The following is a 264,923-nucleotide window of genomic DNA, read 5'->3' on the forward strand; positions in this document are numbered from 1 at the left end:
GATGGCTCCCGCCTGTAATTCCAGCACTTTGGGAGGCCGTGGTGGGTGGATCACCTGAGGTCAAGAGTTCAAGACCAGCCTGACCAATATGGCAAAACCCCGTCTCTACTAAAAATACAAAAAAAATTAGCCAGGCATGGTGGCATGCACCTGTAATCCCAGCTACTTGGGAGGGCAGCAGGAGAATCGCTTGAACCTGGGAGGTGAAGGTTGCAGTGAGCCGAGATTGTGCCACTGCATTCCAGCCTGAGCGACAGAGCGAGACTCCGTCACACACACACACACACACACACACACACACACACACACAAAGGAGTAGAGTCCCTTGACCTGTATGCTGGGAAAGTGTGTTGCATGCTGCCCAGAGCCTACAGCATGGGCTTTAGCTCAGTATGAAATTTCACAGGTTCCCCTCATAGGCCTCATGTATGGCACATGTATGAACACCATCTTAGGACACTATTAGTAGTATAAAGAGAAAAGCTAAGCTTTGTGACTGTTTGGTTTACTAGTGCTATTTTTTTTCTTTTTTTGAGACAGAGTCTTGCTTTGTTCCCTAGGCTGAAGTGCAGTGGCATGATCTCGGCTTACTGCAACCTCTGCCTCCGGAGTTCAAGTGATTCTCCCGCCTCAGCCTCCTGAGTAGCTGAGATTACAAGTGTGCACCAGCATGCCTAGCTGATTTTGTATTTTCACTAACTCTTGACCTAAGTGATCTGTCTGCCTTGGCCTCCCAAGTGCTGGGATTATAGGCGTGAGCCACTGTGCTTGGCCTACTGGTGCTATTTTAAAAATATCTTTCAGATTCATGCTCTCTGACTGGCTCTAGCCACAGACTCAACTCTGCGAACTCTATTGTCTCCAAGATGTGAGCAAGGCAAGATCAGTAGGATGTGGGTTGGGAGTTGGTGGTAGATATGACCTGTTGTGTTAGCCACCAGATTAACATGAAGAAGTGAACTGCTATGGCTGAAAGATATGCCATCTTCAAGTTCAAAAATAACTGCAAATAAACATAAGACAATGTGAAGTGTGAACTTAAGTTTCATTGTGAGTGTGCTGATGCATCCGTTCTGTATTTATGAATCCCTACTTCAAATCTGGAAGTCCAGGCTCCTATGCACACTGCTTCCTGAACAGCTAACCAGGAGTCCTTGTAAAAAGCTTTGCCTGGGTCCTGTACCAGCGATGAGGTGACTCTGACATCTGGCTCCAGGTAGGGCGCTGGTATTAAAACAACGCATCCGGCCGGGCGCGGTGGCTCAAGCCTGTAATCCCAGCACTTTGGGAGGCCGAGATGGGCGGATCACGAGGTCAGGAGATCGAGACCATCCTGGCTAACACGGTGAAACCCCGTCTCTACTATAAAATACAGGAAACTAGCCGGGCGAAGTGGCGGGCGCCTGTGGTCCCAGCTACTCGGGAGGCTGAGGCAGGAGAATGGCGTGAACCCGGGAGGCGGAGCTTGCAGTGAGCTGAGATCCGGCCACCGCACTCCAGCCTGGGCGACAGGGCCAGACTCAGTCTCAAAAAAAAAAAAATAAATAAAACAACGCATCCTGGTATAGGCAGAGCCACGTGTCATGCAGACTGCCAGTGAGAGAAACAGACTACATTTTGGCAGATGCTTCCTAACCCCTAACATTTTACTTTCCCGTAGAGAAATATTGCAAGTCCTTTCACAAATGCTTTTTAAAAAATCTTCTCAAAGTTGTGTTAACATGGGGCGCAAACTTAAGTCAATACTTCTGAATATCTCTCAAAGTTGTCAGCACAAAACGAATTGTTCCTAAGGCACTAGTTGCTGTCTCTAGTTTTGAGCAGCCTCCTTTGCCTCTCAGAGTGTACTTTCGCTTTGCAATAAACTTCTTTCCCTACTCTTACTGTGGACTTGCTCTCAAATTCTTTTGTGTGATGAAGTCAAGAACCTGAACCAGTTCACCAACAACAATTTGAGTGGTTGCAGCTTTCCCAGTTCGCTACACTACAGAAAGCTGGGGATTACAAAGAATCCTCGTCTAGCGGGAAGCATTGAGAATATACTGAAATTGAGAAAATTCTGTGAATATGGTAGGCAATGGTTGTTTTATAGACAAAGAATTTCTTTCAGACAAAAAGCACTTGGGGAGCCGTAATTGATAGGAATATATTGCACTGAATAAAAATTATGTTCCAAGATCTAAAAAATTTTTTTTTTTTTTTGAGATGGAGTCTTGCTTTGTTCCCCAGGCTAGAGTGCAGTGGTGCAATCTCGGCTCACTGAAACCTCTGCCTCCTGGGTTCAAGTGATTCTCCTGCCTCAGCCTTCCAAGTAGCTGGGATTACAGGTGTGTGCCACCATGCACAGCTAATTTTTGTAGTTTTAGTAGAGATGGGGTTTCACCACGTTGTCCAGGCTGGTCTCAAACTCCTGACCTCAGTTGATTCCCACCCCCTTGGCCTCCCAAAGTACTGGGATTATAGGCATGAGCCGCTGTACCCAGCCAAGAATGGTACCCTTGAAACACTTCCTTGAAACACTTTTTTTAAATCAAATTTAATCCTGTTACAGAGTAAGCTCTGATTCTAGGGCAATCAAAAATATGGGGGCCAAGTCTGAACCAACCACATCCTGCTTTCTTTTATTAAATAATAACAATAATTCTATGGATGTTATTCTTCTAAAATTTGTATTCTGAATTTGGGAGACTTTGTATTAAATACTGTTAAACCTCAAAAAATAACTTAAATGAAATTAGAACTAAAAATTTAAAATTTCCCCTTAATTCTAAAAGAAGGAATTTTATATCTTTATCTGTATAATAAGTGCTTTTTTAATAGAACGCAAGATTGGGAATTTTAAGCATGACATATTTTGATTTTATGTGAAATTTTAGATTTCTTCACTAATATTGAACAACTAAAGCACTATGCAAAATTAATATAAACATGATTGTTCAAATGAATTTTTTTGCAAATTGAAATGTGTCATAATGATAAAAACTGGTCTTTTGTGTTTGAAAATTATGTGACTCTATGAGAAAGTTTCCACCTAAAATATCTGAGCACCACTTAAAGTTTTGCTATCTGACACATACCTCAAATAACTACTTTTTAATTTAGTTGTTTAATCATCCTATACTTTGATTATATTATTCTAACATTCTTAATTGATTCTTAGAATTTTTCAATTGTATAGCATTAGGGTAATGAATATTTGTATTTATCCAACGTCTCTATATATGGAGTAAATTCTAATCTTTGATCTTCAGGCAAAATTGTAAAAGCTTCTATTTAATATATCCTTGTTTAAGGACTTTTATTTTTTAGAGGCAAGGTCTTGCTCTGTCACCCAGGCTGGAGTACAGTGGCTCACTGCAGCCTCGACCTCCCAGGCTCAAGTGATCCTCCCACCTCAGCCTCCTGGGTAACTGGAACTACAGGCATACACCACCATGCCCAGCTAATTTTTTTTTATTTTTATAGAGATGGCGTCTCCCTATGTTGCTCAGGCTGGTCTTGAACTCCTGGGCTCAAGGGATCAAAAGTGCTGAGATTACAAGCATGAGCCACCATGCCCAGCCTTCCTTAAGTATTTCTAAGACTAGAGCTATCCTCCTTAAATTGTTAAAATCCCCCCGAGGAAGATTTTGACTGGCCCTGAGTTAAGACACTGCTAATGAGAAAATATTTGCTTTTACATCCTACCTACTTTAAAATCATTAGCAGCTCCTTATCCTCTACTCACAGTGGTTCTCAAGGTTTGATGTGCGTAAGAACTCAGCTGGGAAACTTGTTACCAACACAGATTCCTGTCCTTTTAGATGTTTTTCTTTTTCCAGATCTGACCCCACCTCTCTACAGGGAATATTTCTTGCACAGAACTAGACTTTGCCTCTTGACATATAACCCCCTCTACCTCAGTCACCCCAACCCTCAGATTGTCTCCCAGCCCCATCCTAATACCAGTATCTCCTCAGGAGACATTCCTAATTTCCTCACCTTCAGAAACTCTTCTTCCGCTCTTCAGAGGGCCGAGTTCAGACTTGTCAATACCTGGTCTCCTGCAGATCCTTGATTTGGTCCCTGTCCCTCTCTGAAAATAGTGTCTGAGAACAAAATGCTCTCGCCCTTTTATATTTTCTTTCCATGGAATTGATGTGTGTGTGTGTGTGTGTGTGTGTGTGTGTGTGTGTGGCTTGTGGTTGTGGCTTGGAGGTAGGTCCTGAAACAAGCAGAGATTGCTGTAGATCCCTTCCCCATACACTTAGTTTTACTGATTACCTGAGCCATTTGAGGGGGTTTGAATTTGAAAGAATTAGGGCAAGGGGAAGGAAAGACAGATCAGCTTTTTTTCTGTCAACTTTTATTTTAGGTTCAGGGGGTCCATGTGCAGGTTTGTTACATGGGTAGATTGTGTGTCACGGGGGTTTGGTGTACAAATGATGATGTATCCAATAGGTAGTTTTTTTGCCTTTATCCTCCTCCCACTCTTCCCCTCAAGTAGGCCCCAGTGTCTATTGTTCCCATCTTTGTGTCCATGTGTACTTAGTGCTTAGCTCCCACTTATAAGTGTTGACATACAATATTTGATTTTCTGTTCCCATGTTAATTCACTTAGGATAATTCCTCCAGCTCCGTTCATGTTGCTGCAGAAGACATAATCTCATTCTTTTTTAATGGCTGTGTAATATTCCATGGTGTATCTATACTGCATTTTTAAATCCATTCCATTGTTGATGGGCATCTATGTTAATTCTATGTTTTTGCTATTGTGAATAGTGCTATGATAAACAGGTGAGTGAATATATGTGTTTGGTAGAACAATTTACATTCCTTTGGGTGTATAGCCAGTTATTATATTGCTGGGTCAAATGGTAGTTCTGTTTTAAGTTCTTTGAGAAATCTCCAAACTGCATTCTCCAGTGACTGAACTGATTTAAATTCCCACCAGCAGTGTATAAGCGTTCCCTTTTCTTCACTCCTGGCCAACATTTTTTTTTTTTTTAATGATAGCCATGCTGACTGGTTCAAGATGGTATCTCATTGTGGCTGCATTTCTCTAATGATTAGTGACATTGAACAATTTTTCATATGCTTGTTGGTTGTGTGTATATCTTCTTTTGAGAAGTGTCTGTTCATGTCCTTTACCCATTTTTTGTTCCCATGGGATTGTTTGTTTTTTGCTTGTTGATTTAAGTTCTTATAGATTCTGAATATTAAGTCTTTGTCAGATGCATAGTTTGCAAATATTTTATCCCATTCTGTAGGTTGCCTGTTTACTCTGTTGATAGTTTCTTTTGCTGTGCAGAAGCTCTTTAGTTTAATTAGGTCCCACTTGTCAATTTTTGTTTTTGTTACAGTTGCTTTTGGAGACTTCATCATGAAATCTTTGCCAAACCCAATGTCCAGAACGATATTTCCTAAGTTTTCTTCTAGGATTCTTAGAGTTTGAGGTCTTACATTTAAGTCTTTAATCTATCTTGAGTTGATATTTGTATATGATGAAATGAAGGGATCCAGTTTCAACCTTCTGTATGTGGCTAGCCAGTTATGCCAGCAGCATTTATTGAATAGGGAATCCTTTCCTCCATTGCATGTTATTGTTGACTTTGTTGAAGATCAGATGGTTTTAGGTGTGCATCTTTATTTCTGGGTTCTTTATGCTGTTCCATTGGTCTATGTGTCTGTTTTTGTACCAGTAACATGCTGTTTTGGTTACTGTAGCTTTGTAGTATAGTTTCAAGTCAGGTAGTATGATGCCTCCAGCTTTATTCTTTTGCTTAGAATTCCTTTTGCTATTTGGGCTCTTTTTTGGTTCCATATGAATTTTAGAATACTTTTTTCTAATTCTGTGAATAATATCATTGGTAGTTTGATAGGAATACCAATGAATTTGTAAATTGCTTTGGGTAGTATGGCCAATTTAACAATATTGATTGTTCTGATCCATGAGCATGGAATGTTTTTCCATTTGTTTGTGTTGCCTCCGATTTCTTTCAGTAGTGTTTTGTAATTCTCATTGTAGATATCTTTCACCTCCCTGGTTAGCTGTATTCCTGGGTATTTTATTTTTTTTGTGGCTATTGTGAATGGGATTGTGTTCTTAATGTGGCTGTCAGCTTGGATGTTATTAGTGTATATAAGTGCTACTGATTTTTGTACATTGGTTTTGTATCCTGAAACTTTGCTGATGTTGTTTATCAGGCCTTGAAGCCTTTGGACAGAGACTATGGGGTTTTCTAGGTATAGAATCATATCATCCACTAAGAGAGATAGTTTAACTTCCTGTCTTCCTATTTGGATGCTTTTTTATGTCTTTCTTTTGCCTAATGGCTTTGTGTAGGACTTCAGGGGTGAGCTTTTGGGGATCATTTTCACGTCCTTAGTCACTTCTTAGTATGATTCCAACATCTGCCTACTATTTGCTCATGAATTGACTGAAGCATAAAACCAAACTGATTATATGCTGCAGTGTTCAGATGTGTGATCTCCAGACTCAAATGCTGCTTTGCTGTGACTGTCTCATCAAGTGATCTAAGGAATGATCATCCAGCAAAAAGAACAGGGAACACTGACACTTAACAGAGGTCAAAACCACCACTCCTGGAAATTGGGCATATAATTCAGACACCTCAAAGAGTGGTGAAAATCTGTATTGATCCCATTCCCACGTATTAATGGTCTGCCAATCAGCAAAGATTGGAGAATGACCACAAGAGGGGACACTAAGAACCAAAATCATCTGTGTTCACACAGCTTACTGCCTACATTAATTGACTTCACAATTCCCCTCCTTATCAGCATTATTGTATGATTCCGGGAAACTCTTGTCCAAGAAGATAAAAGTTTTAAATACAGATACAGCATTACCAAGTTGAGGAACTTCCTGAGTGGCCCATCTGCTCTCAAAAAAAGCATCAAATGACAGTTTATACCCCAAGACCCTGTGAACACTTTGCCTCAAAACTCTCAGTTTGCTGTGTGCACCAATCTACTTCCATTTTATTAGGATTCGTATTCAATCCTAACCACGTCCCTGTCTTAGATCAGACTTTGAAACCTCAAAAAGTGTCAACATCCTAACTTTATCCTTCCTCCTCTGAGATGTTATTGAGACCCTATTGAGATAGTGTTCTCTCTTACCTCCATAAGCATTAAACTCAGCTTTGTTTTGACAAGGCCATAATTGAAAATTCAACTATTTGATTATTTAAAATATGAAACCCTGTAAAGTAAAATGCCATAAACAGAGAAAAAGCCATATAAATATGGATAAAGCAATCCATATAATGTGTGTGCATGTATGTGTTTATACAGTAGTCCCTACTTATCCATGGGGGATACATTCTAGGACTCCAAGTGGATACCTGAAATCATGGATAGTACTGAACCCTATATATACTGGTTTTTTCCCCTGTACATACATACCTATGATAAAGTTTAACTCATAAATTAGGCACAGTAAGAGATGAACAACACTAATAAAAATAGAATAATTATAACAATATATTGTAATTAAAGTTATTTGACTATGGTCTCTTTTTCTCCCAAAATATATAATTGTATGATACTCACCTATTTTTGAACCCTGGTTGACCGGGGTAATTGAAACTGAAGAGAGCAAAACTACTGATAAGGGAGGAATAACTGTACAATAAATTGAAAATAAATTATTTTTAGAAATTATCTGGGCCGGGCGCAGCGGCTCACGCCTGTAATCCCAGCACTCTGGGAGGCCGAGGCAGGCGGATCACGAGGTTAGGAGACCGAGACTATCCAGGCTAGTACGGTGAAACCTCGTCTCTACTAAAAATACAAAAAAATTAGCCGGGCGTGGTGGCGGACGCCTGTAGTCCCAGTTACTCAGGAGGCTGAGGCAGGAGAATAGAGTGAACCCGGGAGGCGGAGCTTGCAGTGAGCTGAGATTGGGCCACTGCACTCCAGCCTGGGTTACAGAGCGAGACTCCGTCTCAAAAATAAATAAATAAATAAAATAAATTTAAAAAATAAATAAAAAAAAGAAAAGAAATTATCTGAATATTGGTAAAAATAGAGAAAGTGGTAGTCTGTGACATTTTAGCTAAGAGTCGCTTTCACTCCCTGCACTTTATCTCCATGCACAGTTGTTCTATCCTAGGTGGGAGGGGCCACCCATAACGACTGGCAGCTCTGCTTCACTGTCTGAAGGGGATGAGTTAGTTTGGAGTCGAGTATGGAGAAATCCATGCCCAGTGGCATTGTCAAAAACAATAGAGCTTTCAGTGGCAAACAATCACGGAAAGCTAAAATCATAATTGAGGCAAACAAAAAATCAGACCAGCCAGAAATTTAACAGAGATACTTAAGTAAGGAGATAGCTAAAGAAGACCATGTTAAAATCACATTTGTCACCAGTAATTAAAAAAGCTGTGCCCATGACAAGGCTGGAATGGTGTGAATCCAGGAGACAGAGCTTGCAGTAAGCCAAGATTGCACCACTGCAATCACTGGGTGACAGTGCGAGACTCGTCTATCTCAAAAAACAAACAAACAAAAAAAGATGCTGAATATAGGCCCCCAATCTCTTCTGGCTTGTAGGGTTTCTGCTAACAGGTTCACTGTTAGCCTGGTGGGGTTCCCTTTGTTGATGACCTGCCCTTTCTCTCTAGCTGCCTTGAACATTTTTTCTTTCATTTCGACTTCAGAGAATCTGATGACTATATGTCTTGGGGATGGTCATCTTATATAGTATCTCACAGGGGTTCTCTGCGTTTCCTGAATTTGAGTGTTGGCCTCAGTGGAAAGGTTGGAAAAATTTTCATGGATGATATCTTCAAATACGTTTTCCAAGTTGTCTGCTTTTTCTCCCTCTCTTTCAGGGATGCCCATGAGTCATAGATTTGACCTCTTTACACAAAACCATATTTCTTGAGATTTTGTTCATTCTGTTTTATTTCTTCATTTTTGTCTGACTGAGTTAAGTTGGAGGACTGGCCTTCAAGCTCTGAGATTCTTTCCTCAGCTTGGTCTATTCTGCTATCAATATTTGTAATTATGAAATTCTTGAAGTAAGGTTTTAGGCTCTATCATATCAGTTTGGTTCTTTCTTCAAATGGCCATTTCATCTTTCAGCTCCTGTGTTGTTTTATTATATTCCTTAGATTCCTTGGGTTGGTTTTGACTTTCTCTTGAATCTCAATGGTCTTCATTCCTATCCATATTCTGAATTCTGTATCTGTCATATCAACCTAATTAAGAACCATTCCTGGGGAAGTAGTGCCATCATTTGGAGGTAAGAGGACGTTTTGGTTTTTGACTTGCCAGAGTTCTTGCACTGGTTCCTTCTTATTTATGTGGGCTGATATTCCTTCAATCTTTGAAGCTGCTGTCCTTTGGATAGAGTTTTTTGCTTTTATCTTCTTTGATCCCTTGGGGGTTTGATTGTGGTATAAAGTGGGTTTAGTTGACAGGCTTCATTTCTTGAAGATTTTAGGAGGCCCAGTCTCAGCTCAGTAGTCCTGGACAGCATGCTCTGGGAGGCTGGTACTGGGCTCTTGGCTTTATTCTCTAGCCCCTTGAGGTCAGGAACCTACTGTACTGAAGGGGCCACAGTGCTCCTGATCCACTGGCCACAGCACTCTAATGAGTGGTGCCAGCCAAAGAACTTTGTTGGGGCAGTGGAGGCGAGATCCATGCTCCCCTGCATGTGCTTACACCAATAGTGATTGCAGCATGGTGGGGATGGGACACTGGTTGGGGCAGGATTGCAGGTGTCTGTGTGTGCATTTGTGTCAGCAGTGGTGGTTACAGCAAGGTGCCCATGTATTAGTGGAGGAAGGGGTGGTATGGTTCACTAGTGATGGCAGTGGTGACATGGTGGGGTGCATGCGCACATTCACTGGTAGTGGAAGGGGGTGAGGTCCACCTATGCATGCCTGCTGGCAAAGTGGTGGAGCAGGGGCTGTGGGCGAATGTGTGCTGGCAAAGTGGCAGGGGGAGTCAATGGTGGAGGGAGACTGTGGGTAGACTGATGTGCATTGGCAGGGGCCAATCTGCTGGAGCTCTCCAACAGTGAGGTGTGGTCTCCAATGAAGAAGCTACGATGAGGGCCCCTGGATTTACCTAGTTGGGCATCCGAAGCTGTGCTGCAAGCAAGAATGGGCAGGCTGGGCCCCCAGGCGAGGTCAGCAGACACAGGGGTGCTCAGATAAAGTTGGCCCTGTCCCACAGGCAAGACTGCCCTGCTCTGTCCAGTTCTGACAGTTAACCTAAGGCTAAAGTCTCCTGAAGGAACAGCTAAAGTCTGCTGAATGAGCCTTGGGGGATGAGCATCCCTGGTCATGCTCCACTGCAAATGTTCCCACATCAAACACTCTTGGCTCCACACAAGTTGGAGTCCTGCTCTAACCACTTCTCTAAGTAGCTCTTGCTGCCAGCTTAAGTGTCCATGGGGGCCGTGGGGTCTCCTGCTGCTAGGATTCTGGAGGTCTGTGGCAATGGCAAGAATGGGCCACTCTTCAACTGTTCAATTCATCTCTTCCCCAGGAGTCACTGGGGAACCAGGAATGAGTCCCAGTGCACAGCAGCCCCATGCAGGGTTCCCAGCATCATCCCCCTTCAGTTCAGTGTCCGAGTCCTACCTCCATCCACTCTCAATGCCTTCCCTCTGAAGACCTGCTTGGAGTATGCCATTCTTCCTGATGTCCCAGTCTCTTGGTGGGAGATTTTCTCCTAGCTGTGTTTAGTCAGTCATCTTGGCTCCAAGCTCTCCATTGTTTCTGACGAGAAATCAGCTGTTTATTTTATTCTGGTTCGCCCATATGTGATAAGTCATTTTGCTCTTGCTGCTTTCAAGACATTATTTTTGCCTTTCAATAGTTTGACTATGGTGTTTTTAGGTGACAATCTCCTTGTGTTTATCCTACTTAGAATTCTCTGACCATATTATTGGATGTGTAGATTAATGTTTTTCCTCAAATTTGGGCATTTTTTTAGTAATGATTTCTTCAAATATTTTTTCTGATCTTTTCTCTCTCTTTCTCTTTCTGGGACTCCTAGTACACATTGATTGGTATGTTTTATGTGTCCATAAAACATACAACTCTTTGAGGCAATGTTCATTTTTCTTCATTGTTTTTCCTTTCTGTTCTTCCATTTGGATGATCTCTATAGACCTATTTTTAAGTTCACTTACCTTTTCTTCTGCTAGCACAAATATACTGTTAAATCTCTCCAGAGAAATTTTTATTTCAGCTATTATATTTTTCACCTCCAGTATTTCTAGTTGGTTTTTAAAAATAATTTTATCTTTTTGTTGAATTCTATATCTGAGACATTGTTCTCATGCTTTACTTCTTTAGACAAGATTTCCTTTAGTTCTTTGAACATATTTATAGCAACTGCTTTAAAATTTTTGTCTGCTAAATTCAACATCTGTATGCTCTCACAGATAGTTTCTGTTGTCTGCTTTTCCCCCATGTGTGGTCATATTTTCCTATTTTTCTTTGTGTCTTTTGATTTTTTTTTTTTTTTTTGAGACGGAGTCTTGCTCTGTCACCCAGGCTGGAGTGCAGTGGCATGATCTCGGCTCACTGCAAGCTCCGCCTCTCAGGTTCATGCCATTCTCCTGCCTCAGCCTCCTGAGTAGCTGGGACTACAGGTGCCTCCCACCACGCCTGGCTAGTTTTTTGTATTTTTAGTAGAGACGGGGTTTCACCGTGTTAGCCAGGATGGTCTCAATCTCCTGACCTCGTGATCCACCTGCCTTGGCCTCCCAAAGTGCTGGGATTACAGGCATGAGCCATTGTGCCCAGCCTATTCAGCATTCTTTTTTATTTATTTATTTATTTATTTATTTATTTATTTATTTTTTTATTTTTTTAAATTTATTTATTATTATTATACTGTAAGTTGTAGGGTACATGTGCATAACGTGCAGGTTTGTTACATATGTATACTTGTGCCTTGTTGGTGTGCTGCACCCATCAACTCGTCATTTACATCAGGTATAACTCCCAATGCAATCCCTCCCCCCTCCCCCCTCCCCATGATAGGCCCCGGTGTGTGATGTTCCCCTTCCCGAGTCCAAGTGATCTCATTGTTCAGTTCCCACCTATGAGTGAGAACATGCGGTGTTTGGTTTTCTGTTCTTGTGATAGTTTGCTAAGAATGATGGATTCCAGCTGCATCCATGTCCCTACAAAGGACACAAACTCATCCTTTTTTATGGCTGCATAGTATTCCATGGTGTATATGTGCCACATTTTCTTAATCCAATCTGTCACTGATGGACATTTGGGTTGATTCCAAGTCTTTGCTATTGTGAATAGTGCTGCAATAAACATACGTGTGCATGTGTCTTTAGAGCAGCATAATTTATAATCCTTTGGGTATATACCCAGTAATGGGATGGCTGGGTCATATGGTACATCTAGTTCTAGATCCTTGAGGAATCGCCATACTGTTTTCCATAATGGTTGAACTAGTTTACGATCCCACCAACAGTGTAAAAGTGTTCCTATTTCTCCACATCCTCTCCAGCACCTGTTGTTTCCTGACTTTTTAATGATCGCCATTCTAACTGGTGTGAGATGGTATCTCATTGTGGTTTTGATTTGCATTTCTCTGATGGCCAGTGATGATGAGCATTTTTTCATGTGTTTGTTGGCTGTATGAATGTCTTCTTTTGAGAAATGTCTATTCATATCCTTTGCCCACTTTTTGATGGGGTTGTTTGTTTTTTTTCTTGTAAATTTGTTTGAGTTCTTTGTAGGTTCTGGATATTAGCCCTTTGTCAGATGAGTAGATTGCAAAAATTTTCTCCCATTCTGTAGGTTGCCTGTTCACTCTGATGGTAGTTTCTTTTGCTGTGCAGAAGCTCTTTAGTTTAATGAGATCCCATTTGTCAATTTTGGCTTTTGCTGCCGTTGCTTTTGGTGTTTTAGACATGAAGTCTTTGCCCATGCCTATGTCCTGAATGGTACTACCTAGGTTTTCCTCTAGGATTTTTATGGTATTAGGTCTAACATTTAAGTCTCTAATCCATCTTGAATTAATTTTCGTATAAGGAGTAAGGAAAGGATCCAGTTTCAGCTTTCTACTTATGGCTAGCCAATTTTCCCAGCACCATTTATTAAATAGGGAATCCTTTCCCCATTTCTTGTTTCTCTCAGGTTTGTCAAAGATCAGATGGCTGTAGATGTGTGGTATTATTTCTGAGGACTCTGTTCTGTTCCATTGGTCTATATCTCTGTTTTGGTACCAGTACCATGCTGTTTTGGTTACTGTAGCCTTGTAGTATAGTTTGAAGTCAGGTAGCGTGATGCCTCCAGCTTTGTTCTTTTGACTTAGGATTGTCTTGGAGATGCGGGCTCTTTTTTGGTTCCATATGAACTTTAAAGCAGTTTTTTCCAATTCTGTGAAGAAACTCATTGGTAGCTTGATGGGGATGGCATTGAATCTATAAATTACCTTGGGCAGTATGGCCATTTTCACGATATTGATTCTTCCTATCCATGAGCATGGTATGTTCTTCCATTTGTTTGTGTCCTCTTTTATTTCAGTGAGCAGTGGTTTGTAGTTCTCCTTGAAGAGGTCCTTTACATCCCTTGTAAGTTGGATTCCTAGGTATTTGATTCTCTTTGAAGCAATTGTGAATGGAAGTTCATTCATGATTTGGCTCTCTGTTTGTCTGTTACTGGTGTATAAGAATGCTTGTGATTTTTGCACATTAATTTTGTATCCTGAGACTTTGCTGAAGTTGCTTATCAGCTTAAGGAGATTTTGGGCCGAGACAATGGGGTTTTCTAAATATACAATCATGTCATCTGCAAACAGGGACAATTTGACTTCTTCTTTTCCTAACTGAATACCCTTGATTTCTTTCTCTTGCCTGATTGCCCTAGCCAGAACTTCCAACACTATGTTGAATAGGAGTGGTGAGAGAGGGCATCCCTGTCTTGTGCCAGTGTTCAAAGGGAATTTTTCCAGTTTTTGCCCATTCAGTATGATATTGGCTGTGGGTTTGTCACAAATAGCTCTTATTATTTTGAGGTACGTTCCATCAATACCGAATTTATTGAGCGTTTTTAGCATGAAGGGCTGTTGAATTTTGTCAAAAGCCTTTTCTGCATCTATTGAGATAACCATGTGGTTCTTGTCTTTGGTTCTGTTTATATGCTGGATTATGTTTATTGATTTGCGAATGTTGAACCAGCCTTGCATCCCAGGGATGAAGCCCACTTGATCATGGTGGATAAGCTTTTTGATGTGTTGCTGAATCCGGTTTGCCAGTATTTTATTGAGGATTTTTGCATCGATGTTCATCAGGGATATTGGTCTAAAATTCTCTTTTTTTGTTGTATCTCTGCCAGGCTTTGGTATCAGGATGATGTTGGCCTCATAAAATGAGTTAGGGAGGATTCCCTCTTTTTCTATTGATTGGAATAGTTTCAGAAGGAATGGTACCAACTCCTCCTTGTACCTCTGGTAGAATTCAGCTGTGAATCCATCTGGTCCTGGACTTTTTTTGGTTGGTAGGCTATTAATTGTTGCCTCAATTTCAGAGCCTGCTATTGGTCTATTCAGGGATTCAACTTCTTCCTGGTTTAGTCTTGGAAGAGTGTAAGTGTCCAGGAAATTATCCATTTCTTCTAGATTTTCCAGTTTATTTGCGTAGAGGTGTTTATAGTATTCTCTGATGGTAGTTTGTATTTCTGTGGGGTCGGTGGTGATATCCCCTTTATCATTTTTAATTGCATCCATTTGATTCTTCTCTCTTCTCTTCTTTATTAGTCTTGCTAGTGGTGTGTCAATTTTGTTGATCTTTTCAAAAAACCAACTCCTGGATTCATTGATTTTTTGGAGGGTTTTTTGTGTCTCTATCTCCTTCAGTTCTGCTCTGATCTTAGTTATTTCTAGCCTTCTGCTAGCTTTCGAATGTGTTTGCTCTTGCTTCTCTAATTCTTTTAATTGCGATGTTAGAGTGTCAATTTTAGATCTTTCCTGCTTTCTCTTGTGGGCATTTAGTGCTATAAATTTCCCTCTACACACTGCTTTAAATGTGTCCCAGAGATTCTGGTATGTTGTATCTTTGTTCTCATTGGTTTCAAAGAACATCTTTATTTCTGCCTTCATTTCGTTATGTACCCAGTAGTCATTCAGGAGCAGGTTGTTCAGTTTCCATGTAGTTGAGCGGTTTTGATTGAGTTTCTTAGTCCTGAGTTCTAGTTTGATTGCACTGTGGTCTGAGAGACAGTTTGTTATAATTTCTGTTCTTGTACATTTGCTGAGGAGTGCTTTACTTCCAATTACGTGGTCAATTTTGGAATAAGTACGATGTGGTGCTGAGAAGAATGTATATTCTGTTGATTTGGGGTGGAGAGTTCTATAGATGTCTATTAGGTCTGCTTGCTGCAGAGATGAGTTCAATTCCTGGATATCCTTGTTAACTTTCTGTCTCGTTGATCTGTCTAATGTTGACAGTGGAGTGTTGAAGTCTCCCATTATTATTGTATGGGAGTCTAAGTCTCTTTGTAAGTCTCTAAGGACTTGCTTTATGAATCTGGGTGCTCCTGTATTGGGTGCATATATATTTAGGATAGTTAGCTCTTCCTGTTGAATTGATCCCTTTACCATTATGTAATGGCCTTCTTTGTCTCTTTTGATTTTTGATGGTTTAAAGTCTGTTTTATCAGAGACTAGTATTGCAACCCCCGCTTTTTTTTGTTCTCCATTTGCTTGGTAAATCTTCCTCCATCCCTTTATTTTGAGCCTATGTATGTCTCTGTGTGTGAGATGGGTCTCCTGAATACAGCAGACTGATGGGTCTTGATTCTTTATCCAGTTTGCCAGTCTGTGTCTCTTAATTGGAGCATTTAGTCCATTTACATTTAAGGTTAAGATTGTTATGTGTGAACTTGATCCTGCCATTATGATATTAACTGGTTATTTTGCTCATTAGTTGATATAGTTTCTTCCTAGCCTCGATGGTCTTTACATTTTGGCATGTTTTTGAGATGGCTGGTACTGGTTGTTCCTTTCCATGTTTAGTACTTCCTTCAGGGTCTCTTGTAAGGCAGGCCTAGTGGTGACAAAATCTCTAAGCATTTGCTTATCTGTAAAGGATTTTATTTCTCCTTCACTTATGAAACTTAGTTTGGCTGGATATGAAATTCTGGGTTTAAAATTCTTTTCTTTAAGAATGTTGAATATTGGCCCCCACTCTCTTCTGGCTTGGAGAGTTTCTGCCGAGAGATCTGCTGTGAGTCTGATGGGCTTCCCTTTGTGGGTAACCCGACCTTTCTCTCTGGCTGCCCTTAAGATTTTTTCCTTCATTTCAACTTTGGTGAATCTGGCAATTATGTGTCTTGGAGTTGCTCTTCTCGAGGAGTATCTTTGTGGCGTTCTCTGTATTTCCTGGATTTGAATGTTGGCCTGCCCTACTAGGTTGGGGAAGTTCTCCTGTATGATATCCTGAAGAGTGTTTTCCAACTTGGTTCCATTTTCCCCCTCACTTTCAGGCACCCCAATCAGATGTAGATTTGGTCTTTTTACATAATCCCATACTTCTTGCAGGCTTTGTTCATTTCTTTTTCTTCTTTTTTCTTTTGGTTTCTCTTCTCGCTTCATTTCATTCATTTGATCCTCAATCGCTGATACTCTTTCTTCCAGTTGATCGAGTCGGTTACTGAAGCTTGTGCATTTGTCACGTATTTCTCGTGTCATGGTTTTCATCTCTTTCATTTCGTTTATGACCTTCTCTGCATTAATTAGTCTAGCCGTCAATTCTTCCACTTTTTTTTCAAGATTTTTAGTTTCTTTGCGCTGGGTACGTAATTCCTCCTTTAGCTCTGAGAAATTTGATGGACTGAAGCCTTCTTCTCTCATCTCGTCAAAGTCATTCTCCGTCCAGCTTTGATCCGTTGCTGGCGATGAGCTGCGCTCCTTTGCCGGGGGAGATGCGCTCTTGTTTTTTGAATTTCCAGCTTTTCTGCCCTGCTTTTTCCCCATCTTTGTGGTTTTATCTGCCTCTGGTCTTTGATGATGGTGATGTACTGATGGGGTTTTGGTGTAGGTGTCCTTCCTGTTTGATAGTTTTCCTTCTAACAGTCAGGACCCTCAGCTGTAGGTCTGTTGGAGATTGCTTGAGGTCCACTCCAGACCCTGTTTGCCTGGGTATCCGCAGCAGAGACTGCAGAAGATAGAATATTTCTGAACAGCAAGTGTACCTGTCTGATTCTTGCTTTGGAAGCTTCCTCTCAGGGGTGTACTCCACCCTGTGAGGTGTGGGGTGTCAGACTGCCCCTAGTGGGGGATGTCTCCCAGTTAGGCTACTCAGGGGTCAGGGACCCGCTTGAGCAGGGAGTCTGTCCCTTCTCAGATCTCAACCTCCGTGTTGGGAGATCCACTGCTCTCTTCAAAGCTGTCAGACAGAGTCGTTTGGGTCTGCAGAGGTATCTGCTGCTTTGTTATTGTTTACTGTGCCCTGCCCCCAGAGGTGGAGTCTACAGAGACAGGCAGGTTTCCTTGAGCTGCTGTGAGCTCCACCCAGTTCGAGCTTCCCAGCAGCTTTGTTTACCTACTTAAGCCTGAGCAATGGCGGGCGCCCCTCCCCCAGCCTCGCTGCTGCCTTGCCGGTAGATCACAGACTGCTGTGATAGCAATGAGGGAGGCTCCGTGGGTGTGGGACCCTCCCAGCCAGGTGTGGGATATGATCTCCTGGTGTGCCTGTTTGCTCAAAGCGCAGTATTGGGGTGGGAGTTACCCGATTCTCCAGGTGTTGTGTGACTCAGTTCCCCTGGCTAGGAAAAGGGATTCCCTTCCCCCTTGCGCTTCCCAGGTGAGGCAATGCCTCGCCCTGCTTCAGCTCTCGCTGGTCGGGCTGCAGCAGCTGACCAGTACCGATCTTCCGGCACTCCCCAGTGAGATGAACCCAGTACCTCAGTTGAAAATGCTGAAATCACCGGTCTTCTGTGTCGCTGGCGCTGGGAGTTGAAGACTGGAGCTGCTCCTATTCGGCCATCTTGCTCCGCCCCCCTCAGCATTCTTAAAGAAAAGAAATTCCAACCAAGAATTTCATATCCAGCTGATATAGTTTGGATATTTGTCCCTCCCCAAATCTCATGTTGAATTGTAATCCCCAGTGCTAGAGGTGGGGCCTGGTGGGAGGGGTTTCAGTCATGGGGTTGGATCCCTCATGGCTTGGTGGTGTCTTTGCGATAGTGAGTTGTTGCAAGATCTGGCCATTCAAAAGTGGACCTCCCGCTATACTCTCACTTGTTCCTGCTTTCACCATGTGACCTGCCTGCTCCCCTTTCACTTTCCACCATGATTGAATGCTCCTCAAGGGTTCAACAGAAGCCAAGCAGATGCTAGCACCATGCTTTCTGTAAAGCCTGCAGAACTGTGAGCCAATTAAACTTCTTTTCTTTATAAGTGACCCAGTCTCAGGTATTTCTTTATAGCAATGCAAGAATGGCCTAATACAGAAAATTGTTACTGAGGAGTGAGGCATTGCTATAAAGATAACTGAAAACATGGAAACGGCTTTGGAAATGGGTAACAGGAAGAGGCTGGAAGAGTTTGGAGGGCTCAGAAAAAGATGGGAAGTCCAAAACTTCTTAGAGACTGGTTAAATGATTGTGACCAAAATGCTGATAGTGAGACAGCCAGGTGGGAGGGAGTCCCTGGAGAAACTCCATCTGGCCTGCCCACTGAGGTGGAGCCTCAGGAAGTTCATGTCCTTTGCAGCAGGGAGGAGCCTGGCTCCTCCTTTTCCTGTGTGGAACCTGGGATTTGAACACCTGGGCAGGAAGCACTCTAGTGGAGGGACTCTGGCCAGCGATAGTCCCTGTTTCCCCCTTTTCTTCCCTTTAACCCAATCAAATCCTGCTTCACTCACCCTTCAAATCGTCTGTGAGCCTAAATTTTTGTGGTTGTGGGATAGACAAGGACCCTGTCTTTCGCTGAACTAAGGAAAAGTCCTATAACAATAGTGATATGGATGATGAAGTCCAGGCCCTAGGGATCTGTGGAAGTTTAAACTAAAGAGTGATGATTTAGGGCAAGGGTATCCAATCTTTTGGCTTCCCTGGGCCATAGTGGATGAAGAATTGTTCTTGGGCCATACATAAAATACACTAACACTAACGATAGCTGATGAGCTAGAAAAAAACTCATAAAAAAAACTCATAATGTTTTAAGAAAGTTTATGAATTTGTGTTGGGTTGCCCTCAAAGTCATTCTGGGTCACATGTGGCCTGCAGGCCACAGGTTGGACAAACTTGATTTAGGCTATCTGGCAGAAGAAATTTCTAAGCAGCAAAGTGTTCAAGATGTGGCCTGGCTGCTTTGAACAACCTACACTCAGATTTGAGAGCAAAGAAAAGACTTAAAGTTGGAGTTTATATTTAGACAGGAAGCAGAGAATAAAAGTTTGGGAAATTTGAAGCTTGGCCATGTGGCAGAGAATGAAAAAGCTTTTCTGGGAGAGGAATCCTAGAAGGCAGTGGAGCACTCATTTGCCACAGAATTTTGCATAACTAAAAAGGATCCAAGTGCTGGTAGCCAAGACAATGTGAAAAAGACCTCAAAGGCATTTCAGAGATCTAAGAGACAGCACCTCCCACCACAGGCTCTGAGGCCTAGGAGGAAAGAATGGTTTCAGGGGCCAAGGCTCCACTTCCCTGCATAACCTCAGGATTCTGTTCCCTACATCCAGGACACTCTAGCTCCAGCCTCAGCTCAAAGGGCCCCAGATGCAGCTCATGCTGTTGCTTCAGAGGGTGCAAGCCTTGGTGGCTTTCATGTGGTGTTAAGCCTATAGATGCACAGAGTGCAAGAGTGATTGAGTCTTGGCATCACTGCCTAGATTTCAGATGATGTATGAAAAGGCCTGAGCACATAGACAGAAGCCTGCTGCAAGCGGAGAGTCCTCACAGAAAACCTCTGCTATGGTAGTGTGGAGAAAAAATGTAGGGTTGAAGCTCCCACACAGGGTCCCCACTGGGGCACTGCCTAGTGGAGCTGTGGGAAGGGGACCACCATCTCCAAGACCCCAAAACAGTAGATCCATCAGCAGCTTGCTCTCTGCACCCAAAAAAAGCCACAAGCACTCAACTCCAACCTGTGAGAATAGCCACAGGGGCTGATCCCTGCAAAGCCACAGAGGCAGAGCTGTCCAAGGCCTTGGAAATCTAACCCTCACAGCAGTGTGCCCTTGATGTGGGACATAGAGTCAAAGGATATTATTTTGGACATTTAAGATTTAATGACTATCCTGCTGGGTTTCAAATATGCATTAGGCCTGTTACCCCTTTCTTTTAACCAATTGCTCCCTTTTGAAATAGGAATGTTTACACAATGCCCATACACCCACTGTATTTTGGAAGTAACTAACTTGTGTTTGATTTTATGGATTTATAGGTGGGAGAGGCTTGCCTTGTCTCAGATAAGACTTTGGACTTTTGAGTTGATGCTGGAGTGAGTTAAGACTTTGTGGGACTGTTGGGAAGGCATGATTGTATTTCCCAATGTGAGAAGGACATGAGATTTGGAAGAGACCAGGGTTGGAATAATATAGTTTGGATGTGTGTCCCCACCCAAGTCTGATGTTGAATTGTAATCCCCACTGCTGAAGGTGGGAACTGGTGGGAGGTGTTTGGGTTGTGGGGGTTGATCCCTCATGAATGGCTTGGGCCACCTGCATGGTGATAAGTGAGCTCTTTCTCAGGGTTCACATGAGATCTGGTCATTTAAAAGTGTGTGCCCTGCCCCTTGTTTGCTCTTGCTTTTATCATGTGACATACTTGTTCCTTCTTTGCCTTCCACCATAACTGAAAGTTCTCTAAGGCAGCCAGGCACAGTGGCTCAGGCCTGTAATCCCAGCACTTTGGGAGGTTGAGGCAGGCAAATCACGAGGTCAAGAGATCGAGACCATGCAGGCCAACATCGTGAAACCCTGTCTCTACTAAAAATACAAAAATTAGCTGGGCATGGTGGCGTGTACCTGTAGTCCCAGCTACTCAGGATGTTGAGGCAGGAGAATTGCTTGAACCAGGGAGGCAGAGGTTGCAGTGAGCCAAGATTGTGCCACTGCACTCCAGCCTGGTGACGCAGTGAGACTCTGTTTCAAAAAAAAAAAAAAGACAAGAAAGTTCTCTGAGGCTTCACCAGAAGCAAAGCAGATGCCAGCACCATGCTTCCTGTAAAGCCTACAGAACTATGAGGCAATTAATTAAGCCCTTTTCTTTATAAATTACTCAGTCTCAGGTATTTCTTTATAGCAATGCAAGAATGGCCTAATACACAAGCTAAACTAAGGTTTATAAGTGATGGAGAAATAAGATCCTTTTCAGACAAGCAAATGCTAAGGGAATTTGTTACCACCAGACCTGCCTAACAAGAGGTCCTTAAGGGAGTCCTAAATATGGAAAGGAAAGACTGTTAGCTAGCTAACATAGAAACACACAAAAGTACATAGACCATTTGGCACTATAAAGCAATTACACAATCAGGTCTACATAATAACCAGCTAACAACATGATAACAGGAACCAACCTGCATATAGAAATATTAACTTTGAATGTAAACAGGCTAAATGCCCCAGTTAAAAGGCATGGAGTGGCAAGTTGGGTGAAGAAGGAAGACCCAATGGTATGCTGTTTTCAAGACACCCATCTTACATGCAATGACACCCATAGGCTCAAAGTAAACAGATGGAGAAAAATCTACCAAGCAAATGGAAAACAGAAAAAAGTGGGGGTTGTTATTTTAATTTCAAATAAAACAGATTTTAAACAAACAATAATCAAAAAGATAAAGAAGGGCATTGCATAATTGTAAAGGGTTCAATTCAACAAGAAGACCTAACTATCATAAATATATATGCACCCAACTCAGGAGCACCCACATTCATAAAACAAGTTCTTAGAGACCTAGGAAAAGGCTTCGATAATCACACAATAATAGTGGGAGACTTCAAAACCCCACTGATAGTATTAGACAGATAATTGAGGCAGAGATCTAACAAAGATATTCAGGACCTGAACTCAATACTTGATCAAATAGACCTAACAGGCATTTACAGAGCTCTCCACACAAAAACAACAGAATATACATTCTTCTTATTTGCACACGGCACATACTCTAAAACTGATCACATAATCAACCATAAGACAATTCTCAGCAAATTCAAAAAAAACTGAAATCATACCAACCACTCTCAGACCACAGCACAATACAAATAGAAATCAATACTAAGAAGATCACTCAAAACCATAAACTACATGAAAATTAATCAACCTGCTCCTGAATGACTTTTGAGTAAGCAATAAAATTAAGGCTGAAATAAAGACATAAGTGACAGCAAAGATACAGCATATCAGGATCTCTGGGACACAGCTAAAGCAGTGTTAAGAGGAAAGTTTATAGTGCTAAATGCCCACATCAAAAAGCTAGAAAGATCTCAAATTAACAACATAATATCACACCTAGAAGAACTAGAAAAACAACAGCAAACAAACCCCAAAACTAGCAGAAAACAAGAAATAACCCAAATCAGAGCTGAACTGAATGAAATTGAACTGAATGAAATTGAGATGTGGAAAACCATTCAAAAGATCAATGAATCTAGGACTTGGTTTTCTGAAAGAAAAAATAAGATTGATAGACCACTAGTTAGATTAATAAAGAAAAAAAGAGAAGATCCAAATAAACACAATCAGAAATGACAATGGGGACACTACCAAAAACCCCACAGAAATTACAAAAAAACCCCAGAGACTGCAATGAACTCCTCTGTGCACATAAACCAAAAAAACTGGAAGAAATGGATAAATTCCTAGAAACTTACAATCTGCCAAGATTGAACCAGGAAGAAATTGAATCCTTGGAGACCAATAACGAGTTCCAAAAGTGAATCAGTGATAAAAAGCCTGCCAACCAGAAAAAGCCCAGGACCAAAGAGATTCACAGCCAAATTCTACCAAATGTATGAAGAAGAGCTGGTACCATTCCTACTGAAGCTATTCCAAAAAACTGAGAAGGAGGGGCTCCTTCTTAACTCATTCTTTGAGGCCAACATCATTCTGATACCAAAACCTGGCAAAGACACACAAAAAAAGAAAACTTCAGGCCAATATCCTTAATGAACATAGATGCAAAAATGCTCAACAAAGTACAAGCAACCTGAATCCAGCAACACGTCAAAAAGTTAATCTGCCACAATCAAGTAGGCTTTATCTCTTGGATGCAAGGTTGGTTCAACGTATGCAAATCATTACATGTAATTCATGACATAAACAGAAACAAAAACAAAAAGCATATGATCATCTTAAAAGATGCAGAAAAGGCTTTTGATAAAATTCAACATTCCTTTATGTTAAAAACCCTGAACAAACTAGGCATTGAAGAAACATAGTTCAAAATAATAAGAGCCATCTATGACAAATCCACAGGCAATGTCATAATGAATGAGCAAAACCTAGAAGTATTCTCCTTGAGAACTGGAACAAGGTAAGGATGCCCACTCTCATCAGTCCTATTTAACATAGTACTTGAAGTCCTAGCCAGAGCAATTAGACAAGAAAAAGAAAAAAAGCCATCCAAATAGGAAGACAAGAAGTCAAACTATTTCTTTTTGCAAATAATAAGATTCTACACCTAGAAAACCCCATAGTCTCTGCCCAAAAGTGCCTAGATGTTATAAGCAACTTCAGCAAAGTTTCAGGATACAGAAGCAATGTACAAAAATCAGTGGCATTTCTATAGAACAACAACATCCAAGCTGAGAGCCAAATCAGGAACACAATCCCATTCACAACAGCCACAAAAGGAATAAAACACCTAGGAAAACAGCTAACCAGGGAGGTGAAAGATCTCTACAATGAGAATTGCAAACACTACTGAAAGAAATCAGAGGCAACACAAACAAATGGAAAAACATTCCAGGTTCATGGATCAGAACAATCAATATTATTAAAATGGCCATACTGGCCAGGTGTGGTGGCTCACACCTGTAATCCCAGCACATTGGAAGGCCGAGGCATGCGGATCACCTGAGGTCAGGAGTTTGAGACCAGCCTGGCCAGCATGGCAAAACCCCATCTTTACTAAAATTACAAAAATTATCCGGGCGTGGTGGCGGCACCTGCAATCCCAGCTACTCAGGAGCCTGAGACAGGAGAATCCAGGAGGTGGAGGTTGCAGTGAGCCAAGATCGCGACATTGCATTCCAGCCTGGGTGACAAGACCAAAACTCTGTCTCAAAAAGAAAAAAAAAAAAGCCATATTACCCAAAGCAATTTACAAATTCAATGCCATTCTTATTAAAATACCAATGACATTCTTCACAGATTTAGAAAAAATATTCTAAAACATTTATAGAACAAAAAAAGATTCTGAATAGCCAAAGCAATCCTAAGCAAAAAGAACAAAGCTGAGGCATCACATTACCCAACTTCAAACTATACAAGAGCAGTGGGATGACATGTGACATATTAAAAGTACTGAAAGAGGCCACTGCAGTGGCTCACACCTGTAATCCCAGTACTTTGGGAAGGCCGAGATGGGTGGATCAGCTGAGGTCAGGAGTTCAAGACCAGCCTGACCATCACGGTGAAACTCCATCTCTATAAAAAATACAAAAACTAGCTGGGTGTGGTGGTGGGTGCCTGTAATCCCAGCTACTCAGGAGACTGAGGCAGGAGAATTGCTTGAACCCAGGAGGTGGAAGTTGCAGTGAGTGGAGATTGCGCCATTGCACTCCAGCCTGGGCAAGAGAGACTCCATCTCAAAATAAAACAAAATGAAATAAAATAAAATAAAATAAAAGTGCTAAAAGAAAAAAAAAACTGTCAAACTAGCATTCCATACAAAGAATAACTATCCTTTGTTAATAAATGAAGAAAAAATTCCCAGATAAACAAAAAAATTGAGATAATTTGTTGTTAGGAGACTTACCTGATGAGAAATACTAAAAGAAGTCTTGAAGATGAAAGGAAATGACATCAGATGATAACGTCAATCCACATGAAGAAACAAAGAGCACTACACACCTACTAGAATGGCTAAAATCCAAAAACACTGGCAGCAGCAAACACTGGAAGGATGTGGCGTAACAGGAACTCTCTTTCATTGTTTGTGGGAATTCAAAATCGTATACCCACTTTGAAAGACAGCTTGATGGTTTCTTCTAAAAGTAAACATACTCTAATCAAGTGATCCAGCAATTGTGCACCTTGCTGTTTACCCAAAGAAATTGAACATTTGCATCCACAGAAAAACCTGCACATGGATATTTGTGGTAGCTTTACGCACAATTGCCAAAACCTGGAAGCAACCATAGGTGAATAGAAACTGTGATATTTCAGGACATGTGATAGAAACTGTGATATTTCAGACCATGAAACGTTATTCAGCAAAAAAGAAATGAGCTATCAAGACATAAAAAGACATGGAGGAAACTTAAGTGCATATTACTAAGTGAAAGAAGCCAATCTGAAAAGGCTACATACTGTAGGATTTCAATTATATGACATTTGGGAAAAGGCAAAACTATGGAGACAGTAAAATGATCAGTATGTGCCAAGGGTGAGAGGGAGGCAGAGATGAACAGGTGAAGCACAGAGATCTTTAGGACAGCGAAACTATCTATATGATACTTATGGTGGATACATGTCATTATACATTTGTCCAAACCCATAGAATGTACATCAGGAGTGAACTGGAGGCCGAGTGCAGTGCCTCACGCCTATAATCCCAGCACTTTGGGAGGCCGAGGCAGGCGGATCACGAGGTCAGGAGATCGAGACCATCCTGACTAACACGATGAAACCCCATCACTACTAAAAATACAAAAATTAGCCGGGTGTGGTGGTGGGTGCCTGTAGTCCCAGCTACTAGGGAGGCTGAGGCAGGAGAATGGTGTGAACTCAGGAGGCGGAGCTTCCAGTGAGCCGAGATTGCGCCACTGCACTCCAGCCTGGGCAACAGAGCGAGACTCTGTCTCAAAAAAAATTAAAAATGAAAATAAAAAAAAAGAGTGAACTGGAATGTAAACTATGGACTGTAGATGATAAAGATGTGTCAATATAGGTTCATCAGTTAAAACAAATGTACCACTGTGGTGGAGGATGTTGATAATGGGGGAGGCTATACATGGAGAGTGAGGGGTATATGGGAAATCTCAGTACCTTCCAGTCAATTTTGCTGTGAACCAAAAGCAAAAGGAAAAGAAACAAAGAGCACCAATAACGTTTATTGTATAGGTAATTACCAAAGGTATTACAAACATATTTTTCTCTTTTCTTCCCTTAATGATTTGAAAGACAATTGCGCTTGTGGTGCAGGGTTTCACACCTTTTAACCGTCACCTGGAAGGGTAAAGTAGATCACCGAGGCCAAGAGCCTACACCAGCCTGGCTAACAGGTAGTAAAACTGGTCTTTACTAAAGATGGCAAATGAAGCATACATGCCGTAATCCAGCTACACAGGAGGCTGAGGCATTAGAATCACTTGAACTGGAGAGCGTAGTAAGCCAAAGATGCATGCCACTGCACTCCAAGTAACCCGTCTGGGTAAATAGAGGAGACTTCATCCCCAAAAAAAAAAAAAAAAAAAAAAAAAAAGACAACTGTATAAATCAATAAATATCAAGTTGTATCATTAGACTTATAACACATTAAAATGTAATATATGTAACAATAATAGCACAATGCAGGAGGGAGGGAATGAAGCTACATTTGAGCAAGGAGATGACTCTAGATGGTAACTCAAATTCAAAGAGAGAAAAATGAAGAGTACTGGAAATGGTAAACATGTAGCTTAATATAAAATCCTATATATTTCCTCCTCCTTTTAGCTTTTCTATAAGACATGATTGTATAAAGCAATAATTATAACACAGTATTGTTGGGTATTACAGGGAGATGATAAATATCAATTATGGCTTTGAGACCAGCTGCAGCAGCAGGAATTGTGGCTCTTTCCCTAATCCTCTTGTACCAAATCTTTGCAGAGACGACAGCTGCAAAGACCCTGTGATGGACTGGATTTAACAGACAGTATGAGAAGATCTGAAGCACTCTAAGTCCAGCCCATGACTTTGAAAGTCATCTGTTTCCCCACTCTTGTTCCCCACTGGAAGCTTTCAAACTATTGTCTTTATCCTTGGGTTTCTGAAATTTCACAATGATATATCCAGATATGGGTCTTTTATCTTTGTCCTGGGAAATTGGTGGACCTTTTTAATCTGGAGACTTGGTTTTTAACATCTAGGAAAACTTCTTGTCTTTATCCTTTGATGATTTATTATCTTTAGTTTTCTCTTTTAAGTTCTTTTGGCCGGGCATGATGGCTCACGCCTATAATCCCAGCACTTTGGGAGGCCAAGGTTGGTGGATCACCTGAGGTCAGCAGTTTGAGACCAGCCTGGTCAACCTGGTGAAACCCCATCTCTACTAAAAATACAAAAATTAGCTTGGCATGGTGGCGGGCACCTGTAATCCCAGCTACTTGAGAGGCTGAGGCAGAAGAATCACTTGAACCCGGGAGGAGGAAGTTGCAGTGAACCGAGATCACACCATTGCACTCCAGCCTGGGTGACAGAGCGAGACTCCGTCTCAAAAGAGAGAGAGAGAAAAAAAAAAAGAATTTCTTTTTATTAGAGGTTGTACCTTCTGGATTGATCCTTTATTTCTATTTTCCTTCTCTCACATTTTCTGATGCCTTGTCTTTGTTCTACCTCCAAGGAGACTCATACGCATTTATTTTCTCCTCTTCTATTAAACTCATAAAAAACTTGGCAAATATTTTTAATATCCAATAACTCATCTTGGCTTCTGATTGTTCCTTTCTGCTGCTCCCTGTCCCTCAACATTTTAAAGACTTATTTTTTAGAGCAGTTTTAGGTTCACAGAAAAATTGAGAGGAAGGTGCACAGATAGCCCATGTACCCCATATCCCACACATGCATTACCTCCTCCATTAATACCATCCCCCACCACTTCCTTTGTTTTATATAACCTATTATTCTTACATGATCTTGGTCATTCTCTTAAAATTCTTTTTTAAATTTATGTATAGTAGTTGTGCATATTTGGGGAGTGCATGTGATATTTTGATAGATGTGTACAATGTGTAATGATCAAATCAGGGTAATTAGCATATCCATCACCTCAAATATTTATCTTTGTGTTGTAAACATTACAATTCTTCTCTTCTAGCTGTTTTGAAATATATAATACGTTACTGTTAACTATAACTTCCCTACTATGCTATCAAATACTAGAACTTATTTCTTTATTTTAACTGTATTTTTGTACCCTGTAACCAACTTCTCTTCATCTGCCCTTCCCCCTTCCCTTCCCAGCCTCTGGTAACCACCTTCCTTTCTTTCTTTCTTTTTTTTTTTTTTGAGATGGAGTCTCGCTCTGTCGCCCAGGCTGGAGTGCAGTGGCCAGATCTCAGCTCACTGCAAGCTCCACCTCCTGGGTTTACGCCATTCTCCTGCCTCAGCCTCCCTCTTTCTTTCTCTTTCTTTCTTTCTTTCTTTCTTTCTTTCTTTCTTTCTTTCTTTCTTTCTTTCTTTCTTTCTTTCTTTCCTTCCTTCCTTCCTTCCTTCCTTCCTTCCTTCCTTTCTCTCTCTCCTCCCTTCCTCCCTTCCTTCCTTCCTTCCTTCCTTCCTTCCTTCCTTCCTTCCTTCCTTCCTTCCTTCCTTCTTTCCTTCTTTCTTTCTTTCCACGGAGTCTTACTTTGCTGCCAGGTTGGAGTGCAGTGGCTCTGCCTCCCAGGTTCAGGCAATTCCCCTGCCTCAGCCTCCTGAGTAGCTGAGACTACAGGCACACGCTACCACACCCAGTTAATTTTTGTATCTTTGGTAGAGACAAGGTTTCACCAGGTTGGTCGGGATGGTCTTGATCTCATGACCTCGTGATCCACCCACCTCGGCCACCCAGAGGGCTGGGATTACAGGTGTGAGTCACCGTGCCCGGCCCCACCATTCTACTCTCTACCTCCATGAGACCCTCTTTTTGACCTCCCAAATTTGAGTGAGAACATGAGATATTTGTCTTTTTGTGCCCGGCTTATTTCACTTAACATAATGATCTGCAGTTCCATCCATGTTGCTGCAAGTGACAAAATTGCATTCTTTTTTAAGGATGAATAATTTTCCGTTATATATATACACCACATTTTCTTTATCCATTCATCTGTTGATAGATGCTTATGTTGATTCCAGAAATGTCTGATCTTTGTCATCTGTTTATATTTAAGAATAAAGCGGGCATGGTGGTGCGTGCCTATAGTCCCAGCTACTCAGGAGGCTGAGGCAGAGGGATCGCTTGAGCCCAAGAGTTTAAGATCAGCCTGGGCAACATCGTGAGACCCTGTTTCAAAAAAAAAGAAGAAAGCGACCATAGGAAATGACTTGGGAGCTCTGGGTAAATTTACTGGGCTTATTTATTTCACTTAACTTCAGTGCAAACCAATAGCTACCTAGCCAATGCAGGCATCTTTCACCCAAGGTCAATACATGTTAATGGTTATTCCTGGTCCAGGCTTAGCTGCCTGGGCCTCAATTTCCTTATCCTGGAGAAAGCCAAAGGAGGAGGGTCTGGTCAAAGAGTGACTTCTTCAAATGGAATAAAGGTAAGTTCAGTCATATGAGGCCTAGCATGTGACAAGGGCTCAGACGTTTCGGGGGAATCCTCTGCACCACACTCTATGATATCACTTCCACTACTCTCATCCATTGAAGAATAATCTTAATCTCTGGTCTTGCTCTCTCAACACTATTCCATCAGAAGAGGGTGCCTTACCAGGCTTTGGCTTATTTCTCCAAGATTTAGTCTTTAAAATAAGGGTGTGTCATAAGTTCAATGCACATAATCACAGATGAAAGTTTACAAAATATTCTCCACCTTAAGTAATTCAGAGATTTGCCTGGGAGGGGCAACCTTCGGTATTTTCCTTGTCTCATGATTGACAATTAATGTTTGTGCTATCAATGACTACTGGACTGGAGCTAGCTAAATAACTCTTTTCAATGATCAGGATTGATTCTAGAAACTGGTATTGTATTTATTATGCAGATAACATTAAGTAAACCATAGGAAAGGGTATCTATAAAGGTTGAGAAATAGGTAGAGCCTCTTGCTGAATATTTGGAAAAGAGAAAATGTGATTACTAGAAACCTAGCATACTTCTCAATGTCTTTGATCCCGGTTCTGAAATGATAGAGAACGTGACTGCACAAAATGTTTATAGAGCATTCTTTATAACAGTGAAAAAAAATCAGAAACAGCAGAAATGTCCAAAGCCAGAGAAACAGTGGATGAATTTTATGTAGTCTTTAAAGTGATGACTATGCAAAAAATTATGTGTCTATATTTATATATAGAAATTAAGACTATAAAGAAACATGAGAAGATAAAAATAGTTTTTTTGCTAGGATGCTTGGACTTATGATTGAAATTTAAATTATTTTCTTTTTTTATGATGTTCTGAGTTGATTCTTTTATAAATACTGACAGCATTGCCTTTATCTCTCTCCCACACTTGTGCAAACTTTTTGACAGATCCATAGCCAGCAAGCCTTAACTCCATACAGCAGATGGAAACCACAAGCAGGGGATTTTGGCTCATTTGAGGTTTTGCTGTATGCTCAGAACTGTGGGTAGAAGACATTTCTTTTTATCTTCTCCTCTCCTTTTCCAATTTCATTTTTCTAATAAAGTGAAATTAGTATTGAGTACTTCCACACTACAAAGGGAGATGCTATCCTGGTTTGCAATCCAGAAGTCCAAAAATTTGTCAGCTGAAAGAAGTCCCTCAGGGGATTTGGGAATGGACCCTTTGTGGACCTTTGGTTCTCTTCTCTTTTAAAAATTAAATTAAATTTTATTTTAGAGACAGGGTCTTGCTCTGTCAGTCCAGGCTGGATTGCAGTGATGCAGTCATAGCTCACTGCAGCCTTGATTCCCTGGGCTCAAGGGATTCTCTGGCCTCAGCCCCCCGAATAGCTGAGACTACAGGATTGAGCCACTGCCCCCAGTTGGTTCTCTCCTCCCTTTATTTCCTCCCAAGCACCACTTCCGTTCTTTCAGCTACAGAAATTCCCTGGCAATTCCTGGCCTTTTACTCTTCCACAGAATTTTTAAAAGCACCTTACCAAGTTCCATGAAAACTCTGTTGGGATATTTATTGGAATCACATCGAACTTACAGATCAATTTGGGGAGAATTGACATCCTTAAAATTTTGTCTGTAGAGATATTGAAGACCTGGTAGATTTATTCCTAGGGACTTGATAATATAGGTGTATTCCCTGATATATCTATACCTATATTATTATTATTATTATTATTTTATTATTATTACTTTGAGATGGAGTCTTACTCTGTTGCCAGGCTGGAGTGCAGTGGCGTGATCTTGGCTCACTGCGACCTCTGCCTCCTGGGTTCAAGCTATTCTCTTGCCTCAGCCTCCCAAGTAGCTGGGACTACAGGCACAAGCCACCACATCCAGCTAATTTTTGTGTTTTTAGTAAAGATGAGGTTTCACCATGTTGGCCAGGATGGTCTCGTTCTTTTGACCTCGTGATCCGCCCGCCTTGGCCTCCCAAAGTGCTGAGATTACAGGCATGAGCCACCGCACCTGACCTATTTTTAGTTTTAATTGTATTCTTAGTTGTTTGCTGCTGTTACATAGAAATACAGCTGGATGGTAATCTACAATCAGCTATAAATGTTTCTAATAATTTATCTGTACATTTGTTTGGATTTGTTATTTTTCAACAATGACATTTTATGTCTCGTTTCCAATACTTTGTCCCTAATATCTTTTTTTTTTTTTTTTTTTAAGATGGAATCTTGCTCCGTCGCCCAGGCTGGTGCAATCTCGGCTCACTGCAACCTCTGCCTCCCAGGTTCAAGCGATTCTCCTGCCTCAGCCTCCCAAGTAGCTGGGACTACAGATGCTCGCCACCACATCTGGCTAATTATTGTATTTTTAGTAGAGATAGGGTTTCACCATATTGGCCAGGCTGGTCTTGAACTCCTGACCTCAAGTGATAAGCCTGCCTCAGCCTCCCAAAGTGCTGGGATTATAGGTGTGAGCCACCATGCTCGATCAATCATTTTTTTTCTTTTTGAGACAGGGTCTTGCCCTATCACCCAGGCTGGCATGCAGTGGCACAATCACAGCTCACTGCAGTCTTGCCCTCCCAGGCTCAAGTGATCCTCCTACCTCAGCCTCCCTAGTAGCTAGGAGTATGTTCCACCATGCCCCACTAATATTTTTACTTTTTGTAAAAATAAGATATCACTATGTTGGCCAGGCACAGTGGCTCATGCTTGTAATTCCAGCACTTTGGGAGGCCGAGGCAGGCGGATCACTTGAGGTTAGGAGTTCAAGACCAACCTGGCCAACATGGTGAAATCCTGTCTCTACTAAAAATACAAAAATTAGCTGCGTGTGGTGGCAGGCGCCTGTAATCCCACTTCTCGGGAGGCTGGGGCAGGAGAATCGCTTGAACCTGGGAGGTGGAGGTTGCAGTGAGCCGAAATTGCGCCACTGCACTCCAGCCTGGGGGACAAAGTGAGACTCCATGTCAAAAAAGAAAAAAAAAAGATATTACTGGCTGGTCTCAAATTCATGGGCTCAGGTGATTCTCTGGCCTCGACCTCCCAAAGTACTGGGATTACAGGCATGAGCTGCTATGCTCAGCTTCTAATATCCTTTTTCTTTGTTGTATTGTACAGGCAAGAATCTCCAGTATAAATCTCCAATACCATATTGAATAAAAGTGGCATTAGTAGACATGCTGACTTCAAAGGAATGCTTCCAAGGTTTCCCCATTTAGGATCAGTTTTCTCTACGTGTTTTTTATTTTTATTTTTATTTTACTTTTTTAATAGCTGTTTTTTATTAGGTTGCAGATTTTCTCTTCTTAATTTTCCACAAGTACTTATAAAGATTGAGAGATGGATTTTATCAAAGGATTTTTCTGAATCAATTGACATTATAATATGGCTTTTTCTCTTTTAATCGGTTTATAAGATGATTTACATATGTGGATTTTCTAATATTAAACCAGTTTTGCATAGCTGGTTTAAATTCAATTAAGCAATGGTGTGATTGCTTTTTTACTCGTTCTTGGCTTAGATTTGTTAATATTTTAAGGACTTTTTATATCCATATTCATGAATGGAGAGGTCCTGTAATTTTCCTTTTTTGAAATGTCTCCATCTGATTTGATATAATGTGACTGTATTAGTCAGGGTTTCCAGAGAGACAGAACCAATAGAATGCGTATGTATAAAGAGATAGATTTATTATAAGGAATTTGGCTCCTGATTATGGAGGTGGGAAAGTCCCAAGATTTGCAGAATTAGTTGGCTAGCTGGGGACCCAGGAGAGCCAATGGTTTCGTTTCAGTCTGAGTCCAATGGACTGAGAACCAGGAGCGTCGATGGTTCCTGTCTGAGCTGGCAGCCTCAAGACCTAGGAAAGGCTGATGTTTCACTTTAAGTCCAAATGCATGGAAAACCTGTTATCTCAGCTGAAAGGCAGCCAGGCAGGAAAGAATTATCTCTGACTTGGGGGCGAATCAGCCTTTGTGTTTGAGGCCCATCCACATTAGGGAAGGCAGCCTGCTTTACTCGGTCTACTGATTTGAATGCTAATCTCATTCAGAAACACCCTTATAGAAATACTCAAAATAATATTTGACCAAATATCTGGGGTCCTCATGGCCCAGTCAAGAGGATACATAACATTAAACACCACAATGGCATATTCATCCATTCTCCTATTGATGGGAATTTGCTTATTTCCAGGATTTTGCTGCTATAACATTCTAGTACCTGAATCCTAGAAAATATCTAGGACCACAGTTGCTTTAGTGGAAGGTATGTGAACATTAAACTTTATAAGCTAATGGCAGTATTTCAGCATTTTCTACTTTGATTACTTTTATATTGGCCATCATTTTTCTTAATACATAAGAGATCACTTGTTATTTTTTAAAAATTAATACTTGTTTATTATTCATTTATTTATTGACAAAATCTTGCTCTGTTGCCCAGGCTGGAGTGCAGTGGCTCGATCTCGGCTCACTGCAACCTACATCTCCTAGGTTCAAGTGATTCTCGTGTCTCAGCCTCCCAAGTAGCTGGGATCACAGGCACGTGCCACCATGCCTGGCTAATTTTTTGTATTTTTAGTAGAGATGGGGTTTCACCATGTTGGCCAGGCTGGTCTCGAGCTCCTGACCTCAAGTGATCTGCCTGCCTCAGCCTCCCAAAGTGCTGGGATTACAGGCGTGAGACCCTGTACCCAGCCAAATACTTTTTTTTTAATATAACAGTTTTTGATTTACAGAAAAATTGAGCAAATAGTACAAAGAGTTCCCAAACATCGTCTGCACAAAAGTTGTCTTATTATGAATATCTTTGTTAGTATGATACATTTGCCACAATTAATGAACCGATATATTGATACATGATTGTGAACTAAAGTCTACAGTTTATTCAGATTTCACTAATTTTTACCTGATGAGCTTTTTCTGTTTAAGGATCCCACCCAGAATATCACAATGCATTTAGTTGTCATAGCTTCTTAGGCTCCTATTGGCTGTGACAGTTTCTCAGCCTGTCTTTGTTTTTTCATTATCTTGAAAGCATTGAAAAATACTGATCAGCCATGTTGTAGGGTATCCCGTTCCTCTCAGTCTCTGGTAATCTTCTTTGCTCTGAAGCCTTCTTTATCTGATATTAGTAGTTATTCCTGTTTTCTTTTGATAAGTGTTTTCATGCTATCTCTTTTTCCCATCCTTTCATTTTCAACCTGCCTATGTTGTTATATTTGAAGTGAAGTTTTTGTAGGTAACATATAGTTAGGTCATGTTTCTTAATTTAGTCTGCCAATTTCTGTATTTTGATTGCTACATTTAAATCATTTACATTTTTGGTGAAATGTACTTATTTATTTTTAAATGTTTTATTACCATAGGTTTTGGGGGAACAGGCGGTATTTGGTTACATGAACAAGTTCTTTAGTGGTGATTTGTGAGTTAAATCATTTACATTTAATGCATTTATTGGTATGTCAAGGCTTCATTCTGCTATTTTGTTTCTTGTTTTCTATTTTTTCTCCCTGTTTTGCTTTTCCTGCCTTCCTGTGGGTTACTTGAACATTTTTTAGAGCTCTGTTTTTATTTATCTGAGGTGTTTTTACTGTATGTCTTTGTATGGCTTTTTAAGTGATTGCTGTGGATATTATACATATGTACATTATCACAGTCTACCAGGTTATCATTTACCAGTTTGAGTGAAATTGGAAATCTTACCTCCCTTTAAATTCATTTAATTCCCCATTTATGATACAATTGTCTTAAATCTTTCCTTTCTCTGCATTTAGGACCATATCAGGCAGTGTTACAATTTTTGCTGCAACTACCTAACACAATTTAGAAAATTCAAAAGGAAAGTAAATGTTTGTATTTATTTGCCCAAATTTTCCCATACCACATTTATTCTTCCATTTTGATGTTATAAGATTCCCTCTTTTATTATTTCCTTTACGTTTAGATAATTTCTTTTAACTGTTCTTTTAGTGGTCTACAGGAAACAAATTCTCCTTTGCTTCCTTTATTTTCCTTTGTTCATAAATGTCTTGATTTCTGCTTCATTCCTGAATGATATTTTCACTGGATATAAGATTCTGGGTCAACAGTTCTTTTCTTTCAGCACCTGAAAAAGGTTGTGCCATTTTCTTCTGGCCTCCATTGTTTCTGATGAGAAATTGGCAGTCATTTGAATTATTTTTTCCCTATATACAAGATGTTATTTCTCTGTTGCTGCTTTCAAGATTGTTTTTACTTTTTTTTATTCATACACACACACACATCGTATGTGTATATATATATGTATATATATGTGTATTATATTTGTATATATATGTGTATATATATTATATGTGTATTATATAACATATATATAATTTTTAAAAATTGAGACAGGGTCTCGCTATGCTGCCCAGACTGGTCTCAAACTCTTGGTCTCAAGCTGTCCTCCCACTTTGGCCTCCCTAAGGTGCTGAGATTATAGGCATGAGCCACTGTACCTTGCAAGATTTTTTCTTTGTCTTCAGTTTTGAGAAATTTGACTTTAATGTGCCATGATGTGGATTTCTTTAGTTTTATCCTGTGTAGGTTTTTCTCAGCTTTTTAACTCTGTAGGTTTATGTCTCTTGCCAAATTCGGGGAATTTTCAGCCATGATGTCTTCAAAACCATTTTAGCCTCACTCTCTTTCTCCTCTCCTGGGGCTGCATGACATTAATGTTCCATCTTTTGCTAGGGTCTCACAGGTCTCTAAGGCCATGTTAATGTTTTTTCAGTCTATTTTCTCACTGTTGTTACAATTGGGCAATTTCTGATGTTCTATTTTCCAGTTCACTGGTTTTTTTCTCTGTCTCCTGTATTCTGCTGCTGAGTCTATCCACTGAGTGTTTTTATTTCAGTCATTGTACTTTTCCATTTTAAAATTTCCATTTGCTCCTTCCCCTTTTATCTCTTTGGTTAGACAGTCAATTTTTTCGTTTGTTTCAAGTGTGTTCATAATTGCCCATTAACTGATTTTTATAATACTGCTTTAAAATCTTTATCAGATAATTCTGACATTTCTGTCATCTTGCTGGTGGCATCTATGCATTGTCCATTTTGATTCAGTTTAGGATCTTTCTGGTTTTTGGTTTGTGTCATGGACTAAATGTTTGAGTCCTACAAATTAATATGTTGAACCCCTAACCCCCAATGTGCTGGTATTTTAAAATGGGGCCTTTGGGATATAATTAGGGTTAGATGTAGTCATGAGGATGGGCCCTTTGTCTCATGAGATTAGTGTCCTTATAACAAGAGACACCAGAGAACTTGCTGTCTGTCTCCTCTTGTGAGCAGACAGGAAAGGCCACTTGAGGACCCTGTGAGAAGGCAGTTGTCTGCAAGCCAGGAAGACAGCCCTCACCAGGAACTGAATGGGCTGGCACCTTGATCTGGAGACTTCTCAGCCTCCAGAACTCTGGGAAATAAATAAATACCATCCATTCTATAGTATTTTGTTATGGTTGCCTGAGCAGACTGACATAGTACAAGTGGTTTTCTATTAAACCTATACATTTTAGATATTATGTTATAAGAATCTGAATTGTATTTAAATTCTCTGTTTTGGCTGTTTTTTTAATAACCACTCCAGCAGGGGATAACAGGGTGGCACCGCCTCATTATTACCAGGCAGGGGTAGAAGTGCAAGTTCTCCCTCCAGCCCCCATTGACACATAAGGAGGAAGGCTCCTCATGACTGCCAGGTATGACTCCCCACGTGGTCCTCATTGACACTGCAGTGGGGAGGGAACCTTGTTACTATCTAGCAGAAATGAGAGTCCCAGCTCCCTACTCAGTCTTCTCTGACATTACCCTACAGTGGTTGGGGTGCTTCATTAGTGTCGTGTAGTGTAAATCTACACTCCCCACTTGGCCTTTGCAGACATGGGTGGTGGAGGAATCACAGTTTTTCTTTGGTGTTTGGCTAGAGTATAGCAATAATTGTTTAGAAGTTTTCTATCTTTCTGCGCTTTCCTTTCCTGGTCTTCTGGCTAGAAAGAGCAAGCCTTTGTTGGGCCTTTTCTTGTCTGTGCATGTTGGCATTTGCAAATTGCTTGCTTTTTTACTTCCAAGTCTGGGATATATGAGGCAGGAAGAAAATGTAGAGAACTCATTACTGTGTCACTCCTTCAGTCCCAAAGTCCCTATCTGGTCTCCCTTCTTCTGTACATCTTCCAAAGTCTTATGTTTATTTTACATATAATGTACAGGGACTTCAGTTGCATTTGGCAGGAAGAATAGGGGAAAGTACACCTATTTCATCTTCAGGGAAAAGGGAGTTCTATATACCAAGTTTTCAATTATAATTATTTTATGACTTTATGTCTAGAAAGTCTATTTTTCTCTTTTTCAAGTCTGCTTTGCAATTCTTTATAGTTTCTTATTTTCCTACACATGCTTCTCAAGCATTTCTGTCGTTTATTTATACTTATGGAGCATGTTATTATATAAACTCTGATAATTCCGTTACTGGATTTTTTTTTCTTCTGAATCTCTGTTTTCACTTCTGCTAGTCCTTACCCATGATACCTTATTTCTTTGTGTGGTTAATTATTGTTTACTGTAAATTATTCACCTTTGAATTTTATTTCTAAGACTTTAAAAAGACTTTTTAGGCCGGGTGTGGTGGCTCATGCCTGTAATCCGAGCACTTTGGGAGGCCGAGGCGGGTAGATCATGAGGTCAGGAGATCGAGACCTTTCTGGCTAACATGGTGAAACCCTATCTCTACTAAAAATACAAAAAAATTAGCCGGGCGTGGTGACAGGTGCCTGTAGTCCCAGCTACTTGGGGGCTGAGGCAGGACAATAGCGTGAACCCGGGAGACAGAGCTTCCAGTGAGCTGAGATTGTGCTACTGCACTCCAGCCTGGGCAACAGAGCGAGACTCCGTCTGAAAAAAAAAAAAAAAAAAAAAAAAAAGAGTATTTTTATTGAAATACAACTTACATCATCAAAGTGTAGAAATCCTAACTTAATAATGTTTTACTTATGTGTGCACCTGTGGAGCTATCACCCAGATCAAGATGCAGAACATTGGCAAAGCACAGTGGCTCACACCTGTAATCCCAGCACTTTGGGAGGCCGAGACAGGTGGATCACCTGAGGTCAGGAGTTTGAGACCAGCCTGGCCAACATGGTGAAAATCCGTTTCTACAAAAAATACAAAAATTAGCCAGGCATGTTGGTGCATGCCTGTAGTCCCGGCTACTCAGGAGACTGAGGCAGGAGAATTGCTTGAACCCGGGAGGCAGAGGTTGCAGTGAACCGAGATTGCACCATTGCACTCCAGCCTGGGCGACAAGGGCAAAACTCCGTCACCCTCCACCAAAAAAAAATACAGAACATTTCTGGCACCCCAAAAGACATCTTTGTGCCTCCTTCCAATCAGTACCTACTCCAACAGTAACTGCTATTCTGATCTCTACCACCATGTATTAGTTTATCCTATTTTAAAATGTCATATAAATGGAATCACATAATATATATTTTTTGTACGTCTGGCTTCTTTCATTTAACATTGCCTTTGAGATTCATCCATGTTTTTCACGTATCATGTTAGTAATTCATTATTCTCATTGCTGTTTTACTTTTCATGTGTATGATATATTTACATATATTCCTACTGATGTTATGGTTGTATATGCTATTTCATACGTATTATTTAAGTATTCTAGTATGATTCCTTTGTCAGACATATGTACTGCAAATATTTGCTCCCAGTCTATGAGTTGCCTTTTTACTTTTTTTTTTTGAAACAGACTCTCACTCTGTTGCCCACGCTGGAGAGTGCAATGGTATGATCTCAGGTCACTGCAACATTCACCTCCTGGATTCAAGCAATTCTCCCACCTCAGCCTCCCAAGTAGCTGGGATTACAGGCATGCACCACTATGTCTGGCTAATTTTTGTGTTTTTGATAGAGATGGGATATCTCCATGTTGGCCAGTCTGGTCTCAAACTCTTGACTTCAGGTGATCCACCCACCCTAGCCTACCAAAGTGCTAGGATTACAGGCATGAGTCACCACACCTGGCCCCTTTAGCTCTCTTAATGATGTCTTTTTGGCGAACAGAAGTTCTTAATTTTGGTAAAATCCAATTTATCAATCTTATGTTCTATCTAGGAACTCTTTCCACCAATATTCTCCTAGAGGCTTGATTGCTTTATTTTAGCTTCCACATTTAAGTCTACGATCCATTCTAAATTAATTTCTGGTAGTTGTGAGGAAGGCGTGAAGGTTCAGTTTTTCAGCTTAGTTATCCCATCAACCCATTTATTTACAATAACTCTGATAAATTGGAATGGAGCCTTTGTCATGAATCCCACACATAAATATATGTGTGGGTCTGTTTCTGGGCTCTCTGTTCTATTCTTTAGGTGGTTTTGTTCTTTTTTGTTGTTCCCAGAGGAGCAATAAAGAGTTGCATAAAGAAAAAGTGGATAAAGTCCTCCCACCCTCTTCTCTTTGAAGTAACCACGTTACCACTCTGAGAGGCATTTAGCTTTCCTCCATGCTCTTACAAACATATGTGCTCACACACAGCGTGCATTTACAAAGAAGTTTTTAACCACATGGGGAGATGCTTTCTTGTAGAACAAAGAGAGTAGAATGTAAATGTTTATGTATCAAACTGTATAAGAGTAGTAATAAAAAGTAGCACTTATCATGTGCCAGGTGCTTTCCTAAGTGCTTTACGTGTATTAACTCATTTAATTCTCACAGCAGCCTGAAAGATAGGGGCAATTTTGCTCCCATTTTACAGATGATGAAATAGAGGCACAGAGAAGGTGGAACTTGCCCGGTGCCGCATAACCAATATATGGTGGAGCTAAGATTCAAACCCAGCCTGTCTGGCTCCAGAGCCCATACTCTTAACCAGAATTGATTAGAATAAGACACGTGGAAACATTACTTGCACTTACCTCTATGAATTAGGATTTTTATTATTTATCCCTTGCTCACTGCCCTTCACCATTCTGACCATTAGGGCCAAGTTCTTTCCCAGCCTTGAAGCCTTTTCATTTCTAGTGTAGACAGTTCCTCCATGACTCACTGCCCAATCAACTGCTATTCACCTTTCAACCCTCAGCCTAAATTCCCCTTCCCCATGAAGTTCACCCTGACTTCATACACAAACTTGACTTCCCTGAAACAATTCCACAACTTCCTGTCCTGTGCTTTTCCTTTCTAGCAGTCAGCACAATTGTACATAATTTCTGGAATGAGTTGTTTGAATAGCTGTCTTCCCTGAGCACCCCCTAACTGTGGGCTCTATGAAGGCAAGCTCTGGGTCTGTCTTGTTAATCTTTGGGTGCCCAGAGCCTTGTCTGAAACAAGTAGATATGTATGTGAGGGTTCCACCCTGGAGCAGATCAGTGAGAGGCCAGTAGGGGGCTTGGCTTGGGGAGCCCTTTTGCTGTGTTCTGTGGGTGCAGAGGGAGGTGCCGGAATCACACACATAGCCCTGAATTAAAATACTGACTAAGCAAGCTGTGCAAACCTGGAGTATAACACTCACATTCTGAGATCTGCTTCCTCTCATATAATATGGGGTTAAAAATATCACTTTGTGGCCGGGCACGGTGGCTCACGCCTGTCATCCCAGCACTTTGGGAGGCTAAGGCGAGTGGATCATGAGATCAGAAGATCGAGACCATCCTGGCTCACACAGCAAAACCCCGTCTCTACTAAAAATACAAAAATTAGCCGGGCGTGGTGGCATACGCCTGTAGTCCCAGCTACTCAGGAGGTTGAGGCAGGAGAATCGCTTGAACCAGGGAGGCGGAAGTCGCAGTGAACCGAGACCGCGCCGCTGCACTCCAGCCTGGTGACAGAGCAAGAGTCAGTCTCAAAAAACCAGACAAACAAAAAACCCTCATGTTCACAAGAGTACATGACACACAGTAGATGTCCAATAGTTAAATGAATTTATTGAACGCTTTTGAAAGAATTAAATATTTTTTTCCAGTTTCTTAACTTCTCTGTACCGCTGTACCTCTGTTTTCTTATCTGTGAAATGAGATAATAAATATATGAATACGCCTATTTCTTTTTTTTTTTTCTTTTTTTTTTTTTTCTTTTTTTTTTTTTTTTTTTTTTTGAGAGACGGAGTCTCGGTCTGTCGCCCAGGCTGGAGTGCAGTGGCGCGATCTCAGCTCACTGCAAGCGCCGCCTCCCAGGTTCACGCCATTCTCCTGCCTCAGCCTCCCGAGTAGCTGAGACTACAGGCGCCCCTCACCACACCCAGCTAATTTTTTTTGTAGTAGAGACGGGGTTTCACTGTGTTAGCCAGGACGGTCTCGATCTCCTGACCTCGTGATCCGCCCGCCTCGGCCTCCCAAAGTGCTGGCATTACAGGCGTGAGCTACTGCGCCGGGCCAAATATCCCTATTTCTTAGGATTGTTGTGGGAATTCAAGAACATAATCCACGCAAAGCACAGAACCCAGTGTCTAGCATGGAGGAAATGCTCAATAGCGGTGAACTATGCTTCTTATTATTATGGGTAAAGCACCTTCTGGAGTGCTCAGCACACAGTAGGCACTCTGTAGATAGATGGTGCCAAATGTTACTGACTTAGCCTTCGTGGAGTCACGTCCAGCTGCTTCTAGGGCAGTGCAGGGTTCTGGCTCTGAGAGAGTCTCCAGTTTCCAGGTTTGGTGCTGTACTGACGCCACCCAGTGGCCACCATGGGCTACTGCAATCCCAGCCTTGGCTAATACCTTGCTCCCGGGTTATCCTTCTTGACGCCATCCAAACCTTAAGAAGAGCCTTGTTCATTCCCTTGGAAAACCGGGAACACTGGAGACAAAGAAGAGGAAATGGATTTGAGAGATAATCCAAGAATGTGGGTTCAACAGACTTTGTGATCAATTATATATCCAGTGGGGAAGGAAGACGAATTTGTCTAAAATAGTGGTTCTCAAGTAGGGGTGATTTTGCTGAAAAGGGGACATCTGGCAATGTCTGGAGACATTTTTGGTTGTCACAACTTGGAAGGAGGGATGCTATTGGAATCTAGTGGGGATAGACCAGGGATGCTGCCAAATATCCTACAATGCACATGACAGCCCCTCCAATAAAGAATTACCCAGTCTCGCCAGGCACAGTGGCTCACGCCTGTGATCCCAGCTCTTAGGGAGGCAGAGGTGGGAGAACAGCTTGAGCCCAGGAGTTCAAGACCTGCCTGAACAATATAGTGAGACCCTGTTCTCCACAAAAAAGGAAAAAAAAAAAAAAAAAAAGAATTATCTAGTCCAAAATGCCAAAGTGCCAAGGTCAAAATAACCCAGTCTAGACAGTCTAACCTGGTCTTTCACTGCATCAAGAAAAGCTGTGAAAAACCTGTCACATGAACTATCACTGTTGTGTCCAGTTCAAGGATCAGGCAGATCTGACGACAATCCTAGCCAGGAGCTAGCACAGCCTATGGAGTTCTCTCAAGTCAAGGAAGGGGAAACATTACAGATCATTTATTTCTTCAACTTACAACACTTACGAGCACAATACATATATTTAAACTATTGCTGACAGTGTATGTGGTTATTAATCACACTGAAGGACTTAAACACAGAATATAAGTTATGTTAACTAGAAATTCTCAAAGTAGGCCTGGTGCAGTGGCTCACACCTGTAACCCCGGCACTTTGGGAGGCCTGGCAGGAGATTGCTTGAGCCCAGGAGGTTGAGACCAGCCTGGGCAGCATAGAGACCCTATCTCTTAAAAAAAAAAAAAGTTTTTAATTAGCTGGGCATGTTGGCGCACACCTGTAGTCCCAGCTACTCAAGAGGCTGAGGCAAGAGGATCACCTGAGCTCAGGAGGTCAAGGATGCAGTGAGCCATGTTTATGCCACTGCTCTCCAGCCTGGGTGACAGAATTAGACCTTGTCTCAAAAAAAAAAAAAAAAAAAAAAAAGGTGGGAGAGATGGAGGGACGGGCGTGGTGGCTCACGCCTATAATCCCAGCACTTTGGGAGGCTGAGGCGAGTGGATCATGTGGTCAGGAGATCGAGACCATCCTGGCTAACACGATGAAACCCCTTCTCTACTAAAAAATACAAAAAATTAGCCAGGCATGGTGGCGGGCTCCTGCAGTCCCAGCTACTTGGGAGGCTGAGGCAGGAGAATGGCGTGAACCCAGGAGGCAGAGCTTGCAGTGGGCTGAGATTGTGCCGCTGTACTCCAGCCTGGGTGACAGAGTGAGACTCTGATTCAAAAAAAAAAAAAAAAAAATCTCGAAATAGGTCACATAATCTTAGAGTTCAATTAGGAGATCCTTTGGATTTCCTTGCAGAAAAAAAGCAGTAACTGTGAACCAAGGAAAAGATTCCCCTTCTCATGCTTCCTAGTATTTGCTATAACAAACTTGGGAAGCAGTCAGATCCTTGCCCTTCCTTTAATATCTGCTCCACGCTGCAGAAAATGTGCAGTCAGAAAGCAGGTTAAGGGCTCCACTTAGTGGGAAGCAACAAGACCAGGAGATCAGGCAGGAGAACCAGGAGCACAAGGCTTTCTCTTGTGCCTGTAAAGGGAAGAAATGTCTCAGAACATGGACAAATGAGACTTTTCCAGCTCCACCCTTCTGTCGATAAACCAGGCCTGGCCTGGTGGCTCACACCTGTAATCCCAGCACTTTGGGAAGCCAAGGCAGGGGAATTACTTGAGGTCAGGAGTTCAAGACCAGCCTGGGCAGCATAGCGAAACCCTGTCTCTACAATAATAATAATGATAAAATAAAACACCAACCAGACAGAGGGGTTTTCGGGCCCACTCCTCTAGATTCTCATTTGAAATCCACTCTCACCACTGGGAATTCCTGTGACACTCCAAAGATTCCAAGGATATTATCTTTTAGTTCCTTTCCTCTCCATTGGAAATTCCAACCCAAGAAAGTCTCAAACTGCTGCAGCTGTAAAACCTGATCAGTTCCTCCACCTATAGGCCTTTGTACTTAGGGCAGAAAGTCCTCAACTCTGAACGACCTTGGCACCCCGGTGCTGCTCCCTATGTGAGAGAGACCTTTCCTATCTGGGCCTGGCAGTCCTCTGGCCATGAGGGGAACCCTCTGTGCTTGTCTTTCTCCACCCCTGAAAGTATGTCCGAAACGCTATTTTTGTGACATTCTCCACCCAACATGGCTTTGCAAAAGATGTGTTCTACTCGTAGGTTGACTGGTGTTCTGACTCTTGATGAAGTTACCAGGGTCTGGTGGGAATCATTTGATCTAGATGTGAGGTGGCATCTTTCCTCTGCTGGCCTGTTTACCTGACCATCCTGTTTCCAGTAAGGCCTGATAGGAATTTTAAAAGCCTACAAAAGTTCCTTTTGAAAGCTCAAAGTTCCCCTGGAATCACACTTTAAGTTTTTGTTTTTTCTGTGTATGGAATGCTTCTGTATTGTCCAGAGAAATTTCAGAACAAACTTCCATGGACATATTATTCTACAATCTAATCAGAACTTGAAATTACTCCACCTTTGAAATCTCAAGGCCCACCAGTCTGTTTTCTGACCACCCCTCTCAGTCTGCCCAGCTGCCATTCTCTACGTCCTAGAGCACCTCATAGAGAGCACCAGTTCCCAAGCCTGCCTCCATCACCACGGCCACCTGCTCAGTTCAGATACCCTCATCTCTTGCCCCAATTCCTGCAGCAGCCACCGCCTTCTGCCCGGAACCAGGTCTTTCCATTCTCCTGGCCCTCTGATGTGTCCCCCAACATAGCAGTAGTTTCCATAACTCATTCTGCCTGGTGCCCAGCAGATCTTTCTGTTGGGAGTTTTACTGGACTGCAAATTGCCTCATGTCTCTGGGCCTGGGCTCTGCTTCCTATTCCAGGACATCAGCAGACCCAGACTCACTTGAACTGAGAAGCAGTAGAAATTACTGGCCTTATTTTTTCAAAGTTAACATTGTTATTGTTTTTAAGGGTGACATTCTGAAACACCTTAGAGCCTGGAATCAGCACTTCATCTTCACATGGGCCAAAAGCATATCTCTAATAGAAACTTCTAAGAAGGCTCTGATGACAAGGACTGAGACTTTCTATTAAAATATGGTGTATGAAAAGCTATTTGTCGAGAAAAACAATATGAGGAAAATTGGCCAAAAAATTGCATTTCGTCTCCCATGGTAAATGAAACTTGGTGCAACAGCCTCTATAAATGATGTAACACTGCCCTGTAGTGAGAAGTTGAAGAGCTCTTGTCAAATAATAACAGAAAGCTTTAAACTTAAAGTTATGTAAAATCTGAAGGAATTCTCTTACAGTCCTGCTAATAACCCTGGCGTGGTACACCTAGTACAGGCCACTAGAGCTGTTTTGTGGAAATTGTTGAATTGTTTATTTTGATTTTGTTTGTTTGTTTGTTTCCCCTCTGCCCTTTCACATTCAATTTTAAATTTTTTATTTGCTTTCAGTTTCTCTCTCTCTCTCTCTCTCTCTCTCTCTCTTTTTAATTTGAGACAGGGTCTTGCTCTGTTGCCCAGGTTGGAGTGCAGTGGTGCGATCTCAGCTCACTGCAGCCTCAACTTCCCGGGCTCAATCAATCCTCCTGCCTCAGCGTCCCGTGTAGCTGAGACCACAGGCATGCCACCATGCCCAGCTAATTTTTGTATTTTTGGTAGAGACGGGTTTTGCCATGTTGCCCAGGTTGGTCTTAAATTCTGGAGCTCAAAGGATCCACCCACTTCAGCCTCTCAAAGTGCTGGGATTACAGGTGCAAGCTACCACACCTGGCTGAAAAATGTTGATTCTTTTTTATAATCCACCATCTCTAACAGACCCTCGCCATAGCTTCACTCCAGGGTCTTCTTGTTTTATAAAATATGAAGGAGTAGCTGTCAGTAGGATGAGGGTCCAGAGGTAGTAAACATTACCTGTACTATTAGCCACCCAATTGGAGTCAAAAGGTGATCTGTCATGTCTAAGATTGATGTCATCTAGTAGTTGAACAAGGACTTCACATAAGACAGCGAAAGTGAGGCCCGAGCACTGACCTTCATTGTTGGTGCCTTATTTCCATGCAAATGACCATCAACCACCAGTTTAGGGTCCAGAACTCTGGACTTGTGTTTCCATCTGCATCTTGGATACCTTCCATCTTAGGTAAGTTCCAACAAAAAATTTCTCAATGGTGCGTGTTTTCCATTTCTTACAGCATGGAGCTATTTTTGTTAAACGATGGAATGTTATTACCATCTGTAAGTCTGCAGTCCTATATTCCACCACAGTCTGACCTAATTCTGCCAGAATCTGGAGCACGGCAGAACCTGAGAGTGGTCGACGGGACCAGCAGGATGAGAGTATCTATAGTAAGCCTCTTTGCTGTCTTTGAGTTCTCCCTGATCTCACTCCATTTTTAAATTTTTGTTATTTTTAGAGTCGGTATCTTGCTGTCACCCAGACTGGAATACAGTGGTCCGATCATGGCTCACTGTAGCCTTGAATATCCTAGGCTCAAGCAACCCTCCCACCTCAGACTTCTGAGTAGCTGGAACTACAGGCACACACCACCACGCCTGGCTGAGTGGTTGGAACTTTTTTTTAAGAGAGTTTTAAGAGAGATGGGGTTTTGCTATGTTGCCCAGACTGGCCTCAATCTCCGGGCCTCAAGCAACACCCCCTCTTTCAGCCTCTTCAGTTATTGGAATTAGAGGCATGAGCCACCAAGCCCAGCTCTGACTCCATGTTTGAACTTCCTTTATTTCAGAAGTCTTCGTCATTTCAGAGAGTGATCATAAACTGAGCCTCTGCACTCCCCGATACCTTTCCCATGTAATCCATAAAAAGATTGAGTTTTCTGCTTTTATCCCTAGGCTAGACTAACCTTTCATGGTCCTTTCCCAGACCAAAGGTTAGAAAAGAATTCCCACTTCTCACATTTCATGTTAAACAACATGTCCCCAGATTGTCAAGTCATACTTAAAATAAAATAACTGGGCCAGGTATAGTGGCCAGGTATGAATTACAGTGGTTCATGCCTGTAATTTTAGCACTTTGGGAGGCTGAGGCAGGAGGAGAGCTTGAGGCCAGGAGTTTGAGACCAGCCTGGGCAAGATGGCGAGACCCAGTCTCCACAAAAAGCAATGTTTAAAATAAAGTAAAATAATTGGTATACTGAAGATGACTCAAAATTAGAGTTTCTCCTTAATGTTTCTATGAACGATGTTATTCTAAAACATCCAGTAATTCACTTTCCCCTTAATAATTAGAATTAGTTAACCCAGCCGAGAGAGTAACCCACATCTCTGCCTACTGGCTCAGTGGCATGAGGAAAACAAAATGGTGACTGAGCAGTCTTAACTTCCAACTTAACAAGTCTGCAACTATGTTCCCTAGTGGAAGCATTTTCTCCCTTGGGAACTAAGGCTTCTAAATCTGCAAGGAATAAGACAGTGGGGACAAGAAGCAAATATTCTTTAACTGGATTATTAGATGTATTCATGAGAAGGGCCACTCTTACTCCACCCTCCTCCTTCCTATGCTTGTATGTCCCTGCTATGGAGAAAATAACCTCAAATATTGGCTGCTGATGTAAAGAATGTACTGTTCTTCCATTTGTTAGGGTGCTGTATTTCTGCTGGCGCCATAACTGACCTCTCAGTAACCATGACCTTCATAGGTAATTCTCTCAAGCCAGCTGTTTCTGGGTAATAACATATATCCTAAGGTTAACATAAATCTCATGGTATGAGCCTGTTGCCACACCACTTCCACTATAAAATTAGCCTCTTGGTCAGATGTATGGGATACCATGGTGGTAAAGATGACACTCTTGGCTGGGTACAGTGGCTCCTGCCTGTAATCCCAGGGCTATGGGAGGCCTAGGCAGGAGGATTGCTTGAGGCAATCCACACATGCTTTCCAGCTTTTCCAGCTTTAATGCTAGTCTCTACTCATTCTTACCACCAACCATGAAAAGAAAGAAGTTTAAACCAACCTGGGCAACATAGCAACATCCTGTCTCTACAAAAAATTTAAAAAGTTAGCCAGGCATTGTGGCGTGTGCCTGTAGTCGCAGCTACTCTGGAGGCTGAGGTGGGAGAATATCTTGAGGTCGGGAGGGCTCATATTGGAAGCTACAGTGAGCTATGATTACAACATTTCACTCTAACCTGGGTGATAGAGCAAAACCTTGTCTCGAAAAAAAAAAAAAAAATGACATGGTTCTGGTAGAAGCATTAGGAACAAGGAAAAAAAAACTCTGGAAACATATCTATTCCCATGAGAGCACTTTCTGTCCTCAATGAAGGAAGGGTTCCTATGAAATCAGTTACCACCAGAGATTCCTGGCTAGTTTCTCTGGGGAATGGTGCCATACTGGGGACTCATCCTTGGCCTCTGCAGTTGGCAGCTGGGTAGTGGTGGCAGCCAAATAAGCTTTGGTGAGAGGAAATAGATGTGGTTAAGCTTGTGCACAGCTTCCATCTCTTCCATCTTGACGCTTTGTACCTGGCCCATTGAGCAGCAACTGGAGGGGCTGGGGAAGGAGGCCAACTGTCACCTACACATCCAGTCATCTTGTCCACCTGATCACTGAGTGACTCATCTGCAGTGGATGATCCCTGTTGGACATTTTTATGGGACATGATTGCCTTCATACTCTATTCCCATTCCAAGAGGCCCATCTACGTATCTTTTCTCTGGGTCATCCATGTCATGAAGCCATAGAGGCCATAGGAGTGGGTGAAGGAGAGACACTAAACAATGGTGAATCATGCAGCCAATGGAAGTGGTTCAGTCAATTACTAAGTATGTCTATTTTAACTACATATGCAGGAACAAGGGAAATACCTAGATTCATTGGACCCACTGTCCTGTGATGGACTAAGGCCAAGAATCCGTTTATCACATGACCTCCATAAGCTGTTGTTCTGACCAGAAGACCAGGTTGGCATTTTGTACCACCAGTGATTAGTACAACCTCAGAACCAGCGTATAATAGCTTCCAAATGGTCTGAGTATTTTCTCTCCCAGTGCACAGTCATTTTAGTAAGTGGCTGTAGGCCTTTACAGGGGAGGCTTGGAGGAAAGTTTGTTTGTAATATATACTTACTGCCACATTGCAAGGTCTTTCCTTAAATGGACTGAGCCTTTCTCTCAATCAATGAACTATAGGCCTGCAAACTGTCTTAGGTTTAATAATTGGGTATGAGGCAGTAAATTCCCACTGTGGTGACTTGAATCAGGTTTCTATTTTTCAATTGTATAGATAAAGTCACATCTTAGTAGACTGTCCATCTATTCGTTTCTAAGAACCCTACCATCAGTTAGTTGCTACCACCGATCTTGGAAGGTCAAAGCATTCTAATAGCCTTTCTGTCCCTGCAACCTATTACCCGTTCTCAGGTGGCATCTCCCACTACCATCTTTGGCAATGCTTTTTGGGATGCCCATCAGGTACACATATCTTAGCGCCATGGGAAATGGAGCATCCTCTGAAACTTTCTAGGGTCATGGATGAGGGTGGCTGGGAAAATTGCACATTTAGGTCTACTCCAAGATTCTCATCTTCCCGAGATTTTGGATCTTTGACACCTTAGTCTCATTGACTCTATACCACCACTGAATCCCAGCTTCAGTAAACTAGTCAAGCAAGTTTTTAAAGCCACTTGTGAGCACTCAATTAATTACTATAGCCTGAATCCATGTAAGTACACTCCTGTTGATAATTTCATGACTATCAAACTTACATTTCATCCTCTTTGGTCCATGCACTTAAAATTCATTCTCACATAAGCTTTCCAGCTTTTCCAGCTCTAATGCTACTCTCTACTCATTCTGACCACTAACCATGAAAAGAAAGAAATCAAATTTGGAACTTTCAAAATAACACAGAATAAATTTTTTAAAATGCATCTAAACTCTTGATGGACAGGACCCTTTGGGCTCACACTGATCACTGTGCGTAGAATGTCCTCCCATTTCTCTCTGATTATCAAACCTTTCATGGTTGCATTGAGGAACTCTCTTTTCCCCCTAAACCTGGAAATAAGAGCTCCCCAGAAGAGTTAATGCTTTAAAACAGCACATAATAGGGGCTGGGCATGGTGGCTCACACCTGTAATCCCAGCACTTTGGGAGGCCAAGGTGGGCGGATCACGAGGTCAGGAGTTTGAGACCAGCCTAGCCAATAAAGTGAAGCCCCGTCTCTACTAAAAATACAAAAATGAGCCAAGCATGGTGGCGGGTGCCTGTGGTTGCAGGTACTTGGGAGGCTGAGGCAGGAGAATCACTTGAACCTGGGAGGTGGGGAGGTTGCAGTGAGCCGAGATTGCGCCATTGACTCCAGCCTGGGCGACAGAGCGAGACTCTATCTCAAAAACAACAACAACAAACACCAGCACATAATGAATCAGAGCAGGAACATTAAAAAAGTCATTTTAAGGAAAAGTAGAGACCCAGGCTGGCAGAACTTGATTTTATTTACATCAGTGGTTCTTAATTCTGCTTGGATAATAAATTACACTGAGAGTCTGATAAAAGCTATACATATTCTCCAGAGAAAATATGCATAGACACGAAATTTGCATTTAATTTCCAAGTGCTCAAGAATCCTAGTTATACAGACTGGATGTGCCTGTAGTTCCAGCACTTTGGGAGGCCCAGGCAGGAGAATTACTGGAAGATAAGGCAGGAGGATCACTTGAGCCCAGGAGTTCAAGACCAGCCTGCGCAACATAGCAAGATCCTGTCGCTACAAAAAATAAAAATTTAGCCAGGCTTGATGGCAAGCCTGAGCCCTAGCTACTCAGGAGGCTGAGGCAGGAGGATCATAAGAGTCCAGGAATTTGAGGCTGTAGTGAGCTAGGATCATGCCACTGCACTCCAGCCTGGTAACAGAATGAGACCCTGTTCCTAAAAAAAGAAAGCATCTCTAGTTATCCAGTTCATAAACCCATAGTTAAGAACCCCATGCCTGTGTGGACTAGTTCAATGTATTAAAAGCATGTAAGAGTCACAAAGACACACACTATCAGTGTCCATCCAATATTATCCATGGCGGCGAGGACTCTGCACCAAGAAATTCATAAAATGTTCTGGTGCTGGGAATAGGATGGGAGTGTCACCTTCATTTGGCCTGAAACCATTAACCATTCAACTAAACAAATTCCCTTTGTTTTGAATTCATGCATGCCACATAAACTTCTGATTATAATCTGGCTCCTTGGGTAGCTGCCTGAAGGGCAAAAGTGCTCTGATTGGAGAATATGAGTGCCCAGACCCCTCTGCAGAAAGAGTTCCAGTATGAATTAACAAACTGGCATTCTGGGGTTTAATACTGCATTTTCTGTGAGATTGATTGATGACAGTCCACATGTTAAAGATGATTCTAGGTTTCTGAACTTGTGTGGCAGAGAGAAATGCTTAGATAGAAGATTTGATCTGTGTTTCTAAGCCTGTAAGGCAAAGAGAATATAATGTATTTGCCAAATTTCTAATTTAAACCACTCAAATGTATTGTCTTAGGACAAAGAGTCTGCCAGAGTCCCTGACATTATTAATTTTATTCTGGGTCTAAATGAGAAGAACCATGTACAGAATTTCACACTCTTCTGCAAAACAAACGGCTTTAAGTTATTTATATACATTTAGGAGTTACCGATACCAGTTACAGTCATGCAGTTTCCCTTGACAACCAATTATTATGCAGTGCTTTGGGATTCAAGGTTTCCTACCATAAGAAATAATCTTAAAATTTTGAAAACCCAATGTGCTTAAGGAGACTTTTCAGATTATTTTACAAAGTTGGTTTTTTTAAGGATATAAAATATTGAACAGGATGGCTACAAATAAAAATCCTTTATGTGGACTATAGTCTTGTGATTACTTTCACTTTCATATTTCTCTAACAAGATCTTCGGAATGGTTTCACAGCTCTGAATTTCATCTTAGTCTTACACCTTAATCACACTTCTCTCTCTAGAATTTCTTTTTACTGGCAACTGACAGATAAGAAGGTTGCAGTGTTTATCTTCAGCTAAATTTTTTTTTTTTTTTTTTTTTTTTTTTGAGACAGAGGCTTGCTCTGTCACCAAGGCTGGAGTGCAGAGGTGTGATCTCGGCTCACTGCAACCTCCACTTCCTGGGTTCAAGCAATTCTGGTGCCTCAGCCTCCCGAGTAGCTGGGATTACAGGCGCACCCAGCTAATTTTTGTGTTTTTAGTAGAGACAGGGTTTCACCATGATGGCCAGGGTGGTCTTAAACTCCTGACCTCAAGAGATCTCCCTGCCTCAGTCTCCAAAAGTGCTGAGATTACAGACGTGAGCCACCGTGCCTGGCCCAGCTAAGATTGTATTAGCCAGAACTCAATGAGCAATGCAAGGCTTGTAGAAACCTACGAATTAATAAATCAAATATGAAAATAATAAATTGAAAGAAAAATATGTCACTCATATGTCATCCAGCACATGAACTCTCTCCTCAACCAAGTCTAACCCCTCAGTGTGGTGTCTAAGGCCTTCCACAAATTGTCCTCTACTCATGTATCCAGCTTGCACTCAATCCCAGCTCATCTCTGTTTCTGCCGGGCAAACCGTTTTTGTGTGGGTTGCCTCAGAAGCCGACTACGAGTTGGAAGCGCAGTTTTGAAGAGAGGTGCAGGAGCCCCCTGCAGGAGAGATAGAGAAATGACTTAGGGAAGCCAGTGAAGGGAGCATCATTAAGCAGACTGCCACAGAGTGCAACCAGAGCTTAACGCCACGGAAAATTCTGATTAAAGGTATAAAACACACCCCCTGAGAATCATCTCACTAGGGATACAAGGGAACTGGGGTACTTTATACCAACTCTCGTCAGTAGTTGGTTGAGGGCTGCTTGCTAGAGGGAGTGTTTGTTCCCCAGGACTTCTAGCCTGCAGAACTTGGGTGGGTAAGACAGCTTTCCGTGGTTCTGGAAACAGTCCTCAGGTACAGAGATGCAACAGATACAGAGATAGCAGTGTCTGAGGGGAAAACAGGCAGACACTGAGAGTCTCTACCACATCTGGCCCCTTCCCTAAATAAGTCTGTACATTCCCAGTTTTTCTCCTCAGAAAACTATCTACTTTTCTTCTTTCAGAGTTGTCTCAAAATCCTTCTCTCTCAAGAAAACTTCCCTGAGTAACTCTAACTCATTCTGAGAGCAGGTGCGAAGCGTATGTGCCTTGAATGAATGAGGAACGCTCCTTCTATGTGGACAAGTTAGATACAAGTGCCCTCCTTTGAGCAGACGCGGCCCCTGGGGACCACAGCCTGGCAAGCAGACAACATCTTTGTGAGAAGAAAATGGCACTCCTTCTGAAGCAGCTCCTGCTGGTGCACACAGCGTGGGGAGTGATAGAGGGACTGGGCTTCAGTCCACATGCACCCTCTCAGCCAGGCATCTTTACACAGTGCACGAACTAGACAACAGTACCAAGGAAGCCCTGTTTACTGTGATCATTCATTTTCTCCACAGCTGTCCAGAACTTACACATACTTAAACATAGTGGAGTCTTCCAGCAGAGCTCCATCAGATCAGATACTGAATGTGTAAATCTGGCAGCAGCTGCCTAAACATCTATTTGTGTTCGTTAATGTGTGTTGTGACTAAAGGAGAGGGGAAATTAGGTGATCCAGAACCAACTGGGCAAAGACACAGGAAAACAGGAAATTGAAAATGATATCTTGCCTGTGTTCCAACTGTCCCTAGATACTTTTCCCTGGGAGCTATGAAATATTCTTCACCAGAGATCATGGAACAGGATCTCTGACTAAACCTGACATGCCGAATAGCCATTGTATTTCATCTTCAAAATGATACAGGAGAAAGAGGTGACAAATGGAAAGGAAGTATGCTACCCACAGTTCAGAGCCTGTGGGGAAATCTACAAGGAGTAGCAGTCCTGAATGGGTTCTCTGATGTGCTGTTTCCAAGTGAGTATCAGTTCACCATGTGCAATGCTGAAGTTCAGTAGTCTGTTTTTCTTTGAACATCTAAAATTACATTTATGACATTATAAAAATTAATTAGAATTTCACTTAAAATTGCTTCACCTATCACTGAAACTATTTTAGTGTTGGTGTGGTCTTTCTTTGGACTATCCTCATTCGTTAATATGCATGTATAGTTTTTACATAGTCATCATTTTAATAGTCACATAATTTCTCAACACCTATTATTCAAACCTGCTTCTTTCTTTTTACTCTCAAAAGTAATTTTCTATAAACATCTTGTTTATGTATATTTATAACACATTGGGAAGTTAGTCATCACTGGCCATCTTCTATGTTTCACACCTGGAAAGTCAAAATTTCCTGGTGTCTAGCTTTTGCAGTCCTTCCCCACAGCCAAGTTTATGCCACTGGCCTTTGTCGCCCTACCCCAGGCTGGGGGTTGATTCCTGACCTGGAATGTGAGGTAGTCAGCATGTCTAGCTCAACACTCATTGACACTGCAGTCACTGCTCTGGTACCTTTGATACTTGGCTAGACACCAGGCTGGGCTCAGGGAACTACAAAGATGGGCCAAACAGGTTCCTGTTCTCAAGTATTTCCTTACCTTGAACTTTCTGGGTGCTGTTTTTCATACCCATACCCATCATGCTAACTCAATAAAACAGAATCATTAGAAGTAGAACAGAATGTCCCATCAGAGCCTAAATGGACCAGGGAAATACAGAACTATGGCCTTCCACTGTGAATTACCCCTCACAAGGGGCATCTGTTTTAAGGACTTGATTTCACAGTTTTCATTTCCAACAAAAATCTGACTAAAGGAAAAAAAAGGTGGTTAACACAGTAAGGGGAACTGAATGGGATGGGAGAGGGAGGCGGGAAATAGAATATTCCTGCTCATCAACTGTCCTGAGGAACCTGTTTCACCATTTTAACAAGGGACCATGTGGGACCAGGCAGCCAGTTGAGCTGCCCCAGGGACCAGGGGACAATGACATGATATGGTTAAATTTTAGAATTTCTGAAGGGATGTTACTTCCCTACTTGGAATATTTGGTTATTCACTCCCACACCCCCTCCTAATTACCACCACTTCCCCAGTCCTCAGCCCGTCCTTCACCTTCCCCTAAATTCTCATTTTCAGGAAGGACTCAGGTTAATTTAGATTCCAGGTTTTTAATCTTCTTATGCATTTACCCTACAAATTCTCCGGTTTCCTGATTGGGAGCTCTGACCTTGTTGTTTGTTTTGGGTTTTTTTGAGATGGTGTCTCACTTTGTTGCCAGGCTGGAGTGCAGTGGCTTGATCTCAGCTCACTGCAACCTCCCCCTCCTGGGTTCAAGCGATTCTCCTGCCTCAGCCTCCCGAGTAGCTGGGACTACAGGCGTGCTCCACCACGCCCAGCTAATTTTTGTATTTTTAGTAGAGACGGGGTTTCGCCATGTTGGCCAGATGGTCTCACTCTCTTGACCTTATGATCCACCCACCTCAGCCTCCCAAAGTGCTGGGATTACAGGCATGAGCCACCGTGCCCAGCATTTTTTGTTTTGTTTTTGTTTTTGTTTTTTAAGACAAGGTCTCACTCTGTCACTCAGACTGGAGTACAGTGGGGCGATCTTGGCTCACTGCAACCTCTGCCTCCCAGGCTCAAGCAATTCTCCTGCCTCACCCTCCTGAGTAGCCAGGATTACAGGCTTGTGCCACTACCACCCAGCTAATTTTTGTACTCACTTGTTTTATTGGAGTTTATCTTCAAGTAACTTCCTCCTAAGGGCTATGTTGGCGGTAAAAATTCTGATTCCTTGTTTGTCTAAAAATATCTTTAGTCTACCTTCACACTTGACAGAAAATTTGGCAGAACATAAAACTAAAATTGAAAACCTTTCCCCTCGGAACTTAAAGTCATTATTCTGTTGTCTCTAGCACCTAGGACAACAGACTAGCAGTTCCAAGTGAGTCTAATTCCCAAGTTTAATTTGAAAGTCACTTTTTTTTTCCATCTTTGAAGTTTTTTAGAATCTCCTCTTTTTTCATGGAGTTCCGAAATTTCACAATGATTTATCAAGATGAGAGTCTCTTTTATTCATGTGCTTGGAACATGATGGAACCTTTTAGTCTGGTGATCTGTGTCCTTTAGTTGTGGTCAATTCTCCTCTAGTATCTCTCACTCCTTGTTTTACCCATTTGTAATTTCTAGAGTTTCTGTGACTCTGATGTTGATAATCTTTTTCTCTCATGTTTTCTGTCTATCTTACAGTACTTCTATTGCATTATTTATTTTATCAATTGTATCTTTTTTTTTTTTTTTTTGAGGCAGAGTCCCACTCTGTCACCCAGGCTGGAGTTCAGTGACATGATCTTGGCTCACTGTAAACTCCACCTCCTGAGTAGTTGGGATTACAGACGTGCGCCACCACCTCTGGCTAATTTTTATATTTTTAGTAGAGACAGGGTTTCACCATGTTGGCCAGGCTGGTCTCGAACTCCTGACCTCAGGTGACTTGCCTGCCTTGGCCTCCCAAAGTGCTGGGATTACAGGTGTGAGCCACCTTGCCCTGCCAATTATATCTTTAGATCCTAAGAGCTGGGTTGTTCTTTTTCATAGCCTGTTGTTCTTGTTTCCCTTTGTTTTGTTTTTTATTTTAGAGACAGGGTCTCATTCTGTTTGCCCAGGCTGGAGGGCAGTGGCACAAACACATTCACTGCAGCCTTGACCTCCCAGGCTCAAGTGGTCCTCCCACTTCAGCCTCCCAAGGAGCTGGGACTACAGAAGTGCACAATCATGCCTGACTTTTTTTTTTTTTTTAATTTTTAATAGTGACAGGGTCTCCCTATGTTGCCCAGGCTGGTTTTGAACTCCTGGGCTCAAGCAATCCTCCTGCCTCAGCCTCCCAAAGTGCTAGGATTAGAGGCGTGAGCTACTCGCCACCGGCCTTGTTCTTGTTTTTCATAGCCTCTTGGTTACTCTATTTCATCTTGCAGGCTTTCAGATGCCTGGCAGTACTTCATTTATTTTTAAGAATGAGCCATAAATACCTAACTGGGACTCTATGAGCATGTACTGGGCTCATTTATTGGAGGGATTTGTTCTAGGCTGATCTAGTAACCAGCTAACAAGAGCGCAGATGTTAGAGAAGCATGTTCTAAATATCTGCTTGACAGATGCCTGCCTGCTAGGGTTTCTGTGTGTGGGTGGTGCAGGAGAGGGTGCAAGAAAGGTACAGTGTTCCATCTATAGAACTTCAATTTATTTCCCAGTTTTCATGGGTGAGTCGTCTTTCCTCCTGTGGCTGTCCTAGCATTTCTGTGTCTTACGGCTCTCTTGGGTTCTCAACTCTGTCCCCCACACCCCCTTGCACATTCCAGACTGCAGCTTCCAGCACCTGCCTCACCTGTAACTACTTCTTCATCCACTTTCTTTCTCTTCAAAATGCATTGAAGTTTCTCTTACACTGATATCCTCTCTCTTATTTTCTCTTTGCTGTGGGTTTATAACTTTTTAAATTTTATTTATTTATTTATTTTTATTATTATTATTTTTTTCTTAGATGGAATCTCGTTCCGTCGGCCAGGCTGGAGTGCAATGGCGCAATCTCGGCTTACAGCAACCTCCGCCTCCCGGGTTCAAGTGTCAGTAGCTGGGATTACAGGCCTGTGCCACTACGCCTGGCTAATATTTGTACTTTTAGTAGAAATGGGGTTTCACCATGTTGACCCGGCTAGTCTTGAACTCCTGAGCTCAGGTTGAGAGTAGCAGCCCTCACTCTCGGCGCCTACTCGGCCTCGGTGTCCACTGTGGCGGCGCTTGGGGAGCCCTTCAGCCTGCCACTGCACTGTGGGAGCCCCTGTCTGGGCTGGCCGAGGCCGGAGCCGACTCCCTCTGCTTGCGGGGAGGTGTGGAGGGAGAGGCGCGGGCGGGAACAGGGGCTGCGCGCGGGGCTCACAGGCCAGCGCGTGTTCCGGCGGGCGCGGGCGTGGGCTAGGCGGGCCCCGGCCGGGGCCGCGGGCTCTGGACAGTGAGGAGCTTAGCACCCGGGCCAGCAGCTGCGGAGTGCGCCGGGTCCCCCAGCACTGCCGGCCCGCTTGCACCACGCTCACGGGAACTCGCGCTGGCCTGTGCCGCGACTTCATTCTTGAAGTCAGCGAGACCAAGAACCCACCAATTCGGGACACAAGGTGATCCTCCTGCCTTGGCCTCCCAAAGTGCTGGGATTACAGGCCCGAACCACCGCGCCGGGCCTTAAATTGTATTTTCTATCATGAAATGGGTTCTTATGTAGGAAAAGACACAAACACATATTTTCTATCTTGAACTAGAAGTCAAAAAGATAACTCTATAAACACTAAAAGAAAAAATAGAAAAGGACTCCAACCATTTAGTACCACCTAGCTTCTCAGAGGGAAACCCTGTGCATGCTTCATTCTGAAATGGATGTGACTATGAACAGGCTGTTCATGGCTATTCCCTGTCCTGGAGAAACCCATAGCTAAAGGGTTGAGATGAAGGGATATTCCTGATAGAGTGGATGCAATAGAAATAGCATTGGCCCGAGTTGTGACCAGGGCTCAGATATTTTACAGGATTCTCCATCTATTCTTCTCTATTCCACTCTTCTATCCCACCCCAATGATTCCTGAACATTTCAAGCAGAATCTGCCTCTCACTGAGCCCTTTCTCAAAGCTTTTCCATCGGAAGAGAGGAACTTATTGTTCGCTGGCTTATTTCTCTTAAGAATTAGTCATGGTCTAGGCCGGGTACTGTGGCTCATGCCTGTAATCCTAGCACTTTGGGAGGTCGAGTCAGGCAGATCACTTGAGGTCAGGAATTCGAGACCAGCCTAGCCAACGTGGTGTAACCCTGTCTCTACTAAAAATACCAAAATTAGCCAGGAGTGGTGGCACATGCCTGTAGTCCCAGCTACTAGGGAGACTGAGGCAGGAGAATCGCTTGAACCCAGGAGGCGGAGGTTGCAGTGAGTTGCGATCACACCACTGCACTCCAGCCTGGGTGACAGAGAGAGACTCCATTTCGAAAAGCAAAACAAAAAAACAAGTGAGTAAACCAACAAAGATGTGACTTGAGATTGAAGCCAGTAGGCTAATGAAGGGAAATCCCAGCAGGCAACCAGTCCAGATTGGAGCAGGAAGGTGTAGGACTCCAGCAGGGAGGGAGCTGGAGAATATGGACTCAAGAAATTTGATCTCCTGGAGAATTTAGAGAAAGTTAAAGAGGTGATGAAAGCCTTGTTCCCTTCTGAAAACCCATCGTCTTTCATTTCTAAAAAATTGCTTCAAAATCCTTTCCTGATGAATCTACACTACCATTTTCTCCTCTTCTCTGTATCCGTTCCAGGAAGTGCTCAGGAGATGGATCTCTCAGAAGAGCCTACCTACTCAGAACTTGGAGGTGTCACCAGGCACAGTGGCTCATGCCTGTAATCCCAGCACTTTGGGAGACCGAGGTTGGTGGATTGTTTGAGCTCAGGAGCTTGAGACCAGCCTGAGCAACCAAAATGTCTACCAAAAATACAAAAATTAGCCAGGCATGGTGGCCTGCATCTGTAGTCCCAGCTACTCTGGAGGCTGAAGTAGGAGGATCGCTGGAGCCTGGGAAGTTAAGGCTGCAGTGAGCCATGATTGCACCTCTGCATTCCAGTCTGGGTGACAGAGCAAAACCCCTGTCTCAAAAAAGAAGAAAAAGGAGAGGGAGAGGGAGAGGGAAAGGGAAAGGGAAAGGGAGGGGGAGGGGGCTGAGGAGGAGGGGGAGGGAGGGAGACGGGGAGAAGGAGAAGGAGAAAGAGAAGGAGAAGGAGAAGGAGAAGGAGAAGGAGAAATTGGGAGTGTGAGGCCTGAAATTTTCTCCTAGGGTTCTGTTTAAGAGAATTGATATATATGAGGGGAGGGGAGATGGGCATTGAGGTTGAAGGTAGTTGGGGTTGAAGGAAAATTACAAGGAAATGGAGAATTACATGGTATCTATTCCCCAATTAGCTCAAGGCCCTTCTCCAATCAGCAATTTGATTTAAGTGGGGCTCTGCTCTCAAGTCTAAGGGTGGCCCATATAAGCCAGGCTTAAGATAACACGAACCACTCACCAATGACCTGACTGGTTAAGAGGTAACACTTGCCCCAAGATGTCCCATCATAGGGAGTCTTATGACTTTGGATGGAAAAGTTGAGGCAAAGATTTTCACACTTTCCTGCTGGACATGAACGTGCAATGATGTTGCCCCAGAAGTTGCCAAAAGTCATATCAAAACCACAGGAGAGAGACACTCAACAACATTAGTGTGTTGGTGAATGAGACCAACACACACTGGGGAGCAGAGCCAAAGGACAGAGGGGATACATGTCCTGATTATGTTTCACAAGTTCCTGTCTCAGTCACACCTGTAGCCAGCCTTAATCTGGAACTTTTGTATTGTGTGAGCCTATCAATCCACTTTTTGCTTACAATGAAAATATTCTTGCATACAGTGAAAATATTCTTAACTGATATAAATTGTTTGTTTGTATGCATTCACATATTGATTTTTAACTTTTAGATTGAACAGAAGGTATTACGGCAAAAGAAGAGACTATCAATGTTTTCATTTTATTTTATTTATTTTTATAAGACGCAGTATCATCAAGCAATATCAGTGTTTTTAACTTTGACAATATCAACATAAAAGTACAGATGCTAGAAACAGAGGTGAAAGGTAAAAGGAAAAGTAAACAAAGAACAAGAGCATCAATACCTTAAAAACTTGGGGTCAAGAAACAGCCCATAGGCAACGAAACAAGAAATAAAAGTGTAAGTTTGGATTTAAAGTTACAGAAGTAGTAAATAAAGGAACCCCAAACAATGTTATAAGCAAATTGGGAAGACGAGGAAGGAGAGTAAAAGATATGTACCCTAGGACCTTTGAGAAAATGGAGTTCAGTTCTAAAACCACTAAAGCAAAGCAAAACAAAACAAAATTTATTTGACCTCCAATCGTGAAGAAAAAAACAATTTTTTCGAGTACCAAGTAAAAGGGAAAAAATTTAAATGGTAAGGGCCAGACGGAGGAAACTAGAGGAGAAATTAGAATGAGACTGAGAAATGGTATTCATCTGTATGCTGCTGTTATAAGCGTTTGGTACTCGCTTTGAGGCTACTCTAGGATGGCTGGCATTTCTTTTTCCTTTTGGATGATTGATGTGCAACCGATGCTTGTGAGTCAGATCATCTGGATGTGCACACTTGGTAGCCAGCCCAAGGATGCTTCAGCTGAAGTTAAAAGAGAAAATGAATTGGAGACTTATAAATTGGGGGAATAAAACTAATGAAAATGTGGCTTGGTGTGAGTGTTGTTTACATCAGTGTTGGTGAGAAAATAGAAAAATTATCAGCCGAGAGGAGGGATATTTAATAGTATCTCACATTAGAGAAAAGTAACAACCACCTTGATAAAGGTAGTGGTAACTTGGAGCATGATATGATATAGATACACAATATGATGTACTCATGACTCCTTCATGAAAGGGAGAGTGGGGGAGAAACAAAAAGAAAATGCATGCTAGGTCATCAAAGTGACCTGAGAAAACTCCGATATTGATCTGCCTTCTCCTGGTTGATGAGTGGCACCAGCCTAGGTCCCAAATTTTGATTCTTAATATTTTTCTCTTGGAAGAACTAAGATTCTTGGGAAAAAAACTGATTCCACCTTTTGAAGTAGAAAGCATTTCATACTGAGCCTGGAACTTCCTGTCATTCAAGAAAGCAGAGTTGTGAGTGGCCAAAGAGTGACCACATAAACTCCAGAGAGGGAAAAAATGACCACAGTGAATCAGAACTAACTGAGTATATTGAAAGAACTGTGAGTCCACAGGCATCCTAAATAGTTAGAAGGAAGACTTCACAAAGGGAACTAAAAGGTAGTGATGGCCTGGCGCAGTGGCACACTCTTGTAGTCCAAGCTTCTTGGGAGGCTGAGACAGGAGGATCACTTCAGCCCGGAAAGTGATCGTGCCACTGCACTCCAGCCTGAGCAACACAGTGAGACTCTGCCTCAAAAGATGAAAATACAGGTAAAAAAAAAAAAAAACAAGAAAAAGTAGTGATAATGTGCACACTTGCTTGCAAAATTATTAAAGTTTTGTATTGATCAGCCCAAACTATGTGAGTCATACACTGGTATTTTGGTCATACTCCAGAAAATAAAATTTAGGAGTAGGTTTAGAGAGAAAAAAATCTTAGAAAGGCACATATCAAACATGGAAAGTTTTTTGTTTGTTTGTTTGTTTTTTTAAACGGAGTCTCACGTCTGTTGCCAGGCTGGAGTGCAGTGGCACGATCTCAGCTCACTGCAACCTCTGACTCCCCGGTTCAAGCAATTCTCCTGCCTCAGCCTCCCGAGTAGCTGGGATTACAGGCACTTGCCACCATGCCCAGCTATTTTTTGTATTTTTAGTAGAGACAGGGTTTCATTATGTTGGCCGGGATGGTCTCGATCTCTTGACCTCGTGATCTGCCCGCCTCGGCCTCCCAAAGTGTTGGGATTACAGGCGTGAGCCACCACGCCTGTCATTTTATTTTATTTTGTTTGAGACAGAGTCTCGCTCTGTCACCCAGGCTGGAGTGCAGTGGCGTGATCTCGGCTCACTGCAAGCTCCACCTCCACCTCCCAGGTTCAAGTGATTCTCTTGCCTCAGCATCCCAAGTAGCTGGGACTACAGGCTCAAGCCAGCACAACCAGCTAATTTTTTGTGTTTTTATAGAGATGGGGCTTCACCATGTTGGCCAGGCTGGTCTCGAACTCCTGACCTCACCCCTGAGGTCTGCCTGCCTTGGCCTCTCAAAGTGCTGGGATTACAGGCATGAGCCAACGCGCCTGGCCAAAAATATTTTTTAAACTAAGAGTGTACTTGTAGAAGGCGGGGGTATACTTGTAGAAAGTGAGGGTAATTTTATGGATAAGGGCAGTGCTATGGAAGATGGAAAATGTAAGTAAAAGGTAGAGAAATATTAGCTAGGCAATACTGAACAGAGAGGAAGTCTACTGTGATGGAAGAAGGGAAGGTATCAAGATTAATTAATAGTAATAAAAAGCACAAAGCCAGTAAACTCAGGTTGCTGTATACAGGTCACCAAATCCTTCTGAAGAGTGGGCTCAAAGGAGGAGGGAGGTTTGCATAGCTCTTGGAAAAAGTGGGAAACTGTCTGGGCTAGCAGTGTCAGGCTGAACAAGCTCAAATAAGTGCAAAGTCAGTTAAGGTAAAAGAAGGAGTTGGTGTCACAGCAAAAGAGAATAGGAGAAATGTCAAGAAATTAAAAATAGTCTCTTTTTCGTAAGAAGATAAAGAATCAAAGAGTTATGTAAAATAGGTAAGGGAATGAAAAGAAAAATAGAAGAATATGAAAGTTTGTCTAAGTGTAATGGTGTCTTAGAAATAAGTAGACATGTACCAAGTGCAAGCAAAGAATAACAGTCACCTGCCAAACATACAAACAAAAGACAACGAAAAAGAAGACAGCCCAGCCTAACTGAATGAGACGTCCTTCAGGGAGGAAGGAGGAGCTTATGCATTCAGAACAAGACACATCCCCCATGCTGGCAGGACCCCCGTCCTCTCTCAGTAAGGTTGAGTGGAAACCCCTGAATGGGCACACTCTGGACAAGAGCTCACATTCCTGCTTCCCTAAACACTTGCAGTTGCTGCGTCACTCTGTACCTGGGACGAATCTCACTAGGCCCTTTAGCCTTGTGCATGTAGCCACCGCATCATCCCTCATTCCCCACCTCTAATCCCCATTCAGCTTGTGCACTACCTTTCAACCCCATCTTCCATAGCTCCTCATCGCCTGAAACCTTTCCACCGTGCTCTCTGGAGCTCAAAGCTATTCATCAGCAGAACATTCTGCACCCTGACCCTCTTTCCAAAATGTTTTCTTCATCCTCGTGTTCTAAGGATACTTCTTTCTTTGCAATCCTCTTCAGAGGTGGTTGCTTGCTCTCTCACAGCCCTTGTACCACTGGGCCTGGGGGGGAGTTAGATGTTCTCCTTGTTCCCCATCGCTAATCCCAGATGCCCTCTCTTTCAGACTCAGTATCCACAATCCACAATCCCTCTGCCTGCAGGCATCTCTGCCACCTTCCCCCATGCTTTGAGGAGTTTAGCTCCTGGATCATCCTCGCCAACATTCCTAGAGATTTCCATACCCACATGGATAATTATTCCAGGAACCTGAACTCTAGGTTCCGTGATATTCTCTTCTCCCATGAACTGGTCATCCATCCTAAGCGAGTCTCTTCCATGGTCATATTTTAGGTCTTGTCATAACAATCACCTCAATCCCATCACAAGTTCAGTTTCAAATATCCCGTGCTCTGAACACACCTCTTTCCTAGGCCAGGGTCCCTGGAACATGGAGTCAGCCTGAAGCAAAGCAAATGTGCTGATGCTTTACTGAGACAGAAGCAAGAATGAGGGAAAGGAGCAGTCAGTCAGGGAAGTCGGGAGAGCAACCACAAAGTGTGCTGTAGAGCTGGCAACATCTTCCAAGAATATCCAAATGCGTGGCTCACAGGGCTCCTCCAGGGAGGCCAGAGGACCATGGCGTCTAAACACAATCCAGCAGGGGCACGCAGAGGTCATTCAACTCCTTCTCAGGCCTTCTGGCATTCTTCTCCTTGGTCAAAAGCATCCCCATGGAGCTTTAATTCCCTATGATTTGCGGGTTGTATATTGACCACTCTGGGAAGTCACAGGGGAAGCCAGAGCCTCCATGGACCCAGTCAGGTTAGACGTGGTGTCAGAGCTGCCACAGCTCCTATGGCAGTGGCTATGACAGAAGTTGTGCTGAAGCCTTGTCCAACCCTGAGGATCCGCTGAGGCAACCAGAGCCACAGCCATGACCACTGGAAAGAAATGAGCCATCCCCAGGGCCAGTTCAGCCAGAAAATAGGGCAAGAAGCTCAGGCCCTGGGGAAGAGGAGCAGAAAAGTCAGTCTCAACACGTCTGGGGTGCAAAGAAACTGGATCTTGCACATCCATCCATTGCACCACATAGATCTGCTCAGATCCATTCATTTCTGAATCTTGCATGAGAAAAAAAATGATGCTCTCACTTTTCCTCAAGAAGAGAATTTAAAACCCTGTTCTTCAAGCTGATGGCCAGTTCCAGTCTCCTAAAAAAGGAGTTAGAAAACCAAGTTAAATCCCGTTACTACAGTTGGTCATAATTGACATCCAGGGCCATAACCGATATTCTCATCTCGCACCTCCACCAACCATTCCAGGTTTCCCTCACCCTCAGTCAGCACTTTGGCTGGTCTGGGTCACTGGCCTGGTCAAGTGACCTAAACCTTTAGCCCTCTTGCCTTGCTTTTGTAAGGCTATGGTTGCTGCAATTAACCACTCACAGTTCTCACCGGGCAGAGAAGCACCAAGAAATGGCCCACCGAATCCCCCAAGTTCCAGACATGCTTGCATGCTTGCTTGCTTGCTTGCTTGCTTCCTTCCTTCCTTCTCTTCCTTCCCCACTCTCTTTCTTTCTTCTCTTCCTTGCTTCCCTCCTTCCCTCCCTCCCTTCCTTCCCTTCCCTCTCCCTTCTTTCCTTCCTTCTTTCTTTTCTTTTCCTTTCCTTTCTTCTCTTTCTTTCCCATCTTCCTTCTTTCCTTCCTGTCTTTCTTTCTTTTCTTCCCTCTCTCTCTCCCTCTTCCTCCATCCCTCCCTCCTCCCTCCCTTCTTTCCTTCCCTCTTTCTTTCTTTCTCTTTCTTTCTTTCCTTTCTTTCTTTATTTCTTTCTTTCCTTCATTCTTTCTTTCTCCTTTTTTCTTTCTTTCTCTTTCTCCTTTCTTTCTGTCCCTCCTTCCTTCCTTCCTCTCTCACTCGTTCTTTCTTTCCTTCCTTCCCTCTCTCTCCCTTCCCTCCCTTCTTTCCCTCCTTCCTCTCCTTCCTTCCTTCCTCCCCTCTCTCTCCCCCTTTCTTTCTTTCTCTTTCCGTTTCCTTCCTTCCTTCCTTCTTTCCTTCCTTCCTTCCCTCCCTCCCTCCTTCCTCTATCTCTATGTCTTTCTTAGATGGGGTCTCACTCTGTTGCCCAGGCTAGAGTGCAGTGATATGATCATAGTTCACTGTGACCTCAAACTCATAGAGTCAAGTGATCCTCTGGCCTCAGCCTGCTGAGTAGCCAGGACTACAGGTCTGCACCAGCACGCCTGGCTAATTTTTAAAAAATTTTTATAGAGATGGGCTCCCACTGTGTTTCCCAGGCTGGGAGGTCTTTCTTTCTCCATTATGAAATGGCAACTCTTGCTATTCATGTGACTCAGGGTCAACTACCCCTGCCAGCACAGAAATGCCATTCTTTGTCTGCTGATCCTCTGGCATGAGGAGCCCAAAGTGGCCAAACATGACCCCACCTTCCAGTTCCCAGGTGGAAGCACACATGAATAGGTCTTCTCAGGGCGTAAGGCTACAGGAAACATGAATTCCACAGTGGGTCATTGAGAGAAATGGTGGTCAGGGGCAATGCTTCTGTCACCTTGTAGTCACACAGGCCTGTGTATTCTAGCTATTAAGGCAGACAAAAAACCATCCTAGGCCGGGTGTGGTGGCTCACATCTGTAATCCCAACACTTTGGGAGGCCAAGGCGAGTGGATCACCTGAGGTCAGGAGTTCAAGACCAACCTGGCCAACATTGGGAAACCCCATCTGTACTGAAAATGCAAAAATTAGCTGGGCGTGGTGGCAGACACCTGTAATCCCAGCTACTAGGGAGGCTGAGGGAGGAGAATCACTTAATTCTGGGAGGCGGAGTTGCAGTGAGCCATTGCACTCCAGCCTGGGAAACGAGAATGAAACTCTGTCTCGAAAAAAAAAAAAAAAAAAAAAAAAGTCCCATCCAGCACCACAAGAGTAATACATTCCTGAGAAAATTGCAATGCTTAATAACACCACCAGTGCTTGAAAGATGCAAGGTAGTTATTCTTTCCACAATCCTATTTAATTTGTCCTTTTGGCAGATTCAGAATCTTGATGGATCCTGGAACATGACTATGGATGATTATAAATGTAATCACGTAAGGAATCCAATTAGAGCGGCAACCTGGATGTGGCATCTTTAACAGAGCAAATCAATATAGCCTCTGGCGTCTGGAAAGTGTTTTCTTTTCCATTCAAAAGCAAACTGCCTTTGTGTGGCATGACACCTGTATCCCTTCACTGTTTTTCCTCAGGACTATGTCAGCCTTCTTTACTTTGGTATAGTATAGCCAAAAAGGGCCTTGATTACCTTGATAACCCACAGAACATCATGCTGCTCCACTACGTTGATGACATTATGCTAACTGGACCTGGTGAGAAAGAAGTATCAAGCATCCCACACACTTTAGTAGAACACATGTGTTTCTGAAGCTGGCCAATAAACCCTGTGAAAATTCAGGGACCTGACACACAGGGAAGTTTCTAGGGGTCCAAGGCCTGTGGCATGTTGACAATAGCTTTAAAATGACAGACAGGTTGCTTCACCTTACTATAAATAAAGAGGCACAACGCTTGGTAGGCCTGTTTGGATTTTGGAGGCAACATATTCTACATTTGAACTTGTTGCTCCAATCCATTCACCAAGAAATCTATAAGGTTTAGAGGTTTTTTGTTGTTGTTGTTGTTTTGTTTTGTTTTTTAAGACAGAGTCTCCCTAACTCCATCACCCAGGCTGGAGTGCAGTGCAGTGGCATAATCTCAGCTCACTGCAACTTCTGCCTCCCAGGTTGAAGCGATTCTTGTGCCTCAGCCTCCTGAGTAGCTGGGATTACAGGTGTGTGCCACCATGCCCGGCAAATTTTTGTATTTTTAGTAGAGATGGGTTTTCGCCATGTTGGCCAGGCTGGTTTCGAACTCCTGACCTCAAGAGATCCCCCTGCCTTGACTTCTCAAAGTGCTGGGATTACAGGCATAAGCCACCATGTCCATCCAGATTTACAGTCTTGTGTAGGACCCAGAGCAAGAAAAATATCTGCAGCAGGTCTAAGTTATTCAAGCTGCCCTGCCACTTGGGTCTTGAGACTCAGCAAACCCCATAGTGTGGGAGGTATCTGTAGAAGAAAGAGAAATTGTATGGGCAATTGTATTTGCCAAGCCCCAAAAGGAGAATCACAGCACAGATTCTTTGAGGTTTGGAGTAAAAGCATGCCCTTTTCTGCCAGCTATTCTCCATTTGAAAAGCAAACCTTAATTACCACTGGGTTCTGGTAGTTTAAATATAAAAAAAAAAAAAATGAAACATTAAATGAGGATGCAAACAGATTCCTGCCTGAGGTGGGAATAGTCAGCACAAGATGAGTTTGCAGTCACAAAGAACTGTCAATCACAGTAATAGCCAAAGTCAGAGGGAAGCTAAGGAGATGTGACACAGGGCACCACAGACTCTGGTCACTTCTTGTGCCACTGAGATTCCTTTGTATCCCATATTCATTCTGTTAAATCCACCCTGTTAAAGATGTTAGTCAGCTGCAGCCTTTAGAAAAGATTCAGTATTGAGCTTCAAGTTGGAGTAAGTGAAAAAGAAAAAGATTTAATGTATAGGGATTACTGAGACAAGCTACAATCCCACTGGTTACCCAAAATGGTAACAGACATTATCTTTCTTCTCTACCATGCCCTCCCCTCCACCCCAACTCTAGCATTCCATCTTGTCTAGTTTGCCTGCCTGGCAGGAGGACTTAGATTTTCATCTCTCAGGAGTCTAAACACTTGGTTGTCTTGCCTTTGTCAGGTGGTGGTTGCTGCAATTGCTTACTCACAGTTATTACTAGGCTTGGAATTACTGAGAGACACAATAGAATTCCAGCATTTTTTTCACTATCCTCATTACTGGCAGCTACTCTAGGTCATTATGATAATTAGGGTCAACCACTGCTGTCAGTGTAACTTTTAGTGCCTGCTGGTCCACAGGCAGAAGGAGCTCAAAGTGAGTGGATCACAGTTAGATTCAGATTGAGTGGAAGTTTTATTGTGCCCCCTAGTGGAAAAGTCCTCCTCTCAGGGAACCAGAACCTTAAATCCAGCAGCCCAAGGTTGAGGGGATGAGCAAATATTTGGGGGTTGGTTACTAGGATTGATGGTGAGAGGGGCCAATCTTTCATCTTTATATGTTGGCTGTTGGTTTAGTAAGTACACTTCATGCTGGAGGACAGACTCCACCCCCAAAATACTGTCCTCAAGTTGGCACTTTAGATGAGCCTTTAATAGGCCATCTCACCATTCTGTCTGCCAGCTGCTTTCAAGTATACAATATATGGTAGAACCAGGGGCTATTGCGATTATTCTTATGCACCTCCTTGGCTGTAAAATGGATCCTTTGGTCTGAGGCAGCATCTTCTGGGATCCCATGTGGGTTGATCAGGCATTCTCCAATTCCAAGCCTTTGAGATAGTGGTGCTGGGAAAGGCACTGAAGGCAGGAAAGGCAAACATTTCAAGAGCAGGTGTCAGTTTCAGTAAGAGAGAATCACATCCCCCTCCATTAGAAGTGGTCCTTTCACTTCACTTTGTATCTGCTTCCAAATATCCAGCCACATGATTCTTCCCCTACATCAGTTTGTCTCTAATTCTCCAATCTTGACCTTTCCAGAATCCTGAGCAACCAGCTAAATCATTTTCCACTCCCCAGGAGTTTATGTATATTCTTATCTTAAACTACTTTCCCTCCATTCAAAGTAACAACCAAGTGTGCTATTCACTACACTTGCTTTTAGGGTCCCACTTAGTGAAGCATTAGTGTGGCAGCTGTCCAGCTTTGGTTACAAAAGCATATTGAGTGCCCCCCATCCATAACCATCCCAATTTTTTTTTTTCCTTTGTCAACTGGTTGTAAGGAAAACCTCCATGAGGTTGCATGTGTGAATTAAGGAAGAGGTGTGAATGCAACAAAGGTGGGTGATGTAGACTGGGCCACTCCTTCATGTAACTTACTTGTAACTTAGAATCTGCTCTGGATTGATCCCAAATATACCATTTACCCACTAAGTGGCAAGGCAGCTTCCACTGTAGCCCAGATTTGCTGTAAGGCCCTATATTTCTCTGAGCTCCACTTGAAACTAGCATCCTTCCTAGTCACTTGATAAATAGGTCAGAACAGTGCTCTTAAGTGTAATGTATATTGCTCCCCAAATCAAAAGAGGCCCCCCTCCCCACAAAACACCACCTCTTCTCTAGTGATATGGGTTTACAGGATGCAATAACTTGCCATTTGTTTTAGAAGAATGTCCCAGAGGCCGGACGTGGTGGCTCACGCCTGTAATCCCAGCACTTTGGGAGGCCAAGGCGGGTGGATCACGAGGTCATGAGTTCAAGACCAGCCTCGCCAAGATGGTGAAACCCCGTCTCTACTAAAAATACAAAAATTAGCCGGGCATGGTGGCGGGCACCTGTAATCCCAGCTACTCAGGAGATTGAGGCAGAGAACTGCTTGAACCCAGGAGGTAGAATTTGCAGTGAGCTGAGATCGTGCCACTGGGCTCCAGCCTGGGCGACAGAGCGAGACTCCATCTCAAAAAAAAAAAAAAAAAAAAGAACGTCTTAGAATTCCTCAGATCATTGAACTCCTAAAAATTTCACCAATGTGGTAGACCCTTGATTTCTTACAGTGTTTATTCCCCACCTTCTGGCATGCATTTGTCTTACTAGGCATTCAGAATATTTGACACTTTCTATTGTCCAGGCCTAATCAGCTGATGCCATCAATATAGTGGATCAATATGTGAAATATAAAGATCAAGGCCCCTGTGGACTACGTCTTGAGAGAGAGCAGGAGAAATAATATAGTTATGGGACAAGACAGTGAACATGTATTGATGACCTTCTCCTATAGAGGTAAACTGCTTTTAGTGACAGTGACAGAAAATAACACATTTGACAGATCAGTAGCCACATGCCAAATGCCATGGACTGAATTGATCCATTTCAACAAAGATACAATATGGGACAGCAGCTTTAGTTGGGGCCATTATTTGATGTTGTCAGATTTTCAAACGTTTGTCCATTTTGGTGGGTAGTGAGTTGTAACATGTTTTCATTTTGTATTTCCCTAATGACTCATAAAATCAATCACTTTTCATATGCTTATTGACCATCTGGATTTCTTGTGCTTGTTCAAGTATTTTGTCTATTTAAAACATTTATCTGTAGAAATCCTTTTTTATATTCTAAGACGTGATAGACTGAACTGTACCCACCCTAAAATTCTGTGTTGACACACTAACCCTCAATGTGACTGTATTTAGAAATAGGGGCTCTAAGGAGGAAATAAAGGTTAAGTGAGGTCATAAGGGACTAGCCTTAATCTGATAAGGCTGGTGTTCTTATAAAAAGAAGAAAAGACACCAGAGCTGTCTCTCTGGAAAGGCCATGTGAGGATACGGCAAGAAGGCAGTCATCTACAAGCCAGGAATAGAACCCTCATTAGGAGCTGAATTTGCTAGTAGCTTAATCATGGACTTCTAGCCTTTAGAACTGTGAGAAAATAAATATGCATTGTTTAAGCCACGCAGTCTATGGTATTTATTATGGCAGCCTGAGCAGACTAAATCATAGATGTGAGCCTTTTGTCAGTTATATTTATTGCAAATATCTTCCCCCTTCTCCTCACCTCCTGGCAAACTGCAAGAGCAGCTGTCATGGTTATCTATTGCTGTGTAACAAACAATAGATAGTAACAAACTCTTACCCAAAGCTTAATGACTTAAAACAACAATAATCACTTATTTTGCTCATGAATCTGCAATCTGAGCAATGTTTGATGGGGCTGATTCATCTCTGTACCACACAGCATTAGCTGGGGTGGTTTGACTGGGGCTGGAGAATCCCCTTCCAAGATGGCTAGCAAGCTGGAGCTGGCTATCACCTAAGAGGTCAGCTAAGGCTGTAGGCCAAGGTGCTCAGTTGCTCTCCACATAGGCTTAACCATGGGTCAACTCCAACTTCCTTCCAGGAGCATGCATCTCAAGAGACAGGAAGTGAAAGTTACTAGTGTCTTAAGACCTGAGCCTGGACAATGGCATGGCATCACTTCTGCATTATTCTATTTAAGCAATCACAGCACCTTCCCAGATTCAAGGGAAGGGACAAAGACACCACATCCTGATAGAAGGTATGTTAAAGAATTGGCAGACGCCAAAATCTTGGTGTTTTCTGAATTTGTAGCCCTTTTCTGTACGGGCCCATGATTGCAAAAGAAAAGCACTCCTGGCTGGGTGCACTGCCTCACACCTATAATCCCAGCACTTTGGGAGGCCGAGGCGGGCAGATCATGAGGTCAGGAGATCGACACCATTCTGGCTAATGCGGTGAAATCCTGTCTCTACTAAAAATGCAAAAAATTAGCCGGGCATGGTAGTGCGCGTCTCTAGTCCCAGCTACTCAGGAGGCTGAGGCGGGAAAATCGCTTGAACCCAGGAGGCAGAGGTTGCAGTGAGCCGAGATCACACCACTGCACTCCAGCCTGGGTGACAGAGTGAGACTCTGTCTCAAGGGAAGGGAAGGGGAAGGGGGAGGGGGAAGGGGAGGGGGAATGGGAAGGGGAAGGGGAAGGGGAAGGGAGAAAGGAAGGAAGGAAGGAAAGAAAGAAAGGGACTCGTACTAATTAATGGTGCTCTTATTCTTGCATCCAAACTCCATGGAAATTCTTATGTCTTGTCCTTGCTCTCTATCCTTGCTACCTATTAAGAACCTTTTCACATCCCCAAAATCTGGCTTGTTTTTCTGATCTGATACCTTCTTGCTATCCACTACACCCCCATCACAATAACTAGTCATCTGAAGTGTTATGACCTCAGTAAATCAATTCTAAATTCCTTAGCATTGCTCATAAGGCTTCTCACAAGCTAATTCCAGCCTACCTTTCAGCCCCATACCCCATCACTCGATCCCTTCTGTCCCGTGCATCCTGAGTTTGTGATGGCACAGACGAGTAGACTTTCTATAGAAGAAAAGTAATTGGCCTCCCAAAGTGCTGGGATTACAGGCATGAACCAGTGCACCCGGCAAGGAGTGCCTTTCTTTTGCAGTCATGGGCCTGTACAGAAAAGGGCTGCAAATTCAGGAAACACCAAGATTTTGGAATCTGCCCAAAAAAAAGTATTAATAATAATAAATAATGTCATAACTTGGTGTTTTTTTGTTTTTTTTTTTTTGAGACAGAGTCTTACTCTGTTGCCCAGACTGGAGCGTAGTGGCACAATCTCGGCTCACTGCAACCTCTGCTCCCAGGTTCAAGTGATTCTCCTGCCTCAGCCTCCCAAGGCACCCGCCACCAGGCCTGGCTAATTTTCTGTATTTTTAGTAGAGACGGGGTTTCACCCTGTTGGTCAGGCTGGTCTCGAACTCCTGACTTCAGGTCATCCATCCACCTCGGCCTCCCAAAGTTCTGGGATTACAGGCGTGAGCCACTGCGCCCAGCCATAACTTGGTGCTCTTATATCTTCTTATCTCTATTGGAAATGCCAGTCTCTCTTTACCAAACACAGTAGTTCTCAAATATGTTGCTTTCAGGACCCATTCACACTCTAAAAAGATTTGATATTTAATGAAATTAATAATTTTTACAACTTCATCAAGGATATTCTTAAGTGGAAGTAGTAGTCGAAAATTCTTACTACAGGGGTGCGGCAATGAAGAATTCGACGACTTCTGGTACAGTGGGGTCTGCTGCTCTGATTCCTACTGAGGCACTAGCAGTTTTTTTCACCTTCGCTTTTGCACCATCAGGAAAATGTCAATACAGCGAAACAGCAAATAATACCAGTGTTATTCCAAAAATAGTTTTGACCTTACAAATTCTCTCCAAAGGTTTGGGGACCCTCAGCGTTCCACAGACCACACTTTGAAAACCATTGACTTCACAATTTCTATTCATTCTCCAAAGCCTCCCTAAAAGTTTCCTCCCCTCCAAGCATTCCTCTAGGAATGCTAGTCTGCCTAGTCTCCCAGGCAGTTGCTTTTCCCTCTGGAATCCTGCAGCATCCTAGGCTTAGTTTCATTCAAACATTTATCACAAAGAATTATAAACTTTTTTTTTTGCAGGGGGGACAGGTTCTCTTTCTGTCACCCAGGCTGAAGTTCAGTGGTGCGATAATGGCTCACTGCAGCCTCTACCTCCTGGTGTCAGCCTCCCAAGTAGCTAGGACTACAAGTGCATACCACCATGCCCAGCTAATTTTGTGTGAGTTTTTTGTAGAGATGGGGTTTTGCCATGTTACTCAGGCTGGTCTCAAACTCCCAGCCTCAAGCAATCCTCCCAGCTTGGCCTCCCAAAGTGCTGAGATTACAGGCATGAACCACCGCATCTGGCCTCAAATTTGTCTTTTTACTTGTGTCTTCCCCATTAAACTTAGAGCCCCTGGAGGGCAAGAACTGTTTGCTCATCTGAATGAGCTAGAATGTTAAATACAATCCTACTGGAGGCCAGAAGATAACCAAAAGGTCATCAACACAGAGCAGTAGTATTTCAAAATCTCATTCCCAAAATGCTACCTGTTCTCCTGGGCTTGAAGACCCCTCTTACCTGGCTTCCTCCTATCCCTGCTCCAAAATCCCTCCAGATCTACCCTCTTAGACTTCTGGGTTCCTTAAGAGAGGAGAATTCAAGAGAGTTCAAGAGGGTTCAAGAGAGAGAATTCACCCCCTCCCTCCATTCCTCTGTGCCTTTCCATTCAAGGAAATAAATAACAGAATCTAGCACAATAACCACAGCGTTCAGATACTACCAAGACCACGCACAGACTATCACTATCACTGGGGAAGAGATTGATGGGAAGGTATTCTCACAAAGAGCAGTAGAACAGAAGAGAAGGACATAGACTGGTGAGAACATGAACATTGTTTTACAGGGACATAGAATAGAATGTGAACTACTTTTTTTGGGAAAAGTTCTACCGAGAGGGACCCCAAGCAGAGGTTGCCTAAGTAGGAGCAAAGACCTTGTCTTGGTATTCTCCTGCCTTCTGAATTCACTGCCCTAATCCATAGTGATCCAAGTCCCCTACTAGGCCAAACCTGAGGGTGGGATCCACTTCTGCTTCATCCCTGTATCCTCTTCTGTCCCCTAGCACCCAACATGGTAGCTAGCACCCAACATATTGAATAATCAATCAGTGAAAGAACAATGTTAAAAATGCTGGTAGTCATAGACATGTACTGCTCACATCCCTCTTCAAGGAAAGACTTGCTGCCCAGACTTAGAGAATGTAGTCAGCAGACAGACTGTTGCCATGAGCTCTTTCAGGGTCTGCCCAAGCAGCCCTTGCTGATGACTGAGCTAGGTTGGAGGTCAAGGAAACAGAAAAGGGGTATAGAGGCTCAGCCACTTAGTCTGACGCAGAACTGCTCCGACAGCCAATACTCTGGAGTAACTCCTGGGTTGGTGATATGGTTTGGCTGTGTCACCACTCAAATCTCATCGTGAATTGTAGTTCCCATAATCCCCAGGTGTCATGGGAGGGACCCAATGGGAAGTAATTGAATCATGGGGGCAGTTTCTCCCATGCTATTCTCGTGATAGTAAGTTCTCATGAGATCTGATGGTTTTATAAGGGGCTCCCCCTTTGCTTGGTTCTCATTCCTCTCTCCTGCCATCACATGAAGAAGGACGTGATTGCTTCCCCTCCTGCCACGATTATAAGTTTCCTGAGGGCTCCTCAGCAATGCGCAACTGTGAGTCAATTAAAACCTCTTTCCTTTATAAATTACCCAGTCTTGGGTATTTCTTCATAGCAGCGTGAGAATGGACTAATATAGTTGGCCAAGCCTTGACTAGACAAATACAATTGGCCAAGCCTTGGCCAGGTCTGTGTCACAGTTCAGTTTCTTCCTCTGCCCAATCCTGCTCCCTCCCGCTTCTCCTCACAGATATTGATCCCTAGTAACCATCTTGCACCAACAACTCCATCTCAGCTTCTGCTTCCGGAGAACCCATCCTGTGACAGAAGACAAAGTAGCTCGCTCCATCATCCAAGCAAAACAGATATGGGGTGGAGGGAAGGGAAGGAGTAGAAGTTTCATTGCCCACCAGAGGGCCCAGCCAGCACATCTATGGCCAGAATTCACTCGCCGTTCTATCAGAAATATGTGCTCTAGAATTACACTTGTCCCTTTGCTTTTTAAGATTTTGTTCTTTTGTCAGCATTCTAGTAAGGTTATATTTGAAGGCTGCCGAATATCTCAGATGAATGAAGAAGAAAAAGGAGTTTGTCTTATGACTCTCCAGTTAGAAACACTGGGAGCCCCTTCAAGCTTGGAAAAGGAGTGATGGTGGTCATCCCATTAGCTCTCAAGGAAGAGCTATCTGTACAGCCGAGCATCTGGGAATTCCTTCCTGCCTGGAGTTTTCCTTCCTCCCTTTCATTTGTTTGTGCCTTTGGTTCAGTTATGTGAGCGTGCACCCTCGCACACATCCCAGCTCAGAATGTATCATATTGGCTCAGCACTGTGTTGACTATACTTTCAATTCTTCTCTTCATACCTTAGGCAAACTTCACAGATGTCTATCACATGTGGATCTTTGTTTTTTCCTGGGAGCTGAGATTTTATAGTGGTTAACAGTCTGGACTTTGGATTCAGACCATTTGAGCCCCATTTTTGCCATTTACAAGCTAGGTGACCCTGGCCAAATTACTTAACCTTTCCACATTTTATTTTATTTTATTTTTTGAGACTGACATGCTGCATACTTCACTAACAAGGCTGCTCCATTTGGGTTTTGAATCTAGGCAGTCGGAGAGAATATTCGATCTAACCCGTCGCCTGTCCCCGTCCATGAATAGACAGCAATACCACTGAGAGAAGTTAGCTTCATCGCCAGCTCATCCACCACCAGCCCTTCCACCCGTTTCCCGCTAAGCTGGGGAGATGGAGAGAGGCTCTGACTCAGGAATCATTTTCATCTATCGGCTTTATCTATCAACATGAGCAGAGTGGACAGTTCCTCTGAGATCTGAATTATCACCTCCTGACCCAAAAGTGCTCTGTCTCTCCCAGAACTGCTACAGAAAACAAGCAACGTGGAAGGAAGGAAGGAAAGGAGGGAGGGAGGAGGAGGGAGGGGGGAGGGAGAGAGGGAAGGGGCAAGGGGAGGGAGGGAAGGGAGGGGAGGGAAGGGAGGGGAAGGGAGGGGAGGGAAGGGGAGGGGGAAAGAAGAAGGAAGAGAGGCAAAGCAGATGGCTCAGCTTTGTGCCCAGTTGGAAGCAGCAGAGCAGCAGTAGGCATGGGGTCTAGGAAAGGCTCATGGAGCAAAGTCTTCATGGTGAGTATAAGAGAAAGTGGTTAAGTCATTTAGCCCTGGGATCAAATTCTTGGGGCACTAAGTACTTGCTGGGAGAACCTAGTAAGTTACTTAACCCATCTGGTTCAGCCTCATTTTCTCCTCTTAGTCCCGCCCACTCTGCACTTAATCCACACTGAACACTCAGTTCCTCAAACATGCATTGCCAAAAAAAAAAAAAAGAAAAAAGAAAAGAATTACACTCTTGCCTCTGCTAATTTGCCCGTAGGGTTCCCTTTACCTACAGTGACCCCATTCTCCAAGTGCCCCGCCCTACATCAGCTACTCTAATCCCTTTCATCTGGTCAATTCTGGCTCCTCCTGCAGAGCTCAGCTCAGATGTCATTTCCTTCAGGAAGCCTTCTCTGACCACTCAGCCTACTATGTGCTCCCAGAGAAACCTGAATTATCTCAACCGTGGCACTCACCACTCTCTGCTGACATGGCCTATTGTCTGCATGCCCCTCCAGAGCTCCATGACTTCTTCATGACTGCAGTTTCAGTATCCAGTGCCTTACAGGTGCTCAATAAATGAGGCTGAATATTACTGAAACTTTGTAAGCTTTGGAGAGTTGGACAAAAGCCCAGCGTAGGTATTGAATGCCAAATAATTTGTTGAGAGGAGTGGAGTGGAGTGGAGTGGAATGGAATGGAATGGTGAATATGCTGATTTTTAATGCTATTTCACTGCATTATCCCAAAAGCCCACAAGATGTCAGTGTCTCTACTTGAGAAAAAATGTGTCAGTCTAGAGGAAATTAAAAGCACTCCCTCTTCCTGATGCCAGAAGTTAAGTTAATATTGATATAGAAATAATAGGGATTGGTTGATTGGATTGAATATGTAATACGTACATATAGAACACAATTCAAGTATACAATGAAAAGTAAACTCTTCTTTCCTCCCTACTTCTGTCTCTTATCCTCCAGCCCCACTTTGCCCAACCATTGGGCAACAATTTTTATTATACACATAGGATGGCTATCCTTCCAGAGATATCCCAGGTATAGAACCTCATAGGTAGATATATGTTTCAAATAACACCAGTGGTTGTATACAGTTGTTCTGTGCCTTGAATTTTTTTTGTACCTAAAATATCTCAGTGCATTCCATATTAAAACAGTGTTACCCTGTTTAAACAAATATTCCATTGTTTAGCTTTAATGTATTTGACGAATGTCCTAGTGATGGACATTCAGATTGATTCTCATCTCTTTCTCTTACAAATATCCCAAAACATTTCTCATTTTATACACCTGCAAGTATATCTAGATTTAAATTCCAATATTTTCATATTGTCAAGTAGCCCTCCATTGAAGTTGTACCTATTTACATTTCCACCAAAAATATGAGTCTTTTTCTTCACAAACTTGCCACAGTTATATATATATATATTACATAATAATACATGTAATATATATGCCAATCTGAGATGAACTATATCTCATTGTAGCTTTTTGAAACAGCTTTATTGAAGTATAACTGACATACAATAAATTTCATGTTTAAATTTAATGAATTTTGACATATGTACCCTGTGAAACCATCACCACAATCAAGATAATGACTATATCCATCACCCGCAAAAGTTTCTTGTGCCCCTTTTTAAACCCTTCCTCCCACTACCCTTGTAATCCTATCATCCCCATACAATCACTGTTCTGCTTTATGTTACTATATACTGTATTTGCTTTTATTTTCTAGAATCTTATAAAATTGGATAATACAATGTTTAGTCTGTGTTTGCTTGCTTGCTTATTTATTTGTAGAACTGATTTGCTTCATTCAGCATTAATATCTTGAGATTCATCTATGTCATTGCACATATCAATAGTTCCTTTTTATTGCTGAGTCACATTCCATCCTATGGATATCTCACAATTTGTTTATCCTTTCATGTATTGATAGACATTTAGGTTGTTTTTGAAACCAATCCAATAGTCCCAAAGATGATTCTTTTTGATAAACATAGAAATTGACCCTCCTGATCTTAAAGCTTGAAATTTGTATTTGTTTTATCTGAGTTCCTTCCTCAGCAAACAACCTTCAGGCCTCTCGAAAAAGTATCAAAGAACTGAAACTCACCGGATCACAGCACCAGATGACAACCCCTCATTCATTATGATTGCTTTCTTTGCCCCTCCCTAGTTCCTGTTTTCTTACACATGGTTACATTTCTTCCCTGATGTATAAACCTCTAGTTTTAGTCAGTCAGGGAGATGAATTTGAGACTGAGCTCCCATCTCCTAGGCTGTAGCACCGAGAAAGGGGAGCAGTAGGCCCCACCCCAAACCTAGACCAAACCCCTGATGAAAGCCAAACCCCTGACCTAGACCAAACCCTTGACTTAGACCAAACCTCTGGTATATGGGGAGGAGCAGGACCCTCCCTGGACCTAGACCAAAGCCCTGGTGTTTTGGTAATATTTTTAGGTTGCAGCTTTTACAAAGTTGCTATGAACATTCATGTACAAGTCTTTGTGTGAACATATGTTTTTGTTCTTCTTGGCTAATAAACCTAGAAGTTGGAATGGCTGGATCATATGGTATGTGCTTGTTTAACCTCTAAACAAACTGCCAAATTGTTTTCAAAAGGGATTGTACCATTTCACATTCCCCTTCAGCAGTATATGAGAGTTCCAGTTGCTCCACATCCTCATGTGGTATGGCCAGTCAGACATTTTAATAGATATATAATTCATGGTTTCAATTTTTATCTATCTAAAGAGCAATGATATTGAGGGGTTTTTCTAGTGTTCTTATTTGACAGTGAGAAGTTATCTCTTCAAATCTTTTTTCCAATATAAAAATTGGGTAGTTTTCTTATTGAGTTTTGAGAATTATTTTCATATTCTGGGTGTAAGTCCCTCACTGGATATATAATTGCAAATTGCAAATATTTCCTCCACTCTACAGCTTATCCATTCTCTTAAAAGTGGCTTTTGAGGAGCAAAAGTTCCTAATTTTGATGAAGTCAAATTGATCTTTTTTTTCTTTTATGCATCGTGTTTTTCATGTTGTGTTTGAGAAATCTGCTTTATCCAAAGTCACAAAGATTTCCTCCTATGTTTTCTTTAAGAAATTTTGGAGTCTTAGGTTTTACATTTAGGACAATTTGTTTTGAGTTCATTTTTGTATATGCTGTAAGATATGGATCACTATAGTTTTAATTTGTATGTTTCTTCTCATGGGTGTATTGAACACATTTTCATATATTTAAATATGATTTATATTTCATTTCTCATGAGGTCTTGGGTCAAGTCCTTTGCCCAAGCAGCTACATTTGGATATGCAGTTGGTGTGCCGCTCAAAAGCCTAAACCAATAGAAGTGGAGGCTGCAGTGTGGCAGCACACTGCTCCCTGGGACATGTACACTGCCTAGGAGCCCCTTTTTCTAATTCATTCTGAGGTGTCTGTTTTCTTTACTTTTCCCAGTGGCACTGCATAAGCTAGCAGAGGCATTGCCTTGCTTATTCCATTGTAGGTCTTTTTGATATTTTATGAGTTCTCTGTGTTACTTAGCCCTCCAATTTGTGGTGTGAATATATTCTTCCCAGATTATCATTTACATTTTTTATTGTTCATGGTATTTTTCAATCAGAATAATTACTTGAAGAGTCAAATACATCAGTCTTTTCTATTGCGGGTCTGAGTTTTGTGTCATGCTTAGAAAGCTTCCCTACTCCAAAGCTATTTTGAAAAATCACTTCATGTTTTCTTCTGGCATGTTGTTTCTTTTTCACTTTTAAGTCTTTTGATTCAGATGGCATTTATTTTGGCGAAGGGGTAAGATAGAAATCTAATTTATTTTTTCCCCAGTTGATCACCCAGTTGTCCCAACACTGTTTATTAAATAATTCATATTTCCCCCACTTACATAAAGTGCCAGATTTATCACAAACTAAATCCTTATCTTTAATGTAATAAGAAGCCATATTACCCCGTCCAGAGGCCACATGCTACACTTCAATTCTATGGGAAAGAAACAGATGACAAGAAAAGGAGGCTATTAAGAGATTTGCTTATTTTCAGAGCATGATTTGAGTTAGTGTTTAAGAGTTCTACATCTATCACATAAAAATCAATTAGGATAGCAATAATCTTGGATCATCAGTAAAAGATTATATTTACTATCTTCTATTTGTGAATAAGGAAAGTGTTCAATATTTTTGAGAAAAAGTAATGCAGAAGACTTTACACACACACACACACACAAGTTCCTTCATTAGGAAACGTTGTGTAATTGAGAGGTGACAATGTGCTAGCAGCCCCCACTCTCAGTGCCTCCTCGGCCTTGTCGTCCACTCTGGCGGTGCTTGAGGAGCCCTTCAGCCCGCCACGTGTGGGAGCCCCTCTCTGGGCTGGCTGAGGCCAAAGCTGCCTCCCTCTGCTTGTGGGGAGGTGTGGAGGGAGAAGCGCGGGTGGGAACCAGGGCTGCACACGGCGCTCGCTGGCCAGTGCGAGTTCCGCGGGGGCGGGGGCCAGTGCAGGAGTGGGCTCCGCAGGCCCCGCACATGGAGCGGCCAGCTGGCACCGCCGGCCCAGGGCAGTGAGAGGCTTAGCACCTGGGCCAGCAGCTGTGGAGGTTGCACCAGGTCCCCCAGCAGTGCCCGCCCGCTGGCGCTGCACTCAAATTCTGACTGGGCCTTAGCTGCCTCCCGGAGGGGCAGGACTCGGGACCTACAGTGCACCATGTCTGAGCTCCTCCCCCTGCGGTGGGCCTGAGCCTCTCCGACGGGCGCTGCTCTGTGGAGCCTGGTCCCATCAACAGCCCAAGGACTGAGGAGTGCAGCTCCCCCTGCAGCCTGGGTGCAGAATCCACTGGGTGAAGCCAGCTGGGCTCCTGAACTGGATGGGGACTTGGAGAACTTTTGTATCTAGCCAGAGGATTGTATGTGCACCAATCAGCACTCTGTGTCTAGCTCAGGGTTTGTAAATACACCAATCAGCACTCTGTGTCTAGCTCAGGGTTTGTGAATACACCATTTGGTACTCTGTATCTAGCTAACCTAGTAGAGACTTGGAGGACTAGCACTCTGTGACTCTGTGTCTAGCTCAAGGATTGCAAATGCCCCAATCAGCACTCTGTGTCTAGCTCAAGGTTTGTAAATATACCAATTGGTACTCTGTATCTAGCTAACACTCTGTGACTCTGTCTAGTTCAAGAATTGTAAACGCACCAATCAGCACTCTGTCAAAACGGACCAATCAGCTCTCTGTAAAATAGACCAATCTCTCTGTAAAATGGACCAATCAGCAGGATGTGGGTGGAGCCAGATAAGGGAATAAAAGCAGGCTGCCCAAGCCAGCAGTGGCAACCGGCTCTGATCCCCTTTCACACTGTGGAAGCTTTGTTCTTTTACTGTTTGCAGTAAGTCTTGCTGTTGTTCACTCCTTGGGTCCACGCTGTTTTTATGAGCTGTGACACTCGCTATGACGGTCTGCAGCTTCACTCTTGAAGCCAGCGAGACCACGAACCCACTGGGAAAAACGAACAACTCCAGACGTGCTGCCTTTAAGAGCTGTAACACTCATCATGAAGGTTTGCAGCTTCACTGCTGACAGTGAGACCATGAACCCACCAGAAGGAAGAAGCTCCAGACCCATCTGAACATCTGAAGGAACAAACTCCGGACACACCATCTTTAAAAACGGTAACAGTCACTGCGAGGGTCCGCAGCTTCATTGTTGAAGTCAGTGAGACCAAGAACCCACCAATTCCGCACACGTAATGGGTAAGACTTTGGCCTCTGACTCATAAGCGTGTGATGCTACCAGTATCTATCTTGTGTTAATGTAGAGATTGTGAGTTTATTCATGTAAAGTGCTTGTTAGCACAATGCCAGACTCAAAATATATGCTCAGTATTCAGTAGCTATTAACTTCCATTTTTGAAAAATGCTAAGATCAGTTTCTCCAAGATTTCTCTGATGTGGTTTACCTGCTGTCACTGAGAGATTGTGCCTGCATTGACCAGAGAGATCACGTGGAAATACATGCCCACCCAACCTGGGAGCAATTTATCTGATCATTTATATAGATAATTGACATGGTTCATTTACTCAGCACAGTGGCTGGAACATAGAAAATACTTAATAAAATTTCCTGTTATCAATAATTACGTTGTCTAAAGAATTGTAGAAGAGTGGACCTGAAGACAGTGGTATTGAGAGTTGACAATGTGCTAGCAGTCCTCCCTCTCCGCGCCGCCTCGGCCTCTGCATCCACTCTGGCGGCACTTGAGGAGGCCTGCAGCCTGTCACTGCACTGTGGGAGCTCCTCTCTGGGCTGGCCGAGGCCAGAGCTGGCTCCCTCTGCTTGCGGGGAGCTGTGGAGGGAGAGGCGCCGGTGGGAACCGGGTCTGCGCCCTGTGCTCACAGGCCAGCATGGGCTCTGGCGGGCGCGGGCTCAGCGGGCCCCGCACTCGGAGGGGCTGGTTGGGGCCGCCGGCCTAGGGCAGTGAGGGGCTTAGCACCCGGGCCAGCAGCTGCGGAAGTTGCACCGGGTCCCCTAGCACTGCCTGGCCCGCATGCACTGCGCTGGAATTCTCGCTTGGGCGCCTTCCCGCCCGGCAGTGATCGGGACCTGCAGCCCGCCATGCCCAAGCCACCCCCTCCACAATGGTCTCCCGCGAGGCCCAAGACTCTCTGAGGGGCGCCGCGCCCGCTCCGTTCCTGGTCCCATCAACCGCCCAAGGGCTGAGGAGTGCAGGCGTGGCTGGGGACTGGCAGGGCAGCTCCACCTGCAGCCCCCGTGTGGGATCCACTGGGTGAAGCCAGCTGGGCTCCTGAGTATAGTGAGAACCCTTATGTCTAGCTAAAGGATTGTAAACGCACCAATCAGCACTCTATGTATAGCTCAAGGTTTGTACATACACCAATGAGTACTCCACACCTAGCTAACCTAGTGGGGATTTGGAGAACTTTTCTGTCTAGTGCTCTGTCAAAATGGACTAATCAGCTCTCTGTAAAATGGACCAATCAGCTCTCTGTAAAACAGACCAATCAGCAGGATGTGGGTGGGGCCAGATAAGGGAATAAAAGCAGGCTGGCCTAGCCAACCAGCCCAATCCGCTTGGGTCCCATTCCAGCCTGTGGCAATGGTGGTCTTTCGGTCTTTGCAGTAAGTCTTGCTGCTGCTTACTCTGTGGGTCCACCTGGTATTTAAGAGCTGTAACACTCACCGCAAAGATCTGTAGCTTCACTCTTTCACCACGAACCCATCAGAAGGAAAAAACTGTGGATACATCTGAGCATCTGAAGGAACAAACGCTGTAGCTTTACTCCTTCACCACGAACCCACCAGAAGGAAGAAACTGTGGATACATCTGAACATCTGAAGGAACAAACTCCGGACTACTATCTTTTAAGAACGTTGTAACACTCACCGCGAGGGCCCGTGGCTTCATTCTTAAAGTCAGTGAGACCAATTAACCCACCAATTATGGACACAGTATGGCAATATGAAGTAGGATCAGCAGAAAGTGAGGTTTTTCTGTTTTTGTATTTGTTTTTTGAGATGGAGTCTTGCTCTGTCGCCAAGGCTGGAGTGTAGTGGCATGATCTCAGCTCACTGCAACCTTTCCCTCCTGGGTTCAAGCAATTCTCCTGCCTCAGTCTCCTGAGTAGCTAGGATTACAGGGGCATGACATTACGTCCAGCTCATTCTTTGTGTTTTTAGTAGAGATGGGGTTTCATCATGTTAGCCAGGATGGTCTCAATCTCCTGACCTCGGCCTCTGAAAGTGCTGGGATTATAGGTGTGAGCCACCGCAGCAAGCCCTTTTTACTTTTTCTTTTTTTTGAGACAGAGTCTTGCTCTGTCACCCAGGCTGGAGTGCACTGGCGCCATCTTGGCTCACCTCCTGGGTTTAAGTAATTATGCTTCACCTCCTGGGTTTAAGCAATTATACTTCAGCGTCCCGAGTAGCTGGGATTACAGGCATGTGTCACCATGCCTGGCTAATTTTTGTATTTTTAGTAGAGATGGGATTTCACCATGTTGGCAAGGCTGGTCTCGAACCCCTGACCTCATGTGATCCAGCCTCCTTAGCCTCCCAAAGTGCTAGGATTACAGGTGTGAGCCGCCTTACCCGACCAGGAAGTGAATTCTAGTGCTAATCTTTTTTTTTTTTTTTTTTTTTTTTTTTTTTTTTGAGCCTGAGTCTTGCTCTGTCACCCAGGCTGGAGTGCAGTGGTGCGATGGCTCACTGCAATCTCCACCTTCCAGGTTCAAGCAGTTCTCCTGCCTCAGCCTCCCAAGAAGCTGGGATTACAGGCACCCACCACCATGACCAGCTAATTTTTGTATTTTTAGTAGAGATGTGGTTTCACCATGTTGACCAGTCTGGTCTACAACTCCAGGCGTGAGCCACTGTGCGCGGCCCACAGTGCTAGTTTTTAAAAAGATCCTTGACTCACAAAGGTTCATCAGTCACTCTTGATATTTGATGGAATGCTATATATTTGTGTCTTTTGCTGATAACTGACAATAATTTTCTGTTGTTGGCTGAGTATGGTGGCTTACATCTGTAATCCTAACACTTTGGGAGGCCGAGGCAGGTGATTCACTTGAGGCCAGGAGTTAGAGACCAGCCTGGCCAACATGGCGAAACCCTGTCTCTACTAAAATTTGAAAAATTAGTTGGGCGTGGTGGTGCACGCCTGTAATCCCAACTTCTTGGGAGGCTGAGGTATGAGAATTGCTTAAACACGGGAGGTGGCGGTTGCAGTGAGCCAAGATCAGACCACTGCACTCCAGCCTGGGTGACAGAGTAAAGACTGTCTCAAAAATGAATAAAGAAAAAGAATTGCTCTCAAGAGTTTTCAGTGAAACAGCTTGAGAGGGTCTGGGGCTTGTACCAACCGTGCAAGCATGAAATTTCTTTGAGAACTCATGTATTTTACTTTTTTTAAAATGCAAATTTTATATCTTAACTTATACTGCAAAATGAACTTTGAACCTAATGACACCTAACCAAAATGGAAGGGGAGCCTGAAATGGTGGAGGGAGCATAGGCTTGGGAATCACACAGCACCAGCATCCTAGAGCCAGTGATATGGACAAGTCATTTCTGTGAATCTCAATTTCTCCATCTGTAAAATGGGGGAAAATTCCCACTTTGGGGTTATTGTCAGAATTAAATTAAGAACATAAGTGCCTTCTCTGTGCCAGACACTGTACAAGGTGCATGGGATGCATAAATTATTAAGACATGGACCCTACCTTCAAGGAGTTGGCTTCAGTAAATCACCTAACATGGTACCTGGTATAGCAGGTGCTCAATAAATATTTTGTTGAATTAATCAATAGATAAATGAATAGTAGATACTCAACAGATGTTCATTTCTTCCCAATTTTTCTCTACCTATCTCATCTTCTGACTCTGAGAAATCATATATTTTCTTTCTAAAATATTTTAAATTTTGAATTAATTTTATACTTAAAAGTTACAAAAACGTACAAAGAGTTCTCTTATATCCCCCACTCCGCTTCCCCAATGTGAGCATCTTATATAACCATAATACAGTGATCAGGAACAGGAAATTAACATTTGTACAATATCATTAACCAAATCTTAGAATTTATTGGAAAGTCATCAGTTTTCCCACTAATGTCCCTTTTCTGTTGCCTGGTCCTATCCATGATCACACAGTGCATTTAGTATTTATTTGTTCTTAATCCTCAGTCTGTAACAGCTCCTCGGTCTTTCCTTATCTTTCATGATTTTGACTCTTTTGAAGAGTACCATGATAGGCAGAATTCCAAGATGATCCTTAAGGTTTCCACCGCTGAATGTACATACCTTGTATACACTCTGAGTACAGGCAGAACCTGTGAATGTGATGGGATATCACTTCTGTGATAACATTACTTTTCAGTTGACTTAGCTTATCAAAAGAGAGATTATCTGGATAGGCCTTGTCTAATCAGGTGAGCCCTTTAAAATAACCAGGCCCTTTTATTTTAAAAAAAAACAAAAACAAAAAAAAACTACCTTTCCCTAATCAAGCCTCCAGATGTGAATGTAGCTGGCCAACACCTTGATTTCAGACCCAGAGCAGAGCATAGTTAGAATATGCTAGACTCCAGACCCATAGAAACTGTGAGATATTAGATGGCAGTTGTTTTAAGCTGCTAAGTTTACAGTGATTTATTATGTAGCAATAGAAAACTAATACAAATAATAATATAAATCAATTATTTGTAGAATGTCCCTCAGTATGTGTTTGATGTTTTCTCATGTTTGGAATGAGGTTATATATGCTTGACGAGAATGAACAAAAATGATGTGTTCTTCCCAGTACATCATATCAAGGGATTCATTTTGTCTGTTGTCTATATGTCTTATTACTGGTGATATTTCCCTTGATCATGTAGTTAAATTGGTGTCTTCCAGGTTTTCCCCACTGTAAAGTTTTTGTAGTTGATAATTATCTTGCAGCAAGTACTTTTTTTTTTTTTTTTGACACGAAGTCTCACTCTGTTGCCCAGGCTGGAGTGCAGTGGTGCGATCTTGGCTCACTGCAACCTCCACCCCACTGGGTTCAAGCAATTCTCCTGCCTCAGCCTCTCGAGTAGCTGGGATTACAGGCGCCTGCCAACACGCCCGGCTAATTTTTGTATTTTTAGTAGATACAGGGTTTCACCATCTTGGCCAGGCTTGTCTTGAACTCCTGACCTTGTGATCCACCTGCCTCAGCCTCCCAAAGTGCTGTAATTACAGGCGTGAGCCACTGCGCCCAGCCGCAGGAACTACTTTTGAGACTATATAAATTCTGTTTCTCCTTGTCACCCACTAATTTTAGTATCATTTATGGATCTTACCTGAAATGTTTATTTTTATTTATTTATTTTTTTTAGAGACAGAGTCTTGCTGTGTCACCCAGGCTGGAGTGCTGTGGTGCGATCAAGGCTCACTGCAGCCTTGACCTCCTGGGCTTAAGCAGTCCCTCCACCTCAGCCTCCCAAGTAGCTGGGACAACAGGTGTGTGCCACCCTGCCCAGCTAATTTTTTTATTTTATATTTTTGTATAGACAGGGTCTCACTTTGTCACCCAGGCTGGTCTCGAACTCCTGGCCTTGAGTGATCCTCCCTCTACTGCCTTGGCCTTCCAAAATGCTGGGATTACAGGCATGAGTTACTACATGAGTCACTGTGCCCAGCCTGAAATTTTTATTACTCCAGTGTTACCTAGTGGTAATTCTCTATTTATCTCTTTCTTCTCCATTTATTGATTGAACTTCCACTGTAAGAAAGAGTTGCCTTGGATTCGGCACGGTGGCTGAAGCCTATAATCCCAGCACTTTGGGAGGCCGAGGCAGGCGGATCACGAGGTCAGGAGTTCAAGACAAGCCTGGCCAAGATGGTGAAACCCTGTATCTACTAAAAATACAAAAAATTAGCCAGGTGTGGTGGCGGGTGCCTGTAGTCCCAGCTACTTGGGAGGCTGAGGCTGGAGAATGGCGTGAACCTGGGAGGCGGAGCTTGCAGTGAGCCGAGATCGCGCCACTGCACTCCAGCCTGGGCGACAGAGCAAGACTCCGTCTCAGAAAAAAGAAAGAGCTGCCTCTTCCCTCATTCCTCCCCTATTTATCTATTTATTTATTTGATTATTTATATCATGTTTGTTTTACTCTGTGGATCAAAACCCCATACGGCCATTACTTTTCAGTTAAATCGTTCCCACTTAGGTCATTGTGAACTCCTTCACACTGGCTCCTGTGTTCTTTTCACAAGCCTGCATCTGGTTTTGAGCCTTTCCTGACTTCCTGGCACATAAGATGTTGACACATTTTGGATTTTCTCTGCCCAGTCCTAAAAACAACCATTCTCCAAGGGTAACTGGTTTCTGGTTTATTGGAGAATGCTGTTTACATCTGGGTGTTAGGTGTGTTCAGTTTTTAGGGTGTAATTGCTTCTAGACCCTCCCAGAGGCTAGGTAATATATGTAATACATGAACCCATACATGCTTACATATTTATATTTCTGTATAGATCTGTCTGTATCTATTTTTAAAAACCATGAGTTTTATGGCTGGGCATGGTGGCTCTAACCTGTAATCCTAGCACTTTGGGAGGCCGAGACAGGCAGATCACTTGAGGTCAGGAGTTTGTGACCAGCCTGGCCAACATGGCAAAACCACATGGTCAATAACCAATTGAGACCAATCAGGCTGGTTCGAGACCAGCCTGGCCAACATGGTGAAACCCTGTCTCTACTAAAAATACAAAAGTTAGCTGGGTGGTGATACATCCCTGTAATCCCAGCTACTCAGGAGGCTGAGGCAGGAGAATCACTTGAACCTAGGAGACGGAGGTTGCAGTGACCTAGATCGCGCCACTGCATTCCAGCCTGGGTGACAGAGCAAGACTCCGTCTCAAAAATAAATAAATAAAGTAAAAATAAAATTAAAGCCGTGAGTTTATGCTGATACATCTGAATCCAATTCAATACCACAAGGTTCATTTTAGCTTTCTTTTTTCCCTATTTATAACTTCTTTCTCAAACAGTGAAAAGCCCAGCTACTATTTACTTATTTGTTTAAAAATGTATGCATATGTTGTTGTTTTGTTTTTCTGGAAAAGTTTTTTCCCAGAAACTTATTAGAATGTGTAGTACCAAATGGCCTACAGCTCCATGCCAGAGGTAGCTGACCCCAGGAACTGCATTGATTCTTCACTTTCTGCCTCCTCCTAAACCCCATTTAGATATCCCCCAGTTATCTTATTACAAACTAAAACTGGAGTTTTCTGTCTCCCAACCTAACAGAAGCTTAGGGCCAAGGTGGGGTAATTGGAACCTGATATAAATTCTTGCTTTCTGAGCAGACCAAAAGGAAGCCATCCTGAGTTGAAATCTGTTAAAATGTGACCTAAGACTTTTTTGTGTGTTTGTTTTTTGAGATGGAGGCTCGCCCTGTTACCCAGGTTGGAGTGCAATGGCGCAATCTTGGCTCACTGCAACCTCTGTCTCCTGGGTTCAAGCTATTCTCCTGCCTCAGCTTCCCGAGTAGCTGGGATTATAGGCACGTACCACCACGCCTGGCTAATTTTTTGTATCTTTGGTAGAGGGGGTTTCACCATGTTGCCCAGGCTGGTCTTGAATTCCTGACCTCAAGTGATCCTCCCACCTCAGCCTCCCAAAGGGCTGGGATTATAGGCGTGAGCCACTGTGCCTGGCCCTGGATTGGTTATTGACCATATGGAATTCACTCTGAGTCCCAGCTGATTCTAATGGGTGGGGTTTTTTTGTTTGTTTTTAATTTTATTTATTTTTTCTTTTGTCTGGAGACAGGGTCTCACTCTGTTGCCTAGACTGAAGTGCAGTAGCGTGGGGATCCTCCTGCCACAGCCTCCTGAGTAGCTAGAACTACATAGGTGTACACCCCCATGCCTGGCTAATTTTGTATTTTTTGCAGAGACTGTGATCTCACTATGTTGCCCAGGCTGGTCTCAAACTCCTGCCCCAAGTGTTGGGATTACAGGCACGTGAGCAAGCATACACGACCCTGATGGGTGTTTCCATACTTCTCACTACATCCCCCACTCAGAGATTGATAATTTAAGTTTTTCAGTATCCCTACCAAATACTGATAGTAATTAAACCCTTCCTTGAACCCCTTGCAGATGGTATCTGTGAAAATCAAATGAGAGAATCAATGGGGAAGTGCTTTGAAAGTTATACATTGCTCAGTAAACTGAAGGGCCCTGGGATGTGTCTTCAATGAGAGGGTTTGAACTCTGCATCTGGTAATGGGAGCTTTCAGAGACTGATATTCCTGCTGTGACCACCCTAAGTTGGGAGGCAGAAATGTTTCAAGAATACAGGGAAAGTGAAGTTGCTATAGTGAATGAGGTGGTTAACAAAATAGTATGTACTGAAAATCTCTCAAAACAGAAAGGTCAAAATGCTTTCATTATTGAGTGCTTTGAAAATGGTTTGTTTTTTTTTTTTGAGATGGAGTCTCGCTCTGTCACCCAGGCTGGAGTGCAGTGGTACGGTCTGGGCTCACTGCAAGCTCCACCTCCCGAGTTCACGCCATTCTCCTGCCTCAGCCTCCCAAGTAGCTGGGACTACAGGCACCCGCCGCTGCGCCCGGCTAATTTTTTGTGTTTTTTAGTAGAGACGGGGTTTCACCGTGTTAGCCAGGATGGTCTTGATCTCCTGACCTCGTGATCCACCCGCCTTGGCCTCCCAAAGTGGTGGGATTACAGGAGTGAGCCACCGCGCCAGGCCTTAAAAATGCTTTAAAAATAGTTATTCAAGGCCAGGCACGGTGGCTCACACCTGTAATCCCAGCACTTTGGGAGGCAAAGGCGGGTGGATCATCAGAGGTTGGGAGTTTGGAGACCAGCCTGACTAACATGGAGAAATCCCGTCTCTACTAAAAATACAAAAGAAATTAGCCAGGTGTGGTGGCGCATGCCTGTAATCCCAGCTACTCAGGAGGCTGAGGCAGGAAAAACGCTTTAACCTGGGAGGTGGAGGTTGCAGTGAGCCGAGATCGCACCATTGCACTCCAGCCTGGGCAACGAACAAAACTCCATCTCAAAAAAAAAAAAAGTTATTAAAGCCAGGCACAGTGGCTCATGCCTGTAATCCCAGCACTTTAGAAGGCTGAGGCAGGACTGCTTGAGCCCAGGAGTTCAGACCAGGCTGGGCATCATAGCAAGACCTAGTCTCTACCCAAGTAATAATAATAACAAAAAATTAGCCAGGCACAGTGGTGCCAGCTGTGGTCCCAGCTATTCAGAAGGCTGAGGTGATGGGATGATCCCTTGAGCCCAGGAGGTTGAGGCTGCAGTGGCAACTGTACTCCAGCCTGTGTAACAGAGTGAGACCCTGTCTCAAAAAAACCCCAAAATAATAGTCGTTTATTCATTCCTGTCTTACTAAGGGATGTGGAAATGAGAAGTTCAGTATTTGCCTGGAAGAAGTGTAGAATACACAGAGCAGAGAATACAATCAGTCTGGTTTCTTTAGATGACAGATGTATTATTTAATTATTTTTGAGACGGAGTCTCGCTTCCGTCACTTCCAGGCTGGAGTGCAGTGGCCAGATCTCAGCTCACTGCAAGCTCCGGCCCCGAAAGTCTACCCACTTCTCCTGCCTCAGCCTCCCGAGTAGCTGGGACTACAGGCTTCCGCCCTCGCCTCCCGCTAGCTTTTTTGCATTTTTAGTAGAGACGGGTTTCACCGTGTCAGCCAGGATGGTCTCGATCTCCTGACCTCGTGATCCGCCCGCCTCGGCCTCCCAAAGTGCTGGGATTACAGGCTTGAGCCACCGCGCCCGGCCGCTACCATTTCTTAAAAACCTACTGTGAGCCAGGGACAGTGTTAGGGGCTTCCTACATATTATCTTATTTAATACAAGCAATCATCTTGAAGGTAGGAATTATCTTCAACAATAATGAGGAATTAACTACCAGAGAGGTAAAGGGAGTTTATCCAAGGTCACGCATGTAAATGCAAGAGTCAAAATTAAAATCCACGTCTGCCTGAATGCCAAAGCTCATATACTCTCCCACACTAATAAGGTGAGAGTAATCCATTCACTGAAAAAAATATTTGAGTGCCTCGGGCCGGGCGCAGTGGCTCACGCCTGTAATTTCAGCACTTTGGGAGGCCAAGGCGGGCGGATCACGAGGTCAGGAGATCAAGATCATCCTGCCCAACATGATGAAACCCTGTGTCTACTAAAATACAAAAATTAGCTGGGCGTGGTGGCGAGCGCCCAGCTACTCGGGAGGCTTAGGCAGGAGAATCGCTTGAACCCAGGAGGCAGAGGCTACAGTGAGCCGAGATCGCGCCACTGCACTCCAGCCTGGCAACAGAGCGAGACTCCGTCTCAAAACAAAACAAACAAAATACATACATATTATATTGTGGGCCGGGCGCGGTGGCTCACGCCTCTAATTCCAGCACTTTGGGAGGCAGAGGCGGGCGGATAGCCTGAGATTAGGAGTTAAGAGACCAGCCTGGCCAACGTGGTGAAACTCCGTTTCCACTAAAAATACAAAAATTAACTGGGCGTGGTGGCGGGCGCCTGTAATCCCAGCTACTCCGGAGGCTGAGGTAGGAGAACTGCTTCAACACAGGAGACGAAGGTTGCAGTGAGCAGATATCGCGCCACCGCACTTCAGTCTGCGACAGAGCGAGACTCGTCTCAAAAAAAAAAAATTGTGTCGTGTGCTTCAACTAAACTAGGAAAGAAATCTTGGGATTCTAATCTTTAGCTCTAATCGCCACGCCCCTTCACCCGAACTCTATTTCCCAACATGCCCCGGGTTCCTATAAGTCTGCAGTCATTGTGACGTAGTCCCACAGCCTTCTGGGAAGCGTATTTTATTTGTTCTCCAGCTGGGAAAAGGCTTAGGGCTGTGGACTACCCTTCCCGTGAGGTAGTGCGCAACTCCACCCTGTTCGCGGCGTCTTCGAACGCGCCGCGGCAGCCATGTTGGACGTGGCCAGCACAGGGGCCGGCACCGCGGGGTTATCGAAGCAGCTGTCACGATGCTGGGGTCCCTGGTGTTGAGGAGAAAAGCACTGGCGCCACGGCTACTCCTCCGGCTGCTCAGGTCCCCAACGCTCCGGGGCCATGGAGGTGCTTCCGGTCGGAATGTGACCACTGGGAGTCTCGGGGAGCCGCAGTGGCTGAGGGCAGCCGCCGGGGGGCGCCCTCGAACATCGCCGGCCTTGTTCTCCGGACGCGGGGCAGCCACCGGGGGGCGCCAGGGAGGACGCTTCGATACCAAATGCCTCGCGGCTGCCACTTGGGGACGCCTTCTTGGCCCCGAAGAAGCACTTCCAGGACAGGACAGCTGGAACGGGGTCCCCAACAGGGCCGGACTGGGCATGTGGGCCCTGGCCACAGCGCTGGTTGTTCATTGCTACAGCAAGAGTCCGTCCAACAAGGGTGATTATGAGATCTGGATCTGAGGAAGGGAGAGGCGGGAAGATTGTCCTAACTTCGTATCTTAGAAGGGTGGGAGGTACTTATAGGTTTAGATCTTTAGAGCCTAAGTCTTGGAGGGACTCAGACATCATCTGGTTACAGGGGCAGGGTGTTGCCCTAGAGACCTCATCACCTCAGAGTTGTATAATCTCCTATCATAGATCCGCCTCCCCTCTCTGGGCATGATTTTATCCATCTGTACAGTGGGGATCTTGGACTAAACATCTAATATTACAGCATGGTCCCCTTATGTTTCTCATATTCTGCGTGGTCCAATTCCTCCTTCCTGAGATCTCCAGGAAACGGAAACTATGGGGTGTTGGTGTTTTAAGGGCAACTTCTAGATGGTTTAGAGAAGTTGCCAGACTGCCCCCCGCCAACCCCCGTCACCAAACGTGCCAGAGTCAGGAAGAACCTGACTCGGTTCTAATGCCAGCTTGACCTTTATTTATTTATTTATTTATTTATTTATTTATTTTTGAGATGGAGTCTCTCTCTGTCGCCAGGCTGGAGTGCAGTGGCGCGATCTCGGCTCACTGCAACCTCTGCCTCCCGGGTTCAAGCTATTCTCCCGCCTCAGCCTCCCGAGTATCTGGGACTACAGGCGTGCGCCACCATGCCCAGCTAATTTTTGTGTTTTTAGCTGTTGGTCAGGATGGTCTCGATCTCTTGACCTCGTGATCCACCTGTCTCGGCCTGCTGAAGTGCTGGGATTACAGGTGTGAGCCACCGCTCCTGGCCAATTTATTTATGTAGTGAAGGATAATTTCTTAACATTTTTACAGTACTGTTATTTTGATTCCTTTTGGAGTTAAGTGGCCTGAGTCTGTCAGTGTCAGGATTTTGCTATGTCTGGTCTCACATGCTGTTAGGTGATCTTGCCATGTGGGATAGTTGGCAGGAGAAGGAAGGTGGATTCCTGGAGGCCCAAGGGCAACTGCTGGGGGACTGGCTGATCCTGATTAGCATCTCATCTGGATCCATGAAGCTAAGCAGCAGCTGAGAGAGTGGACAGAGAGCCAGACTTATGACCTATGTGAATCCAGCCATTCAGGTTCTTAGTCATTCATCAAGAAGACAGACTGAGGCATGGTGTCCATAGATTCCGTGCACCCCAGGCTCTGAGAATTTGGAGCAAGAATGGGGGAGTGGGGAGTGCCTTGACTTCCATTCGTTTGATGTGGCCAGTTGTAAAGGAAGGACTTTGGTCTGGGAGAGACAACACTGGGGATGTTGTTTTGGTTCTGTGTCTAACTCTCATTGTGAATTTGGACTTTTGCGTCTTCTCAGTGGTTTTCTGTTTCCTCATCTACAAAATGAGGGTGTTGACATAGACGCTAAGGGCATCTAGGTTAGGCATGCTGTAATCCTGTAACTTCCAGCATTTTTGGGGGTACCCACTGTGCGTCTACTTTTAGGCTAGGTGTGTGGGAAGTCCTAACTTAACACAAAATCAGTCAAGGGGATAGTGCAGGCAGCTGGAATGTAGGGCTGGTGAGTGGTGCTGTGTGTTGTTGGGGGATCAGAGGGCCAGTAGGGTCAGGAAAGCCTTCCTGGAGTGTTGGAGACCCCAGAGGATGGGAAATTCGAACTTGAGTTCTGAAGGATGAAGTAGAAATGAAAAGGAGAGTGACTTTGTGAGCCCCATGAGAGCAGGAAATGTATCTTCTCTTTTGTTTTTTCAGGTTATACCAGCAACTTTCCCTAATACCTAGACATCATTTGTCCATCACAGTGTCTGGAACTTAGTAGGTGCTCAGTAAATGTGTGAGACTTGGATTATATTCCATGCAAAGGCTTCAGGGAATGGAAATTAGAGTTTCAGGGCACCATGGTGTGAGCAGGGGCTTTCTGAGTGGCCAGCTTGGTTGGAAGATAAGGTCTTTGGAATTAGATGAGAGCAGATGGAGTGGGGCTTGGATGCCAGTCAGGGGTGGGGTGGGTGAGGGTGTTGGAATTTCTTCTGTAGGCAGTGAAGAGTCATGGAAGGTTCATGAGCAGGGAATGTTCTGAGTCCAGTGTATTTGGTGAGGTCTTGCCTAAGAAGTTCCTGGGGGTTCCAAACTGGACTTTGTGGCCTATGAACTCCAGCAAGAATACCAGGCTCTGTGTATAATAGATAATGGTCAAAGCCATGACCAGTTCCTGCTGGAACTGACTTGCCAGCTACCCTGTCCCCTTGAATTAGAGTTTTGACCCTCAGTGCAGTGTGGTAGAAACTGAACCCCTTTAGAAGCAAGGAGGCCCTGGTTCTTAGCTCATTCCTCACTCTGTAACCTTGTAGAAGCCACATTTTTTTCTGCAGAGTGAGGGGAGAGTGGATACAGCCATCTCTAAGGAAGTCTTGATCCCCTCCCAGCTGGTGGCTGTCTGAGCCATGCTTGGGTATGTGCTTTGGGTACATTTGGTGAGGTAAGTAGAAAGGACCTGTCACTGGAATCTAGGCCAGGAGGCATCAGTGTCTGAACCACAGGACTGGCTTTCATATGCATGATAAGATGCATCGTACAGATAAGGAAACTCAGGCTCAGGAGGTTAGATAAGTGTGCTAGGTCATACAGCAAATACGCGACAGAGCCGGGCTAGACCCCAGGTCTGACTGTCTCCAGATCCTGCTCTTTCACTCCACTCCAGTGCATTTGCTCATGGGTGAGTCTGTTGGCTGGACTGAGAGTTCCCTGAGTCAGGGCTGGCTATAAGTCCGTTCAGTGCCCAGCAGTGTAGCTCACAACCAGGCTGGGCACACAGGGTTCCATGTACCTGATATTGAGCTAGTTGTGCCTCTCCTGTTGACTTTTGAGTTTTTCTGAGTCAATCCAATTTTCTCTATGGCCACAAGGTGGTGGCAACAGCCTGCAGGCTGCCCAGACCAGGCCAGACTGACTTAGCTAGCATTGCTTTTCTTCTAGGCTTAGTGTTTCCTAACCAGAATCTCTGCTTTGGGTCTCCCTTTCCTGTGCTTAGCACTGGGGAGTTTGCAGACGTCTCAACCGTAATTTCATCTCCTTGACATCCTTGTGAAGCTGGCAGGGCAAGGAGTTTTGTCTGTGTTTTGTAGTCAGGGAAGCTGTGGTTGAGAGGGAGAAGAGCTGTCATGGTCACGTGGTGAGTAGTGGGAGTGGAATGGAGCCAGATCTCAAAGACTCCTAGTTGAGGCCTTCTGCATCCTCAGAGAGACCTGCACCCTGCTTGCTCCCCTCATTCTACCTTTCCCTTTGGGTTTATGACTTTTGACATCAAGATTCAGAACTGGGTTGAAGAACTAGAGTTGAGGGAGAAAGCGGACAAGGTCAGGGAATGGTTAGTAATAACTCTTACAGGAACATAAAACATACTATGCAGAGCTTCATAGATTATGAAGAGCACACTATTTACCATAGGCAAGACGTGGTGCTAGCAGTTGACATGCATTCCCTCTATGATGAGAGGAGTTAAGAGTTTGGGCTCTATAGTAGAAAGGTGTGGAAGTCAGGTTGTTAACAGTGGCCACCATGTGGGAAGGGAATGATTAGCTTTCTCATTATATATTGTGGCATCAGTTTGCTTGTTAAAGTCCATGATTCTAAAGTACTGCTACTGTCTTAGTGGGCCCACCATGCAGTCCCGAGGCAGGTGTGTCCTGGCCACGGATCTGACCAGTGCCCCCTTTCTCTTCAGATGCAGCCCTGTTGGAAGCTGCCCGTGCCAACAATATGCAAGAAGTCACCAGGTGAGTTGAACCCCAGGCCTTGCTCTCCCTGACAGGAGAGGCTGAGCAGGGCGAGCCTCTTCTTGTGTGATGACTTTGCTTTAGAGGAAATCCTCACCCTAAGCTGGAAACTGTCCCCTGTGACATCTCTGTAGTTACGGAGTCACCTGGGCTCCCTTGACCCAGATCACCCCTTAGATATTTTCGGTAGGGAGTCAGCTCCCAAACATCCCTGGATCCTTCAGCTATTTTTTATTTTTTATTTTATTTCTTTATTTTTTTTGAGACAGAGTCTCGCTGTGTCGCCCAGGCTGGAGTGCCGTGGCGCCATCTCGGCTCACTGCAAGCTCCACCTCCCGGGTTCACGCCATTCTCCCGCCTCAGCCTCCGAGTAGCTGGGACTACAGGCGCCCGCCACCACGCCCGGCTAGTTTTTTGTATTTTTAGTAGAGACGGGGTTTCACCATGTTAGCCAGGATGGTCTCGATCTCCTGACCTCGTGATCCACCCGCCTCGGCCTCCAAAAGTGCTGGGATTATAGGCTTGAGCCACCGCACCTGGCCTTCCTTCAGCTATTTTGTTCTTCACTGGGTTGGTTTGGACTCCCCCCGACCCCCACATCCTGTGGGTTCTTCTCTGAATCTTCTGATTTGTTGTCATTTCCTTGGGGATAGCCACGTGTTACTGCTTGCTGACTGGACGGGTTGCAGGTGGGCATCTATGGAAGGGCTTGGGGATTTGGGACAGAGTTGGAAGAGACCATCTGCCAGAAGGTCTGGGGCTAGAAATGCCTGCCTTCAGGGCTAGGGGCCCATACCTGGCTCTGCCCAAGGACAGACTGCATTTCTGTAGCTTCACTGGCTCAGCTAGTCCCCAGTGACCACTGGGAGGTTGAATTTGAGGCTTATTATTCGGCAAGGGCAAGATTCAACTAGGCTCAACCCAGTGCCAGGTACAGGGCAGAGTCTGTGTCCAGGAGGGATGCTCAGACTGGGGCCAGCATGGGGCATCAGTTACAGGGCTATTGGTTAAGGGCAGAGGTCTTATTCTTGTTGAAACTACTGGCCCCCACTGGGCCTAACCTCGGCCTCTCTTGGCCCTTTATATAGAACTAGGTAGCCACAGGACACCCCCCTTCCTTGCCATCATGTCCGCATGTTAGACAAGAAGTCAGGTCTTGGGGTGGCTATTTCCACACCCAGTGCTACAGGCCCTTAGTGTTCTTCCCCACTTCAGCTTCCTGAACATACAAGAAAATGTTGAAAAGCAGCCATGGCCCCACCAAGACTTACTGCTTTGATTCCCTTTCATTTTATCTGCAGCATTATTATTGATTCTCAAGAGTGCTTTTGAGTATTAATGTTCAAGCCTTAGTTTTTAATAAACCACTTTTGGAAGTATGGGCTGGGAGTTGTTTTGTAGCCAAATAAATATGATGGAGCAATAGTTTAATAAACATGCAATGATGCATCTTAAAAACCAAGCACAGATGTCATCCTGTTGTTATAAGAGCCATTCATAACTGCAGGCTGTGTGTGGCATCTTCATTCCTCGAGAAACAGATGTGCCTTGCTTCATTCTGCTGCAGTGCAAGGGAGTTACGAGTATGGAAACTGACCCTTGCTGACCCTGGAATCACCTGTTGGCTACTGCTGAGGGCTGCCAGGCTGCGGCTTTCCCCTTTTGGCGGTACATTTGCAGAGCAGCAATGTTGGGAATCCATTCTTCCATCCCCCAGGGGATGCCACTACCCTATTCCATTGAGCTGCCAAGCATTGATTATTTAGTTCTTTCAAATACATGTTTTTCTAGTAGCAATTAAACACCCACCTCCAAAATACAGAAAGTAATTGAACTTAACAGTGTATGTGTGATTCAGACAATTTTTCTGAACATTCATTCTCATGTGGATAGTGTCTGTGGGGGCTTTTCATGTGTATCCCCAGGCTGTAGCCTGCTTTTCTCCTGCCTCCTCTTGTCCCACCTCACTTGGTCAGGATGACCCTGTCAGAATGTCCCTTCACTCCACGTGAGGACATCAGAGATGAGCAAGGCACAGACCTGCCCTCAGCGCCCATCTCATACAAGACCACAGAGCTGGGAGCAAGCTGAGCAAAGGTGGGAAGCAGATGCTGGCTGGCTGCTGGGCCTGCAGAATATGTTGATGCTCCTGAGGTGGGATTTGTACAGAGTGTCAGGAAAGAGGGAAGGTTGTCTGAGAGAAGCTGGAATGTCCAAGGCCTGCCATGCCCAGGGTGAGGAGTTTTGAACTCTTACTCTATACACAGTGGGGAGACGTGGGAAGTTTTTGAGCAGGGGAATGACCCAGTTAAGGCTGACTTGCAGAGGAATGAAGGATGGACTGCACTGGGGAAAGGCTGATTGCCGATCTGTTAGGAGGCTGCTTCTGTTTCAGTAAGACAGATTCAAGATGATGAAGGCCTGAAGGAGGACATCCTTCCCTCCCCTTCCCCCAAAGCAGTTGTTGATTATGAAAGAATGAGTGGACCTCTGCTGGGCACTGCAGGTGGGGGTAGAGGGAGCCTGACTATCCTTGCTAGAAGGAAACTTTCTGGAATTCCTACAGCAGGTCCTTATTCAGCCTTTCTGTACCCTAGACTCTGTACAGGTGGTTCCTGCTGCTCTTTATTTCTTACTCTGTGTTCTGGGCTCTTAGCTCTACCCAACAGACCTGCCTACAGCAGGATAGAATCCCATGCTCATTTTTTTCTTTTTTAAATTTACACATACAGTCATGCGTTGCTTAACAATAGGGACACATTCTGAGTAGTGCAATTTCATCACTGTGTGAACATCATAGAGTATACCCAAACCTAAATGGTAATAGCCCACCACACACCTAATCTATGTATGGTATAGCCTGTTGCTCCTGGGTTAGGAATCTGTATAGCACATTATTGTCCTGAATACTGTAGGCAATTCTAACACAATGGTAAGTATTTGTGTATCTAGACATATGTAAATACAGAAAAGGTACTTTGTTGCACTATGATGTTGAGACAGTTACAGTGTCACAAGGGGATAGGAATTTTTCAGCTTCATTGTAATCTTATAGGACCACATCCTAAATGCAGTCTATTGTTAACCAACACATCATTGTGTAGCGCATGACTGTAGGTTACATATGATTGGGTCACCGTGTATATGATTGGTATGGTCAATGATAGCAGTATTTAGAACAAAACTCAGACCTAGTAAATAATATTGTCCTTTACCCTTCTTCCCCACTTGACCTCTCTGGGGCTCTGTACTGTGCCTGTCTCTACTTGACCTCCCCCAGCTCCTGTCCTTAGCCCCAGAGTCTTGGGAAAGTTCTGGATAGTGAAGGGCAGAATCCTAAGGCTCTTCTGCTCCAAAGGGGGAGGTGCTCGATCTTCTTCTTCAAGGACACCCTGGAATCTTCAGTCCATGGGCCCTGGATGCGAGTCCTCCACACAGACGGCCCTCTGCCCTGTGTGTTCATTATCCTCTGCTTACACCTTTCAAAGCTCTAGTGCTGCTTTCCTTACAGAGCCTTCTTGGATTCCTCCCAGCTGGGTGTGATCTCATCTTCATTTGCCCCTTTCCCCCCACTTTCATCCTTAACCTTCCTTCTGGTCTGGGAGAGTACGAGGGTCATCTAGGAAGGGCCATGGCACCTTGTCACAGGAGGGAGCTCCTTTTGTGGAAGAAAAGCTGGAGGTCAGGTTGGAGAAGTGGCGCTGAATACCACTTGCCACACTGGTCTTTATAGGAAGAAGTCTGTGGACTGTATTTCATCTGAAACTGCTGGATTGTGTGCCTCCTGAAGGGCAGGGACAAGGTTGCGTTTTCTACCATCTTTTACCCTGTTCCACAGCACAGTGGCACTTACTTGTTTTTTGTGACTCTTTCTTTGCTTTTTATTGACTTTTCAGTGTACCTGAAGTAAGCAGTCCAGAGTCTTACTTTCACACTCCCCTTGGCTATATCAGAGGGAGGCCAGGTCTCTTCTCCTTCCTCCCTCCCTCCCTGCCTCCCTCCCTGTGTAACATCCATTTCCTCCCTTCTCCCGTGAGGCACTTAAGTTCATCCATCTCTGGCTCCTCAGAAGTGGAACCCTGGCCTCCCACCTGTCAGCAGTATGAGCAGGTGGTCCTGCTCCTGTGCTTACCCCAAACCTGAGCCTGAGGAACTGCTCACCCGAAACCTAGGGCACAAGGCAGACTGGAGGCACATCTGTCCAGGCTCAGGCCAAGCCCTGTGAGGAGTTGTCAGGACTGGGACTGGGAAAGGTGAGACCTCCTGTTCTCCCAGCGGAGATCACATTTCCTTCAGGACTAACTGGGTGAAAGACAACACCCCTACCCATCTCCCTTCTCCCGGCAGGGGGCTAGGCCTCTGCTGAGTGCTTCCCTCAGTTGTTTATCAGCCCAAGCTGTCTAATAAAGGAAGCCTGGTGAGATGAGTCTTGGGCCTCAGACTGCCTGCTCTTTTTCTCCAGGATTTATTTGTTCATTTGACAAAGAGCATCTGCCCTATCCTGAGTCCTCTGCTTGACACAGGGAACACTTGAGCAGGCATGATTCCTGCCCATTGTGACAGAGTCAGGGGTAAGCTGTGGCAATAGGGTGGTCAATGCTGTGAGACAGGAAACTACAGGGGCTGTAGGAGACCAGAGGACAAACAGCCTGGGGGATCTGAGAAAGCCTTCTAGAGGAAATGACACCTGGTCATAGACTTAAAATATCAGTTGGGCTTTGTAAATAGAAGGGGAAGGCATTCCGGGCAAAAAGGGCAGCATATGTGGTAGCACGAGGCAAGGAGCAGCCTGGGGGGTGTGCGGGAGGGGAAGTCACTTGCTGTTCTGTGTTGCTGGATCGCAGTCTGAGGCCAGGAGGGACTGGAGATAGGTAGGGATCTGGTTGTGGAGAACATTGATTGACTCTCTGTCCCTCAGTCGCCCATCTGTCCAGCCTGTGCTTTGCGCCTAGCCCTGAGCTGAATTTGGAGGAGGAGGGTGGCAACAAAATGAGGAAGGAGAAACAGTCCCTGCCCTGGAGGAGCTCGTGTGCCCTCTGGTGAGGAAGAAGGACATGAGTCAAACATTGAGAGCCAGTGAAACAAGGGACAAATTACCTACCTTCCAACTAACATGAAAATGGTAATACCTAACCCTACAGAGTGGCAGAGCCATTGCTACTAATAACAAAATGATTAATTCATTCAGCCAATACTTATGAGTGCATATTCGGAACTAGGCATTGGGCTGAATGTGGCAGATAACAGTAATGAACAAGACTGGCGCAGTCCCTGCCCTCTTGGCACAGTCCAACTAGGAGTCAGATGACTAATTATGCAACTATAATTATGTACTTCAAAGTGAAGTACAATTTGTCTTCTCAACAAATGGTGCTGGGTCGACTGGATATCGACATGCAAAAGAACACAGTTGGACCCTTATCTAATGCCATACATAAAAATGAACTCAAAGTGGTTCATGGACTTAAATGTAAGAGTAAAACTATAAAATTCTTAGAAGAAAACATAGGAGTAAATCTTTGTACCTTGGGTTGGGCAAAGCTTTCTTAGATGTGGCTCCAAAACACAAGCAATGAAAGAAAAAAAATTGGACTTTATCAAAATTAAAAACTTTCATGCTTCAAAGGACACCATCAAGAAAGTGAAAAGACTCTCACAGAATGGGAGAATAATTTGCAAATCATGTATCTGATAAGGGACTTACATCCAGAATACATAAAGAACTCTTAACAACTTAACAGTAAAAGGTAATTTAAAAATGGGCTGGCCATGGTTGGCAGCCTGAGCAGGAGGATCACTTGAGGCCAGGAATTTGAGACCAACCTGGACAATGTAGCAAGACTCTGCCTCAAAGAGAAAAAAAAAAATTAGCCAGATGTGGTGGCATGTGCTTGTAGTCCTAGCTACTTGGGAGGCTGAGGCGGGAGCATCATTTGAGCCTGGGAGTTGGAGGTTATAGTGAACTGTGATTGCACCACTGCCCTCCAGCCTGTGCAACAGAGTGAGACCCTGTCTCTTAAAAAAAAAAAAAAAAAAAAGGACAAAGTATTTGAATAGATGTTTCTTCAAAGAAAATATACAAATGACCAATAAGCAGTTGAAAACATGCTCAACCCTTATTAGGAAATTCACATCAAAACCTGATACCATTAGGATGGCTGTAATAAAAAAGACTAATAAGATGAAGTTAAGTGTTGGTGAAGATGTGGAGACATTGGAACCCTCATAGACATTGGAACCCTCATACATTGCTGGTGGGCATGTGAAATGGTGTAGCCATTTTGGAAAACAGTTTGATAGTTCCTCAAAATGTTAAACAGGAGTTACCATAAGACCCAGCAAGTCCACTCTAGGAATATGCCCCAGAGAAAGGAAAACATAAACACTCGTATACATGAGTGTTCATAGCAGCATTATTCATATTAGCCAAAAAGTGGAAATGTGAACCTAAAGGAAAAAACTAAAGCAAAATTAGTAGAAAGAGTTTATTGGGGCCAAGTTTGGGGACTGCAACCCAGGAGTCTAGATTCAAGTTGCCATAAATATATGCTGCAGATTAGCAACAGTTGCAAGTGGGTTTTTAAAGGGAAAAACAAGAGGAACTTTCTTTGTTTTTGTTTTTGTTTTTGTTTTTTTGAGACAGAGTCTCGCTGAGCCGCCCAGGCTGGAGTGCAGTGGCGCGATCTCAGCTCACTACAAACTCCGCCTCCTGGGTTCATGCCATTCTCCTGCCTCAGCCTCCCAAGTAGCTGGGACTACAGGTGCCCGCTGCCACGCCTGGCTAATTTTTTGCATTTTTAGTAGAGTCAGGGTTTCACCGTGTTAGCCAGGATGGTCTCGATCTCCTGACCTCGTGATCCGCCCGCCTTGGCCTCCCAAAGTACTGAGATTACAGGCGTGAGCCACCTCGCCCAGCCCTTTCTTTGTTTTTGAGACAGAATCTCAGTCCATCACCCAGGCTGGAGTGCAGTGGCGTGATCTCAGCTCATTGCAACCTCCGCCTCCTGAGTTCAAGTACCTCAGCCTCCTGAGTAGCTGGAATTACAGGCACACGCCACCACACCTGGCTAAGTTTTGTGTATTTTTGTTTTTTTTAAGTAGAGATGGGGTTTCACCATGTTGGCCAGACTGATGTCGAACTCCTGACCTCAAGTGATCTGCCCACCTCGGCCTCCCAAAGTGCTGGGATTGGCCTGAGTCACCACGCAGCAGAGACACTTTTTAAGTTGTTTACCAATAATTTACATTACAATAACATAAGCTATTGATGGGCTATACATTGTTCTTTATATCACATATTCCAGGAACAACAGGAAAGTAATGGGTGAGGCAGCTAATTAGGAAACTACAGGGGAGAAAAGAAAGAAGAAAATGGCTTTAAACAATTGCCCCCAAGCATGGGGCAGGGGTGTGGGGTCATGGCTGAGTCTTATACTCAGGTCTCTCTGGGCCTGATATATTTTGCATAAAAATATGATAGAACAGTACATCAGAATATTATTCATCAATTCGAAGGAGGTACTGATACATGCTACAACATGGATGAACCCTGAAAATATGCTAAGTGAAAGAAGCTAATCACCGAAGGCCACTGTCTTTGTCTGTTTGGGCTGCTATAACAGAATACCACAGGTTGGGTGGTTTATGAACAGCAGACATGTATTGCTCTCAGTTCTAGGGAACAAAGTCCTAGATCAAAACCTCTGTGTAAATGAGATTGAAGTGAACTCTTAAGGATGAAGAGAAAGGCGGAAGACAGTTCAGTTAGAGGGAATAGCAGGTGGAAGGTCTTGAGTCAGAGATGTGGAGAAATTGAGGAATTGAGAGAAGGCCAACAAGGCTGGACCCTAGAAAGCAAGGGGGAGAGTGGTGTCACATGAAGTTGGAGTTAAGCAGGGACCATACCACACTGGGTCTGTAGGCCATAGTAACAGTTTTTATTTTTGTCCTAAGAGCATGGGCAACCACTGAGGAATTTTCAGCCAGTATGTGTATGTGTGAGAAAGACTAACAGGTACACATTGTGACATGATACAGATCTGCAGTTTTAAAAGATCATTCTGGTTGTTTGGTAGAGAACAGATTGGTAGAGATCTGTGGTGGATGCTGGAAGACTGGTTGAAAAGCAGCTGGAGTAGTCCAGGTGAGAGAAGATGTGACGTGGACTAAGATGTCAGCAGCAGAGGGGGAGGAAGTAAGCTCGATAGGACTTGGTGGCGGTTAGGACAGTGCCTGGCACAGTGCCTGCCACACAGTAAGTGTTCAATAAATGAATGAATAGAATTGGATGTGGCTGATTAGGGAGAAGAGGGTCTTAACGAATTTCAGTTTTCTGGCTCCATCATCTGTGTAGATGCTCTTACCATTCACTGAGATGTGGATCCCTGAGGAACACTGGGTTTGGGGGGAAAGATTATGAGTTCAGTTTTAAACATGCTGAATTTAACATGCCAGTGGAAACGTCAATTAGGCAGTAGAACCTCTGGATCCTTCTGACTTCCTGCTATATGTACCATGTTGCCTCTTAAATTATCATGTAGGAGATTCTTTTGGTGTCCTGTTTTGATTTCCGGTTTTATGGCTTTAGAAAATAAATAACTTCATACTAGCCCAAGCTGGTTTACTAGATGGCTTTGGGGAAAAAAAATCTGATTTGGTTTACAGTTCAGGAAAAAAGAAAGGGTTGGGCTTTGATGAGGGGTAAACATATTTCTTCTAGCTTTGCATTGATGGCTTGGTTTGGTTCTTGTCCCTGGATGCCCTAGCTTGGGGCTTGAGGCACTTGCTGTCCATGTGCCAGGATTGAGGTGTCCAGAATGTGCTTAGCTACAACATAGGTAAATGTCCTGCACATTGATCCAGGGATTTCATCTAATTAACAAAACCCTGGCTGTTAAATACATTTGGCTGTCTCGGGGCCTCAGAGAGACTGTCTGTTTATTGATTGTTGTATCATTTTGGCTGGATGGGAAGATATTAACACTGGCATCAGAGCAACCAAAACATCCAGCTCTCTTAATCAGAAAGTATGTAAATATCCTTGTGGCTTGCAGTGGATTGAAACAAAAGCTTTATCCTAGACCAAAGGTCAAGGCCTCAAGGGCATCACTCCTGTAATTTGATACTTACAGTGAGAGCTTCTGAAGATCCTCACACAGTTTTTTGAATGCTAGGGTATACACAGGTTTTTTGAATGCCTTTCCAGGATTTTGGAAAGGCAGCATAATGTTACAGAAAGAATGCAAGAGTTTTAGAATTAAAAGACCTCGTTTCTACTTTTGACATAGTTACTAACAAGCTATGTGACCATTAATAAGTCACTGAACTTCCCTATGTCTTAGCTTCCAAGTCTTGTTCATGGGGTCCCCACTGATAACTTTTAAATACAGTTCTCTAGTGTTCAGAGAAAACTGAGTCCTTCTGGAAGGGTCCAGATCACACACTGAAACCCTAGGCTTGCTCAAGTAGACCTTGTACCTGTCAAGCAGTTCTACAGAGTGGCCCAGGGCCTGGCTTCTTTTCTGGGGTATGTGGCTTGCTGTGGCTCTGATTGCTTGTTCCCGGGTGATGGAAGGCAATTGGGAAAGATTGGATTAGCAACTTCTCTGTAACTTCATGGGTAGGTGAGTTGTGGGAGCAGCTGGTCAACCGCCCAGAAGCCCTGCAGAGGCAGACAGTTGGCCATGAGCAGAGAACAGCCAGGGCCTAACGCAGTGGGCCTGGAGGGACAAGTCATGCCACTGAAAAGGAGCCCAGCCAGCCCTGTGTGGCCTTGGGCTAGTCTCTCAGTTTCCTCGGGGGCCTCCACTGTAAAATATCTTTGATATTACTTGTCTGATCACTCTCCCAGGATCTTGTGAGTATTTCAGGCAGGTGACTCCTTGTCTGGAAAATTCCTCATCCTTCGGTCATCACTGTCACATCTTCCTGAAAGCCTTCCCTGATCCCCCAGTGATACGGCTCTGATGAGTGGAGGGACACCAGGGCTCCTGTCTCATGTTGAATTAGATGAGACGACACGGACACACTTGGATTGGTTTTAAGGAGCGGAGAGTTTAATAGGCAAGAAGGGGCAAGAAGGAAGGGAGAAGGAAGAAGCTCCCCTGTACAGAGACAGAGGGAGGGGGTCTCCAAAGCCAGGAGAGGGAACCCCACCTGTCATGGATACCAGCCAGGTATATACAGAGGCTGGAGGAGGCGGTATCTGATTTGCATAGGGCTCAAGGGATTGGTTTGACTAGGCATGTCATTCATGTACCCTGCAAAAAAGCTGCCCTCCCACCCTAGCATTTTAATATGCAAGTGCAGGGCACCATGTCCTGAGTAGCTGGAATTACAGGCATGCGCCACCACGCCTGGCTAATTTTGTATTTTTAGTAGAGATGGGGTTTCTCCATGTTGGCCAGGCTGGTCCTGAACTCCCGACCTCAGGTGATCCACCTGCCTTGGCCTCCCAAAGTGCTGGGATTACAGGCGTGAGCCACTGTGCTCCGCCAGGTGGACCCAGTTTTTTTTAATGGACTTCATTTGCATATCAAAGGTTGCCAACCTAGCTCTAAGAACAGGGCTTTCCCAGAAACTTTTCTGGAGATGCTTTAAAAAACGAAAACTTCCCATGGACCTCTTTTCCTCTCTTATCTGCCTGAAATAATTTCTTAAAAACTCCTACAACGCCAGTATCTAGATTCCCATAGCACTATATACTATATAAGTACTGTGTAAGTGAGAGCACTTGGGATGGGTTATCTATTTCCTTATCTCCCTCACAACATTGAGTTTTGGAGGGCAGCAGACCATTGTGGTGTTGTTTATCACTGTGCATGTAAATAGTTGCCAAATACTGAATATTATTGAAAGTTTGTTTTTTGTTTTTGTTTTTTGAGATGGAGTCTCGTTCTGTTGCCCAGGCTGGAGTGCAGTGGCACAATCTCGGCTCACTGCAACCTCTGTCTCCCAGGTTCAAGCCATTCTCCTGCCTCAGCTTCCCTAGTAGCTGGGATTACAGATGACCACGACTGTGCCCAGCTAATTTTTGTGTTTTTAGTAGAGACGGGGTTTCACCATGTTGGCCAGGCTGGTCTCGAACTCCTGACCTCTTGATCCACCCACTTCGGCCTCTGAAAGTGCTGGGATTGCAGGCGTGAGCCACCATGCCCAGCCATTGAAAGCGTTTTGTGTTTCGTTTGTTTGTTTCTTTATTTCACTGAGACAAGAGCTCATCTTGTTGCACAGGCTGGTCTTGAACTCCTGGGCTCAAGCAATCCCCCTGCCTTGGCCTCCCAAAGTGCCAGGATTACAGATGTGATACACCACGCCTGGCTAAAAGTGTTCTGTAAATGATAAAAAGTTAAGCAAACTTTGTAGCTATTACAGTCATAATAAACGTGTAGACAGAGGACAAACAAAAATGAAGTAGTTCGATCATTTATTCATTAAACAAATAGTGCCTACTATGTGTGGCACTGTGCTTGGTAGATCAGTAGTCAGTCAGACATGTACAGGACTTGCCTCATGGACCTCAAAGCCTTGTCAGACATGAATCCTACAAATGCGAAGTTACAATTAGTACAAATGCTGCAAAGGAAGGAGACAGAGAATCAGGAGAGCCAGTGACAGCCAGATTTCCCCTGGTCAGAGGAAGCTTGAGCTTGAAAGTGAAGGATAAGGAAGAGTTTGTCTAGGTGCAAAAGGGTGGGAAGAGCTCTCCTGGCACAAGGAACTTTTTTTTTTTTTTTGAGACAGAGTCTTGCACTGTTGCCCAGGCTGGAGTGTAATGGCGCGATCTCGGCTCACTGCAAGCTCTGCCTCCTGGGTTCATGCCATTCTCCTGCCTCAGCCTCCCAAGTAGCTGGGACTACAGGCGCCCGCCATCTCGCCCGACTAATTTTTTGTACTTTTAGTAGAGATGGGGTTTCACCGTGCTAGCCAGCATGGTCTCAATCTCCTGACCTCATGATCTGCCTGCCTAGGCCTCCCAAAGTGCTGGGATTACAGAAGTGAGCCACTGCGCCCAGCAAGGAACTTTTATTGACAAGAATCCTGCAGGAGGAAGAAGCAAGGCCACTGTGAAGGACTGAAAAAGGCCACTGGTACTCCAGCTAGAGGAAGGTGCCAGAAGCCTAGAATAAGCAGACCCTGCAGGGCATCAGAGGCCACATGAAGTAGCTTTGTCTTTTTTTTTTTTTTTTGAGATGGAGTCTCGCTTTGTCACCCAGGCTGGAGTGCAGTGGCGCGATCTCGGCTCACTGCAAACTCCGCCTCCCGGGTTCACGCCATTCTCCTGCCTCAGCCTCCCAAGTAGCTGGGACTACAGGCGCCCGCCAACTCAGCTGGCTAATTTTTTGTATTTTTGGTAGAGACGGGATGTCACCATATTAGCCAGGATGGTCTCGATCTCCTCACCTTGTGATCTGCCCACCTCAGCCTCCCAAAGAGCTGGGATTACAGGCATGAGCCACCGCGCCTGGCCCTGGCTTTGTTTTTACAGCACTGGCAGCTGAGATGGGTTGAGAGGGGATCAATATGATCAGCAACCATTCTTATGACTGAGGAACATGAGGAACTGATGGGAGTGCCTTCCTGCTTATATGTGTCAGGCATCATCTTGGGCATGGTCCTGCCCCTTGAGGGACCACAAAGCTGTAATCTCTCAGGGCCTAACAGCAGGGGCAATTGTCAGGCTCTGCCTCCCTACCATCATTTCTGTAGCCCAAGTGCTGTCTCTCCTCTGAAATCCTGGCTTAATCAAAATCGTAACACAATTCATGTCAGCACAGCCAGAATCAATTGGAATTTTTCTCCCAAGGAATTTTCCTGGAAACTGAGGAACAGAGATAAATCCAAGAATGTTGAAAACGATCAAGCCAGTGTGTTACTGTGCTTCTGATATTCACTTATGCTGCTTGCCTTGTAGTTCCTGTTCTGTCTCTGCCTTTTTGAAAAAACCTTAGAAAATTTCACTTTCTGAACTTTGAGGCTCTACTATGTCCTGCCTCCTTTATGTTCCTCTCCTTGTGATTCTGTCAATGGATGCAGATACAAGAGGATTTCCTTTTTTTTTTTTTTTGGAGATGGAATCTCACTCTGCCGCCCAGAGCGGAGTGCTGCAGTGGTACAATCTTAACTCACTGCAACCTCTGTCTCCCAGGTTCAAGCGATTCTCCTGGCTCAGCCTCCAGAGTACCTGGGATTATAGGCGTGTGCCACCACACCTGGCTAATTTTTGTATTTTTAGTAGAGACAGGGTTTCGCCATGTTGGCCAGGCTAGTCTTGAACTCCTGACCTCGTGATCTTCCTGCCTCAGCCTGCCAAAGTGCTGGGTTTACAGGCATGAGCCACTGCACCTGGCCTTCAAGTGGATTTCTTATCATTAGCAGGAAGCAGTGGTGAGGACTTTGGAGTCTGACAAAACAAGGCTTGAATCCCAGCTGTGACCATTAGTTAGTTCTGTGACCTTGGACAAGTTGTCTAACCTCTCTAACCTTAGATTCTTCATCTGCAAAGTAGGGATGATAATTGACCTGCCTCACACCATTGCTGTGTCATGTTTACTGATTCATCTCCTCGCTTTTCTCTCCAGTTGCTTCTTGTGTATTTCTCCTCACCTAGGCTGTGAGCCGTGTCACAGCAAGGTGTATGGCACTTCCTCCTGCCTTCACCATAGTAAGTCACACAAGGCTGGCTGGCACTCAGAAGGCACACAGTACAGATGGAGTCTGGCCCGTTGATTGATTGATTGATAGAAACCTTGTTTATTCTGCAAAGGCTAACCAGCAGGAGAGCACAGCCCTAGGCAGCAGCTGGGCAGGCTGACTGGTCTCCAGGATCCTCCATTCATGTGGATGGGAGGCTCAGGAAGGCTGCATAAGAATCCTCTTTGAGGCTGGGCTGAGGCTTCCATCTCAATGCCCTTTTGTTTAAGGGATAGCACCCAGGCCTCCTGCAAAGCCTGTGTGTTTGACCAGCCTTTGCAGATGGACAGTGTACTGGGGCGGGATGTAAAGCACAAACAATTGAGGGAGGCCCCTGGAATTCCCAGGGGCTCAGAGTCCAGCAGGGGTAGGGAAGGGCAGGATCCTTCCCAGGGCTCAGTCAAAACCCCTAGATGGGTCAGACAGGATCTCAGGCACTTTTGTCTCCAGCCTCATTTCCTTTCCAGTCTTCAGGTCCCCACTTTAGCTTCTCTGATGGTCAACATCCAGCCCTCTTTGGGTGCGTCTAGGTATGAGGCACTCTCCGCCTCCTGAACAATAGGCAAATTCTGATTGAATATACATTCATTCTTTTTTCTTTTGAGGTATAATTCACATACCATAAAATTCAACCTTTAAAAATATATAATTTAGTGGATTTTAGAACATTTATAAGATTGTACAACCAGTACCACTAATTCCAGAATTTCTAGAATGTTTTACCACTCTCCCACTCCATCTCAGACCCCCAGAAAACTCTGGTTCCAATAGTAGTTACTCCCCATTCTCCTCTCCCCCTAGACATTGCAACCACTAATCTGCTTTCTGTTTCTGGATTTGCCTGTTCTGAACATTTCATATAAATGGAATTATACAATATGTGGCCTTTTGTGTCTGGCTTCTTTCACTGAGCATAATGTTTTCAAGGTTCATCTGTGTTGTAGCATATATCAGTACGTTATTCCTTTTCGTGGCTGAATAATATTCCCTGTATGGGTGTACTACATTTTATGGATGTATATCCATACAGGATGTCATTTATCAGTTGATGGACATTTGTGTTTCCACTTTTTGGCTATTATGAATAAGGCTGCTATGAACATTCATGTACAGATTTCTATGTGAATGTATGTTTTCATTTCTCTTCAGTATATACCTAGGAGTGGAATTGCTGGGCCATAGAATAACTGTACATTTAATATTTTGAGGAACTGCGAAACCGTTTTCCAGGATGGCTTCACCATTTTACATTCTCAAAAGCAATGTGTGAGCGTTCTACCTTTTCCACATCCTCACCAACAATTGTCGTCATCACTTATAGCCAACCTAGTGTGTGTGGAGTGGTATCTCATTGTGGTTTTGATTTGCATTTCCCTGCTGGCTAATGATGTGAGCATCTTTCTGTGTGCTTATTGGCCATTTCTGTATCTTCTTTGGCATTTATTCATTCTTTTTTCTTTTTTTTTGAGACGGAGTCTTGCTCTGTCACCCAGTCTGGAATGCAGTGGCGCAATCTTGGCTCACTCCAGCCTCTGCCTCCAGGGTTCAAGTGTTTCTTTTGCCTCAGCCTCCCGAGTAGCTGGGATTACAGGCATGTGCCATCATCCCTGGCTAATTTTTGTATTTTTTTTTTTTTTTTTTTTGAGACGGAGTCTCGCTCTGTCACCCAGGCTGGAGTGCAGTGGCACGATCTTGGCTCACTGCAAGCTCCGCCTCCTGGGTTCACGCCATTCTCCCACCTCAGCCTCCCGAGTAGCTGGGACTACAGGCACCCACCACCACGCCCGGCTAATTTTTTGTATTTTTAGTAGAGACGGGGTTTCACTGTGTTAGCCAGGATGGCCTTGATCTCCTGACCTCATGATCCGCCCGCCTTGGCCTCCCAAAGTGCTAGGATTACAGGCGTGAGCCACCACGCCTGGCCAATTTTTGTATTTTTAGTAGAGATGGGGTTTCACTGTGTTGGCCAGGCTGGTCTCAAACTCCTGACCTCAGGTAATCTGCTTGCCTCGGCCTCCCAAGTGCTGAGATTACAGGTGTGAGTCACTGTGCCCGGCCATTCTTTGGCATTTATTCATTCTTAAGGCCTGTTATGAGCAATGTCTTATTAGGCATTGAGGAGGAGAAAAATGTATCATGATGACCTCTGTCTTTCAAGGAACTTGCGGTCTGGTAAGAGAATTGTAATTAGTACAGGTGAAAAGTTACAGCTTCACAGACAGGGTGTCCTTTAGTTTGAGTCTAGAGATAGGTAGTATTTGTATACAAGGAGCTTTGCGGAAAGACTTTCTGGGCAGTTGGAGTAATGTAAGTAAAGACAATTTGTAATTAGTAGTAGAAAACATTTTTATCTTCTGATTAGCTCTGAAGTAATAGTGTGAAAGCACCTGGCATAGCACTTGGCACATGATGGGCTGTCATGTGTTAGCTCCCTTTGCAACTCACCTCATTTGGTCCCAGCTCTGTTTTCTAGGACTACATGGCTTCCTTTTCCTGTTCCAGATTTTAAACTCTTAGGAGACAGAGCTCCAAGCTATATGAGCGTTGGTTCACTAAACTGTGGTTTCAAGTCTCCTCCTCGTCTTAGTCATTTTAAAATGAAACAGCCACAAAGTTTTGGTGCCCTCTCTGAATTCCAGTGTGGCATGACCATTATTGTGAGGAGCAGGGCAACCATCCCCTTTGTTAAAGATTTTATGCTTCTATTGATATGGCCTGACCTTGCATTGGCTTTCTTGGCAGCTGCATTATACTCCTAGGTTCTGTTAAGCTTGTAATCAGCCCAGCCTGCTGAGATCCATGGCTTTTTATGTCCTGTAACCTTTTGATTGGATTTGTTTGCAGAGCTTATTTTAACCTAAAGATAAGGACACTTTAAGGCTTTGTATTTGCTTGTGAATATGTAATATTTGAAATGTGAATATATACTATGTGATGGTAGGGTGGTATGGAGACTACCAGAAAGAAGAAAGGATAGGCTTGGACCGTTCTCAGCATGAGACTAGAAGGGAACTAGAACTTCCAAGAGAGAAGATTCTAGGAAACAGGACTAATCAGAAAGTATCTTCATCCCTCAAGTAAACTGCTTTCCACTTAAGGCTTTTCCTTATTTTCTGTCAGGTGATTGGTCCCATCAGACAACTGTGATGTGCTGACACATGCTAAATGTGGGAAAGAAGGGAAGAATTGGGCATATGAGCCCTTGAAGATAGTGTGGCTCCATAGAGTTTGGGCTCCATTCCCAGATGCTACTTACTAGCCTTGTAATAGTTTTTTTTTTGTTTGTTTGTTTGTTTGTTTGTTTGAGACGGAGTTTCGCTCTGTTGCCAGGCTGGAGTGCAGTGGTGCAATCTCGGCTCACTGCAACCTCCGCCTCCAGGGTTCAAGTGATTCTCCTGCCTCAGCGTCCTGAGTAGCTGGGATTACAGGCACGTGCCACCACACCTGGCTAACTTTTGTATTTTTAGTAGAGAAAGGGTTTCATCATGTTGGTCAGGCTGGTCTTCAACCCCTGACCTCGTGATCCACCCTCCTTGGCCTCCCAGAGTGCTGGGATTACAGGCGTGAGCCACCGCGCCCAACCTGGCCTTGTAATCTTAACCAGTCATTTACCCTTTGTAAGACTTGGGCTTCTTTCAGAGGATCAAATGAGATCATAAATGTCAAGTATCTCTTGCGTAGTAGGCAGCTCAAGAAATGTGAGCTCTTTTGAACTCCTCCATTAAAGAGCTTTGCAAAACAGTGAATTGTGCTCCCTGAGCCTGTGTAAATATCTCTGGGCACCTGTGATACTTACCACACTTGTTTCATTTTCTCTCCTCCAGCTCAGAGTAAGAGCTCCTTGTGGGCAAGATTCATGTCTGATTCATTTCAGTGTCTGTCAATGCCCAGCACAGAGGCTGGCTTGGAGATGTAACTTTAGTTTTGTTGAATGAGTAAAGGCCACACCTTTGCCCGAAGAGGCCAGGTTTTATGATTGGCTTTTCATTGTCTCTTTTTTACTGGAAATTTTGTAGGATTCCTGAACTTCACAAAAGGTAGCTCAAGTACCAACACTGTTTGAGAAGTCTGAGCCACTTTTGTGTCTCACTGCTGTAATGTGACAGGTTTCCTGGCAGCCAGCCAGGAGGCCTGCTGTGGGGCCAGTAGGTGGCGCCTATGACTCTTTCCCACACCTTAGGTCCTGCACAGGCCTTTGCTTCTCACCACAGCAGCTGCTGACTCTCTGAGAAATGCATATATTAATAGCTCTGAGCAGGGGTACCCAGATGAAGGTGCCTTGGGCCGTTCCCTCCTGTTTATGGCCTTGTATTGTTGGATTTTCGTGTTTCATGCAGTCTCAGCCTTGGCACACACTGCCTGGGGAAGCCAAGATGTTTGCCATAGAGGATCCCAGGAGGTCATTCTGGAAATGTGTGCCTCTGGCCCATCCTTTCTGGCATACTCTGCCTCTAGGAAGTCATTCCTGTGGCTCGCTTGCTCTGAACTGTACCCTCATGGCACCTTTCTCTAGGTTGCTTGCTTGTATGTTAGCTGTTTGCCCAGTGCGTAGCTCTCCAGTGAATGCTTGGAAGGCAAGGATACCACAGAATTCATCACAGTATCCTGAGTGCCCTGCTCAGAGTCCTGTAATAATCAGTCCTCAGGAAGAGTTTATGGAATGAATGGATGCATAATAAGTAGTACCTCAAAAATTGTTATCCACATTGAAGGGTATTCTGCAAACAAACTAGCCTTACTCTGCAAAAAATGTCAATATCATGAAAATCAAAGAAAGGTTGAGGAACTATCCTAGATGAAATTGAAACATATGCAGTGTTTGGTCCTGATATTGATCCTGGCTTGCATCTGGATCACAGGGGGAGATTGCTGTAATGAATATTGGGATAATTGAAGAAATTTGAATATGGGCTGTATATTAGATTAAAATAGTATATCAATGTTAAATGTTCTGAATTTTCTCTTCATTAGTGGTTCTGTAAGAGAATGCTCTGGTACTAGGTACCAGGTGCATGTACCAATACATCTGGTACATGCTCAATGAAGTATTTGGGGGTAAAGGGGCATAGTATCTGAAATTCTCATATGGTCTAGCAAAAAAACAGAAAAGGAATAGAAAAGCAAATGAAGCAAATGTAAACAGGATATGAGTGAAGGCTGTTTATTTATTTATTTTTTGAGATGGAGTTGCGCTTTTTTTGCCCAGGCTCAAGTGCAGTGGCACAATCTCGGCTCACGGCAACCTCCGCCTCCCAGGTTCAAGCGATTCTCCTGCCTCAGCCTCCTGAGTAGCTGGGATTACAAGCATGCACTACCACACCCGGCTAATTTTGTATTTTTTAGTAGAGACAGGGTTTCTCCATGTTGGTCAGGCTGGTCTCAAACTCCCGACCTCAGGTGATCCGCCTGCCTTGGCCTCCCAAAGTGCTGGGATTACAGGCCTGAGCCACCGCACCTGGCATGAAGGCTGTTTGAAGGGGTGTGTGTGTGTGTGTGATTTTTGTAACTGTTCTATTAGTTTGAAATTATTTCAAAATAAAAAGTTAAAAAATAATCTAAGCACTTTAATGTGTGCCAAGTTTCTGTAAGAGGATGGGACAAAGAATGATCACCCAGTGCTGCCCTTTATTCAGTTGATCCAGCAGGTATTCGTTGAGGCTGTGGTTCAGCTCCTCCACTGTGGGCCTCAACAAACAGAACAATTGTCATAATAGCAACTAAGATTTGGAAAATGTACGTGCCCTCACGAACATTATCTCCTTTGGTCATCTCAGCACCCGTGTTAGATAGGGCTGGCAGGCTGATAGAGTAAGATGACTGAGGTTCAGAGACGGTAGTGGGGTCTGCCCACAGTCACACAGGCTGGAAGAGACAGACAGAGGCAGGCTCATATATAGGTCAGTTTTTTCCAAAGGGGATGCTTTCTAGGCCTCCCTATCTGTGTGTGTAAAAGGAAGATTTGGACTGATTAATCTCTGCAGATCATTCTTTAAGTTCAGAAATTTTAAAGTTTTCTGTGATAGGAAATAGCCAGTTATGAAACATGCAGACACATTCCACAGTACACTTGCATTTGTGGTAGGTACTGCATAGCTGCCAACCTCTCCCCTCCCTCACTGCCTTCACTCCCTTGGGGTTCTCCAGGCAAGACAGAATGCTCCGTGGGCCATCTCACTGGGAGTGAGAGCATCTGGAGAGCTTCTTTGCGGAAGGGTCCCCAGCTAGGTCTTGGAGAAGGGTTCTCAGTTCAAGTAGCAAATGCAGAAGTTGCTGGATAGGCCTTGTCTATAGAGTTGAAGCACCAAGACCCTGCCTGAAGTCTGCTGTCTCAGGCTGGGGGTCTATGAGCAGCCTTTGCTCCCTTGCCCTGCCCCTCCCAGCCCTGGCTGGCAGGGTAGATAAGGCACAGATGGAGGCTGCCTGGGGATTCTGGCCCCAGGCACCTTGCCTCTGCTCAGACAGCAGGGCCTGGTGCTGTTATTACTGTAAACAGGGCCTTCTGTGAGGCTCCAGCCAGGGCCCTGTTGCCCAGATAGCAATCATGATTGGGTCTGCATGGCTCAGTGCTTCCAGGCCTCTGATGCAGGTGGGATAGGGCTCCCTACCCTTCAGCCCGTCCCCAGCTGCAGCTGAGGGCTGGTTCATGTGAAGGATCCGGAAATCAGTTGGAACAATGCATCATTGAAGTTCAGTGGCCGCTTTGTATTGATTGGTCCTAAAGAAAGAGGAAGAAAAATCAAGTGGTACCTCCCTCCCCTGAGTGGAAGAGCTAGTTAGCCAGAATAACTCAAAACTGCCCCTGTGTCCCTTTCTGGGACTCTTTTCCTCCCTCCTACAAACAGAGCCTGGGGAGTTGTCTTTTCTTTGGAAGTCTTGCTGAGTGCTGTGTCTGCTAGGAGACTACTCAGTTTTCATTTTGATGCCGCACATACTTAGAATCATAACATTATAGAGCTGGTAGGGACTTCAGAAATAATTTCATTCAATTTCCTTCTTTTACTGCAGATAAAAGAGAAGGACCACAAAGACATTTATTGTGGTCACATAGCTAGCAAGTGATAGAGCCATGACTGGAATTTGTGACCTCTAGCCCCTAGGCCTATATCCACAAATGTCCTCAGCCCTGAGACTGAGAAGCTGCACCCACACTATCCTACATATACATAGAAGCCTGAGTTCTTTGAAAAGGACAAGTGTACAGTTATAAAACAGGTAACTTCCAGCACCAGACAGAAGTATTGGAGAGAAGTTAATGTAGGTAAGTGCTGTAAGACATTCATTCATTCAGACCCTGAGCTTTGTGGTGTGCCAACTGCTATGGCAGGCACCTGGACAGAGAGATGAAGACAAGTTCTTGTTTCTAGAAGGACATGCTGCCTACTGGGGAAGTTAGACCTGTGGATAGTATGATAACTACATTGATACAGGCTAGCACAGGGGATTGTGGTGGCAACAAGGCCATCTGAGGGAAGGCTTCTTAAAAGAAAGTATAGGATTTTTTTTTTCGTAATAAAGTTTTATTTTAAAGAAGAGTAATAGTATGGTCATTGTTATAAAAACAACACAACTTCAAACAATACAGTGGCATTCACAGCAGAAAGAGAAAGCTTGACTGCTTCATCGCCTCTTCCCCAATCAGTGGTAATAGCTGTTACCTCTTTGGTCTTTAGCCTGCTGGACTCTCCAGGATCACTGGTGGATGGGAGCGGGCTATGTTTTTCCTGACCGATTTGTCTTTCTCCTGTGGTAATCTTCAGCTCTTGGGCTAGGGAACCTTCCCTCTCCTACCGCTGCCCTTGCCTGGGAATTTTAGACAGTTCATTTATCTATCCTCCAGTAATTTTGAGCATTTATTATGTTCCAAGTTCTGTGTATACCTTTTCATGTGTCATCCTAGTTCTCTGTCATTTCTTTAAAATCAAGTGAACACGAATTGGAAAGTGATAAGAATAGCATAAGCTCTTCTTATGCTATTTTCCACAGTGCTTTATTGCATCCCAAGTATTTTTACATATTTTGTTTCACTGTCTCTTCATAGCACCCCTATGTGACATTTATAGTAGGGTTCGTGAGGTGCGCTCCATTTTTTTTAACAGATGCAGAAACAGGCTTAGAGAGCAGGAGCTATCATGTAAATGAAGGAAGCAGTTGAGATTCAGAGAGGCTAAGTCACTCATTCATCCACCACTCCTCACCTAGTAAGTAACAGAGCCTGAATTTGTTTTTTTTTTTTTTTCTTGAGACGGAGTCTCGCTCTGTCGCCCAGGCTGGAGTGCAGTGGCCGGATCTCAGCTCACTGCAAGCTCCGCCTCCCGGGTTTACGCCATTCTCCTGCCTCAGCCTCCCGAGTAGCTGGGACTACAGGCGCCCGCCACCGCGCCCGGCTAGTTTTTTGTATTTTTAGTAGAGACGGGGTTTCACCGTATTAGCCAGGATGGTCTCGATCTCCTGACCTCGTGATCCGCCCGTCTCGGCCTCCCAAAGTGCTGGGATTACAGGCTTGAGCCACCGCGCCCGGCCCTGAATTTGTTTTTTTTGTGTGGTTTTATGTTGTTGTTGTTGTTGTTGTTGTTGTTGAGCTGGAATTTCGCTCTTGTTGCCCAGGCTGGAGTACAGTGGCATGATCTCGGCTTACTGCAACCTCCGCCTCCCAGGCTCAAGCGATTCTCCTGCTTCAGCCTCCTGAGTAGCTTGGATTACAGGTACCGGCCACCATGCCAGGCTAATTTTTTATATTTTTAATAGAGACGGGGTTTCACCATGTTGACCAGGCTGGTCTCAAACTCCTGACCTCAGGTGATCCACCTGCCAGAGCCTGGATTTGAAATGAGATCTTTGCTGCTGATTTTTCTGACCCCCTCTACTGCCTGAGAGTTGTGCAAGAGCTTGGATTCAACTCTGGACCTTTTTTTTTTTTTTTTTTTGAGCTGGAGCCTCTCTCTGTTGCCCAGGCTGGAGTGCAGTGGCGTGCTCTCAGCAATCTGCAACCTCTGCCTCCCGAGTTCAAGTGATTCTCATATGTCAGCCACCTGAGTAGCTGAGATTACAGGTGCCTGCCACCACGCCCGGCTAATTTTTGTATTTTTAGTGAGACGGGATTTTGCCTTGTTGGCTGGCCTGGTCTTGAACTCCTGACCTCAGGTGATCCATCCTCCTCGGCCTCTCAAAGTGCTGGGATTACAGGTGTGAGCCACCATGCCTGACTTCAACCCTGGACTTCTAATGTGGTCTACTCTTGTGTCTACTACTCTGGGCAGTCCCCAGATAGGGGTCACCTACTGCTACCCTGCCAAGAAGGAGACCTAGTTCATTAGGTTAGGGCCTTCCACAAGTCTGGAGTGAGCCCAGAAAGGCCCACCATGCCCACCCTGCCTCCCTAGCCCCTGGACACAGGCTGCTCTGGCCTGAGTGGCAGCCTGCGTTAAGCATTCTACTCATCATCTCAGGGATGATGGAATCCTAACCTTTTCGGAGATACTGTATTCTGTCACAAGCATTGCTCTTTTTAAAAGAGATTAATTCACTTGCCACATTTTGCCCATTGGTGAAAATCACAGGGGAGAGCAAGGGTGGCTTTCTCAGGCCTCAAAGGCCCTTTCAGCCGCTGTCAGTGGGCAGCCCGCCCCCTAGCTGGCCCAGGACTTTGAAATGACTGCCCACTGGGCATTCACTTGCAAAGCAACACAGTGAAATGCAGGAGACCTGGTTTGTGAAATCCCAACTTTCTGAGCTGCTCTGCGCAGAGGGGAGGCAGGGGAGGCACCTACCCAGCTCTTTCAGAGTTACTTGTGGTTGGGTTCTCTTGTGGTCCTTTCTTTTTTTTTTTTTTTTTAGGCAGAGTCTCGCCCTGTTACCCAGGCTGGAGTGCAGTGGCACGATCACAGCTCACTGCAACCTCCACCTCCTGGGTTCAAGTGATTCTCCTGCCTCAGCCTCCCGAGTAGCTGGGATTACAGGTGTGCGCCACCATGCCCAGCTAATTTTTTGTATTTTTTGTAGAGATGGGGTTTCATCATGCTAGCCAGGATGGTCTCGATCTCCTGACCTTGTGATCCACCCACCTTGGCCTCCCAAAGTGTTGGGATTACAGGTGTGAGCTGCTGCACCCAGCCCGGTCCTTTCTTGATCTACCAGGTGCCACCACTCCTTATGAAGTTCTGTTTTAATCCTTAAAACCACCTTGCACAAGAGGGATTAATATCTTCCATTTCATAGCTAGTAAATGACAGAGCTAGAATCTGAACTCCAGCCTTTGGACTCCAGGATTATTGCTTTTTTTCCATTACACCTCAGCCCCAAGAGACTGCAAAGAACGATGCTCAGTCAAGAAGCTGGGCAGGGCTGAAAAACTGGAGTCTCACTGAAGAACATCAAGATTTCCTCCTCTGAATGGCCGCTCAGGTTTGTAGAGTCCTTTCCTTCATGTTTCAGTGCCGCCTCCTAAAACTCCTGTGACTCTGGGAGGATTGTGATCCTCAGTGGACCTATGAAGAGACTGATGCTTAGCCAGATGATGTTCCTTCCTTTAGGGCATTAGAATAGTAGGTGGGAGAGCTAGAGCTAGAACCCAGGTCTCCTCACTCTCCCGAGATTCAGTGAATCCCGAGATTCATTGCTGAATGAATGAACAAAGTGCCTGGAGCCAGCCTCACTGAATTATCCAGGTCATCCTGTGTGATCACATCTTAGAATCCCTGGATATTGGCCAACCTGCCACTACCAGCTTGAGAGTGCAACACTTTGTTCCATCAAAATGATGGAAGTGAGATAGGATAGTAGGATCTGTATTGAATACCTGCTATATGCCCGAGGCTGGGATCTTGTAAATTAGAGATTATTATCCCAAAGATCAGAAGACTGAAAATTAGAGTTGATTTGCTTAGAGTTATCTAGCTGGATCAGAATTCAAATCAAGGTCTGACTTACTCCAACACCCTGTATTCGTCCACTTCTTTTTATTAGACTGCACTCAGCCCTTGAGGAGTAGTAGGAGGAGGCATTTCAATCTTCTTTCTTCAGCCCTACCTCTAGAGCAGTGCTGCTTCCACAATTTTCTATTGAATTCTAATGAATTTTCTATGTTAAATTTTAATGAAGTTAGCCCGGCTAATTTTTTGTATTTTTAGTAGAGATTGGGTTTCACCATGTTAGCCAGGATGGTCTTGATCTCTTGACCTTGTGATCCACCCACTTCGGCCTCCTAAAGTGCTGGGATTACAGGCGTGAGCCATGGTGCCTGTCCTTGAAGAGGGTTCTGAGGCTCTTTCAAAGGCTCCACAGCAAGAGCTACTGGGAGAGATTTGTGATATCCCTCTTAGACGTGGCAGTGCAGGACAGTAGCACGCATGCCAGGAATCTGTCAAACCTTTAGACTGAGCTTTTATCCTAGTCTCCATTACTGATTTCATGGGGGCTGTGAACACCTGATCATTATATGTAAAAAAAAATTTTTTGAGTGTGTGTGCTCCTATGCACTTTTCTGGAAGAAATTCCGTTGTAGTCACAAAAGAGCCCCTAGCTCAAAAAGGTTTATGCCCACTGCCTTGGCCTCCTAGTCTGACATTTGAGGCCTTGTGTTGGCTCTGCATACCTCAGCAGCTGTCTGTTTCTTTGCTGTGAACTTCCACCCAGATGGAGCTGCCCGATGGTCTCTGAATGTTCCTTTCCTGCTTTGCAGTCATATCCTGTTTCTTGCCTTGATTGTCGTGCACTTCGTTCCACTTCTCTAAACTCTTCCCCTTCTTCAAGACACAATTCAAGTTTGTTGCCTCAGAAGCCTCTGATTTTCTTCAGCCTATCCTGATTTTCTAGCCTTTTGGACTGAGGGTCAGAGAAGCGAGGCCATCCCATCAGGATCATAGGGTCAGAACCATGCGCTCTCTACCATATCACATGACCTGCTAAACGAGGAGAAGAGGTTTTGTAAATTAGACAGGATTCTTAGCTTCTTTAACATTCTTGGCCATAGAAAATTGTTTCTGCATAAAAGAAGTTTAACATTATATATAGTAAGAGACCTTCACCAGAATAAATCCTCCAAACTAGAGGTAAGAAAGGAAGGTTTCCTAACCTCTCTTAATACTCTCCCCTCACATGTTGTGCCCCAGTCATACCAAACATCTTAGGGGGTCTCATGTACCCCATGTCTGCTCTGGGTGAGGAGGACCGCCTGTACCTGGAATACTCCTTCCCCTCCCTCACCCCCCTTTTTTTGGCCAGTTCCCCTTTATCAGCACCTCCCCAGAGAGGCCTTTTTGGCCACTGAGACTGGGTTAAATTTCCTTGTTGTGCACCTGCAACGCAAAGTCCCATTCATAGCACTCATGAGATGTGCAGTTCTGTGGTCTGTCTTCCCCTTGGGCTTTGACAGTACCTTTGAAAGTATTTGAGAGAAGCCTTAGTACATGATGTTTCCCATCATCCTCTCAAGCCTTAGTTACCTGCTAACATCAGCAACACAGAGATTTTATTTGACCTGGTCTGTAGGGACATTTACTATAGATCGTGGCACAAGAATGGTGCTAAGACTCAAACCCAAGCCTTTGGACTCTCCGTCCTTTGGCTAGAACCCACTGAAAAACAGCCTCCTAGCTTCCCAAACCCATTTCTCCCTTTCTTGGCACTGTGTTCTTTGATATACTGTCTTGAGCCGTGTCTTCTCCTCATCCTTATCCAGAATCTAGCACAGGACCAAGTGCATGTCATACCGATTCACTGAAATCAGTGTAGTGTTTGTCTTTCATGTTATCTAGAGCCAGGTTCTGTCTGGAGGAAGGGTGGTGAGGTGAGGAGGAGCCTGGCTTCAGAGTCACTGCCAACTGGTCACTGCACTGCCCATTAACTAGCTGTGCGACCTGAAGCAAGTCATTTCATTTCACCTAAGTGAGCCTGTTACCTTATCCCTGAAAAGAGGCAATTACTCTTAGCACCTTAGGTGGTGTCAAGAGTACCTGGAATCATGAATGTAAAGTACCTGGGGTAGTTCCTGCTTGTAGAAGGTGCTCAGTTCATTCTATTTAACCACCCCTACATTGTTGGTCCCCCTGTTCCTAGGAGCCAAAATTCAGACTTTTAGTGGGATACTTTAAATTCTGTGTTTGTTAATTTATTTAACAATTATTGAGTTTCTACAATGTGTTAGGCACTGGCATATAGATTCCGGTAGGGTCTGTGTGGACTCTCCTAGGGACCTAATCTATTGTTTCCATCTTTCCTTGGGTTGAAGGATTTTCAATTTCCAAACAACCACAATACAGATAAACTTGAGGAATGTGATCATTTTGTGAACTGAAAACTACCTAGATAAGACATGTCATTAGGCATTCTGTTCCTAGCATTGGGAAATTAAGGAAGAGCTGTGCACTGGATGAGTCAAGGAAGGCTTCCTTCTCAGGAGTCCACCAGCCATAAGGATTGTATTAAATAGCATGAGGGAAGAATTCAAATAGGCAAAGGGGCAGGGAGAGAGCATTCTGGACCAAGGGAGTGAGAGTGTCAGAGTATTAAGATAGGGAGGGACCATTCTTTTCTCAAAGGGTTTGGAAGATAATAAGGGGGACAGACTGACTTAAGGGAAGGAGAAAGGTAGGGGAAGCCTTGATGGGGCAGAATGGCCAGAGGAGCTGAGATTGGGAATGTAGTCCTCAAAGGCCTCTATTTCCCAACTCATTCAGCCTGTCTTTGTTGACTGTGTCATTTTTTCTATGTTTTTTTCTACTTTTACATCCATGATAAACCATACACTGAAAATATTCCTCTGTCTTGTTTTAGGCTGTTGTCAGAAGGTGCAGATGTCAATGCAAAGCACAGACTTGGCTGGACAGCACTCATGGTGGCAGCCATCAACCGAAACAACAGGTGAGAGACCTCCTTCCACACAGGGCTCCTTTAGGCAGATCTCTGCAGACCTTGCTCCTGAGCACTCTCCCACCTGGTGTGCCTCCCTGCTGTCTTCTCCAGAGGCAGGGAGATGGATTCAGATGGAGGTACTGGACTTCACCTGGTGCATTGGACTGTATAGTAGCTGTGGACAGGAAAGATGTAGCCTTGAATCCCAGCTCCCTCAGTCATTGGCTTTGTGACCTTAGGCAAGTCATTTGCATTATTGTAGCAACCAAATGTTTGGAAGCCTGTTGTAAGTGGTTGTGTGTATAGGTGCAAGTTATTGTCATGTTCTGTTAACCACCGTCTGTTGATCTTGAGAAGTCTGCAGTTACTGTCCCCAGTGAGTGCTCCTCCAGGGGCTTTTTCTTTGGAGGTTCTGATGGAAACTAGGAAGATGGGGGACTTCTTTCCCTCCCATTGGAGGCTGTGCTATTTTCCTGTCCCCTCCCCGATCCTATCAGGGTTGTAGCTATTGTATGAAGATTGTAATAGTTTACTTTGTGTAGTGAGTTATCTAATTCTCACAATCACTCCACAAAATATGTAATGCTCATTTTGTAGCTCAGAAAACTGAAACCCAAAGACATAAAGTGATTTATTTGTGTCACATGGACAGGATTTACAACCTGGTTTGGCTGCCTGTAAGATCCGTGTTTTTGGGTTTTGGGGTTTTTTTGAAGTACGGTCTTGCTTGGTCACCCAGGCTGGAGTGCAGTGGCATGATCAATGGTTCGCTGCAGCCCCGGCCTCCTGGGTTCAAGTGACCCACCCACCTCACCCTCCTGAGTAGCTGGGACTACAGTTATGCACCATCACACTGGGCTAATTTTTTTTTTTTTTTTTTTTTTTTTTAAAGATAGGGGTCTCACTGTGCTACCCAGGTTGGTCTTGAACTCCTGGCCTTAAAGTGCTCCTGCACCCTCAGCCTACTAAAGTATTGGGATTACAGGCGTGAGCCACCGTACCCAGCCATGGTCTGTGTTTTTTACTTTATCTCACTGCTACCTCCCGATGCCAGATACTAGCCTAGTGCTGATGCTGCCTTTACATTTCAGTCTGTTCTGATTTCTGCCTTGGAGTCTGTATAATTCTGGAAGTGCTGGAATGAAGTACACGTTTGCTGTAGCTATGATTGTTCGAAAGAATTTATTAAATAAGAGCAAAAAGGGATATTTTCAAAGAAAGCAGACTGGGTGCTTTAGTAACAGCCATTAAAATTGATAGTTGGAGGTACCAATTTCAATTCTTTCTGCAAGTAGGTGTTTAAGGTGTACTGGCCACCTGTGAAAAGATTGTAAGTGTGAAAGAACAAATGTAACTGGGATTTTATGATATAGAGATAGTACTGCCTCAGCCTGAATTAGAGTTAGCTGTACATGAGATGGGTCTCTCTTCTCTGCTCCTTTGTTGTGGACTTGTTCTCAGTCACTCAGTTTCCTGATTTGCTCTCTTTAGCTCCAAGCACCTATTCTTTTTTCTTTTTTTTTTGAGACGGAGTCTCACTGTGTTGCCAGGCTGGAGTGCAGTGGCCTGACCTCGGATCACTGCAAGCTCCGCCTCCTGGGTTCAAGCAATTCTGCTGCCTCAGCATCCCGAGTAGCTGGGACTACAGGCGCACTCCACCACGCCCAGCTGATTTTTTTGTATTTTTAGTAGAGATGGGGTTTCACCATGTTGGCCAGGGTGGTCTCGATCTCCCAACCTTGTGATCCGCCTGCCTTGGCCTCCCAAAGTGCTGGGATTACAGGTGTGAACCACCGTGCCTGGCGCATCTATTCTTTAAAAGCAAAATTGATATAAATAGGCTTCGTAGTTGAGACCTAGAGTCCAGTCCTGGTTCCAAGCCTTAATTGAATTTCAGAGCTCCATGGATAGCCTGTTTCTTCATCAGAAATTAATTATTTCTATGAATATTAAGTAAATATCTGCCTTTAGCCAGGCCCTGTGCTAGTGTTTGCAGAGTCTGAGACCTTGGGGAGTTTGCAGTCTAATGGGGAAAACAAATGCAAGTAAAGAGACATAGTATAGTATGATCAGTGATTTCAGAGCAGTGTGTATGGGATACTATCAAAGCGAAGGGTGTGAGGGGACTCAATGTGGCAGCATAGTAGATTCTCACCATATTCTTTTGAGAATCAAATAAGGTAATGTATGTGCTACAGATTATAAATGGTGGGTTGTTAGTCCCTGATGCCCCCATTAGATCTCTGTACACAAACACACGTGTTATTCTATGCCACTGGTAGTTCACCACATGCACCAGTCTTTTCCCCCAGCTTGTAGGTGTTTCCCTCTGCAAGAAACAGCCAGTGGTGCTAAAGAAGGAGAGATGGAGAGGTGTGTTCCCTTCTGTGTGTAGTATTTTCAAGGTGGAGACTGAATAGGAAACAACACAATGCTTAAGAATACTGTCAATTAGTGATCAGTTGGCTAGTAGATGTGCTTTTGGGGACACATCTCTTTAAATCTAATGAGTTGTTGGCTTAACTGATTGCTCTGTCTTTATCCAGAGCTGTTAGCAATCAGTGATGCTTGTTGAGAAAAGTGAGAGTGTTGGCTTGTATTTACTTGCTTTGGTTCGTAAGACTAATTAAGTATCCATTTTGTGACCTTCTCTTCCTTCCACTCTCCAGGGAGGACAGATTTTTACTGAAAATGGCACACTCTTGGCTTGGATTCATGTGTTCTTATCACAGAATTTTTTTTGGCCCCTACTGTTTGCCACGTACTGTTCTATGTACTTGAAATAACATTGATGAAAAACAAAGATCCCTGCCCACATAGAGCTGCTTTCTGTATTAGTTGTGGTCCTTTGGTAGAGAAAGGCGTGGATAGACAATAAACAATGAGTATAATGGATATGTAAACTATATAATATATTAGAAGATAAGAAGGGCCATGGGAAAAAGGAAAAGTAGAACTTGTTAAAAAGGGAATACCAGGAGTACATTGGTCGGGGTGAGTAGGCCTCATTGTTAAGGTGCGCTATGAGTAGTCTTGAAGGATTATCATATCCATACCAGCACAATCTGCCAATAAGTTTTTCGTTAGTAGAACTGTACTGGTTTTCATATAATCAATCACCAAATCCTTCCAGAATCATATTGGTCGGGCCTGAAATGCTACCACCTTTGAATTAGATTTTGATGAAGGGAAGATAGAGGGGGAGCACCCTTGATTCAAGGCTGAAAACAGAGAACCTTCACCTCCTTTAGGGTGCAGGCAGCCACAAGCTCAAGAGAGAGATCCTCAGAGTAGCCCAATCATTTCACGCTAATGCTGCTTAATAATATGTTAAGTCTTTAGGGATATAGAATACAATAGTCTCTATCCTTAAGGAGCTTAACGTCTTATGAATTTCTAGATCTGTATGTTCTTTTTATTTAGTTTTGAATAGGAAATAACAGTGCTATATAACTACATTTTAAAAATATGTACAATAGTTTAATTTATAATTTATTTTCTCCTTTTATTTCCAAAAAGAGTTTGAAGTGACTTAAATTAAAATACAAATATAAATATACACAGGAGAGGGAAAACTGGATCAAGATCAGAAATCATATTGGTTAAAGGAAAGATAATTGTATAAAGATTGAGCCAGAGATTCTCTTTTCTGAAAATAGATTTATTGTTTTTGTAAAAATCATATAGAAAATAGTAGTCACCTGAATTCCCTCCATCTAGAAATTGTTATATATATGTTTATGTACAAATTTAACATGAATGGGACCATGCTGTATTTATTGTAAATTAAGTAATTAGGGAAATTGAGTATTACTTTAGGTTGAAGTTTCCTGATAGGGCAAAAAAGGGATACAGAGAGTTCTATCTTTGTATATTATATATATATATTTTTATATTATTATATTTATAATATATATATTATCATTATGTATATCCAGCAAACATATTTAAAAACTCTGTGGTGTCAGGTGCTAATGTGCTAGGCTATCAGGAATTCAGAGAATAAGCAGTCACAGCTTTTGCCTTAAGAAGCTTACTTGGACTGCCGACATCAAGGACTTGAGTAATGTGATGGCCATTGTCTTCAGTAGCCGTGCTGCCAAAGCTTTACCAACATTCTACTAGGACAATCGTTTTGCCAGCCCTAGTAACAGCTTGGGTATAGTATTGACTCAAGGAACAGTCATTGGGGGTCTGGCCCCCTTCTCCACAGTGAGCCCTCTATAAGCCTCATGCCACAAGGCACTTGTTTAGCCTGAGTCTGGGTGTCTCATTCTGTATTGCACTCTGACCCAGTCCAGCTAAAGGCTAAGCCACAGAGTCCCAGAATGATCACTGTGACTTAGCATAGTCTTCACCGGCTTGTGCAAATATACACAGCCTTCAGCTAAATTCAATTAGTTTTTCTTTACGAAGGGAAAGAAATCCAATTTTACCAAACATGGACAGACGGTGGAAGGCACTTTGATGTTACAACCTCTCGGTGATGCTTTACTTAGTCACAAGTTCATAAGCAAGAAGGCTTAATTACTTGGGAAAACACAGGATTAAAACTGGACACAATGGCTGAGTATCCGCTCTCGGGCGACTTGATTCGAACCCATGCACCCAGTTCGTGTGTGGTGCAAACTTTGATGTGTGCTATGACAAGCTGAAAGTCATGACCCCCTTGGGGAAGCTCCTTCAGATGGCATTTGCAGGATGTGTAGGCGGAGAGGCAGGGCCTGCCAGGCCTGTTTGCTCAACTTTGATGTCCAAGCAGCCACAGGCCCTGCTATTTGCTCTTCTACTGAGGGATGGATTGGGAGCCTCCTACCTTTCCCAGTGAACAATGATCAGCAATGAAGTGTGACGACTGTTGACCATTCCAGAAGTCTGGCGGACCAGAACAGGGCTTTGGGAGGTGCAGAGCCTGGGGGGCCAAAAGCTGTTCATAGGACAGTCATTTCTCCAGATATAGCTTTCCTTAAAGCTCTAGTGTTGTTAGGTGCTTGCAGTGGAGATAAAAATAGTCTCATGAGTTTTAGCAGGTTTTAAGTACTCCTTGGCCCTCTGTTCCAGCAGCACTAAGATGTTTGTAAATTGGAAGTTTAAGTTGTTCCTAGTCCCTTAATTACAGTATATGTGCAGAGGATAGTGGTTTGGAAGAAAAATTGTATGACTTAGATTCTTATAATTTCTAATTCATAAAAAAAGATGTCAAAACATATATCTTATAAAGCAGTAGTACCCAGAACATATAAAGAAGTCTTACAAATCAATAATTTAAAAAAATCAAATTTTTTTAAATGGGCAAAAGATTTGAGCAGATGCTTCATCAAAAAAGAGATGGGTGGCAAATAAGCACATGAAAACATACTCAGTGCAAACTCAAGTCACAATGAGATACCACTACATACCTACTACGGTAGCTAAAATTTAGGAAAACTGACAGTACCAAGGGCTGACAAGGGTACAGCACAATATTGATAAATCACTGCTAGGAATGCATAATGGTATAGCCACATTGGAAAACACTTTGGCAGTTTCTTATAACGGTAAAGTATACATTTACCATACCACACAACAATAGCAACTCCTAGGTATTTGTCTAAGAGAAATAAAAACATACATCTGCAGAAATACCTGTATGTAAATATTTATAGCAGCTTTATTCATGACCACCAAAAACTAGAAATAACGCAAATGTCCATCAACTGGTGAATGGACAAATTGTGGTACATCCATACAGTGAAAACAGCCAAACAAACAATAACAACAACAACAAAAGCACCATGCTAAGCTAAAACCAACACAAAAAACCACCTACTCTGTAATTCCTTGTATATGACATTCTGGAGAAGACAGAACTTTAGGGACAGAAATCAGATTGGTGGTTGCCAGTGTTTGGGAATGGGCGGAGAATATATAGGAACTTTGGGGGATGATGGAGAAGTATTCTGTATCTTGATTATCGTGTAGGTTACATGAGTGTATATAATTATCAAAATTCATTAAATTACATATCTTGAAAAGGATGAATTTTATGATGTGTAAATGCTACTTCAGTAAACTGACTTTAAAAACTTTTTAAAAAGCTGTCATCTATCTCTTAATTTTCATTATTAATTGTGACCAGTGGCATACTGAGAATTTATGTTAGTAGTATCAAAATTAATTCATATTGTTAATGGTCACCTGGAATGTTGTGAATTCTTATTGTTGATGATATCTCACATTAGAGTGATATGCATTCTGATTTTTAGTAGGGAATGAAGATTTGTCAGTTCCTACTATCAGTGATGTAATGAAGTGTAATTACTGATGAATAGTGATAAATTCACTTTATGAGTAGTATACAGTGGACTTGTATGAGTTCATAAAGTATATGATTCTTCATTCCAGCAAGGAGAAAGTTGAGGGTACAGACTGGGAGCTTGCCTCTCCCCCACCATTCTTGGGTTCCTTATCTCTGGACTGTCATGCAGGGAGACCACCTATATAGTGAGGCCATTGTGGTGCTTCAGGAACCAAAGATCCTGAAAAGGGAGGCTGGTGTGGGGAGATTTTGATTTGATCCTGCTTGGGCTTGGTGGTGGCTTTCGCAAGCCCCTCCCTCAGAGAAGGTGAGAACTGCAAGGCAGAGCATGAAGCACAGCAGAACTGTTTGAAATTCCCCACAAGAGTCTCCCTCCCTCCTTCTGCCTTTTCTCCCCGAGTGCATTTCATCAGTGTCGGAAGGACTGGTTCCCGGCACTGCCTTCCCTGCTTGGCCAGGGTCCCTGAGGAACTGAGCTAATGAGTGGATAACACGCATTTGCCAAGGCCTTCCTGGATGTGGTACCTGGGCTTTGTTAATTTTAAAGTGCTGCCATCCTTGGCTGAAGACCATTCAATTCCCTCTCACAGCAGTCATTTATTTTTAGCATTTGCTTATTTTCCCTCTGCCTTACTAAGGGGAGAAGGTGCATTAAACCCTGTCTTTAAAAAAACAATAGCCTAAGCCAGATTGCTGTCCTACAGAAGAGGTTTTAAAGGCCTTCCTTTGTGGACCCCAACAGCTCCATGGGTGTTCTTAGTGAAGAGCAGGTGCTGCTCTTGCAGCTAGACCACTGGCAGCCTCCCTGGGAGGCTGTCCTTCCTTGCTGGCTAGCTGTAGGTGGGGCAGGTAGAGTACCAGTGTACCTGTGCTTGAAAGTAGGTCCTTAGGGAGCCTAACCAACCATGTGGAAGTTGGTCCTTAGGGGCATAGAGCCTTTTCCGTCTTCTAACCTACTCTTGGTCTGGCTTCATGCTGTAGAGTAGGGCTTCCTTCTGCCCAAGGAGGCTGGGCTTTGTGCTGTGTGATCTCCTGACTGTAGTAATGATGATGGCAATAGCTGATTGGGTGCTTTCTGTGTGCCAAGCCCATGTCAAGCACTTCCCATGTTGGGTCTAATCCTCAGGGCAATCTTGAAAGGGAGGAATTATTATTCCTATTTTACAGATAGGGAAAATGAAGCTCAGAGTTGCCCAAGGTTGTCCAGTTAGTAAAAGAAGGAGCCAGGATTTGAAGCTGGGTCTTTCTGAACTCCAAACCCTTGCTCTTTCCACTGAACTACACTGCCTATGGAGGGAAGGGGCAGGGAGCAAGGCCATGGGGTGGACCAAAGGATGCTGGGACCAGGAGTCAAGTCGGCTCTATCAGGGTTTCTTGATGCTCCATGATGTATTAGATGGATTTTGAGAAATGTAAAAACAGACAAGCCACTCTCCTTGTTCTCAAAAAGCTGACAGTCAGAAAAGGGATAAAAGTCCCACTTTGGAGAATGAGGCAGAATGTGTTAGTGCCACAGAGAAGAAAACGTAGAGTGCTGTGAAGGAGATGATACTGTGTAGAGGCAGCATCATGAAAAGAGGCCCTTTCAGAGGAGTCAGTCCTTGAAAGATGAACAGGATTTGATTGGTAACATAGGGAGTAGGGGGAGAGCATTTCCAGAAGGACCATTGTGAGCATAGGCTCACAAAGTTGGAAAGTAGAGATGTGCTAGTAGGAGCAACTGGCAGGGAACCCTAGAACATGGGACGCCTGAGCAGGGCGTCCCATGATATAGGCTGGCTTTTGTTACAGGTGGCCACCAGCCCAGTGCAGGACAGTAACCAGTATTCCCCAGCAAGGAAGGGTGGGTGAGGGTGCTGGCCAAGTGCCCAGAATGCCAGCACCGTGCCCCTAGAAAAGTGTGCTGGGCTTGACGTTTCTCCCACCCCTACTGCTATGACCGATTATCTCTGAGTAACAAAGAGTCATTTCTAATCCCATTTGGAATCGTTGCTCAAGATAATCCTGTTTTGTGGTAATGATATTCCAATTCCAGCATGCACCCGTAGTTTGGCAGACACATGCCTTAACCCCAGGCTTCTCAAGACACTGCTCCCTGGAAATCAGTGCCAGCTCATTTGCCTAACCTGACAGTCTCAGGGTACACTTCCTGGGCCCAATGCTCTATTCTGTCCTGGGGTTCTGTGTTCAGTGCTGTCTTCATGGAGAGTGGCAGTTGGGGATAGGAGAGCATCCAGTGTTCATTCAGTTCAGCTGCTTAGGGGAGGGTGCTCCATCTCTAGGAACTGTGAGATGGTCTAGTCCTGTACCTCTTCTTCGAGAGACTTCTTTAAAAACAACTGTACCATAAGCTGCTGATTTTAACAGAGCTGCCAGGCTGGTGGGCCAGGGGTTGGCAGTAGATATGATTTCTGGCTTTTAGTAAGATATTTGGATATCTCTAATGACATCTATATGAGTAAAATTATGATGTAAAAAATAGTATAGTCAGACTAATAAATGTAAATGATCTGGTTCATTGTTTATGTATGAATGGACATCAGACTAGAGAGCAGGCTTGAGTGGTGAGCCATGGGGCCTTGTCCTGTTCAGTATTTTATATCACTGATTTCATTGAGGTCGTTGATAAATTCCAACAGAGTAAAGGAAGCTTGAGGAGGTACTAATATATTGGGTGAAAAAATAGGGGACATTAAATAAAACCTCAGTGGGCTAGAGCAATGGTTAAATCTGTGTTGATAAAAACTAACAGGGATAAGTATATGGGCCAACAATTAAAATAAAAACCAACTGTAAAACCCAGCGTGCAAAACTTAGCAATACTAAAAGTAAAGCCTAGAAGCTGACTAAAAACCCATTATGTTGTCTGCTGTGCAACATCAGGCCCCAGAAGTGAATTGATTCAACAAATATTGACTGCCCTGTATAGGCTCTATGTGTGAGGAGATGGAAATAGTCAAGGCACAGTCCCTGCTTTGGGGAGCATCCGGTCTACTTATGTATACTATGGTAGTGAAGAATAGGGGCTCTGGAGTGAAACTGCCTGAGTTGAAGACCTCACTCTGCCTCTTAAAGTTCTTAGCTTCCCCATCTGCAAGATGGGAATAACAGTGGCACCTACCTCAGCATAAGGTGGTTGCAAAGATTAAAGTGCACGTAAAACTATTTAGTGTAGTGCATAAGTAGGTATCTGCTGCTGTTATTAATATTGTTTTTCTTTTTATTGTTACTTTCACCCGAGTCGAAGAGATATGCCAGCCTGATCATACTGTTCTGGATCATTTGCCTAGAGAGAGCCTAGTCTGGGTCCATACTATAATAAGTCCTAATATCTAGGGCCTGACCACACTGGCCTTAGGTTTGGTGAGCATGTATTATGAACCACAAATTGAAAGACATGGAAGTGTATTTAGAACTAGGCTGAGGATGTAAAATTGGGATTATCTTGGAAACCCTGTTGTGGGTGATCTTGATTCCCTGGCCATCTGCTTAACGTGCCATGCCTTCCTTGAGCCTTGCCCCTAATTACATCACCTCTGTCTGGGTTCACCACTGATTTTACCCTTGTCCATCTCAAACAGACTCCTTATCCCAGCTAGCTGCTATGACCTGCTTTGCTTTAACTGCCGTCTGAAAATATCACTGTTCCTGGTACTATGCAGTAAGGGCTTAGTAACTATGGGATAATAAGACAGACTAATGGATGGTCGGCTGGGTGACAGCCAGTGTGGTTTAGGGGAGTGTACACCAAGTTTAGACTCAGACAGACCTGGATTTGAATCTTGGTTCCTGTGCTTATTTAATGTGTACACTTGGGTAACTCATATTATCTTGCTGAGCCTTAGTTTACTTATTTATAAAATAGGACTGGTACCTCATCGCAAGTTGTTATAAGGATCTGAAATAGTGAATATAAGGTGTCTAACACACTGTGGCCGCTTTGTTATAATTATTGATCTTTGCCTTTTGAGGTAAATAAATAAAAATTATCCTCATATGAGGAAACTGGAGCACATTTTCTATACAGGTACCTTATTTCCTACCCAATCTTTAATTCATTTCCTTGGGAATCTGGCTTTAAAAAGAAAACTGTTCTCCCTGCCCTCTTTACTCTCAGCTCATGTCCCATGCCACAGGACTTGTAGATTTAACAAATGCTAGTGCCTTTGGTTGGGCCACCCGGCTTTCCTGACCAGCCAGAGACCAGGTTACTGAATGAGCCACAACTCATTTGACTTTCCAGCAGACCTCCTGAACTGTGACCTCTTCGCTTCCTCCCCTCATCGAGGTGTGCACTGGGTTGAGAAGAGGTCACTCTTTGTCTTCTCCTTGGGACCCGTGACACTCATCACAGTGATCCTATGCTTCAGATGTGGGGGGTGGGGAGGAGGAGGAGTTAGGAGAGCTTCTTCTGAAGCTCAACATTGTGTAGGGATGACCTGGAGCTGAGATCACTGCCCTTCTTGCTTCACCAACTCCAGCTGCTCGCCAGCCGTCTTTGACACGCGCCTGGCCCAACACAAGCCTGAGCTCACACCACAGGTTTTCTCGCTCTTGCCTAAACAATGTGAGCACCCCAACCCCCTCTGGCCACTGAAAGCAGAAAGCCTAAACATCGATCGAAGTAACTGCCCTCCTATTTATTGTGACTCCCCACCACCCTGAAAGCAAGAGCCCATCACGGTCAGTGTGAGCCAACCTTCCTACATGTGCTCCCACTTTTAATCTAATTACAGCCTGATCAGCAAATTAATTTCGCTGTGGCTCCAAAGGGAGTTCCATGAATCTCAGGAACTGCCGCTTAGGGACCACCCTCCTGTTCATTTCCTCAGCTTTGTCTGGGAACTTTCTGTAGCCCAAGAAGGAGCTACTACTCAGAAGAGGAAGATAGAGGTTTCCACAGCTAAACCACCTGCAGCCTAGTTGGGACCTTCATGTGGGAGAAGGCTGAGCAGGGCAGAGACAGCTGCTGTCCATCTTTCTCTCCCATGTTCCATCAAATAAAATAGTGATTTCATTTATTCGTCTTTCATTTATTTATTCATGCACTCATTCAGAAAACATCTATGATCCAGGCACTGGGCAGGGAGCTGGGAAATAAAGTTAAGACATGGCCCTTACCCCCATAGCTAGTGGGAAAGGCAAATAAAAGTAAGCAGGCCATCATGATACAATATGAGGGTCACCTACCATGGGGGTGAGAACTGGGTGCTGTGCAGACACAGAGAAAGAGCATGGACTCAGATTGGGAATCAGAGAAGATTCAGTTGAGTTGGTGATGGCGTCACCAAGGAGCCCTGAAGGTGAATGAACACCAACCAACTGAAGGAGGGGACAGGAGGTGGCATCTTTGATGGCCCTTGGTGTACTTCAGGGAGTTCATTGTTTTCACTGGGTCTTTAATATTTCAGCCCCAAAGATTACTGGATCATATAGGAATTAGGACTTCTATAATTGAGAGACTCCCTGAAAGGGATTAACTTCTGAAACAAATGGTCAGGTTCAATTAATATATAAATAAAAGAGATAGGACTTCAACCCTTTTTGAAAAAAATCATTGTTCTGTGTTGCTGCATGTATATCCAGCCTGTTGCTTCTAACTGCTGCATCGTGTTTCATAGTGTGTGACTACCACATTTACCTTATCCATCCCCCGAGTGGTGGCACTTGATGGCCCGCAACTCCCCACTGCCATAGAATGCTGGGATGAACCATTTCTTGTGTTGCCCTTTATGGACCTGCATAAGAATTTTTCTGGGAATTATATAGTCAGGAGCAGAAGTGCTTGGTCATAGGGTAAGGTGCTTTAATGAAGTCCTACACGATTGGCTTCCAGAATGGCTGTACCAGTCTGTACCCTAACAGTGCATGAAGAGTCCCAGATCCTCATGTCTTCACCAACACTTGCCATTTTTCAGCTGTCTAACATTTGTCAATATGTTGAATTTACAGTGATATCTCATTTTAATTTGCATTTCTGTAATAACAAATGAACTTGAAGATTTTCTTTATATACCTAGTAATAATCTTTTTTTAGTTTCCTCTTCTAGGCTGTTCATATCCTTGCCTCATTTTTGGGGGGCCTTCTTTTTCTTTTTTCTTTTTTTTTTTTCTATTTCCTTTTTTTGAGACAAGAGTCTCGCTCTGTTGCCCAGGCTGGAGTGCAGTGGTGTGATCTTGGCTCACTGCAACCTCTGCCTCCTGGGTTGAAGTGATTCTCCTGCCTCAGCCTCCCAGTTAGCTGAGATTACAGGCGCCTGCCACCACACCCAGCTAATTTTTGTATTTTTAGTAGAGATGGGGTTTTACCATGTTGGCCAGGCTGGTCTCCAACTCCTGGCCTCAAGTGATCTGCTTGCCTCAGCCTCCCGGAGTGCTGGGATTATAGGCGTGAGCCACTGCGCCTGGCCTGTTGGGCTTTCTGATCCTAGCATTTCTGTCAAAACCTTATTTGGGGCAAAGTGCTCCTACAGACTGTTAACCACCTGAAAGTCAGTATTGGGAAGTGAAGGGAATTTTATTGCCCCCATAGTCTAATGGGAAAGGCAAATAAAAGTAAGCAGGCCATCGTGATACAATATGAGGGTCACCTACCACAAGGGTGAGAACTGGGTGCTGTGCAGACAAAGAAAACGAGCATAAAAGAGGGAATAAAAGTCAGTATTGGGAAGTGAATATAACATACTTATGCCATAGACATTCTCTGCTTCCCCAAATTAGTAAGGGTAATAGAGTATCTGGAGATTATCCCTAGCCTTTGAGGGTTGTACTACCATGAGAGGCCAAATCTTTAGCTGGTTGAGAGAATGGCTAATAATTTTTTTTTTTTTTTTTTTTTTTTTTTTTGCCCAGGCTGGAGTGCGGTGGCACAACCACAGCTCACTGCAGCCTTGACCTCCTGAGCTCAAGCGATCCTCCCGAGTAGCTGGAACTACAGGCATGTGCCACCACACCTGGCTAATTTAAAAATTTTTTTAAGAGATAGGATCCCACTGTGTTGCCCAGGCTGGTCTTAAACTCCTGGGCTCAAACGATCCTCCTGCCTCAGTCTCTCAGAGTGCTGGAATTATAGGTATGAGCCACCATGCCTGCCAGAGAATTGCTGATATTCTTAAGCCTTTACCCAGTGAGTGTCTGTGGAGTAATTCCTTTGAGTGAAGATGTTTCCTGATATACAAAAACGTAATTGAGTGGCCTGGTGTACTCTGCCTCCTTTAATCCAACTGTTAAGACCGTGAAGGCCTAGCCTTATACCACAGCCCATTTGGTACCAGCTACTCAAATTTAAGACAGTAATAGTGAAACCAGAACCTACCATATGGCAGCCAGTATGCCAGCACCAGAACGAAGGAGAAGTTGCTATTGTCCTATTGTCCTTTAATGGATCAGCTCCAGTAGCAGTGCCTACCTTCCTCTGTGCCGTCAGATTCGGTTCTTATTGCTCACTCTGTATTCTGTATATCAGCCAGGTGGGCTGACTCACCATCCTCTCCCCATGTAAGTCACCTCCCAAATGCTGTTTTGAGTTGGGGATTTCTTTCTGCTTCAGCAGAAAACAAAAGAGGCAGAAATCATTCCATTTCCATTGTCTCCTTACTGCTGCTCCTGGATGCTGCTGCTTTTGCCTTGCCTTGACTTTTGGTACCGGTGTAATCCTTGGTTTCTGGCTACTCACTTGGTTTATAATCTATTCTGCCTCACCCTCTAGTTCTTGACCTCTGCCCTCATATACACCTTTGCTGCCTGGTGTGTGGCCCTTGATTTTATTTTGACTGTGAACTTCTTGGCACTCCTTGGTGTTGGCCTACTGCTAAGCCTGTTTTCACCATCCTTGCCTTAGATTTCTCTAACCTGGCTAGCCTCCTACTGTTTCTGCCGTGCTGTATGCTATATGCTGTAGTTTCAGTGAGGTTCTTTTGGTGATCAAAGCTAGTGGTGAATCATACTCTTGTAGCCCTGTAGGCCGATCTGGGCTGGCTTCTTCAAGAAGGGCCTGACCCCACTGGAGCTCTTGGTTAGATGCTTTGTAAGTACATGAAGGCTGTTGAACAAAAAACCTACTGGCCATATGGCAAGGTGTTTGATGCCACTGTTGGCTACTGAGCAGCCATGGTTTCTTTAGCCCTGTCTATACCCCACAGTGGTGCTGATGCCTTTTGAGTATTATTAAAAGTGAAGGGAGGGCCGGGCGCAGTGGCTCACCCCTATAATCCCAGCACTTTGGGAGGCTGAGGCAGGCAGATCATGAGGTCAGGAGATTGAGACCACCCTGGCTGACGTAGTGAAACCCCGTCTCTACTAAAAATACAAAAAATTAGCCGGGCGTGGTGGTGGGTGCCTGTAGTCCCAGCTACTCAGGAGGCTGAGGCAGGAGAATGACATGAACCTCGGAGGTGAAGCTTGCAGTGAGCTGAGATAGTGCCACTGCACGCCAGCCTGGGCGACAGAGTGAGATTCTGTCTCAAAAACAAACAAACAAACAAAAAGTTAAGGGAATCTTCTCTGAGGTTTCAGGATGAGTCACTATCTTGGATGCTTACCCCCTTTGGCCTCCAAGTTTGTGAAGTGAATTGCCCATTCCCTTTGATTGGGTTAGCAGCCATAGGGTCGATCCTAGTCACTCCACCCCACCCTGCCAGACCACTGTCTGCCCTCCGGGACCAAGGGCAACATACGTGGTTGCTTGGACACGTCCTACAGCCTGCAAATTGGACAGATGGAATCAATACTCATGAACCTGGAGAAGCCCAAGTAGCACAGTTAGTGACACTAGCTGCCTGGAGGGACAGCATGCCATGGGAGGGAGTGTGATTGAATGGTGATTGGACACAGCAGCTGAGGATTAACCAAATTACGTCTCTTTGAGTTTAGATAGACACTTGGATTTTAACACACATCAACTTGTGCAGAATATAGAAGAGCTGCCTTCTTAACACAGGAGTATGCCAGCATGAGTGCTGGGGTGGTCAGGTATAGATCTGGTGCCCATCACAGCCCAGATTCATGTGATTATTGCTAAGATTATACAAACAGAGGGTAAAGAGCTTAGATTTGTGGAGCTTTTTTTTTTTTTTTTTTTTTTTTAAATGTGTCAGGCACTATGGAGTTTTACATACTTATAACCTGCACAGCAGCCATCATTATCTCCATTATGCTGGTAAGGAAATGAAGGCCCAGAGGTGTAGTAACTGGTCCAAGAACACACAATCAGTAAATGATAGAGCTTTGATTTGAACACAGGTCTCTCTGTGCTTATTATAAAATGTCATGCTGTCTTCCCAGTTTAGATGTCTTAAATGTCTTAATTCATATGTCTCCTGACTTCTCTCAGTCCAACCATAGGGTCATGTACATAGTAATAATAACTAACATTCATTGAGCAGTTGTTATGTGTCAGACACTGCTCTAAGCTACTTTATGTGTATTAACACAATGATGAGCTAGATACTCTTATTATCCCTAATAATTATTATGAGGCCACAAAATGGTGGTTTTCTAATTTCATCATTCCTTCTACAATTATTAGTTTTCATTCTATAGTAAGACAGAACTTTCCCTTCTCTCCCATTTACTTATTTATTAATTTTCAATGTGGACTTCAATGGAGAATCTTATTTTACTCAGTGCGTTATAATTATATATAATTAATGGGTTATAATCCATTACTGTCATTATTCATTCTGATGCTCTGATCATCCCAGATTTTACAGCCAGTTTTCTTGACTTCTGTGCCATACTACTTCTCTATCAGACATTGTTTTGCAGTGCTTTCAATTAGTTTGCCTATCTGTATCTGCCTTATTATACCCTCTTGGCTTTAAATGTTCTGGGAAATAGGAAGACTGACTAATGCCAATCTTAATGCAAATTGTGTATAAACTGAGAGTAAATAATCTCCAAATGAGAACCCGACAGACTCTTCTATGAATTAAATATATGAGTTTTAGACAGATTTTAGCTGCTTAGAGACCCTTCTCATTTCTCATTGAAATCTTAATTCATATTCTGGATAAATTACCTTTGAAGGTAATTTTAGAAGTTATTTTAGGTAAGGTGAGTAGGCACAGAAGACTCACTTAACTATATTAAGTCACATATAGAAGAACCACTGCTACGTAGGAGATAGAGTCTGGTTTTGGGCTTACCTGTAAGGACTGTATCTTTGTGTGCATGGAAGTTGGTGGAATTTATTCATTCATTCAGCAAGTAATTGAATCAGGTACTGTGCCTGTTGAAGGTAATGAAATTCAAACCAAATGGTACGTGGGAAACCATCAACATTACTGGTTACAAATACTAAAAAACTAACCAGGAAGTGAAAACAAACTATAGTTTGGCTTTTTAATAGTTATGATAAGTAATTAGTTTGAAATGCTTACCACTTCTGCTTGCAGAAGCATTAGCAGTTTTGAATGTTAGTAAGCAAAAGATAGACACCCTAAGAGAAAGCTGGGCAAAGGACCTTAATAAGGGATTTGTGAAGAAGAAGCACAACTGACTGCTAAACATATTTTTTAAAAAATTCATCCTCACTAGTAATCAAGAAATGCAAACTGAAAGAGCAGTGTGATTCTATTTTCTGTTTTCCAGATTGACACATTTCTGGAGAAAAAGAAAAAAAAACACTTATTTTGGTAAAGGAAGGCACAGCAGTTACTCTCATACAGCATACTTTGCTAGTGAAAATAAAAATTAATACAATATTTTTGCAAAACAACTTAGTAATATTTATAAAACCCTTAAAATGCTTATACTTTTTGAAGTAAATTTTATCTCATATGAATTTATCCAAAGGAAATAATCAGAAATATTGTGTTATTAATATTTAAAACAATCTTGTTTTATAATAGGGATTGCTTAAATCAAGCATGGAATAGTCTTATAGTGGAATACTGTATAGCCATTTAAAACAATGTGGGTTTTTTTGTTGTTGTTTGAGACGGAGTCTTGCTGTGTTGCCCAGGCTCGATGCAGTGGCACGATCTCGGCTCACTGCATCCTCCATCTCCCGGATTCAAGCAATTCTCCTGCCTTAGCCTCCCAAGTAGCTGGGATTACAGACATACACCACCATGCCTGGTTAATTTTTGTATTTTTAGTAGAGACAGGGTTTCACCTTGTTGGCCAGGCTGGTCTCGAACTCCTGACCTCAGGTGATCTGTCTACCTTGGCCTCCCAAAGTGCTGGGATTATAAGCATGAGCTACTGTACCCTGCCAGTAAAACAATGGAATAGACATATAATACATGAAAGGATTTATGTGCATTCAGAGAGAAAGTTTGTACATGATCCCATTTTTATAAATAAAATTATGTATATATCCATTGAAGAAACTGGAAAGATGTTATAGGTTCTAAGACCTTTTCTTCTTTTGATTATCTGTATTTTCTGTTTTTTTTTTTTTATAGTGAACATGAGCCCTTTTTTTATTAGAAGGGAAAACAATGTATTAGTGGGAATATTACATAAATAGCAGGAAGAAGAAGGGAAGCTAACATATGGAGCCCCTGCCTCTGGTCATACTCCCTCTTCTCACACAGCCACTGGAGTGATTTTTGTAATTGCAAAGGTTTGGAAGGAAACTTACCAATCTATAAATAGTAGTTAATCTTGGAATTTGGACTAAGGAGATGCATGTAAGGGGAGACCTTTAATGTTCCCATGTGCTTGAGAAGAATGTGTGTTGTACTGCTGTTGGATGGAATGTTCTGTATAGGTCTGTTTAGTCTAAAGTGTAGTTTAAGTCAGACATTTCCTTATTTATTTTCTTTCTGGATGACCTGTCCATTGCTGAAAGTAGGATATTGAAGTCCCTACTGTTTCTGTAGTATAGTCTATCTTTCCCTTCCCATTGATTAATAGTTGCTTTATATATTTAGGTACTGTGATGTTAGGTGCATATGTATTTACAATTGTTATAGTCTCTTGATTAATTGACCCTTTTATTATTATATTATGACCTTCTTTGTCTCTTTATACAGTTTTGACTTAAAGTCTATTTTATTCCATATGAATCCCGGTACTTCTGCTTTCTTTTGGTTCCCATTTGCATGCCATATTTTTTTCCATTCCTTCATATTCAATCTGTGTGTGTCCTTATAGGTAAAGTGAGTCTCTTGTAGGTAACATACAGTTGGGTCTTCCTCTTTTTAATCCATTTACATTTTAATGCCTTTAGGCAATTATTGCCTTTAGGCAATTATTATTTAATTGCCTTTAGGCAATTATTGATAAGTGAGGACTAACTTCTGACATTTTATTGTTTTCTGGTTGTTTTATAGATCCATCGTTCCTCTCTTCCTCCCTTGCTGTCTTCCTTTGTGATTAGGTGATTTTCTTTCTTTTTTTTTTTATTATACTTTATGTTCTAGGGTATATGTGCATAACGTGCAGGTTTGTTACATATGTATACGTGTGCCATGTTGGTGTGCTGCACCCATTAACTCGTCATTTACATTAAGTATATCTCCTAATGCTATCCCCCCACCCCACAACAGGCCCCGGTGTGTGATGTTCCCCTTCCTGTGTCCAGGTGTTCTCATTGTTCAATTCCCACCTATGAGTGAGAACATGCGGTGTTTGGTTTTCTGTTCTTGCGATAGTTTGCTGAGAATGATGGTTTCCAGCTGCATCCATGTCCCTACAAAAGACATGAACTCATCCTTTTTTATGGCTGCATAGTATTCCATGGTGTATAGGTGCCACATTTTCTTAATCCAGTCTGTCACTGATGGACATTTGGGTTGGCTCCAAGTCTTTGCCATTGTGAATAGTGCTGCAGTAAACATACATGTGCATGTGTCTTTATAGCAGCATGATTTATAATCCTTTGGGTATATACCCAGTAATGGGATGGCTGGGTCAAATGGTATTTCTAGTTCTAGATCCTTGAGGAATTGCCACACTGTCTTCCACCATGGTTGAACAAGTTTACAGTCCCACCAACAGTATAAAAATGTTCCTATTTCTCCACATCCTCTCCAGCACTTGTTGTTTCCTGACTTTTTAATGATCGCCATTCTAACTGGTGTGAGATGGTATCCCATTGTGGTTTTGATTTGCATTTCTCTGATGGCTGGTGATGGTGAGCATTTTTTCATGTGTCTGTTTGCTGCATAAATGTCTTCTTTTGAGAAGTGTCTGTTCATATCCCTTGCCTACTTTTTGATGGGGTTGTTTATTTTTTTCTTGTAAATTTGTTTTAGTTCTTTGTAGGTTCTGGATATTAGCCCTTTGTCAGATGGGTAGATTGCAAAAATATTCTCCCATTCTGTAGGTTGCCTCTTCACTCTGATGGTAGTTTCTTTTGCTGTGCAGAAGCTCTTTAGTTTAATTAGATCCCATTTGTCAATTTTGGCTTTTGTTGCCATTGCTTTTGGTGTTTTAGACATGAAGTCCTTGCCCATGCCTATGTCCTGAATGGTATTGCCTAGGTTTTCTTCTAGGGTTTTTATCTAATATTTAAGTCTCTAATTCATCTTGAATTAATTTTTATATAAGGTGTAAGGAAGGGATCCAGTTTCAGCTTTCTACTTATGGCTAGCCAGTTTTCCCAGCACCAGTTGTTGAATAGGGAATCCTTTCCCCATTTCTTGTTTTTGTCAGGTTTGTCAAAGATCAGATGGTTGTAGATGTGTGGTACTATTTCTGAGGGCTCTGTTCTGTTCCATTGGCCTATATCTCTGTTTTGGTACCAGTACCATGCTGTTTTGGTTACTGTATGTACTATACTGTAGTATAGTTTGAAGTCAGATAGTGTAATGCTTCCAGCTTTGTTCTTTTTGCTTAGGATTGTCTTGGCAATGTGGGCTCTTTTTTGGTTCCATATGAGCTTTAAAGTAGTTTTTTCCAATTCCGTGAAGAAAGTCATTGGTAGCTTGATGGGGATGGCATTGAATCTATAAATTACCTTGGACAGTATGGCCATTTTCACGATACTGATTCTTCCTATCCATGAACATGGAATGTTCTTCCATTTGTTTGTGTTCTCTTTTATTTCATTGAGCAGTGGTTTGTAGTTCTCCTTGAAGAGGTCCTTCACATCCCTTGTAAGTTGGATTCCTAGGTATTCTCTTTGAATCTATTGTGAATGGGAGTTCATTCATGATTTGGTTCTCTGTTTGTCTGTTATTGGTATATAAGAATGCTTGTGATTTTTGCACTTTGATTTTGTATCCTGAGACTTTGCTGAAGTTGCTTGTCAGCTTAAGGGGATTTTGGGCTGAGACGATGGGGTTTTCTAAATATACAATCATGTCATCTGCAAACAGGGACAATTTGACTTCCTTTTTTCCTAACTGAATACCTTTTATTTCTTTCTCTTGCCTGATTGCCCTGGCCAGAACTTCCAACACTATGTTGAATAGGAGTGGTGAGAGAGGGCATCCCTGTCTTGTGCCAGTTTTCAAGGGGAATGCTTCCAGTTTTTGCCCATTCATTGTGATACTGGCTGTGGGTTTGTCATAAATAGCTCTTACTATTTTGAGATATGTTCCGTCAATACCAAATTTATTGAAAGTTTTTAGTATGAAGGGCTGTTGAATTTTGTCAAAAGTCTTTTCTGCATCTGTTGAGATAATCATGTGGTTTTTGTCTTTGGTTCTGTTTATATGCTGGATTACATTTATTGTTTTGTGTATATTGAACCAGCCTTGCATCCCAGGGATGAAGCCCACTTGATCATGGTGGATAAGCTTTTTGATGTGCTGCTGGATTCGGTTTGCCAGTATTTTACTGAGGATTTTTGCATCAGTGTTCATCAGGGATATTGGTCCACAATTCTCCTTTTTTGTTGTGTCTCTGCCAGGCTTTGGTATCAGGATGATGTTGGCCTCATAAAATGAGTTAGGCAGCACTTTGGGAGGCCGAGACGGGCGGATCACGAGGTCAGGAGATCGAGACCATCCTGGCTAACACAGTGAAACCTCGTCTCTACTAAAAAATACAAAAACTTAGCCGGGCGAGGTGGCAGGCGCCTGTAGTCCCAGCTACTCGGGAGGCTGAGGCAGGAGAATGGCGTGAACCCGGGAGGCGGAGCTTGCAGTGAGCTGAGATCCGGCCACTGCACTCCAGCCTGGGTGACAGAGCGAGACTCCGTCTCAAAAAAAAAAAAAAAAAAAAAAAAAAATGAGTTAGGGAGGATTCCCTCTTTTTCTATTGATTGGAATAGTTTCAGAAGGAATGGTACCAACTCCTCCTTGTACCTCTGGTGAATTCGTCTGGTCCTGGACTTTTTTTAGTTGGTAGGCTATTAATTATTGCCTCAATTTCAGAGGCTGTTACTGGTCTCTTCAGGGATTCAACTTCTCCTGGTTTAGTCTTGGGAGAGTGTATGTGTCCAGGAATTTATTCATTTGTTCTAGGGTTTCTAGTTTGTTTGCGTAGAGGTGTTTATAGTATTCTCTGATGGTAGTTTGTATTTCTGTGGGGTCGATGGTGATACCCCTTTATCATTTTTTATTGCATCCATTTGATTCTTCTCTCTTCTCTTCTTTATTAGTCTTGCTAGTGGTCTATCAATTTTGGTGATCTATTCAAAAAACCAGCTCCTGGATCCATTGATTTTTTTTTTGAAGGATTTTTTGTGTCTCTAGCTCCTTCAGTTCTGCTCTGATCTTAGTTATTTCTTGCCTTCTGCTAGCTTTTGAATGTGTTTGCTCTTGCTTCTCTAGTTCTTTTAATTGTGATGTTAGGATGTCAACTTCAGATCTTTCCTGCTTTCTCTTGTGGGCACTTAGTGCTATAAATTTCCCTCTACACACTGCTTTAAATGTGTCCCTGAGATTCTGGTATGTTGTATCTTTGTTCTCATTGGTTTCAAAGAACATCTTTATTTCTGCCTTCATTTCGTTATGTACCCAGTAGGCATTCAGAAGCAAGTTGTTCAGTTTCCATGTAGTTGAGTGGTTTTGATTTAGTTTCTTAATCCTGAGTTCTAGTTTGATTGCACTGTGGTCTGAGAGACAGTTTGTTATAATTTCTGTTCTCTTACATTTGCTGAGGAGTGCTTTACTTCCAACTATGTGGTCAATTTTGGAATAAGTGTGATGTGGTGCTCAGAAGAGTGTATATTCTGTTGATTTGGGGTGGAGAGTTCTGTAGATGTCTATTAGGTCCAGTTGGTGCAGAATTGAGTTCAATTCCTGGTTATCCTTGTTAACTTTCTGTCTCGATGATCTGTCTAATGTTGACAGGGGGTGTTAAAGTCTCCCATTATTATCGTTTGGGAGTCTAAGTCTCTTTGTAAGTCTCTAAGGAATTGCTTTATGCATCTGGGTGCTCCTATATTGGGTGCATATATATTTAGGATAGTTAGCTCTTCTTGTTGAATTGATCCCTTTACCATTATGTAATGGCCTTCTTTGTCTCTTTTGATCTTTGTTGGTTTAAAGTCTGTTTTATCAGAGACTAGGATTGTAACCCCTGCGTTTTTTTTGTTTTCCATTTGCTTGGTAGATCTTCCTCCATCCCTTTATTTTGAGCCTATGTGTGTCTCTGCACATGAGATGGGTCTCCTGGATACTGCAAACTGATGGGTCTTGACTCTTTATCCAGTTTGCCAGTCTGTGTCTTTTAATTGGAGCATTTAGCCCATTTACATTTAAGGTTAATATTGTTATGTGTGAACTTGATCCTGTCATTATGATGTTAGCTGGTTATTTTGCTCGTTAGTTGATGCAGTTTCTTCCTAGCCTCGATGGTCTTTACATTTTGGCATGTTTTTGCAGTGGCTGGTCCCAGTTGTTCCTTTCCATGTTTAGTGCTTCCTTCAGGAGCTCACGTAGGGCAGGCCTGGTGGTGACAAAATCTCTCAGCATTTGCTTGTCTGTAAAGGATTTTATTTCTCCTTCACTTGTGAAACTTAGTTTGGCTGGATATGAAATTCCGGTTGAAAATTCTTTTCTTTAAGAATGTTGAATATTGGCCCCCACTCTCTTCTGGCTTGTAGAGTTTCTGCCGAGAGATCCGCTGTTAGTCTGATGGGCTTCCCTTTGTGGGTAACCCGACCTTTCTCTCTGGCTGCCCTTAACATTTTTTCCTTCATTTCAGCTTTGGTGAATCTGACAATTATGTGTCTTGGAGCTGCTCTTCTCGAGAAGTATCTTTGTGGCGTTCTCTGTATTTCCTGAATTTGAATGTTGGCCTGCCTTGCTAGGTTGGGGAAGTTCTCCTGGATAATATTCTGCAGAGTGTTTTCCAACTTGGTTACATTCTCCCGTCACTTTCACCTACACCAATCAGACGTAGATTTGGTCTTTTCACATAGTCCCATATTTCTTGGAGGCTTTGTTCATTTCTTTTTACTCTTTTTTTTTGTTTGTTTGTTTGAGACGGAGTCTTGCTCTGTCGCCCAGGCTGGAGTGCAGTGGCCGGATCTCAGCCCACTGCAAGCTCTGCCTCCCGGGTTTCCACCATTCTCCTGCCTCAGCCTCCGGAGTAGCTGGGACTACAGGCGCCTGCCACCTTGCCCGGCTAGTTTTTTGTATTTTTTAGTAGAGACAGGGTTTCACCGTGTTAGCCAGGATGGTCTCGATCTCCTGACCTCGTGATCCGCCCGTCTCGGCCTCCCAAAGTGCTGGGATTACAGGCTTGAGCCACCGCGCCCAGCCTCTTTTTACTCTTTTTTGTTTAAACTTCTCTTCTCGCTCTATTTCATTCATTTGGTGTTCAATTACTGATACCTTTTCTTCCAGTTGATCAAGTCGGTTACTGAAGCTTGTGCACTTGTCACGTAGTTCTCGTGTCATGGTTTTCATCTCTATCAGGTCTTTTAAGGACTTCCCTACATTGGTTATTCTAGTTAGCCATTCGTCAAATCTTTTTTCAAGGTTTTTAGCTTCTTTGTGCTGGGTTCGTACTTCCTCCTTTAGCTCAGAGAAGTTTGATTGTCTGAAGCCTTCTTGTCTCAGCTCATCAAAGTCATTCTCCAAGCAGCTTTGTTCTGTTGCTGGCGAGGAACTGTGTTCCTTTGGAAGGGGAGAGGCGCTCTGATTTTTAGAATTTCCAGCTTTTCTACACTGCTTTTTCCCCATCTTTGTGGTTTTATCTACCTTTGGTCTTTGATGATGGTGACATACAGATGGGGTTTTGGTGTGGATGTCCTTTCTGTTTGTTAGTTTTCCTTCTAACAGTCAGGACCCTCAGCTGCAGGTCTGTTGGAGTTTGCTTGAGGTTCAGTGCAGACCCTGTTTGCCTGGGTATCAGCAGCGGAGGCTGCAGAAAAGTGAATATTGCTGAACGGCTAATGTTGCTGTCTGATCGTTCCTCTGATAGCTTTGTCTCAGAGGTGTACCTGGCCATGTGAGGTGTGAGGTGTGAGGTGTCAGTCTGCCCCTAGTGGGGGATGTCTCCCATTTAGGCTAATCGGGGATCAGGGACCTACTTGAGCAGGCAGTCTGTCTGTTCTCAGATCTCAGACTCCATGCTGGGAGAACCACTACTCTCTTCAAAGCTGTCAGACAGAGACATTTACATCTGCAGAGGTTTCTGCTGCCTTTTGTTTGCCTATGCCCTGTCCCCAGAGGTGGAGTCTACAGAGGCAGGCAGGCCTCCTTGAGCTGCGGTGGGCTCTACCCAGTTCGAGCTTCCCAGGGACTTTATTTACCTACCTAAGCCTCAGCAATGGCGAGCCCGCCTCCCCCAGCCTTGCTGCTGCCTTACAGTTAGATCTCAGACTGCTGTGCTAGCAATGAGGGAGGCTCCATGGGCATGGGACTCTCTGAGCCAGGCGCAGGATATAATCTCCTGGTGTGCCGTTTGCTAAGACCCTTTGTAAAGCACAGTATTAGGGTGGGAGTGACCCGATTTTCCAGGTGTTGTATATCACGGTTTCCCTTGACTAGGAAAGGGAATTCCCTTCTCCCTTGCGCTTCCTGGTTGAGGCGGTGCCTTGGGCTCTCGCGTGTTGGGCTGCACCCACTGTCCTGCACCCACTGTCTGACACTCCCCAGTGAGATGAATCTGGTACCTCAGTTGGAAATGTAGAAATCACCCGTCTTCTGTGTCACTCACGCTGGGAGCTGGAGGCTGGAGCTCTTCCTATTCGGCCGTCTTGGAACTGCCCCCCATTAGGTGATTTTCTTTAGTAGTATACTTATATTCCTTACTTTTTACCTTTTATGAATCTACTTTAGGCTTTGCTTTGTGGTTACTTTACACTTATTCCACACCCGCCACAAACATATTCTGTATTTTTAGTGTCACAATTTACATATTTTGTATTATATATCCCTTAACAAATTATTGTAGCTATTATTATTTTTAGCAGTTTTGTATTTTGACCTTAATACTAAAGATAAAAGTGATTTACTTACCACCATTTACAGTATCATGGTATTCTGAATTTGACTATGTGCTTACCATTACCAGTGAGGTTTATCGGGTGTTTTGTTTGTTTTGAGATAGAGTCTCATTCTGTCACCCAGGCTGGAGTGCAGTGGTTGATCTTAGCTCACTACAATCTCTGCCCCCCAAGCTCAAGTGATTTTCCTACCTCAGCCTCCCAAGTAGCTGAGACTACTGGCATGTAACACCATGCCTGGCTAATGTTTGTATTTGTCTGTTTTTGGTGGAGATGGGGTTTCAGCATGTTTCTAAGGCTTCCAGTGAGTTTTATACTTTCGTGTTTTTGTGTTGCTAATTAGCATCCTTTTCTTTCAACATGAAGCACTCTCTTTAGCATTTCTTGTAAATTTATCACCATCAGACCTGTCTAAGAAATATAAGACAGGTCTCGTGGTGATAAACTCCCTCGGCTTTTATTTCTCTGGGAAAGTCTTTATCTTTCCTTGATTTCTGAAGAATAGTTTTGCTGGGTATAGTCTTCTTAGTTGACAGGGTTTTTTTTCATTCAACATTTTGAATTTATCATCCTGTTCTCTCCTGGCCTATAAGATTTATAATGTGAAATCCACTGTCAGCCTTATTGGAAGTCCCTTATATATTACTTGCTTTTTTGCTCTCACTGCTTTCACAATCCTTCTTTGTCTTTAATTTTTGATAGTTTGATTATAATATGTCTTGGTGTAGTCTTATTTGGACTGAATCTTATTGGAAGCCATTCGTCTTCCTATTTTCAAATAGCTCATTTTTGAGTTCACATATTCTGTCTTCTGCTTTTCAGTTCTGCTGTTGATGCTCTATATTGCAGTTTCATTTGATTCATTATATTTTTCAGCTCCAGGATTTCTTTTGATGTTTTTTAAAAACATAATTTCAATCTCTTAAATTTGTTTGGAATATTTATTGTTTTCCTGATTTTGTTAAATTGTTTCTCTATATTTTCTTAATGTTTGCTGAACTTTCTTAAAACAATTATTTTGAATTATTTGTGAAGCAGGTCATGAATATCCATTTCTTTAGGGTTGGTTACTGGTCCTTCATTTTGTTCTTTGGGTGGGATCAAGTTTCCCTGATTGTTCTTGATTCTTGTGGCCATACTTTGGTGTCTGAACATGTGAAAAAGTAGGGACTTACTCCAGTCTTTGCAGATTGCCTTTGCCTGGGAAAGCCCTTCATCATTCAGCCTGTCCAGAGATTCGGGACAGGCTGTCTTGTGTAGTTCATGAATGAGCTTGGTGCTAGAGTCCTCAGGCAGGCTGGCCTGGTGCATAGGTCAGCAGGTGAGCTGACCCGGTGCCTGGGTCCTTAGGGTTGAGCTTGGAGCCTGGTGCCATTGGAGTGGACCTGTTGATTGGGACCACAGGGGTGGGCCTAGAGCCTGTATCTGTGGGGGCCAGCCTGAAGCCTAAGTACACAGGGACTGACCTTGTGATGGGATAGACCTTGAGCCTGAATCTGCAGGGAATGGTTAGTCATTGGGATTGACCTGGCACCTGTGTCCAAGTGGATGGGCCTGGAGCCTGAGTCCACAGGGGTTGGTCTGGTATTGGAGCAGACCTGGAGCCTTAGTTTATGGGGATTGGGCCTGGGCCCTGGGTCCACAAGGGCTGGCCTGGAATGTGGGTATATAGGGATGGTCCTGGAGTCTCAGTCCATGGGGGCCAGGCTGTTACTGGCATATATCGGAGTGGGTCTGGACCTCAGATCTGCTGGAGCAGGCCTAGACTTTGGGTTCACTGAAGTCTGTGGCATGGGACTGGCCTGGAGCCTGGGCTGGCCTGTTCCTGGGCAGGCACGGAGCCTGGGTCTGTGGGTGATGGTCTAGAGCCTGGATATGCAGTACTGCCCCAGAGGGTGTAGGTCTGTGAGGGCTAGCCTGGGTACTAGGGCAATGAGGGCCAGCCTGTGACCTGGGTCCACGGGGGCTATCCTGGAGTCTGGATTTGTGGGAGCCAGCTCAGTACTGGGTCTACTGGGATGGGCCTGGGGGCTGCTAGAGCTGGCCTGAAATGTGGGGCCACAGGGACTGGTGTGAAACCGAGCAGGCCTAGAGCCTGTGTCTGCAGGTGCTGGCCCAGTGCCTGAGGCCAGGGGTACTGACCTGGTGCTAGGGCAGGCCTAAAGCTCTGGGCTGTGTGGACTAACTTGGCTGTGGGCTGGGCTGGAGCCTGGGGTGGACCTGGAGGGTGGGTCTGCTGGTATAGGCCTGATAACTAAGGCTGTCAGGCCGACCTGGTGCTAGGACAGACCTGAAGCCTGGATTCATGCCCCAGCCAGTTCTGGGGGAAGTCTAGAGCCCTGGGCCACCAAGGCTACCCTGGCTCTAGGATGGGCCTAGAGATTGAATCTGCAAGGCGGGCCTGAAGCCTGAGACTGTAGGGGCTGGGCTCGTGTTAGGGTGGGCCCAGAGCCCATGAATGCTGGGGCTGGCCTGGCACTAGGGCCAGAGTCTGGGGCTGCTAAGGTCGGTCTGGCTAGGAGGCAGATCTGGAGCCTGGGGCTGTGGGCTATGTCCTGGCACCAGGGAGGCTAGCGGCTTAGTCTGAGGGTAACCACCAGGAGTTTGGGAGCCTTCCAGGCACTGAGTTTTACTGGGGTGGGCCTGGATTCAGGGTCTAAGGCAAAGTCCAGCCCTCACTTCCCTGTCCTGCCCCCATGAGTGTAACTCTCTCCATGTGTACCGCCTGGAGTTGGGGGAGGGGTGATATGGGTAAGGGGAAACTGTCTTCCTACTCTCTGTAGGTAACCTTTTCTTTACCCCTGTGCTATGCCCAGGTGCTGTAATCTCTCATTTGGTTTACTTAGCTCTTGTGAAGGTATTTTTGCCTGTGGATAATTGTTCAAATTGATGTTTCTGCTGGGGAGCAAGTGCTGGGGAGTCCTGTTCTGCCATCTTGCTGATGCTGTAAGGGTTTTCTTGATCCTGTTTCTTGTTCTGCTGCACGTTTCTCCTGTAGTAACCTTTATCACACTTTGAGCTGTAACTTTATACTTAATTATTGGTTTTCTCAGCAGACTGGCCCTAGCTCCTTGAGGTCACAGACCTCAGCAGCTGGAACAGGGACTAGAACATGGTAGGCATTTGATAAGTAATTGTTGGATAAACAGTTTGTATTTTATAATTGTGGAAACTGGGCCTTAGAAAGGTGTTAAGTAACTTGTCCCAAGCTTCTCAGCTGGTAAGTTTCAGAGGCTGCTGCCTTTTTTTTTTTTTAATGAAGTTTCACTGTGTTGCCCAAACTGGTCTTGAACTCCTGGACTCAAGTAATCCTCCCGTCTTGGCCTCCCAAAGTGCTGGGATTACAGTCATTATTCACTGCATCCAGCTAAGATTTCCTGTCGCTGCCTTTCCTATCCTTGTCTTTTACACTCCCAGAGTTCATGGTTTTTTTTCCACTGTATCACTCACATGAGTCCCCAAACATGCTTCCAGATCTAGGTCTGTACCTCCTGGGCCTTTCTTGCTTTTGACACTTCTGTCTTTGTGCTTTCTTCTAGTGTGGTCCAGGTCCTGCTTGCTGCCGGGGCTGATCCAAACCTTGGAGATGATTTCAGCAGTGTTTACAAGACCGCCAAGGAACAGGGAATCCATTCTTTGGAAGGTAAGTGTGGGCTGTCCTGCTTCTCTGAGAGCTCTCCTCTTGTGTCTTTCATGCAGTCTTGCTCTGTGGTGTCAGCTCTACCAGCAACTCAGAGTGAAAGCCTGCAGCATGTTCTTTACCTCTGTGGACTCATGAAGAACTCAAAGGGCTTGGAACAGCTGCTTTTCATAGTCCCTTGGCTCTAACTTTATGTCACTTCAGAAGAAGTCTTGGGGAAAGAAATAGAGGCCTGATTTCATGACCTAATTGGGGGTAGGAAGTACATTTCAACTGATGTTTTCCTGAAAGTGCTTCAGCCTGTAGAGCTGCAGATGAGTGGACAACGGAGCACTTTTCAGTAAAATAATTAAGGCAACTGCGTGGAATGTGGATTTGTTCCTCTCCTATTTCCTGCAGACTTACCTTGCCCCATTCCTGCCCCAGAACTAGACAACAGCCTTACTGGATTCCTCAGCCTCAGAATTCCCTAAATAATACTATTCTGAATACTGCTTTTCCTCCCTTGTAAACGTAAAATGCAATCCTGCTTCTGGGACTATCCCCTCAGCTTGCTCTATGATCTAGGACAAATAGTGGACCTTCTCTGTGCCTTGGTGTCTATCCTTATAAAATGAGGTCATCATCAGTGCCTTCTCTGGGATGTCTGGGATGTTGTGTTGGTGGTGGTTTGAACTTCAGAATGAAGAGGCTGTGGGGTGAGTCTTGGAGACTGAATGTGCAAGGTGGATGTTTGAGTTTGCACTAGGGCTTGATCATGTGTCTGTTAGAGGATACCTCAGCAAGTCAGTCTACGTTGTGTCTGGTGAGTACTTCATCCAAAGTGGGGTTGAAAAAAAAGCTGGTTGCTTTGGCTGCAGTCAGAAATGAGTATTTTACATTTGAGCTTTTGTTTATCCAGACTGTCCTCACTGCTTTCCCCTTGTCCTGGACCATTCACAGAGGCTGAGATCCCTCTGAGATTGCCAGCAACAGGGTGGCTGAGCAGTGGCTGCTTTAGTGTTAGCAGTGATGCCAGGAGGACAGACAGCCTCTCTGACTACCCGAGAGCCAGAACATTGACCTAGGGGGAAGTTCAGCCAAGGGGAGCAGTGTGCTCAGCCAGGGCTGTAAGGCCGCGAGACTGACATGGTATGTGGTAACTCAGAGTAGCGGTGTTGTTGCTGCCCCAGGGAGAAGGTTTCTCAAATCAGTGGCATGAGAGGAGTATCCAAGAGCATTAAGGCATTGCTGCCCAGGTAAAGTGTGAAGTTACCCTCTTCCTTCCCTTTCACCTCTCTAAACCTAGTCCTCTTAAGGCTCCATTGCTAACGCTAGATCCTCCACAAAGGCTTCCCTGTCCTTGACAATAGTTGCAACCTGCCCTCAGCTGCTCTTTTGAATGTTCTCTAGATCTTGGCCTTTTGTATGGTTATTTGAACTCTCATCTACCCATATGTCCTTTCTTTCCTCCTCATGTGCAGGCCACAATCTTTGTGTCCTTGGATTCCCCACTGAGCTGGAGGAATTGTGTTTATGTTTTAAACAGAGAATTTCATGAGTACCCCCTTGCCCTCTATTTGCAGCCTGATATGTGGGGACTCAGCTTATGGGCTATCCTATTCTCATTCAGGCGCAGCATTGCAGTGCTCAGCTCTGTCTTCAGTTTAGGTGCTGATATGGTTTGGCTGTGTCTCTATTCACATCTCAACTTGAATTGTATCTCCCAGAATTCCCATGTGTTGTGGGAGGGACCTAGTGGGAGGTAATTGAAACATGGGGGCCAGTCTTTCCCATGCTGTTCTTGTGATAGTGAATAAGTCTCTTGGGATCTGATGGGTTTGTTAGGAGTTTCCCCCTTTTGCTTCATCCTCATTTTTCTCCTGCCGCTGCCATGTAAGAAGTGCCTTTTACCTTCTGCCATGATTCTGAGGCCTCCCCGGCCATGTAGGACTGTAAGTCCAATGAAACCTCTTTTTGTTCCCAGTTTCAGGTATGTCTTTATCAGCAGTGTGACAATGAACTAATATAGGCGCTCTCACCAAAAAGCAAAGTGGAGCATTTGTTGAGAGGGCAGGGCCAGGTAGACAGGAGGGGATTCTTTTGAGTGCCTTCTCATCTGCTGTCAGGATTCTAGCAGGGCTCATTAAATGTTTTTTTTATTTCACAGAATCTCAGAGCTATGAAGCCATCTATCTAGTCCAACTTCTGCTGTCACACTGGTCTCCACGATGTACATTCATGTTTTGTTTTGCTTTTTTGAGACGGAGTCTCGCTCTGTCGCCCAGCCTGGAGTGCAGTGTCGAGATCTCAGCTCACTGCAAGCTCCGCCTCCTGGGTTCACACCATTCTCCTGCCTCAGCCTACCCAGTAGCTGGGACTACAGGCGCCCACCACCACGCCTGGCTAACTTTTTGTATTTTTAGTAGAGACGGGGTTTCACTGTGTTAGCCAGGATGGTCTCGATCTCCTGGCCTCATGATCTGCTCGCCTCGGCCTCCCAAAGTGCTGAGATTACAGGCGTGAACCACCGTGCCCGGCCACATTCATGTTTTGTAGCTTTGTGTTTTAATGGTAACCTCCAGGGTGATACTCACATTCAATGTTCTAGATCAGTAGTCAGCAAACTTTCTAGAAAGAGCCAGATAGTAAACATTTAAGCTTTGTGGGCCAGTTGATCTCAGTTGTGACTACTTACCTTGACCATTGTGATACAAAAGTAGCCATAAACAGTAAACAAATCTATGTGGCTATGTTTCAAGAAAACGTTATTTATAAAAACACACAGCCTGCTGGATTTGGCCCCGAGGCTGTAGTTTGCCAACCCTGCTCCACATGATTTTATTTTGCATTCCTAGTTCAAGGTTACATAATTTATTTTTCTTAGTTTTTTTTCTTTCTTCTTTTCTTTTCTTTTCTCTTTTCTTTTCTTTTCTTTTCTTTCCTGGCCAACCTCTGGATTATTTTTTTTTTTTTTTTTTTTGAGACAGGTCTGGCTCTGTCACCAGGCTGGAGTGCAGTGGCGGGATCTCCAGCTCACTGCAAGCTCCGCTTCTCCCGGGTTCACCGCCATTCTGCCTCAGCCTCCCAGTAAGCTGGGACTACAGGCGCCCGCCACCTCGCCCGGCTAAGTTTTTGTATTTTTGGTAGAGACGGGGTTTCACTGTGTTAGCCAGGATGGTCTCGATCTCCTGACCTCGTGATCCGCCCGTCTCGGCCTCCCAAAGTGCTGGGATTACAGACTTGAGCCACCGCGCCCGGCCCCTCTGGATTATTTTTAACTCTTATGCCAGACAGCCTACATTCTGGGTAGGTAGGTAGATAGGGAGAGATAGACAACAAAAATATTTGAAAAGGCTATCATGTCCGCTTATGAAATAACAATTAAAATATTAACCATCTCTTCTTATTTCATATGATCTGCAAATTTAGTAGTAGGCTTTCTGTGGATTCACTTATTTATTCAAAAGTATTTATTGATCACATTCCTGTGTACCAGGTAGTGTTTTAAGCACTGATGAGTTAGACAGACAAGATCCCCTGCCATCATGCTTTTACTTGGATTAAAATGTTTATAAGGACTTTATTAAATACAGAGTCCTAGAGCACATGATCAAGATAATTTTGATGCATTATTTAGCATTCTCAGGTGTAATTCTGTCAACTTTCATTCTTTTCCATCCTCCGTTCCTCTGCTTTGTTCACAAAATTTTAAGAGCTTTTTCCCCAGATTTCTTGCTAAAATTAAAATGTTTCTAGCATTTGTCTTATTTTCTTGACTAATAACCCTTTCCAGAAAAGGAAATCAGGTATTCTGGCATGTTGATTTATTGTTCTTAGGGAACCCATACTGGTACCCAGTAATTACCCAAGTGTTTAAGAACTGGTACAAAATGCTGGGCACCGTGGTTCACGCTTGTAGTCCCAGCACTTTGGGAGGCCGAGGCAAGCAGATCACATGAGGCTAGGAGTTCAAGACCAGCCTGGCCAACACGGCAAAACCCCGTTTCTACTAAAAATACAAAACTTAGCCAGGTGTGGTGGTGCATGCCTGTAGTCCCAGCTACTCAGGAGGCTGAGGCACAAGAATCACTTGAACCCAGGAGTCAGAGGTTGTAGTGAGCTGAGATCACGCCACTGCACTCCAGCCTGGGTGACAGAGCAAGACCCTGTCTCAAAACAAAAACAAAAACAACCAACTGTTAAAAAAATAATAATAACATCCTAGAAGTTTGTCAGGAATCATTGATAAACTCACTGTGGCTTGCAAGATCTACCTCTCCACCTTTTTTTTTTCTTCTTCTTAATTCTAGATTACTTTTGTCTGCCACAGTTTTCTGGTAGCTGGCTTTATTTTCCTGGGTGTATCGGTTTAGATGTGGTATGCTGTCCAACTTGGTGCACTGAACGTTCTGACTTGGACCTGGATAGTGAGAGTCCTTTAGAATCATCTCAGGGCTCTTCTCTCTCATCAGCCTCAGCCTTTAGCTTCTTCTTAACCATGTCTTTCCTTTTTCTGTTTAAGGAAACCTCATTTTTTTAGCCATTCAGCCAATATATATTGACTGCCAATTGTATGCAAGACACCATACCCAGCTCTGACTCATTCTCATGGATGAAATGCAAACAAAAGAATCCTGTAGTTCTCTTATTTTTGTATTGGATTGACTTTTTCATGAAAAATTACCTGACTTGTAGGGATGGGTAAGGAAGGTAGAGTAGAACAAGAGCTGTAATTCCCTTTCCCTCGAGTGTGTCTAGGCAAATTCACAGGAAGGTCACAAGCTCAGGAAAGTTGGACAGTCCTTCACTATTATAGTAGACTATGGAGTCAGTGCTAAGTCCAAGAAGTTCACTAAATTTCTAATGGATATTTCTGTGGCCCTTGGCCTGCAGTTAGTACTGAAGAAAGGTATAGTTTGTGGCTTTGGAAAGACCTCTCTAACCTCCGATGATACATTCCTTTTCTTCTATATTAGTATTGTTGTGAATATCAAGAGATAAAATGTGTGATGTGTGGATTGTAAAGTGCTCTACAGTTGTAATTGCTTATTAGTTTCATTTATGTATAATTCAGCATGTTCTTACTGAATGTCAGGCACTCTGCCAGCTGCTGGGATTATATAAATGATTATACATAGTCTAGCCCCTCAACAGTGCTCCCAGTCATTTACAGAGACAAGCCTGTAAACAAGGAATCACAATGCAGAGTGATAAATGCAGTGGTAGCTGCACAAATATGTAGGCAGCACTGATGTAAGTAGTGGTGAGCTCCACCTGAGAAGTGAGCAGACTGGTGTCTGGGAAGTGTCGCAGGGTAAGTGACCTTGAATTGGGTCTTAAGGATGAGTTGGAGATTGCCAGGAAGGCTAAGAGGGATGGACCTTCCAGACAGAGGGAACAGTGTATGCAGAGGCATTGGGTGGGGGTTAGGGAATGACTGCAGATGGAATCATCTGCTGCAGGATTGAGGAGAACAACAAGAAATAAGGCCAGAGAGTGAAGAAGGTTACACATGGGAAGGACCTTGTAAGGCAGTTCTAGGGAGCTCATTCTCTATTCTGAAGGCCGTTAAAGGATTTTAAGCAGGACAATGTCGAATTCACACTTGCATTTTAGATGGACCATTCTGACAGGGTAGAGGAGGAATTGGAGGGGAAAGATTATCAATGGTTCTTGACTTTTTAGGGATAATGGACTCCTTTGGGAATGTGATAAGAAGCTATGCTCCTGTCCTCCAAAAATACATTTAAAATATCTGGAGATTCCTAAAGGTGATATTTGGGAATACAGTAAATAGATGTTAGCAGAGTATTAGAAGATTGAGTACTCAGTGGATTGTGAGAATTGATGGAAAAGGAGGTATGCATGGTGACACCTCAGTTTCTAGTTTGAGTGAATAGTTAGATATGTGGGTCTGGAGAGCTCAAAGGAGTAGTTTGGCAGGAGACAGGGATTTAGGAGTATTTTCCATTTGCTTGGGAGTTAAAACAATGGATGTGACCGAAATTGCCCAATGAAAGTATTTAAAGTGAGGGGGTGGTAGGAGAACAAGTCCTTTACTCAGGATACCAGCATTTAAGGTGTGAGCAGGAAAGAGGATCCAGGCAAGAAAACTAAAAGGTATCAAAGATGCTTTGTGTCCGTTTTACCTGCTGAGAACAGACACAGCCTAGGGAGGAAAGAAACTTCTTTGCCATCCTTGCTGAGACTTTGTCATTGGTTATGCCATTCCTAGTTTCACTCTTCTCCTGTGTCATGTGAGCATTGCTCTTTAGCAAGAAGCCTACTCAGCTGGGTCCACTTTTGTCAACGTTGGTGTTTCTGGGTAGAGGGCAGTCTTACTGGTTCAGGTAGCCCAAGGGTGCTTGGTATGGAAATCTTGTTGGCCTGATTGTTCTTTCCTTTCTCTCCAGCCCTCAGAGTGCCATCTTCAGAGGCACATTGGTGTCCTAGAGAAAGTTTGGGCTTCAGTACCAGATATCTGAATGATTCATCTAAGCTCTGTTACTCACTAGATATGTGATCTTGAGTAAATGACTTAAAGTCCCTGAATTTCAGTTTTCTCATCTGTAACGTAGTAATAACAATACCCATCTTATAGGGTTGTTAGGATGATTAGAGATAATCATACATATATTTAAAGCACAGTGACATTTAATGCAGAATTTCTCTGTGGAGATGGGTTTTGGCAAAGTGTAAAGCAGGAAGCCTGCCTGGGAGGTTTTGAGCAACTCACCACTCAAGGGGTGCTAACAGCTGAGATATCTGCCCATCATGGATTCTGTAAAGGGGATTCTTGCCATGGGTCACTGGATTATCTGGCCTCCAGTGCCCCTGTCTGCCGTGTGATTTCTAGTGTTCTTAAAGCTCTAGGCTCACTATCAGAGCAAGTAATGTTCTTTTGTTTTGTTTTGTTTTTTTGTTTTTGAGACAGAGTTTCGCTCTTATTGCCCAGACTGGAGTGCAATGGCACGATCTTGGCTCATTGTAACCTCTGCCTCCTGGGTTCAAGCGATTCTCCTGCCTCAGCCTCCCAAGTAGCTGGGATTATAGGTACCACCACCACGCCTGGCTAATTTTTATTTTTATTTTTATTTTACTAGTATCTTTAGTAGAGATGGAGTTTCACCATGTTGGCCAGGCTGGATTCTAACTCCAGACCTCAGGTGATCCACCCGCCTCGGCCTCCCAAAGTGCTGGGATTACAGGCGTAAGCCACTGCACCCAATGTAATATTCTTAAAAGAAGTGGAATTTGAGTTGGGCTTTGGAGGATGAAAATGACGGGGAAGAAGAAAAAAGCGGAGGGCACGGCTTAGAATGTCTGTGAGATGAAATAAATGTGGAGAGAAGTATGAGGATCATAGCTGTTCCTCTGCCAACCTATTCCCTGATCTCGACCACATTCCATTCAGTGCCTTGAGCCCTACCCATGCCCACTCCAGGAGTGTTCCACTTGTGGCTGGCTGATGGGTGGGGGCCCTAATCCTCAGATGGAGGAGGTAATAAATTAGTGGTAACAGTAAACAAGTCACCCAGCCCGGGATGCCGCTGGCTGCTTATAAGTAACTGTTATAAACATTGGGTGTCTGGGGCTGTCAGAAATGCAAGCAAGCATTTTGAGTGCCTCTCATATGTACAATTAAAACAATAAAACACGGCAGAAACGCAGCCAGAGCGGGCTATAAATCAGCTTCTCTTCTCAGCTCCAAGTGGCAGCTGAATAAAGATGAGTGGGGCGGAAGCTGGGTTGGCATAGGGCCCTTCTGGGGGTAGAGGACTTGGACCAACCCCACCAGCCTGAGTGCCCCGTTCCCACAGCTCCAGGGTCTGCAGGGCCTGGCCTGCTCCAGCTGACCTCCCCATCTCTGTGTCTTCAGATGGGCGACAGGACGGTGCAAGCCGGCACATCACAAACCAGTGGACAAGTGCCCTGGAGTTCAGGAGATGGCTAGGACTCCCTGCTGGCGGTAATGGAACTGCTCTGTATAATATTTCTCCCCCTCCCCAGTACTTGCCAAGGATGGTCTCATCTGACTATCTTTTTTACTCAGTATAAGTTAACTACCCAGCACCCACTGTGTGCCCAGCCTAACCCAAGCATAGCAGAGAGAATGCATGCCCTTGGAGAGCAAAAACTCAGCTGAGAACAATAAGGCTCCCAAGGAAATAAGAATCCCCTAGAGAGCTTGTTAACACAGGTTCCTGGACCCTACCCTCAGATTCTGATTGAGTATGTCTGGGGTGGGACCCGAGGTTTTGCATTTCTAATAGGCTCCGACCCTTTGGAAAGCATGATCTCGACTACAGGTATTAGTTGTGGTCTTGTGCTTGAACTGCTTAAAAAACTCATCTGGGCCTTCACCTCCCTACTAGAGATCTTATTTTGCCACTTTAAGCTTCTAGAGAGGCTGTGTGTTTAAGCTATGGTATTATGTGTGTGCAGAACACTAAATAGCTCTGACACTTGGAGCGATTTTCTATACCTGCCAGAGGCACTGTCTCCTTATTTGTAAAAGAAAGGTTATTGGGAGAGTTAGAGGTAGTATGGTACATTTACCCCTAACCTAAACCCTAGAACATAGAAGAAATTCTGTGAATGTAAACCTCTGTTTCTACATCCTCCTCCTCATTATACTCTTAACGGAATGTCAGTCTTTGACACAGCCTTCCAAACGCTTTTCTCTGGTAGCAAACTATTACCCTCAAAGAGCCAAATAGTATTTAGAGTCCAAGGAATGGCTTAGCCATTACCTAATTGTGTGACCTTGGCAATTCTTTTTTGCTCTCTGAGCTTGATTTTCTCATCTGTAGAGAATGCTAGTTCCTACACCATAGGCTTATTGTAAGGCCCAAATTGGAGGACTTATGAAAGCGCTTGAGAAAATACAAGGCATTATGCAAATATAAGGTGCTTGCAAGAACAGTAATTAGTAATAATAAAGACTTAAGACATTACCAAGACAATATTTGACAAAGGGTCCAGTCAGAGGTACAGATAGCAAGGACCGTAAGAGCTTAGAGAAGAGAATCTCTGGCTGAAGAAGTCAAGGAAATAAAATGACATTTGAGCCTCAAAGTATCGGAAGGTTTTGGACAGCTGTATGGAGGGTTGACAGTGGGTGCAATTGAATGTGAGTAGAGAAGGGGTGTGCTATGTTTAAAACATACAGAGTGGTCGAGTGTGGTGGCTCATGCCTGTAATCCCAAGACTTTGGGAGGCTGAAGCAGAAGGATTGCTTGAACCCAGGAGTTCAAGACCAGCCTGGGCAACATTGTGAAACCCCGTCTCTACACAACTTTTATTTTATTTTATTTTATTTTATTTTTTTATTTTTGAGACAGAGTCTTGCTGTGCTGCCCAGGCTGGAGTACAATGGCATGATCCCAGCTCAGTGCAACCTCCACCTCCTGGGTTCAAGCAGTTCCCATGCCTCAACCTCCTGAGTAGTTGGGATTACAGGCATATGCCACCATGCCCGGCAACTTTTTTGTGTTTTAGTAGAGATGGGGTTTCACCATGTTGCCCAGGCTGGTCTTAAACTCCTGAGCTCAGGCAATCTGCCTGCCTCGGCCTCCCAAAGTGTCAGGATTAGTAATGAGCCACCATGCCCTGCCCAATATATTTTTTTTAATTAGCCAGGTATGTGCCTGTGGTCCCAACTACTCAGGAGGCTGAGACAGGAGGATTGCCTGAGCCCAGGAGATCAAGGCTGTAGTAAGCCATGGTCACGCCACTGCACTCCAGCCTGGGTGATAGAGCAAAACCCTGTCTCAAAAAACAAAAAAACCACTCCGATATGAGAAACAGAAAAATTATGTTTCATGCTGGTAGGTGAACATGTTAGGGTGAAGCATGCACACAGCAGAAGATTCATCTTAGAGAGTGATGAGCAATAAAGATGCAACATTAGTAGAGTAGGGCCAGATCAAGACTCTTGGACTTTATCCTTTAGACAGAGAAGAGCCTTGAAGGTCCTAAAGGAGAGGGCACTGTAGGAATTGATGCCTTTCAGGATAGAGAAACAGAGGGAGGTGATAATGAGATGACGATGGTGATAGCTGCAAGGGTAGCAGATAATATTGATTGATACTTACTTTGTATTCACAGTAACCCTATAATAAAGGAAACTGAGGCAGAGTGAGGCTGTCAAATGCCAGCAGAACTATCTCCTGCTTTTATATAAGACCCAACAACCATATCAGCCTGCATGTGCCCACAGCTTAGTCAGCTCAGATCTCTGGCTTGTCCAAAGGCTTGGGAATCTGCCAGGCCAAAAGCTGTGTGGGCAATTTATTATTTTTAATAATGTCACAGCCCCTTCCTCATCCTTGTCCAGGCTCACTCAGAGCCTTGTCACACTCCGTGGCCAATGTTTCTACATGTCATTTCTCCATAGTTCTGGTTCTGGCCACCATAGAGTTACCAGGATACATTTTGAACAACTGCATGATTAAATGAATCAGCCAGTTAGGTTGATTATTTCCATCCTTTTAGCCCTCCAAACTCTGTGTGTGTGTGTGTGTGTGTGTGTGTGTGTGTGTGTATTTGTCTGTGTCCTAGGAGAGAGAGATAGACTAGTTGACATGTTTTATTAAACAGAATAAATTTGATGCATTTATAAAAATAAGAAAAAACAGAATTGGGTGGCAAAGAACTAGTCTTATGATTTTTAACCGATTTACATATTTTGTGTATAAATATTTTTTCATCAAAAGTTCCAAATCAGGGATGGGTCCCACACACCACACAAAATATATTAGAGACATTTATATGGATAGCAGGAAGGGAGACAGAGGGCTGAAATTTTCCAGGCACCTAGTGATTGATAGGGGCTGAGGCTCCCCCTGACGCTTTATTGAGTTTCCGATGATTATCTCTCGCTGAGACATTTTTTACAGATGACGGTCGAGCTGTCACAATGGACCATGGGGGAAAAAAACCCAACAATAATAACACTTTAATCTTTTTACTGCACTGCTCCCTAGTATCTCAGATTCATCTTCCCTGACGCACGCAGTTCATTATTCTGCCCCTCCCTGGATGGGAAATAAAGGAAAATATATATATATGTAGACACACTTACCCACATACATACACACACAGACTGTATAAAAGAGACCACCTCAGAACCAGAGAGGGGCAGAATTTATTGTTCTTTTTGCAAGTATTGAGGTTTATTAGTAGAGATGCTGGGTTGGCTTGGAATTGGCTATTAATTACAGCATTTTGTATTTGTTTTTTATTGCGAGTTTTTAACATCTTGAAGAAAAGGCAGGGGAGAGGCAAGCAGGTGTAGAGATGGGGAACACAGAGGAACCAAGTTTGACCAACCAAGTAGCATATCTGCCGAGAGGCAAAGAGCCGCCACCTTCTTCTTGTTGCCAGCCCTGCCCCAGAGAATCCATGGAGCTCGAAGAATGCTGCTTTGGATAGGATGAGGGTGGGAGAGGAGGGGGAAGAGGGTGACCTCAGGGTACTTATAGGACAAATCTAAGGGAATCTAGATACTTGTGAGCATGTCACTACTCTGAGAGTTAGGAGAGGTAGGAAGTAGAGAAGGTTAAAACAGAGTTTTGATGGGTCTGTAGATAACCGAGTAACAGATTCTTAAGTTTGCCCCACTTTATGAATTTGGTGATGTGAAGGTGAGATGTGGGCTCTGGAAAGCACTCCCTGGGTCTGCACTAAAAAGAAGGGTCCTGAGCCAGGGAGGATGCTGCACTGACTGTCATGGCCACAGGCAGGGACAATAGCCTGTCTTCTTCAAGTTCCTTGCCATCCTTCCTGGTCTACCCCTTCCCTTTCATGGAGGTGAGAGAAAATGGGTTTGGGGTCACTGTGGGAAGGCTGCCCTTGAGGTGTCTCCAGTGGAATAAGTATTGTTGACCCAGTCTTTAATTCATCAACTCTATTCTGAGCCCCGATGCTACACTAGAATGGGTTGACAATGAGGTGAGGTCCTATTCCTAAGGAGAAAACTTCCAGTCCATGGACAGAAACCATGTCTGTGAGAATCATTTTCAAGTAGGGGATAGTCCTCCAGCCATCGGCCAGCCTAGGTGACCATGAGTGCCTTCTCTGTATAAAGGATAAAGACATGTTGAAGACACAGTGTGTGTCCATCAGGAACCTGTTTCCTGCCTGGGGAGACAAGCTTAACATCCGTTTACTAAAGAAGTGTTTGTTAAGCAACCTGCCATGCTTAACAGAATACACATGAAACAATCTGAGAACACACAAGACTATGTAAAAGGAAATGTTGACTAATTTGATGTAAACAGAAGGCATAGAGGAGAGGGAGATCAGTGAAAATCAAGATGCTTGAATTGTAAAGTGTGGGTAAAATGTACATAAATAAGAGAAAGCATAATAAAACCATGTAATCACTTAGAGAAAAAGAGTTATAAGCCTTGGAGTTGAACTCTCCAGCTCAGTCAGTGACTGCCAGTGTGACTTTATAAGATACAAAACTTCTCTAAGTGCCAGTTTCTTCATTTATTGTATAGGAATAATAATGTAACAGCCTAGTAGGGTTCTTGTGAGAATAGTCTTAAAGTTCCTGGCACAGTACCTGGGCACATAGTGAGTGTTCAATAAATGGAACCATTATTTTCTTACTGTTCTGTTGTATATTTACTTATCTGAGTATTGGAGGAAGACTCTTAGTTGTGGGATGTTAGCCTTCAGGACTCACCTGTGACTCTCCACTAGTATGAAATGGGCCGCACTAGTATGGAATGAGCCTGAAAGATTCTACAGTGTTAGTGTTAGAGGTGATTCTGGCCAGTATTGGAATGACATCAGGAAGAGGAAAGGATACAATAATAAATTTATTACCATTTATTGAGTCCTTACTACATGCCAGGCAATATGCTCATCTTCTTACATATATTTTTTAACCTAACAGCTTTATTAAGATTTAATTTACATACTATACAATTCACCATTTGTTTTTATGGAGTGTGAATTATATATCAATAAAAAAAAGAAAGAAAATGAATGATACAAGAGCTTTAAATAGAAAAGCTTCTCTTCCCCTCCTCTCATACCTCACTAAATTTCCTATCTCATTTCTTTTTTTAAAACATTTTGTATCAAATCTATTTTAATTTCAACTTTTATTTTAGATTCAGGGCCTACATGTGCAGGTTTGTTACCTGGGTATATTGCATGATGCTGGGGTTTGGGGTGTAATTGATCCCATCACCCAGGTACTAGACATAGTATCCAATAGTTTTTCAACCCTTGCCCCCCTTCATCCCTCCCTGCTCTAAGAGTCCCTGGTGTCTATTGTTGCCATCTTTATGTCCATGAGTACCCATTGTTTAGCTTCCACTTATAAGTGAGAACATGTCGGCCGGGCAGAATGGCTCATGCCTGTAATCCCAGCACTTTGGGAGAACATACAGGCTGGACACAGTGGCTCATGCCTGTAATCCGAGCACTTTGGTAGGCCGAAGCAGGTGGATCACTTGAGGTCAGGAGTTCAAGACCAGCCTGGCCAACATGGCAAAACTCCGACTCTACTAAAAGTATAAAAATTATGCGGGTGTGGTGGTGTGAGTAGCCTGTAGTTCCAGCTACTCGGGAGGCTGAGGCACGAGAATTGCTTGAATCCAGGGGGCAGAGGTTGCAGTGAGCCTAGATTGTGTCACTGCACTCCATCCTGGGCGACAGAGAGAGACTCCATCTCAAAAAATTAATAATAATGAGAACATGCAGTATTTGGTTTTCTGTTCTTGTGTTAATTTGCTTAGGATGATGGCTTCCAGCTGCATCCATGTTGCTGCAAAGGACATGATTTCATTCTTTTTTGTGGCTGTGTAGTGTAGTATGCCATGTAGTATCACATGGAATAGTACCATGTTTTCCTTATTCCGTCCACCATGGATGGGCACCTAGATTGATTCTGTGTCTTTGCTATTGTGAATAGTGCTGTGATGAACATATGAGTGCATGTTTCTTTTTGGTAGACCAATTTGTTTTCTTTTGGATATATACCCAGTAATGATATTGCTGGGTCGAATGGTAGTTCTAAGTTCTCTGGGAGATCTCCAAACTGCTTTCCACAGTGGCTGAACTAATTTACATTCCCTCCAACAGTGTATAAGCATTCTCTTTTCTCTACAGCCTCACCAATAAGAGCCATTCTGACTGGTGTGAGATGGTATCTCACTGTGGTTTTGATTTGCATTTCTCTGATGATTAATGATGTTGAACATTTTTTCATATGTTTGTTGGTTGCTTGTATGTCTTCTTTTGAGAAATGTCCTTGTCTTTTGCCCATTTTGTAAATAGGATTTATTTTTTGCTTGTTGAGTTAACTTCCTTATAGCTTCTTGGCCAGGTGTGGTGGTTCGCACCTGTAAGCCCAGCACTTTGGGAGGCCGAGGCAGGTGGATCACCTGTGGTCAGAAGTTCAAGACCAGCCTAGCCAACATGGTGAAACCCTGTTTTAGAAAACAGGATTTTCTAAAAATACAAAAATTAGCCTCGTGTGGTGGTGCATGCCTGTAATCCCAGCTATGTGGGAGGCTGAGGCAGAAGACTCACTTGAGCCTGGGAGGCGGAAGTTGCAGTGAGCCAAGGTCACACCATTGTACTCCAGCCTGGGCGACAAAGTGAGACTCTATCTCAAAACAAAACAAAACAGACAAAAATCCCACATAAGTTCCTTATAGATTCTGGATATTAGACCATTGTCAGATGCATAGTTTGCAAATATTTTCTCCCATTCTATAAGTTGTCTGTTTACTCTGTTGATAGTTCGTTTTGCTATGCAGAAGCTCTTTCATTTAATTAGGTCCCATTTGTCAATTTTTGTTCTTGTCACAGTTGCTTTTGAGGACCTAGTAATAAATTCTTTGCCAAGGCTGATGTCCCAAAGGGTATTTCCTAGGTTTTCTTCTAGGATTTTTATAGTTTTAGGTTTTGCACTTAAATCTTTAATCCATCTTGAGTTGATTTTTATATGTGGTGAGAGGTAGAGGTCCAGCTTCATTCTTCTGCATGTGAATAGCCAGTTATCCCAGCACTATTTATTGAATAGGGAATCCTTTCCCCGTTGCTTATATTTGTTGACCTTGTTGAAGATCAGTTGGGTATAGGTGTGTGGCTTTATTTCTGGGTTCTCTATTCTGTTCCATTGGTGTGTATGTCTGTTTTTGTACAGTACCATGCTGTTTTGGTTACTCTAGCCTTGTAGTATAGTTTGAAGTCAGGTAATCTGATACCTTTGGCTTTGTTCTTTTTGCTTAGGATTGCTGTGGCTGTTTAAGCTCTTTTTTGGTTCTATATGCACTTCACCATTTAGAGTATATAACTCAATGGTTTATATAGTATATTCACAAGAGTTGTGCAAACTATCATGACAATTAATTTTAGAACATTTTTATCATGCCATAAAAAGACCTCATATTCATTATCAGTCACTCTCCATTTCTCCTCAACTATTACCAGCCCCTGGCAACCAGTAATTACTTTCTGTCTCCATAGATTTGCCTGATCTGGACATTAAATATAAATTGAATCTTATTTTATTTTTTGAGACAGGGTCTTGCTCTGTCTTCCAGGCTGGAGTGCAATGGTGTGATCATGGCTCACTACAGCATTGACTTCCTGGGTTTAAGGGATCCTCCACCTCAGCCTCCTGAGTTGTTGGAACCACAGGCATGTGCCACCACAGCCCCCGGCTAATTTTTAAAATTTTTTGTAGAGATGTGGTCTCTCCACATTGCCCAGCCTAGTGTTGAACTCCTGGGTTCAAGCAATCCTCCTGCCTCAGCCTCACAAAGTGCTGGGATTACAGGTATGAGCCACCATGCCCAGCCTCATTGTGGTTTTGATTTGCACTTTCCTGATGGCCAGTGATATTGAGCATCTATTGATGTGCTCTTTGGCCATTTGTATGTCTTATTTGGAGAAATGTCTATTCCAATCCTTTGTCCATTTTTTAAGTTAGGTTTGCCATTGACTCTTGTGAGGTAGGTGATATTATCTCTGTTTTGGAGATGAAGAAACTGAATCTCACAGATGTTAATAAAGTCACACAGTCAGTTTTGCTTTCCAGACTTGCAGACTCCAGCCCCCATGGTCTTTCTAATACACGTTGCTGCCTGCTGAGGATTCACACTGGGGTCACCAGGGTCCTCTATGTGGCAGGAATGGAGGGGGAAAGGAAGAAGGTGGGAAGGAAAATCTGTTTGAAGGCTGGGTGCAGTGAGTGGCTTATGCTTGTTATCTTAGCACTTTGGGAGACTGTGGCAGGAGGACCACTTGAGCCCAGGAGTTTGAGACTAGCCTAGGCAACATAGAGAGACTCCATCTCTCTATATATTTTATTTAATTAAAAAATGTTTTTTGGCCAGGCACAGTGGCTCACACCTGTAATCCCAGCATTTTGGGAAGCCGAGGCAGGTGGATCATCTGAGGTTGGGAGTTCAAGACCAGCCTGGCTAATGTGGTGAAACCCCATCTCTACTAAAAATACAAAATTAGCTGGGCATGGTGGCACGTGCCTGTAATCCCAGCTACTCAGGAGGCTGAGGCAGGAGAATCACTTGAACCCGGGAGGCGGAGGTTGGTGAGCCAAATTGTGCCATTGCACTCCAGCCTGGGTGTCAAGAGTGAGACTCCATCTCAAAAAAATAAATAAAGTAATTGGAATACACTTCATGCTGAAGCTCTTTACGCTTTTTTTTAGTTTGAATGGTGGTGGAAAAGATGAAAATGATGAGATGAAGTAACTGATCCAAGTTGGAAAGTCGGAGACCTTTCTGGTGGGTTGCAGACAACTCCCTCACATACACACACATTGTAGATGCCATTCCTGAGCAGTGGCAAGAAGGGGCAAGTGCTCTGCTTCTAACTGGTTCTGTGATGTCTCAGCAGGGTTTTAATTTGTGTAGAGTCTTCAGTGAGAGGAAGCTGAGAGACCAGAGGCTTCTTCCTAGAGACTCTTGATAAGAAGTTAGCTTAGTCCCTGAGCTTCAGGTTGTATCATTCGACCCTGAGTTATGTGAGGCTCGGGCCTGTGGGCATTGGCAGAAGCTGCACAGTACAGAAGATAGAGCAGAGGCCATGGAGCCACTCAGACTTAGGGCCTAGTCCTAGCCTACCACTGACCAGCATTGCAAGTTGAGCAGGCCACCTAACTTCTTTAAGCCCGTGTTTCCTCATCTGTTCAATAGAGATGATAGTACTTGAACTGTCGGCCCTACATGGATTGTCATGAGGATGAGGGAGTGATTGCCTTGAAGTGCTCCCTACACTTTAAAACATGATACAAACATAAGGGGTTATTCTCTTATTTGTCTTATTAGTCATAGAGGTTCCCTCTCATGAAAACATGTTCACATCTTTAAAGACAAGGGCACTGCCAGACATTCCATAACATTAGATGGCACCGGCTCCTGGGAGTGGCCAGTAGAGACCAAGAGGGACTCAAAGCTAGGATTGCCTTCCCCTGCAGAAGTGAACAGTAAATAAAGCTTTTGTTATCTAGAGACCACTGCAGGATTTTAACGAGGGTTCGGCTGTCAAAAAGAAACTGCTGAGTGACACCCAGTGAAACAGATGGCTTTTAACTCAGAACTCTATTCTCATGCTCACTGTGCCCTCCCTCCCTCCCTCTCCTCCCCTCACTCTCCTCCCCTCCCCTCCCTCCCTTCCTTCCTTTTTTCTTTTTCTTTTTTCTTTTTTTTTTTTTTTTTTGAGACAGGGTCTGGCTCTGTCGCCCAGGCAGAGTGCAGTGGCATGATCTTGGCTCACTGCAACCTCTGCCTCCCTGGCTCAAGTGATCCTCCCACCTCAGCCTCCCGAGTAGTTGAGACTACAGGCATGAGCCACCACGCCCAGCTAATTTTTGTATTTTTTGTAGAGTTGGTGTTTCGCCATGTTGCCCAAGGTGGTCTCAAACTCCTGAGCTCAAGTGATCTGCCCCCCTCGGCCTCCTAAAGTTCTGGGATTACAGGCGTGAGCCACTGTGCCCACCTCACTGTGCCTTTCTGACAGGAAAAGTATATGCAGGATTCCTCGAATGAAGCCTTTTTTCACAGAAAAAATACACTTTTGGAAGCCCATGATGAGATAATAACAAACATTTATTGAGAGCTACTGTATGCTAGGGACTGTACCCAGCCCCTTTATTCATAGTGTCTCATTTAATCCTTACAACCTCCCATGAAGGCGCTACTGTTATTATCCCCACATATAGATAAAGGAGCCTGGCACAGAGAGGTTCGGTAAATTGCCCAAGATTACACAGTCAGTAAATTCAGAACTGGGATTGAAACATAAGTGGTCTGACTCCAGAGCCCCACCAAATACTGCTGACTGGTATTACTTTTATTTTTATTATTCCAAAACCAAAGATAATATTAAGACCTTGTTTATGTTTTATGTATTTATTTGTTGATTCAACAAGTATTTGTCGAGCACATACTTACGGCCATACGCTGCTGGCCAGTGGAGAAGGTAGTCACACTTACTGTCTTCATTGAGTTTTTTGTCTAGTGGGGAATTGTCAAGTAAGCAGGTGCTTGCAATAGAATGTAATAAATACTAGATTTAGGAGATGCCTAAGGTGCTAGAGGAGCTCTTAGGAGCAATAACTACCTCAAACGTAGGAGGAATCACTGGAAAAAGTGACTTCTAATCAGAGGCCTTCTAATCAGAGGCCTAGCGGTGTACTGGAGTTAGCCAACTGAAGTAATGGGAGAGGGGAAGATGTTCCAGGTAGTAGAATAGTATTTACAAAAGCTCAGAGGCAAGAAAGAGCATTAGAAGGGTGATGATGAGAGATGAGACCTAGGTGAGCAGTGAGCCTCCTCTGGACATTCCTTATTAGCTGGGCTATGACACCAGCACTCTCCTGACGTTTGCGCCAGAATAGCCCCAGCTGTGTTCCTGAAGTTCGTCTGCTGTTTATGGTAAGCACCCTGGGTATAGCTCTGTCATTGCACGTGTGAAATTGTATTATCATTTGTCTGCTCAGTGGTCTGATTCTTGCATTAGGATGTTAGCTTCTGAAAGTCAGGAACTGTGTCTTATTTATTATTATATCTCCAGGAACTACCACCATGCATTGGTGCTCATTAAATGTAGTTTGTTGAATAAGTGATGTGTTTTCTTTGTAAAATGGATTACACTTTTCTTGCTTCCTTGAGCCAACTATCACTTTTTGTCAGGTTCATCATTATATCCAGCAGTTAATGTCCTATGTGGCAGTTCAGTGATGCCCTTAGGGGCTTTTGAGGTGCTGTACTCTGAATTCCTTTTTCAGCTCTTCATTGTCCTGTTCTTTTCCCTGCCTGCCTGGCCAATGCTTGATTGTAATCAATCTGCTTGGTTCTGTAGCATCCTCCCTGGCCTTCTTATTTCCTTCTCCCAATCTGCAGTGGACTGGAAATAAGATCACCTAGCATGATTTGATAAGACTGTAACTAAGGGCTAGTAATCTCTGACTGAGGTCCTAAAGGGATCTCTTATGGGAAAAGTGTAGATGCCATTGCACATGGGACTTGTATGTTAGAGGCCTTTTAACTTCCTGTTCTTCCTGCTCCAGGAAAGGTCAGATAACACCCCTGGGGCAGGAGCAGGGGGTTCATCAGTCTGGAGAGGCCATGGCAGGAGTAGAAGGCTCATTGACCACTGATTCTATAAACCACAAGAAACTGTTGTCTGTTTTCCAGCTGCACATTCCACCAACTTTATTTTGGCCAAATATTTGAAATGCTTCCATCCACACTAGCTTATTTGAGTGCTAGCTACAAACCTTAGACCATTTTCTATTAAGGGCAAATTCTGCAGAGACTGTGTTTGCACCTTCACCCAAACAGGAAAACAGGATGGAATAAGAGCCAAGGCTGGGACCAGGATATCTGGGCTCTACTTCTTTCTTGGTCTCTGATTTCCTCATTTGGAAACTGAGGGTGACATTATGATATGTGAGAAAGAGTGAGGACAACCACTTATTAGCTATGTGACCTCTGAGCCTCCATTTCCTCATCTATAAAATGGGAATAATAATTACCTACTATGTAAGGTAATTATGAGAATTAAGTAAGATGAACTGTGTCAAGTGACCATGTCAGGTATAGAGTAGAAGGTCAGTGAGTGAAATCTATTAGTGGCCAGGTGCAGTGGCTTACGCCTGTAATCCCGGCTCTTTGGGAGGCTGAGGCGAGTAGATCACTTGAGGTCAGGATTTCGAGACGAGCCTGGCCAACATGGCGAAACCCCATCTCTACTAAAAATACAAAAATTAGCCGGGTGTCGTGTCAGGTACCTGTAATCCCAGCTACTCAGGAGGCTAAGGCAGAGAAACGCTTGAACCCAGGTAGGGGCTGCAGTAAGCCAGATGGTGCCACTGCCCTCCAGCCTGGGTGACAGATCAAAACTCCATTAAAAAAAAAAATCTATTAGTATTAGGAAGAGGCATGGCAGTCTTCTGGCTTTTGGAACTTTGTATAGGATGTTGAGTATTGTGCAGTGGGGAGAAGCATAGACTCCATTCCAAGACCACTTGAGAAAGAATGGTTTAGGAATTGTCTGGTACTTTTGACTACATAGGTAAGGTCGCCTCTTGACTGAGTGTACCCCTTTATCCAGTGAGAGGTAAGAGGAACCTGTCCTCTGCAGATCCTGTGCTGTGGACTCAAGGAGAAGAGAAGTACAGGTAGTCAGGACCCAAATTCTACCCCTACAAACTCAGCTCAGGAGGGAATGTAAGACAGTTGCCTGGATAACTTCCACGTGGGGGCTAGAAAGAAGCTCCGTCGCCTGAGCAGGGGAGAGAGTGCTCTGTGGGGTCTCATTTCCCAAGGGAGGGCCCCAGAGGTGGGGTAACGTTCTAATTTATTGTCCAAACTGGAACTGTCTATAACAACAGATGAAAACCGGGACCACCCTGGGTAAACAGGGTGTGTGAAGTCACCCAACCCAGAGAGTCTTGGAAAAGTGATGGACTGGTTTTATATTATTTTATATCAAATCAGAGTGAGAAAATCACAAATATTAGCACTAGAGTGAGCCTGGGGGATTTTGGTTCTTTGACCACATGAAACGCTTGTTCTTCTTTCAAAAAAAATGTTTACAGGTAATTATTAAGGGTAAAAATGCAGATTACAAAATTGCATTTACAGTAAATTCCAATTTTGTAGGGGATACACACACACATGAAATTTGGAAGAACATATATCAAAATCTGACATGTAGTTTCTCAAGTCACTGAGATATCAGTCCCTTTTCTTCTTTGTACTTTTCTATGATTTTAAAAATTTAATTGCTTTTATAAATTTTTTAAGTTTTAAAAAATTAAAACCACTTACTTACTAGAATGTAAACATTTTCAGAGCAGAAAGGTATATTAATCTTCTGCTAAAACAGCCTCTGTCTGCTGCCCCACTCTTCCCTTATCCTACCCCAACCTGTTTTCTTTACCTGCATAACTTCTCTTCATCCTTTAAGACTCCTGTCTTCTGGGATCCTCTCTTCATGTCCAAGTTGAGCTAAACTCTCCTGTGGCATTCTGGTATATTTTTCTGTTATACCTGTAACAGAGCATTTATCTCAAACAGTTCTATAAACATCTGGTTATTGTCTGCCTCCCTCATCAGTTAGGTCAGGGACCTTATCTGATCTATTTCATGTCCCCAGGATGAATCCTAACACATAACAGATGTCAGTAAACACTGTGGAACTAACTGGCCTCTTTTTTGCCTCTTCTTACCCAGCACAGATGGCCAGGAACATAGTAGGTGCCATTTTATGCTTAGTGAGTAGGTAGATGAGTGAGTGAGTGAGTGAATTAAAATGCCACGAGAAAACAGGTGAGATTGGTGACTCATGCTGTCATTGCTAATGGAAGGGTTTGTGTTGCTGTCTCCCCAGTCCTGATCACCCGAGAGGATGACTTCAACAACCGGCTGAACAACCGCGCCAGTTTCAAGGGCTGCACGGCCTTGCACTATGCTGTCCTTGCTGATGACTACCGCACTGTCAAGGAGCTGCTTGATGGAGGTGAGAACAGAGGTGGAGGAAGGGCGGGGTGGGGGAGGTGGAGGAGGAGTGGAGTGGGGTTTGGCAGGGGGAGAGAGTACTTGGCAGCCTCTCTATTCTGGAAATAACATACTTCCCGGCCGGGCGCGGTGGCTCAAGCCTGTAATCCCAGCACTTTGGGAGGCCGAGGCGGGTGGATCACGAGGTCAGGAGATCGAGACCATCCTGGCTAACATGGTGAAACCCCGTCTCTACTAAAAATACAAAAAGAAAAACTAGCCGGGCGTGGTGGCGGGCGCCTGTAGTCCCAGCTACTCGGAGGCTGAGGCGGGAGAATGGCGTGAACCCGGGAGGTGGAGCTTGCAGTGAGCCGAGATCGCGCCACTGCACTCCAGCCTGGGCGACAGAGCAAGACTCCGTCTCAAAAAAAAAAAAAAAAATACTTCCCCAGAGCCCTGTTATCCTCCCAGAGCTAGGGATGCCTCGAGAGCAACTTTGCTTGCTGAGAATGGCAGTGCACACATGTGGTTTGCCCTCCTGTGGCTGATGTGTGTTCTCTGCCTACATGTGTGTGTGATGCACCATGCCATCCTGCCTGTCTGTGTATGCTGTGAGAGTTTTCTGGATTGCTGCTACTCCTAAAAGTGTTCTCTCTTCTCCCCCATGACCTCCAAAGCAGAGCTAATGAAACAAAGGAGAGGCTCTTTAAATCCCTACTAACCCAGGTCACAAAGACACCTTCTTTGGTCCTACCCCAGTCTCAGGCCCCTTTCATTACTCTGGGTCATGGCACCCTATTCTTTTCCGTCATTACACTTGTCACAACCTGAAATTGTTTTTGTTTGTGCAATAGTCTTCTCCCTAACTTGTCTCTGAGCTTCTAAAAGGCGAGAACCATGGCTGACTGGTTCAAGTGTCCCCAGCATCTACTATAGTACTTGGCACTTAGTAATCACTGAATAAATATTTGTTGAATAATGAATACCCTCTCTTTGGAGAACATCAGTTAATTGGAGCGACAATATATGCCATCCCCAGACTCAGGCTGGGCAAGTGTGTTACCTTCCAGACACATCCCAGTCACTTTGTTTCCCACTTCCCCATGTCCCACGCCGGCCTCTCCTTGGGAGGGGGTGGGAAGCAACTTGCCAGGATGTGTGGGGCACAGACCCCTGAGTGAGTGCATAGTACATGACTGCCTGTTCATGCCCCCTCTGCTGCTTTTTGAGGGCCAGGGATCCTCTCTTGGGGCTAGACCCCAGGGTCTTCCTTGTTGGGATCATTCTTCATAGAACCTGAGCACTGGAAAGGTCCTCAGAGGTCTCTGGGCCACTCTGATGATTGCCTGCCTCTCTGCCAGCAGAACCCTCTCCAACAGCTGGCTAGCTGACATTTTTCAGAGACAGAAGGAACCCTCCTTCTTCCCCAGAGAGTTAATCCCATTTTACTTCATCCTTGACTGGTTGAAACATCTTTTTTTTTTTTTTGAGACACGGAGTTTTGCTTTTGTTGCCCAGGCTGGAGTGCAATGGCACAATCTCGGCTCACCACAACCTCCGCCTCCCGGGTTCAAGCAATTCTCCTACCTCAGTCTCCCAAGTAGCTGGGATTACAGGCATGTGCCACCACACTTGGCTAATTTTGTATTTTTAGTAGAGACAGGGTTTCTCCACGTTGGTCTCGAACTCCCAACCTCAGGTGATCCACCCACCTCAGCCTCCCAAAGTGCTGAGTTTATAGGCGTGAGCCACTGCGCCCGGCGTGGTTGAAACATCTTTTTAATGAGCTGTGGTCTTCTTCGTAACTTATGCCAACTGTCTTTTGCTACCTAATCACTTTTCCAAATACCAGTCTTCAAAGAAAGTTCTTTTAGTCCCAGAGCTTTTGCCTCCGCAGGCCCAGCATCCCCAGATCATCTTCTGATTGGCTTCTGGGGACTTCCCAGGAACATGTAATCTTGCCACTTTCTGTCAGCCACAGCCATGCTAGCTTAAAACCCAGGCCTGGCCTGTATCCCCAAGCCTACAAGGGACCTGCCCCAGAGCAGGTCATATGCTTTGGTCTGGGGCACAGCCACTGAAGGGCAGGACTACTTGTGGATGTGGCAGCAGTGCTTGGGATGACTGATGCTTCTGCAGCAAGAACTTGCTGCTCTCAGAAGCAGAGACTTAGAAAACGTCCCCAAGCAGAATGCTTCTTCCTTTGTCCATTGGAAAGCTCTGTGGCAAGACATTTGTAGCTAAGATTTGGAGTGTTCACCAAGGACATTCTCTCTGCCGTGCCTTAAAATCAATCAATACTCCCAGCTATTGTCCAGTAGTTTACATTCTCTGCTTCCCCCAACCCCCAGACAGAGAATTCACTTTATAAGGAGCCCCTCTTCCTAGCCTTCTAGATCGAACACCTTTGAAATGAAAAGACAAGGGCCTTTTATGAAACTCCCTCTGTCCTCACCCCCCAGGCCAAGGCTGGCCCTTTGAGCTGTTCCAGGGCCATGGTTCCTGCCTGTTGACTTGGAACAGATGCCCTTAGCCCCCACCTTTACATTTCTCCCACCTGCCTTTTTAGCCAGCATCCATTTACACCCCCTGCCCTAGCCTCCCAGCCTCAAGGGCCAAAACCGTTAACCCACTATTTCTCCCTCCCAACCCTGAACAAGTTGCCATCACTCAGGGCCGGAGGCTGCCAACTTCTGACCTCCCTTCCCCCTGACCTCCCTTCGTCTGCCTGTGTGTGTGACCAGCCAACCGAGAGGCAGGATCCTGCTCTATCATTCTAGGGGCTGTTGCCAGTAATATTTCCAGAGTCTTTTGACCTCAGCTGACCCTCTCCAAAGGGTTTCAGGAAAGGCAAGGGAGCCTACTTTCCTGCCCATCCGGCTGGCTTTTTTTTTTTTTTTTTTTTTTGAGACAGAGTTTCGCTCTTATTGCCCAGGCTGGAGTGCGGTGGCACAATCTTCGGCTCACTGCAAACTCCACCTTCAAGCGATTCTCTTACCTCCAGCCTCCCAAGTAGCTGAGATTACAGGCGTGTGCCACCACACCCAGCTAATTTTGTATTTTTTTAGTGGATGTGGGGTTTCTCCATGTTGGTCAGGCTGGTCTCAAACTCCCAACCTCAGGTGATCCGCCTGCCTGGGCCTCCCAAAGTGCTGGGATTACAGGCATGAGCCACCGCGCCCAGCCCCATCTGGTTTTCTTGGGCTGTGCTTGCCACCAGCCTTGCTGCAGTAACTAAAGGGAGATTCTGTGAGATCCAAAGCAGGCCTAAATACAGAGGCCAGCCTGTGCTCACAGGGCCCACACAGAACAGTTTCCTTGAAATTACTTAGTCCTCTGGGATTTAGGGTCCCCAGACCTTAGAGGGTTAGAGCTAGAAGAGTCAGCTGCTCTTGCTGTCTGACCAGAAGTCCCCATTTGAGCTGGGAGGAGGTTCAGACAGAAGCATCAGGCTGATAATGTGGAAAGCTCTCTGACCCATTAGAAGGTGGCATGGAGTAATAGAAAGGGAACCTTAGGCTTCAGAATCATGCCAACCTAGGTTTGAATCCCAGGTCACCCACCTATTAGCTGTGTTGCCTTGGACGTGTTTCCTTAATTCTCTAAGCCTCAGTTTTCGTACATCTAAAATAACACCTGTTTCACGAGGATAGCATGAGGATTGGTGGTATTTTTTATGAAAGCCCCTGGCAGGCACATGGTAGGTGCCCTGTTATAAGTAGTTATCGTTGTGACATGTGTAAAGAACTCAAACTCTCATTCTGGCAGCTGTAATTCCATTCCTCCCCAATATGGAACCTTTAAGGCCTCTTAATTTTGTCTCTACCTACAACATTCCTATCCTGCCTAAAGTGCCGTCATGTTCCCTCTTTTCTTATCTGAATCCTCAGACTCTTCAAGGCCTCCCTCTCTTAGGAAGCCTTTCTTGGTCATCTGGTCTACTCTGATACTTCCTCCTCCAAACTTGTATAGCATTGTACAGCTTAGCACAGACCGCTTAACATCGCCTCATTTTCAGGAGATGCTGTGGCCTAGTGAAGAAGAAACAAGCTTTGAAGTCAGACCTGGGTTTAAATCTCAGCCCTGTCAAGTGACCCTCGGCAAGACACTTGCCATCTCTGAGACCATGGGCCTCAGGGGATCCTAAGACAGATCAGGCAAACTGTCACTGACCCTGAGAGGCTCTCACACTGTCAGAGGAGACAGATGTGGAAACAGGCCATGATAATGGGGTAGGTGCTCTGACAGGCGACTGGACAAGGGACTCTGGGGACGAACAGGGGGAAATGCTGTATTCTGCCTGGTAATCAGAGAGGTGGAATCAGTTACAGAAAGCTTCCCAGAGGAGGGCGTGCTTAAGCCTTATCAGGAAGGATAATGGGAGTTTGCTCGAGTTCTCCAAAAGGGTTTTGAGTTAACTAGTGCCAGTCTTCTACTCTCAACCACCACAGAAAAGTACAGAGACCCTCGTGTTTTTTACCTTGAAAGATGCTGCTTTTGCCTGTGTTGATGGCTTATCAGCAGGAAGGCTCTGCTTCAGCACTTGAATGCAGGTGTGGTTGGAGGGAGTGAGGAAGGTGGGGAAGAGGCAGTAGGACTAGAAAGAGGAGTGATCAGGGAAGGTGGCTGGAGTCTCATACTTCAAGTTCCTGAAGATGACTCATCTTGATATTTCCAGGACCGTTAAGTTGCTTTGACAACCAGGTCCTTTCAGGAATGTGATCCCACTGGCAGATCCTTCTTCCTAAAACATATCTGTAATCATGGCAGTTTTTCTTGACCAGGGTTCTTCCAGAGAATTGAGCCCTCATTCTCCAAGGCATCCATTGTACACAGGAATTAACATCTCTTCCAGGCATCTAAAATGGTACTAGCTATATATATACACCTTTGGAAGCATTGAGAAAATCACTAGTCAAATATTTTTTTGTATATGCTTCAAAGGAGAACCCCCAGCTAAGAGAGGTTGCAAGGGAAGGACATGAATATTGGAGTCAGGATCTTGGGACCAGCCCTGCCGTTTAATAGGTATGTGATCCAGGGCAAATTACTGACTGTTCTGAAGTTCTTTTTCCTCATCTGGAAATGGGGGTGTTGCCACCTACCTCCTAAGGATTTGTAAGGATTAGGACATATGTACTTCTACAGAGTAGGTACTTTTTATAAAATAGTCTCTGTTATTAACTTCAGAAACACTCAGTGCTCACTCATTTAAAAAAAAAAAATCCTAACCATACTAATGTTTTTAACTGGTTTTAGAGTTGCTCTAGTCTGACCCTCGCCTACTTTTTCCCCCTATTGGAGCCCTAATACTCCAGCTACACTGTGTTCCCACCTTGGTGCCTTTATTCTCGCAGTTCATTCAGCCTGTCTTTTCCCTTTAAGACCATTTCTCATGCTGGTGGAGTTCTTTTTACCAGTCAGTCCCCAGCCTCATGCCACCTTCCTTCTGAAGTCTTTCCTGTTCTCTGGATTTGGGTCCAGTCTCACTTACTAGACCAAGGTAGATGAAGGCCAGGCCTGTGTCTTTTTTTATCTCCATCTCCTTTGCTGCAATGCCCTGCATGTGGTTTAGTATGTTTTTGGATTGGATGCACTGACAAATCTCCAAAACCACTGTAGGTTTTCTTTTGGGAGTTGTGGTGCTTTACTTTTTGGTCTACCCTTTGCTGATCCCCTTCCCCGACTCTTAATTTCCTAATGTGTCTGACTTTTTAGAGCTTCACTTATGAGCCACCTCCTCCTGGCTACCTTTCTTCTCCTTATAGTCATAATACCACTTCCTTTTCAGTCACTGGTGCTCTCATTTCAGAAACACTTAGGCTTTAACAAAACCTAATACTTTCCCTGGGGCCTCTCTCAGCCTCCTTCACACCTACTTTAGTGAATCCTCCTTGCCCCTATCTCCAAGTCTGTGCTCAGTTATCAATGTTAACCAGCCGTCATCAAATGAGTCCTTAAGTTCCCCACCATCCCTGCCGGAGGAAAAGATCCTTTCCAGTGGGGCCATCACCTTTAACAGCCTCTTGGCTTGTTGTCAGGACCCAGAACTTAAGAGTTCCGCTTCTTGTTCCACTTCACTGTCTGTCCATCTGGTGGCACTGCCTGATGTGGAGGGAATCAGCTCTGCCTCAGGCTGTCTGTCTGTGGAGTTGAAGCTCCACACTCTGATTCCCTCCAGCAAAACAGAGAAGGGGAATGAGCACTGGGTGAAGTATCAGATGTTCTGGCTCTGCCACCAATAAATCCTTTCACCTTTAGGCATATCCTTTCTCCTCCTCCGTAAAATAAAGAAGTTAGGATAGCAGATCCCAAGGACCCCTTCCAGCTCCAGTATTCTTTCACTTACCAAACACTTACTGAGCATCTCTGCTGCCACAAGGCCTGCCCTAGGCACCAGGGAAACAAAGATGATCCAGACATGATTTTTGCACTTAAGTAACTCACAGTTCGGTGAGGAAACCAGACATTTTAACCAAGAATTGCTATCTGGTATATTAATGGAGATCTGTAGAAGGTGCTGTGAGATCACAAAGAAAAGACCTTTTAGATCTTGAAGAGGGCAGGGAAAGCATGATGTAGGAGATGGTGTTCACAACAAGTCTTGAGGGATGAATGCCAAGTATACAGGTGGCTGAGGTAGGAAGGCGGAGGGAGCAACGTGTTCAAAGGCATGGAGAATGAAGCAGCATACTTTACTCAATATTGCGGATAGTTCAGAAGAGCTGGAGGGTATCAGAGGGCAAGAAAGCTGGAGCTGATATTGAAGGTCACTAATGTAAGTTATGCTGAGAAGACTGGACTTACCCTGCAATGGAAAATCATTAAGATTTAGAGGAGGACTAGGATAGGCTTTATGTTTAATGTGAAAGATGATTTAGGCATTTCTAAAATGTTTATCAGTAGCTGAATGGATGAATAAATTGTGGGATGGTCACACAATGGAATAATATATAATGGGATTGAGTGAACTCTTGCTCTGTACTACAGCACAAACTCACATCAGGTCACAAGCCAAACATAGAAGAGTGCTTACTGTATGCCTGCATTTAAAGTCCAAAACAGAGAAAACTAATCAATGGCATAAGAAGTCAAGGTAGTGCTTAACCTTGAGAGTGTGGGTAGTGACTGGGAGAGGCCGTGACGGGTCTCTGGGATGCTGTAATGTTATTTCTTTATGTAGATGCTGGTTATGTGGGTGTATCCATTTTGTGAAAATTGAGTTGTATCTTTATGTACTTTTTGCGCTTTTCTTTATGTGTTACACTTGAAACAGGTTTAAAAAAATGAGGGGAGGGTGGGCTCAGTGTCTCATGTCTGTAATCCCAGCACTTTGGGAGGCTGAGGTGGGTGGATCACCTGAGGTCAGGAGTTCAAGACCAGCCCGGCCAACGTGGTAAAACCGCGTCTCTACTGAAAATACAAAACTTAGCCACGCATGATAGCAGGTGCCTGTAATCCCAGCTACTTGGGAGGCTGAGGCAGGAGAATCACTTGAACCCAAGAGGTGGAGGTTGCAGTGAGCCGAGATCATGCCATTGCACTCCAGCCTGGGCAACAAGAGCAAAACTCCGATTCAAAAAGGAAAAGTAAAAATTATATTTTTAAAGGCATGCAAAATATAGCCCCAAATTTGTCATTAATTTCTATAGACATAAAATTACTCTAGTTGCTATAAAAGTTTCCAGATACTTACTGTTTGTATTTATCCCATCAAAAACTGGTGGCAAAGTTCACTGCCTGGCACCAATACACAGACCACCCTTAAAACATCACTGCTCTGCTGGTACTCCCAGGCAGAAAGGGGAGACAAATGAGCAAAATAGAGCCTCTGCCCTCAACTAGCTTGAAGTCCAGTGGTAAAGACATTCTGACACAAATATAGTCACACTATGTGGCAGAGAGGTCAGAGCACTGCCATTATGATGTAGACATCAGGAACTGTGATCCACCCCAGTTCTGCCACATCTCACCCTTCTCTAACATGGCACTTCTCTAACATCACTTTTTTCCTCTATAAAATGAAGAAATTGTGTCAGGTGATTGAATACTAAAGGTTTCTTCTTGTTTGGATTCAAATGTTAAAGGCCCTCCATGTTAGCAGTTATCTGGGGGAGGGATGGGGAGAGATTGCTAATGGGTACAAAGTTTCTTTTGGAGATGATGAAAATATTCTAAAATTAGATTATGGTGATGGTGCACAACTCTCTAAGTATACGAGAAACCTCCTCTAAATTGTATACTTTAAATGGGTGAACTTTATGGTATGTAAATTACATCTCAGTAAAGCTATTAAAAAAGAAAAGAAGAAAAAAATCCTCCATGCCTCTCAAAACCAGAAAATCTTGTCTTGGATGTCTGACTTGTTGCCTGAAAGCAGGCTGGAAAGCCAGGAGGACCGGATCGACCCCACAGCTAGTGTGGTAGAGGAGATGAGCCCTTCTGTTGTATAAAACAGTTTCCTTTTAAAGAGTATCATTTAAAAATCTGTAAACCTCTCTCTTCCCTTCCTTTTTATTGATTTCCTGTTATTATTTTAACAAATATTTATTGCATCCTTGTAAAGCTTAAAAGTCTGGTAGAATATAGGTGTTAGGCAAATAGTTACAAAATTACCAGCTAATTATTAGCTAAATTGATAGCTAATAATAAAAGTATTATTAAGGAAGAATAGAGGGTACTATAAGAGCATAATGAGACCTAATCTAGTCTGAAAAGGAATGGAGGTAGTCTTCCCTGAGCATATGGCATTTACATTGAGACTCAAAATGTGGGTGTTAGGCTGTGATTTAGCTTGAGAAAATCCTGTGGAGAGGGATGGCCATTAGTCAGTCATCCAAAGGGATCCAGCAGTCTAGTCCGGAGCATTCTGGGGAGTGGAGGAGTTCTGTAGTATTGTATTTGTAGCCCATGTGGAAGACCAGGCCTACAAGAGGCCCTCAGTGACCTGAATCGTATCCTTAGCCCCTTACCCAGTATAGAATGAGGAACTGTCCTTGCTCACCCCAGGGAAAAGTATTTCTGTATCCTGGCTCCTGTGGACATCAAGGAGCCACTGCATAGTTGAGCTGGAGATGAGCCTGGTCACCAGAGCCCATGCTGTCCAGAGCCACTTGCCATCCAGGCCCCCGCATTTCATCAAGGCTTTAATCGGCTCCAAGCAGTCCTCATATGAGCCTGGCTGGTATCCGGCATGACCTCATCACCGCCAGTAGTGGCAGCTGGAGGCCAAGGCTCCCTTGGGTGAGGGAGAGGTCAACATCAGCTGGGCGAGGTCTGTTTCGTATCCTACACTCTCCTCCACCTGCACTGAGCCTGGAAACAGCGCTGAGTCAGAATCAGATTTTCCAGCTGCCCTTTGCCAGCCCACTCATGCCCCCTCCAGCACACGTGCTATTGCACAGATAAAGGACCACACTGCAGCTTTAAGAAAGGAGAAAGTCAGGACCTGCAAAATAGCAGCAAAAACCCCTTCCAAGGCTGAGACTGGGAATGACCAGAACCAAGTTTCCCTTCCCAAAAGGAGTTTGCTTCTAGCATTCATGTGCTGTCTTCCTTGATACAGAAGCCAGGCAGTATCCAAGGAAGAACACAGCAGGGATGTTCTCTATAGGTTTGGACCACAGACTCCTTCCTGCATTTTGGAAATGAGTATTATTTAAATGTAGCCGAAGAAAGGAGCTTGCCACTTGAGAAATCCTTCAGGGACCCCTTTGAAGTAATAGAAGCCTGTGTGGTAAAGTGCTGACTGGGGGTCAAGGGACCTGGCACGTGGTTCTGGCACTAACTCTACCTTGCTGTCAAGCAAGTCCTTCCCCCAACCTGAGCTTCAGTTTCCTCATCTGTAAAATAATATAATTGGACTACAATCTGAGACTTTCTTTCACTGTAATATTTTGTGATTCTGAATACTTGCCTACTGATCTAATTGTCTAAGTATTTGTATTTATTCAGCAACTATTAATTATTTTCTTACAACTAACCACCATCATCCCTGTTCTTGGTTCCTCTGATACATGTTCTTAAAGCATCCTGTATGATTTATCACTCTTACCATAACATGTAGTTCTATAGTTATTTGATTAATATATCTCTCCTTCACTTAACAGTGGGTTCACAGAAGGTAGGATCTGGATCTGAGGTATTGTGTTCCCAGCACCTTGCACTGTCCTTAACACATGATAGGTGCCTAGCAAACATTTGTTGAATTAATGGGTACGACGCATGTCAGGAAATAAGAGAGAAAAAGATATAGGCACTTCCTTGAGACTGCACCCTGTAGAGTGATAATTTGGTGAAAATGCCCATATGCAAAGCACACTGACAACAGTGCAGGACAGTAGATAACAGGACTTTCAATTAAACATAAGCAAGGGCCAGAATTAACAGCTGTCATGGGGAATGAGGAGGAGAGAGACCAGTGTGGCATTTTAGAAGGCTTAATGGAGGAGGTGGGACCAGAGCCAGACCCAGAAGGACAGGTAAAATTCAAACAGAGAGAGAAGGAAGGAAGCTTTTCAGGTGAGGCAGCAACAGGAGCTGTCCACAGGAGCCAGGATCCGCAAATACTTTGTATTATTTAGAGACCTGGAGGAAACTGGCCATGTGATGGATTAAGGGGTAGGGAGATGGGTGTGGAGGATCTTGGGGAAAGAGACAGAGGACTTGTACTTAGTTTTGTAGTCCATAGAGAGCTCCTGAAGTGATTGTCTGTTGTTTGTGTGTTTGTTTAGTGACCATTGTGACTTTTACTTTACAAATTGCACAAGATAAAAATTTAGAGTAGTACCAGAAGACATGTAGTAGAAAGGAAGTCTCCCTTTCATAGCCCTGGTCCTCCTCAGAGGCAACCACCTTACTCTTCTCATGTATCATCCCTATTGCTGCTGTAATAAGTTATCAAAAACTTAGTAGCTTAAAACAACACGCATTTATCTTCTGGTTCTGGAGAGAAGTCTGAAATGGGTTTTGCTGGACTGAAAACGGTGTTGGCAGAGCTGTCTTCCTTTCTGGAGACTCCAGGAGAGAATCATTCCTGTCTTCCCAGCTTCTAGTGGCTGCCCACATTTTATGTCTCCATGTAGTTGCCATCCATCCTCAAAGCCAGCAATGACCGGTTGAATCTTTCTCACATTTCCTCACTCTGACACTGGCTCTTCTGCCTTCCTCTTTTACTTCTAGAAACCTTTGTGATTATATTGGGCCCACTCAGATAGTCCAGAGTAATCTCCCCATCTCAAAGTCAGCTAATTAGCAACATTAATTCTATCTGCAACCTTCGTATTCCTCTAACATATTCACAGGTTCCAGGGTTCATGGACATCTTGGGCAGGGGTGGGGGAGTTATTCTGTGTATCATACTCTCAGAGATATTTTATAAATGCTTTATTTTGGATCCTCTTTTTGAATAGTTAATGCTTGTACATAGTACAAAATTCACAAGAATTTTCAGAGAAAAGTCTACCCCATCTCCAGTCAAAGAATTGTCCAGTTTCTCCACTATATTGTTACTATCTTTTCCGTTGACATTAGTTAGCACCCTGTAAAGAGATAGCTTTTGGTTTTCGAAATAGGATCTTGTTCTACCACCCAAGCTGGAGTGCAGTGACACAATTACAGCACACTCTAATCTCTAATTCCTGGGCTCAAGTGATCCTCCCACCTCAGGCTCCCACGTAGCTGGAGTTACAGGCATAAGCCACCTTGCCCAGCTGAGTTTTTTTAAAAAAAATTGTTTAGAGACAGAGTCCTGCTATGTTGTCCAGGCTGTGAGGAGATACTTTTTTTTTTTTTTTTTTTTTTGGAGATGGAGTCTCGCTCTGTTGCCCAGGCTAGAGTGTAGTGGCGCCATCTCTGCTTACTGCAAGCTCCACCTCCCAGGTTCAAGCGATTCTCCTGCCTTAGCCTCCAGAGTAGCTGGGATTACAGGTTCCCGCCACCACGCCCAGCTAAGTTTTTTTGTATTTTTAGTAGAGACGGGGTTTCACCATGTTGGCCAGACTGGTCTTGAACTCCTGACCTCAGGTGATCCACCCACCTCAACCTCCCAAAGTGCTGGGATTACAGGCGTGAGCTACCATGCCTGGCGGGTACTTACCATTTTAATGTTGTAAAATTTATTATAGGCTTAGTTATGTTGGGGCTACTATTGCCTCATATTTGGCCAGTATGGCATACCTGCATCTTTTTTTTTTTTTTTAATATGTAGCATTTTCTTATTTTTCTACATAACGAAATGTCTCAGGCTCATCTTGTATCCCCCTTGCTGCTGCCCTGAAATCAGCTATTTCTTGAGGAGCCCTCGGATTTTTTTTGTTGATAATTGTACTAGAGAGTGAAATCTGTGTACCAAGTGTGCTCATTGCTCCTCTGTTGACAGAGCCAAGAACTATTTATATAGGTATATACGCATGTATATACACGTATCTATTAAAATATACACATACATGTATATACATATGCACACAGATATTCTATATTGTTTACTTTTTTCTTTATAACGTAAATGCACCAAGGATGATTTTTGTTTTTGTTTGTTTTAAGAAACAACATCTAACTATGTTGCCCAGGCTGCTCTCAAACTCCTGGCCCCAAGTGATCTCACCTCAGCCTCCCGTGTAGCTGGGACTGTAAGCACAAGCTATTCTTATGCACATACATATGTTAGAAATCCTGAGAACGCCAATACTGCCCGCCCCCCCACCCGCCGCACATTCCAGTTAATCCTGACAGGGTTCTTTCTTGTCTTCACACATTTCATATTTGTATGTCCTTCTTCCTTAGTGACAATGCCAGCTACAAATAGTGTTGATACATTTATTTATTTACTCATTTGCTCAATCCTATAATACATCTAAAAAAGCTTCAGAACTGCTTTACCCATATGCCACTATAGAAAACAAACCTCCTTAAAAGTTCAGGTCAGGATTTGTTTGCAATTCTCACTGCTAGTCTATCCAAGGCTGAGAGTACATAGTCAAATACTGGGTTCCTAAGTTACTGGGGTTCTTTTTTCCCTCTTCAGTGTGTTTATGCTATTCATTTGAAGTACAGTTGGGTTAATTTTTCAATTTGCTTTCAGTTTTAGGGTTTTTCTCCCCTACCTATCCTGACTGATTTAATTGTATTGTTTGAATGTGTAGAGCACTATCTCATTTCTAAAAGTCAAAGGTACCAAAAGGTATACTCAGAGAAGTAAGCCTCCCTCCTGTATCCCTTTCAACCGTCTTCTGTCCCTCTCAGTGAGTCCTGGCCCCTTGTAAATAAATAGCTTTGTTGTCTTCTGGTTTGTCCTCCCTGTGTTTCTTTGTATAAGCAAATATTTGTACGTCCTCTTATTTCACTTTTCTACCTACACAAAAGGTAGCATACTGTATATGTCTCTTTGCAGTTTGCTTTTTTAACTTAATATTTCTTTAAAATCACTTCATGTAAATTCATAGATATTCCTCATTTTTAACAGCTGCATAATACTTCATTGTATGTATATTCCATGTATTCTATACTTGGACCTTGAGATTTCTGATATTTTGCAGTTACAAATAATGCCACAATGAATAACCTTATGCATATGTATTTTGGTCTTGTTGGAGGTATGCCTTTACAATAAAGTTTGAGAAGTGGTATTGCTGGGTCAGAGGGTAAATACATATGTCCTCTGGTTAGCTGTTACCAAGCTTCTCCTCCGTACGAGTTGTACCGTGTTACACTTCTATTAGCATCGTATGAGAGGGCTTGTTTCCTTGTAGCCTCTCCAACAGATTGTATTGTCAAGCTTTTGGATTTTTGCCAATCTGAAGGTGAGAAATAGTACCTCATTGTAATTTTAGTTTGATTCTCTTATCATAAGTGAACTTGAACATCAATTCATATGTTTGACAGTCATTTTATATCTCCTTTTGTGAATTGTCTATTTGTGTCTTTTACCTACTTTTCTATAGGACTTTTGGTCTTGTTTTTCTCTTGATTTTTAAAATTTCTGTTTATTAGCCCTTTATCTGTAATGTATAGAAATATTTTCTCCTACTTTGGATTGATATGGTTTTAACACTTCCCATGTGATTCTATTATATAGCCAGGAGTGAGAACCACTAGGGTTGTTTATACAAATCAGAGCTGTCTTTTAAAGGAGAATGCATAGAGAGAGAAAGGAATAAGGGCTGAGGACTCGGCCTTGGTTGACACTCAGTAACTTAGAAAAGAAAAATGAAGTGCAAAGGAGATAAAGTCATAGATACTGTATATCATGGAAATCAAGGTAGAAAAGAAGGCCAGGCGTGGTGGCTCTTACCCCTGCAATCCCAGCACTTTGGGAGGCTAAGGTGGATGAATGGCTTGAGCCCAGGAGTTTGATACCAGCCTGGACAACATGGCAAAACCCTGTCTCTACAAAAAAATACAAAAATTGGCTGGGTGTGGTGACATGCCTGTGGTCCCATCTACTCAGGAGGCTGAGTGGGGAGAATTGCTTGAGTCTGGGATGTGGAGGTTGCAATAAGCCGAGATTGCACCACTGCACTCCAGCCTGGGTGACAGAGTGAGACCCTGCCTCAAAAAAAATTCTTTTTAAAGGTAGAAAGAATTAAAAGGAGGCAAGATGGGTCAGCAGTATTGATTACTGCACCCATGGAGAAGAGGAAAAAGAGGTTGCTGGATGTCATAATGACATTCATAGCCCTACCTCTCAGCACAACTTCATCTGTGCTCATTCAGGCTGAAGGAAGACTCCTGATCCGTGGGCAGTGGTTTTGTCGAGTGGTATTGCCCATGACCATAGGAGGCCTCTCCTGACAAACAGAAATGGAAGGAGCATAGCCCAGCTGTGTCATAATGGGGCTATAATTATTCAGTCAGCAAGTATTTATTAAACTCCTACTAAGTGCCAATTACTATTCTGGGCACAGGGTATCACAATAAAGACCTCATTTTTAATCTTTGCTTCTCTCTCACTACTTTCTAGTAAGTTGGAAGTTTCTCTTACCCAAGACCATTCATCTGTTTTGTCATGCATCCTCAACTCTGGGACAAACTTGGTGAAATCTTCAGAATTAATGAGGGAAAAGCATCTTGAGAAAAATGGAATCGCTAGCAACAGCAAGGAGCCCTGGGTCAAAGTGGTCTTCCCGGTGTTTGTGGTCTATCCCTGTCCTCTCTCCTTCCTCCTAATCTCCCACCACCTTTCCACTTTTATTTTTGGTGATGGTTGCCTGGTGACTGTGATTGGGCATAAAAGAAGGTGCATAAACTGGAAGAGTCCTTGTTGGCAGAAGCTTCTGGTTTTTCAAAAAAGCAAATGTTTTATGAGGGAGATGAGTAATTCCTTCAGCCTTGAATGAAGTAGATATCAGCAGATAAAACAGTTTCTGTTCCCAGAACCATAGCCTATAACATTTGATATTATAGTTAAAGATACTAGCTCCCCCACCCCCACATTTCTGATTCTCTCCATATAGAGAAGTGCAATTAGCAAAAAATATTTCATTGGTTTCTATTGCTGTGAGTGTTCACAAAGGCAACTGTAAATAAGGCTTCCTGTCTTCCTTAAGTTCAGAGTGAAAGTCTGTATATTTGAGTGCACCTCATTCCAGTGAGCCTGGCTCAACCACTACTTTAATGTGCTGATACTTCTCATCCAAGCAGAGGGCTCTACTTAGCTTTGGGAATAGATGTGTAAGTGGAAGCGAAAGTCATCTCTTGATAACCCCTCTTCTCTGCCCTGCACATTAGGCTAGGATTGGTCAACAGAAGCTTAAACATCTGGTCAGCTCAGTCCTTTGGGGTGGTTGGGGTTTCATAGACAACCCATCAAGATTGATTGGCCTCATAACTGAATTAGCCAGATGTGTGGGCATTGTGTGCCCTTTCTTCAGCTCCTTTCAATGTTGTTAGATGGAAGCAGACATGCGATTAGCATGTTTGAAGATGATGTGTTTTTAGTGCATGAACAGAAGCTGCCACCTTCTACGAAGACTGTGGCTGTGCCCCAGATGTCAGCAGTATGATTATGACTGCTAAATTCAGCCCAGACCCCAGGCTTGGATGCCTTGGTCTCAGCTGTCATTTGCAGGAGGCAAGACTGCAGAAGCCTAAGGACTCTGGCTCTGCTAGTGCACTTTGAACTCTGCTTTATGCAGGGCCTTTCCCTCCCCACTGACAGTTGCTCCTAGCTGCTCTCTGGCCATAGAACCTGCTGCCACCTCTGAGGAGAGTCTGTGCTATACTGTGGGGATAAGGAGGAGTAGGGCTGGCCTCTTGAAAGCCCACAACTTCCACGAAAGTCGTGAACATTTTCATTTTGGGTCTTGTCCAAAATGAAAATAGGCTAAGGATCCTCACTTCCTATGCCTGTGTCACATGCTATTCAGAGCATTATCCACCGTCTAGAAAACCTCTACGTTAGGTTTGCTTTGCCCAGAAATGCTTGGCGGGAGTTTTTGCTTTTGTCGTTTTCCTTGCCTAACTCTGTATGTGAAGTATGTTTGAATATTCATTTCCATGGTTTTTATACCACCTCTTTCTAACCACACTGATCTACATATCTTCCTTAGAGCAAGCCAGGCATTTTCACGTCTTCCACAGCTTTGTTGATGCTTAATATTCCAAAGACATCTCATCCTCAGTGCGTCCAAACCCATCCCTCCTCACACTTTCTTCCATGTTCTCTTTGATGAATAGTATGGTTGTCTACTGGTTGCTCAAACTAGAAAGTGTTATGTCTGATGACTTCTCCCTCATTTTCCACCAAGTCCTGTCTTTCTTAGAATTTCATCTTTAGCCCATTCTCTCCTCTGTCCCCACTTCTTTAATTCAGGCTTCATTACTCTCACCTGGACTATTATAACAGCCTTGTTGGTCTTCCTACCTCTGGGATCCCATCAAACCAGCCTCTACCTCACAAAACCATGTCACTTTCCTGCTTTAAAACCTTCAGCAGTTCCCACTGCCTATAAATTAAGCCCAGATGTTTAACCCAGCATGCAGTCACTCTGAAGTCCACCATGAATCTTCTGCCACCAGTTTCCAAGAGAGGATGAGGATGATGGTTTGCTTCAGGATTGGGATCATCCTGTGGGCCTACCAGGAGGATGCCTGCAGCCAAGTAGGCCTGGGAGACAAGAACTGTCTCTGCCTGTGGCCCACTAAAGTGTTCACTACCTTGCATAGCTTTTCCTGCCTCCAAACCTGTCCTCATTCACTTTGCCTGGAATGTCCTTTCCCCGCTTCTCCACCTATCAGACTCCTACTTAGCCTTCAAGATCCAACTCATTTATATCTTTAATGTGTAACTTTCCATGGTTTGCCCACATGAAGTGAATCGCTTCTTACTCTGTTCCCCCACAGCAATTTTAGAAGACTATTTTATTGTTTTAAAGATTGCAATTGAAGCGTCAAAAAACAGAGCTTAACATGTATCTCCTCCTTACACACCCTCTTCCTCCTGCTCCTCAGATTCTGCTGCTGGTGGCCCCGACCAGATCTCTAACCTGGGATGGCCATCCAGTCTCCCTTCTGTCTACTAAGGAGGTAGGGTAGCCGGCTCCCTGTTCAACACCCCATCCACTGTCGGAAGGAATGGTTAGTAACAGCAATTGAAGGAAAAATAACAATAGTTACCATATTTTGATAAAAGCTCTGGACCAAGGCTTTTATCTCTTTTAATACTTAAAATAACTTGCCGGGTGTGGTGGCTCACACCTGTAATCCCAGCACTTTGGGAGGCCGAGGCAGGCAGATCACGAAGTCAGGAGATCGAGACCATCCTGGCTAACACGGTGAAACCCCATCTCTACTAAAAATACAAGAAATTAGCTGGGCGTGGTGGCGGGCGCCTGTAGTCCCAGCTACTGGGGAGGCTGAGGCAGAAGAATGGCGTGAACCCGGGAGGCGGAGCTTGAGTGAGCCGAGATCGCACCGCTGCAGTCCAGCCTGGGTAACAGAGTGAGACTCCGTCTCAAAAAATAATAATAATAAAATAAAAATAACTCTGCAAGTTAGGAACTCTTATTAGCTACATTTTCCATATGCATAAACAAGGGCACCAAGCAGTTCAGTAACTCAACCAAGGTTCACCAGTGAGTGGCAGAGCCATTGTGTTATTGTATCTATGATTAGGATCTCATAAGCAGAATTCTAGTGTATGTCCCCAGAGCCTATAGGGTCTACCCTGTCCTCTGTAGGGTCTGGCATAAAATAGGTGCTCTAGTATGTTGGTTGGTTGGCTGAATGAATGAATGAATCAGCATTCTTCCCATTGAACTTGCCTTCAGGCTTAAGAGGCTGAATGTCTGTAGGTTATGCCAAGAAGTATGGATTTTGTCTCATCTCGTAATGCCCAGCTGTACACAGACATGTTCCCTCCCACTCAGTAACAAACTGCCTGGAACTCTTTCCTGGCTCATATTTACAAGAGAATGTGATAAATTCCGTATTGATCCCTCCTGTTCCACTGTAAATTTTGCAAAAGATGATTAAATAGAGCAATAGAGTCTGCAGGCATTGTGGCTCAATATGTTGTGGACTGGTGTATCGACCTCCTCCATCCAAAGGCAGCCAGCGCCTATCTCTGCTGCCCCAAACCAGTAATTAAAATCCTGTGAGACTGGGATTTAAAATCCAATCATATCCCTGAATCAAGCCTTCTAGCCTCCCCGTGTGACGAGTGCAATAAGGTAACGACAGGAGCATGTTTATGTCTGTGTTGAAGCAATCCCCATAGGGTGGGTAAGAAATGGAGACTTAGGTAGCCCTGCTGGCTAAATCATTTCACCCTGACACCACAGCCACTTGTAAGACAATCTGTAGGTACATAAACAAGTCCCAGCCAAAGACCAAAACTCAAGGTAAAAGAGCAAAATGTCATGCACAAAAATCCACAAATTGTGTTTCACTATACACTTACATTCCCACAGCCAGTAGTAATTTTAAGCAAGTAATTTGGCCTTGATTACACGGTTACTGGCCTTTAGTAACCAAACGTATTTTTGAATGTCCACAGGAATTCTGACTTAATCTAAAGCCAGCTTTCCCTTTGCTGAGGCCTGTAATCAAAGCACAAGATACTACTGAAATAAACTTGTCCATCTCCCCTCAGCTGGATGAGGAGCTCCTTAAAAGCAAGAACAGTATCTTCTTACTCACTTTTGTATCCCTAGCACCTACCATGGTGCCAAACATATAGAAGACTCAAAAAGTATCTTTGAATGAATGGATAAGTGCATGTTAACAATTAATCTTGAAAAAAAATACCTGTAAACCGGTATATAAGTAGGAAACCACCTAAGCGGTTGTCCATTTAATGCTTGAACACTTCCAGTGCTGGAGAACTCAGTTGCTCTTGAGGCTGTTCATATTCTATTTTTAGATGTTCCAATGGTTAGAAATTTAGCCAAAATCTGCTTCTCAGTGTTTTAATATTACCCTTGATTCATGTAGAATGAATCTAATCCCACTCTAACACGATGGCCCTTGAAATATCTGAAAATGTCAGGCAGGTTCTCCTGAGCTCTTTTCTCCAGCCTAAACCCCCTACTTCCTTAAACTATTTTTCTCATGTGGCCTGTAAACCCTTTCCTGTCTCAATCACGTTTCCCAAAACAATCCTCACTTTCCCTTCCAAACCTATGACTTCCTATTTATTTCCACTAACTTTCATCACATTTGCTTTAGCTCTTAATGTCAATCTTCCATCGCGTGTATTTGGTACCCTTCCAACCTTAATTACATCTGCAGATTTGATGAGGAAGATGTCCCTGTGATATCCATGTCATAGGTAAACATGCTGAACAAGGACCAAGTGTTTGCTGCCACTGGAAACTCCTTCCAGACCTCTGATCCACCTGCTTGGGTCTGGTTAGTCCATCAGTCTTTTACTAGCATTCCATGTGGTACTGGCATCCAGTACCATTTCTCCATTGTGACCACAGGATTATCCTGAGATATCTCATCAGATGTCTCATGAAGTCCACATTTGGCCTAATTGTACCTGATTGAGCAAACAGGTCATCCTGATAAAGAAAGGAGAGGTTAGTCTGGCATGACTTGACTTCTGCGAACCCATCCTGATGCCTAGCGATCATCATCATTCCTTTTCTAGCCATTCACAAAGCATTCTTAGTCGTACATCTGATTGTGGAGACAAGGCATATGTGTGAAAGTCTGTGATCAGATAATAACTCTAGTGGTTCAAAGGAAGAAGTGATCTGTAGGCTTGAGTGGCCTGGAAAAGCTTCAGGGCAGGGGAGATGAACCTGAGTCTGCAGAACATAAAGTCTGGGTGGTGGGCAAAGATGATTTTGGCACCACAGAAGAGAACAGTGGTAGTCCAGTGTAAGCCAGTCCTTCCAGTCAGTGCTGAGGAAGTGCAAGCTACGGGGTGGGCAGAGGCCGAAACGGTGTAGGTGGAAAGAGCCCTGAACTAGTAGGCATGGGTTCTAGCTCCCACTCTCCTACTCGTGGTCTCTGTGACCTTGAGCTCTAATTTCCCTTCCCCAGGCCTCTCCACTTCTCTGGTCCTTTTTTCTTTAGTGCTCAGTGTAGTATCTTCTGCTCTTCTCCAGCTGGTGCTGTGGTTTCCCACCTCCTAAGCTGCACAGTGCCTAGCTCCCTGGTACCAGGGGCGTAGGGGGAAGAATCATCATCCTCATCTCAGTCCCCTGAGATCCTCATCTTCTCACTCCCCTGTTACATAATGATGTTATTTCTATCCCTGTTTGTCTTTCACTAGTCTGAGTTCTACCCAAGGGCAAGAACAAGTCTGATTCCATACAGTGAAATGGGGAATGTCTGGATCCATTCCATTAAAAGTCTCTCTGTTCCCTGAACGTTAGAAATCTGCCTCCCTGAAGGCAAGGGATCACATCAGAGCATATCTCCTGGGGGGTTGGGACTTGTGGATGACCTTCTGGGAGGTCAGTTAATGTGTGTCACCATTCCCCTGGCCCCCCAGACAGGGAAGTCCTGAATGGGAGGAAAGGGAGCCTCATTTTGTCCCCTTTCTACAAAGCTGTCTATCCTAAATCTGCCTCTAGAAATGCCCCTATCTTGGCTTTGGAGCATCTGAGCACACTGGAAGGGAGGAAAAAAGATGATTTTTCTCTCTTTTTGAGTCATCAGGCCTTTGGAAGGTAGCACTTGCTAGTGGAAAACCAGACCTGGCTTCCTTTCCTAAAAAAATACTTTTCATTATGTAAAATATCAAACATGTACAAAAGAGAGAATAGTATAATAAATCCCCATGTTAAATCCCAGCTTTACTATTTATCTGCTCTATGACCATGGGTAAATTATTTTAGTTTTCTGAGCCTCTGCTTTCTCAGACTCTTTGTTTGATGAATAATTCAGACACTGTATATAAAAGCATTATACCCAACAAATGTTAGCCTGTCACCTTTCCCCTTGCTCTTCTGTTAGATTCAGTTAAATCATCTGTAAACTAGAAAAAATTATACATCTCCTGCTGTCTTCATCAAATTGTTAAATCCATGGCCATTGTCAGCACAGGATATGGCACATAACAAGTGCCCAGTAAGTATTTTTCATTACAGGGGCGGGGTGGAGGGGCACATCTGCAAGTGTGAATGTCTGTGTACATATGTATGTTGAGCAGGGCTCAGTGGTGTGGTTTATGGAAAAAGCTCAAGAGACCAGAGCTCTATTCCCAGTTCTTCTGTGCTTCCTGCAGCATTCTCAACAAGTCTTTTCTCTCTCACCTTCAGCTTCTGGGAAAGTAGAGGAGAATTGGCTCTGACTTGAGGGAGCCCCATACATACTGGATGTGAAAACTAAACCAAGATATGAAAGTGGCAGGCCAGGACCCTGAGACTGAGGGCCAGGAAAAGGAGTGAGTAGGGAGGACACTAGGAGCCCAGAAGGGAGAGCACTGATCACTGGAGGAGGAGAGAACTGGGCCTTGAAGAATGGGCAGGATCTGGGTAATCGGAGAGACCACAGGTGGGGACAGAGTGGAGCTGAGCGTGGAGACAGGGAAGGTGCATGGCTTTTCATATGTGGTCATCCTCTCACTCTCTCTCTGAATGTTTCCTTGATGGGGAGCTCATAACTGAAAAGAATAGATCAGTCCACATTGACATGCCTCTGATCATGGGAAGGATTTCCCGTAATTAGAAGTTTCAACAAAAACTTCTAATTTGAGATAGTCAACAGACTGCTGAAATAGTGACAATGAGGACGAAGGTGGTAAAGCCACTAGCAGTAAATATGGAAAGCAAGAGTGAATGTAAAAGTTATTACAAAGAACATTGTACACCTGTCTAATCCTTCTTTCCAATCATTTTTGAACTTGTTAATCTAATTAGTCCTCACAAAGCCCTTAGAGGTAGTCCTCACAAAGCCCTTAGAGGTAGATAGGGCAGCAGTCATTACCACCAGAGAAGTAGAACAAGTACCCTGGTGGATCACACAGCTGGGAGAGGCAGCCCCTCACTGGCTCCCCAGCCCAGTGCTCTTTCAGGGGGAAGGGCTGAGTCATGGGAATTGCAGTGGAATCGTATCACTAGAAGGGCAGTGTGCTGACAGAACCAGGGGTGGGGAGCGGCGTGAATGTCAATGTTGTTAATAATAATAGGCCAACACATTTGTATAGGACATTTACTGTTGTTACTGTTGTTGTTGTTAAGCCGTCTTATACACATTATATTATTTGAGGTAGGCAAGGGCCAGGACAGAGTAGTGTCAAGGGAGGAGGGAGTGACAAGCCTCCTCCCACCCTCTCAGCTTATGAGCTTTTTGCCACCAGCACAGAGAAGATCTGAATCCCACCTCCACCCTAATTTCAGCACTCTCCCTAGGAAAGGCAGGTGGGCCTCTCTCTCCAACCACTTCCTCCCCACTTCCCACCTACAGAGCATAGAGGGTACCAGGGCCTGACCTGACCTCTTCTGCCAACCAGGCAGAGAGGCTTCTGGGACCAGCAAAGAAACTGGGGACTTTGGTCTACAGGAAAAAGGTACCTGGTTTTGTACTTGCTATCAGAAAGGTTCTCCTGGGGCAGAAAGAACAGCCATGTTCTGTGTGGCCTCAGAAGATGGCACCTGGAGAGAATATGGTTCAGTCGTCTGGCAAATATTATTGAGTTCCCATCCCATGCAAGGATATATAGCAGTGTATCAAACACAGTGACTGGCTTGTAAGAACTCTCAGTCTTAGATGAGACAGACTTTAATGCAGGGTGACCAATGCAGTAAGATGGAAGCCAAAAGACCTATGGGAGCAGAGAGGATGGTACCCAACTTACGGTGGAAGGAAAACAAGGCTTCCTGGAGGAGAAGCCTGGACTGAGTCTTAAAAGATGAACAGATGTTTTCAGAACCAAGATGGAAGTGGAGTTGGTGAGAGAATCTGGGGCTCATATGTGAAAAATATGCCTTCAGTTAAATGGGGGACACCCCTGGGAGAGCCATGAACTTGGGGCTGGGTACTGGGGACATTCAGAGGAGCCAGAGTGACCACCCGTTTGAGATATAGTAGAAGGAAGTATCTTCTTAGGGAATTAGAAGAACTCACCATTTTTCCACTTGGAGAGTCAATAATTGTGTCAAATCAAAGGCAGGTACTGAAACAGAGAAGAGGAGTGGGCTCTCTCAGCACCAGTGAGCCAGGCCTTCACTCTCACCAACAGCATTGCCACTGGGTGATGAGGTCCAAACCAGCCATAGTGGCACCAATCAGCATCAGCCCCACGACCACCCACCCCCCGCCCCAACACGACTTTCCTGGCCCAGGCCCTATTGACAGATCCCCCAGAATCTGAAGGAATTCAAGACAAATGGTTAAGAGGATGGAGTTAATAAAATTTGAAAAATTGAGGCCTGTCACTCCACTAAACTTTTTTCAATACCACTGACAGAAACATATTTCCCCAATGAGTGACCTTCCACAGCTGTAGCGGGCAGGCGCAGCCGCAGCAGTGCTGCCAGGAAGCCAGTCTGCTATTTATCAAATATTATAAGCTGGGACACACTAATCTGGAGAGGGAGAGGAGGGGAGGGGTCCTGTACCACACTGCCTGGGGTGCTCCAGGTGTTTGCCCCAGCCCCAGACAGCCAGTGGGAAGTGACGGATGGCCTGCGATTAGCACTCCCCACCTCCATCCAGCCCTTTCACTTGCTCCCGGAGGCCTGGCCCTCTAGACCAGCTGCTCGGCCCGAAGGGGCCCTGGGTGGGAGGCAAGGGGAGGTCAGGCCAGGGCACGGGCCATCCTGATGCCCCTGGAGAGGGCAGGCGGGTGAGGCCCAACATGGTTATTTATTGGAGTGTAATGGTTTGTGGCCATGAAGGTGAAATCGATCAGTGGTGGAAGTCAGGTTCTATCAATTATTACAGCAATTAGTCAAGTCAGAGCGAGGGTGAAGGGCTGGGGTCCTAATATTAGATGGACACTATCCACGGTACCCCTGCCTCAGCCTTCCTAAAGTGGGGGCAGACATGCTGCCCTGAGGCTCTAGAACCTTGGGGAGCCTTCCCCATGAGTGGTCAGGTGGAGCCTGACCTGAGAGCCTCCTGGGCTGGAGACAGGTGCAGTACTACTTTAAAAGGAGCCCCTGTGCTGGCTGGCCCAGGTGCAGAGATGTCCTACCTGTCCCCATCCCATCCTTTATGAGAAGTGACACGACTCCTACTAGAAATTACTCAGTGGCCAATGTTTATGGCACACATTTTTCATTCTGTAAGCAAATATAGATCACTGACAGCACTTGTTTGAAGAGGCTAATCTCACTCTCTGTTCATTCTTCCACTGTCTTCCTCTGTCACCTTGTCTCCTCTTCCCCCTCCTCTCCTCTCTGCCATTTCTTTCCTCCTAACCATTTTTCTACTCTTCTCTTTGCCATTCTTCCCCTTCCAGAGGTCTCTCCCTAACCCTCCCTTCCACCGCAGCTCATGTCTAGTGACAAAGCTCCCCTTGAGGCTGTCTAAGAAAGGAGAGACCTTTCCACTGCTTCTTTGCAGCTCCCTTTCTGCCTCCGCTGTGGTTTAGCTCTCGGGGGAGGGGAGGATGCTGTCTGCCACTGGCCCCTCAGCCCTTGCAGAGCCCCTCAGTGTTGAGTGCCAGAGAAAGCAGCTCAGCAGGGCTGGGCCAGGAAGGCTGGGCTAGGTGAACAAGTCCCTGAGCACTTTGTTCCTTCCTGAGCCCCACAGTGCTGCCTGTCCCTCCTTCAGCACACTGATGACACTCAGCCTGTGATCTCTTGTCCCCATGAGCTCCTGGAAAGGTGGAATTGTGCTGGACTCGAACTCTAGGTAGCACCTAATAATCTTAAAGACAGGAAGTCTTTAAGGTTATTAAAGAGTCTGCAAAAGAGACAGAAGAAATGGTCACAAGAGCGGAAAGAAAACCTGAAAAGTGGTGTTATAGAACTCACAGGAGAGAGTGGCCAAGGTATCAGTTGCTATAGAACAGTCGTGAAATGTAAAGAAGGAAACTGTTCATTGGCTCTGCCAGTCCTTCATTATCCTGCACACAGAAGCTTGCAGATAGCAAGTGCCCAGTAAGTGCCAACAAAATTGAAAGAAAGGATGAGGCTCTGACTGAGCTTCTGAGGACTTGCCCAGTAGTTAGGAAGACCACAGGCACCCTCCTTCCTAGGGAGGTTGCACTTTGTCCTGAAAGCAAAGGCCAGCTGAAGGCTTTTTCGTCAGGGGTATATTGTGGTCACCCTCATGAGAGTAGAGAATTGGAGTTAGGAAAACCTGGGGGTAGTTTTTACTCCTAGTTCAAGCAAATAAAGCTAGCTTTGTGGCCTTGGGCTAGTTATTTCACTTTTCTGAGCCTGTAGCTTGGGGATTTTAATTCCTATCCCTCAGGGTAGTTGTGAGGATTAACTGATAAAATATATAGAAAGTACCGAGCACAGTGTCTGGCACAGAGTAATTGCTCAATAAATAGCAGTGTTACTATTATTACATCATGACTCCAATGATCTGCCCAGGAGACATGAAAACATACATCTACACAAAGACTCGTGTATGAATGTTCATGGCACTGTTTATATCATAGTCAAAAAGGGGAAATAGCTTAAATGTCCATCATCACCTGATAGATAAACAAAACGTAGTATATCCACAGAATGGAGTATTATTCAGCCATGCTACCACATGGATGAACCTTGAAAACATTCTGGTAAGCTTGAAGAAGTCAGACACAAAAGGCCACAATTATACAACTCCATTCATAGGAAGTATCCAGAATAGGCAAATCCATAGACAGAAAGTAAACTAATGTTTGCCAGGGCTGGGGGTAGGGGGAGTGTCTGATAATAGATAGGGGATTTCTTTTGGAGGAGGGTGAAAATGTTCTGGAATGGTACATTTTAAACCACTGAATTGTATACCTCATTTCCTTTCCTTTTTCCTTTCCTTTCCATTTTTCAGACAAGTCTGTTGCCCAGGCTGGAGTGCAGCGGCATGATCCCAGGTCACTGGGATCTGCCTCCTGGGTTCATGCAGTTCTCGTGCTTCAGCCTTCCAGGTAGCTGGAATTACCAGCATGTGCCCCCATGCCCGGCTAATTTTTTTTTTTTTTTTTTAGTAGAGATGGGGTTTCACCATGTTGGCCAGGCTGGTCTCGAACTCCTGGCCTGAAGTGATCTGCCCACCTCGGCCTCCCAAAGTGCTGGGATTACAGGCATGAACTACTGTGCCCGGCCTTGAATTGTATACTTTGAAAGGTTTAATTTTATGGTATGTGAATTGTATCTTAATAAAAAACAATGTATTTGTCAATATTCTGCACTAAATTCCTGTTAGAAGATAATACTGTGTAAAAAAAATTAGTTTTTTCTTATTGATAATAAAAGTTTCCTTCACCTGGATTGTATTTCCTATGGCCTGCCCCTTCCCCCTCTACCTCCCACATCTCTATAGAGCTTTATCCACTTCCTCTGCCACTCAGGCAGACAGCCACATGTAAATGCTTAATAAATTGTTACTGTTGTTCATAAGTTGATAGGGTCTTTTAAGAAGTAGAGACTGTGGCTGGGCATGGTAGCTCACACCTGTAATCCCAGCACTTTGGGAGGCCAAAGTGGAAGGATCACCTGAGGTCAGGGGTTTGAGACCAGCCTGGCCAACATGGTGAAACCCCCATCTCTACTAAAAATACAGAAATTAGCCAGGCATCATGGCACATGCCTGTGATCAGGAGGCTGAGGTGGATAATTGCTTGATCCCAGGAGGTGGAGGTTGCAGTGAGCAGAGATCGCGCCACTGCACTCTAGCTTGGGCAACAGAGTGAGACCCTGTCTCAAAAAAAAATAAAAATAAAAAAGTAAGAAAAGAAGAAGTAGAGACTTGTGGCTGGGTGTGGTGGCCCCACGCCTGTAATTCCAGCACTTTGGGAGGCCAAGGCAGGAGGATTGCTTGAGCCCGGGAATTCAAGACTAGCCTGGGCAACATAGTGAGACCCTGTCTCCTAAACATTTGTTTTTTTTGTTTTTGGTTTTTTTTTTTTTGAGACGGGGTCTCGCTCTGTCACCCAGGCTGGAGTGCAGTGGTGCAATCTCCGCTCACTGCAAGTTCTGCCTCCCAGGTTCACGCCATTCTCCCGCCTCAGCCTCCCGAGTAGCTGGGACTACAGGCACCCACCACCACGCCCAGCTAATTTTTTGGAAAGACAGGGTTTCACCGTGTTAGCCAGGATGGTCTCAATCTCCTGACCTTGTGATCTGCCTGCCTCGGCCTCCCAAAGTGCTGAGATTATGGGCGTGAGCCACTGAACCCGGCCAAAAAAAATTTTTTTAATTAAAAGAACTTTTTCTTTTTAAGTAGAATAGGAATACTTCTGTATCATGATATAAATGTTTTCACATACTGGATTGAGAAACACTGGTTTTTACTGTCCATCAACAGTGGTTGGACACCCACCCTGAGCCATACCCTGTGCTAATTGGTTTCCCAGCCAGCCCATTATATCCTTTGGCAGGAACTGAGTCTTAACCTTCTATTATGCAGACAGTACTTCCTGAGCAAGAGCGAAGCTCAAAAAATACTAGATAATTATTACCTTAATGTTCTGTGTAACACACATTTATTGAGCATCTGCTGTGTACAAAGCAGTTTTCTAATTATGTTTCTGTCTTCCTGCCATGAGAGGAGTACCTTTAGGGCAGGGCCAGATCTGATTCTTCTGCATCCTCAGGCCCCATTCATTCAGGGTCTGCCGACTTGAATAGAATGGGTGGTTTCTGAAGAAGAGAGTGAGGTGCTTAGATGTGGGCTTTGGGAAGGCTGTGACAGCACAGAGAGTCAGAGTGACCTTTCCTCCATAACTGCCGGGGCTGGCACAAGGTAGACACTTTATACAGGCTTGTCAGCTGCCAGTACTTAGAGACAAGGCAGATACATGGCCCCAAGCTAACCCCTTCTTTTTGTCATACTCAAAGTCTTTGTCCTTAAGTCACAGGAACTAATGATTGAAGGAAATGCTCAGCCACACACACTCAACCACCAACAGCTAGAGTGGCATAGACAGGTTGCTGGTGGTGCCCATGCCCTTCCAGAGGTCTCAGCTGACTCAGACAGATAGGAAATGCCCAGAGGTAAGAGCGCATAAAAGGAGAGCAGCAGAAAACAGAAAGAAGGGGAACCATTTAATTGTTATTTGGGATATTCTCTGCTTTAGAAAGGAACCCTTTGTATGGCTTCATGAATGAATGTTTATCTGTACGCTGATAGGGGCAGCTTCCTATTCTTGAGGAGACTGGGGGCTGGATTTGTATTTAAACAGATAATAATCACCTAAGGAGAAGTGGCCTTTGGTGTAAAGCCTGACATAATTTAATGAGTGAAGGTTTAAATGATGCACGGAGCGTCCACAGGCCTCCTCCCTTCCCTGAGACTTACCTTGGCTTCAGGCGGGCAGATCATGAGGTCAGGAGATTGAGACCATCCTGGCTAACATGGTGAAACCCCATCTCTCCAAAAAATTAGCCGGGCGTGGTGGTGGGTGCCTGTACTCCCAGCAACTCGGGAGGCTGAGGCAGGAGAATGGCGTGAACCCAGAAAATAGGGACATTTTAATGAATACATGTATGAAATTGTGTGTTTACATGTATTTGTGCTGGAGTATATTAACCTGTGTAGTTGTTTGGCATACTGTGTTAGCATGTTCAGCTGTGTGTATTTGTGTATTTACAATGCATCTATGTGTATGGAGTATGTTATGGAACATGTGTGCATGCACGTGTAGGAGCCCCAGTCCCATGTTTTTCCACCATTTGTAGGTGTCCATGGACATTCCCAACATAGAAATCAGAGCCCTAAGCCACCTCCAAGGGAAGGCTGAGGTTCCACTGATCATTCATAGAGCCTCTGACTATTTATCCTTCTTCTCTTGCCAGGAGCCAACCCCCTGCAGAGGAATGAAATGGGACACACGCCCTTGGATTATGCCCGAGAAGGGGAAGTGATGAAGCTTCTGAGGACTTCTGAAGCCAAGGTAAGTCTCAGGGAAGGGAGGAGGCCTGTGGACACTCCACGCATCATTTAATCCTTCACTCATTAAATTATGTCAGGCTTTACACCAAAGGCCACTTCTCCTTAGGTGATTATTATCTGTTTAAATACAAATCCAGCCCCCAGTCTCATCAAGAATAGGAAGCTGCGCCTGTCATGACCAGGGAGTGGCCTTGGCCACTTCTGGCTGCTGAGCATTACCTTTAAATTTGGTTTATGAAGTGATGGGTCTCCCAGGTCCTTTTCAGAGGAGGGGGTGCTAGCCAGACAAAATCTTTAGCCCAAGCAAAGATTTTAGTCGTATTTTTCCTAGGCCTCATGTATTCTACAGCCTCATCAAACCATCTTTTCCCAGCATCACTCTTTCTAGAACTATTCCTTCACCCCTCCCCTCCCCTCCACGCAAACTCCAGAAAGCCTAGTATAGAATCTGAGCCAAAAAATCCTCCATTCTAATTCTGTCTTCCCAACCAAACTTTTGAACTCCCTGAACAGGGCTAAGTAACTCAGGAACTACTGGACAGAACTAGAACTAGAATCACAAAATCTCAGAGCTAGCAGGGACTTTAGAAATCAAGTCCAGTGATGGGAAATCTTACAAAAGCATAAGCCAATAAATCAGAGGAAAATTGAGTTGTTCGAGTAGAAGGAGAGAGACGGACTAGAGCACTGCCCATGTGGCCTGCCCTTCCCTCCTGGGGAAGTCTCTGAGGGGACTCTGCTGTTGCCACAAGTTTCAATCTCTGAAACCTAAATCAGCTGACTTATTTTACTCCTGGAGAAACTGGAGCCTAGGGCTGTAATGTGGCTTGCCTTTGGTCCCAGAGTGAGTTAGCATCAAAACTGAACATAATAGGCTTGACTACAGGTCATGTGGTAGGTTCAGTGGCAGGACAGGGACTGCAAAGACCAGGTTTTTTACTTTTACTCTTGTGCCCTTTCCAGCATCAAGGAGTCTGTTATCCACAAATTGGCCGAAGTACCTTGAGATGATTCAGTGTGGCAGGTCCCACCTAGTGGCAAATATTCTCTGTCTTAAGTCCAAGCACTTAGCTCCCTGGAATGAGACTGAAGAGATGTGGGTTCTGATCCTAGCTTCACCACTCACTGCCCATGTGAGCTTGGGCTAACACTTCCCCTCATTAAAGCTCAGTCTTCTGTGATATGAAAACATTGTACTAAATGGTTTCTAAGGTTCTAGGCAACGTATGAATGTATATGGATCTGTCAGGATAAGCTAGATTATGCTATTGTAACAACCCCAAATTTCAGTGGTTTAAAACGAAACAAAATAAGATTTATTTTTGCCTTATGTTGCATGTTCCTTGTGGTTGTGGATGAGGGCAGGCTCTATTCATCCTAGGCACTTAGAGATCCCAGCAGGCAGAGCAGCCACCCACTGGAATGTTGCTGGTTGCTTGCCAGAGGGAAAAGGATGCTCTGAAGGGTCTTACATCCACAGTTAAATGCTCAGCCTAGAAGGAGGATCCTTTCCGTCTACTCACTATTCATTGGCCAGAACTAATCCCATGTTCCAAACCAATCATAAGGGGGCCAGGAGGAGTAATCCTACCATGTGCCTAGAACGGGAGAGCTGGAAATATTTGATAATCAACATCAACCATACAGAGTTTGCCTCCCTGGTAATTTTAGTAACTGTCTTACAGTAGTTTCTCCTGGAGAAAGGAATGAATTAGGAAGGGTGACTAGTTTTTCACAACCCATCCCCAGGGGCCCTTGTGACCAGAAAGAACTACTAAATTTCAGAGGGCAAGTGCTTCTCTCCTTTTGTTCAGATTTTTCTATCCTAGGAGCAGGTCGGGAGGTTGGGTCAACTTCCCCAAGTGCCTTAAGGAAATCCCTTAGCACTGTTGCGCCTAACCTTAGGGACTGCACTCTCATCCTCAGCTCCCCTTTCAAGCCCAGTGCCTTTCCCCTGAGAGACCAGCCCTGGACTTGGCCAAGAGTACCTGTGGCTTTTGAACTTGTGTGACAGAGCAGGCAGTGATCTGGCCACTGAAGCAAGAGAACAGGCCCCCTTAGTGCCAGTGCTGGTGGAGGGTTAGGCCCACTGAAGGACCCTTCACAAAATTTAGCTACCCAAGGGAAGTGGCTTGATGTTGGCCACATTGTTACAGGGCCAATGTCCAGAGTGAACAAATGGCAGCTGCAATCCCCTGTGCCAGTCAGACCCTTCTGGAGCATGGAGAGCAATTATAGATACCATATTCGAAGTAGACATTGATCTCTTAGAATCTGTGCAGAGAAGGGCAGTAGGGTGGCAAGAGGAACTGTGCCACGAGAGAAAGCTGATGGTAATAGGACATCTGGCCGGAAGAGGAAGAGCACAGGAACAGCTCTGGGTGAGAGGGAATGAGATTTGTTCCATGGCAGAGCCACAGTGGGTAGGCTTATTGGGCAGCAGCTTCAGGGAAGAGCCCTAACACAGCTGTCCCACCATGGAGGCGCTGCCTTAGAGGCTAAGAAAACCACTTGGAGCCAGTCCAGGGATTCCGTAGCTCTCAGCTGGAAGACCATTTCATCTGTTGTCACCTCTGTGCATCCAGTCTGGACTTTCTCCATTCTGAATGTGTCCACTGAGCATCTCCACCTAATTGCTTTGCTGTCCTATCAAATTCTACCTATGTGAAGCACCCCTCAGCCCTCCCTGGATGTCAGCAGCATTGGCTTTCTCTCAGTTGTTCAGCATCTACTTGGTCACCCATTCATTCTGTTCTGCATTTTTCCTCCAAACTGCAAAAAGTTTCCTCTTCAAAATTGTGAGGCAGGCTTTTGTGGGAAGAACACCATTTTATACCTGGTTTCTTCTCCCTCTGCCAGTAAGTAAGAAGCAGCTGCCTCTGAGTTCAGGCCCTGCATCTGTAACATAATGACTCAGGCCTGGAGGCTGCTGAAGCTCCAGCCTGGGCTTCATCTCCTGGCTCCTTGTCTAGACATGGGTTGCTATCACTCTGATCTTATCTGGCTGCCCTTCTGTCCGCTCACAATCCCCCTGCCACCCAGCTCAGCCTCCTCCACGTCCACCTACCACTCTGTAGTCAAATTATGCTCATAGAAAACTTGTATTAAAGTCATATGTCCCATTATAGAAGTTTTAGAGATACAGAAAAGTAAAATAAAGAGAAATAATATAGTACATATTTATGAATGACATCTATGTGCCAGACTCTGGGCTAGATGGGAAGAAGACTGATGAGTAAAACACTCAAGGAGCTACAGTGAGTAAAACACTGAAGGAGCTACAGTCTGATAGGGAGACAGGCAAGTAAACCATGACACCACTGAGTCATCAGTGGTATAACTTATCAAGGAAGACCTCCTGGAAGAGATGACAACTGAGCTGAATTTAATTCAAAGACTGTAGCCCTCCTACCAAGACATAACCACTATTCATATTTTTAATTAATTATAACAATAATAGATACTGTTTTTATCAAATACATCTAGGTACTGTGCCACGTGCTCAAATATATATTTTTTCTAATCCTGTAGCAAATCTGTGAAATAGTTCTTGTTACCCCTGTTTCACAGATGGGAAAACTGAAGCCGCAGGAAAGCAAGCAGATGATTTACAGAAAACCAAGTTGTTATAAGTGACTATTAGGAATTGAACAATAGGTTTCCTCTTACGATATGGTATTAGCCTTCTCTGGATCATTTCTATGTATAGTTATATAGATGGCCTTTTTTAAAAAATTGTGGTTGACAGTCCACCATATATACCAGGAGTTCTCAAACTGGCAGCCACATTTCATATAGCCACCCAGAGTTTTCCAAAAATGTGATTGTAATGCCTTGGAGACTGGGAGTGTGCACTGTCCAGCCACAGGGCCCCCCATTCCCTCTTATATTATTATGTCCTTGATTATCAGACACTTTTGTTTCCTACTTGGCCCGAAGGAGTTATGATCCCATTCTATATTTGGAATTTGCTTTTTATTCACTTAATATTATTGGTGATTTTTCCATTTAAAATTATCCATAAGCCTAATTTTTTATTTAATTCTGCCCTTTAAAATGCGTCATTTACCCTAGAATCTCTGTCACATTAAGTGGTCTGAATGATGTGTCCCTCACTGTTGGCTTCCTCAGTTCTTTCAGCATTCTCTGCGCCGAAGCCTCCTTAGACCCCCTGAGAATATCCAGAGGTGATGAGGCCCAGCCCTGTCCCTGAGTTTGCCGTCTGCTGGTGGGGGAGAGGCAGGCACTCTTAACTCTGATACCTGCAGACGGATTTGTCTTAGGAGGGTTCGCAGAGTTGGTAGAGTTTCCAAGAAAGCGTGGATCACTTCCTGGCAGAGAGAGCAGGGCAAGCTTCAAAGAGGAGGTAGCCTGTAATCTCACTTTGAAGGATTTTAATACATGGAGAGTTTAATACTTAAAGCCAGGACCATTTTCATGTCTTAACGAAGAGACGAAGGAGAGGTAGAAATACATCTCTGTTGACATGATAGCAGATAAAACAAAAATATGTGGAGCTATGCCATGATAAATATTCAGCTGAAGGGAACGTGCTCGTGCCAGCCTGCATCTCCACTCCCAATCCTCACTGCACTGAGACTCACAAGGAATTTATTACTCATTTTAATCACACCCAAAGAATGCATTGGCAGGAATATTAGGCAGATAGGCCTATCCTATATATTTTATTTGCATATCCCAGTGACAGCATCACAAGCACATTTCCTATCTCTATATTTTTTCATTTGCTTCAGGGGCAGCTAGGGATGTGATGCTCCCCTGGGCCCGCATTCCAGGCTGAGAGCCTGGGTGCTCCTCTCAGAGCTGAGTGCAGCCCTGCAGGAGGGGAGAGGAGGAGCACACAGGAGGGTAGGAGAGTTATGTTCTTCCTCCCCTCGGCCTTGCTCGACCCATTCCGTGCTTTGCCTCTCATTACAGATTGCCAGCTTGCCATGTGCCTGGCTCTGTACTTGGCCCTGTGGCTTACTATGGTATGGGCCAGACAGTGCTAAGTGCTTTTTAGGGACCAACTTTCTCTTTCCCTTTTTTTTAACTTTTATTTATTTTTATTTTTTTCTTTTTTTGAGATGGAGTCCTGCTGCGTCGCCCAGGCTCGAGTGCAGTGGCGCAGTCTCAGCTCACTGCAACCTCTGCCTTCCAGGTTCAAGCGATTCTCCTGCCTCAGCCTCCCCAGTAGCTGGGATTATAGGGGGCCACACCACAGCCGGCTAATTTTTGTATTTTTAGTAGAGACGAGGTTTCACCATGTTGGCCAGGCTGGTCTCAAACTCCTGGCCTCAAGTGATCCACCCGCCTTGGCCTCCCAAAGTGCTGGGATTATAGGCATGAGCCACCATGCCTGGCCTTTTTTTTAACTTTTAAAAGCTTTTTATTGAAATATACTTGTATAAGATACACATATCAGGAATGTACAGCTCACTTTATTTTCACAAACAAGACATACCTTATCGAGAAATAGACTGTTAGAAGTACCCCAAAAGCCTGCCTCAGGCTCCCTTCCTGACTCATCCCCCAAGGGTAGGCATTATCCTGATATTTTTAACTTTTATTTTTGCATAATTTTAGAGATAGTACAATTAATTCCTATAAATCCTTCACTTAGATTCCCAACTGTTAACATCTTATCATACTTGCTTTATTTTTATGTACATAACTAATACTTATAAGGATATATATATAATTTTTTTCTGAATGATTTAAGTTTACACATGATGTCCCTTTACCCCTAAATATTTGTATGCATCTCCTAAAAAAACGAGGACATTTTCTTATAGAACCTCAGTATAATCATCAAAATCAGGGCATTAATATTGATATTAACTAATCTACAGATGTTATTCCGATCTCACAAGTTGTCCTAATAATTCTCCTTACAAGAAAAGACGGTTTCAAAATCCAAGTTGCATTCGGTTGTCATGTCTCTTTAACCTTCTTTAATCTAGAATGATCCAAACGTTATGATGTGGAAATCAAAAAGAAAAATAAAACATAATAATCTGGAATGGTTCCTCAGTCTTTCCTTGACTTTTATGACCTTGACTTTTTTTTTTTTTTTTTTTTTTTTTTTTTTTTTTTTGAGATGGAGTCTCGCCCTGTCACCAAGCTGGAGTATGGTGGTGTGATCTCAGTTCACTGCAACGTCCGCCTCCTGGGTTCAAGAAATTCTCCTGCCTCAGCCTCCAGAGTAGCTGGGACTACAGGCACCCACTACCACGCCTAGCTAATTTTTGTATTTTTAGTAAAGACGAGGTTTCACCGTGTTGGCCAGAATGGTCTTGATCTCTTGACCTCGTGATCTGCCCGCCTCGGTCTCCCAAAGTGCTGGGATTACTGGTATGAGCCACTGCGCCCGGCTGACCTTGACATTTTAACAAGTGCAGGTTTGTTATTTTGTAGAATGTCCCTCAATTTGGGTTTATCTGCTGTTTCATTGTGATTAAACTCAAGATTATGCATTTCTGGCAAGAACACCCTGTGGGGTTTATTTTCAGTAAATGTATCAAGTTGCCCTTTACTAGAAGCATTAATACTTCTAACAGATAGAAAATTTCTGTTTTAAGTCTCATCTTCCTAAACAGACTGAACTCCCTGAAGGCAAGTCTCTCCTTATCTCCAGGTGGATGGTGCAGGCTTTGGAATCAGACTGCAAGGGTTAGTGTTCTGTCTCTACACTTGCTGCCAGTGGAACCTTGCTTGAATTTACTTCATCTCTGTATAATGGGGATGATGATACTATCAACTTAATAGGGCTATGAGGATTAAAACAGCCAGTCCCAATGTGAATGCTAAAATTAATGAGTTGAAGTTTGAGGAGTAACAGGATATTTACACAGTGTCAAAGTCTCTCCCCACAAGATACTTTCTAATTACAAAGGGAAAAATAACAGTGAAGAAACCTGGCAGCTGCCACCTTAACCTAGTGATCGAAGTTAAGACTACCAGTTATGAGATAAATCAACATCACATCCCTTTGATATGATGCCTGTAGTAGCCTGTATTTGTAGAGCCCTTACCAAGCTCCTGCCATCCTTCTTTCTCCTCTCCTCCAAATAGAATATATATATATCAAGTATTTTTCTTGTCTAGTTTACTCCACTGGCTAGCCTTTCACAAGGCTGGGCACATAGCTCATGTCTTTAAAAGTCAATCATTGCTGGGCATGGTGGCTCACGCCTGTAATCCCAACACTTTGGGAGGCCAAGACGGGTGGATTGCCTGAGGTCAGGAGTTCCACCTGAGATGAGCACAAACTCATTTTCTCACTTTAGCCACTCTTCGCCCTTCTTAACCTTCTCTCATCAGTCTTGTCTCTGATCCACCTAGCTATTTGCAGAGGAGTGACATGATCAGATTTACATGTTTAAAATATTGGCTTTAGCAGCAAAAGGAGGATGGACTGGAAGAGAGGAGAATGGAATCTGGGATGCCGACCTAGTGATTACCAAATGTGAAGGGGCTGACACCTGCTTTGTGTTCAGCCTTCCTCTATAGGGATGTGTACTTTGTGGACTTGTTTAAGAGACTTTCAGGTTCCTTGGGTGCCTCTCTCATCTCCCAGTCTTGTGTTCCCATGTGCTCTACATCCCCTAGACTTCTTTGTTGGCACTCCTGGGCTCCTGTTTTATCATTCCCCTCCTCCAGGCTTTCTCCATCATCATCCCTGCCCCGACCATCTCATCTGTTATCCCCTCATTCCCTTTGTTGACCTCCCTTCCCAGGCCTCTATGTCATACCATTTCAGGGCATGGTAGAAGCCCCGACTATGATGTGAGTTACCATCTGAGTCAGGGACTCAGGAGCATGGGGCATACCTGAGTTTATTTATGAGTAGCAGGTGGACTGTATAGACCTGACCTCCCCTTGAGAGGCAAACTGCAGCTTGGCCTCTCTTCTCTTCCCCCTCCATACCTACCTTCCCATTCTTGCCCAGGGTTTTGTTCTGCCTACCCCCCACCCCTACCACAGCTGCCCCCTCAGTGAACACACTGCCAGGTTCACTGTCAGACCTCTGCCCTGAGGGATGCCCAACAGTTGGGACGCCTGCCATATCCCTTCTGTAACCCTCCCCTGCAGAGCCACTCAGCCAAGCCACCTACCTCTAAGCAGAGCGAGCCCAGCTAGGCTTCGCCTCGGCCTCCCAGCCCTTTCCTGTAAATGCACTCACAGCCAGGAGGGGTGCCATATTAAATCAAGACTGATGGAAACCAGTGACTGCGATTATCCAGCCAAGATGCAGCATGGGAAGCTGGTCGCTGATGGCTCCAGGTGAGGGCTTCTGAGGCTAATTGTGTGTGGCTTTTATTAAGAAGATGCTCTGTCTCCCACTCCTGCTCTCCTGGGTGGCTCCTTTACAGTACCTCTCTCAGCTCAGTGCCCTCTGCTTCTGCAGGCTGAATTCCTGCCTTCTCTTCTCCTCTAGTGGATCCCTATCAGAGCAGAGCCTTGAACTCGGTGTTGTAGCCTTCCTCCCCATCTCCCCAAAGACAGGAACAATAGTAGCCTGTATTTATAGAGCCCTTACCAAGCTCCTCCTATCCTTCTTTCTCCTCTCCTTCAAATAGAATATATACATATCAAATATTTTTCCCTCTCTAGTTTACTCCACTGGCTAGCCTTTCATAAGGCTGGGCACATGGCTCATGTCTTTAAAAGTCAATCATTGCTGGGTGCGGTGGCTCACGCCTGTAATCTCAGCACTTTGGGAGGCCAAGATGGGTGGATCACCTGAGGTCAGGAGTTCAAGACCAGCCTGGCCAACATGGGGGAAAACCAATCTCTACTAAAAATATAAAAACTAGCCGGGCGTGGTGGCGGGCGCCTATAATCCCAGCTACTTGGGAGGCCGAGGCAGGAGAATTGCTTGAACCCGGGAGACGTAGGTTGCAGTGAGCCAACACAGTGCCACTGTACTCCAGCCTTGGCGACAGAGTGAGACTCTGTCTCAAAATAAATAAATAAATAAATAAATATATATATATATATATGTGTGTGTGAAAAGTCAATCATTCATTTCATGTTTTTTAGCACAAACTCTATGTTAAGCATTGGTAAAAGAACATGAAGCAGTAATCTTCTGCCTGCCTGGCTTAATCTCAGTGTCCTTTACATTTTTATCAAGAAGCCTGATCCATTTTCTGAGGTTTTTCTGAATTGGCATAGATATTTGGGACACCAGGCTGGGGAGAATCAGAATGTGCTGAGATTTAGGCCATGGTTTGAATCTTTCCCAAGACCATCTAGAAACATCCTGGAAAACTAACCAGTTCACGGTATAACTTTCCCCACCCCACCTGTCACCTCCATAGAAGTCAAGAGTCATTTCCTTTGCCCAAGAAATAAACAGGAATACCAAACAACCTAAAACCATGATGCTGAAGAAGAGTCACAGGAAGTAGAAGTGTTTCCCCACAGAAGACTTAGGGAGGCCATACTGGTCATACCCAAATCAACAAAGTGGAAAGAAAAGTTATGTTAGACTTTGCCTATGGCAAAGGGAAAAGATACGTTCTGTGAGGCCCCACAGACCAATGGGTGGAAAGTACCCAGAGGTGGAATTCTCTCTCATGTAAGGAAAGCTGACAGCAAAGATGAGCCGCCTCAGGCAGTGGAGGCACCTCTAGAGCCGGGTGAGTGTTGAGACTGCACGCTGCAGACCTAGGGTTCCTAGAGATGGAGCCTTGAGAGCTGCCTCTGGGGCAGTGGTAGCAACCAAGTGGACTTGGCTTCTGGCTTCTGCTTGAGCCAGAGTAACTCTTCCTTTCATCTGTGGAATTCCACCTACAATTACATTAGTTAAAGGATTCCAGTACCAAAAACAAAAAAGGCACTAGATTAGACAGTCTGTTATCAAAATGCAGTGAAGGAGAAGAGGAGTCACATTTATCAAAGGCTTAATAAGGGTTAGGTAGAAGGTAGCCATTTTGGTCACTCAGACTACCTCTTAATGCTATGTGCCAGAGACTCTGCTAAGAACTTATATATTAATGCATTATCTCATTTAATCCTCACCTTGTGGCATTCCACAAGGATCCTACAAGCCAAAACTATCAATACTATCCTGTGTTTTAATGAGGAAAACTAAGATTCTGGGAGCTTAACTTCCCCAAGGTCAGCTAGCTAGGAAGTAGATGAAGTTGAGGGGTGAACTCAGGTCTGTCTGGAGCAAAGCGTGCTTTTCTGCACAACTTGCCTCACTGTGAGCCAAAAGAAGAGCCAAACCTCAGATGGAGACAGCTGAAATAATTAAAGCAGACGCTGTGTGTAAGGTGCTGAGTACAGTGCCTGGCATACAGCAGCCATTCTGCAAACGGTAGTCACCTTTATTCAGTTAGCAACACAAATTGACGCCTGCTGTGAGCCAGGCCCTTTGCTAGGCGCTGGAACTATAGAGATGAATAAACATGGTCTTGTAACCAGTGACCTCATGGTCCAGGAAGGAGAGACAAACAGGAAGTTATTTCAGTGCACCAGAGGTCCCAGGGCCTGGGGTAGGCACAAAGCCTTACAACAGACTCCCTAGACGGTACCACCTTGGAGGTTGGTGGGAAGAGAGAAGACCTTTGTAGTGGGGTAATAGTGTCAGCGAAGGCCCAGAGGCAGGCATACTCTGGGACTCATCACTGAAGGGAAGTGAGGAAACTGACCCAACAAACCCTTGCAAGCCAGCTTCTGTCCCTTCAGGCTCCTTCCATGGTCTGCCTGACTGCAAGTCAGCACTGTCCCAGCCAGTATGTATGCATCTCACCATCAGAGCCTCCAGCCCAGTGGACCTAGTGCTGAATGGGGCTGGGTGGGCAGGGAGGAGGAAAAAGCAGATCTATGGCTGAAGTCGGCAGAGCCAAGTGATGTATGTGGCGCCTGAGGGAGCTGCACAGTGACACTCTGGATTCCAGCCGGCAAGTGTCACTCCGCTGGGATTGGCGCCGAATTACTGCTCCGTATGAAACCCCAGGACTGATGGGAGCTTTCAGTTATAGACTGATAGCAACAGCCAAAATTGGATTGTTTGCTATTTATTTTTTTTAACTTCTGTCAAGGTCACTACTGTAACAGGAAAACACTGCCCAAGCAGTAGGTATTTTTTATCCTCTCTGCCTGCAAGAGCAATCTGCAACCACAACTTTTGTGACAGGGCCTGACTTTGACAGCTGTCTTTCCAGAAAGATGTTAGTGTTACAGGCTTGGGGAAAAGGAGCCTCCTGAAGACCTGGTCATTCCTTTCCGGTTCAAGATCTGCTTCCTTCCCCTCCAGCTCCCAACCTCCACAAATACTCTACCATCAGGACCCTGCCCTCACTCCTCCCTGCCTGTCCTCCAGACAGTCCCACGGCTCCCTCCTGGCCCAGTCCTCCAGCTTCTTCAAGCCTCCTGTTCCCCAGAAAGCCCCCCAATAGATGTTCCACAATTATGTGTTCTTCCTTTCTCTTCTCCTGCACCACTCCATCTAGCTGTTAATTCTCTCCTCTTTGTATCTGTCATTTTTGCAAACACTCACCAGATGCCCCACTATTGCCAGGACGCATGCTAGAAATAGCAGTGAGTCAAACATAGGGCCTGTCCTCGGGGAGCTCATAGTTGATTTAGGGGACAGACTTACAGACATTCACCAAACTTGTTTTCAAGTAGGTTTTTGTGTTTTTTAGTGAAAGATGCAGTGCTGGAGATTCATGCTTTGCACCCTTGAGGAAGATGGTTGGGAAGTATTTTTGTGCAGGCCATGCCTCATCTCCTGACTTTGAGCTGCCTGAGGGCAAGCCCGGGTCTCCTCTTCTGCACGGGTAACCAAGCTTAGGCTTCTCCTGCTGCCTTTTGTGAAGTGGATGAAGCTCAGGGCCAGACATGGCAGACCTTCAGCATCAACTGGAACCTCCCAGGGGACAGGGCATAGTCCTGCTTCTTCCCCTGCCCCACCCTTTCATCATGGCCATGCACAAGGCTGGGCATGCAGCAATTGCTGAATAATTATGTTTGATAGAAATACAGCATCATTGAAATGGGGGGTATTCATAGCTCTCTTTTGAACATCAAAACGTTTTTCAAGAGGAAAGAGGAATTTATACTTATTAAGCACTTATTCCATGCCAAGCGTGATGCTAGGCCTGTTACATACATCGTCATATTAATATTTAATCCCCAATTTGCTAATGAGAAAACTGAGGTGAAACAACTTGCTCCAGGTGATAAGCACATCTTGTCAGTGATAAAGCTGGGATTGGACCCAGGTCTTCTGTCAGACTCCAGAGCCAGGGTAATCTGCTAGCAGTACTTACTCTACCAGCAGAGTGAGCTGAGAGCCCTGAGTGGCAGCCACCTGAGTGGAAAGTAGAAAGGGCTGGACCAGCCTCCAGTGACCATGAACCAAAGCTATGAAGCAGGACCACTGGAGACCCAGACCTGGTTTTCCCCGAGTTGGGGGATAGAATGAAGCTATGGTGCTATGGTTCCAGCAGCCCTCAACCATTTGCCTTCTCTCCACACAGTACCAAGAGAAGCAGCGGAAGCGTGAGGCCGAGGAGCGGCGCCGCTTCCCCCTGGAGCAGCGGCTGAAGGAGCATATCATTGGCCAGGAGAGCGCCATCGCCACAGTGGGTGCTGGTGAGTATGTGTGATGCCAGAAAGGACAGAGTGGTTCATGCTCTGCTGCAGTGAGGTGTACATCCTGTCATCACCAAACTGGATAGGCGCTGTTAATAATATTAAAAGTTAGCATTTGTTGAGTACTATCTATATGCCAGACATTGTTTTAAGTTCTCTGCGTGTCATGTGTCATTTAATCCTTATAGCAATCCTCTGAGGTTGGTGCCGCTCAATCCCATTTTACTGATGAGGAAGCTGAGATACAAAATACCTAAATCACTTGCTCCAGGCTGCTTTCCTATGCATAGAATTTAACTCTGACCGTCATCTGGTCCGCTACCCTCAACCCCATTTTTCAAGTGGGAGAATTGAGACCCAGAGAGGGATAGGAGCTTGTCTGTCACTAACAATGTAGCAGCTGAGCCAGAACTTATGTCCCCATCTGACAACCTGGGACTCTTCTATCACTTCCGGATAATTTGTCAACAGCTGGCCTAAATTTATAGAAAATATCCTGAACAACTTTTGAGTGTCTTCTCCACCACTGAAGCTCTTATTTCCATACTTTGATCCTTGGGAGGCAGACTGCCCTCTGGTGTAACCCCTAATGTAATGGCCCTCCAGCCTGTGCAGACCCCACGAGCAGATAATTAAGGTTCTGCTGAACACAGTGGCCTCATCTTTGTTCTCCAACTCTGAAACACCACTCCTTGGGCTTGATTTCAGATAGATGAGGCAAGGGAAGAGGAACCCCAGGCCAGGCCAAGACAAAGGTGTATCCCCCAACACAGTGGTTCTCAAAGCATGGTCTCTGGACCAGCAGCATCACTATCATCTGGGAACCTGTTAAAACTCAGATCTCAGGCTGATTCCACACCTGTGGAATAAAAATTTCTGGGATCTGTATGTTAACAGGCTCTTCAGGTGATTCTGACACTCAACTGAAGTTTAAAATACCACTGCCCCAGGAAGGCCCTACCTGGTCGTGTGGTATGCCTGGATTGTGGGGTTGGTGCTTTTTAACCTCCATTTGTAAGGAAGTTACTGTATCCACCTTGCTGAGAAGCCCTGCAGCTGGGGATCACAATGATAATGTTCAGAGCCATGTTCAGTCCTTGTGACCAGCTCCCAGAGGCTTCTAAACCCAAGCATGAGGGAATAAGGCAGCCTGGTGGTTGCAGCTGCTAGCCCAGCTGAAGCATGAAGCATTCTCCGGGTCAGAACTTATGGTAGGCAAGCAGCACCCAACACCTCGAGACCTCAAACTGAAGCAGGTCCAGGAGAGGGAGGCAGATCTAGAGGCTAGGCCAGGCCTCCCTGAGTTCTCCAAGCTAGCGTCACATGTGTGGTAGGGACTGGCTGGATGGAGCCTGGCACCCCATGGGTACCATGAGGATGGGCAGCCAGAGAAGTGCCGCAGAATGAATTGATTTGATAAATGGCCATTTATTACCCTCACGAATTGGCTGAAACCAATTTTGGTCACATCAACCCCTGGTAAGTGCTGGGATATTGATTTGTGCAAAGTAATACAGTGAATTTATCAGTGTGATCCCCAGCTGCAGGGCCTCTAGCAAGGCTGGTGCACAGTTACCACCTTACAAATGGAGGAGATAAAGCGTCAGCCCCACAGCTCAGGCCCCCATGGCCTGTCTGGTCTAGGGCCACTGGAACCAAACCAGGACAACCTGCAAGCCAGAGCCTTGGCATTGAAAGTGAGGCTTTTCTTCCAGAATCCAGAGCTGCTCTCGATCCTGAGGACGGGAGGCTGCCTGCCCTGTTGGGCAGACCTCCTGGGAGCTCAGCACCTCCACGCCCCACCATGCTCCTCAGAAAAGCAACCAGCTCTCTATTCAGCACATTCAGAATCAGACTCCCTCCCCTCCCCAGCCTGCCCATCTCCTGTGTTCTGATCTGTGTAGAGACCACCATTCACTGATCTCTTAAATAGAAACTCAGATGCTTCCTTGGCCCCTCCCTTCCCCTCACCCCTTACAACCCATGAAGGATCAAACACCGGGCCTTGCCACTCTCTTCCTAATATCACTGCCCTAACTCAGGGTGTCCGTGTCTCCCATCTGAACCAGGCAGCTCCTTCACTGGTGTCCCTGCCTCCCTTCCTTCCCCTAGAATCAGTTCTCCTCACCAGCTGGAGTAATCTTTGCAAAACACGTATCTTAACAGTGCCACTCCCGTTTAAAACCTTTGCATGTTCCTTGCTGCCCTAACCTGGCATGCAGGCCTGCTCCTGCTGCTCCCTGCTTTGTGCTGCATGCACCAGCCACAACAGCCTGCCTCTGCCTCCCTGCACATACTCTTGATTTCCTGCCTGCATTTGTCTGCCACCCTCTCTGCCTGCAATCCTTCCCTTCTGGCCCTTCCCCCACCCCACCCCAACCCATTGCTCACACACTGGCTGGTTTTTACTTAGCCTGACTCAGTTCAGGAGCAATTGACTGCAGGCTCCTTGAGGGGAGATAACATGACTTAATCATTTTTGTACTCCCAATTCCTGACACAGCACCCTGCTCAAAGTAGATGCTTAGCGCAGCTTGTCAAATTAAAGAATTTGGTCTGGCCCCTTGTCCATCTCTAGGGAATAGCCCCATAGGCCAGGCCCTCATGGGCTCTAGGATGTGCCCTGAAGTAAAACAGGGAAGCTGCAGCACCTGCTCTCTGGTAGCCCACAGCATACTAGGAATACAACTATAGAATAGTTCATTACAGCCATACTCTTTGACCTTTGACCCCTGGAGTGGGCAGGCCATTCCCCAGACCTGCTCTGAGAAGCCTCTCCTGGGCACAGGTCAGCCTGCCCATACCCGGCAGCTTTCTCAGAGCTCCTTCTGACCAGGAACCTGTCCCCAGCTTCTGTCCACCTGGTCCCAGTTGACCCTCTGAAGCCACATACTCCCCTGGGGAAGCTCTGCCACCTCACGTGTTTGGCTCTGCCACCTCACGTGTTTGGCTCTGCCCGAGTATGGCACATATTTCTTGTTACAGAAGGATTGCGTATGGCCACCAGGGCACACCACCAGATCTCATGCTTCACTTCCCTCTTTGACCAGCCCAAAAACGTAATCTTCCCAAGCTTTGTACCTTTCTGGACCCTCCCTTTGAATCCTCATCTGAGAAATACATCCATGTCATCCCTGGGTTGTGGAGTTGTAGTGATTAACTTACAAAACTGCTTGCAGTTCCACCCCACATCATGTTACTTCTGAAGTCACTTGCTGTGCTTTCTCGTTGCCTGGACTGCCCTGCCCTTCCACGTTGCCTGCTGAGACATTCAAGACCTAGGCCCTTTATTGTATATTTAAAACAACTGAAAGAGTGTAATTGGAATGTTTGTAACACAAAGAAATAATAGGCACCTGTCCAGTACTTACCATGTTCCTCGAACCTACAAGCAGTCGTCAGGAAATTGCTGATAAACATTTTTATGACTCAACCATGAGAGTCCCTCTGAAGGACTGGTTCCCCTAGGAGATGCCACAGATGTGACAAGCTTGTTCCAGATTAGGTTATAAAAAACCTCCCACACTATATCCCTGGCACCTATCAAGAAAGGTGAGTCAGCCCACCCAGACTGCCCTAGAACCCTCAGCTGGACAGAAACAAAGGCCTGGGGTGGAAGGAGGAGGCCGCTTTTGCCTTTTTGGTTTTGCACACACTGGGGCCTTCTTCCTGGAATGTCCCATCATACCTGCAACTGGCTGGCAATCTCCCTCTCACTCTTCAAGCATAAATGTCAGGCTGGCACAAATGGCTCTTCCCATACTTCCCTCTGTGCACCTATCCTGTTTGGAGCCCACAGTTTTCATAGCAGCCTTTACCTCTATGGCACACACCTTATTTGAGGCCCCTTTATGGGTGCCCCTGCACCTAGTACAGAACTTTTTTGCTAAACAAATGCATAAGGCTTCCTGGAGAGGGATTTAGAAGAAAGTGGAAGCCTTCTTCACCCAAGAATGGTAGTAGCCACCTGGGGCACTAAGAGACTCAAGTCTAGGCCTTACTCTTCTCCTCTTCTCTGTAAAATGAGAGTTGAAGTTCCTGTTCTTTCCCATTTGCGATTCGAGAAAGACTAATAATTCATTTAGTTAGCAAGTATTAAACCAGTGTTGGGCTAGTCTCAAGGGTCCTCAGAAAATAGGACACCCAGCACCTGCTCCCATGGAATACAGTCAGATTGGGGGCACACGCTCTCCCCCAGATACAAGGCCACAGGTAGATGAAACACCTTACACTGCCTGTCTCTGAGCCTCGGTGTACTGTGTAAAATGGAGGTAACACCTACTTATCAGATTATTAGGAGGATGAAAGAGTTACTGTAAAATACAAAAGCTAATGGTAACTCCAATTGCTGCTGCTATGACTACCATTATTTTTACTCTTATTGGTATACCACTCCTTGCCACTTACAAATTGCTTTCATCACCATTAACTTGTTTGATCTGCATGTGGGGCTGACACAGCATATGTGACTGTTCCCATTTTATAGAGGAAGAAACTGAGGCTCTAAAGGAATAAGTGCTTTATTCAAAGTCAGTCAGCTGGTAAGTGACAGAGGCGGGACTCCTTGCTGGATTCTGTAACTCCTGCCCTCTCCACTATACCACCCTGTAGATGAATGCATGCCAGAGAATACAGACCTGCAAGTTAATGGCTAGATGTGGTGTGGTGGAGTGAATCAAAAAGGGCTGCTTTAGGTGAGTTTTCAGATGTTCCAGTAGTGACAAGCATGGTCAGGAGAAAGCAGAACACAAGCCAGGTGGGCACTGGTACTACGTGCTGGGAGGCAGAGCAGCCTAGCTGGAGCTCGTGGCGATGGGACTGGGCAGGCAAGGGAGCCAGGCTGCCTGTGTAGAGGGCCCTGACACCATCTCTAGCCCAAGAGCAGTGACCAGGAGAGGGTCAGGGGACAGGGGCTCCTGAGGCCATGTGCTGAATGGCTGAGCAGTCCAGATTAGAAGACTACAGAGAACGTTTTCCAGGGAGTCAGGGTACGAGGAGGTACCGTGGCAGCAGAGAGCCAGAGGAGGAGAGCTCACTTTCCTCCAAGCTCCTGTAGTAAAGCACAGGCTCAGGCTCAGCCAGAGCTGAGGGTAAAGCCCAGGGTCTTTGTTTCTTCCCCCTGTAAACTTAAGCAGGTTACCTAACTTCTGTGTGCATGTTTCCTCACCTATAAAATGGAAATCAAGTCCCCTACTCTGCTTACCTCACAAGGCTGAAATGAAATTATGTCTACAGAAGTTCTTTATAGACAATGAAGTGTTACAGAGTCAGTTGTAAATACATTTGCTGGCCACAATTTGAGCAACAACACCTATCGCCACATCCCACATGGGTCCATCCAGGTCTCTGTCCCAGCCTCTACTCTGGCCTGACGGGATCCTCAAGGCCCATAGCCTTGGTTCTCAGCCACCCTGCCAACTACACACACTGGGGCCCGCCTTCTCCAGTCCTTCCTAGCCACCACCATTTCTCATTCTGTCGGACTCCATCTGCTTGGCTGTTTTTCTCTTCAGATATTATTAGAAATGTCCAGAGTTGTAATTGTTTAATGGTTGGCATTTCGCCTGCTTCACAGGGGACGCACATCAAGCCCACCCCAGACTCATGCCCTAGGTCGGGCAGAATTGACCAGGGACAGCTGTGCAGTGAAGTCTGCCTGGCATTATAAAGAGCTCTCTCCCAGGTGCATTCTTAGAAAAGAAGGGGGAAATAGTGGCCCCAGGCATAATTCAATTCCTCATTCTCCATGGTGTTTTTGTACTGCACAGCTCAGCAGTGTGCAGCTCTCTGCGGGCTGGGATGCTACCTTAAAAGAAAAGTCAGGATCAGAACCCCAGGTACATGATACCCTGGGGAACCCACGTAGGGGAATGCCTGGGTATATCTGCTTTCCCAAATACCCCATGAAGCTTGAACTCAGTTCATACTCAACTTGTTTCCAACCTAGACTCTTAATTTAGTCAACTTTTAGAAGAATGTGGCTCCTTTCAGGTCACCGCTCTCATCCCTGCCCTAACACACATACACACATGTCCATACATAGTATTCACAAGTCTAGCCTTTGCCATTTTAATATCTACACTTCCTCAGATACCCACACTCTCAACTCCCTGTTTCTGTAGGATACCAGCGACTCCCCACTTAGCCAAGCTTGCACTTTTCTCTGTTCATCCCCAGCATTCAGGTACCTATGAGGTCTGTGGGTTCCCCTTATAGCCAACCTTTCCAGAGATCCTGGGCCAGTTAGTTGGATTCTTACCCAGGAGAGAGGTTGTACTGAGCTTTGTCTCAGGCCTCTTTCAAGATTCTCAGGGAGCATTTTCTGGGCAGGCAGAAGTGGCTAGTCTGATGTCCGTGAATTTGCACAGCTTCCATCTGTTTCTGCTGAGGCCAGAAGTAGAGAGAAAGTCGTATTTTAGGTAGGAACATTAGAGATCGAGATGAGAAAGACCACTGGCTTGAGGTGGAACTCCTAAAACAGTATTCTAGATCTTCACAGTCTGATCCCACCCCAACACTCCTCATGATCATTCCTGTCTCTCCACCTCTGACATACTGGCCACCTTTGCCTCTTCAAATCCTGCCCATCCTCCATGATCCGTCACCAGTCCTGCCTCTTCCAAAGAACCTTCCCAGACCTCTGCAGTCACTTCTTTGAAACCCAGCCACACAGTATAGTGGTTAGGATCTTGGCAACTCAAGACTGGCAGACACATCCCAAACACTGTCAAATCTTTCTCGATTGACTGGTGTTCCAGGCCTTGTTCTCTGACATCTATTCCTTGGCTAATTTTCCCTTGACACCCTGGGGACCAGATCAGACATGCTGTTCCATTTGCAGACTGACCTTGACATTACACAGTGCTCTGTCTCTTTCCTGCTCCTGCTCCTGACTGCCATGTTTCCATTAGTGCAACCAAAATTCATACTTTTTTGAGCAGCCATATGTTACTTTAAAAAAAAAAAAAAAAAAAAAAAGACAGGTTTAGAGAGAGAAGCAACTCTGCCATCTACTAGTTGTGTGACTTGGGCAAGCCTCTATCTGTTGCCTCAGTTTCGTGTTCAGTATAATGGAGTTGAGAATACTACTTTCCTCTCCGGGTATTTGTGTGGGTCTTGAATAGATACATTATTGGTGAATTTTCCCATTGTGCTTAGCATACAGCATGTTCAGTGCATGATTCTTCTTGCAGTTCTGCCTCACTCCACCCCCACTCGTATACTTGAGCAATGTTTCTGAGCCTGATTCTCCTACTCCATAATTAAGCGCTTAGTTTTCTCAGATTGAATGCATAGCCCTTGATTACATACTCCCTCTTGAAGAGGAGGTCAGGTCTTACTCTAGCAGAGTTGAGCCTCCAAGGAACCTGGTATCTATCTGTCCCGCTCGCCATGCTCCCCACTCCCTCCGCCACTGGAGGCTATGGTTAGCATCTCTGGTAACCAGGTGGCTTATCCCTTCCATGCCCCGAGCTCCACATTGCCTTTGATTGGCTTCCAGAAAATGCATTTGGCTGTGTTTCCACTTTCTGACCCAGACAGTGGCCCAGACCTTAGTTTCCCCAGATAGGAAAGGGTCCAGGGCTCACATCCCACATCTCCAAGGGCCTGCCATGGGCTTCTGCCTCTTGCATTTGCATAGGAGGCGGCCCATAGTCCCACTAGCGATGAGTAGATGAGTAACCAGTGAGAGCTGAAGTTCCTCTCAAATTCTCCTTCACCAGTCCCCCACCCCCTTCACCTCCATTCACCATCCACCCGCCTTTCAGTTTCCCTAGCAACACTGAGTGCTCATCCTGGAAAACTTTATCCGAAATCTGCTCTGGGCAGGTTTCCAAATCCATGCTAACCTGATTAGGTGTCTCTAGGGGCCTCGCCAGCTAATCAGATTAGGCAGCACTAATGGTAGTGAGGACTTTGAGTGGGCGCAGAGCAGTAAAACATATTGTATACTTAGTGATAATTATCCTGCCTTTTGTGTCATTGATTTATCTGCCTCCCTCCCCGTCCCCCGTCTTGTGTGTTTGGCCATAGCGATCCGGAGGAAGGAGAATGGCTGGTACGACGAAGAACACCCTCTGGTCTTCCTCTTCTTGGGATCATCTGGAATAGGTAATTGGGAGCAGATCATCTAGTGGGGACGGAGAGCTAGGGTAGTGCCCGGCCCAAGCCTGATAGCCCCAGCTGCTGCGGGCCAGGGTCAGCAGGTCCACCTCTAGGTCAATTTCCATCTCTGAAAACAGCGGCCTCCAGATTACAGAGCCACCAAGAAAGAGGACTCTGTTACCATCTGTCATGTTATGAAGAGCTGGAATTATGCCCCTCCCTCTGGAAGTTGGGGTGCTAAGACTGATTCACCTGGAGGACCAGGCCCTTCAGGACCCATTAACCCTGGTCCAGCCACTCTGCATCCGCAGAGCCTCCCCTTCGGGAATAGTTGAATCACCTCCTTTGCCCAGCACACCAACCATGTTCAGTGCAGCCTAGCTGTAAATGCTAAAGAAGGCCCCTAATGACCACCACAGTGCCAGATGCATAGCAAAATTGGTTGCAGTAAGATGGGTTGAGTATTTTTCTAGCCAGTTGGGCTGGATTATCTGAAGCATTCTTACCCACTCATTCTCTGCCCTGACAGAACCCCCCCATTCCTTCACTACCACCTCCCACCATGGTCCTGATGGGAAATTTCATGGTTTAGTTTCCTTCTCTTCCCCTCCCAACATCTTCATGGGCCTCTCCCTCAGATGTAGGCCCCCAAAAGGATACCACCACCTGACCATGATGCTCCAGAACTAGACTTTTATACTAGTCAGGGACTTCCAAAGGTTACCATCCACCAAGTGGCCCTTCAGAGCCCCCACTTCAGTACTGTCGTTCCTTCTGTGTTACAAAGAAGGACCATGAAGCCACAATGAGAGGTGCTCTCCAGCCCCTCCCACCCTCTGTCTGGCATGTGGTTCCAGGGCCTGGCTAAATGGCAGGACTGTGGGTATTGAGAGGGATGCAGGGCAGTGAGCCAGGAGGCCCGGGTACTCCTAGGAGAGGTGAGGTTTGTACTAGGCTTTAAAAAGCAAGTTGGTTCTGGATTATAAAGTCAACCTGTCACTCTTAGGACGGTGCTACAGAGAAAAGGCCTCAGTCCCCATCCCAGAAAAATTAAGATGCAGTACAGACTTTGATTTTGGTCCCAGCTTCACCATTAACTCCCCAGGTGACTGTGGGAGAGTCATTGATCCTTTCTGTGCCTCAACATTCTCATCCATAGAATATATTCTTTCTAGTATCCATGCATTTCTAGTATTCTTTCATTCCAGTGGTTAGTCACCTGTTTGTAACCCAACACCTCTCCTTTCTTACTAGGAAAAACAGAGCTGGCCAAGCAGACAGCCAAATACATGCACAAAGATGCTAAAAAGGTAAGGACTGGGACCTAGGTCTGATCTGCAGATCGTGGAGACCTCACCACTCCTGCTATCCCAAAAAATCTGACCCTCTGAATTCAACAATAGGCAATCAAAAAGATGGGCCCTGACCCAGGAAGCAGACCTCAGCTCTGGCCCCCACTTGGCCACCAGTTGCTCCAGAGATTTGGGCAAGTTATCCCACCTCTTTATGCCTCAGTTTCTTCATCTATAAAATAGGAATAATAATCCTTGCCCTGCCTGACTCTTGAGGAAACAAAGTGAGATCCGCCATACAACATTTTCAGGCATCTATGCCATGCCAGGTGTTGAACTAGATGCTGCTAATACAGCATTTATTAAGATACTCCCCCTGCTCCAAGGAGCTCAGGTTGGAGAGGGAAACAGCTTTAGAAAGACACCATTACTGTTCAGTGCAGTCATGGCTGTGCTCATGGGAGTCTTGGGGGCTGTAGGAGAAAACAAATAGGAATAAGAGGATGCCTTGTTGCCTCTCACTATCCTGCATGAGCTTTTAAACATGGTTTCTTATGTCTTGAGCCTGGGGTGCTTATAGTCCCCCTTCCTCCATGGCTCAGAGCCCTGGATTCTCCACAGGAGAGGGCCATCCCCATCCCCTATTTGTTCACACTCAGGCTTTCCAAGGCCTGCTCAGTTTAACTTTTTAGGGAGGCAGGAAATGCTTTTGTGCAGAGACAGCAATCCTCGGAGAGAGTGCAAAAACATTTCACTGAAAGCCAAACATTCTTCTACCAGCCTTCCCAGCATCGAGGGCTGGAGGTTGCCCGAGACCCCAGATGCTCTTGCTCTTGCCTTTCTAAGGAAAGCCTCCCTGGCCAAAGCAATGAGGAGTTGCTTAGGCCTCTGCCAGCCAAGTGGCCCCAGCAGCAGAGTCTTGGACTCCTGTTCTCTTTCTGGCCTGCCTGCCCCACTGGTAGCCACAGAAACAAGGTAGTTCAGATTATGTCCTCCTGAGCCCCCTTCTGCTTCATAAATGGCTGAAGGCTCTTAAACCCCCATCTCTGCCAGTAGCTGTGCTCTGCCTCCACCAAACCTGGAGCAGACCCACTTGACAAGCAGGCAAGCAAGAAGCAACGCGTAGCATGCTAATGCGCTCCAACTGAAATAGCATTTTTAAGTCAATTCATCAGGTTGGCAGCGATTGAAACAATTAGCACTCTGGAAAGGGCCATAAACTAGCAGGACTATTAGGGAAGATGCAGTTACGGGCAGGAACCACCTGATTAGGGATGAAGAATTCTGAGTGGTTTAATTTTAATAATACTGTCAGAAAGGTTAATATTTAATTACAAATATAATCTCCTTATCCAAGCTGTCTTCATATGTCTTCATACACAGTGGAAGTAGAAGGAGAGTATGTACTGACTTGCTAGTGTAAAAAGGAGAAGGGGCTTGTTAAAACACTAATAATGCAAGTAATTTTTTAGTTGGCACATCTGAATGGGAGACAGATTTACCCCAGTGCAGGATGACGTTGGCATGCTTCAGTGCATGCCTCCCTCAGAAGGAAGTAACACCATCACCCTCAGAGGCAGCGCACTGTGGTGGACAGAGCTCTGGAGCAACCATTCTTTGCTTCAGGTTCCAGTGCTTCTACTTTCTACTGGCCCTAGGCAGGTGAACTTTACCCCTTGAAGTTTCAACTCTCTTGCCTCAAGGTGAAAGCCCTCCAATCCATATCTTAGGTTATGGGGAGCATCAAGTGACGACGCTGTGTGCTTATCACTTATGTCATCACACCATGGCGAGCACACAGCAAGTGCCTCTTCCTTGACTTGCATGTATTCATCACTTCCTACTTACCACAGCAGCGCCCCATCTACTCTCCCATTTGATTCTATGGGGAAGATGGCATGGATGCTAAATTAGACCCACTTTTCAGATGAGAAAACTGAGGCCCTACACCATTCTTAGGCTTCCCCTGTTAGGGGAAGAAATAAAACCAGAATCAATCCAGTCTCTCAGCTCCTCACTGTGATACCGTTGTTCTCAGCTGCTCTAGGAAGCTAGATGGGAAACTTGCCGGTGTGTCCCCATTTCACATTGGGAGATGAGAGGCATGAGAAGCTGCATAAAAACAATCATGTATTTTATTTTTAAATCATAGGTGGTGCTTCTATGAAACTCCTACCTGTACTAGCCCTGTGGGTCAACTCATTACAGAATCTATGTTTAGCATAGATACTTTATAGCCACATGACAGGCATGTTTGAGACCTGCCTTCGAAATCCAAGAGAGCCCTGGACTTTAAGCTGTGTAACCAGTGTACCTGGGGCCCAAAGAGTGATGTATGGAAAGCGCCATTCACAGAGCACAGTGTGAAAGAGACCAAACAGAAGCTCCCTTTGATTTGTCTCCCAAGACGGCTGATGAAATGAAATGAGCACTGGCCCAGAGTTTGATGACGTGAATTCTAGTTCTGGCTCTCTGATCCCTAGTTTCTTCATTTGTAAAGAGACACTGACACCTCCAGATCTTGCTACTTCAGAAGGCATTCTTTGTACATTTATATGATTTCTTTATCAGATCTGTGAACTTATTTTTTTTCTCTCATTAGCCTGTGTACTATTTCTCCCAAACTGAGTGGCTCTGTTAACTTTCATTACTAGAGCTAATAAGCCTTGAGAAGGAACCTTAATGGTGTTCTGTGATATCATTGTAAGGTAGGGTGGTGGAGCCCAAAAGACTTAGTTCTAGTAGCAATATGATGAGGGATAAAGAGCAAGTATCTGAGTCCAGCTGCCTGGGTTAAAATCCCAACTGTACCTGCTATGTGGAGTTGGCCAGGACCTCTGTTTACATCATCTTTCTCATCTGGAAAGTGGGCTCCATAATGGTGCCAGTCTCCCTGGATTGTTCAGAAGGTTAAATGAGATAGTGATGTAAAATGTTAAAACGCCATTCTTGGCATGTGGTAAGCAATCAGTACATGTTGGATGTTACTTTTATTGTTCTTGCCTCACTTTGTTGATAACCCCAAGCTAAGATCATGTGAAATCAAAATGATGATTCTGGCCAAGAAAATCAAGCCCAAAAATGTGTTCAAAATTACCTAGCAAATCATTAGAAGAACTAGGGTGAGAACCCAGGTCACTTGACATAAGTAAGCATGAGAGTCTATAGTCCATGTGTCGTCAGACATTCATTGGCATCTGGACACAAAGCTCAGAACTCTTCAGGTGAAGACTGTCAAGAGCCCAGCTGATTGGCAGAGGGGAAGCTATGAGGCAGTGTAGCATGATGGCTAAGAGCACAGACGTGGAGCCGGATTGCCAAGCACGGGTGACTTTGAGCAAGTTACTTTAATCTATGACTTAGTTTTCTCATCTGTAAAGTGGAGGTGATAGTAGTGCTTGCCTCAGAGACTTGTACATGTTCTAAGCCCTTTATAGCTTGCTTAAAACAATGCCAGGCACATAGTAAATACCCAGTAAATGTCAGCTGTTATTAATCAGAGACCCATCTTATGGCTTCCAGCCCGTTGCTTCTCCCAGCTTCCCCATGGCCATCGTCCCACCCTTCCTGAAACCTGCAGATCTCTTGACTGAGCGGCCTAGGGACCCTCTGGAAATGCTTTCTGGCTCATGCCCCATGTGGCCTTAATAACTTCTCTAGGTCCTGTCGCACCTCTTGGATTAGATCCTCAGACCCCTAGTGAGGCAGGGAGAGGAGCCAAGAGCCTTGTGTAACACAGGACAAAACTGCAGCTCAAAAAGGGGAGGCAGCATGTCCAAGGCTCCACAGGCAGGCAGAACTAGGACTGGAACCTGAGCCCCCTGGCTCCCAGCCTAGGGTTCTTGCACCCTGTGTCTCAGCTGTAGAATGACAGGACAGAGAAAGAACTAAAAGTACATCACGGCGTGAATTTCTGACCAGTGGCCAAGCTAGAATATGGCCCTGGATTTCAAACATAGCTACCTCCCAGTGAGGATCTTGGCACCCCCATCATCGCCGGCTCTCCGTTGAAGCAGGATTCGGTGAATGCCGTCTCTTAGACACGGGCATGTGCCAGTAGGAGAGGAGCCCAGGGGACTGTGGGGAACTCTGGTCTGGTTGTGGCTAGACAAGGCACCTGTGGATGCCTTTACAGCTCCCTAATCAGGTAATGGTTCTTGAAAACCAGCAGGCACTCTGCCTGTGTTAACTCTTCAGATCACACACTGCAAGCTGTTCTTTTCCTCAGGGGCTAACCATGGCCCTCACCCATGGGGCCACTTCTTTGGAAATCACCGCTACACCCTGTGGTGGAGAGAAAAGGGTAGTACAGCTATGTTATTGATTTTTTTTTTTTTTTAATGAAATGAAGAAATGTAAATACATTTTAAAATATATTCATTTTGAAGAAAAGTAAATCAAAGGGACATGGGCATCACACAGACTTTCAGAGTTGAGAGGCATTCTGGAGCCATCTGAGTGTTTCTCTCCTCCTCACATCACAATCCATACTGTTCGTGACTGACTTTGTCCATGTCTGCACCATCCGATGGGGTGCTCCTTAAGGACAGAGACCAAGACTTGTTCCCTGTTGTAACTCCGGTGTCCAGCACACACAGGATGCCCTCAGGAAACGTGGAATGGACGAGTGGGTGGATGATGCGGTAATCAGAACAGGAGAGGCCTCCCTGAAAGAAGACACCCCAAGTCAGATTAGAAGGTCAGGTACATGATTTGGGTCTTTTAAGGAAGAGAATGAGGGACTCGTAGGAAATGAGTACACAGAAAAGGAGACAGGAAGCCAGAAAAAACATCCCTTGAGCGTGAGATAGAAGATTTTGTGTTGGTGTGGTGTGAAAGCCTTGGGGATAGTTGAGGTGCTTTCCTCCCTAACCCTTCTCTTCACTTTCCTGCCTCCAAACGGACTTGGTGCTTGCTTGTTTCCACACAGGGCTTCATCAGGCTGGACATGTCCGAGTTCCAGGAGCGACACGAGGTGAGTGATGACAGTCTTTGAATGAAGCATGGTTTGGAGGGCTTGTCAGCATGACTGCCTGGGTCTTAACATTTGGGCCTTTGGGCCTCAGATAATCCCAGCAGCCTTGGGATTTGTCATTGGGAGCACAGGTGTGCAGCAGGGTCACTGATTTGTTTCACATAGGATTTGCTCTGAAGAATAAACAGAGAGAAGATCTATCTGCCACACCAGGAGACGGACAGCCAATTGTCTCTGTTGAGACAGGCAACCTTAATAGTATATAAAGTCATCTTCCCATGCATGCCCCATGTTGGAAACTAAAAGCACAGAAAGGCCTTCCTAGCATGTTTCCTTCCTTCTACCAGGTGGCCAAGTTTATCGGGTCCCCACCAGGCTACGTTGGCCATGAAGAGGGTGGTCAGCTGACCAAGAAGTTGAAGCAGTGCCCCAATGCCGTGGTGCTCTTTGATGAAGTAGACAAAGCCCATCCAGATGTGCTCACCATCATGCTGCAGCTGTTTGATGAGGTGAGAGTCTCCTTGGGCCAGGATGGAGCAGGAGCACACTGGAGATAAGGGGGACTGTGAACAGCAGAAAGCGAGGGCCCAGAGGCTAGCTGGTCATTCCTCGGCTTCCTGCTCCCGCATGTGTACGTTCATTCATCCAGCAGGTGCAGTTTAGCCCCCTGCACCAGGGCCCGGGTGGGGCACTCAAGGGAAGACCAGCTCTGCCTAAGAGTTGAAATTGCGTGGCTGCTCAGGCCACCTTCTAGAGAGACATGGTATGGCAGAGGTGCCATGAGAGAGAGACATGAATTTTTAGTTCCGGCTCTGCTCCTGACTGGCTTTGTGACCTTGGCAAGTCACTGCCCATCTCTAGGCATCAGAGACCTCATGTGACACACGAGGAGGCTGAATCAGAGAAGCCCCAAAAATCCTTCTGCCTCAGACAGCTCTTGTTCCTCCCTGTGTGCCAAACATTGTCTCCTGCAGTTCTTTAAAATGCTAATATTGTTGCTGCTAATGGTGAGATGCTGATACCCTGGTTCATGGAGTCTTTCTCTTCTGAGAATCTGAGGGTTCTTACAGATGGTCCAGTTCCCCTGCTGGTAGGGGTAAGTTCTAAATGGAGAGAAGAACTTAATTCTGTCCAGTACTTTCTGTGTACTAGACCTGTACTAAAGACGTTACAGCCATTATCACTAATCCTCATAAGGCAGGTAGAAAAATTCCTACCAGGCAAAGGAGAAATTGCTCATTTTTACAGATGAAGAAACTGAGGTTCAGAGAGGTTATAAAAGACATGCCTAAGGCCAGAGCTGCTGTGTAAAGAGCCAAGATTGGGCTACAGATATGTCTGATCCCAGAGCCCCAATTCTCCCCCCATACCACTGTTTACCTTGAGCCAGGCGAGGGATTGCTTACAATCATGGAAGAAGATGAATTCCACCTTTTCAGAGGCCCTGTTCTATCAAAAGAGCATGAGGAGCCAAGGACTGAACCAGGGATGAGGCCCCTCTTCTCCCATGCAGGGGCTGTATTAGCCAGCACCTGGCCATGAGTGCAGCTCACCTGTCTACCTAGCCTCCTGCAGCCCTGGGAAAATAGGAAGGTGGTTTGCTTCCCATGTCATAGGAGGCCACAGGGAGGGGACTCCTCCATCAGGTACCAAGCCAGGAAGACCTATCCAGATCTCCTACCAGCTGCTCACTGCCTTCCCCACCTGGCCCAGCCTCCTTGCCCCTGCCCATTTTGTTGTGTCTTCCTAGCCCTTCAGCTGCTCCCTGCCCTGAACCTCCTGCTGAGGAGAGACTAGTCCTTCAGAGGTCACATACTCAGTTACTCACATGTGTTCGCTGAGGCCTCCACTCCATTCCAGCCTCTTGATGGGATTCAAGTGCACAGCTATGGCCAGACCCGAACATGCCCTCTGGGAGCTCTCTGCCTGGTAGACAGGTGGAAAGGAGACATGGTAGTAGCTGGCATTTTGTGTGCCATTCACTGTCTTCAGAGGCTTATGTGTATCAATTTAACCCTTTCAACAACCCTCCAAAGCTAGCTATTATTACGGCCTCTGTTGAACAGATGTGGAAACTAAAGCAAGGTAAGATTAATTCATTCACCTGTGGTCATGCAGCTGGGGAGACAGAATCAAGGATTCAAACCTAGGCAGCCCAGTTCTAGATCCTGCATAACCACCATGTAGCTAGGGCCAAAAGAGTAAGGTCCGTCTCAGTGAAGCACTGAAGGGACAGGACCATGCTACTCAGGGAGGGTGAGCATCGTGGCCTGTTTGATCTCTGGCCTCCCTAGAGAGGCACCTCTGATGGCATTCTTGGCCCAAAAAGACAGAAGGCAACTGCTGAGTGAAGTACAACTAGCCCTACATGAAAGCCCTGTCTCCCCCTCCTCCGTCACTTCACTCCACTGACTGCCTTTTAGGGGTTGATAGGAATTCCTTCCTGCAGCTGTTGTCGCCCCTTCCCCCAGCCCCAGCCTACGATAGTTTCCAATGCTCTTGGTTCCATTGACCAAAGCTGCCATCCAGGTTTACTCGATTTAGGCTTTTTGAGGACGGGCCATTGTCATGTTCACTTGAACCATTCCCAGAGCCCAAAAAGTCAGGGGAAATGTTGTTTTGACTAATTTAATTCAACGGTAGTTTAGCAAACCTTCAAAGAGTTAGTAAGTGCTAGGTGAACAGAGTGGAGGGGCTGGCAGTAGAAACCTAATGTGCAAAAGTACAGGGCATGAAACAGCCTGGCATGCTCAGGAAACTGCAGCTCGTCAGTACTGCTCGACTGCAGAGGGAAAACAAGAACGGAGTGGTAGAGAGAAGGTAGGTAAGGTAAACAGGGCCCAGTTAAAATGCCAGGCACAGAAGTTTGCGTTTCTCTCGTAGAGAGTAAGGAGCCTTTGAAAGACTTTAAGCAAGAAAGAAACAGTCAAATTTTCACTTTACAGAGATGCCATGGGCAGCTGTGTAAAGAATGGATGAGAAGGGAGAGGGTCATTAACAAGGAGACTGCTGGGGAGCCCACGCTAGAGCTGGGGAGGCCATGGGCTGGAGAAACTACTAGAAGGTTGACTGAGGAGAGAGGGAGGAGCCAAGGGTGGGCAGTTGGCTGCTTCCAGTTGGCCGCTTCCAGTTGGCCATCAGCTGAGGTGGCGAACACTGTGGGAAGCAGCAGATTGGAGAGGAAGGTGAGGCACTGAGGTGTGGAAATGTTGAAGGTGAGATGCCTGAGGGACATCCAGGTGGAGATGGCCAAGAGGCCGTTCATCAGTTTCATGGGGCAGGAGTGTAGGAAAGGTCTGACTGAAAATAGCAGTTCGGGAATCCTTTAGCCCAGAGAGGTTAATGGAAGCCACAGGAATAGATGAGGTCTCTAACCCAGGGAGTGTATAATGTGCAGAGAAAAGAGGGCTACACACAGAGCTTTGGGACCTATCAGGGAAGAGTCAAGACAGACTCGCCAGAGAGGTAGGAAGTAAACCAAGCCAGACACGGTGCGTCACACCTGTAATCCCAGCACTTTGGAAGGCCGAGGCGGGCAGATCACTTGAGCTCAGGGGTTCGAGACCAGCTTGGGCAACATGGCGAAACCTTGTCTCTACAAAAAATACAAAAATCAGCTGGGCATAGTGGCGTGTGCCTGTAGTCTTCACTACTCAGGAGGCTGAGGTGGGAGGATGGCTTGAGCCTCAGAGGCGGAGGTTGCAGTGAGCAGAGATTGCACTGCTGTGCTCCAACCTGGACAACAGAGCCAGACCCTGTCTCAAAAACAAAAAAGAGCAAACCAAAAGAATGTAGCTCATTCATTTATTCATGAGGCACTGTGTGGGGTAGGGATGCAGCCCTGTCCTTGGCGTGACCAATGAGTGTGGAGACAGGCAGCTAAAAATAGTTCAGTTCACTGTGGCCAGTGCTGCACTAGTGACAAACAGCAAGTGCTGGGAGTTGTAGGGGCACCTAATCCAGGCTGGAGGTGTGAGGGAAGCACCCTCATCCCTACCCAGTCCAATTCTCCCAAGCCTGGACCCAGAAAAGTAAGAACCCTGTTGCTCTCATCAAAGCACCAAGCAGGACTAATGCTGGCCATTTACAGGTGACCCCAGGGCAGAAGTCCCAGAAAGAGACTAGTCCCCAGAGAGCCCAGCCCCTACTCCTCCCACCAAGGATTCATATGTGAGACAGTGGGAAAGCAGCCTCATAACCCTGGGGTGAGCATTCAAGCCCCACCCAGGATGTGCACGCTCTGGTGGTTAGAGGGAGGTGAGGCACAGACAGCTTCCTGTTTGAGACACGTCTTTATTGCCAAGGAAACTGAGGAGAAGTAGACATGAGCACTGAAAGTCACGCTTTGGGTCAGTCGTGCACTACACCTGCTCCCCTCACCCACCTGGGACCCATCCTCAGTCCCAGTTATGAGCAGAGCTTTGATCTCTTAGAATGAAATTGCTGCTGGGTTATTGCTCTGGCCAGTATAGCAGTGTGTGAAGCCAGTCTTTGGGGATGAGCTCTGCAAAGTGAGTATGGAACACACACACTGTCATATGCACATGCTTGGACATGTCTCTCTCTCTCTCTCTCTCTCACACACACACACACACACACACACACACACACACGGTCCCCAAAACTAGAGCTGCCCTCAGTGGATTCTGTTAGGTTAGAACCCATAAGCAGGGAGGTAAGAGTGAAAAGCTGCTGGTAAAAGCTCAAGGACATCCACTTGCACTCTTGCTTCCCTTTTCCTGCCCCAAGGCAGGGACAACAGAGTGACTAGCTTCAGGACATGGATTACTAGGCCCCTTGTGAATAGACCCTTTGGGAATTAACAGTTTCTCATGGGCCTGTGCCAAGGGCCAGTGGAAAGCAAGGCTGGAAAGTACACCCAGCATGCAGTAAGCTAGCTCGGTTGTTGCACAATCCTTTCTCCTTTGCTCCTAAGGGGGAAGACTGGGTTTACCATTATACTAGCTTTAGAAGCAAGGGCTGACCCTGAAGCTCAGGCAGGGCCCAGCATCCCTGGCTCAGGCAGGAGCCAACAGGCTGAGACCAGTGATGTATATCCCCATAGCCACGGTTTCTGACTTGGAGGGAGCTATGCTTTCTCTGCTTCCCGGAAGAAATCTCAGGCAGATCTCCTCCCTAGCACCTGTCCCAGTTGCATCTCTCCAGTGAGGAGCAAGGGATACAAACTGAATTTGGCAGAATTCTGAGAAAATTCTGTCGAAGGAAAGAAAATAGCATGAGGCCTCATTCATCCAGCACCATTGGTATGACCTCTGTAGCCTGGTACAGAGGAAGGGCATGGGCTCTGAAGTCAGACTGAGTTCAAGTCTCGCCTCTACTGTATCCTAGCTGTGAAACCTCGAACAAGTTACTGATCCTCTCTGAGCCTCAGTTTCTTTGTAAGGGTCCTAACTGCACCTATCGCCAAGGGTGGATGTGAAGATTCCAGCCTCCAGCAAGCAGGTGTCAAACACCTACTCTGTACTGGATGCTGTTCTGGGACACAGTGATGAACAAGACCCAGCCTCTGCCGTCAAAGAGCCACTTTCCTACTAGAAGGAGTGCGATTGTACACAGAAAGCACTAAGCAGAGCATCTGTGATGAAACTAGAAGTCCCTGTCCGTGTTCGGTGTTGTCACTCTATTGCTTGCTCTCAAGGAGTCCGTGATCATTGCTTTTGTTATAAATGATATAAAGTGCTGTTGTACCGTCATGCCCTTGAGGTTCGCCGAGTGAGCGGGGCTCTGTACCCGTGAACTGATTGGTCCCAGAACGCTGTACTTTTATCATTCTTCTGTCTCTGCCCTTTACTGTTTGCTCCTTTTCTCCTCCTTTGGTGCATCTTTCTCCAGTATAGATGCCTCCTGTGTCCCTTCTAGAAAGAGCTGAACATTCCAAGGAAACTTCCCAAGGTGGTTAAAGAAGCAATCTCATTTTTTATCCCTGTTAGGCCAGATGGCAGCTCCAAAGATAAGAGATTGTCCTGTTTCAATTCATTATATATCACCTACTACAGTAATTTTAGCTCTGAACATTCGTACAGCTTGGTTTGCTAAGAATTTTTCACCAGATAACCACATCTGGTCCTCACGGTAGCCGTGTAAAGTACCCTCCTCTGAATTCCTGCAGCATGCTGGGCTTCCCTTTATCGTCATACCTAACATATTGAATGGTCAGTGCTTGTTTCCTGTATCTCACTGCTTCTCTATACTGGGAGCATGTTGAAGGCTCAGTGGGACCCCAGTACCCCACCACAGAGCCTGGCCCAGAGCGGGCCTCCAAAAAATGTGTTGGTTGCACAAATGGATAGCTAACTGTGACTGACTTCTGGATGCAGGGATAGTCGGGTGCCCCAAGAGATGCCAGAGAGCAAGTGCAGCCTCACCTGGAGGCACTCAGTAGGGAGAACAGTTGCAGTGCAGGGTGGCGAGCACAGCAGCCAAGGTGCGAGTCCAGTGCTTGGAGAACCCAGAGGAGGAAGCAGCTGGCCACTGGGGCTGGAGGGAGACACAGGGCTCTCGGGAGGCCTCCTGAACTCTCAGGTGAGAACTAAGAGTGCTAAGGCCTGCCCAGGCACATAGCTCCCTGACTGTACATTCCCTTCCTTCCCTTCCCAGGGCCGGCTGACAGATGGAAAAGGGAAGACCATTGATTGCAAGGACGCCATCTTCATCATGACCTCCAATGTGGCCAGTGATGAGATCGCACAGCACGCACTGCAGCTGAGGCAGGAAGCTTTGGAGATGAGCCGTAACCGTATTGCCGAAAACCTGGGTATGGCGGCTGACCTGAGCAGTCTGGGCCAGTGACCAGGCCACCAGCCTATCTCCTGGGGAAGAATGGGATTGGGGCCCTGGGCCCAGGTGAAGGTTCTAGTGGGCAGCTCTGTCCCTAGCTGACACTGAGCAGACAGCAGGCACCATACCAAGTAGTGGGGGTTGAGACGAAAGAGACAGAGACCCCACTTCTTCAAGAAAGCCCCAAGTCTGTTGGGTGATAAGAGGGCTCCAGGCAGGAATGGACAGAGCTACACCAGGGTGGGGGGCCAGAGCTGCCCAGGGTCTTAGGGGACTGAGGACATGCACATGCAACAGATAGAGATGCTTTGGTGCAAGAAGGGGACAGCAGATCGAAAACTGTATGGCAGTGGACACAGCCTTGTTCACCTAGGGCAGCTTCCTACATAGGTGGGCCTTGGAGAGCGCTGAAAAAAAGGAGCACATCCGGCAGGAAGCTGTGTCTGTCACCTTTTCCATTCAAGATCGAGCCCTGCAGCTCCCTTCTCCAAGTCAGGACTCAAGTCTTAATCCTGACGTTTCCTCTCCTCTCTCCTGTCCCTCCCTCCCTCACACAGCTCCAACCCTGAGGAACCACAGGCTTCATATGCATGAGAGCTGGAAAGGCCTCAGAAAGTGCCTGGTCAGAGGAAGAGACTAGGCTGAAGCCCAGAGAGCCTTAGACCTTGACCAGGACCACACAGACGGACAGGACCAGGGCTCTTTGCATGGGCAGGCCAAGGGGCAGGCACAGCCCCCAAAGTTCCCTGAGTGTGGGGAGTAAGCAGTTTATGATTCTGTCTCTACAGGGGATGTCCAGATAAGTGACAAGATCACCATCTCAAAGAACTTCAAGGAGAATGTGATTCGCCCTATCCTGAAAGTAAGAGGCCTTTCTTGGCACTTCTTGCTGGAGCCTAAGGTTTGGGGAGGGTGATCTTAGCCATCCTAAAGATCTGGAAGCCCCGTAATTTCCCCAATCTTCCCCTGGTGTCTGGTAATTTCCCTAACCCCCTCTGGGTCACTGAGCTCATCCCACCCCTAACCTGGCCCTGCAGGCTCACTTCCGGAGGGATGAGTTTCTGGGACGGATCAATGAGATCGTCTACTTCCTCCCCTTCTGCCACTCGGAGCTCATCCAGCTCGTCAACAAGGAACTAAACTTCTGGGCCAAGAGAGTAAGAGGGGACTGCCTATGGGTGGGGGCGGAATAGCCAGCCACTGGAAATCTGGAACGCTGGACTGGGGGCACCGCCACACACACAAAAGGTGGAGCACAGTGGTGTGGGGCCAGTGGCCCTGGCCTCAGGCCACAGTGGCCAGAGATGGAAAGCAGTGGGCCACATGCAGGCACGCTTCCATCTGACCCATCTCAGGCCAAGCAAAGGCACAACATCACGCTGCTCTGGGACCGCGAGGTGGCAGACGTGCTGGTCGACGGCTACAATGTGCACTATGGTGCCCGCTCCATCAAACATGAGGTGAGCACAGGAGCCTGAGAAATGTAGGTGACTCCACACCTGCCTCCCCAGGGCCCCCCAGACCCAGTTCCTGAGCTCTCAGCCTGCCTCCCTATAGCTTGGTTGCTGGAATTATTCACACCCAGAGCGGATGCCCATTCAGAACCATAAACACATGATCACCAAGTAAAACCCCTGCTGGAGGGTAGGCAGGTATGAACCCCACTAGGACTGGGGAACTGGGCTGGGAGCCTCAGTAACTGAGCGCAGTCCCGTGAGCTAGCTGTTATGAGCCCCAGTTGGCAAATGAGAAAACTGAGGCTCAGGCTCAAAGGAGGTCTCTGAGTTGCCCTAGCAGTGAGTGATGGAGGCCACCCTCCAGGCTGGGTCCAGGCCGAGGGAGTGACCACTTCACCTCCCCGCCCACAGGTAGAGCGCCGTGTGGTGAACCAGCTGGCAGCAGCCTACGAGCAGGATCTGCTGCCAGGGGGCTGTACTCTGCGCATCACAGTGGAGGACTCAGACAAGCAGCTACTCAAGAGCCCAGAACTGCCCTCGCCCCAGACTGAGAAGCGCCTCCCCAAGCTGCGTCTGGAGATCATCGACAAGGACAGCAAGACTCGCAAACTGGACATCCGGGCACCACTGCACCCTGAGAAGGTGTGCAACACCATCTAGCAGCCACCTGCCTGCTCCTATGTGCCCTCACCATCCAATAAAGGCCCCTTGGCTGTGGCATGGCGACCGACTTATCTTCCCCTCATACCTCTCCCGTCTCTACCCAGTCTCAGGCCTGCTTACCTCCTCATAGCCCGTGAAGACCCCTTCTCAGCCCCAAAACCTAAAGGAGGAATTTCGCCCAACTCTGGCCCCTTTGTTGTGGACCCATAACCTGCTAACAAGCCTTCAGGAGAGGAGCTGCCTTTCCACCCCCATCAAGGCAAGGAGGGATGGAGTTCCCTTATTTCCTTCAGAATGATCCCCATCCCCCATAGTCGCCGGACTTTCTCGTTCCTAGGAAGCTCAGAAGTATGGCAGCTAAGAAAACAGCTGGCTGAAAGAAGACAGGGACCAGACTGAACTGCCACCCTCTGCCAGTCCTCATGCAACTCAGTCCCCAGAATTTCTCCACTGGGAGTGGATGGAGGAAGAGCTCAGAGACCCAGGCAGAGATGGTTCTGCAGTTTAGTGTATAGCCTCCTTGTTCCATACCCTAAAATTCTAAGGGGAAGGGACCCATAGAAGCTTGCCTGTTTCTGCTACTATATTATGCCCCCTATTCCTCCCCACCCCATGTTTTGGGGTCAAGGCAGACCCATGCTTCTTCAGCCTTGGGGACTAGGCCAGTGTTGGGCACCTCCAGGAGGAGGCGTGACTGGTTCCTTACCCTCCTCTACTTGGACTGAGCAGTAGTCCTCCAGATAACCAAGCAAGCTCAGCTCTGTGGGGGCCTCCTTCAAAAGACTAACATGGCAGACATTAGGAAGCATAGGGAGAGAAATCATGGGTTTGGCCTCTGCACATGTGGCCATGGAGTCAGCCTCAGCCCTGTCTGTACTGCTCTTCTAGCTAAACGAGCCTGGAATAAACATGCAGTTTATTCAGTCTGCAGAGGGTCTGGACACCGTCCCCCAAGGACATTTCACAGACCAGCCAATGTTTCAAGCCAACCTTAGCCAGGCACAGCAAGGCCTGGTGCATCCTTGGGCACCATCTATAGTAGCCCACCTTCCCTCACAGGCCCTTTGTGGAACCCTCAGGTAGTGTTAGCTAGTCTTTCAGGAAGCAGAGAATGGGGCCAGGAGTCAAAGATCCTTGGGTAATGGAAGCATGTCCTAACAGTATGGTGGGTGTAAGGCAGTCAGAATCCAGGGTACGGGCTCCCGCAGATGCTTGGATCACTGTCTACCCCTCAGGGGCTGCTGCTCCCTACCTCAGTGACTGCTTTTCTTTTTTTTTTTTTTTTTTTTTTTTTGAGACGGAATCTCGCTCTGTCACCCAGGCTGGAGTGCAGTGGCTGAATCTCAGCTCACTGCAAGCTCCACCTCCCGGGTTCAAGCCATTCTCCTGCCTCAGCCTCCCGAGTAGGTGGGACTACAGGCGCCCGCCACAACGCCCGGCTAATTTTTTGTATTTTTAGTAGAGACGGAGTTTCACTATGTTGGCCAGGATGGTCTCGATCTCCTGACCTTGTGATCCGCCCACCTCGGCCTCCCAAAGTGCTGGGATTACAGGCCTGAGCCACCGCGCCCAGCCTGCTTTTCTTTTCTTTGTTTTTTTCCTTTTTGTTTTGAAGTCATTTTAGACTTACAGAAAGTTGCAGAAATAGTAGAAAATTCCCATGTACCTTTCATCTAGCTTCTTCCAGTGATAACATCTTACAAAGCCATATGGTAGTTTATTAAAACCAGGAAATTGCTGGGTGTGGTGGCTCATGCCTGTAATTCCAGCACTTTGGGAGGCTGAGGTGGGCAGATCACCTGAGGTCGGGAGTTCGAGACCAGCCTGGCCAACATGGTGAAACCCTGTCTCTACTAAAAAAAAAATTAGCCGGGCCTGGTGGTGCGCTCCGGTAATTCCAGCTACTTGGGAGGCTGAGGCAGGAGAATCACCTGAGCCCAGGAGGCAGAGGTTGCAGTGAGCGGAAATCATGCTATTGCACTCCAGCTGGGGCAACAGAGCGAGACTCCATCTCAAAAAAGAAAACCAGGAAGTTAACACTGATAAACTACTACTAACTAATCTACGGGCATTCAAACCAGTTGTCCCGACGATGTTCTTTTTCTGGTCCAGGGTCCCACACTGCATTTTGTTGTTGTGTTTCCTTCACCTCTGTCAGCCTGTGACAGTTTCTCCGTCTTTATCTTTCATGACCTTGACACTTTGGAAGAGTCCAGGCCAGTTATTTTACAGAATATTCCCCAATTTGAGTTTGTCTAATGTTTTTACATGATATGATTGAGGGTCTGCATTTTTGGCAAGACAACCACAGTGTGCCATTCTTAGTGCCTCCTAGCAGAGAGTGGTGGTAACATTTTGTTTGTTTTGGGTTTTTTTTTTTTTTTTTTTTTTGAGACGGAGTCCCACTCTGTCACCCAGGCTGGAGTGCAGTGGCGCAATCTCGGCTCACTGCAAGCTGCGCCTCCCAGGTTCAAAGTGATTCTCCTGCCTCAGCCCACTGAGTACCTGGGATTACAGGTGCCCGCCACCACACCCAGCTGATTTTTGTATTTTTAATAGAGACAGGTTTTCCCCATGCTGGCCAGGCTGGTCTCGACCTCCTGACGTCAGTTGATCCACCCACCTTGGCCTCCCAAAGTGCTGGGATTACAGGCGTGAGCCACCGTGCCCAGCCTAGGTGGTGGTAACTTTGATCACATGGCTAAGGTGGTGTGTGCCAGGTTTCTCCACTGTACAATGAGGAATTTTCCCTTTGAAATTAATAAGAATGTTCTACTTTGAAGCTGTGTGAATGTCTTATTTATCCTTAAAATTTTGCCTGCTGATTTTCATTTCTGCCATCAATGATTCTTCCTTATAACAGGTATTAATGTTATGCTTGCCTAATGGTGACTTTGTTTCATTATTTTACCTGTATTTATTAATTGGTATTCTACTATAAGGAAGAGCTGTCCCTTTTCCCCATTTATTTACTTGATAATTTATATCAGTATGAATGAATGGATATCTGTTTTATTCTGCAGGCTATAATCTAATGCTAACATAGTTTATTTTGTTGCTCAAATTGGCTCAGATTTGGCCAGTGAGAACTCATTGAAGTTGGCACCTGTGTTGTTTCAACATTGCCTCTGTCACTTTTTAAGCATTTTCTGGGACAAGATGTTTCAGGCTTACTCACATTTTCCGTGTCAGCCCTGATATCAGTCATTTCTCTAAGCTCCCAGTTCCTTTTATTCCAGAAAAAAGGAACTTAGAAACCAAGTCTGGAAACCAAGATCTGGACACTATATATACTCCTGGCTAGAGTATCATTGGCAGAGTGTCATTGCTTGTAGGCCTTCTCAGCAGACAGAGCTAGAAAACATTTATGTATATATGTTAAAACAATACGCAAATACACACACTGAATTTATTATTCTATCTATCTATCTGTATGTTATTAAAAACCATGAGCCAGGTATGGTGGCTCATGCCTATATCCCAGGACTTTGGGAGGCCAAGGTGGGAGGATCACTTGAGCCCGGGAGTTCAAGACCAGCCTGGACATCATAGCAAGACCTCATCCTCCAAACATTTAAACAATAAAAATTAGCCAGGCATGGTGGCACATTCCTGTAATCCTAGCTACTTAGGAGGCTGTGGCAGGAGGATCGCTTGAGTCCAGGAGGTTGAGGCTGTAGTGAGCTGTGATTGTACCACTGCACTGCAGCCTGAGTGACACAGCAAGACCCCATTTCATATTTTTAAAAATAAGTAAAAGTCATGAGTTTAGGCCGGGCGCGGTGGCTCAAGCCTGTAATCCCAGCACTTTGGGAGGCCGAGGCGGGCGGATCACGAGGTCAGGAGATCGAGACCATCCTGGCTAACATGGTGAAACCCCATCTCTACTAAAAATACGAAAAAACTAGCCGGGCGTGGTGGCGGGCGCCTGTAGTCCCAGCTACTCGGAGGCTGAGGCAGGAGAATGGCCTGAACCTGGGAGGCGGAGCTTGCAGTGAGCCGAGATCGCGCCACTGCACTCCAGCCTGGGTGACACAGCGCGAGACTCCGTCTCAAAAAAAAAAAAAAAAAAAAAAAAAGTCATGAGTTTAGAATATAGTTTTAATTCAATACCATAGGGTTTGTGACTGCCATTTTTATAACCTTACTATTTTTTCTGCTTTTTCTCCTGCTCTCTGTGTTTCTGCTCCTTTCTTTCTATTTGATGTTTAGACTTCCCATAGAGGCTCTAGTTAAGTCAGGTAGTAACCATCCTGTGTGCAGTATTCCTACTAGATGGAGGTCTTATGCCCAGCTGTCAGTCCGTTGGTTCAGTTAACTGTGGTCAGGAATACTAGGCATATAACTCGAAATCAGATAACTTTTATACTAGAAAACCCAACAGCCGCCTTCCTGAGAATAGGATAAGGAGACAGGGTAGAACCTTAGATTCTAAGGAACCTCATTAAGAATCACTTCTGGCCGGGCGTGGTGGTTCACGCCTGTAATCCCAGCACTCTGGGAGGCTGAGGAGGGGCAGATCACGAGGTCGAGATTGAGACCATCCAGGCCAACATAAGGAAACCCCATCGCTACTAAAAATAGAAAAATTAGCCAGGCATAGTTGTAGGTGCCTGTAGTCTCAGCTACTTGGGAGGCTGAGGCAGGAGAATCTCTTGAACCCGGGAGGCGGCATATTTTTATTTGTCATGTCATTGTGGCCAGGATTGGAGCTCTGAGAAAATGCAGCAAGGTGAGACCCAGATTTCTTTTTTCCTTTTTTTTTTTTTAAGACAGAGTCTCGCTCTGTTGCCCGGGCTGGAGTGCAGTGGTGCGATCTTGGCTCACTGCAACAACCTCCACCTCCAGTTCAAGCAATTCTCATGCCTCAGCCTCCTGAGAAGCTGGGACTACAGGCGTGCGCCACCACACCCAGCTATTTTTTATTTTTATTTTTTATTTTTGTATTTTTAGTAAAGATGGGGTTTCACCATGTTTGCCAGGCCAGTCTCAAACTCCTGGTCTCAAGTGATCCACCCACCTTGGCCTCCCAAAGTGCTGAGATTACAAGCATGAACCACTGCGCTCGGCCCCAGATTCCTTATTAAGGATCCTAGAATACATGAGACTAGACTTGGAAATGAAAGTGTAACATGTTTATTGTTCAAAAAGAGAAACTCAAATGTGTGTAGTGATTTTAAAATTTAGGGAAATCCCTCAGTATAGTAAAAGAAGAAAAAAATTTAGGAAAGAAACACATTTAAACCATAAAAAATAGAAAATGGACCGAGAAAGATAAAAGCTAAACTTAAGGTAGAAACAAGAAAAATAATAAATTAAAAATTATTTGAAAGCACCAATAAAATAGATAAAACCTCCTGAGCCTGATAAAAGGGGAAAGGAGCCAAAAAAAAAAAAAAAAAAAATTAGGAATGAGAAATTGGACATAACCATATATATTGAGGAATTGAGAATAATAATAGAACTCTATGGCAACAAATTTGAAACCAGAGCAAATGGATAATTTCCCAGCAAACACTGATCCTAGACATAGTTTGAATAGGTCAATTGATTACCCAAGAAGAAATTGGAAAGGTGATTAAAATTTCATCCTTTTTCAGCACCGTAAGATGGTGAAAAATAAATAAAATGTTATCCTTCTAAAAGATTGTTGGCCAGGCATGGTGGCTCACACCTGTAATCCTAGCACTTTGGGAGGCCGAGGCGGGCAGATCACTTGAGCCTAGGAGTTTGAGACCAGCCTGGGCAACATGGCAAGACCCCACCTCTACTAAAAATATCAGGCATGATGGTGCTTGCCTGTAGTCACAGCTACTTGGGAGGCTGGGGTGGGGAGGATTGTTTAAGCCCAGGAGGCAGAGGTTGCAGTGAGCCAAGATTGTGCCACTGTACTCCAGCCTGGGTGACAGAGCGAGACCCTGTCCCAAAAATAAAAAATAAAAAATTGTGTTTTTAATTAAACTTTTTAATTGAAAAATATATGGGAAATTGTACAAATCACAAGTATGCAGCTCAGTGAATGATTACAAAGTAAACATACTCCGGCCGGGCGCGGTGGCTCACGCCTGTAATCCCAGCACTTTGGGAGGCCGAGACGGGTGGATCACGAGGTCAGGAGATCGAGACCATCCTGGCTAACACGGTGAAACCCCGTCTCTACTAAGAAATACAAAAAACTAGCCGGGCGAGGTGGCGGGCGCCTGTAGTCCCAGCTACTCGGGAGGCTGAGGCCGGAGAATGGCGTGAACCCGGGAGGCGGAGCTTGCAGTGAGCTGAGATCCGGCCACTGCACTCCAGCCTGGGCGACAGAGCGAGACTCCGTCTCAAAAAAAAAAACAAAAAACAAAAAAAAAAAACAAAGTAAACATACTCCTGTAGCCATCACTCAACCCCCAAAATAGATGAGTTTTAACTATTATCTAAGCTGCCATTGTACTCAAACCTGATAAAGTGCCAGAAAGAATGCTATAGCCTAATCTCACCTATGACCATAGATGCAAAAATTGCAAGTAACATAAAGTTGAATTGTATACTCTGATTATATAAGGTTTATTTTAGCAATACAAGCTCAGTGTCAGGAAATTTATTAATTTACTAAATCAAGAACTTAAATGTTACTTAAATGTCTAGAGAGTGACAGTATTGTTAAATTTTCTCATTTTGATAGTTATGCTATGATTATGGAAGAGAACGTCCTTGTTTTTAGAAAATATAAGTAGAGGTTAAAGGTAAACCTCTAATTTGGTTTGCCAATATTTCAGAAAACTACACACACACACACACACACACGGAATGATAAAGCAAAAAGGTGTTGGCCAGGCTCACACCTGTAATTCCAACACTTTGGGAGGCCCAGGCAGGTGATCACCTAGGTCTGGAGTTAGAGACCAGCCTGGACAACATGGTGAAACCCCTGTTTACTAAAAATACAAAAATTACCCGGGCATAGTGGCACATGCCTGTAATTCCAGCTAATTGGGAAGCTGAGGCACAGGAATCCCTCAAACCTGGAGGCAGAGGTTGCAGTGAGCCTACATCACACCACTGCACTCCAGCATAGGTGACAGAGTGAGACTGTCTCAAAAACAAACAAAAACAGATGTTAACATTTGAGAAATCTGAGAGAAGGATGTGTATGAATTCTTTGTATTGTTTTTGCAACTTTTCTCTAAGTTTACAGTTATTTCAGGCCAGGCATGGTAGTGCATGCCTGTATACCCAGCTACTCGAGGCTGAGGTGGGAAGATTCCTTAAGTCTAGGAGTATGAGGTTACAGTGAGCTATGATCATGCCACTGTACTCCATCCAGGCTGGGTGGCAGAGTGACACCCTAATCTCAAAAACAAAACAAAAAACAAAAACACACAAAACAGGTGCGGTAGCTAACGCCTGTAATCCCAACACAGAACACTGAGGGGCCAAGGCAGGTGGACTGCTTGAGCCCCAGAGTTCAAGACCAGCCTGAGCAATATGGTGAAACCCCATCTCTGCAAAAAGTTAGCTAGATGTGTGGCATCCACCTGTAGTCTCAGCTACTCAGGAGGCTGAGATGGGAATATCACTTGAGCTCAGGAGGTGGAGGTTGCTGTGAGATGAGATCGTGCCACTGCACTCCAGCCTGTCTTTAAAAAAAAAAAAAAAAAAAAAAAAAAGGCTGTAGTAAAAGCCTATTAGCATTAATAAGAAAATTGGATAAGTGTCTGAATAAAAGATAACTGTACAAAAATCAATTGTTTTTCTGTATTCTAGCAATAATCAACTACAAACAGTAACAAAAGAAAAACATTCCATTTACAATTGCAACAAATAGGTTTATATATTTGCTCATCTATACATAGCCTACTTCTGGAAGGGAGCAGAACTGGGTAACTCAGGGACAGCAATGGAAGGGAACATTGCTATGTTATTTTAAATACTTTTTAGTAAGTTTTGAACCATATTAATGTATTACCTGTTCAAAATTATACTTAATAAATTTAACAAGGAAACCATATTGAAGGGCATAAAAATAAGATCTGACAAATGAAAAAACATACCAAGTTTTAGAAAGGATGATTTAATATTAAAATATACATTCTTAATATATAATTTAATGTAAACCTAATAATTTAATACAAATCTAATTGACAGCACTTTTAATTGAATAATGTTAAGGTCATACTGCACTACTGTGTCCAGTGTCCAAATGCTATATGGAGCTACTGTTTTCTGGGTCTAGGCTCTCAGGAAATAGACATTACTACTTTTGCAATCCCATCTTGACAGTATGCGAAAATTAGGGAAAATGTAAATATTAACACACACCCTAAATACGATTATGAGAGAAAGAGAAGGGTTATTGTCTGTGGCTGGAGTATAGTAGCTGTGTATGAGTGTGCAGAAGAGAGGAAACTGGTGGAAAATGAAGCTAGAGAGGCAAGTTTCCTGATTTCAAAGTGCCTTGAATGCCATGCTAAGGGAATGAAATGACAAGATTTGTGTTTTAAAAGACCCTCTGTCTGCATTGTGTGAAATGATTTGGGATGACTTCTGACCAATATATAACAGATAGAGTAATTTCAGGCAAACTCTCTTCTACCTCAAACAGAAATATTTAATATATGTAATAAGACAAAAAAGTTTAATACACAACTAGACTTGAAACCAAGAATGGGAAATCCCAGCTGTGTGCAGTGGCTCACACCTGTAATCCCAGCACTTTGGGAGACCGAGGCAGGCAGATCACCTGAGGTCAGGAGTTCAAGATCAGCTTGGGCAACATGGTGAAACCCTGTCTCTACTAAAAATACAAAAATTAGCCGAGCGTGGTGGCATGTGCCTATAATCCCAGCTATTCAGGAGACTGAGGCAGGAGAATTGCTTGAACCAGGAGGCAGAGGTTGCAGTGAGCCAAGATCACGCCACTGCACTCCAGCCTGGGTGGCAGAGTGAGACTCTGTTTCAAAAAAAAAAAAAAAAAAAAGGCGGGGGTGAGGTGTGGGGGGCTGGGGGAGGGATAGCATTAGGAGAAATGCTTAATGTAAATGAGGAGTTGATGGGTGCAGCAAACCAACATGGCACATGTATACCTATGTATCAAACCTGCACGTTGTGCACATGTACCCTAGAACTTAAAGTATAATAAAAATAAATAAATAAAAAGAATGGGAAATCTCTAGGTGCCAGAAATGAATGGAACCTAAAATGTAGAGAGTGAGTGAAAGTGGAGACCAAGGAGTTCATAGAGACTTGAGACTAGATAAAAGCCTAATGGCTGGGTACTAGGGCTTCAACAGTGAGACAGGAGTCTCTAAAGACCGTCTGTGTGTGAAATGAGGACTAAACAAACACTGTTCATTGACCTGAGACTCAAAAGGGAATGCAAGAAAATCTACCATTGCTCAGAAATGTAAGTACAAAGAGCTAAGAAAAAATTCATATTTTTGTTCTTTGTGAGTGGTCCAGATTCACAATACCCAAATATTACTGGGTTGTCAAGCTGAAAAACTAACAAAAAGCTGGTCCTGGACCAATGAAACCCAAAGAATCCCATAGAAACAAGCACAGAACTGTTCTGTAAGATTATTGCCATAATCCAGTTTTCACAAAGCTATGGAAAATCAAATCCTACTGAAAATGACTTTACAGGGAAAACTTACCCAGTGAAAAAGGAAACAAATCACCAAGAAGGAAAATGTGCAGATGCAACCAATGGGAGAAATTGGTTCCAAGAAGTGTCAGTAATATAAGAAAAAAAAAATCTGAATTTAAAATATGTTTGACCGGGCGCGGTAATTCACGCCTGTAATCTCAACACTTTGGGAGGCCGAGGCGGATCACGAGGTCTGGAGATCGAGACCATCCTGGCTAACATGGTGAAACCCCGTCTCTACTAAAAAAAAAAAAAAAAAAAAAAAAAGAAAAAAAAATTAGCCCGGCATGGTGGCACGCGCCTGTAGTCCCAGTTACTCGTGAGGCTGAGGCGGGAGAATCACTTGAGCCTGGGAGGTGGAGGTTGCAGTGAGCCGAGATTGCACCACTGCACTCCAGCCTGGGTGACAGAGCGAGACTCCATCTCAAAAAATAAAAAAAAGCTTAAAATGTTCAAAGACGTGGAGAGAAGACTAAAAACCATAAAGCAAGAAAGGACAGTAGGAAAAAACAGTAGGTATATTTGACAAAGAGGCTTCATGCTGAGTGATTTTCTCAGATTAATTTTCGTGTTTTATGTATTTCTACAATTTTTTCTAGTGTTGTGGTCCTAATTGACTTAGATATTAAATACTAGAAGTAATAAGGACTCGCATTCTTAAAGGAGGAAGATTTGGATCATCCACTGGACAATGAACCATAGTGGTCTAAGGCAGTGACACAGGACAAGGCAAATATGGAATGGTTAGCGGGGGAGGGCAGTCACCAGTGTGACCCTCCAGAGTCATGATCAGTTGCAGAGATAAGGAATGTAGACTCAACCACAATCCTGAAACTATTAGCCCACCATCCTCTTAAGAGTCTTCAAGTCTAATACTACTATCCCTCACAGATTTGTTATAGTAATCCCAAGAAGTCTGACCCTAACCTCAGTGGTCATCTACCACCACATCATCACATACTGCTTCCCTCTCCAACCTTTCCACTGTGTCCTCCAGTGTTTCCTTTCTAAAATCGGTAGATTATTTGCTACATGCACCTTCTTGTTGGAATATTTGCTTCACTTCTTCACCTTAACTGTCCCCTAAAGACACAGCTTACTCTGGCTGTCCCCTAAGGTTCTACTTACCCTGTAGCCCTCTTAGGCACAGGCTGCTTTCATTGTCAGACCCAGGAAGTGAGCCTCCACTGCTCCTCCTCAATTAGTTCTGATCCTTCCTCTCAGCTCTTTTGAACTCATCAGTTCAACTATACCAGCCTTTCTCTAATCAGTCCTGCCTACTGATCTCCCAATCACTGTCTCACAGGGAAGATTTTAGTACCTGTGTCACTTTCTCTCTTCCCCAGCACATGCCATCATTCTTGTGGCTTCAACCTTCCATGAGTGACCTATCTAAAGCCCTGCTCTCCTCACATTTAGTGGTCTTTTTTCTGCCCCTGCCCACCTCAATCACCTATGTTATGGTCACAGTCTAAATTTCATCACAAGTAATTAAACTTCCTCCGAAGCCCCTATCCCTCTCTAGCCAATATCTTTCATCTTCCAGTTCACTTGTATGAACTGAAGTACATCCTGTGTGTAATTCTGTGACCTTATTGATACTTCTAGTCCATTAACCCCAACCTTCTTATTGCCCATCTGATCCCTTTCTCCAAGTCCACTTAAATCTCAGGGCCCATCATTATAATCTGTCTCTTCCAAATATTCTCAGAATCTTCAGACTTAACCCAACAACAATATAGATCTTCCCAAACCTGTATTTTTGAAAAAAAACTTCATGCTACATAATGCCACCTATCCCATGCACAGAGCAATTTACTCTTACAAAGATAAACATAGCAAAGTCTCATCAGTTGCTACAGCTTGTTCCATATCAAGGATCTCTGTGTGATGAGCGTTCTTCCTCTGCTTCTATCATAACCCTATTTAGATAGATTTTAACCTGTGGGCAAAATTGAGAAGTTAACCAACACAATCTACATAAAATACTAGGGCACAGAGAGGAAAAGGAAGGAAAAATGAAAAAAGTATGGCAGATTAAGCACCATATAGTATGCTCCCCACCTTAGACAACCCCCCAACACACACAAAGAAAGAGTAAAATAATTTTTTAAAAGGTAAATACCCAGAGGATTCTGGGAAGATGGCAGAGTAGGAAGCATCAGGAATCTCTCTCCCCACCCAGACAATTACAGTGGCAGAATTTGTCTGATATAACTATTTTGGAGCTCTGGAGTCTAGTGGAATCCTGCGACTTCCCAGGAAAGGCTTAGATGATAAATTGTGGTTAATTCTGTTCAATTTCAACTCTTAGCACAGTAACAACTACCCATCCCCCACCTCCCAGCCCCATGGCAGGCAGCTGTGAACATGTTCCTACAGCAGCTTGAATGCAGCTTCCAGGAGCCAGGAGGGGCAAAAGAGCCTGTCTTTCAAATACTTGGGATCTGTGCTCTGATTGCTAATTCTGATCACAGGCGTAAAGAAAAAAAGGCAGAGACCCTTATTCTTATACCTCCTCCCATTGTAGCAAGTCCCTCTGGCTGAAGTGACGTCTAGGATTAATATGCTGGCACCCTTCCCTCCCTCTTCATTTTTCTCTTTTATTTCCTATTGGGAGCCAGACATTTAAAACTAGGATATTCAAAAGCAATTACTTATACAGGGAAAATTAGAAAGTGATCATAATGTCTTAGAGAAGATACAGAGTTGGTAAAGGCCTCAGAAGGCCTTAAGTTTATACTTCAGGCTGATCCTTGGCACAGACAGCCTACAACAATAAAACAACAACAACAAAACCCTGTGAAAGGGAAAGAAATTTGATTTCCAGAGTTACCACATTATTAGATTCAAATGTCCAGTTTTCAACAAAAAAAAATTATAAGGCATACAAAAAAACAGGCAATCATGGCCTATTCAAAGGAAAAAAATCAACAGAAACTGTCCCTGAAAAAGACCTGATGGGAGATCTACTAAACAAAGTCTTTAAAACAGCTGTCTTAAGGATGCTCGAAGAACCAAAGGAAGACATGTAGAAAGTCAAGAAAATGATTTATGAACAAAATGTAAATATCAATAAAGAGAGAGAAAACCCAAAAAGAAACAAACAAAAAAAAAAACACAATTCTGGAGCTGCAAAGCATAGCTAAAATGAAATTTCTACTGGAGACATTCAGAGGCAGATTTGAGCAGGTAGAAGAAAGAATCAGTGAAAGTGAAGATAGGACAATGAAAAATTATCAAGTCAGGAACAGAAAGAAAAAAGATTGAAGAAAAGTGAACAGAGCCTAAGAGACTTATGGGACATCATCAAGCTGACCAAGATATACTATACCTTGTGGGAGTCCCAGGAGGAAAAGGGAGAAAGGGGCAGAGAGAATATTTGAAGAAATAATGGCTGAAAGCTTCCCAGATTTGATTGAAAGACATGAATATAAATATCCAAGAAGCTCAAAGAAACTCCAAGTAAGATGAACTCAAAGGCACCCACACTGAGACACATTATAATCACACTTTTGAAAGACAGAGAGAATCCTGAAGGCAGGAACAGAGAAGCAACTCATCATGTACAAAGGAGCCATAATAAGACTATCTACAGGTTTTTCATCAGAAACTTTGGCACCCAGTGGTAGTGGACTGATATATTCAAAGTGCTTTTAAAAAAAAAAAAAAAAAAAAAGTCAACCAAAAATCCTATACCCACCAAAACGTTCCTTCAAAAGTGAGGGAGAAATTAAAATATTCCCAGATAAACAAAAACTGAGGGAGTTCATTGCCATTAAACCTGCCCTGCAAGAAATGCTCAATAGTAAGGCTCAGTGTGGTGGCTTATGCCTGTAATCTCAACATTCTGGGAGGCTGAGGTGGGAGGACTGCTATTGCTTAAGGCCAGGAGTTCAAGACCAACCTGGGCAACATAGTAAGATCCTATCTTTATTTAAAAAAATTAAAAATTAGACAACGCACACATAGTCCCAGCTACTCAAGAGGCTGAAGCAGAAGGATCACTTGAGCCTAGGAGTTTGATGTTACAGTGAACTATGATTATACCACTGTACTCTAGCCTAGGTGACAGAGTGAGACCGATTTCTTTTTTTTTTTTTTTTTGAGGCGGAGTCTTGCTCTGTCACCCAGGCTGGAGTACAGTGGTGTGATCTTGGCTCACTGCAACCTCTGCCTCCCAGGTTCAAGCCAATTCTTCTGCCTCAGCCTCCAGAGTAGCTGGGATTACAGATGTATGCCATCACACTCAGCTGGTTTTTGTATTTTTAGTAGAGACAGGTTTCACCATGTTGGCCAGGCTAGTCTCGAACTCCTGACCTGAGGTGATCCACCTACCTCGGCCTCTCAAAGTGCTGGGATTACAGGTGTGAGCCACTGTGCCTGACTAGACCCTATTTCTAGAAAAGAAAAGAAAAAGAAAAAAAAAGAAGAAACACTCAAGAGAATCCTGCAGGGTGAAATTTAAATAAAAACTAGACAGTAACTTGAAACCATATGTAGAAATAAAGATCTCAATAAAGGTAAATACATGGGCAATTATAAAAGCTAGAATTATTGTAACAATGGTTTGTAACTGTACTTTTTGCTTTCTACATGATTTAAGAGACTAATACATTTTTAATTTTTATTTTTATTATTTTTTAAAGACAAAGTCTTGCTCTATCACCCAAGCTAGAGTGCAGGGCCCAATCGTAGCTCACTGTAGCCTGAAACTCCTGAATACAGTGATCTTCTTGCTTCAGCCTCCCAAGTAGCTAGGACTAGAGGCACATACCACCATGCCCAGCTAATTTACGTTTTTAAAGCTAGTATTGTGATGTTAATGTGTAACTCCACATTATGTTTTCTACATAATTTAAGAGACTAATGCATTTCAAAGAATTATTGGTTTGTTTTGGGGCACACAGTATATAAAGACGTAACTTTGTGACATCAGTAACCAAAAGGGTTGAGGGTGGATTGTTAAAAGAGCAGAGTTTTTGTACGCTATTGAAGTTAAGCAGATATAAATTTAAATTATAGTATTATAACTTTAAGGTGTTAAATGTAATCCCCATAGTAATTACAAAGAACACAGCTATAGAATATATCCAAAAGGAAATGAGAAAGTAATTTAAATGTTTCACTACAAAAGAATAAACTAGGCCAAGTGCGGTGGCTCAAGCCTGTAATCCCAGCACTTTGGGAGGCCGAGACGGGCGGATCACGAGGTCAGGAGATCGAGACCATCCTGGCTAACCCGGTGAAACCCCGTCTCTACTAAGAAATACAAAAAACTAGCCAGGCGAGGTGGCAGGCGCCTGTAGTCCCAGCTACTCGGGAGGCTGAGGCAGGAGAATGGCGTAAACCTAGGAGGCGGAGCTTGCAGTGAGCTGAGATCTGGCCACTGCACTCCAGCCTGGGCGACAGAGCAAGACTCCGTCTCAAAAAAAAAAAGAATAAACATAAAAGAAGACAGTAATAAAGGAAATGAGGGTCAAAAAAGCCATAAGGAATATAGAAAACAGATAGCAAAATGTCAAAAAACCCTTCTTATTAGTAATTACTTTTTTTTTTTTTTTTGACAGAGTCTCATTCTGTCACCCAGGCTGGAGTGCAGTGTCACAATCTTGGCTCACTGCAACCTCCACCTCCTGGGTTTAAGCAAAGTGATTCTCATGTCTCAGCCTCCCAAATAGCTGGGATTACAGGCATGTGCCACCATGCCCAGCTAATTTTTTTGTATTTTTAGTAGAGATGGGGTTTCACCATGTTGGCCAGGCTAATCTCAAACTCATGACCTCAGGTGATCCACCTGCCTCAATTTCCCAAACTGTTGGGATTACAAGTATGAACCACCACTCCCAGCCAACTTTAAATGTAAACAGATTAAACTCTCCAATCAAAAGGCAAAGATTGTCAGAATTGATTTTAATAACATAATCCAACAATATGCTGTCTACAAGAGACTCACTTTAGCTCCAAAGAGACAAATATATTGAAAGTGAAAGGATGGAAAAGAACATATTATATGCAAATGGTAACCAAAAGAGAGCAGGCATGCTTATACCAACATCAGAAAATATACACTTCAATTTTTTAAAGACGTTTTTTAAAAATTTACAAGAGAAAATAACATTATTATTTTTTGAGACGAGATCTCACTCTGTGGCCTAGGATGGAGTACAATGGCATGATCGCAGCTCACTGCCATCTCAACCACCTGGGCTTAAGCAATCCTCCCACTTCAGCCTCCCAAGTAGCTGAGACCACAGGCATGCACCACCATGCCCAGCAAATATTTTTAATTATTTGTAGAGATGAGGTATCACTATGTTGCCCAGGCTGGTCTGAAACTCCTGGGCTCAAGCTATCCTCCTTCCTTGGCCTCCTACACAGCTGGGATTAGGCATGAGCCATGGGGCCCAGCCAAGAATATTATAAATACAAAGTTAAATACAGGAATAAGATACAACAATTATGAAAAATTATATACCTAAAAAAGACCATCAAAATACATGAAACAAAAACTGACAGAACTAAAGGGAGAAATAGTAAGTTCTACAATAATAGTTGGAGTCTTCCACATGCACACGTATGTTTATTGCGGCACTATTCACAATAGCAAAGACTTGGAACCAACCCAAATGCCCATCAATGATAGACTGGATTAAGAAAAAGTGGCACATATACACCATAGAATACTATGCAGCCATAAAAAAGGATGAGTTCATGTCCTTTGTAGGGACATGGATGAAGCTGGAAACCATCATTCTCAGCAAACTATTGCAAGAACAGAAAACCAAACACCACATGTTCTCACTCATAAGTGGGAACTGAACAATGAGAACACTTTGACACAGGAAGGGGAACATCACACACTGGGGCCTGTGTGATGGGAAAAGGCCATAAGTGGGAAAGGGGAGGGACAGCATTAAGAGATATACCTAATGTAAATGAAAAGTTAATGGGTGCAGCACACCAACATGGCACATGTATACATATGTAGCAAACCTGCACGTTGTGCACATGTACCTTAGAACTTAAAGTACAATATTAAAAAAAAAAAAAAAAAAAATAGTTGGAGTCTTCAATACCCTACTCTCAGTATTAGAAGAACCAGAAAGAAGATAAGTAAGGAAATAAAGGATTTAAACAACACAGTAAACCAATTAGATATAATGGGCATATACAGAGCACTGTGCTCAACAACAGCAGCATATACATTCTTTTCAAGTGTACACGGGACATTTTTCAAGATATGTTAGGCCACAAATTGTCTCAATAGAATTTATTTATTTATTACTGTTATCACTACAAATTTTATTCAGAAACCCATCTTTGTGGGTTTTTTGTTGTTGTTTTAAAAAAATTCCCCTTATGAACAGGTGTGGTCAATCAACCACAACTTTCTAGCAGACATAAGGTAAAAATGGCATGGCTCAGAATCGCCCAGATCTTTCGTGATCTCTAGATGGCCTCCTGTCATGCTGGCCTCTGCCACCACCTCCACCACCACTACGGCCACGGTCTCTAGACCGAGAACTATGCTCCAGGTTTCGGGATCTTGATCTACACTTCTTGCAATGGCGCCCATACAGCTCCTGCCACGGCTCTCTGGAGATGGGCTTCAAATGCATGAAGTTGCAGAAGCCGCCTTGTGTGCATTCTCCCATCTCATACTGACAGCAGCAGGCTTCCCTGAAGTCCGTCACAGGCAACAGCTCCACGTGGATTGGCTGTCTGTTAAACCAACGGTTATTCAAGTCAATCACAGCCTTTTCCACATCTTCCTCACTGCAAAACTGAGAGGTGACAATGTGCTAGCAGCCCTCACTCTCAGTGCCTCCTCGGCCTCAGCGTCAGAGTCCGTGTCCACTCTGGCGGTGCTTGTAGGAGCCCTTCAGTCCACCACAGCACCGTGGGAGCCCCTCTCTGGGCTGGCTGAGGCCGGAGCTGCCTCCCTCTGCTTGCGGGAAGGTGTAGGTGTGGAGGGAGAGGCGCTGGCGGGAACCCAGGCTGCAAGCTGCGCTCGCAGGCCAGTGCAAGTTCACGCCAGGAGTTCAGGCCAGCGCAGGAGCGGGCTCGGGGCCCGCACACCAAGCGGTCGGCTGGCCCCGCAGGCCCAGAGCAGTGAGGGGCTTCGGACCGGGCCAGCAGCTGCGGAGGTTGCACCGGGCCCCCCAGCAGTGCCGGCCCCCCGGCTCCGCATTCAAATTCTGCCCGGCCTTAGCTGTCTGCCCGCGGGGCAGGGCTCGGGACCTGTAGCCTGCCATGTCTGCACCCCCCGCCCTCTGCAGTGGGCTCCCTGAGCCTCCCTGACGGGCGCTGCCAAGGGCTGAGGAGTGCAGGCGCAGCTTGGGACTGGCAGGCAGCTCCGCCTGCAGTCCCAGTGCAGGATCCACTGGGTGAAGGCAGCTGGGCTCCTGAACCCGATGGGGACTTGGAGAACTTTTATATCTAGCCAGAGGATTGTATGTGCACCAATCAGCACTTTGTGTCTAGCTCAGGGTTTGTGAATACACGTATCAGCACTCTGTGTCTAGCTCAGGGTTTGTGAATACATCAGTTGGTGCTCTGTATCTAACTAACCTAGTGGAGGCTTGGAGGACTAGCACTCTGTGACTGTCTAGCTCAAGGATTGTAAATGCACCAATCAGCACACTGTGTTTGATTTAAACAACACAGTAAACCAACTAGATATAATGGGCATATACAGAACACTGTGCTCAACAACAACAGCATATACATTCTTTTCAAGTGTACATGGGACATTTGTAAATACACCAATTGGTACTCCGTATCTAGCTAACTCTGTATCTAGCTAACTAGCACTCTGATTCTGTGTCTAGCTCAAGGATTGTAAACGCACCAATCAACACTCTGTCAAAATGGACCAATCAGCTCTCTGTAAAATGGACCAATCAGCAGGATGTGGGTGGGGCCAGATAAGGGAATAAAAGCAGGATGCCTAAGCCAATCTGCCACAACTCACTGGGGGGGTCCTCTTCCGCACTGTGGAAGGCTTGTTCTTTCACTCCTTGCAATAAATTTTGCTGCTGCTCACTCTTTAGGTTCACGCTCCCTTTATGAGCTGTAACACTCACTGCGAAGGTCTGCAGCTTCACTCCTGAAGCCAACAAGACCACGAACCCACCAGCAAGAACGAACAGCTCCAGAGGCGCTGCCTTTAAGAGCTGTAACACTCACCATGAAGGTCTGCAGCTTCACTCCTGACAGCGAGACCACAAACCCACCAGAAGGAAGACGCTCCAGATACATCTGAATGTCTGAAGGAACAAACTCTGGACACACCATCTTTAAGAACTGTAACACTCACCGCGAGGGTCCGTGGCTTCATTCTTGAAGTCAGACCGAGGACCCACCAATTCCAGACACAAAACAACCTATACGTTCCCTACCAGGTGGTCTCCCAGGTTGCCACAGATGTTCATCTCCACAACTTCCCCATACTTCTCCTTTTCTATAAAAAACTCCTCAAAAAATTCATCATAGTGTTCCTGCATCTCAACATTGCTCACAGCACAGCACAAATCATCAGCAGACTGGGAAGAATTTTGAAGGTTATGGTAAATGTTCAAGAGGGCAATGGTCTGGCTAAACGTCGGTTTATTGTGCAACGAAGAGCACCTGTCTCCATGACAACACGCACCGATTCTGAAATAAAATGAACAGTTGACTTTGTCTTTCTAGGTGCGAAAGATGGAGGCCAGATACTCTGCCATTTTTCTCCTGCCACCTGCCACAGCCGCTGCCAACACTGTTGCCAACACCGCCCTAGAATTTAGATATCATACAAAGTATTTTCTCTGACAGAGCAAGATAAGTTAGAAATCAATAACAGTAGTAAAACGACAAAAAATTCATAAAATTATTAAAATCAAACAACTGATCACAAGAGAAATCAGAAAATACTTAACGGGTACATGATAATGACCTGTAAGTATTTATGCACCACACCAAAACTTATGGAATGCAGTGAAAGCAGTGCTAAGGAGGAAATTTATAGCTATAAATGCCTGCATTAAAAAAACAAGATCTCAAATCAACAACCTAACTGTAATTTAAGGAACCAGAAAGAACAAACCAAAACCAAAGCCAACAGAAGGAAGGACATAATAAAGATGAGAAGTATATAACATGAGAATAGAAAAACAACAGAGAAAATCAATCAAACAAGAAATCGATTCTTTAAAAAGATCAATAAATTGACAAACCTTTAGCTAGATGGTCTAAGCAAAAGAGGGAGAAGAGTCAAATTACTAAGATCAGAAATGAAAGCAAGGGCATTACTAGACTGTACAGAAATAGAAAGGATTATCAGAGAGTGCTATGAACAACTGCATGCCAACAAATTGGATAACCTAGATGAAACTGATAAATCTTTAGAAATACAAAACCTATCATGGCTAAATCACAAAGAAATATAAAATCTGAATAAACCTATAACTAGCAAGGAGATTGAATGAGTAATAAAAAGTCTCCTGAGAAATAAAAGCTCTGGAACTGATGCACTGCTGAATTCTACCCAACATTTAAAGAACACCAATCCTTCTCAAACTTAAAAAAAAAAAAGGAGAGAACAATTTCTAACTCATTCTGTGAGGCCCTGATACCAAAGCCAGACAAAGACACTACAAGAAAAGAAAACTACAAGCCAATATCCCTTATGATTACTAATGCAAAAATACTCAGCAAAACACTAGCAAACCATATTTAGCAGCATATGAAAAGGATTATATACCATGACCAAGTAGGATCTATTCCTGGAATGCAAGGATGACTCAACATACAAGAATTTACCAGTGTTTCCATAGCAATCTACAGAGTCAATGCAATCTGTATCAAAATCCCAATGATGCTTTTAGCAGAAATAGAAAAACCCATCCTAAAATTCATATGGAACTTCAAGGGACCCTGAATAATCTTAAAAAAGAAGAGCAAAGCTGGAAGACTCATTCTTCCTGACTGGAAAACTTACTACAAGCTATACTAATCAAATAGTATGATACTGGCATAAAGACAGACATATAAACCAACTGAATAGAATACACAGCTCAGAAGTAAATGCTTGCATATATGAACAAATGATTTTCTATATGGGTGCCAGGATCATTCAATGGGGAAAAAAACAGTCTTTTAACAATTGGTGCTGGGAAATATGAATATCCACATGCAAAAGGATAAATTTGGACCCTTATCTAACCGTATACAAAAATCAACTCAAAATGGATCAAAGATCTAAATATAAGACCTAAAAGTATAAAATTCTAAAAGAAAATATAGCGCTAATCTTTACAACTGTGAATTTGACAGTGATTTCTTGGAAATGACAACAAAGGCACAGACGACAAAAAATAAATCAGGGCTCATAAAAACTTTAAAAATCTGTGCAATGAAAACACTATCAAGAGAGTAAAAAGGCAACCCACAGAATGGGAAAAAAATATTTGCAAATTATACATATGATAAGAGATTAATATCCACACTATATAGAGAACTCATAAATCTCAACAGTGAAAAAACAAAACAACATGATTTAAAAATAGGGCCAGGCACAGTGGCTCACGCCTGTAATCCCAACACTTTGGGAGGCTGAGGTGGGTGGATCACCAGAGGTCAGGAGTTCGAGACCAGCCTGACCAACATGGTGAAACCTGGTCTCTAATAACAATATTAAAAAAATTAGCTGGTCATGGTGGCATGCGCCTGTAGTCCCAGCAACTCAGGAGGCTTAGACAGGAGAACTGCTTGAACCTGGGAGGAGGAGGTTGCAGTGAGCCGAGATCACGCCACTGTACTCCAGCCTGGGCAACAGAGCATGACTCTGTCTCAAAAAAAAAAGGGGGGGAAGGAGCTGGGCACAGTGGTTCATGCCTGTAAGCCCAGCACTTTGAGAGGTGGAGGTAATCAGATTGCTTGGGACCAGGAGTTCCAGACCAGGTTGGACAATATAGCAAAACCCCACCTCTACCAAAAATACAAAAAAATTAGCTGGGCGTGGTGGGGCATGCCTGTGGTCCCAGCTCCTTGAGAGGTTGTGGTGAAAGGATTGCTTGAGCCCGGGAGGTGGAGGTTTCAGTGAACAGAGATCGTGCCACCACACTCCATCCTGCTTGACAGAATTAAGACTCTCAATTTTTTCAATAAAAAATAATTTTAAAAGGGCAAAGGATTTGAATAAATATTTTTCCAAAGAATATATACAAATGGTCAATAAGCACAAAAACACATACTCAACATCAGTAATGATTAGGGAAATGGGAATCAAAACTACAATGAGACACCATCTCAGACCCATTAGGATGGTTGCTATTTTAAAAAATCAGAAAATAACAAGTGTTGATGAGGGTTTGGAGAAGTTGGAACCCTTTTGCACTGTTGGCGGAAATGTAAAATGATACAGCCACTGTGGAAAACAATATGGAGGTTCCTAAAACAATTACATATGGAATCATCATATAATCCAGCAATTTCACTTCTGGGTATATAACCAAAAGAATTGAAAGCAGGGCCGGGCGCGGTGGCTCAAGCCTGTAATCCCAGCACTTTGGGAGGCCGAGATGGGCGGATCACGAGGTCAGGAGATCGAGACCATCCTGGCTAACACGGTGAAACCCCGTCTCTACTAAGAAATACAAAAAATAGCCGGGCGAGGTGGCGGGCGCCTGTAGTCCCA

General features: G+C 44.5%; 1 protein-coding gene, 1 long non-coding RNA gene and 1 pseudogene across 5 annotated transcripts in view; 1 reads left to right on the forward strand and 2 right to left on the reverse strand.

The window, feature by feature from the left end:
* Positions 1-76, reverse strand: part of LOC116269730 — an 18,833-nt gene extending 18,757 nt beyond the window's left edge. Inside the window, exon 1 of the long non-coding RNA XR_004177452.1 lies at positions 1-76. This exon is cut by the window's left edge and continues 763 nt beyond it. This is a non-coding gene — a long non-coding RNA (uncharacterized LOC116269730).
* Positions 77-94,139: 94,063 nt separating this feature from the next.
* Positions 94,140-242,677, forward strand: CLPB (caseinolytic mitochondrial matrix peptidase chaperone subunit B). 4 transcript variants are annotated; one of them, XM_003910368.3, is made up of 17 exons: positions 94,140-94,747; positions 98,444-98,495; positions 125,958-126,044; positions 155,173-155,276; positions 163,135-163,224; positions 177,150-177,278; positions 206,608-206,705; positions 219,205-219,319; positions 227,354-227,431; positions 228,680-228,735; positions 233,648-233,692; positions 234,040-234,201; positions 240,311-240,467; positions 241,279-241,352; positions 241,528-241,647; positions 241,846-241,950; positions 242,359-242,677. In XM_003910368.3, exons 1-17 carry the CDS (start codon positions 94,345-94,347, stop codon positions 242,605-242,607), a joined length of 2,124 nt encoding a protein of 707 aa, XP_003910417.2. In that variant the 5' UTR covers positions 94,140-94,344; the 3' UTR covers positions 242,608-242,677. The 4 variants fall into 4 exon arrangements, with proteins under 4 accessions (XP_003910417.2, XP_003910416.2, XP_021781940.2 ...); XM_003910367.3 differs by lacking the exon at positions 163,135-163,224; XM_021926248.2 differs by lacking the exon at positions 125,958-126,044 and having other exon boundaries at positions 94,144-94,747.
* Positions 242,678-259,240: 16,563 nt separating this feature from the next.
* LOC101003809 lies at positions 259,241-261,969 on the reverse strand (annotated as a pseudogene).
* Positions 261,970-264,923: the final 2,954 nt, after the last annotated feature.

This window comes from Papio anubis, chromosome 12, assembly GCF_008728515.1.
Source record: "Papio anubis isolate 15944 chromosome 12, Panubis1.0, whole genome shotgun sequence".
Taxonomy (NCBI): domain Eukaryota; kingdom Metazoa; phylum Chordata; class Mammalia; order Primates; family Cercopithecidae; genus Papio; species Papio anubis.

Bases quoted from the DNA above. Each gene is read 5' to 3' on its own strand.
- CLPB (XM_003910368.3), top strand. From the start codon at position 94,345: ATGCTGGGGTCCCTGGTGTTGAGGAGAAAAGCACTGGCGCCACGGCTA. The intron at 98,496-125,957 runs GTGAGTTGAACC...GTCTTGTTTTAG, and splicing joins AATATGCAAGAAGTCACCAG to GCTGTTGTCAGAAGGTGCAG. The intron at 240,468-241,278 runs GTATGGCGGCTG...CTGTCTCTACAG, and splicing joins CCGTATTGCCGAAAACCTGG to GGGATGTCCAGATAAGTGAC.